The following is a 288,358-nucleotide window of genomic DNA, read 5'->3' as shown; positions in this document are numbered from 1 at the left end:
GACCTGATTCTATGTTGCCAGAAGCACAGGCACACTGTTGTTTTGAAACACCCCTTTTTCAGCAAACCCATTCTTACCTGGCTTATTGAAAACAATATGGTTTATCCCCTAGACGATTTCTGTGAGCTGCCCTGATGGGAATACAATGATTCAAGCCTGTAGCTGGATCCTCTGGTATACAAAATCCTAAAATGACAAACTAAGCTTTCAGAAACAGGCATAATGTAATTCCAGAGCCACTACGGAGCATTTTGTGTACATGCTGTTCCCCTGCCTGATTGCCCATCGTGGGTTATGATGCTTTTTCTTCTCCTCCCCTATTATGTGCAGTGAAAAAATGGATTATTCTGAGTATTTGCAGCCCTCCTAATCCACGGGAAAGAGATGCTGTAATATTTATTAGTCTGTCAATAAAGATGCCTGGAGAGGGGAAAAAAGGAGGTCTGAAATACAAACATGGAAAACAAACAAACAAATTATATATATATGTATGATATATATTCCCCACAAATGAGCAAAGAGGAAGCAAACTAATGCATCCATGGTTTAGAAGGGGGCTCCTACAGCAAAAGCAAGAGCAGCGCTATCACCTAAACCCTTGCAAAAACTGCAAAACATTTTCTGAGCTGAGGCACCTCTGTATTCCATTTCTAAATTCATTCGTATAAAAGCAAAAAACCCCCAACCAACTCCAACCCACACATGCCAAAACCCTGACAAATATCCATCCAGCTCCAGTTCGTGTTGCAGTGGAGATTGTTGCTAATTTTCCTGTAGAATGACTTGGTGCCAGACTGTTATCCTGATGCTTTTTACTTGGGCTAGAAATGTCCTGCAGCTCCTCTCTCACCCTCCCCGGGAGCGAGGAGGAGTGCTTTCCCTGCTTCCCTGATTGATTGTTTCACATCCTGGAAAATGGAAGAGAAGGTGGCAGGTAAGGGGAAAACACTAATTCCTTGTGATGCCATAGACCAGGTCATGGATGATGCATCAGTGGCCAAGCACTTCCTCAGTTTGTTAGCAATGACTCCGAGTTTGTTGGTGGCTGCATGTTGGATTAATGCCGAGCCTTGTGCTGAGTTAGCAGTGTGGATAACATGAGGGGTTTCTGGCGAGGATTTAATGAAATAAATTCTTGTAATAAACTGAATATGAAGAGTATCTGCTCACTGTTTCATGGTGAAACACTGGGAATGAAGGATATATGTACCCCTAACTGAATCACTGTGAATGCCGTTTGATTTTGAGCAAGCACTGGAGGCAGAGCACGTGGTGATGACATGAGTAAAGATGCTGGCTTTGGAGGGGAGAGCTGTGGGTCCGGACAGAGGGACACACCCTGCCCACCTGCACCCATGAGGAACTTGTGGATTTGTCATCGAAGCTCAGGGATCTGCAGTGCTTTGCTCCAGTGACCCGGCCAACAGCTGTCCTCTGCCACCGCGGGCATCTGCTTGCAGTTTCCAAACCTAACCTCACCCAGACAGCTTGTGCCCTCTGGGACTGGTAGGGAAAAAGCTGTGGAGGGAAATGGAGGTGCAGAGTTTGGGGACCAGTCTTGGTGGGGGCGGGCTGATGCTTCTCCCCTGAGAAAAAGAACGGCTTAGTTCAGTGCTGGGGGGCTGCAAATGCCACAGGCTGGACCCACCTGGCTTTGGTGGGAACCAAGGGTAGGGTTCATGGCCAAGGAGAGCGGAGGAAGGAAACAGCAGAAAAAGGCAGAGCAGGAATGAAAGTGATAAAAGGAGAAAAGTCCGAATGGAGAGCAGGGCAGAAGGAAGATTGTCTCTCCTGCCGTCCCTCTGGTGTGGCTCTTCCCCCTGGCTGCATGGCCACACTCTCCAGCTGGGCTCGTGCTGCGGGTGCCAGGGTGGGTGCGGCTGCTGAGCTGCCTTCACTCGGTGGTGACAGCTGAGTGCAGTCAGCCACCTCAGCAAGCACAGCAATTCAGAGTGGTAAAACAGAAAACGGGAACGTCGTATGGGTTTGGGGTTTTCTTTTTTTTTGGAGTCAAGTTGCAGCCCCAACCTGGAGACCTTGGGGCTGGCAGGCGGCCAGCTCCTGGTGGCAGTGTGGTGCTTGAAAGAGCATCTCAGGCCCCGGCAAGCACAGAGCTCTGGGTATAGCTCAGTAAATTGACCTATTACTTGGAATTTGAACATCCAAAGTTGAGATTCCCCTGAGGCAGATAACCCTCCACTGCTATCTGGAACTCTAGCCAGGAGCCAGCAAGCTGGCCAGCAGCATTAGCCTCCGCCCTGCCTGGTCACCCTTTGCAAAGGGAGCCCACAGAGGACTGTACAAAACATCTCCAGCCAAGGGGCTTTCAGCTCTGACTGGAGGTGCAGCCAGATGCATCGGTCACTGTGGCCAACGAGAGTGACTTCGTGACCCGGATTGAGCAGGGCTTGCTTCACCGGGGACAGTGGTGCACAGCGATCCACAGGTCCCGAGCACATCAGGGTTAGCTGGAGGCAGCAAGGTCTCTTGTTACCAGCTCCTGGACAGCTTGGCAGGCTGCGGGTAAGTCTCCTGCCAAACAATGATCTACAGCTTATTGCAATGCATGCCGTACAGAGTGCTGTTGGCTGGATCTGGCCTTCACAGGGAATGCAAAGTGGGTATTTTAAAGGAACTTCTCCCCTTGTTCATCCAGCACATCCTTTGGGTACAGAGAATGAGGGTACCTATTCTACCTATAGAACAGGTAGAGTTTTATAGGTACCTCTACTATAGGTGTACCTACTCTAGTGAAGGAGTGTGAGATGGGATCTCTGGCTTGTTTTATAAGAGCACAGTAAAGACAATTCTGTTCAAATAGCAAGTGCCACGACTACCTCTGCAGTAGGACATCATCAGGTACTCTTTGCTTATTCGTGTTCTCCAAACATTGCCCGCAGTGGAGGAGAATGCAGACAGTAGGCAGGAAAGAAAAATCAGATCCTTATTATCTGTGAGCCTGAAATGCATAATAGGGATACTGGGTTCCAGTCCCCGCCCCCCGTAGCTATACACAATTTTAGTGAAGCCACTGTTTATTTTTGTGCATCTGTAGAGTATCTGTAACTTCTGGAGTGCTCTCTCCCTCTGCATGTGTAACAGAAGTTTTAAGTGATTTTAAGCGAGGCGGCCCGCTAGTGAAATTCTAAAGCAGTGCTCGAGCTGACCACATTTCATTTGGGTGTCTTTCGCTTCTCAGTTCTGGACCACCAGCCAACTGTGACTCGGGTTCCAGATAAGCAGCTAGAGACAACAAGCTATTGCAGGCAGCTTCCCCTGCCCTCGCGCTGCAGCTCTCGGAGCAGATGGTCCCAATAAACGCATTTAATAAGTTTACATGTTAGGGTGCAGTGATCCAAGGCACTCACTCTTCAGGCCGGGCAGGAATCCCCTGTCTGCCGTTACTGTCTGCAACCCTGGAAGTGATTGTGCACATTTTTAACTTGGGTGGCTGTGTCGCTGCGCTGTGTGTGATGCCATATAACTCACAAGTAGGAATCGACCTGAGCAGCCTATTTCATAGGCATGATTAGCTGAGGTCGTTAAAGTTTCCTTGGTTTTGAAGCTACTATGCTGTGAGCTTTTAGAGAGTTCTAATTCTGCTCTACATAACCAGGCAACGCTCAGTTTTATTCATTCTGAGGTCGGGGGATGATTTTGTTTTCTTTCACATAAGCTTTATCTCCTCATTTTTAGTGATAGTAACAGGAAATAAAAACTGGGCATAGCAAAGGGTGGTAGACCTGTTTTCTGCTCAGATGTGGGTAGAGCTGGGAACTGGTGAGGGATGCAGATGCCAAGAAAGGCAAGGGTAGAAGGCTCTTGCAATGGCAGGGGCAAGGTCGAGGAGGCCGCAGGGAGGTGGGACAGAGCTGGGAAGTGGCCTGGGTTAGAGGAGGTGGTAAAGGAGGCCTGTGACGTTTCCTAGGGGTCACTGTCTGATATTTAGAAAGCAAAGGATGTACTGAAGTGGATCCCAGGATGGAAAGGAGGTAGGTAAAGCTGCCTGAGGACAGAAAAACAGCCATCCTACTCCCCTATTTTAGATGAAGGAGAACGATACGTATGCAGAAGCCCTGCAGGCTGGAAGGCGGCATGTTGTGTTTAAGACCAGAGGTAACTTCATTAGAGCTGTTATATTTAGCCTGTCCTATAAAGACTCCTAGTTTTATGGAATATTACATAGAAACTGTTACTATGTACAACACGACAGAAAAATGTGGTTTCTGTCCCACAGAGCTCAAAATCTGCCTCTGCAAATTAACTTTGCTGACAAAGGTTAAATGGCAAAAGGCAGAATATTTGTATTTGTGAATTATCAAATATATGGATGGTGAATTCGGAGGGGGGAGCAGGTCTAGCTGGGAGACCGAGTCTCCTGTGCTAATGTGACCATACCTCTGAGGTGGTGAAGGCTCCCGTGAGCGTCCAGGAGCAGAGCTGGACCGGGGGCCCTGCAGAGGGTACTGCTTTTATACAGAAAAGGAAGAGACCTGGTGTAAGGGTGAAGGTGACCAGCTCTGCCCAAGCTGCGATGACATTTTCAGATGACTGAGACTAAATCCCAGCCTGCCTGGATTTTATCAGTGGTCAAATACAGGAACAGGTCACCCAGAGAGGATATAACGTCTTCACCCATGGAGATACGTAAAGCCTGACTGAGCGACCTGCTCTGGCTGACCCTGCCCTGGGCAAGGGGTGGACACACAGTCTCCAGAGGCCTCTGCCAGCCTCAGTCACTCTGATACCAGGAGTCATCCAGTCCCATTGCTCCTCTTGCTCCCTCCTCCTACTTGGAGACACAACTAGTGCATTGTAGCCCTGCTGTAAAGCTCAAGGAGGATGCCCTGGGCCCCCAAAATGCCAAGGACAGTGGCGACAGGCTGGCCCAGGACATGCTGGGAGGTCAAAGGGTTAATTGCGAGAAGCGTGTGCCTTTGAAACTGGCACTGAAACTCGTCTCTCAGCTCTCTGCTCCCCAGGGAAGGTGTGCAGCTGCCGCTTCCCCTCACACCCTGGGCCCTGCACCCTGGGGATGCCCCAGAGCCCCTTCCCACCTGCCCAGCCTCCACCCAAAACTCAGGTCCTCTCTCTCCGAAGATGGTCTGAAAATGCTGGAGGGGCCCACAGGATGAGCTCTGGGCTCTGGCTGGGCAAGAGCAGGACCACAGTGACCTGCCCCACAGGAGCTGTGTATCCTTGAGAGGGTGGAGGCACTGAAGCATGCATCCATCCATTCACCCACCTAAAAGAGCATGAAACATGTGCTCTGGGGCAAAGGGAAGAGCCTGATAGAGGGAGCTGCTCTCTGGGCTCTTCCCACCCCAGAGAAAGGAGTTTCATGGGAGAAATCACAAGCCATCTGAAGGCCTCCTGCAGGGGTGATGCTCTGGGGAGGATCCACGTCCAGGGCTCAGGTGTCTGCTTTCTGCCCACTGGTGCTTTTGGACCATGAGGTGCCTCCAGGCTTTGTGTAGAAAGCAAGGGCTGATGAGACCACCTTCAGCAGGGGCTCGGCAGACTCTGCCATGCATCACACCTTGCTGGGGAGGGAGCCTTTTTAAAAAGCAAGCAAGCATCGCCTGGAGAAGTGCCAGACAGCTGTGAGCTGAAGCAGTGCCCTGGTCTGCTCCCAGGGTGGGCTGGCACTCTTCACATCTGTCCTGGTTTGGCTGGGACAGAAGCCCAGCTCAGCCATGCTAGGCAGGCCATTAGCAGTTTCAAGCCAGCCAGGGCAGCTGACCTGAGTTAATTACAGGTGTAGCCCATACCATAATGTCATGGTCATTGTAAAGGGGGAAGGTTTACAGAGGAGAGAGAGCTCCTGTCATGTTCCTCCTGAGGTTTATCTGGCTTCTCCTGAGAGCTGATCGGTTGTGATGACTGGATATTCACTTAGTAAAGTACAACTCTGTATATCTTTATTGGTGTTGGTGGTATTTTCATCAAATCTGTTTCAGTTCTACGCACAGGTCTGCTCTCCTTTTTCCTGATTCCCCACTCTGGCTGGTGAGGAGTTGCTGGGTGATAGAGCAACTGTTCTAGTTTAGCTAGGGGTACAGGCTAAATGTAGACAATGCCCTGTGGAAGTCACACTGGTGTCCCACCAGCCTCTGTGCAGAGGGCATGCAGGCTGCCCTGGTGTCTTTGCGGGGGAGCTTTTTTTGGGGACAGGGAGAAAGATGTAGGACTCTGAGACAGATTTCTGAGAACAGTGGGCCATGCTTTAGCTAGGTAAAAGTTGCTCCCGCTTCTCAGCCGAGGTTGAAGCGTGCTGAAGGAAGCATGGCTGCTGCTTTGGCAGCACATTGCTGCTGGGCCCTGGTAGGGGGTGGAGAGGAGCCATTCAAGGTGTCAAATGATAGCAAGGAACTAGGAAAAACTGCAGGGAAATTATTAAACTCTGCTATAAATATTCTTAAATTGCCACAAACTGCATGCAGTGCTCCCATAAGATCCTGCAAACAAATGGCTATTCATTCAACTACTAAGCAGGGCTCCTAAACCACAATTTACATAAAAATGCTCTAACTCAAGAAGCCAGAGTTTTATCCTAGTGTTTTTTGTCTTCAGAGCAATATTACAACACTGGAACGTGCCTCAGCAGCTTTTTAGCCCTTGCCCACAAGAAGAAGAAGGCGTTTTCAGCCTATGATAGAAAGAGTGGCTGCCTGGTTGTGTGTCCCCAGCAGAATCTGAATACTGGGGAGGGAAAGTTCTACTCTAGCAGCACACCTATAAACGAGGTGGTTTCAGATTTTACTTGCTGAAACGAAGAGGTGTGGAGAATTGGTTGCACTTTGTTTTCCATCTGGCCCATGTGGTGGGTTGACCCTGGCTGGATACCAGGTGCCCACCAAAGCTGCTCTATCACTCCCCTCCTCAGCTAGATGGGGGAGAGAAAATATAACAAAAAGCTCATGGGTTGAGATAGGGACAGGGAGATCACTCTGCAGTTACTGTCATGGGCAAAACTGACTCGACTTGGGGAAAACCCCCCTAATTTATTACCAACCAAATCAGAGAAGGTAATGAGAAATAAAGCTAAAGAACACCTTCCCCCCACCCCTCCTTTCTTCTTGGGCTTAACTACACTCCTGATTTCTCTACCTCCTCCCCCTGAACAACGCAGGGGCACATGGAATGGGGGTTTCTGTCAGTTCTATCACATGTTGTTTCTGCTCCTCCCTGCTCCTTAGGAGGATGACTCCTTACACTCTTTGTGCTCCACCGTGGGTTCCCTCCCACAGGACACAGTCCTCCACGATCTTCTCCAACATGAGTCCTTCCCACGGGCTGCAGTTCTTCACAAACCGCTGCAGTGTGAGTCCCTTCTATGGGGGTGCAGTCCTTCAGGAAGAGGCTGCTCCAGCGTGGTGCTGTCTCCCAGTCCCCCACAGGCTCACAAGTCCTGCCAGCAAACCTGCTCCAGCGTGGGCTCCTCTCTCCACAGGTTCTGGCAGGAGCCTGCTCCAGCACGGGCTTCCCACAGGATCACAGGAATGCTCCTTCGGGCATTCTCCTATTCTGGCGTGGGGTCCTCCACAGGGCGCAGGCAGACATCTGCTCCACTGCGGACCTCCACGGGCTGCAGGGGGACAGCCTGCCTCACCATGGTCTTCATGAGGGGCTGCAGGGGAATTGCTGCTCTGGCACCTGGAGCACCTCCTCCCGCCCCTTCTTCACTGACCTTGGTGTGTGAAGAGTTGTTTCTCTCGCATATTCTCACTCCTCTCTCTGGCTGCAATTGCTGCTGCACAATAACTTTTTCCCCTTTCTTAAACACGTTATCACAGAGGCACTACTGCCATCGCTGACTGGCTCGGCCTTGGCCAGCAGTGGGTCCATCTTGGAACTGGCTGGCATTAGCTCCATCGGACATAGGGGAAACTTCTAGCAGCTTCTTACAGAAGCCACCCCTGTAGCACTCCACTACCAAAACCTTGCCATGCGAACTGATTACAGCCATCATGGTACTGCAACCGCTAATGAAAGGTGAGCCAGAGGAGGAAAGCCTGGTTAGGAGAGGCTCAGGGCTTTATTCCTTGTGGAAGTGGACCTGTATGCCAGGCAGCAGAGCAGCAGCACATTAAGCTGTCACTAGTGATATGTGTATCCAGCAGCGAGAGATTCCAGGGATTCCTGAGCTGGTAACCTCGAGCCTGGATGACTGATTTTGTTACCCCTCTCAAAAATCTGTCTTTTTTTCAGGTCTCCTCTAAAATCAATCAGATTTTGGTCATTGGTGCCTGGAACTTGCTACAGACCACTACAATTCTCTGCTTGCTTTAGCTTAACATTTTGAGTTTCCTATTTCCCTACTGTAGGCTGTGGTCACCTACCTTGTAATTAGAAGGTGGATCTTCAAAGCACGGACATTAAACAGAAGACTCCTTAAATTCAGTTTCCTACTGTATATTTATCCAGTCTACAACTAGATTTGCACAGTGAGTGGGACGTGTCCTTGGCATATTTTATACCGAAAAGCAGCTTTTCTGAGAGGAACTTTCTTCAATTGATTTCCAGCAAGTATCTGAATGCACCCAGATTTGAGGAGGTCTTGATTTATGTGTGTCGGCATTTGGTTAGCTGGCAGCTCCAGGCTTCGCGTGGAGAAGCTCCTCATCCTGAAAATGATTGTTTTAATTTCATTCTCACACTAAAGGTAGAGGATATTAGAAACCAAGGTCTTAATGGCTCACGATAAAATATGGAATAGCAACTACCCATTACATTTGTTATTGTCTCTTTCTTCTGTAAATCAATATAATTGAATTTCTCCTAACTTCTCCAGTATTGCATGCAGCCACATGCAATCACAGGGGACATTGCACAAAGATGAATAAGCACAACACCATTTTAAATGAGCAGGGACCCAGTAGCCTGTCTGTGAGATTTGTTTTGCAGCACAGTCCTGCTCTTCTGAGCTGGCCTGGCTCTGTCCTAGGGGGAAGACTCCTTTTCCTGTGGCAGCTGGGACTTTCTGCAGTATTTAGAAGTAGCACATGGACTTCTCACTGCCAGGTTGTCCCAGTCTCAGGAGTGGACAAGACCCTCTGCTGAAGAGGCTTTTCAGTGTCAGTGAATTGATTCCCAGCTGAAGCTTGTCTCTGCCTCAGTTTCCCCAGCTGTGTGACTTCACCAGCTACCTGGCTTCTCACCTGACTTTATTAATGACTTTCCCTTTGCCCAGGATTCCTGTTTTTTAAACCGACAAAAACCAGGGGCTAAGGCCCTTTCCGCTGTTCCTGCTACACGGCTGGCACATCTACCTGCCCCCTTCCCCCTACCCTCTCCCCAGGGCAGTGCCCATGTGATAGCATTCACAGCTCTTCACCACACCTGTCAGAGAGCTTACCAGAAGGGTGGCTGCAAGCCCGTTTTACAGAAAAGGAAACTGAGGCATAGAGCAAGGGATCTTGCACAGGATCGTCGGGAGGTGAAGATGGTGCTGGAAGCAGGGACTGTGTTTCCTGAGCTGTAGGTCTGTGCTCGCACTTCTGCGTCACTTCTTGCTCGGGTGCCTTTTACCCATGTTAGTGCTGGCTGGGGACAGGGGCAGTGCAGAGGCTCATGATAAGCATTGCTCCTTCAGGCTGCTGAAAGGACCAGGCTGCCTTGTTTATCCCAGGGAAAAGGCAGGTTTTGTGCTCTGCCGCATGCATTTGTAATTGCCCAAAAGCTCCCGAGGGACCTCAGGAGAAGGCAAATAAAGTCTTGAATGCTGGGAATTACCCAAACGGGGTCCAAAGCCCTGAGCTAAAATGCTAGTGTTTCCCTTTCCTCTCTGTCTTCACAGCGAGGCTGCCGGTCCTCGCCTCTCCCTGCTGCTCCTGCCCGCGAGGGCTGCTAGCAGCCAGCTCATCTATTACTACTGGGACACCGCACATCTCCCTTAAATAACAGCAGTTAAGAGACTGAACCAGCTTTCAATACTGAGCTAGTCTTTACTGAGGTGCAGGGTACATCTGTTCGGCTTTGGAGCACTAGTCTGCTCTTGAGCACTGTAAACAGTTCAGACCAGCTCTGAGGTGGAGTCTGTAGCTGAGCCTCATCTTTATTCACAGCAGTGACAGAGGTGGGACCTTTGCACCTGGCAAATGCAGCTGGGGCCCACAGGAACCTACCCCTGGCTGCGGGGTCAGCCTTGCGGGGCAGTCAGGGGTGCTGTGCTGCAGGAGAGGCAGCTGTTCCAGAGGGGATGGGGCAGTTAAAGCTCAACTTTGCAGAGCATCAGTGGGGAATCCAGCCCTGCATTTTGCTGGGCTGCAGTCATGCTAGATTTTTGCAGGGTTTAACCACACTCTGGGGTATGTGCCTGAGCAAACCTCCTGCATGAGGGGCTGGTGATGCCATTGCCTCCAGATACTGCTGCATATTGGAACAGGCACATCCTCTGGCTGGAATGGATTACAGCCAGTGCCTGTGGAGAGGGCTTCCTGGGGACCCAATCCCCGCCCAGTGCAAAAGAGCTTTACCCGCTCAGCATGCCTGGGGCGAGGGCACAGGATCTTCTGGCTCATTTCAAAGCAGGCTAGTATGCTTATCAGTCATTAACCTCCTCCCCCACCACCAAGAAACTCCCTAAAAATCCCAAACCACCATAAAAATGTGTTGGCAGAATAGGAGCGAGTCATGCAGTGACATTTGGAAAACACGATCTTGTTTTCAAAATAGATTAATGATGGGTTTGGTGCCGGGGAGTCTGCCCTCCCCAGCCCCCCCTTTAGAAAAGCATTACAGGCAGGTCTGCAGTCCAGCAGTATAACTTCCTAAAAAATAAATAAAAGACTAGCTAATAATAACAGCGCCACTACTATTAGTAGTAATAGCGCGCTTCTGGCTGGCAATGTCTGTGCTTTTATGAGCTGCTCTGAATGAGAGGAGCTGAGGAACGGGGAGGTCACAAGTCCAATTAACTGTGCTCCACCCTGGCAGGGGCAGCGGCGTTGCCTGATGGAAACTTAATGGTGAGGTTAAATGGCTGCCCTGCCGGATCCTAATGCAGTCCACGCTGCTCTGAGCAGGAGCTAATTTGACAAATCTGAGGCTTTTCCCTCGCATCGCAGAAGCCAAGATCTGGTCTCGCCCCGCAGAGCTGCGCTGGCTGGAGGTGCGATGAGATGCAGTATGTGCTTGAGAGAATCATGTCGGAAAAAGCCCTTGGATCTACCCCGAGCAGCTTTTCCCCTACTAGGGTTTGTTTGGGGCAAGGGGAGCAGAGGGGAAGTTGGGTACGTTTATCTGGCAGATGACCAGTGCCTGCACCCAGGCCGCTTTGCCTGGGTGTAGCCTGATCTAGTTATCCTGGTAACCCCCACCGCCAGCGCAGCTCCAGCCCCAACCCACAATGTTCCCGGCTGCCCCAGCAACGTTTTATTCTGTGGCACAATCCGGCCACTCTGAGCACAAGCGCAGCTTGGAGAGGGGGGGATTGATGCCGTGTCTTGCCGTGAAGGATTCCAGCGGCGGTTCCTGGGGACGCAGGGCAGAGCGGGGCTGTGGTGGCAGCCTGGGGCTGGGGCATTGCAGTCACATGCTGCTACTGCAGGGCTGGAGGAGAATTAGTAAAATTTGCTGCAGGATTCCCACACCCTTGCAGCAAAGACTGGCACTGCACCCCGGGAGCCTCTGATTCAGCTCTTTCTCCCCTTGGTCTCGATTGCCAGAACTACATTTTTATCAGATACTATGGACTATAAAGTGATTTACCTAAAAGCCGCTATTCACAGCAATTTCCCCCCACCCATTGCTATTATTTAATGAAATCAATATGCAGTGTTGTTACATGTTTGTAAGCTATAAGCTTTCAAGCTAGGAATTGGATCAACATTATTCAAAGCCTTTTCAGTTTGCCGTGCCTGCCAACTTATATGTTGATTGTGGTATTTTGCCCAAACAGCATCAACTTGCTAAACCACAGGAAGAAATTTAGCTATGTTAACAAGAAGGATTAGAGTCTGTCATCAGGATTACCTGCATGTCAACAGAGATGTGGCTGCATATACTTTGTTTTTCCTATCTGTTGCTCAGTTTGCTTGCATGCATGTGTAGCTACGGCACAGCTTCCTTCCAGGCACTGTCAGACTGCACCATGCGCTGTTTGCTAAAATGAAAGCCAAGGTACGAGCCTGCAGAGGCGCTGGAAGTTGCATCCAGGCTGTGCCAAGTCTCTCTGCGCTCTCTGCTGTGCCGAAACATTGTGATCACACTGTAATGCTGTCAGCTTGTCCTCAACCCAGCAAAACCCACCTGGGTCACTGCAGCAAGGCTGGACTACGGCTGCTGCTAAAAGAGCCCCCCCAGCTTCCCCTTTTGGAGCTCTTTTTTTAAACTAGAATTTTGCAGTCGCGTTAGCGCAGTTCGGTATTGAACTTCTCTCGTTTTTTCACAAGCGGAAGGTGGGAGGACAAATGAGCTTTGCTTAATAATGCTATTGATGAACCGGTCCCAACTCCCCCATGAAGTTCACTGCTAATTAAAGCGAACCGGCTGCAGCTACGCTTTTGGCTGTTTGCTTCTTCCAGCAGTGCCCCACAGACCAAACGGCAGCACTGCAGCTCTCATTGCAAACACGCTATCTTTTTTTTTTGCACAAAGATCATTCAAAGCATTTTCCTTTGAAACAAAAGCTTTGTAGTTAGCGAGGAGATCTGAGGAGAGGCTGTCAGGTTACGGGCTCAATGAGGTGATGAGTGAATGAATTGACTTGCAGCATACGGTCTGCATCTCCCACAGGTCCTTTGGACTTGTTTACATGAGACATTTTGGCTTTATCCACACGAGGAGATAGCAGTACATCCCTTCCTTTCCCAGGCAGACCCAAAACCGTGTGTGTAAGTGGCGGTGGGAGAAAGTGGGGCTAGATAAGGCGGACAGAGGAGACAGATGCTATCAGAGATGCAATGGCCCGTGCTTCTGTTTTGCCAGCTTTGTTATATTGGTTGGAGCAGTGGCTTTTTACCCTTCTTTTGCCAAAAAATAGCTGTGCTGGCAAATGCCCCAGTGCTGATGCAGTCGTATCAGTTGAAAAGGACTTTGCTGGCATTATTTGCTCTCTCTCAAGAGCCAGTCTGAAGTATTCCAGGCAAAGGACGCTGCAATAAGCTGCATTTCCATAAGAGTGTTTGCTGGGAGATGTGACCTGTAGCTGGGAAAGGTGGGGATGCTCAGGAAGGAAAAGATATCCTTTTAAAAACATGAGTCAACCACTTGCAAATTTCTGCTACCAAAAAAAAAGAAGAAACAAACCCCAGGGTTTTGGGGTGATCCTCACCTGCTTTTTGAACCTCTGCAGTTACTGTGAGAGCCAGCCAAGTGTTAGTAGGAGAGAGGGAGTAGTTTTATCTTCATGAGAATGGCTAAGCCACAGAGACCAAGGGCTTTGTCGGAGGAGCTCCAGGATGTCCTGTGGTGGTGATCTGAAGCCTGATTGTCTCTACCTGACCACCCCAGCCTTTGCTGGATGTTACTGCTTGTGTAGCAGTGAATGAGAGTCCCTATCGTGGTTGTGAACAGCCCCCCGGCATTAGTGGGCCAGCAGGAAAAAATAGCAATAGTTACTCACCCACCCAGATGTGTCCCATTTGAAGTGTGTGACACACATATTTTGCTGCGCTGTGCTCTCATTCAGCGTGCAGGGGTTGAGAACTTCCCACAGTAAGGAGGTCTAGGCAGCACATGTCCTGCTGCCCTGCCCTCAGTTCCTGCAGAGGGATGGGGAGCTGCAGGAAAGGGGGCTGTGACTTGGGCTAAATGGTTGCCGTGAAAGTGAGAGTATGTGTTCGTATTATCACTCTGTCCTTCTCTACTTTTGAACTTGTTTGACCAAATTAGATAAAATTTTGGGGACCTCAGAAATATCAATCTCCTTCAGTTCCATGAATATGCAGACCTGTTATCAGTCCTAGGACAGGGAAGGGACAGCAACTCATCTTTCCCTGGGTATCTGGGAAGAATCCAGCCTCACCTTTAAGACGTTGCTTGTAGAAAAAAACCCTTAGTTTATTTTGCTGCTCACAGTATTACTAGTTTCTTCGATTGATTGCACTTGTCTGTTTTACTGTATGAAGATCACAAGTAGGGCTCCATGATGCTGAGACTCAGGGCTTGTTCAAAGCCTGAGGGCAGGACAGCCTCTCCAATGCCTGTGTTGGACCTTGACATGGCATGGCACGTTGCGAGGTGAGGGGTGAACAGTGGAACAGCTGTTTTTCAGATGTCCCCCATGGACAAGTCTTTCAAGAGAGCTCCTGGTTTAGCCTGAAGATGCTGACTGATGCTGATGGCATGCAGCATGAATAATCAAGTGATAAAGACCAAGATGTCCCTGGCACTCATCAGGGTCAGTTTGGCTGCCTATGCCAAAACCCAGTGCAGTGAGTTTCAGAGAACCCCCTGCCTGGACCTGCACCTGCACCTGCCCCTGCCAGTTTGCTTGTGGGTAAGTCTGTTGAGCTGAAAGGTAAGAACCACCTGGATATGCCTGGGGAAGGACTTTAATGAAGTAAAATTGGTAGAGATGGGGTTGATGACAGACTGTGCTTTCCTTCTTGCATCTCAGAAGAAGGATGGGTACAAGAGCCTGAGACAAAAAAGCAAATCCAGACACAAGCACCAAGGTGGGAGTTACGATAGAAACTACTTTCTTTTAGTTGCATTCATGGCAGAATTCACTTTACTGCAGTGCAATGTCACAGTACACAGTACGCTGGCACAAATGACATATTTTAGGCAGAAATACAACTTGTAGTTTGAATGTCTTTTAAAGTCACCCTTTGTTTTTGTGCCAGGGGTTTTCTAATTTTTTATTTAATCTCCTGCTTTCCTTAACAGAAGCAGAAAAAACCCAGCTCGATGGCAGAGGGAGGTGTATGTGCCTTTGTTAAATGAGAAAACCCCATTACACAGAGATAAAGAACGCTCTGACTCCCAGCACAAACTAGCAGCCTTTGCTAACACTGCAAGGATGCTACCAATTTCAGCAGCACACTACTTTTACTCAAAGTAATTAAAAGGTCTCTCTTTTTCTAGTCTGTTCACTGGATAAATTTGAGGATATGCTCTGCATAATTGATTTTGCTGCTACTTTCATGTAAAATCAGCTATTTTGTTTCCCTTGGTGCTCTGGGTGACTCTTTCTAGAGTAAGAACGCACCACAAATGGAAACTGCAATTACATATCCAGAAAAGCATTCAGTGGAGAGAAAAGGGGCAGGTGTACCATGTGAAATTGACTGTATTTTGTAACACTTTCCCAACATCAGACTGAAAATATCCCATAAAATCCACAAGCATCTTAAAATAAAAGGAAAAAACCCCACAACATGAAGATTTTCTTGCCTTTGTTCAGACTCCAGTCAGGTCAGGGACTGCCTATTTGCACTATTCATGGTAATTATTTTCCCTGGAACAAAACCTGCACAAAAAAATGTTGGGAATTTTTTTTTTCCTTTGGGCTGGCTTTTGTGGTGAGCATTGTGTTTGCCTCCACTGCACATTTTTCCATTTGTATTCATGTACTTCCATAACTCTTACAAAATCTAACTTTTGAAGGATAACATAGAGCCCTACTTACTTTGACAATGTTTTTAACAGTACAAGTCACATGCACAGCGCATCCAGTGATGCAGTCCTGTGGCTCTAAAGGTGTTTGTTGCATTATCTCACTTAGATAATTATGTAGGCACTGGTGAACATCGCTTTGAAATAGTCAATAAAGTAAGGTGAAAATCTGAATTATCTTTGTTTTCACACATTTTGGAATGCTGATAGAAAGCTCAAATAGCAATGCCAAAAGAAGTATTGTACATGTGCATTTAGCCCTAAAGAGTCAGCTCAGTTTAGCTCCATGGAGCCCATAGAGGCAGTTACGAGACCAGATGTTTTCCTCGTTCATTAGAAGGCACTGGCTGGCATATATTTCTGTACAGAAACCCGTGGGGATTGATGTAGGTACGAGACCACTTTGTGATGTGAGCTCTGGTCTTCCCCCTGATGTTGCTATGTGTGAGTGCTGCAGGGCTGCAGAGCAGAACCTCGGGGTGTGAGCTGTAAAGAAGCCACAAAGCCAAGAGGCACAACGGCACATCCCCATTAGCCACCAGGAGAAGGGGTGAACTCCTGGTCCCACTGAAGTTGGTAGGAGTTTTCTCATCTACTTCAGTGTGTTTTACTCTGACTGTCTGGTTCTTTGGCCCCAAAACACACATTTTTATCTCTTGAGCAAAAAAAGAATTCCTGCAGCGATCCATAGTAATAAGTCTCTTCAAGTCCGTCGCCGGGAAGCAACTTCACTCGTTTGTACACACAAAGCCAATGTAACGCAGGGATGTCAAAAAGCGACCATGGCCAGCACCTGCAGACAGGCTGAAAAAGTCAATTCTCATTGAGAACTCTGTATTGACTTCCAAAGAGTTTTCCCTGCATGAGAACGGTGGGGTCTAGCCTGGAAAATGCTAGAGCCAGCTAAAGGAAAGTGAAATTATAGCTGCTGATTATAGATGAGGAGTGTCTGTCGGGATCCCCCTTCCTTCCCTCTCCAGCCCAGAGGTGCTGCTTGGACTGGAAAGCAACCAGCATGTGGAGCATGACACAGGTTTAAACTTCAAGAGTCTTCTAAAGGTGGCCAAGTGTAACACTTCACAGAGAGATGCCACAAGATCTGTCCCTTTTATTTTCTTTTTTTTTAAAAAAAACATGAACATTATTTTTCTTGGAACAATTGAGTATGGTGGTTTTTTAAGGAAATTAAGCCCAGATTTTTTTTTCCTGCATTTTTGAATGATAACTAAACTAATGTTGCTGGCAGTGAGAGGGCTGCTACTGAGTCAAAGGACAGCAAAGGTTCCTGTGCTTGCCAGCAAATCTCCCCCTGGGCTCAGTCTGACTTGGCAAAAAGAGTTCCATATGGTCCCATATATCTATATGTCTGTGTGTATATATACATATATATATATATTCTCATGTGTGTGTGTATAACTATATATAGACAGGAGTTTTAAAAAACAAACTCAAGGAAATAAAACACTTATCAGATCCCGAATGGCTCTGCACATTCAAAAATATTTTTATTTTGAAATATTTATGTTATTTAAAAAAATATTTCCCATGAGGGCAAGATTTGGTAGTATCGTCTCAACAGACTGTATTTTTTAGGAGTGTGGAGGGGATACAGGCTGAGGTTAAGTTATCAGAAATATCGACAACAGCCTACATGAACATTGTGGCAAGTATCTGAAGTGTGGATTGAATTTTATGCTGGGTTCATGGTTTGGTGACTGTTTTTTGCTGGTGCTGTGATGAAAACCTGCCCTCTGCCCATATTTTGAATGGGGACAGAAAGAGCTCTATGAGCGTTTCTTATCAATAGGGATGAATTCTGGTCTGAGAACACGGAATTTTTTCTAGCAGTGATGTAAGAGGGAAGGGGAGATTAGTTTACTAGCTTTGTGCACTTTGGCCCTTTTACACGTACTAATTAAAGTGGTTTGATGTAGTTTGAGGATAGTATTAGGATCATCTGTTAGTCAGACTTCAAGTTAATTAACCAGCCAACCCTCTCACACTGGAAGGGGTTCATGTATGATTATGAGTCACCCACTTGGGTAACTGATATTTGTTTATTTTTAGGCAGACTACGAGGCACCCAGACACTACGGCAATGGGTTCCAGATCAGTACTTTAAATATATGAAATATACTGGTGATTTGGACCTTGCACATGAGAGGAGTGTCTGCTTGCTCGCAACCTCTCCCTTTGTAGATGATGAGGTCAGGCTCGTCACATGAAGACAAATTCCTTATCCTAAGTATAGTTAAGGCTCATTCCTGAAATATACAGAAAGCATTATTTTGGGATGGATCTGTATGTGCTCTTGCAGCCCTTGATTGGCCCTATATTCCTCAGCGAAAAAGTTGGTCTTATTGGTGTAAGAGTATACGTATGGTGCTACATTAATTGCTTCCAAATTTGTTTTGCGCCTTTGTCCTTCTTGAAGCATGGTGCTGCTGGGTCTGTGAAAGCACAAGAGGTTGGCAAAAGGGAGGCACAGAAAGCACAGTGGGATTTGGAAACAGAGGTGGGGGTCATTGGGACTGTTGAAACGAGTTGCCTGTCTTCGCAGGTGATCGCACTATATAATCCCTTTAATGAATGCATCAAGCTCCACTTCATACTGAATTAAGCTCCTGCCCTTTGTTGCCCCAGAGCCATGCTTCTCACTGCCACCTTAAACGCATTCATGGCCAGCTCAGACCCATTTGCTCTTGTGCCAATGCTGACTTCTTTGCTTCAGCAGCTTTTGTTATAGGGCACGTCCCAATGTTTTTTGTCAGGAGCAGGAGGAAAATTCTTCTTGTCCACATTTCTGTATGGGAAATTTGGAAACAGGAGGGCTTTGTCTGACGGAACCTTCCAGGGGCCACTGCTTCCTTCTCAAGTGGAATAAGTACTTTTCTTCATTTCCACTTCCTCTCCTCAATTTCTGCCCCCTCCATCCTTTCCTCTATCGCACGTTTCTCCCATTGGCCTCCTCTTTTGTTTCCTGTGGCACCTGGCACGAGCATTCCCTGTCACTTCTGTCCCCATTTTACTCCCTTTCCTCTCCACTATTGCTTTGATGCCCAGGCCTCCTGGAGACTAGCTCCATCGCTCGCAGTGGTTCAGGCTCCTTTTCTGGCTCAGGTTGGGCTCCCTTGCCTCCCAGCCAGGCACTGCTCCATCAAGGGCCAGGCATAGCTCTACAGTGGTGTCTGAGGACTTCTAGTGGTGGTAGCTCAGGCCAGTCCTCAACCCTTAACAGGGGTGAGATGTCACCCATCATGGCTCTTCAATTCCATTTCAGTGACACCATGCTTGGGGTCCTTGGCTTACCCCTTCTTATTGTTTCTCTCTTCAGTGTGTTCCCTGGCGCTGTCATAGTGCATCTCCTACGCATCGCCTCAAGCCTCACAGAGGGACCAGTGTCCACGTGGCTTTGCAGCTCAGCCATGAACTTTTGCTGTGGGTGAGCAATGAAGAGCACCTGGGAGAGGTGGCTGAGAGACGAAACCTGCTGCACCCGAGGGTAAGGCAGCCACCCCTCTTCTCCATGTGGAAGAGCAGCAGCAGAGAGAAAGGTGACAGTTTCCATTGCTTGCTATTTGCTTTTGGTTTTGGGGAAAGCATGGGGTAGGGGGGCATAAATGTCACTGATTCCCCTGGAGAAGCAACTTTGGACTGTGGAGAGTGACGGGAAGAGAGACAGCCGTAGTGAAATGCAGTCCCGGTATCTTGTGCTTGTTTCTGGATGCCTTCAGTCCCACACATTTATCTGTGAATGTGAGATATGGAGCACTATTTAAACTGTGTAAATGACCATTTATTAACTCTTACTCTATGGCCTGGTACACAGAAAAAAATATGCTGGGAATAAGGTAACTTTCTGGAAAAGTGTCATTTGTATAAGAATTGCATTAAGCAAAGAGTTGACTTAATTTAGAATTCCCCTTTCGTGGATTTGTGTCTTAATATTGTAATTTTTACATTGTTTTTGTTTAGTGTATTTTGTGTAAGCAGTCACTTAATTTACAATGACTTTATTCCATTATTACAAAGCTGATTTCCGTATTTTCTGGTATTTGTTTTAGCATTGTAACTACATAAGCACAGTCTTCCTTTCGGTTTCTAGATGGAAACCCCTGCATTTTCGTTTTCCTGAAATGAGATCTTTTAAGATCTTTCCTTGAAATTATTTTGCTGTATACATGTCATACAAAGACATTTAAGAAGCCTTCCTCATAATAGTTTCCAGTGCAATAGTAGTGCAGCATGAGTCCTATGATTTTGGTAAATGCAGCAAGGAGAGAAGATTTTTACATGAACTCTTTCTATATTGTGGTTACAATATGATTTGGAAAACAATTTTTGGCAATTATGGTGAAATTAAAGAGGGATCCTTTGTGCATGAGTTCAGACTCCGAGACAACTTCTCATAGCAGTTTTATCCCAGTTGTTGGTGGTGGGGGAGTGACACTAAGGATGTTTAGTACTTGGTGATTGGAAGGGGATTTTCTGTGAGCCATGGAGGCCTGGCAGCGGCAGCGTGATGGGGGAAGTTTTTCTGTATGCCTTCTGGCTCTTGGCTCAAGCCAATGGCACAGATCTCATGCCTTTACAAACACTCAATTAAATCACCACTGTATTTAATAAACAATTTAAAAATATCAGATGTAGCAAAACAAACATGGAGATGACAGAATCAGTTTTGTTTTTAGAGGTGGTGGAGAACAGCATGTCCTTTTCTTGGAAATGCTACACGTCTGGGGGGAAGCTGCTCCTTTGCAGCATGTGTCTCAGCTTCTCCAGACATTGCAAAGTCTCAGGCAACACTGGCCCCTGGAATCCTGTGTGCCAATGTTTGTAGGAGCATGGGCTTCCCAGCTCTCCCGGGGATGTCACCCAAATAGAAATCACTCTTGGAATTCTTGCATATGAGGGCTAAAAAGATTTGGTAAGAACCTAGGAAATGTACAGAGAAAAAGAAGTGCGTTTACTAACCTAGAAGTAGCTGTCCATTTTTAAAAACGGTGGCAATAATCATGCCTAGGCTTTGTCTTGACATCTGTTATTTTAAGCTGATGACCAAGAATTAGGTAGCTGCCATGCTTTCCACCTAGACAACCACAGCTAAGGGCTGGGTTTGGCTGGCTGACATCTGAGAAAGGAAGACCAGCCTCCCACTTTGGGTCTCAGGTTGTGTTGATGTTGAGTAGTTGGAAAACATACTAATGACCCCTTATTAATAAAGGAACAGACTGAACCTCACTTCAGCATCCCGAACATCCCGAATACAGCACAGTATTAAATCATTTCTCCAATGTGACCTTCGAAAGTTAAGCTGCAGATGAGTCCTCCTTTGTGTTAGGGTCCTGATTATACCTGAAGTTCTCAAAGAGTTGCTTGATTTTTGTTCTCTTTGAGCTGTCAGATGCATTTCTGAGCAGGCTTGGAGGCTTTCATGCAGGTTGGCCTGTGTCCACATTTCATGCTCATCTATTGGGTCTTGAGGAGCCACTGTGCTGCTCTCTGTCCCCATTTGCTGGTGTGCTGGTAGAAATACTGGTGCAAGGTGAGACTCTTACAACTGAGATCCTGAGGATTCATTTAGCATGCAGCATGGATTCAGCAGCTCCGGAAAGCTGTCTTAACTTGAATGGGTGCTGTATCCCCAACGGGTGTTGCAACAGCAGAGACATCACAGGATGCCTCACTGTGTTTGGTTTTGCTCTTTATTCTTTCTATGTCTGGCTCTAGCAGCTCTCTTTGGGGTATAGATTTTCTCTGCTGGAGTCATCCTCCAGGAAAGCTTTACAATCCTCTCACCCTGGCTTAGCAACTAAATGTCTTGCAGTCTGGGAGACTCCTGAGGTTTTTACATAGGTAAGGTAGAGCTGAGCCTCCTGAATGTACTAGATAACCAGATGGATTAGACGACCTCTCAAGGGACCTTCAGTCCCTTTCTTCTGTCATCACAAAGAGATCCTCCATGTGCTGGGAATGGGACTAAGGGCTGCCTGAGGGGTTGGAAGCAAAGACACATAAAAATGGGTATTTCTATGGAAGGGCAGAAATGACCCTGAGGGCTAAAATGGACTGGTGTCCTCCTGCGAGTGTTTGCAGTCAAACTCCCAGTGTCACACCTGTCATCTCTGGGTGCTGGGGGGAGAATCTAGAAACACCAGTACACTTTAGCCTCTAGTTAACACTCATTTCTTGGGTTCTATACCTTAAAAAAATTGCATTTAAAAATCTATTAAGATTAGGTTCTGTTTGAGTAATGATTTATTTTTGTCAAGGACTACTGATTTCATTCTTGGGCTGGTGTTCTTTTTGGCTACTTGTGTTCCTCAGCTTTAACAGTCCTTCAGTTCCTGAGGTTTCTCTTGAAGCAATGCCTGGGGTTATTCAAAAAGATGATGGTCCCAAAGCAAAAGCAAAGACCAAATCGATCCAGCTTATGAAAGTTTACAGGGAGTGGGGGCAAATATCTGTTTAGCTCTATTTCAGTATTGTTGGCATAAAGTTACGATGTATAAAATGTCCTTCAGGTGACTTCACACAGGGGGGTCACTGTGTGATGCAGAAAGCCTGTCCAGCTTTCTTTGCTCCTGTCCCTTCTCCTCTACCAGACCCAGCAGCACCCTCAGTTGTCAGCTCTCTTGCCAGAACCCTGGGCCCAGGTCTGAACAGGACTCTCCTACCAACCTGGGGAGGTGTTTTTATCCTCCTTCCTTCACAGGGAAGTAAAGGGAGCAGTGGCAAGAGAAGAATAAAAATCAAATCTCTTCACTGGGGCCTGGGCAAATAGTTGACTCTCTGGTGTCTCCAAGTTATTTTTGTTTAATAAAATGCAGCAGAGAAGGCTTTCTCATGAGACTCTCTTTACTTCAGTTTGTACTTCAGCGTCAATATTTTAACAACTTATTTTTCCCTGCATTTGTACTTTTACAGTATTTCTGCTGGCATGGCTCAGGTGGGACTGGCTCCATTCAAATTCAGGGAGAGAGGAATTAACAGCTGGGACCCTTAGCCTGTCACATTGTGACAGAATGAACAAAATGCCACAAACATATGCACCAGGCATGGGTGGTGGGAGCTTTCTGGGGTGCTGCTACACTCTGTGCAGAGAGAGCACGTGGGCAGCAAGGGGCAGATCTGTACATGACTAAGTGGAAAACAACGATCTTGAAAATACCTCTGTAGCTAAAACCTAACCCAAAGCAGCACCTCGGCTTTCAAAACCAAAATTCACTGGATACCTGAAGTTTGTGTGTGTGTGTGTGCAGGCACTCCAGCCCTAAAGCCACAAGTGTGATGCTAAGACTTTGCCCATGCATCTCCCCACAGGGACGGCGGGATCCAACCCACCTCCAATGTATCAGTAGATGTGCTCTCTTGCAAATCAAGGTGAGGGGAGCCCCTCACTCTGCAACATCTCTCCCATCCCCCCTTGTGCTGGGCCAAGGCTCTGCTCCGGCACAGCCACAACAGGCCTGTGAGGAGCCCCGTGGGTCAGACCCTCTCAAAGGGCTGGGAGAGATGGGGCTGGTTTCCCTCCTGTGTTAGTGGATTACTGTGCTGCGGGACACAGGGGAGCTGCACTGCAGAGGGGCCACTGCTGCCATGCTGGCAGAGGGAGAGCCTGCCCGCCCGCTTTCTGTCCAGGGCTGGCAGTAGCAGCCTGCTTTTTTCCCTAGAGCCCTGCAATCCCTTCCCTGGTGTTTCAGGGGTAGATGTTTGCTCATGCACCGAGCATGGCGCTCATCCCCTCACTTATGGGGGAGAACAGTGGCTGGGGATGGCCGTTCTGCCAGCCAGAGCAACAACTCTGCAGGGTCCCTGCCCGAGCCCCTATGAAGGTGTGGAAGCAGGATATGTGCGGTGCTTGCTCTGCTCCCAGCACCGGCCATGGGGGCTCTGCCGCAGTCCAGCCTGGCACAAGGAGAGCTTGTCCTACAAGAGGTGACCACTCTCTGGGAGCTTGCATGCTGCAGCGGATTAGAGTGTGACGGCTGAATCAGCTTCCTGGCAGCGCTGTGCCCACCCTCCCCAGCATCTCTACAGCGGGGATGGGAGCTAAGGATGTGCAGGAGCTCCCGAACTGCGGCAGCTGTGACAGTCCACAACATTAAACTAAAGCAGGACTGATTTTGGTTTAATAAAGCACGGTGAAAATGTGGAAATCAACACTTTTAAGGTAGTTGGGGTTACACAGGGTTGAACTCAGTAACTCACACAAGATTTTGTTAAAAATAAAAGTAAGGCAAGTATTAAAAATACACGGAATTGATTGGAGCAAAAGGCCTATTGTCACAGGCTCAGGGTTTTTTTAAATCCACGTGGCAGACTAGAAGGTCATTAATAAAGGATAAAATGATGAGTGAGTGGGGTTTCTGTCCATTTCTACAGTGGGCACTAGGTGAGTAGGACAGATTTTTGGGGAAGATGTTAACCATCAGGGCTGCCCTGCCCAGGCTCTTCTTGAATCCTAGAAACCACTAACTTACTAAGATAGGTGTCTTCTACTTGATCTCAGAAAAATTATGTAGTCAGGGAAATTGAAGGAAAGGATCTGGCTGAAATCTTTGCTTCCACCCAGATGGGCTTTTACTTCATATTTTCTTTCTTCCCTCTCCATTTCCTCTTCTCTCCTCTGTCTGCTTGTGCCCCTATTTCAAACTCTGGATTAGGCAGCCAACATTGCATTTTGTTAGAGTACTGCGAGGGTGCTCAGAAAGGCTGAGCAGTGCCCTGAACAGCCGAATGCTGGTACAAAACATCTCAGAGGAAATGATAAAAGCGTGCGCTGTGCCCTTTCTTTCACAATGAGATGGAGAGGAAGAGTCAGTACCACAACAGCCACTGTGTTTTCTGTCTCCGCAGCTCTTCCCTCTCACTCTCCATTTGTGTGCTCTTGTCTTTTTTTCCTCTGGAGGAACAAAAGAAAACAACATCTGCTCTGGCCCATTTAAAATAACCTTTTCTCTTTTTGCCAAAATGGACAGTTGTTGTCACCTCCAGTACCTTACAAGAGCCAGCCAAAGAGTGGCTTTCCCTGATATTAGGTCATTCTGTAAGCAGGACAAATAATGAAGCCTGTTTCTCTGCAGATCTGTGTTCCTATCATGTAAAGGGCAGTATTGACTTTTAAGTTAATTATACTCAAATCTACTGTTATCTCTGCATAAAGCATAAATGATATTGTGCTCTGCGACTTCCATGTTCTTCAGCCACGCTGCCTCCCTTGCCTCCCCACAGATACTCTGCTGGCTTTTCTTCTCCTTTCCACCTTCCCTGCACTTTACAGCTTCCGTCTTTTTCTGCTGCTCCAGGTTTCTCTTGAGATCATCTTGTAATTTCCTCCTCCTTTTTAACCCATCCCTTCCCCTGATGTGACCTTTTTTCTCTTTGCAGGGCCATGCCAGCTGCCATTGTAATCGTAAATAATGGGCGGGCTCTGGTCAAGCAGTAACAACTGCCAGTATGCGGGGAGCACCAGGGGAAGCAGGGTGATACCTCACCCCACTCCCCCACAACTGGTGATCTCTCAAGGTCTCTCACATCCCCATTAACACTCCCTTCCAGAACTAGCTGTATTCCAGAGATGGGACCCATTAATGGTCCTTCTCCACTGTTGACCACGTATCCACTGGCCATAATCCAGCTAGGGAATCTCTTTTCCCTACTGTCTGCCATTGCACTGTAGGGACTACAGCTCTTTCACGTAGCTCTAGACAGCACGGGGTTCATCCCAGCTCTGGGTATGGGGGTGGGACAGTAGCTGTAATGCCAATACCAGGGCCCATGCAGCACAGCATCTAAAGGTAGAACTGAGCTACAGCTACTCCTCCCTGGTACTCAATCAGCCCTTTGCACTGTGCAGTGCACTTCCTCAGTGGCTGCTATCTCCTATTATACATTTTTAATTGATTAATTTTTCATCATTATCCTAAGGTCGCACGTTCGTGGCAGTCATTGTCAGCACCCCGTGCTCATTTCATGTAAAGCTATATTTAGACCTTTCCCGGATGACATATCCCTAATGTCCAATATCCTTTTAAGGCTTGTGTTAAGTCAGACTTCAGACTTTCAGACTAGGATTGGTTAGTCCTTGTCTGGACCATAAGCCAGGAGAAGCTTGTCGGTCCCGCTGGTGTGACTGCAGTTACACAGCTGCATGAGGTTTCCTGCATTTTTTTCACACTTTTTTTTGGCATTGCATTAGCCCACCCTCTTCCCTTTACTGCCGGCCCTCGGCATGCTATCCTAGTGCAGCCGGGAGGGCTCCTGCGTTTGGCCTTTACCACAATGGCACCACATTGGCTGTTGTGTATCGTGTGAGTTGAGGCACCACATCTACTCACCAAAGCATTACGCTTCCCTTCTTTTCCTCCACCCTGCTCTGAGTATTTTAAAGCCAAGTGATATTCTAGAAATTGGGTAACAGGAGCAAAATCATCTGAGATCAACTTGGGGAGGTCCAAACTATGCTCTCTTCTTCCTGGCCACTGTTTTTTATAAATCCTGTAAGAATTCATAAGCTCTGAAGAACTTTACTTTCTGTATTAAATTCTGTTGAGATTGGCTAATAGGGGAAAAAAGATGGGGGGAGAAAGAGATGTTCATTGCCCAGCTGATCTCATAAGCCTTATTTCTATAGAAAATTTAGATTAGAGCTAATGGGAAATGGAATAAGCAGTGTTAAAAGTAACAGCCTTACTTGATCCTTTGCATATCTAATGCTTTTAATATTTTCTCTCTTTTCCAATACACTGAGGAGGGTACATAGGGCTGAGATGCTCTGTCTGAAGCCTCGGACTTCATTTACCAAGTTGAGGTTGAGTTAGCACCTCCGAGCCTCTGGGGCTGTGTCTTGCATCAGAAACAACACAGCTCATTATCATCCCTGAACTCTGCTCCTATCAGTCGCTGTGCTAGGTGATGCTAGGTGACATGTGGAGGAAAACAGGATCTTTTCCAGAATATGTGAAAAGGTAGGCTTGACGTAAGATTAAATCAATAAGAGGAAGATGGATGAGCATTCATTACCTGTATTTATCAATGAGACTGTTTTAAGAGAAGCACAAGTTTACCTTAGGACACTTGTTCCCCTCTCTTTTGTCGTACAGCTGCTTGTCAGTCAGCTCTTTGGCTGCCACAGTTGGGAGCGTGTGTTTCAAGGTGAACTGTTGCTTATTTCAGTTTGCCTTAAAATGTTGCTTGGCAAACCAAGGCAGTTCAGGAGATGATTGATGAGCAATGAGACAGGCACGCAGCAGGGATAGGCTGGACAGCTGGGATGACTTCAGCCACGGTCCAGAGACGAACCTATCATTTAAAGGGCAGGATGGGGTCGAAAGGGAAAGGGGTGCTAAGGGAAAAAGGATGAATAAGGGGAGGATGAGAGAGAGAGAGAGTTTTAAAGGCTAGGAGATAGGCTGTGATATGGTAGTCACCATAGTGATGACGAGGGAGGGAGGCAGGAGACAGGGCAAAACCAAAGCCAGTCGATAGTAAAAACATCTGAGGATCAAAAGGCAACCAGCTGGCTTTGTGCTTGTCCGGGGACCCTGAAGACTGGGCAGGCACCATAGAATCACAGAATGGTTTGGGTTGGAAGGGACCCTGAAGAACATCTAGTTCCAGCCCCCCACCATGGGCAGGGACACCTCCTACCAGACCACGTTGCTCAAAGCCCCATCCAGCCTGGCCTTGAACACTGCCAGGGAGGGGGCAGCCACAGCTTCTCTGGGCAACCTGTGCCAGTGTCTCACCACCCTCACAGTGAAGAGTTTCTTCCTAAAAGCTAATCTAAATCTCCCCTCTTTCAGTGTGAAACTGTTACCCCTCATCCTATCACTACGCTCCCTGACCAACAGTCCCTCCCCACCTTTCCTGTAGCCCCCTTTAAGCACTGGAAGGTCGCTATAAGATCTCCCCAGAGCCTTCTCTTCTCCAGGCTGAACAACCCCAACTCTCTCAGCCTGTCCTCACAGGGGAGGTGCTCCAGCCCCCTGATCATCTTCATGGCCCTCCTCTGGACCTGCTCAAGCAGGTCCGTGTCTGTCTTGTGCTGGAGGCCCCAGAGCTGAACACAGCACTACAGGTGGGGTCTCACCAGAGCGGAGTAGAGGGGGAGAATCCCCTCCCTCGACCTGCTGGCCACACTGCTTTTGACGCAGCCCAGGATGCAGTTGGCTTTCTGAGCTGCAAGTGCACATTGCTGGCTCATACTCAGTGCGCTGAATATGAGCCAGCTGCCTTCTCCATGCCTTTCTGCTGCTATTGCTTTTATTTTGCTAGAGGTACATTTAAAATTATTATTTGGACCATCACGTAACAGTGACAACAATGTTTTAGCTAAAGGATATTCTCTTTCAATACAAGCGACTCTTGGCTAAGCTTGACTAACTTTGTGGTAAGATTGATATGGGAAAAAATTCCTTGTGGCCTCATTCCTGTGTTTTTTACTGGTGCCTTTGAACTGTCAATGCCTTTTTTTGCTGTGAAGGGAGGATTGCCCTACTGATGGGGTAATCAGAACACAGCTGCACACCAGCCACAGCAGGATCTGCAGATCTCAGGTAGACCCCTTGGTTCCTCAGTGCATGGAGATGGTAAGGTAACATCAGAAGGGGATCCACAAAAGCCACTATGCTGAAATGCCAGTTACGGACAACAATCCAAATGAGGCACTGAAAAGAGGGGACATCCTTTGATATTCACTACCACTTTAGAAGACGCTGCAGCAATCTAAGACATGACCATCCTTTCAGCTGTTTCAGTATGTCACATTTCTGCCCGAGGTTACCGTTGTCACAGCAGAACAGTTCACCTGAGCACTCCTCATCTGCTCCAGTGCAACGTCTGACCGGTTAGTTCTTGCGCTGAAGCGATGAGTTAAGTCGTAAGCAGCTCTGCCAGCCCTGCTAAGGGAAATCAACAGTTTTCAGCCCAGGAGTTGTAGTCAAAGGACAAGGAGCTAATTCCTTATGCTGCCACAGTTACATTTGCAAGAGGCCATCTGACCAAAGCTTTAAATCCATGCCTTCCCACGGCATAGACATCTTACTGCATGCCACCAGGCAGTGCCTTTCTCCTTTCAAAATTCAAACCGGAGCTTGATGCCTGAAACTTTGTGTTATTGTGTTAGTCTGTTTGTTGTTGTTTTTGTTGTTTCTGTGTCAGCTGCTGGAGATGACACAAGAGGCAGGGGTTAGAGCACTTGACAAAGAGATCTATTCACCTCCTGTCTATCAGCAGAGCATCCAGGCATAGCTGGAACTATGCTGGAAGAGAAGACCCTCCAGACCTTTTGAAGCTTTTCTCTGCCGCATAAAATAATTAGAGATTCTTGAGGGAGGAGAAAGGGGGAGAATAACTCTGTTCCAGACATTACAGCACCTACCTCTGACTCTCAGCATCCCAGGCCATTCCTAATAATTTAGCTAGTCATGCCTAGTCTTGTTCTGTCTTTCTCCCCTCAAAACTTTATCCAGACAGCAAGGTCCCTCTGAACTGTGGGAAAAGAGACATATAAGCTTAGAGACAAAAATCAGTCTTATTCCAGTTATTACTGGAATACACCAAGGACATAAAAAATTGACACTGGTATATTAAATGTGTTATTGCTGTCACTTTGAAGGCTTCAGTATACGCTGTATTTACTCTGACCCTTTTACTTGCAAGTCTTGTCTTAATGCTTCATGGTAAAATAATCTGTGGGGTTTTTTTCTTCAGAAATGAGGTGAATTTCAGATGTCCAAACCTGTTTTCCTTGACATTCTTCAATGAGGAAACGCCTTTGACTATGCTGTGAGAAGTTTAGGGATTTTGTAATTTTTTCCTAATTTTTTAAGGGTGTAGGATGGACTGAGTCTCTGGGTTTACTTCACATTCAATAAATACCCTCACCAGACTACCCATTCCATTTGGGTTGTAAGACCAAGTCTAGCCTTGGAGGAAAGAGGGTGTCAAGCCTAATTAACCCCCTTCCTTCGATCTCTTAAGCAGATCAGAGCTCATGTTACAGTTCTTGATTCTTGGACCCTGCAGTTCTAGACAGCTTTCAGGTGTCCTAGGCCCTCCTAAAACTATTTAAAAATGTGCATGTTCTGTGAAGTGTGTTGCGTGATGGACTACTGAAATTGTGAAGCTGAATTACAGACAAACATGCTGACCATTACTTCTGCATGTATTTTTATGGTATTTCAATGCTTTGTGTTATATGGCCCTGGTAGAGAACTCAGATTGCAGCATGGCAATCTTCAATAACCTGCCTTTGGGGTTTTTTTGGGAAAGGTTTCACAATGGTACCCTGGTATGGGGCACAGGCCTAGAGGTGAGAGGGAGAGAAAGAGAAACGGAAATGGAAATTGTATAAGCAATAGGGAGTTGTCCTGGGACAGAATCCCAGCCCAGCCATGCTAGGCAGGCCATTAGCAATTTCAAGCCATCCAGGGCAGCTGACCTGAGTTAGCTACAGATGTAGCCCATACCATAATGTCATGGTCATTACAAAGGGGGAAGGTTTACAGAGGAGAGAGAGCTCCTGTGTGGTTCCTCCTGAGGGTCATCTGGCTTCTCCTGAGGGCTGATCTGGGGTCAGTTGTGATAACTGGATAGTCATTTGGCTAAGTATAACTCTGTTTATCCCTGTTGGTATTGGTGGTGTTTTCATTAAATCTGTTTCAGTTCTATCCATGGTTCTGCTCTCCTTTTTCCTGATTCCCCACCCTGGTTGGTGAGGGGTGATAGAGCAACTGTTAAGAGTTTAGCCCTGGGTACAGGCTAAACATAGACAGGAGGACAAACAGGAATTAATGTGATTAAAAGATGACTGGTTCTTGGTGTGAAGGCACTGACAATGCAGAAAAAGAACAGTACTTGGTTGGAAAATGCAGAGATGGATGTTACAGCGAGGCCATCAGAGAGCCTGGGGAGGATTACATCCTTGAGCAATCAAGAGTGAAGTTAAAACAATGGGAAAAGTGACCAGCATGAGAAGAAGCAGGGATGAGGAAAAGACTGAGATACAGAAAGGCCCATTCTAGGGGAATGCCCATCAGAATGTGTGATACCCTCCATCAGTGCATGGAAAGGCATTCAGGCTGCTGAGCCTCCCTGCTCCGCTGTCAATAAATAGCGGTGAAGCTGTGATGGCAGGAGAGGTGCTTTCCCCGCTGGAATACGTGGCATTGTAGTACTGTGGGCAGACACTCCATTAGGTCAAGCAATAGAAGTCTGTGGAGTGGATTTAGAGAGTCTCCTCTTTCTGAGCAGGAGACTATGAATGATTCCAGATGATACACTAAAAAAGTCTTCATTGTCCTCTCCCTCACACCAAACTAGAAATTTACATGTATAAATAATTTACGTGTACATCAGGCTTGATGGGGTTCTGGACTACATGACCTAGCTAAAGATGTCCCTGCTCACTGCGGGAGGGTTGGACTAGGTGACCTTTGGAGGTCCCTTGCAGCCCAATGCATTCTATGATTCTATGAAGTGACAGTGAGGTTGAAGCTCAGCCGATTCAGAAATTCAGATGACTCAGAAAAATGACACAATAAAGACTGCATCCTTAGTGGGATATTATTCTTTCCAAAGGACTTGAATTTCTTTGGTACATAAGATGGACAGAGGATCCTTTAGTCATTTTTTATCTGCAGTATTTAATGTGTGGTCCCCTAGATATTTTATTGTGTGTTATTCAGGCTTGTTTCAAAACCCATCTGTTTCCTCCTAAGTAAGGGTGCCATGTATTTGTTTTTTCTCTGGTACACCCTTCTTTTCTTCCCTTTGAATCCAATCTGGATGATTCTTTTAGGCAGTAAACAGGCTTTTAAAAGAGAGTTTGAGGGACAGGTGCTCTTGGCTTTGGAGGATTTGAGAGTTACCATGTAAGACCTTTACTCCTCTTATTTTTTGTCAGTGATATGGTAGCTCAAGTCCTAAAATTTTTCTCTGGTGCTCATCACTGCTACTCTTGAGGGCTTCACAACACTCAATTCATCTTCATATCAGCCTGGTGAGGGCTTCATTTTGCTCTGTTATTTTGGGGAAAAGTTAGGTGGGGTTCTAGAAATAAATTTCATTATCTGCCTTTCAACTTTGATTGTAGGGTGCATCTATCCAAGCAAAGACCTTGCCAAGAGCATGCTATTAGCACAATGGATAACACCCTGTGATTATAGATCAGAAGATTGCAAGTATGACTCCTGGATTTTTTTTTTTTTTTTCTTTTTTTTTTTTTAGGCCATATGCTTTTCCCCTTCTCATTCAAGGTGTTTGAAGCACAGCATGGTAAATTCTCTTTGCAGTCTTGGATTCCTTACCAGCTGAGTGCACAAATACCCTATTTTCACCTACTTGGTATAGGACTTGGCTTGTGTAGCTCTAAGTACCTCTTTAAGGTTAAACTGGACTAGAGATCTGGAAGGCAGGAGTCTCTCTTGCTGCACATGTCACATCTAAACCCCAACAGAGTGATCCATTACTTGGAGAGGTAGCAGATCCTGTGGGGAAAAATGGAATCACATCATTAAAGGCTTCAGAATTACTATTCAGAAGCAGGGCAGAAGGGATATCTGTCAAACTGAAGCTGCACACACAGGCTTAATTCTGCAATTCCCCCATCACATTGTTCTACTAGACTTCGATATAAATGCTGGAACTAGAAATGGAATGACAAATACACTTAGCAGAACTGATATCAATTCACTGCAAAATATATTAGTTGTGACCAATAAAGTCAGATTATTTCACTGGATTTACTCTGGGTTTACCCTAGTGTAATCCAGAACAGTCTGTGGTCCAGTGGGTATGGGACAAGTTACATTTTAAAGAAATAAATCTCACCTGTTTCAAGTCTTATTAGCTTCTATTTCTGTTGTGCCTTTCAATTTTTATATTTGTCATATACTGGGGCTTGGCTGGATGAAAGCTTTAGACTTCATTGCGCTATAGAGTTTTTCTAAAGAGTGGATGATGTTTTTAGAAAGCCAAGAATAGACAATACGTGTAATTGTTTATAGTGAAATTACTCTTGACTCAATTTAGCCTTTAGTGTGACAAAGAATTTTATCCAAGAGCACAGTGAATCTATATGGTATTGCCAAATTGAATAATATAAAAATATTGAGTCAGATCTTTAAAAAAATACATTATGACATGGACTTCTAATTATAATGTTTAGAGGCGAATATATGTTCAACTCATCTTGCTCTGCCTTCTGATTCCTGAGCTTTTGCAGTGTGCTCAGGTTATGATTTTAAGCTTTCTATCTACAACCATGGGAGCAAGAAAATTACTGCCTTTTTCTTTAAACGAAAAAAAAAATAGTTTCTCACATAATCACATACTCCAAAAGCTGGTACTTTGAGGAAAAAGCCTCAAATACCATGAAACATGATAAAAATTGTGAGAATTGGCAATTTGTAGCTCCTCAAAGGTGTCAGAGTTTTAGATATGCCCTTCTTACAAATTAAGAACTTCCTGAAGTATATAAAAGATGCAAAGCTGTACTTTAGCGGCAATACCATTAGAAATAACTTTTTCTCCAGGGAAAGATGCAAATTGCCACTTTCTCTCCACAGCCACTGAAATGGGAGGCCCAGCTAAAGGAAAAAAAAGTTCTGATCTCAGCTGAGTCGACAATCTGTTACCACAGTATGGATTGGGAGTAACTCCAGGAAAGTTAGTGCAAATACCACAGCTTTCCACTTGGGATCTAAGATCAGAATGTTTCCTGATACCTCGGGGAAACTGGAGGAGGGAGGGATACTGGTTTTTGGTTTTATGGCTCTATTATCTCAAACAGCCCAGGAGAGGTTTGGGGCCTCCTTCTGCTCTGGATTATGTTGGTTTAATTCTGCAGCGACTGCAGAAAGGCAAATTAGTAAACCTCAGATAAGACTGAGGCCAAGAAGAATCTAGCTTTTTACAATTTTTAGTTCAGGACAAAGATGACATTAGATTTCATGCATTTTAACTCACATCTGTCTGCAACGGGAGCATTTATTTCAGGATGTGGAAGCAGTTTTCTCAATGGCTAGAGCAGATACTGAAGACTGAACTCAGGAAAGTGGTACAGGATCAGATATGAGCTCTTACCTCTCTGGTGTATAACCTAGGAAGAATGAAAAAGCGAAGAACCTGGTAACTGCTGTAGCATGACCTTGCGAATGGTGAAGTCCCTTTGTGCCATCTCCCTAGGAATCCTGAGAATTCACCTATTCCATTTGAGGCTGGACATGGCAGCCCCTTGTCATCAAACCCAATGATGACATTCGTCTGCTATGACTAAACTGAGAGGGTTGCACTCGAATATTCTGGGGCTGCTTTGGCTACATATGCTAAAAATTATGAGAATGCCTGGGCCTGCCTGCAGTTTCACAACAGGTTCTGTTCTATTATTATCTGTTTTTATGAACATGCAAATGTCTCTTTGTTTTGCAAAAAGTCCTTGTTTTCCACACTGGCAGCAGATTACTAGGTGTGTCCTGTAAACTGACCAGATGATCTCCATATATCTTACACTGCTCCAAGGGTTCTTTAGAGTTGCAGCTTAAGCTTCTCTCCTGAGTTTCAAGGGAGCTCTTTTTTGTTACGAGGACAGCTACATCAAAGTGTTACCACCCTTTGTCCATTTTTCTGCAGGGAGATGCCTGTGGTTGATATGCCATCCCATGGATACAGCAGATGACCACTGCTGACAGAAGCAGCTCACTCATTTCTTGTGGAAAATCTTCAAGCCAGTTTTGTCATGCACACTCCTTGACAGTCCTTTGCAGGGTCCGAGCTAATATTTCACCACTTCCACAACAGGTCTTTCAGCATCTGGAAGAGCAGGAGAGGCTTCTCCCGTGGACATGGCTCTTGTGTTGGTTGGTGCCAACAGAACTTGTCTGTTATCCCCCAATATCAAAACAGCAACCTCTACAGGGGAATAGTTGAAGACCCAACGTTCAACAGGTCTGTTTGGCTTCCTCTTGTTGCTCAGGCTTTGGTGTGGGTCTGCACCAGAAGTCTGAATAGTCCCACACAGTTGAAAATCTGAAGGTAGTTACCCTACTGGGTTCCAAACGCCGTACGTGAAAGAATCACAACTCATTACAACTATCCGGCAACTGACTGGCGCTGTCTTTCCTTAGACCGGGAGGCCTCCTCCCTCCTCGTCCCTGCACTAACGGTTCTGCTATCCTACATCTCTCAGGTTCGTTGGAAGCCTTACCCTGGATAGTCAAGTCGTATTTTTCCTTCTCAGCTTTTCTCACCAGTCTATGTGCTCTTGAGTCATTGCTCTTTTATGCTAATCATTGGAGCTGGGTTCTTTCTAGCTCTCTTTAATTACTGTCTAGCTTTATATATAACCCCCTCATACTGTAATCATAGTGATAGTAAAGATTATGCAAATGCTGATTACGGTGTAATGCGGCTTGCAGAGCATTCATCATAACTGGTGAGAGGGGACAAGAAGGGAAGCTGGATTCTTAGAGGCTAGGCTGATATTGTCCCGAGAGCATTCAGATTTTACTTTTTTTTTTTACTTGAAAACTGAACATATTTGATACAGAGAATACTGAAAAAGCAGCAAGGGAAATATTTGAATATAAACATGCTTCCCTGAAGATACATTTAGACTAGATGCCTGCTTTTAGGTATCACCTATGCAATACATAGGGGGGTGCTAAGGCAGTCAGTTGTTTGCATCCTAAGACAGCCACTCATCCCGATACCACTTGGAGCACTCTGTCACTTTCTTCATATGCACAGGGCAGAAACTTCCCCAAACCCTGTGATAAAAAATTACATGCGAAAGTGAAATTATTCTAAATATCAGTCAAGTGAATATGCTGGTCTTTCCTCTCCTAACACTGAAGACTAAGGTGGATAAGTAGAATCCAGCTAAGAGAGATCTTCAGACAAACAGCTAGGTAATTCTTTTTTCTCTAGTTACCACATTTTATGCACACCATCATGAGGCAGAATGAATGGTAACTGGGAAGCTGTAAATCTGAATTATCATTTACTGTACAAGGTGAGAAAATTGTTAAGAATAGTGGAAAAAACCTGTTGAGTATCAAGAGGCAGACCAACAAGGTACTACAAGCTTTATGGTAAAAGCCAGAGAGATGCAAGGACATTACACTGTTATATAGGTGTGCGTGTCTTGGATCCAACACTTGTGGATCCACTAGAGGGCTGGATATACGTTAAGACAAAGGCTGGCAGGGAATTGTTAGTGCTGTGAAGGAAGTCCCCAAACTGTGTCTGTAAGAACTAGATCTGGAATAGAACATCCTTCAGCAGCACAACAGTATCTCTGTCATACATGCAGGGCAAGATCCACACAATTTAACAAAGGGAATCAGGGTTAGCTTTATCAGCTACAGCTCCCAAGGGAACAGCGTTGACAAGAGAGGTGTTGTTTTCCTCTAGGCTTCTACAACAATGATTCTGTACATGATGATTGCTCCTGACTGGATTCTCTCCAGGAATCTGTTGGCATTACTGCATAGCAAACACAGAGGTTCCATCTCACAGTAATCTCTTTGGTACTGAAGCCTGGTAGGTCTGCCTGGGTCAGGCTGTGTGTGAAGTCAGGACAGAATATTTCAGGGTTTGGAAATGCATCTTTTGCAGACAGTTTACTTAAAACAAAAGAGCATCCAGACACTTGAAATTTCCCTTTAGAACTTGCTAGAGCAATGTCTATAAAAGGTGGGGGGAAAAAGCCTCTCAGCTGGCACAACTGGAAAGTAATCTGTTCTGATGCTCTGATGGCACTGGAGGTAAGGCACACAGCTAAGCTGGAAGCCAGGAAAGTGATGAGACTCAGTGACCACCTCCTAGTCACCTCAAATGCTCAAATTGCTCCTAAGCCTGAGTCTCACAGGTTCCCATGACTACATGTAGACAAGGTGAATGTAAAAATAGTTACGTCACCCTGAAGAAACAGCTATTATTGATTACTGCGAAGAGCCAATAACAATTTCTACAATAATGAACAATTCTCAGCCTTGCAAGCATACTCATCTGGTCCTTCTGCCAATGTTAGGTAAGGCTTTTTCCTCTTAGATGATTAGATTCTGAGATTCTTGATGAAGAAAAGATCCTAAGGTTATTTTCAGAAATAGATGTATCATCCAGAAAATGAGGGCATCTGGATAAATCAATACAGCTGTTATATTCATGTCAGCCTTTGACTTTGCCAGGTATTCAACAGAATCCTTGCAGTTGTTAGTTACAAACTAGTATAATAACCGACATTTTATGTCTGGGGAAAACTTTTGGCCCAAATCCCCATTCCCGATAAAGCCGCTTTGTACTGCTCAAAAGGCACAAAGCAGCCTTTAAGATGCTTTTACCGGTTATACTCAGATTCAGCTGTCACAGGGAAATCTCCATATGGTGGAGAGCTGGTCTTGCTGAGTCTGCACTCTTCCCATCACAGCTCTGATTTTGGAGCCATACTGAGAGACAGACGTACAGCTGAAGCATTGCTTGCTTTAGTAATTCCCCACTGTGGAACTGTATCTTGTCTCTTTTTCCAGGTGCAGCTTAGAGTTCACGTGAACCGCTTTACAGGCCTCTTTCGAAATCCACTGACATGCACTCAAAAACTTAATTTGACTCCAAAGTCCATTTGGCATGGGCACAATGGCAGTCTTGATGGTAGGGGAGCCTGGGGACCTCAATGTATTTTTAACAGTCTCAACAAGAGAGTAAGAAGGCCCGAAGATTACTGAAACACAGCTGTGATATGCCATGCTAATATTTCTTGTCAATTGTGTAGCAGATCTATATGCTGACTCGGGAATTACAATTAACTTGAAAGAAAGGAAAAATGTCACATAACATACTCATAAAGGCATATGTAACTAACTTCTGGAAGACTTGGGGAATGTTTCACATCAAATGCTTGTCATTTAGGAAGCCACCACTTTCCACTTGGGTAGGAGAAAACTTTTTTTTTTCCTTAAGCGAGTGGGCTATTGCATTAGACAGTATTGCTTAGCAGCAGTTGAAATAAACCCCAGGGAATCTTTATCTCACGTATAGGATGCAATAAATGAATGCAGGTCCTCTTGGGCTGTGCTTCAGCAATAAAAAGGAATATGAATTTAATTATTTTATTATTCTGTTAATAGGCATCTTCAATCCAAAGCATAGGATGAGGAAGCTGCAAGTCAAGAAGCTGCCTCAGTGCCAGAAATGCAGGAACTGGGTCCTGCGAAGTGTTTGCTCAGATCCACAATAGGTATCGATTAGGAATGAAACATAAGCACCTTCTGCAGGAACTGTGGAGAGGGCATGCACAATGCACATGAATCACAACGCTTAGAGTTAGTGTTTGTACAGAAGCAGTGCCAAACTGCACCTGAAACAGCAGGGCTAATAAGGATGTACTGTATCACTACCAATTACAAATGTTCAGCTGAATGTGAATTGCAATAAGCCAATTCACACAAGAAACAATGGTTTGCTGCCCTCTCTCTCTCTCCAGCTTACTTCCAGCATTAAAAATAAACTGTTGATGCCACTTCTGGGAAGACAGGACTGGAAATGATCCCTCTCTACAACTACACAATGGCCATTTTGTTTAGGTCTCACAATACCTTTCCTGCAGCCCCCACTCATCGAGGGTCACAAATCACTTTTCAGTATCAGGTAATAAACTTAAGAGCTGCAATAAAAGACTAAACCCAAGCACAATATCACAGATGACTATAATCAGTACCCCTGCAACAAGGTATTTACCAAATAAATCTCCCATAAGATTCTGAGAAAGTGGCAGGGGGAAAAAAAGGAAAAACAGTCCTTTGCCAGGTTCACCTGAGAGAAAAGGTTTTGTTGTGACCCAAATCTGGCAATCAATTCAACCGTACGCCTGTGAGCAAGATGCACCACAAACCACCTGATGATTTAATGTCACCAGTGTCCTTTCTACATCCTGTCTCTGACTAATTTCCAGTGCTTCAGAGGCAGTTGAAAAAACCCTCACAAGCCAAATGCAGATGGGGTAGGGGACCAGAAGAAGCCCTGAAGCTTGTGAATGGTCAAAGTACAATGCCAAAGGTCAGCAGCGCACTTCCCTTTAAATCTCTCTTGGACGCACTGAAGTAACAAGAAGCCCTGATTTCAAATACCTTAGGTGTTTGTGCCTAGAGTACTTTGTTTGCTCCTGGAACCGTTAGAAAGCTTTCCAGTCTAAGTGTCCTCATGACCAATTTATAACCATACACTCATGTGCTAGTATAATTCTTTAATTGAAATAGTTCTCTTTCCTTGATATTTACTGTTTAAATGTATTTACATTGAATCATCATGCTGGTTTGGCTTCCTTTGGCTAGCTAAGGAAGTCAAGCTTGCTTGCTTGCAGCTCCTGTTCAACGGGATCTCTGCTCCCCCACCACCCCAGCATTCCTCTTCTGCACCTGTGGCGACCTGAGTCAATCTTTTCTGATTGTAAGTCACCAGAACTGGACGTAATTTTCCAAATAAGGGTCCTTAGTAAAGCCATATTAATACTTCCCTCTCTCTACTAAAAATACCCCACTCGTGCATCATAGACTCACATAAGCCTTTTCCACAGCTATCCCTGCTGGCAGCTCAGCCATTTTCTCACAGAGGCATCACCCACAGTAAGGGCCAGGCCAGCAGGCCTAGGGCTACCAGTATCACCACCTTTCTCCTTTCACTACAGAGGGTTTTGGGCACAGGGTACTACTTCCGACCTTGGACAAATCCTTGCTTTGGCAATTGTAATTTCCTTTGCCAGCTGCTTTCAATATCTCTGGGTAAAAATACTCTTTGGGTTCCTCTGTCCTATCAACCTCACCCATTTCCTCCGTTTCTCTTAATTTTGCTGTTCTGTGATTCCAAGCCTTAGACAAAGATCTGCCTTTGTCCCTCTGGCAGTTTAATGTAAGCTGGATTAGTCCATGATCACTCAGTTGAAGATTAGTTTCAATACTTTGGCCTCCTACAAGGTCCTTGCTGCTTACTAATACTAGACCTAAAATAGCATCCTCTTTCATGGGCTCACTCCCTGTTTGCTTGAGAAATCGAGTTTCTGCGACACTCGAGAACATTTAAGCCCTACCATTCCCCAGTGGTATTTTTCAGTCTGTGTCTGAGAAATCATAGTTTCCCATAAATGCACAATATTCACTCTTCTAGGTCTTATCCATAGTTTTTTGGAGATAACTATCCCTGTCCAAGTTTGTAATGGATTACCACCCTTCTCTTGGTGGATTTTTTTTTAAATTCTTCGCTCTCGTCATTTTCCAATGCAATGCCCTGTTATTTTATTTCTTCAAGCCATTTTACTAAAATATGGAATTACTCCATGGTCTTTACCACTTTTTCTGGTGCAGCTACCCCTCCAACAACAACATTCCCACCATTACCGCTAAGCAGTGCTGCGGAGCACGGTGCAGCAGCATTAAGGCACAGCATTTCAAGCCCCAGTGAAAATGCTGCTTATAACAGGAAATTCCAAACCCACTAAAGCCAAGACATTGGTGACATATCTTGCTGTAGTAACTGTACTAGAAATCTTTTAACATCTTGTAGCTGTGGTATCGAAAAAGAAAAAAACACTAAAGCACTTGGTACATATTGCATTAGATCAACACTTTATCCCTTCAGCTACAGACGTTTTTAAAGGTGGAAAAGCTTCTGACGTCTTTTAGATGGTATAAGAATGTTTTCTCTTTTGGGGGTAGAATACATTAGTGTAGCTGCCAGAGCTCTAGAGCTACAGGCACTGGAACACTATATATTTTTTCCTTTTTCTTTTTTTTTTTAAGGGCAAAACAAGAGGACACATATACAACAGCAAAAAGAGAGGCAAAGAAGGAAATTGCAGGTTTGTCTCTAACAGAAACTTGTTTGCAGCCCCACCGCTGCAGAAATCCAGGCTCGGTGCACAGTCCTAGCAGCCAGTCCAGAGCGAAGCAATCTTGACCAAGTGATGGGTACATTTAAGACCTTGGTCTTAGATTGTCTTTCTGATCGCAGCTTCACGGCAGTTGTCTTGACAGCTAAGCCAGCCTCTTACTGGGGACAGCAGCAAAAGGCGGGAGGGATAGAGGTGGGGGGGAGAGAGAGAAAGCGGAGAAGTGGGATGAGGAAAAAAACAGCGCACAAGGAGGGAATTAGCAGTACGAGCCAAGCTTCGTATTTTAGGGGCTTGTGAGGACACAGCCGGAGCTGGAGATGTTTGGTTTTGCAGGGCAGGTTGGCGTGGGCGTTACAAAGATCCGGGGGATGAAGACCGAAGAGGGTCAGGATGGATTTCGGGACGCGGGGAGATGCTGTAAGCGGCAACTATGACGCAAAACTTGTCCGTTCAGGATCACGCATCCAACTGTTCCTCCCTAGTGATCCCTCGATAAACAACGTCCAAAAAGGATGGTGACCTCATCCCACTGAAATTGGCCAAACACCACACATTTCTCCGTGTTCAGCTCCGCACATTCCTTACAGCTGCGGCTCTCCGGGCTCCCTGACCTACCAGCCCCATCGCTGCACCCGGAGCTCCGAAGGCTCCTTGCAGCAATCCTTCCCACCGACCCCGGCCCACCCTGCCGCCGGCTCCGGCCGAAAGCCCCCCCGCCCCGGGCCGAGCCCCCCGAGCCGCTTCTCCGCCAGAGCCGCCTCTCCCCCTCCCCTCCCAGCAGCCCGGTGGGGCCGCGGGGACAAGACGAGCCACAGAGCACGTAAAAGCGAGGCCGCCGGTACCGGCGGAGCATCTGCCCGGATCAGGACATGCCGCGATCCAAGCGGAGCCCGATACTGGCATTTATTTAACCTGGCCACGACAGGTTCTATCGGGTGTCAGCGTCGCCCCCCTTCCCCCGCTGCCAGGAGAGCTGCCTGAGGAGGGAGGACGCTGCTCTGGCAGCTCCGCGCCTTCCGAACGCCGGGAAGGGAACACACCGCCGCCCCGTGACTCGGGGTTGCCACCTACGGCCGCGGCCACCTCCAGTCGGCTGCTCCTCGCCTGCAGTCGGCCCGTGCCCCTCTAAAGCCGTCGGCCTCTCTGGGGGGTGGGGTGGGGGGTATGTGAACGGCTCCGGCTCGCTGCTCTTTTCTGATCTTTTCCAGACTCTTCTCCCCCTTCCCTCCTCCCCCCCCCCCCCCCCCCCCGCGGTTTTTCTTCCCTCCCCTTTTTCCCAGCGGCATTTTTTTTTTAAAATAAAGGCTATTGTTTTGTGTTCGAGGCGACCCTTGGTGCGGGGTTGCTCGCACCTCCCTCGAGGCGGAGAGGGGAGGCGAGGGGCTCTCCGCCGCGCCGATCCCCCCCTCTCCCTGCGCCCCGCGTCCCGGCGCCATCCCTTCCCCTCCTCAGCGCTCCCACCCTTCCCCCAGTGCTCCAACGTTCGGGCCGGCGCAGCAACGCCCGCCCTCAGGACGAGCCCCCGCCGCGGCGAGGCGAGCCTCGGCACGGCTCCCCCGGCACCACCCCCCCCCGCCCCGAGCGGGTCGCGCCGGCCCCTCACAGCCCACCCCGCGCCCCCCTTCGCCGCTTGCGGAGGGCCGGCAGGCGCCGGGCGGGACGGGCTGCGTTCGCCGGGCGCGGAGCGTGGGGCCCATTCACCCCGGATTGTGCCCGCGGGGGGGAGGGGGTAACGGCGGCATCAGGTGCAGCCAGGGCAGGCGGGCAGGGCAGGCCCGGCCCCCGGCTGCCGCCTGCGCGCTGAGCGGCTCAGCCGGGCCCGCCCCTCGGTGTGTGAGGAGGAGCCGGGAGAGCAGCGGGCTTCGCCGGGGATTTCCAGCCTGAGCGGGCGGGAGAGGAAGTGCGGGGCGGGGGGAGACGGCGCAGAGCGGCAGGGACTTTCCGTCGGGCTGGCGGTCGCCTTCGCCGGGGTCCAGCTGCCGCCCGCCGCCCCGCTCCCCTCACACGCTCGCAGGTAGGGCGTCCGCGGGGCTCGGCGCGTCCCGGGGAGCGGCGCGGTGCGGCGGCGAAGGGGGGGGGGCGGGGAGGCGCGCTTCACCGCCGCCGTGGCGGCGGCTCCCGCTCAGGGCTCCGGCACCGGCGGGGCTCGCCTGCCGGCACTCGGGCTCCCCAGCCAGAGGGATGGGGCTGGGCGGGCGGCGAGAGCCGCGGGGGGCGGGGGCCGGGGGGGGGGGGGCGGCGGTGTGGTCCCGCGGAGCCGGCGGGGGGCAAGACGGCGGCGCGGCGCTGATACGAGGCGTCTGCTATCAGGCAGGGGCCGAGCGCGCTGCACCCGCAGCCTGTTGCCGGGACCTTGGCAGCGGCTGGTGCCCGGGGATAGATCAGCCTCCGGCGTGGACTTTGCCCGGACGCACTCGCACTCCAGGGCTTTGCAGGTGCCCCCTTTTCACTTACTTATTTCTGCCTCCCCTCTTCCCTCCCCCCTCTCCGCTTGCTTTCGCTCCGCTCCGCGGTGTGAGTGTGCGTATCGGGGAGGGAAGGGGAGGGAAGGGGCGGCAGGGCCGGCCGGCGGGCAGGCCGGAGCGGAGCCGTGCGGCAGCGCTTGCGGCGTTTGATGTGTCGTTTGAATGCAGAAGCCTCGCTCCGCTCCTGGCTCCCTCCATATGCAGTGCTGGGGGCGGGCCGACGGCCTTTAAAGGGGCACTGCCGGCAGCCGCCGCGCCTGGGCGCCGAGCGCGGGGCCCCCCGCAACTTCCCACCGCCCGCGGCTGCCCTCTGCGGCGCTGCCCGCACGGCGCCCGCTCGGCTGCTCCCTGCGGCGGGGCTCCGGCGGCCGCCGCCGGGGAAGATCCTGTGCCGCTGGCACCCAGCTGGCCCCGATCGGTGCGGAAGGAGTTATATTATTTGTGTAAAGTCTGTCTGCCTACAGCGGCCCTGCGCTGTGAGCCCGTCTGCCTGGCGTGAGCGGAAAGAAAAGTGTTTTGTTTTCACGCCATTCATTTCAGGCGCTGATTCGCAACAGCGCGTTTTGATACGTTAAATTAGTGACCGTGTTGTAGGTTAGGAAAAATAACGAGTGTTTAAAAGTTTATACTGAGTCATTCCTCTGCAGATGAACCTATGACTGACTCATAATCTGAGAACTGCAGTGGCTTGTAAAATAGGAAGGTAAGGCATTTACATCTTGATTTATTTGTATCTTCAAATGTCTAAGATCTGAATTGTCTGTGGAAGAACAAGAGAAACGGTATTAATGATAAGCGGCATAATCTCATGTTGTGCCGATCTGAGCTTGTGTGTGACGTGAAGGACTGTATGTGCACCTCTGTGGATCTTTACTATGCGTTAGGACATTTTTCATCTTTTTCTATTTCTGTAGGAGTAAAATGCGGGAAGTTCCAATGATACAATTTGAAATTTGCAGTCTCCTTGGGCCAGTGACTCCTCTAGCTTATTGAGATCTACAGAGCCTTGTATATTTTAATTCGTGCAGTTTTTATTTGTTCAATAGAACTGTGTATTTTTTCCTTGCAGGTTTGTCCCGTAGAATGCACGTAGCGTTATTGTGCACTAATCTGAACTTGCATTCATAGACTCAGAAGGAGTTTAGTGTATGATGTGAAGGTGTACTGGTGGTATTTAGCTTCAACAAATGAAATAGTGTAATTTGAAATAGTTAGTGAAAATCCATATTTAAAATAGCTAGTGACTTGCATAGAAGCCTGGATTTAAAGGCTACACTGATGGTTAGAGTTTAGAGCTAAAGAGATCATAGCATGTACTGCATGTTGTCCTTTAAAATGAGCCATTTGACTGAAAGTATCTATAAATGGCAGTCCATACATGTAGATGTAAATGTTATTTATTGTGATTAGGGAGAGGGTTTTTGTTTTAAGACAAGAAATACTCGAACATTTGGACTGAATCAGAGGTTTTTTTAGCTGAACTGGGAAACCCCTTGTCATAAAGCTTGATAACAGAAACATTGATGTATCGTGAGTTTGGACATTGCAAGCAGACGGCACTATGAGGTTATAAAAGTTGCTTTGTTCCTACATGAAAATGGTAGATGTTTTACTGAAATATGACTTGAGAAGCTTCCAACAATAGCTGGACCTAGAATACAGGATGGCAAAGTGCATTCATGCATTCAGTAGCAAAGCAAATTAATTCTAATCAAAAGAGGGTGCTAAAGGACTCGTCTGCAGGCTTTCCTGAAGTCCTTCTGCAATTAAGTTTGGTACCAATGTTGAGAAGCCATTCTTCTATGGATTCAGAGAATTTGATCATCGTGTAAGCATATTTGCTGTTCGTACCTTGGAAAACTGTGTAAGATGGCAGTAGTTAGCATCAGTGACAAAAAATTCTTTATGAAGTCTTACCAGTCCATGCTAATAGTTCATCTTCTAAATGATTGCAAGATCTTGTTGTATTTTGGATCTTTACATTGTTCTTGTTCATAATGAGAAGTTTAAGTGAAAGAGGAGGAACATGTTTTTTCAAGTCCAGCTCTTCTTTTGGTAGATATGGCAATGCTGAAAATATGAAAAGCTAGAAATCTTAATTTTTAACTTTTGTTGTTAAACCACTGGAACATAAATACATTGATAAGTAGATGATCATAGCTCTTCTGCAGATGAAAAGGCAGTTTAAAAATAGAAATGACTTAAATCTACTCCAATATCCTAAACTGGCTTTGTATGAAAAGGTATTGCAGGAATAACACGTTTTGATCTCTGTTATCGTAGATGATGCAATAACTGTATTTCATTAGGTTTTTTTATTATAATAGTGTTTCTTAATTGAAGGTGCAGAATCTTATGATGTCTGGAGACTGCTCATTACACATTGGTTTCAGATGTCTGTGCTCTTGTGCACAGTTCCTTTAAAGAAGTGCCAAGGCTTAATTTTTTTTTTTTTTTTTTTTAATGCCTGTGGGTGGGTACTTTCTGAATATGATGCTTGTGTTTGAAACCTCCTGGCATTTTTGGCATATGGCTCAGGAACGCCAGAAGTGGTGGGAGAGAGTGAAATTGGAGATTTCAAGATGTGGTAAGGGGAAAAGAAGCCAAGGGAGGGTGAGTTGTGTATTTTTGTGCAACAGAATAAAGGTGTGATTGTAGCACAAGAGATAGTGCTGTAGTTGTGCTAGGTTTTATCTTCTACTTTTTAAACCTGTGGTGATGGTGGTGACATAGAAACTACAGCAGTGAAGGGCTGGCAAAGAGAATACGACTGGTCTCCCAGCTCTGCCTGCTGGAAGCCCATACCCTCATAAAAGGGTAGTTTAAAGTCCATATATGTTTGTTCTGACAAATTACAAACACATTTCATTTTTCCTATGGCTTTTTTTTTTTAAAGTAGAAAGAGAAAGGACTAGAGAATTGGGAGGAAAGGGGGGGCAACTTGCAATGAAAGATTGTTAGGTGTCTGCAAAGTAGGAAGAGGTGCTCTCTTCTTCTAATAGGAAAGAAGAGAAAAGGAAATAAAGACCGAAAAGCCACTAGAAAATCAGTAAGGAAAGTATACAGTAGAAAGATCTTAGAACTTAGGGAGAAAATAAGGCAAAAGATTATTTGATACTGGGAATTGTGAGAGAGATATACATGTGTATATTTATATAGTCTTTGAGGGTGTTTTTATTTTCTTCCTGGAGATCTTTTCTACTGAAGCACTGACAGAAAAATATTGTTGCCACTGTGACTTCAATTGCTGCTGCCTGTTGGCTTTGTAACTAGGTTAACAGGGCGAGTGCCTCTAAAATTATATACAACAACTGTAGGTCACTAATCCTCTCCACCCCCCGAAAAATGTTAAGCCTTTGATTTCTGTGCTGTTATTCTTCCCTGCTGCTTTACTCTGCATGTATAAAGTGTGATTTTAGTAGAATTCCAAGTTCTGCAGTTCATCTGGTCAAGGGCAGCATGGGAAGCAAAGTCTCAACATGTGCGTGGATGCAGAAGTTCAGTAATGGACATGTGTGACGGCCTGTGTCCCTGCCGCTCTCCTTGTACTGAGAATTGGGGTGTTGTGTACTTTGACATCAGGATTGAATGTTTGCAAATTGCAGGCATTGGAACGGCAATGGGCATAACAGGAATTCTCTAAGTTGGAATGTTTCTTATTTCCAATATTTTATATAGTGTCATAAAACTATCATTTATGAAATGGATTTCTCTGACATACATAGGAAACATTCTGTAGATTATTTACGATGATAAAAATTGCTAATAATTCTGTAGTATAGTTGAAATGCTTTGAAGTGATTATATCCTTTTATATGCAGTATATGTAGCAAATGCTTTGGTCAGAAACGTTAGTGAAAGAGGTCATGAAACTTCTGTTTTACGTGCTTTAATGATGACTGTATGTAAGCTCATGATTAGAAAAATTCAACATTTGGAGTAATACTGAACTTTTGTCTGACTTCGTGGTTTCTGCAATAATATGAAAAATGTCTTTTTGTAAGTAAAGTGAGATGCCCACTCAAGACAAGCTTAAAATGCCATGAGTCTTTACAGCTTTCTGGAGCATCTAGCAAAAAGAGTTATTTTGATTTGGTCTGTATTGAAAAGCATGTTGCAGATTCTACTGTAGGATAAGTAGTGCCTTCCTGGCTGCCACTTCATTCCTGCCAGCTTTGACATCTATCAAGAAAGAGAAGATGGTCCACTGAAGATACCAGTGTAAAACCTGGGAGACCTGGAGGCTGCTTGTTTTTTCATTCCTGTAGATGTGTGTACTGTCAGTTGTACATTTGGGGCCAAACCAACAAGAGGCTTTGATGTTGCAGTGTGGAGTCATGTGACATCATGCCTGAGTCCCAGGGGTAGAAGGGGGATTCCAATCCAAGTTTCCTACTTCCCTGGGGAGTATTTTCATCATCAAGCCACAGGCCAGTTAAGAGTAGTGTCACTTCCTTCTCTTGAAGCTCTTCTGCTGTGCCAGGAATAATCAAAACTCAGTGTGCCTGAGAAACAGAGCAAGAGGAAGCATGATGTCTCAGTCAAGTGGTTAGGACAATTACCAGGATGAGGAAAGACACAGCGTTTACTGATGCTTCTTCCACTGCTGTTTTGTTTGTTGCTTTCTGGTGCATTTGAACTTGATGTTGAGATGCTTGCTGAGGTGATCAGCCTGGTCAAGACGGATGTTTCCTTAACCATAGAAGACGTGCTGGAGAAGAATCGAGTACTGATATTTTGTGCCATTCAGGTTGGGTGGGAGCTGAGAACTGCGAGTTCCAAGAATAACTTTGATGCACCTTGTGGCTTGTGTGTGTCTGGCTTCTGGCTCCATATACAGACCATTTTCCTGGTCTATAATGAAACGGGAATAGTGGTGCTTTCCTACAATCCGAGGACATAAATGAGGTGCTGAGACCCAGCAGGGCAGTACAAGCGTCACCTGTTGATAAATGAAATGAATTGCATGTGCTGTGTAGAGGCGTCCTGTTCTGTCTCCTCTGCAGAGCTGTAGAATTCTGCACCATCAGCACTGTGGGACAGGAAACAGTATTTGCTTCACACTCTCCCATTGTTGTGTACAGCAAACATGCAGTGCTGTATGGTCAGTGGTAGCTGTTCTGGTGGTTATACTTGTTTCCAACTTTCTGCTTTGGATGTTCTAGAAAAGTAACATTTTTTTCTTATTCTATGGAACCAGTTTACGTGATAAATGTTCCTAAAATAACTTTCTAACAGCAAAGCCCAGCTCGTAAACCAGACTTTGGCAGTGTGAATATATTTCCTTTTGTAAGCTCATACATGTACTTGAGAGAGGGAGATAATTGGAACAATTATTAGAGGTTTTTATAATGGAGTTCTTGTGTACTGTACCAGTTTGACTATGTCCTTTCTTTGTCTTTCTACAGAGAAGAACCTTCTGAGAGTAGGTTGCCTTGAGTGTTGTGGCTTCTAACTTAATGACTTGCAGACTTTGTCTTGATTTTCCAAAGGAAGTATAGCTTTACAATTTTCATTCAACTTGTTCTTGTTTTAATCTTCTTTAAATCATCCCAAGTGACTCCTCTTTCTGCATTTTATATTCTTCAGCTACTAATGGAATGCTCTTGCCCATGCTGTGCTTTTCTTCCATCTTAAGTTGTTTGACCAAACAGTATAAATGCTCTTGGTTTTTCAAGCTGGTTCCTCTGATTCTTAGGAGTGGCTTATTTTGAACTGCTTTCAGTCAGATCTTTTGTAATTTTAGAGTTGTTATGGGATGACTTTTATTCCAAGGTGATTTCATTCTTGCACTTGAGCAAAGTGACTGCATTTTCTCCTCTACTTCCATTTACATCACTTTTCTCTTGAAATATTGTTTCCAGGCTTGTGCTTACTTTCACAGTTCTGGCTAATAATTTCTGTCTGCAAGTCTACTTTTCTTTGACCTCTCTGTAGCTACCTGCTTCTTTGATTCCCTCCCCACCCCACCTCCCACTCCAGGTACATTAACAGGCACTTCTCTTCCAGGTCACTAAAGATGGTCTACAGTATACCCTACTATTGTCTGAAGTACACGTCTTTAAATCTACATTTGCTCTCTCATTCCATCCTTTTCACTGTCCTCTTTTCTGTTCAGCACAACATCCTTGAGAGAGGAGCTTTGTGCTTTTGCCTGGGAATGTTTTTATTGTTATGACCGTTGTGGTTGAACCTGATTAGGATACCAGTTCTGCATTCAATAGGTGCCAAAGGTAAAGTGCTTGTGGTTGTAAAATGGCATGTTCTCAAAATGCTACCATTTGGCTGGCAGTTTGAGTGGAAGGAAGTTGGAGACCTAAATAAATGAAGGCTGCTGACTTGTATATGCACATCTCTAGCAGTTTTGGAGCACTTTGATGCAGTAGTATTTTCATTGCTTTGTAAAACTCATCAGTTTGGGGGAGGGGGAATAAAGGATTGGAGCTAACGTCAAGTGAGGCTAATAATATGTAATATCACTTGAAATCAGCAGTATCAACGCTGTCAGGAGTTGAATCATGTTTCTAGCTACAGAACCTGAGCGTGCTGTATTTCAGATTAGCAGATATGTCTTACTGCTCACCCATGGTGTCAATATGTAATGGAAGTACCAATGGATCTCTATGTTGCAGTAGATACTGCTGTTGTGTTGCTCATACTGTTTGGCAGGGTTTTTTATACCTGTGTTATAGCAAGGTGTTTTGATGGTTTTTTGGAGTGTGTACAGAATAATACTCTTGGCAATCTCTAGGAAGGTACAACAAGTTTATTGTTACTTATGTGTTGTACCTCATCAGCTATTTTTCAATACCTGGGACCATAAATGTACGTTATTCCTCTTTCCTTCTTACAAATTCCTGAGAACTTCACTTTCATTTTAGAAGGGATTACTTAGACATGCAACTTCCAGTATTTTGGCCGGTAAGATTTTGAGGGAGTTTTGGGGGATTTACTCTGTTGGTTGTTTGTGTGTGGGTTTTTTTGTTTGTTTGTTTTCATTGGTTTTGTGTGTGGTTTTTGGTTTGTTGGTTTTTTTTTTTAAGAAAGATTTAGGACAAGCAAATAAGTATCCACCCACTTCATTCTGTATATTTTTGCTGAGGAGATTATCTCAAAAATAAATGAGGAAGAAGCTTGGAGTTGTCCTATTTGTGTAAATAAAGCTGTTCGTAAATATAGCCAAAGTACGATGCTGTATTTTTGCAGAATTATTTACTAAGAGTTTTGGTGTTTTGTTGTTGTTTTAAGTATGAACTCTGAATGTATTAGTTGACTGTTCTGAGATGATAGGGCAGACAGACTTTGAAAGTCCTTTGAGCTCTACATAAAAAGGCAGTTTTTCTAGAACAAGAGTGTCCATATGCAGGGTTAATTGGAGAAATTCAAAGTAGTTGAACCCTTGCTTGCAATGTTGTGATTTATATAAAGAACAAGGAGGACAAAATGCAGTGAGGAAAAAATACTACTGCTTACCCATTTTGAACATGTCATGGCTGTTTGCATGAGAAAAATGTTAATGAGATAGCATGATGCCTATTGTCAACTTCCACTAGTTATGTGCTTTATTGATGTTTGTCATCATTTGCTACCCATCTCCCACAGTATGTTTTGTAGCAGAAGTGCAATCTGAAGTTGTCCTGGAATGCTTAACTTCATTTTAAGCAGGTGTCGCTAGTGACTTCTGTTGCTATGGTAAAGGTCCGGGTTTGTCCACATTCCTTACACTTTACAGGTACTGACATCTCCGTTTTGCCTTCAGAGGGAAAGTTTAAACATGTTTAAGGTAGCTGTATTTTTAAGCTGGCCTTGCTGCTTCACAGTTACCTTTTAAAAAAAAAAAAGGTATTTCTAACTAAAGTCTTAACTCCTACAGGTTAAGTAAATGTCCTGTTGTACTTAGAAAATTTGTGTGCAAATTTAATGTCTGTGAGGAGAAAAGGATTGTCTGATTGTTGTCTGTGGGGAAATGATTTGGCATCTCTTGTAGCTGATCAGTTTTTATAGAGTATTAAATAGGCCATGTGTTAAAGTATCAGTTGTTAACACCTCCAAAATAAAATGTTTGTCATGTTAAAGGGGAAAAATTGGTGAGCTCTCCATTAGATGGTGCTGCTGGGATTGAAATATTTGTATACCTAATGGAAACAGGCTTCTGCCTAGAGCTGTTTTCATGGCTGTATTTTTTTTTAAAGGGACTTTATTAAAATACTTTCCAAAGGCAAAGATACTTGCTAAGATGGGGTGGGTTTGTTTTTTGTTTTTTTGTTTTTTGTTTTTCAGAAATGAGTAGATAAGATACTAAAAAGAGAGGCTGTCTCCATGAGAAGAAGGTATGGAAGAAATAAATCGTATGCTTTTTGCATGGGAGATTTAGATTTTAGCAGCTGCCTCTGTTGTAGCTCTCATCTGTTTAAGTGTTGACTTTGTTACATTCATGCCCTGCTGTCAGGTAGATGGGGATACTGCAGCACTAAAGAAATTCAGTATCAAGAAATACTTGATTTAAAAATTCAGAAATTAATCAGACTGACTATTACAGCAAAAGGTACCAAAACACCCTCATGAATCTAGTATTTGAGTTCCTGTCTTCTTGTTGACCCCTGTACACTAGCATTTCTTTTTAAAGAGCAGTGTTTTAACTTAAACACATAATGATAGTATTCCTTTGCTTGAGCCCTGACTGACTAGTGATTTTAGAAAAACGTAGGGGAACACAGATGGTGCCTACACACAGAGGCACTGAGTACCATCTTAAATGCTGTAGGTGATCGCAGATGGTCTGAAGTTGACGAAAGTGTGCAATCTTCCATATGGCCAAACTCTTACCTGCCAGATCTGCACGTTTCTTGGGTATTTTAGGGCATCTAAAATTGTACCAACGCCCATAATTGAACACCTGACTGACTCTGCAATAGTTTGAGTTGAGGTACATGTTAAATTGGAAAAAAAATAGTGCATTAGCAAGTGTATTTGTTAAATGCCTCTTGCTGTTAAGACTCCTTCAAAGATAGCAAGACAAGGTTGCTGAGGTTTTTGAATTCACAAAGACAAAATGTTTCTTAAGAAACAGAATTTTTTTTTTTTTTTCCCTTTTGAAGAAGTAGCTTAGCAAAAATCTACTTCTTAGTGTTGGAAAGTTTAAATAATTTCAGATCCAGCAGTAGGAAGCCTAGCTTGACAGACTTGGCCTGAGTTTAACAGCTGTTAAAGTGGTGTGCAGCAGCCAGTGGACTTCACGTGCGATTTTCTGCTTTCAAAAAAAGAAGTTGAGACACTTGCAAAAATCTTGGACTTTCTGTCCTTGACCAGGGTTAAAATGTGTGACTGCCAGGTGCTGTTCCCCAAAATCTAGGAAGTTGAAGTAATAGGCGGAGGGATGATTCTCTTTGGTCTTAATCATCCATTTTGGAATAACTCAAATGGAAAAAAATTATCAGTTGTGTGATAACTGTAGAAATGGACAAGCTGTTGTGTGAGAGGACTTGGCCGTTAGTATTTTATCAGTTTGCTAAGAATAACTTCCAGCTTGCTAATAATAACCCTTAAAGAGGCAATTAAAAGATACCTGTTATGATGTCATCCAGCTGTATGACTTCAAATATGAACTTGCTGTTCCTCAGTTATGTAGTTGGCTTGCTAAGTCAGGCCAAAACCAAAGGTAGAAATTAATTGGGCAGAAATGAAGTTGTGCTTTGTCACCTTTCATAGAAAGCCTTGATTCTAACATTGCCATAGGATAGGGTATAGACAGAAGAGTGATAATATTCTGGGTTCTATTATCAGATATTTAAATATCAGCAAAGCATAGCCTTGCTTCTTCTCTCCTGCCTTGACTTTCAGCTGGTTAGGAGACTACCCTTGTGTTTACAGGCTAAGACTTGGCAAGTAACAGGATTTGTCATTCTATTTTGCTGTACTTAGATTTCAGACTGAGGGGTAACTATTGTTTCTATGGCCAAAATGACATCAACAGCATATGCCACAGGAATGTTGATCAGAGAGGGGGACAGTCCGGGAAGAAGTGACAATGTATTGTGTTATGGTAAGGGTGTGTATGTTTATTTTTAGGTGAAGAAGGTAGGGAGGGGAGGTCTAGGGAGTGATAAGAGCAGTATTGTTATAGACCCTCCAAAAATGGGTGGGGTGGTGAAGCGTATTTCTGTTTTAAAAAAAATACTAAATGAACAGAAGAGCAAACATGAGATTTGGTGTAAATGAAGATTTTTTTTTTGCGCAGGTGTCTTTTGAGAAAGGTGCGTGATACATGCACTCCTATGCAAGAATTTATTGATATATGGGAAAGCTCTTGATAAGTAATTCAAGACAAGTGTGCCTATTTATGTTGACCAAGAGAGGAAGGAGCTGGTTAAAAAGATGGAAGGAGGAGGTAGCTTGTGAAATATTAACTCGAACTGATAAAATTCAGTATTTCTAGGAAGTGAAGGAGGAAGAACAGCAAAATAGAGAACAACAGCAAAATAAAGGTAACAACAAGAATTCAGAAAATTTCTAGGTAAGATGCCACAGGAAGCATGTTAAGAGTCTCAGGAGGAATTCAGTAAAGTTATCTTCCTTTTAGGGAACAAGCATGAATTAGTAATATTTGCTTTCTTTTGCACTGACACATAGCAGCAGACTGCTTTGGCTAAGTCAGTACATTGCTGATGATCTGAAATTTGAGAAGATACTGCATGAATTTAGGTGATGGTGTTAAAGATGAATAAGAAAGAATGGCACAAGTGTGTAGGGAAAAGATTGGCTCAATGGACAAATTGAGCCTTAAAACAATATCAAACTAACATGGGAGATAAGATAATGAGAAAATGTTTTTCATATGGTCTTGAGCAGTAAGAGGGTATGGTTTCAGGAGCCAATATGGAGTGAAAAGTGACAAAAAGTTGATACAGAGAGAAATGAAGTAATTAATTCTTCTTTATTCAGTTTTCTTTAGAAGAACCAACTGATCTAATACCCTTAATATTCTGTGATTCTGTGAATGCATAATGCAATTAGCTGTTAACTCTTTCATGTCTGTTTGGGATAACTGATTGAGGTTAAATGCAATTCAAAAGGGTTTTTGTAGTTAATCTTGTTATTTGTTTTCTATGATGAGTGATGTGAAACTGAGTAATGAAACTTATTTTCCAGAAAGATTAGAATAAATACTTTGTTTATAAATATCTGCAAAAGAATAGAATGATGGTAAGGGCCATTAGAAATCTCTCCATAGTATTTTATCACAGTTTTTTCTGTGTCCTGATTAAGGGTCTAGTGGATTGAGGAGAAACAGTCTGGCTTAAAGGCTGCAAGGGTAGCATGCAATGGATTGGAGAAGTGAGCAGGAAGATGCAGGTAACAGTTGTCATTTTGGGTAATACTGCCTGAGCATCTGTTTTGGCTCCTGAAATAGTTAAAATTTTCTAACACTGACTTTAGTGACTGAATAATATAGATCAAATAAGTAAAATAAACAAGAGTGTTTAGAGAGCATTTTAATAATACATGTTTCTATATGGCCTTATTCCCTGTTAGAGCTCTGTGAGACCGTATGATACTCTCTTTAAACTGCTGTTGTCTCTTTGTTCTTCTGGTCTCTACTCATTTTCCTGTAAATGGAAATGTTTTTAAGAAACCTTTAATGTTTGCATACAAATGACTTCTGAGATGCTGTTTCCTTACAGCTTCTGATGAAACCACCCTACATATCCAGATGTTCACTGCGAGAATAAAGAGGCCAGCATATAATGGCTGTAAATTAGTAGAGAGGAGTTCAGCTTCCATTGTTCTAAACTAGTGTAGGATATTAATCTGTTTTTAATAACTAGGATGAGACTAAGTGGTGACTAGGTCGTTCTTTCTGCAGATACTCAAAGTGGTCAGTCCTCTTTGTGACAGTACCGCAGCTTTGCTGTGACTGTGGCAGAACTAGTTAGGCAGTCCAAATTATCTAACTTTGGAAAAGCAGGCAGGGTGAGAATTGACAGCAGGCTGATGACTTTTCAGGATTAACTGATAAAACTGACGTACTACCAATACTGAATGAGGCAGAAATGCATAGGGGAAATAGGTCTTGGAATATTACACATGTTAAATCAGTAACACCATTGCGTGCAATTTGCCCAAATTGTTTCTGGTGGTTTTCTAAACACAGAAGGCTTCAGGGTTGTCTCCAGTCTATACTCCAACTTGTGGATGGTCGGGCTGAAGGTATAAAGTCTGGGAAGTTAATATGTCAGCAGAGAACTCTTTAAGTGTTCTTAAACAGTTGTACAGGGGGCTTTATCTTCTTATGTCCACAAGCAGAGACTGCAGAAGGACAGAATTCTCCATTACAGAAAAAAAAAGAAGTCTTTCAGGTGTGTAGTGTTATTCTGTCTGCTTTCATCCTCTCCCTTTTTTCCATTCGTCAGAGGACTAGATCAGGGGCTGGACTATAGAGTAGAACACAGCTATTTCTTGCTGCAGCAAGGATTTCTTTTTTTTTAATCCATTGTTTACATCTGGTGTAGCTTTTGGTGGTTTTGATTTTTGTCCTTTTTTTTTTATATAATTTGTGTTGTGTTTTGTAATTTGGATTACTGTACTGTGGTCCTTCCCTGAACCGCATGGAGTTATAGTGTTAGACAATAACTGCTGAAGCCTCTATAGGATTATACTCCTATCTGAATTGAGGAAATTATTTTCATGGTGTGACCTTAGCTTATGAGAGTAGCTCCAAGGGTTCTGATCTCTGTAGGGCCATCTTGCAAAATAGCAGATCAAGCTTGCTCCATCCTGATTTCCAGATGTCTAACCTCTAGGAAGAGCTGTGCTTACTCTTGTGATTTGAAGTGTAGCAATTGCCTTAGGTGGAAAACCTAAGGCAGACCGCAAAACCAATGTTGTTCTGGCTGTGGTTTTTTGATAAGGCATACAGGGAGTGCAGCCTGCCAGTTCATGGAGGGTGAGGACTGATATTCAGTATGCGGATAAAGATGATGAAGTCCATGTAAGTACAGCACTGTTAAGACTGACAAGAACAGTCCAGTTGCAGGTGAGGAGAAATGTTTAACTGTCCTGGCGAACTTAAAAAGCTGTGCTACTGTCTGCTTTCTGTGTGAACTGGTGGACACCTTTGGGACCTCAGGATGGCTTCCAGACATTGCTTTGGTCATTACAACAGAGAGATGTTGCTTTTTTACTCAGGTGGTGCAGCTGTATCACTGGTCTTGGTTTGTATGCTCTAGGGGTAGAATTTAAGCCTTCGAATGAATGAGCACATCACTAGGTAACAGAAGGAAACATGCTTTTTGTTTTCTGTTTTGCGTGCTTTTTTTTTTTTCCTCATTCTCCATAATTACAAGTTAGTTCTGTCATGCAGTGGAGAGAGCCCGCTTAGCTAGGTTTCAGTTTTAAAAGGAGCATATAGTTATTGGAGTCAGAAGGCCTTTTTCATTCATTCTTCTTTTACTATCAACTAAGATAAAACTCATCAGAAATGTGGCTTTTGCTGGCAAATACATAAGTAAATTGTCTATGAGAAGAAGAGTAAGATAGGATGTCTTGCTGTGCTGTGGAAAAACGTTTCAGTAGGACAGAAAGCTTTATAAAGGATTTACATCAGCAAAAGTAAAATAAAAAAAATACGGACCACAGAAACAGTTGTTGATATATTGCAGGGGTTGGCGAAAGATGAATTTAAGTCCCTGAATTTGGGCATTAAACTTCCTTCCTTACACTTTGTGGCCTGTTAGGAAAGTTGTCTTACACTGTCATGGTAACAGAGTTGTACTTCTTCAGAGTTGTACTTCTTCAGTATTGAAACAAATGTGGTCTTTCTACTTTTGAGACTTTACATAGTAGGGTTTACTTTATGATCACTTTTGTAATTTGAAGTCTGGTTTAGAGCTTGAATTCTGATACTGGTGCGTTTGTGATCCACAACATTAATTCAAATTATTTATTCAATTTCCAGCTTTCAAAAAGCTGTGTAATTAAAAACAGTAGACTTACTGTTAAGTATCATAAAAAATATTTTAAAAGGAGCAACTAAAATATAATCTGAACAGTCTGTATTTTTAAATTGACCAATTTTATCAGAATAAGGGGAATCATATTTGAGCTGTGAAATGTTTTGAATTTACTTTTTGATTTTAAATATAATCCTTAAGCTGTTGTCAGCCTTCTGAAAAACCGAGGAAAGATTCCTTCATTCAAGCTACTTAACTTTGTTTGAGTTTTGAACTGGATTTTATACTATAGTTGTGTTGCAGCATATTTTCATTGTTAAAAGAAGGAAAGAACAGTTGGTAAGTGACTGTCTGTAGGGATTCTTGGCGCTCTCGTTAGCTTTTTTTCATTTCACAGTAGAGTGAAAATGGCAGAAATAAGATGGTATCGTACTTTCTTGTAAATCCATTCCGACTGTTTCACTAGTATTAATATTCTACAAGAGTAAAACCGGTAGCTTAAACTACTTCAGTTCTCAGTATCACAGTTCAGAAATGGTGACTATGTGCTAGCCAATATGTTTTAATAACATTTGGTTGTAGTATTAAAACTGCCTGTATTTTCAATGTTCGTATTTCCTTCCATATATATCAGAGTGTAAATCTTTCCTGTGCTGAATAGGTTGAAGTACAGTAGCTAGTAAAGTTAGACCTGTGTTGTGAAATGGAGCATGCATCTCGGATAGTTTCTTTTCTTGGTTTTGGTTTAGGTTAGCAGAAGTATCTTTACATCTGCAGTTTCTGGAAATTTAAGAACACGGTGAACCTCTGGCCAATAAAAATTTTCCCATTATGTAAAACATTCTTGCAGATCAGCTTGACTCACTAAGTGGTAGCAGTGGTGACTTCCTCCATGAAGTAAATAGACTTTTGCAATGAATTTTCTAGTGAACTAATAAATCTCAATGCAGCTTTTTGGTTTACTATAGTTTGTTACGGTTTTGTGCAACCTTAACCTACTATTTCTCTTTTCTGCCTTCAGGCTTGTGAGAATTGTTTCTGTGTATTAATAGGAGATGCTCGAAACCGATTTTACTTGTTTGTTTCCCAGCAGGAAAGCCTGAGTGCTTAGGCTTTAACTGAATCAAGACCAGCTCTCAGCAGTGGGAGACAATATATTAATCCATTGGAAGCACAGACTGCAGTCTTGTGTGTCACTGTGGTTTGTGTTGTGAATTTTTTTCATGTAAACAGGTAGGTAGTAACAATTCTCCTGCTGTATGTATTTTTGTGATGTGTACATTTAGAAGCCTCATGACAGTTGTGTGAGTTGGGGTTTTTTGTTGGTTTTTTTTTTTTTTAGAAGTAGTGTTTGTATCATTGCATGAAACTGTAAAGTACCTTGTTCTCCTTCGTGTTTTCACATCTTTAAGTGGATGGTATTAGTTTTACAAATCATCTTCAGTGCCTAGACTTGTGTTATTTATGAATGAGGGTGATACCTCAAAAGTTAAGCAAGTTCCGTTCTTATTTCTGTAAATGAACCCTCTTACAGCCTTGCTCTGTCTTGTTCTGTGTCTTCCACACAATTGGAATGGACTATTTAGCAAGTTCTTCTGTACTCTTTGCCTGATGGAATTAAGTTGCCTGATAGTATATGGAGGCTTGTTTGTGTGTAAATTTTTGGTTCATTTTATCAGTTCTGTTATATTTACAAGGAAGGCAGGCAAATTATTCTCTCCATTTCATTAAACATCTGAGGGAAAGATTTTTGATATTTTTTTTTTTTACTTCAAATAGCTTAAAAATATAATTAGAACTCATAGGTAGTAGCCAGCTTCCTCCGTCAGCCACAGCCTCATTTGGGAAACTATGTTATAGCTTACTTGCAAGAGCAGAAAACATCCTGAATCTTCCAGAACACTACATTAAATGTGTTTGAGGTTGTGCTTTTCTTCCTTGTTCCACTCTGCTTTTCTGGAGTGTGAAAAAACCCCTGATGCTTCTGCAAAAAAGTTAATAGTCCTGTTTGCCTTCTGTCTAAACTGTAAATTAGGAATGGATAAAAAAAGTGAGACATGCTCCTTTCAGCTTCTTGACATGAACATAGGAAATTCCCCAGTCCTTCAGGTGAGTGATAGAGGTTGTGTCTTTGGAGAGCAGCAGCAGGTGATGCTGTGGGACTACTCTGTGGCCTGTTCCTCAGAGCAGGTGCAGCTTTATAAAGCTGGAAGGTTGAGAAGCTCTTTCAAAATGTTATGTGGAAAAGGGATAAAAATGAGCTTTTTGCTACAAAAACGCTAGACAGTATGTTAAACACTACAACTAAGAACTTCTTGTAAGTAATTAATTATGTGGATTAATGATGCTATTTATACACAGAAGTTCATGGTCTTATCACAATAAGTTCTTTCTGTAGGTTAATGTAACAGTATAACAAATCCTTTCTAGGTTATGACCTAGATGTTGCACCTGAAGGGTGCAGGAGGAGGAAATAGTTTGTTGGAATGGTTGGATACTGTCTTGGCCTTTTCTGTTTCTGTCTTATCCTCCCACCAAGAGTACATGGGACCTTGAACAGTTTATAGAGCAGTCTTGCAAGATTTTCTTCCTTGGCCCCATCTTCTAACTTAGTCCTAGGTGTTTGTTGGTTTTTTTCCCTAAGATGCGCTGTGTGCATCCTTGACAGTGTGTGAATCCTAGCCAGAAAGCAACTAGGCTGCATGTAGCTGCTTCAAGTCATTCTCAGTGTCCTAAAGCAAAACAGGTTAAAAAGTATGGTTAAGGTGCTGGTTCTAGACTAACTGCAGAAACTGAAAAATATTTAAAGATCTTATTTTACCATTTATGTTCTGTTTTTAGGGGAAAGGGATGTTTTTGGTCTTCCTTCTCCCCAACTTTACCAAGATATAATTATGTTTTTATGTTCCTTATTTCTAGTTATTTTTTCATTTTTGGCAGTTCCCTTAAGACTGAAGTCCTGTTATACAAGGTAATATGTATACAAGTATGTGAAGAGATGGGAACTTGGTAGGTGTCCAGGTAAGATCAGAGAAAGGAGGCATTATATCTGTTCCTCAACGAAGGGGAACAGAAATGTACAGAAGTGCTCCAAGTCATGCAGAAAGTCTGATAGCGCTTGTGATTTTTTTTTTTTCTGTTTCAAAGTGAACACGCCTTTCCCCTTTTCAAATTCATTATCATATTTTTTAAAATGTGTTACGTGATGTGTGGTCTACAAACAATGGAGGAGATTTGAAACTGAAGGTGACCTTTAGGGTTAAATAAACTATTTTTAGTAAAGACAAGCTTAAAATAAAACGGAAGTTATATAATAAAAGTAAAGCTTTGTTTGGGAACCTAAATTGAGTATATATTGTCCATTACAGAAATTTCAGTTTTAACTAAGCTGTGCTGGGAAAAAAAAAAAAAAAAAAAAAAAGAAAAAAAAATTGTAAAACTGCTGTTTTGGTGCATGGAAACTCAGGAGGCCCTGTGAAGAGTAGGCAAAGGACTTGTGGACAGCTGTGAGAAGTTAATCTTTCTCCTATCTGTGGGTGGGGGAGTGGGTAGTAGGTATGTAGATATGCTCATTTATCTGTGAGTCTGTACCTATGTTGCCCATTACCTTTTCTTCAAAAGGCCAACATAAACAATGTTGAAACATGCCACTAAAAACAACCAACCTTTTCACTGCTGCGAGCCAAAACCCAAAAGGATGCATCCATAGTCTCCCATTTCCTTTCTGCTTATATCTATATAACGTGCTTTGAATGCTGGCTACTGCCCATTCTCCTGGGGGGTTGTAGCAGAAGGTAGGGAGGTGCTGGAAAGCTGCTGGAGGTTTCTGAGCTTTCCGTGGTGTTGTCAGCATGTGTTCAGCCCTGCCTAAGGTTCTAGTGAGGTCAGACCAGAAAAGATGGCAGGATCCTCCCCCAAGGAGGACATGGATCTCGAGGAGCAATAGGCTGCTGATGGTAGGCAGCTGGGCTGCTGTGGGCTAGAAGATCTGGCCTTGAGCCTTGCTCTGCGGGGAAGGCAATGATGAGCCTATTGTTGCAAATGAGCCAGCAATGGGCTGATTGGCACCGAGTGCTCATTGTTGCTCTTAAATGCAGCTGGGGAGAAGGAAGCTGGGGAGGTGGGGGGGCTGGGGAAGCAAACTCAAGTATAAATTAGACTTCTAGTATCCGAAGAGGCAATGGACATAAATTAAAAATAACATAAAATTCCATCTGAACACAAGAAAAACTTTTGACTATGGGGGTGCTCGAGCACTGCAACAGGTCATCCAGAGTGGTAGTAGAGTTGCCCTCTGTGCAGATACTCAAAATCCAGTGGGACACCGTCCTCGGCAGCTGGCTCTAGCTGTCCCTGCTTGAGCAGGAGATTGGACTAGATGATCTCCAGATATCCTTTCCAACCTCAACCCTTCTGTGAAAGCTTCTTTAATATTTGCGTGTATTCTTTAGCTGGTGTTGTGGAACACTAGGGAATTAATTACAAATGCCCCTGCTGGGCATTTGTCTCACAAATGCTGCTGCTGTGTAATCACGGCAGTTTTAATTATATAGGGAAAGCATCCAAGTGTTAAAATAGTTAATTGCCTAAACTCCCTGATTTAAGCAGCAAAAGCAAAAAACCCACTAGCACCACCACAGCTGCCCCCCCCCCCCCAACTCCAGAAAAACACAAACTGCCCCAAGCCTTAAAATTTTTCTTTTTCTTTTGGTTTTTGTTTTTAACCCTTTAAAATAGTGGTTGTGAGAATAAAAGGTAGCTTTCATATACTAAACAATGAAGTCACTAAATATAAGAAACAACTTTAAATTTAATTTTTTTTATTTTTTCCCCAGTTCCCTCTAGTTTTGCCACAAAGTAAATTCCCCAAATTATCCTGTGGAAAATGAAGGAAAAGAAAGGCAGGAACGTGAGAGGAGGAACAATGGAGAGAATCCTAAGAGATTCCACCAAACTGCAGTTTACTCCTTTCAGCCCACAACTAACAAGACTTGAGATGATTTGAATGAACTTTTCCGTAACTGTTTCTTTTCCCGGGCTCTTTCAGTCCTCCCCCGTTTGCATTTTGCATAGCCCTCAGAAAGACTGCAGTGCAGTAATTGGCAAGGAGGGAATTACTAGGAGGGGAAAAATCAAGCTCTTGTGGCTCCTCTCGCAGTGTTGTGTTGCTGAGATCTGCATTTTGGAGCAGGAGGTAATGAACAGCTACCTTCAGGTTTCCAATTCAGAGATCTGACTGCTTGCAAAAAAAAGGATGTGGATAAGTGTTCATTAAGTGTCCCTAGTGTGTGTGTGTGGCATGCCAGACAGCCATTAAGTTTATTGATGCAGTGATTTGGTTTTTTTCTTGATATGAAACACTTGCAGTTTCTGCCTAATACTTTGTTTTTAATCCTCTGTGCTCAGACAGTGGAGAATAAGGTAAGGTACTTTTTGTTGCCTAACATATAAAGGATAATAGAAGTAATTTCTGCACGTTGTAGCATGCAACAATAACTGTTCTGTTGGAAAGTAAAAGTTTTGATTACCTTTTTTATTGCTTGTAACTCATTGAAATTTATTGTAATAAATTCCCTGAATTATCTAGTATATTATATTTATTTCATATTAGTATATTCACTTTGGTTATCAAATATAATAAGGAATTGTTTTCGAGAGCAGCATTCTGGGAATTTTGCTCTTTTTATGTTAATCTTAATAGCCAAAACCCCATTCCTTTCTATGTCTTATCCATTTCTTTGGATTTTTTTTTTTTTTAATACCAGAATTTTAAGGGTGTAGCACTGTCATAATGCTGCTGTTTAGCTGTGGAGCGTACTTGTTTGGTAGGAATGAAACCTCGGAGGCACCTGAATTCTCTGTGAATTGAAGGGGTTGGTTGGTGTCTTAGGAGAGAAAGGAGAGGCTGGAAGTGCAAAACTCCCTGCACTAAATTCAGCTTTATAGCTAACGATATGAATGGACAGTGACCAGGGCAATCATAATTGGTGTCTAAACTCAGGATGGGAGCTTAAAAGAGCTTTAGAACTTAATTTTCTTACTGAGTTACTATATAAATGTTAGTACAGAAATTCGTGCTTCATTCATGATACCTGTAAGAATTATGGGCTGATTTGCAATTTATATACTATTTTGGTGGGGAAAGTGTTTCACGATTGCAGATCTCCTTTTCGTATGAGTACGAGTTTATTCCTGTAGCTTTCTATAAATCTAGTGCTGGACTATTTTTCCAGCTACTGCGTTTCTAGAATGAGCCAGATTGGGCTTTCCTTAGCCAGTGTGTCTCTTTTGCCAGAGTCTGTAACCCCTCATTAGTCTGATCTGGTCCAAAGTAGTATGGCTGCTAGTTTGTTAGTAGGAGTAGCCTTTCCTTTCTACCTCCTGAGGACCAAAGGTGAATTGTAGCACATGACAAAGATTAAAAAAATCAGAAAGCCACAAAAAAATACTCATCTATAGCTGTAGAAGTTTGTGGCATTTCTCCTGACTAGATAAGCGTTATCTTGGTCTCATGTTACAAAGTCACTTACTTTAAACATGATAATAGGAATGAAAGCCCAGCACTTTTGGTGGCAGGTGTACAATTCTGTGACTGTCTGAACTTCCATAACCAGCTCTGTGTAATTGCTGAGGCTGATCCATCTTCGCAGCATTCTGTGCAGGATGACAGCTGGGAACACGCTGCTGAGGTGGGCCCTTGGTGACGGACTGCTTAGTGTCATCTGGGAACATTGCTGCTCTGGCACTACGGAATAGCTGCTCAGATTTGTCAGAGTTCACTGGACTCTGTGGTAGGTGGATGCAAACTTCATTGACAAGAGTTAAGAAGCTAAAATTCTTGCAAAAATGTTGTTTGACTGTGTATGTTGTAAATGGTCAGGTGGGATTACTGTGATGTGGTCACAAAGTGTTGTCCTTGAAGTGTAAATGTGAGACAGACTGTGGGCACTTCGTATTTAAAGTACTGGTGGCCTGGGCATTGTTGTAGTGTTGGTTGCATCTAAACTTTACTATCAATATTTAGGAATGCACGTATATAGAGGTTGAGGAAGACGTGTATTAATTATGTTTTCAGGCTTTTTCTCTGTGTTTATAAAAATTCCAGGATCAAACAAGCTTCCCCAAACCAGGTTGCTTTCTTCTAATGATCTGTTTGAATATTGTCATGGAGTGTTTTTTTTGTTGTCTTGGGGTTTTTTTGTTTGTTTTTAAGAAACACTCAGCAGAACAATTAGTTACTTTCCCAGAATTGGGCTGTTGTTTCCGAATGGGATTTACCAGACTGTTACCAAGAAAATGACACTGCTCTGAAGATTTGTAGAGTCTGTGATGATAACTTAATGTATCTGAGTGGAGAAGTTTGTGTGTGTGTGAAGGCAGGAGAAACTAGCTGTGATTTTTACTTTGTGCGTGTCATCCTATGATGTTGGTTTTTTGAGGGTCCTTTGTGAACAACAGCGGAGGAGAGGAAAACAATGGTTTAAAAGTCGTATGTTGATATGTTACCTGTGATGTCCTTCGTTATATTTAAAATTTATCATTAAAAATTGGTTTGATACTTCCTCAGTTTCATTAGACTAACTTTACAGATGCTGAGAAGCCTGTTACGGGTTTTTGAATGAAGGTAATGTAACTTAAACTTTTCTTTCTTTAGGGTAAAGAAAGAAACCAGGCAGACTATAGAAAGCTCCCCTTGTTGGCAAGAGTAAAGAGAACCCTAACAGAGCATTGAGAAAGCCTATTCTCCTTTCTCCTCAAGCTGCAGATCAAATGAGATTCAAATAAAACAAAGGAAATGTAAGCAAAGAGTCTTCCAAATTTGGGGGAAGGGAGGGGTGTTGCTGTGAAGAAAAGTAGTATACAGATTTGATCAAGAAAACTGTTGTGCAAACTTTGGAAATCAAGAGCGTTTTTTAGACTAACTATTCCCCTTTTAATGTTGTAGTCTATTCAGTTATCTGTCAAGGAGAATTGTCATGTAAGGAGTATATAATTTCCAGACTGATACAGAGTTTGCCTGGTAGCAGCTAGTTAGTGAAGAGGTTAGAAGAGGCAGTAAGTAAGAACAAAAGCTGGGCTGGGAAAAAGACAAGACCTATTGAGGATTTCAACCTTTATGCTGTTCTGACAGCAGCTGTGATACTGATGAGGTATTTAAATGGAAAAAGGTCTTGTAACCTGTTCTTAAGGCAACTCTGTTCTAAAGATTAGATTATAAGAAAATACATATATTCTATGGAATTGTGTTACTGCTAGTTTGGAGACTCACCTTTAACCTTCTAATGCTCGTAGCTTTGCTCGAAACTCTATTCACATCTATGTCAAATTCTTTGGTGTCACTGCCACTGTTTTGTGTGGCTGTGGTGTGGTAAAATTCTCTCTTGATGTTTTTGTTTATTAATAAAACTTTTTTTTTTGGTTTCTGGGAAAAAGCACGCATTTTTCCAGGTTGAAAATTCCCATAGCATTGGATAAACTTTGAAGGGGAAAGATTTATTTGGAATTACAGGTTGATGTACATTCCATCATAGGTTTCTTTTGCCTTCTGTTTGAGTGAATGACTGGACTGGGCTGTGCTCAATCCAAACTTCACGAGCTTGCTAGTTAATGGTTAGGAGACAAATTGCTGCTACATTTATTAAGGAGTTTGTAATTTTTAAATATTTTTTTCTGCTAAAGGGTATTTTTATAGAGGAGAACATTTTCCCTGAGCAGTCTTTTTTACTGTTTACAGTAAGTACTGTTTTACAGTACTTTTTGCTTTTAACTTTTTGTGAGGATGAGCATTTATTTTTATTACTTTGGTCTGAATTTCCATGTGCAGTACTTGGTTTCCATTGCACTGCTGCTATCATGAAAGATAGGTGCCAGGAATATAGCAAAAATCTGTGTTGTTGATTTTGATGATGTGCTTCAAGATGGAACTTGAGTGTGGCAGTAGAGGGCTAGACTACTAGTAGAATAGTCTTGGTCAAAGTGCAGCAGATGAGAGGAAAAAAGGGGGCTATATAGAGGATAGTATAGGAGTACAAAAAGTTTGTATTATGTTAGGCTTAGGCCACTTTTTAAAAAAATGCATCTGGAGATGATTTTTTTAAAAAAATGGTGAGGATATATTAAAGATTTAAAATGTTTATGCAGGAAGGGAGAAAAAATTTGGATTGTCCTCATTTAGCCGAACTTTAGATACTGTGGATTTGCTGTTGAAGCTGCTGTTGGCCCTCCGTCCTCGTAAGTGCACTGATGAAATCTCTTACTTCAGTGAGAGACAGAAGCTGTTCAGATTGATAACAAAATTTATCATTCTTCCAAAGCTGGATAACCTTCACTTATTTGTTGACAGCTATGTTGGTGATAGCTGTAATTAGTAAAACTCTGGTGCAGTCAATACCCAGGAGAATAAATTACTAGAACCATATAAATTAAAAAATACAGTATGAGTTTACGTAGCTTATTAGCTTAAAAATTCTTTTTTTTTTTTTTTTTCCCCCCCTGAATAACTGTCTTGAAAAGTGTAAGATTAAAAAAACAAACCAAGGAACCAGTTTTTGATACTGTATGATTAACCTGCAGAACTTACTGATCTGAGAGAACTCTAGGAATTTTCTGCTCTTGGCCTCAAAATAATTACTTCTAGAGTTAGCAGAGTTATAGCAGAAACAGGGATCATGCTTAACAGATGCTTTGGAACTACCTTTTTTTTTTTTTTTTTTTCCCCTCCAACTGTTGTGTGTTGCCAGAAAACTTTCAACTATCTCTACTGAAAGCAAATACTCCTAGGCTTGAATGAAATTATGACATGATGTCTGTCTGTGCTATAGGCTGAGCCTGTCGCTAGTGTGTTGAGGAAGCTGTTTAATGATGGCAAAGAATCCCAGGAACTGGATTGTCCCTGGCTTCATGGATGTATATTATGGCATTTTTGATGTATTTTGAGACTATATTGTAGGAAATGCATTTATATATGTTCTTAATTGGATTCAATTTGACACTTTTTTGCGATCTTCTAAAGGTAGCATTATAAGAGCTTCCAAAACAACGTGAAGCAGTGAAAAGAAAGGATTCTTCACAGAAGCATTTGTGATGTTAAGATGTTAGTTCTCCTTTATATATAGAGACGAAGGTACCTTGACCTCTGTAGCTGTTTGTCTATAACATTATATATAGTGTTCTCAGATCGTGAAATTGCTTCATATAGATCGTAAAGCATTGGGCTGCAGTTTAGTTGGAAAGTATTATGAAAAAAAAAATTTCTCATGAGACTAAGAAGGGCAGGCAGGTGATTTCTTCTTGTCCAGACTTCTGGGAGGATTTAGACTGGTGACAAATCTCACTAGAAGAAGAGTCTAAAAATAATACTTCCTACTGATGTAGAACATTTCAGGTCAGGGAGGCTATGAAAGATAAGAAATATTGTGCTTATTTTACAGTTCAGGGGGAAACAAAGTGGTAAAGTCTTAAAATCATGTGGCCATTCAGTAGAATTGGTGGGGAAAAAAATTCCACACCAGTGCTGTAGTATTGGAAGCTTCATTGCCTAGATACAAGTTATTTGCAAAAAGTAGCACTCTCTGTCCTCTGAATAGTCATTAGTGGTGCAACATCCTTTAATCTTAAGACTTAAGCCCCTTGCTCTAACAGTGAGTGTCCTCTGCATACCTTTTAAATCATAAAATCACAGAATGGTTTGGGTTGGAAGGGGCTTTAAAGACCATCTAGTTCCAACCCCCCTGCCATGGGCAGGGACACTTCCCACCAGACCAGGTTGCTCAAAGCCCCATCCAGCCTGGCCTTGAACACTGCCAGGGAGGGGGCAGCCACAGTTCTCTTGACAACTGTTCCAGTGTCTCACCGTCCTCACAGTGAAGAGTTTCTTCCTAATATCTAATCTAAATCTCCCCTCTTTCAGTTTGAAACTGTTACCCCTCATCCTATCACCACACTTCCTGACCAACAGTCCCGCCCCACCTTTCCTGTAGCCCCCTTTAAGTACTGGAAGGTCGCTATAAGATCTCCCCAGAGCCTTCTCTTCTCCAGGCTGAACAACCCCAACTCTCTCAGCCTGTCCTCACAGGGGAGGTGCTCCAGCCCCCTGATCATCTTCATGGCCCTCCTCTGGACCCGCTCGAGCAGGTCCATCTCTGTCTGGTGCTGGGGGCCCCAAAGCTGAACACAGTAATCTGGCATTTGCTTCAGTTGGAAGTTACTCTTTGCATTCTGCGTTTCTAGACTGTACTTTCATGGATCTTTATAACGCAAGCAGATAGTCTTTATCAGCATAAATTCTCTAAGGAATCTCTGAGTATTCTTACTTAGTTTTTAGTGCAACACCTGGAGGCTTTCAGGTTTGAATTTTCAAAAATAAAAATGCACGTTTAAATGTTAGATTGCCATTAATACATTAGGCAAAATTGCTCTATTCAGTATTTATTTGATAGAGATGAACACAATTTCGTTAATGTTAACTAGAGGAGCCCTCTGGCTTTAAGCATGCAAAAGAATTTTCAACTGAAACTGCTAACTTCATATTCCAAATCGGAAGACAGAAATCTTTCTAAGGCCTTATGGATGGTGTAGCAGCACTACTGTACAACTCTACCAGAAGTTTATTTGAAAGGTTGCTGTCTCTCATATTAAACTTTTTTGGCTGTGTAACGGTGTAGAAGGATAGCATCCTCATTGATTTTTGTTAATTCTCAAAATCCAGTGCAAGAGAGAAATGTTCAAAGGGACCTGGGTTTTTTGTCCTTAGTAGTATACTGTCTGAACTGGTGCTGTGGAGATGGCTTGTTCTCAAGATGTTAACAATATCTATTGATCTGAAACCTCCAAAGTAACAATTGATAAATAAACCTGCAGGCAGCAAATACAAGACTTAAGGTTGGCAAGGCAAAATAATAAAATCGTTTGATATATGGGAAAGTAATCACAATCTGAAAAGCTAGGAAATTGCATGCAGGTTCCAGGTAAAACAATCTTTTAATGAGACTTCGCAGCTGGAAGAATGAATACTGACAAACACCAGAAGGAATTTGTGCCTTATATAGACTTGACCTTCAATAGCGTATTCCCAAAGCCTCTGTTAACTACAAGAGGAAGCAACAAGTTTCATCCTTTATACATTGCTGGGAAACAATGGGAATCTAAAACTTCACTTAACAAAAAACCCAGCTTCTTCCACGAACACGTTTATGAAGGTAAAAAATGCTTTAGATAGCAGTGAATGTGAAGTTCTGATTGTGAATAGTCTGACAAGTCTGAATTAAGGGTTTATGACTTTTTCCAAACCTTGTTTTTATGTCCTGAAAACTCACTTCAATAATACATTTTTACTAGAAACTGGAATGCACTTTAGTATAACTAGAAAATTAGCACAAGTGTTTTGGTAGGGTTTCTTTAATATTTTTTTTTCCGTGTTGTGTTTTTTTTTTTTTTATTCCGGATTCCATTTACAAATGTGTTTCATTGGGTTTTTTCCTCTAGTAGAAAAATCTTAACACCCTTCCCCCCCTTACTTTTCCCAGACTTCAAGGTGTTGGTCATACAAGGTAAAATACAATGTAAACAGTGAGGTATACAGTATAAACACTGAAATCACTGAAGTTAAACCTGCTACCACTTCATTAAAGAAGTGGACAATGTTTTTGTCTTCCCTCGCATTCTGATAAATAACAAAATACAGGCAAGTGACCAGACAGTTGCCCTCATGCCGTTTTTTGCTTTATTCTTGGATAAGAAGCAATGATTTCAGACAAAGCTGAAGACATCATCTAGAATGGTGGAAAAATGCACTTAAGATTAGTGAGGGGTTGAAACTTGTGCATGAATGAATGTCTTCCAAGCAGTTTAATGTTAAATAAAATGGTCTCCTCATGTCGCTTACTGTTGTTAGTTTCTGGAATTTGATCAGTATTTAGGGAAATGTGAGAAAGTAATTCTGTCTTACCTGTGTTTATAAGTATGCAGTGGTCAATTGGATAAAATGGAAGAGCAGGAAATGTTTTGTATGGGCAAGTTAGTTTCCATAGGAGACAGGATAGATAGGTGTTTTTTTTGCTTTTTTTTTTTTTTTTGCTTTGGATGGAGGCTTAGAAAACTTACTTTCGTTAAAGTGGAAAGAATTTCTTGTGGAAGTGAGATACTGTGATCTCGGTTTTCTGGGATGGCCATTTCTAGTTCCACAGTATTTCATTTCAACATTGAATTCAAAAAGTGCAGAGCTATACTTAAAGTTGCATTCTATTTCATTTACCAGCTTCCTCTATACTCTGCTGCATTCAGAATTTCCTGGTAGGATTATTTTGTTAAAGATGAGCTGCATTTTAAAATGAGATTAACTAATATTTTTGGGATTCTTGAGAAGGCAGTTTTCTTGTAATTTTTCTTGCAATTAATTCTCTTGAAGTACTTTGGGCTGGTTTTATTTGTTGGTCTCTGACACTTTTGCCTTCAGTTCTAATAGTTGTAGAAGATGAGGTAAAGAATTCTTAGATAGGTAGTACATCTGCTTAGGTTTCAAGGCTGGATTTATTAAGAGTCAGCACAGATGCACTCTGCTAGAAATTGGCAATGCAGAAAGTGTTCTTCATGCACTTGCCAGTCAGCAGAGTAGATAGATAGACTGTGATTTGAAGAATATCTGTTGCTATTCTGCTCCACTTTTGAAATTTCATTAGATTTGAAACTGAGGAGCTCTTTGCTTAACAGAGTGGAAAAGGATAGCATCCATGGATAGATCTTGGTTTAAAAGAAAAGAAGAAAAAAGAAAAAAATCTGACAATAACATTAAAAGAGCAAGATTTTTTGATTCCTACTTGGTGATTTCAGAGATGAAGAGACTTTCGTGGTTTAAATTAATATAATTTAAAAGCAAGTTATTTCTCGTAAATCATGCAGCAGATTTTTCTCAAAGACACACCTTGGGAGGAGAAGGGGACTTTGTAGATCACTAGGGGATGAGACATCTTTTTCTAGGACTGTATGCTTTGGCCAAAATGATTTGGACTTACCATCTGCCTTAACCCTTGTTAGGATTTGTCATGGGTGGTTCAAATTTACTGTTTCCCAGTCATAGCAGGCGTATGTGGGAAACATAGTGAACAATTTCTCTTTTAGGTGTATGTGATTTGACATTACCACTTTTAACATGTGAACCAATGACTTCTATGCTGTGCAACAAAAGTAAAGGAAATGTTAAGGTTGCTGTAAAACGAGAAGTGGAGGAAATCTGGACTGATGGAAATAGCTTTCCATGAAAACAGAGTATTCAGAATGCAAATATAAACTGGTTTTGCTAGTTCTGTCTTCAAAACATATATAAATTTTTAAAAGGAAACTACATTTAACTTGAAATACTATGGTTATCATGGCATTTCCCAAAATATTTGATCTGAATATTTTTCTTCTGTGGTAGATAGAACTTATCCTTTGTAAACAGAGCCAAAAGTTACAAAAAAAACCCCAACAAAACCTTCCTCCCCATGGGACTGGCATATTTATCTCAATCATGGACTTCCCCTGAACAGCAGTGGAAGAGATTAAAGTACACTTTGTCTGTCATCATCTGATCATCTTTTGATCTTTCATTTTCTTTAAATGCTTCTACTGAAAACTTAGTATAGAAGTATGGATCCCACCTGGGGGTTAACTTCATACGTGAAATGCGAAAACATTGTATGTTTTCTCTTTTCTCTCCTGCATCCGTAGACAAGAACCCAAATTGGAATTCAAAATGCAGAAGAAAGTACTCAGAGTGAGTCTGGACAGCATGTCTCTTATCTTATGTTGTCTTGTGACCCAGGCTTTCAAAGCTTTAAGAGGTCTTTTGATTTCTAAAAGAGGCTTTTGATTTTTTACACTTCAAATGACTTTATACTGTATTTTGGTAGCCCACTGAGATTATGAAGTAATTATTGAGAGCTGTTGATAGCAAGCGTAAGTTAAAATACAAACACTTTGTTTTTACTACTGCCTCAGGCTGAATCTTAAAGCTGTTTTGCCAGCCCATATGTCATGATTCAAAAGAATGCTGTAACTTTCAAAAAAGTAATAGTTGAACATAGTGTCATGTAAAAACCAGCTTTCCTAAATTGCACTGAATTAGTCTTAAGCTGTCTTTTTTTTTTAATAGTTAAAATTTAATCCCCTTTAAATGTTGTTTCCCATCCCCATGTCCCGCCCCTCCCATGTCCCATCAGTACAGTATGTGTTAGACTTAATGTTAATTCTATTCAGGACGTTATTGAGTGGACACTGAAAGTGTCAGTCCCTGGGCTCTTGGGTACTCCAAACTATATTGATACTACTTTATTTATAAAGATTCCCATTCTCCTCTCTTAATGCTGTTTTAGTTACTTTGCACATCTATCCAATGCTTTCTTTTCTAGTTAGAATCTAGAAATTTGCTACACTGAGCAGGAGAACTGTTTTCATGAAAGTGTAGTCTAGCAGGCTTGCTAGATTGAATTCCCTGTACTGGGATGCTGTTTTGTTTAGTAAGACACTTCACATGTGTAGACTCATTACTGAAAGAAATAGAGCCAAGGAAAATGATAAAAAGTTAAAAGAATAAAACAGTCTAAAACTTAGCTTGCCATTCATTTTCTGTTATTCAGTCATCTTGCAAGCTAAAACATGGGAAATACATGATGTTTGTGATTCTAGTGACATGCGTGGTTGTTCTTCAGCAAGAATATCAAGATACCACTTTTGGTTATACTTCTGATTTTCTAGTTCAGATAGGAAAAGAAGGAATAGCCTGTACCATCCAAGCCAAAAATAGTTTTGCTATTCATTCAATAGTTTCTGCAGAACAGAGCCCTTTAAAGATTATGGTGAAATCTAGTTTAGTTTCTTGAGAACATAGCAGTTTGTGTATCAGAACAGGCCTTTTTTTTCTACATAAGAATATCATGCCGTGATTGCTATAATAAAGACTCCTCACAGAGGAGTGCTAAGCACTGGAACAGATTGCCTGGAGAGGTTGTGGTGTCTTCATCCCTGGAGTTTTTGAAAACTCAGCCTTGGCCAACCTGATCTAACTTTGAAGTTGGTCTTGCTCTGAGCAGGAGGTTGGGCTAGATGACCTCCGGAGGTGCCTTCCAACCTCAGCGTCTCTGGGATACTGCACTAGGGGCCTGTGAAGAGCTTGCAAATGGCAGAAGCTTCTTGTGCAGAGAGTACTCAGTGTCTTCTGTGTGTTCTCAAATGCTTCTATCCTACTTGCTTGTATGCAAGTAGTGATTTTTCCTGTTGGTCTTCATCTGTTCTATTATGTGCGTGATCTCAAGGTCTTCACAGTTGGTTTGCATTAGTTTGTGCAAGGAAGATGGATACTTACAGAAGTGTATAGGGCAAAGATTAAAGTAGTTAAAGTACACGATTTATTTTAACACAAGGAAAAATAAGTTTTAAATATTAATGCTGCTTTTGTTTTCTTACAGGAATGAGACCTAGTATTTTAATGTTTTGATAAAAGAAGATAAGGAATGGCCTTGTCTTTTTTCACTGTGTAAAGTTACATCTAGCGTTGGTGGCCAGCAACCCTTCCCCGTCCTCCCCTGTGCCCCTCAGAATTTTCTCTTAAAGCATGTGCTGGAAATACCTCAGCACTGGTTAGTTGATCCTATATGTGCTGTGTGGAAACAGTGACTAGTGCTTCGAGCATGACAAGTGAGTGGAGTAAAAAAAAAAAAATCAGTAGTGTTTCCCTCTACAAAAAAAAGAGGAGTGAAAGTGCCAAGACTTCTGAGCTCATGCCTCTCCAGTGCTGCCTCAGTCATTTCCCAGGTATTTTTGTGGAGTGATTCAAGCTATTTGCATTTTATTTGTCAGTTGTTCTTCTGTACCCCTGTCCAGACTCACCGGTGGGGCATTTACCAGAATGCCAGGCTGAGGGGTGGGTGGATGTTGTGAGAATGGCCCTCTGCAGTAAGACACTTCATGCTTAGGAGCTCCAGAGTCAAGATTGCCATGGCAGCCTTCCTGCTCAGCTTTAATTTTTTTTTTTTAATGTGTGTGTACAGGGTAAACTGATATGTTGTCACCAATATACTGCTTTCAGCTTTGTTTTAACCAGTCATCAAGGAATGACAGTATATGTTGCATGTTATGATCACACTCAGAAGTAGAAGCAGAACGGAGTCAGAAGACTTGTCTAAAAGATACTGAAAGAAAGATGTACATTCTTTCCAGTAGGTGTGTGCTAGGAATTTATTAGAAGCTATAAAATGCTGAAATATAAGACAAAGTTCAGGTTGTTTTAATAATTTAATTTTAAGATAAAAGATTTCTGTGTGATAACTTGAAGCAATAACTCTTGGTGATAGAAAGCACATGGGCTGGGAAGACAGAAAGCTGGAAATACCACCCCAGTTACCTGACTATCTGGCTCTCTGAGAGTATCCTGTAAAGTACAGAAGAAAATTCTGTGACGAGTGAAATGGATGAAGCCTGGTTTCTACTAATCTGTGCTCTACATCCCTTTTTTTTTTAACCCCTAGTCCCCACTCCCCAGTTTAAATAAATAAATAAAGACCTCTGCCATTATAATATTGGAAGAGACTAAGACCATGAGGTTTCCGTGGTCAAGAGAGAGCGGGTGATCTTGGCTGGTTTGGATGTAAATGTGTTCTGACTGGCCAACTGATAGACCACACAGAGATGGTGATGACTGAGGTTGTACTTCTACAGCCTCTTGCTCACTGGGACACTGCATTAACTTTCTCTTTCTGTTCCCCACACAGCTGCTTATTTTCATGAAATCTATTTGTCCAGTTGGTTCCCAAGTGGTTTTGAGAGGCTGGGAGGAGACACTACAATCACAAGCCCTATATTGTTAAAAGCTAGACTAACAAAACGTACCCCACGCTACCAAAAAAATGACCTAGTTAGGATGAGATGCCGAAGTTTGCGTGATTTTGCACTTTTTAAGATAAGAACACGTAAACTGTTCTTGAGGAGGAAAGGCTGAATCATCTCGTTGGTCACTTTTCTGCTGTGATCTTCAGCTCCCTGTCCAACTTCAGGTTTCTTTTTCAGATCTTAATTTAGATACTGTGCATGCAGTGCTGTTCTGTTTGCGTAACTTCTGTTCTCAGTGCAAATTGTAATTTGAAAAGCTTTTCTCTCCTAAATAATAACCAAGATAGATTGTGTCTTCTGTTACCCTCTTCTCTGGTAGTGTTACAAAAACATTTAGTTCAGATAACTTCTTGACTTTCTGAATTTTAACAGTTTGGTAAAAGCTTAAATGCTTTGTATTGTCAATGTATTGAAACTGTCTTCATGCAGAGCTTGCTAGGTGCCAAATCTTGTGGTCCCCTTTGCAATCAGTGTTTTGGGGGGTGTTTTAGGTTACATAAGAGTTAATTTCCCCCCCCCCCTTTTTTTAGATGCAAATTTATTTTGTATTTTTATAGAAGCTCTATTGTATTTCTGTGTTGCAAGTTGGTTTTATTACCAAAGAGCAAATAAAAAGATACATGTGGCATAATACAGAACACTAATGCAGTTTTCTAGGATGTTTGCCCTGTCTGTGGTGAGAACAGCATCCTTGCTTAAACAAGGAAAGAGCAAAATGTTCTTTGTTTGGGAACTTCTATGCTTTCTAATTCTTGGAACATCTTTGTTGATAAGCTCACTTTTGCTTCCAGTTTCTAACCCTCCGAACTAATGTTAGTATGAGTTAAGTAGCAACAAATCATTGTAACCTTTATTACAGTGTATATAGCCTGAAATAATAACTGAGGGTCTGGCCTTAGATACTTGAGTACCGCTTGTATTGAACAAGAGTAGTGACAAAAAGTGGAGCTCGAGGAGCCCTGATAGACTGGAGCAAGCAATGTCATCCATCTGATGGCCAAAACAATCTCTGTTTCTGTTGCTCTGCAGAAGCGTGAATATGAGCATATGCTGGCTGCAGGAGAGGTGACTGAAAGAATGTAATCAACAGTGGACAGAACCAGCCTTGGTGACTGTGCCTCTTTTTTTGTGTTTATCTGTCCTGAAAGGTGATTGCCCAAGATTTAACAGTTTTAAAAGACATCTAAAAGTCAGTTCTTTTATTGTGATGATTTTTCCCAAGGATAAGAAACTGGAGCTTAAGAAATAACTAGTGCTGAATTAGGAGTTAAGATTTAGCTTGCTGAATACGAACCAGAGCCTTTGACTTGATGGCAGCTTGCCGTGCCTTTAGGAATTGGAGGCCCCCACAAGAACTGGCCTGTCTTGAATGTTCTAGCCAGACTCCTCTCCCCGCTTCCTGGAAGCGTGTAAAGGTTCCTGAAAAGAAAAAGGAGGCATTGCAGGTGACACCCTATAGTGGTATGTAAACCATAATAGAAAGCTGTTTGCAAAAGCGCAGCAGCTGAAATGTTTGTATTACCTGCGCTTACGTTCACCACTGATCCTGTATACAGGTGTAAGAGCATACATATGCATGAGGACGTAGCTCTGTGCATACAGATCTGTGTGTGCAGCTTGATAGACATTGAATCTCCCCACCCCCTCAGTAAATGCAGCTGCAATAAGGAGGGTTTGGTGTTCTTTGAAGCTTAGTTCTCTATTGTATTTTATTGCAATGCTTCATGAATGGTTTCCTAGTTTGCTGCATAAGAATATGCTAGCAGTTCAGAGTATTGTGGAAGAAAATTCCTTACCAAGCTGGCTGCTCTGGTGCTGCGCTTATTTAGCTTTTCTGGTCTGACATACTTCTTCATAAAACAGAAATGTATAAGCAGAGGCGTACAAATCTGACTGTAAGGCATATTGCATAGTAAATTTTATTTATCAGTGTGCTTTCTGGTTGTTTCCTGTGACAAGATAATTCCAAAAGTGGAGTCCTGTGGAGCCCTGTCCAGCTTATTTGGTATAAAATATCTGTTGCCAGATGACAGTCCAGCCCCTGAGCAGTTTTTCCTCTCTACGAAACTCTCAACTGCTGCTTGTTTGGCACTTGGTGCTCTTTCTCGGTTAAATCTTGAATATTTTCCTTCTCACCCCTGCCTGCCTACTTGTGACTAATTATTCCGTTTCCATGAAGAAATCATACTGTTGGAAGACTTCACGTCTAATCATCTTCAGTTTCTTTGGAAGAAACTTTAGAAGAAATGGGGAAACAGACAGTAGCTGTGTTGTATGACTTATAAGTTCAGGAGCTTTGTGCTCTCTTGACTTGCCAATTCTCCTGTCAGCATTTCTTTTAGTGCCTCTTTTTTGAATTTCTTCTGTAGGTCAGAATCAGGCCATGCTTGATTTTATTCTGGCTTTCTAAGGAAAATCACGTTCACTGTGTTGTTCTTAACAGTCAACATGTTTGAAGTTGTCTTTTCAGTTAGTTGACAGAATGGTAGAGGTCTTGAATATGATTTAAAAAAAAAAAAAAAAGCAGTTGCAGAGGGAAAAGAGGCATTAGTATCTGTCTACGCATAATAAATCAGCGAACTGAAAATCTTTACAGATTCCTAAACTGGAAGCTCCAAATGAAGCTTTTCCCACAGTCATGCACAAGAAGCAAATCCATAGATAGCTAAGTTTCACCAGTCTGAATGCTTATGGAATTGCACTTTTTTTTTTCCTCCCTTGCTAATCTCCTTTTCTTTTACAGCTGCCACAAAGTGCCAGGTCCTAAGCTCAGGACTGGGTTCCCCTCTGTCCAGCCACAGATGTTCGGGAATGGCAGTCCTGTCTTGGGCGATCTCTAAAGCTAGACTGCTTTCATTAACTGCTTTCCTTTCTCACTCATGGCACTTCCCTTAACCTCCTCATCTTTCAGATTCTTGTTCTCAGCATCACATCTCATTTCTCGTGTGTCAGTTACAATCTCTTGCGTTGCCTCTTCAGTGTAATGATGATCTGGTTTTTTATTGTGTTTTTTTTGGTGGTGGTTTTTTTTTGTTTTTTTTTTTTTTTAATACTTGCTGCTGAATCTAGTTCAGGCTTTGCTTACTTTCCTGGTCTGAAATAATCTGAATTTCCTCATTAATGAGGACTGCAAGTTACTTTCAGTCCAGCGCTGATTTTACCGTTGGTTGGTTTTTTTTTTCCTCAGATAATTGCTCTGCCAAGGCGTTAGACTCTGCAGTCTTTGAAGAGTAGACAAGGAACAGGCAGACATTAATTCAAATTATGGACCAAAATTTATATCTCCCTTTCAATAACTGTAGAAACTGTTTTATTTGGGGGGGTGTTGTTTTTTTTTTTACTTTTGTGGTTTTGAATAAGACCTATTGATTGGATCTATGTACCGAGTTATGAGGATGGCTTCCTTGGGCACTCTCTGTGTTTGATAGAGAGGCGGAGAGGCTGCCCCCTGGGGCAAGGGGGCAATGAAGTGTGGATTTGTCATTCCATACCTCTGTCCTTGTTCAGCTGATGTTGGTAAAGACATGAAATGGTATCAGCAATGAATTGCAATGATTTTGTCTTTTGTTTCTAGAAGTAACAGTTGGCATCAGAAATGAAAGAAACTTCCTTGTCTGTGTAGTATCCATGGAGAATTCATGTACTGAAACTATAGATGCAGAAATGATCTACAAGAAAATGTATTTAATTATGAGTACACTTGGTTTGGGCTTAGCAAGGGAAGCTAAGAGATCACAAACCCCATGTACAATAAGGTTTGTGTATTTGGGATGTGAGGCATTTGACTCCCTTTGTGGTATTGGTGGACGTACTTTTATAATTGAGAAATGAATCGGGCCTCTTTTCTTCATTCTGCTTCTTAAAGTTGAATTGTGACTGTAGTTGTTGAGGCAACTGTAGAGCAGTGGAATAGGTTTATATTTCAAGGGTCAGGTAACATGGAGAGAGAATTGAAGTATACCTTTCTCTTGTAAATAGCCAGGAATTTCTTGTATGTAAATAGAAGTATCCTCCAACTGTGCTGTCTCTTTCATGTGCTGAGGTTTAAGACCACTTACACTTGTTTGACTACAAGATAAGCAAGGAAATAATTGAAAACAGGTTTCAAAAATTTAACCTGGGGTATTCTTCCTCTGTTGCTCTGCTAATGCTTTTCATGCTGACCTACAAGAATCATAGTCCAAGATAATAGGTACCATAATTCGGTCTTCACCTGCATTATGTATTTTCTCAGCTGCCTGTCAGTTGTGCTTAGTCCTGGTGAATTAATCAAGAGGCCGTGTTACTTAGGCCTTTCTCCTGTGTCAGTTAGACTTGTATCACCTGTTCTCTTCATGTGAGGATGTATGATGAAAAGGTTGGAAAGTGTTTGGTAAGTAAAAACCTGTTGTGATGTTCTAAAGCAGATTTAAAGCAGCACATCTTACACTTTGCTGTTGCATGGGATCGACAGGAAAAGTTGGCAGTGGAGCTGCATAGGCTCCAGATACCTTGTATAGGACACTGGTGGTTGTGCTTTTTACAGTAGTATCTAAGTGGTATCATGCATGGTACTGTACCAGTGCACCTTCTCCACCCCACCCCTTGCTGCTTAAGGACATTTTTCAGAGAGAGAGAGAAAGATATGGAAAAATGCAAGCTCTGTTCTTACTTGTTCCTAGAGCGATATCCGTAATTAACGAACACTTTGCTTTCAGGAATAGGTTTTAATTCTTGACCTTCTAGAGCCTTTGAAAAATGTAGAATGTTTTACAAATTTGCTATGCCTAATATACTTAGGTGGTTATGCATGTATTACATTCACATGATGTGTGGACACGCATCTGTTCTTAGTGCTTTCTGGTTTTTTGTAGTCTCTCAGAGATGCTGTATTTGTTTTATTTAAATAGAAAAAGAGGTCTTCATTTCTCAGAGGTTTTTCTCACTTTTGCCTCACAGAAACTGTCTTAGAGCATGGACACCAGTAAGAAGACAGAACCCCCTTTATCTGTAGAAATGGTACAACAAAGGGCCAATCCTGATCGCAGTCCTTCAGCATCGATTTATGTTCCAGAGCAAGGTGGCTACAAAGAGAAATTTGTAAATGCAGTGGAAGATAAGTATAAATGTGAAAAATGTCACCTCATCTTATGCAATCCTAAACAGACTGAATGTGGACACAGATTCTGTGAGACCTGCATGAATGCCTTGCTAAGGTACGTTTTTTGTTGTGATAGAACATGTTGATACCTTTAAATGTGAACCGCTGCAAAGAGCATGAGCACCACTGTAGTTTTAGGAATACGTTAAGCCTATGTCCTGGCTTGAAGCAGCCTTCCACTCGTTGCTTATTTGATTATTTGTAATCCATATGCTGGTGCAAACATTTGTGTTCTACTCCGGGTCAGGATGAGACAACTAAGCTTTCCATCAATATTGTTGAAACGGTTGTTAAAGTGGTTTAATTCCATGTAGTGATGTGTTAGGTAAGAATTTCGTTGCCCGTGGAGCCTAGACTGAGTAGCTATTTCACGTGACTGCTAATATGGCTAGTTTGGTGTAGAATACAGTTAGTAAATTGTGGCTGTGTGAGGAAGCGAGTTCACAGAGGCTCCTTAGAGTGGTGATACCTAATATAACTGTGGACCCAGCCTTACAGTTGAGTGGTGGGACCCCTGGATAAATTTAGCTGCTTGTGGATCTTCCTTTCCCCATAACCTTTCCAGCTGTGTGTCCTGGGGCTTGTATGTTTTGTGGATACTGGGAGGGTCAGGAAGGCTGGCTTCTCTGTTACTGAGATGTTTGGGCCAGAGTGCAAAGTGAGTGAATGTTACAGACATAAAATGAATGCTGAGATGCAATCTTTCACAGTATAGGTAAGAATAGAAGTACAATCATTCAAGAGGTATCTAGCTTTTAAGAAGTATCTCTGCCTCAGTAGAAGTATATTTCTTTGCTTCTCAGCTTTAATGCATTGCTACTGGTTGTGTTCAGCAGTGTGACTTCAAAACTTGGTCTAATGTTTGGAGACCGTTCTGAAGGGTTTAATCTCCTGGGGTAAATAAGTGCCAGTACTTCCATTTACTACTCGGAAAGCAGAGCTGCAGAAGAGATTGAGCTCGCTGGATGTTGCACACTGGACTCTTTAACAGAGAGGATTTTACTTTGGAAGTTCTTGGTGATCTCCTGTTTACTTTTTGTGACCATCTTGACTCTAGGTATTAGTTTATATTTCACTTGAAAATATTGTAATCTCAGGTGGATATAAATCAAGACTACCTGCAGCACGGCAGAAAAGATTGGAGGGTATTGTATTACTCTGTCTCATAATAAAGAGTAACCTCGGTGCGGAGCAAATACAAGGGTCCATAGCCCACTAACTTACTCCTGTAGGTTTTGTGCTACAGCATGTCAAATTTAAAACAAAAACAAACAAACAAACCCCCACCAACTTTTCAATACACATTTTCAGGTGAGGTGTGGTTTATTTTTAAGAAATGCTGTTATTTCTTTCTGAATATATGTTTCTGGAAGACTCTTACATGGCAAATAACAGTGACTGCAGAAAAGCAAACACCTGCCATGCTTGGATGTGTGCAGATGGACGGAGCAGATCCTTAACAATCTAAGCAGTAACAATTCTGGCATTGCTGGAATCTGGGCAATCTTCCTTCCCTGCTGTGAGACATGCACATGTGCTTATTACAGTGCAGCTAGAATATGTGTAATTTTACCTTCCTGACTTTCCATCCAGTCTGTTATTGAAAAGGACACATGTGTAAGTTCTTCTACTACAGTGCTCTTCACTTACTTCACTATATTTAAGTGCTTGTTGCAAACAAATCCTTTATTAAAATTAAATTTACAGCTCTTTTTTTTTTTTTTTTTTGAGAAATAAGAAGTGTGCCGTAGAACTGGAAGCAAAATAGGTTTACGTTGTTTCTGTATTTGGCACAAAAATTTTTCATTCAGTGTTGATATGCTGCTGCACACACACTGATTATATGCTAGCAGCTTCTGTTCCAGTGTTATTTGAGGACAAAGAATTGGGAGTCAGTGTAGATAATGCAGTAAAGCTGTGTGATCAGTGTGCAGCAGTAGTTTAAAAGAGCAAGTGGGATGCTTGAGTGAATTCAGTAAGAGTGAGGAAAGCATGACATTGTATTAAACACTATACGCCCTCAAGTAGATTAGTTTCTCTTTCTTTTTTCTTTTTTAACTTAAGAAAAATATTACAAATATTGAAGCTGCAAGGTAGTTAAGATGCTCTGAAACATGATGAGACACAGAATGGTCAGTTCAAGGAGAAGCTGCCAATGAGATGACTTGAAATAAGCATACTGATTATATAACATAATCGAATTTAATCAGCCTTTTACATTGATTTGCACTGCTGCTAGCAGCTACAACTTACATAGCCTGTCAATGAGTTGCTTTATGAAAGAATTTACCTAGCTTTTACATAGTGCTTTTCATCCATAGATTTTGGTGCTTTACAAGGGAGATCAGTATGACTATCCCCATTTTACATGAGGAAAAGGAGCTAAAGTGAATGAAGAGGTTTAACTACACCTTGCAGGTCAGAGCCAGAAGCCGCCTTAGGAACCCAGGTTTCCTACACTCCAGTTCAGTTTCTATTCACAGACTGCTCTGCTCCTCAATCTACCTGTTGTCTAAGAGATCACAACTTTGGTAATTAGATTACCAAAACAGCTACAAGGCAATAGTTCGGGTAAAGGAGGGAGTAAGGATCTGTAGCAGTTGCTAAAACCAGAACAGACTTGAAGGAGATGGACATAAATACCTTTTTATCCTAAAAGGATGTATAATTGACTGTCAGAGAAAGTAAAGTTTGATTAGGTGTTGTTTGAAAAAGAACCGGATAATTGAAGAGACAACATTTTGCCTGCGCACAGATAGATTGAGAAGTGATGAAAATTAGGGATCAGGCACAGACTGTAAAATAGGGAATGAATTTCATCACCTTGAAGAAAACCACTGTGCAGCTGGCTGGAGGCATTATGGTGGTCTTATTTCCTTGGGAACGCCAGATACTGTCCACTGAAAAGTCAGTGTTCAAATTTTTTTAATAACATAATGTTATCTCATTATAATGAGCTATATCCACTTTTAATTTTTTAGAATATATTGAATAATTACTGCCTTATAAATGGAAATTTTTTTACTACAAAAATTCAGATGTGTTACAAGTTTTTCTGTTTTCTCCCCAGTTCTTCTAGTCCAAAATGTACAGCGTGTCAAGAAAGCATAGTAAAAGATAAGGTATTGTTAAAATTGTTTCTCATTCAAGAGTATTGAATTGTGTGGCGTACATAAGGTGTGTTACTGCTTTGTGGTAATTATTTCATAAGCCTAATAAGCTACCTGAAGAAGACATTTTTGTTGTAAAACTAAACTATCTGTTTTATATTGGAAGAAAGCTCAGTTTTACTGTTAACCACGTAGTAGAAAACAACAAATCAGCTTCATCCCTAACGATCCAGCCAAGTGTCACATCTTGTTTTCATAGTTAGGAGCTGCAGCAACACATTGCAGTTGTCTCCCTATCAGCTGGGAGGATGACAAAAAGTATTGCATCTCCTGTAGATGCAGAGATGTGGCAGATCTCTAGGCAAACCTTACTCCTAATTTGGCTCCAGACCAGTGTCTACTGTTTCACTAATCTGTTTTTACAGTGTGTTGTTCGGTGAACCACAGTGGAACCAGAACAGTGTGGAGTTAGAGTAACTGTAACAGGATCAGATTCTTTTTGTATGGTTAAGCTATTTTGCTGATACCCTCTTCACTGTTTTTCACAGCAAAACTTTGTGTTGCCTTTGAAAGGTTGAGGGTAGAGAAAATTCTTTTTGACTTCGTACATGTTTTATGGAGTTTTTGCATTAGATTTTTCTAAAGTGTTTAGTAAATGCTTTGTGTTGGTAGTCATTCCTGCCCAAATGAATACTTGTAATAGTAGCCATTTTCAAGAAGACGTTAGTGGGTACATTAATCTCTCCATGTCTTAACTCAAAATAGTTCTCTGAACAGTGCTCCGCATAATTCAGTTTTGATGTGGATGGGTTCTCCAGGAGTTCAGACCAATAGTCATGATGCCTACTTTATTTGTCCTTTTCACTCTGACTTTGTAGCTCCCAGTATACATATGTATGTTCGTTATGCAACTTCAAATATCTCTAAAACAGGAGGCGGACAAGAAGGGCAGTGTATATTAAACACGTTAGATTAACTGTGCATGTCAGTGATTTTCATGAAACTGGAAACCTATCTCTTCCCATAGAATGCTGATGTTCAAAATCACTGAAGAGCTTTTAGACAGTCTTGGAAAAGCTGTTTAAAAATTGTCGTCTTACCTTAACTTCAGTCAGCAAAACTGTGCCTGGTAACCCTGTGAATTACTTTGGGGGAAAAAAACTACAGTACTGGCAACTGATTATTCAAATGAGATATGTTGAGTCATTAAACTTCACATGTGAATCTGAAAAGTAAACAGAAATCGGTGCCCTGTGTCAGAGGAGATTGGATGAGAGTGGTTGCAGTGTTACCATCGTCACTGGTACTGGGGATAGAGTCATAGTCACTGTGGACAGATCTGATCATAATTCTTTGTTGTTGTTAAATGTCAGCATGCAGAACCGTTCTGTAATTACAGTATCCCTGCAGTGTATGCAGTATCACAGAACTGCATTTGTCAGAGAAGTAGTCATGGGTTGGGCTTGGTTCTTCGGTATTTCTTAACGGTCGTGAAAGCAATTGCAAAATAACTAGAAGTTTTTATACCTTTGTTTTGGACTTCAAAACAGTAGTAATGGTCTGCAGTCCTTATCTGCAGTTCCTGCCCATACCAATCGGGCTTCTTAAGAGTGCGGTTGTGTTGTCGCTTTATCGTTTATGGGGTATCACCCATTAAAGGTGAAAAATCCAAACCCTGAGCTCTGTATGTCTAACTTCTTGCAGTTCTGATACAGGAAAAAAATGCTGGAAAGGCTTATAAACATTAAAATGGAGAGATAGTTAAAGCCTGCTTATCTGTGAAATAAAGACATTTTCTAAGGTCTTAGACGGGAGGAGGTTTATTCTGGGTTACCACTGAAGTGCAAGTAGGTGTTCCAACTGACTGGTCTAGTAAATGTGGGACTGCCTTCCATGAAATCTTTCCTATTTGAACCACTTTGCTTTGTCTCTTTTTTGTCTTCTGTCTTTCTAAATGAATTGATTTTTGATTTTTCAGGTATTTAAAGATAATTGTTGCAGGAGAGAACTACTTGCCCTTCAAATATACTGCAGAAACGAAAACAAGGGCTGTAAAGAACAACTGTCTTTGGGTCAGTTACTGGTAAGTAATCTAACAGAGTAGTAAGCTTCCTTTTGAGTTAAAGAATGAGAAGAAATCCTGCAAATTAAAACCCCAGTCCATTTCATGACTTGCTCACAGTAGTGGTTAATCTGATTTATAAGTGTCGGAATAGAGTTTAAACCATTTTGAAATTCAACTTTTCAATAAGCTTTAAGGAATTGTAGTAAAAAATCGTGTGATTGTGTGACACTAAAGCTCGGAAATGTAAATGCGGGAAGCAAATGAGAACTGGATGGAGAAATGGCGAAAAATTTTTATGTGTACTTTTAATTCCTTTTTGGTGTGTTTTTACTTTTATTTACTAGTCTTAACCTTCTCATGTAAGTGGTGGTTTATGTGTGGAGTTAAACCTTTGGCTTCTCCAGACTTGTACAAAGTAACCTGTAGCTTTGTTTTGTGAAGGCGTAACATAGCACCAACCCAGTAATTTAACAGCTGTAAGATGGCTACAAAGCAGTTTGCAGTGTGATGTGTAAGTACTTGCTTTGAATGAGCAAGCTCAGGTACTTAAACAACTTAAAGCAGCATCTATGTTCATGTGGAATAATACACTTTGAAAAAGAATGCTTACCTGTTGTTTAAATAGCCTGTGTGGAATTTTGGACTGTGTTAGAATGCTTTTAATATAAAGTAGCTTGTGTACATCTATAATACAATGAAATCTGCTGTCTAGGCAAAGGGAGTATAAGGTCAGAAATTTATGCCTGAGTAGATTTGTTAGTGTTGGCTCTTACACACTGTAGTGCACAAAATAATTTTGCTGACCTTGGTTCTGAAGTTATTTAGTGTGGGATGTCTTCAAAGGATAGAAGACATGCACAAAACGTGGGTGGCTTGACTATTTTATTTTTTCTTTTTATCTTTCAGATGCATTTGAAAACTGATTGTCAGTTTGAAGAACTCCCGTGTCCTCATGCTGATTGCAAAGAAAAAATACTGAGAAAAGATTTGCCAGACCATGTAGAGAAGACCTGTAAATACCGGGAGACAACCTGTAAATACTGTAAAAGCCAAGTCCCAATGATTATGTTGCAGGTGCAGTATTTTCTTGTGTATATAGAACAAGATTCCATGCATTAATGTGGAATAATAAGTCGTCTTGTGCTTCTGTGTAACTGCCAATAGAGCCTTGCTCTCTCAGCCGGAATTAGTAAGTCACAAAAGAAAACAGGCTGACTTTCAAAACACTTTTTTTTTTTCCTGCAAGAACACCAGTTACTGCATTGACTGGGAAACATTTTCTTTTTTCTGATGTTCAGATACTGCATTTAAAAAAAAAATCAGATCCACTGCATAATATGGATACTAAAGTAACTTATGCTTTTTATTTTGCTTAAATTGATGTCATAAATGCAACTACCATAACAAATGTTGTGCAGGAAAAGCAGAAGCATAGCAATTGACTGGAGAAATAGCATCTTTCTATATAATCCTTGAGTAATGTGTGACTCCAACGAGAGGAAAGGAGGAAACAATGTAAAAACAACTGTCTTGGCATAACCAGCAATGGTACATGACAGGCCTCGGCAGAGTTGCTGCTGTTCTTGGCATATGAGTAGGCTGTCTGATCAGCAGTGTGTTGTGAGTTAGAAGTATAGGGCAGAGGTTGAGAAAGTCATATTTAATTACTCACAGAATTGTAACCTGGCTGTGTTTGTGTTATTTCACATTGAACTATATTATACTGAATCTCTCTTGCTTTAATTTTAATATTTTTTTAAAAAAAATTCTGCTTACATAGTTCTGTTGTCTGACAGTCTCGGATTTTGGGCTTTGTTAGTATAGTAAGAGTGAGTAAGAGTTTCATTTGTGGTCTTGAGTATTGTTTGTTAGGTGAAGTCTCAAAATTATGAGAAGCATTCTTTGCTCAGAAATGTCATTACAAATAGGTAGAATCTTATCAAGTTCTGATTTAGATCTGGCTTTCAATTTTTTGAGTGTGTACTTGTAAGGACTAGTACTTTAATAATTGTGCATTACCTAGCCTAAGGTGGCTGAGATGTGAAAACACACAGAGAAAATTAAGTTTACACTGTGTTTATTCTTGCACGTTCTGATACAGAGGTGAAACTGTATTTATTTAGATTATGGGTGCTGTTCTCCCAGAATTTTCTTTAGGCTGGGAATTGATGTGAGGCAAAGAGCAATAATAAAAAGTGTGTAGTGTCTTAGACAAAATCAGTGAATGTGTCTTGTACAAACTGGATTTCCATACCCAAGCAACATGCTCGCAGGTTCCTTGTAGGCAGTTTTGGTTTATAGTTTCTTTTTATACTTAAATTTTTGAGAGTTTGAAATCATCCTGGGTTGTGAGGAATATAGAACTCTGGTTTAGTTTAAGAGCTTTCTCTTTTATCAGATGTTGATGGATTTAACATTTGTAAAATCTTGGAACTAGTGGTAGCTTTCAAGCTACTTGGAAGCTGAGAGAAGTTTTAGTCTATCAGATTTTTAATTCACAGTGAAACCTATTTTAGACATCCACATTGGAAACAAGAATGGCACGTTACTCAGAAGTATAGAAAAGAATGCTTGTAAATAAAGTAATTGTTCTCCAAAATCTTAAGTGGTGGAATTCTGAGTTGCTTTAAGAGGTTATAGAACTGGCTTACCCAGAGAGCCAAAGAGGTTTGTTAAAATGTAGTTTTATGTTGAATGTCACTATTTTGATTGTATTAAAGTTGGTAGCACTATTCACTTGCCCTTAAAAGTTCTAAACAAATCTACATTTGTAAATTAGAACATCTCTAAGCGTGTTACATGTTGTCACGTTATCATTGGCTTTTATGTTTCAACACATAGAAAAAGGACAGTTTTGCTTCCATGCTGCTTTAAGGGTGCAGAAAGCTCTGCCATTAGAAGATTAGCAATTGGCTGCTACTTTTAATTTTTTTTGCCTAGATTTTTAAAAGTTCAGTGATTATAGAAATGCAGATTGTTTTGTTTGTTGTGGATGATAAAATGTTACCTCATTGTACTTTGCTAATGAGAACCAGAAGCTTAATGAGGCTGTGTGTTTGAATGAAAGGTTCCTTTTGACTTCTCATTTGAGTTTTGTCATTCAGCGCTTGAGTTCACCTCTAGCTTCTGTAGCCTAAAATTTTCTCTAATGTAATAATGACTGAAGCAGGCCTCAGTGACTTGAACTGAAAATGGAGATAGAGGGAGCATACTGAGGAAAAAAAGGTATGCAAATGGAAACAAAAATAATTTTACCGGGGTACATAGGGTTCATGTATTCATAGAATCCCATGACCCGTGGCGTAGGAAATCCCCGTTGTTGGAGGCAGACTCTTTAGTTAACAATGTTAGTACAAGCTTTTTTTAAATTGTATCTGTCTTGCCTGCACTGTCACTAGGTGAATTAACTTCTTAATTTCTTTTCTTTTGTTTAAACCATCTAAAAAGTTGAGACTGTGGTTTTTTGTTTGTTTTGTTGTGTTGGTTTTTTTTTTGGTCACAGAGCTACCTTTTCTATCCTCTAACTTCTGGCAGATAAAGATGATGCCTTGTTAAAACAGAAATCAGTAGCTTGAAATGCTTCCAAATTACTGTATTTTTTTCTGTGGATAATCCACAAAACTACTTGGAAGTGCTTCTTCTATAAAACTGATACTTGGGCGATAGTAGTATGATACACATCTGGAAGGACAGCATTACTGAGTCCTAGGCTCTTTGCTGCCACCATGGCCACGAAAAGGCTATCCCAGCTAGACCTTGCCAAGGCAATCTGGACTCTCCTCAGTAGTCTGAAATACAACTGAGCTGGCTGGGACAGCCACTGGGGAAGGCTGCTCCCTTGTCGCTGCTCTGGAACCAGGCATGTTCCTAGTGTGGCACTGGATTCTCTGGGGAGCCATAGTAATATCCTGCCTACCCCTCACCTGTGCCAGGTGCCCTGCATGTGGTGTCAAGCTGCATTTGGCTTTTGGTTTTGTGTGCTTGACTGTGGAAGAGGATTCTGCCACTGGAATGGAATTACTCTGGTATATCCTGAAGTCCTTGGAAAGGCTCCCCCTGGTTTTGGTGGGTGGGCTCTGGGATGTGGAGTGAGGAGGAGAACTGGAGAGAGAGCTGAGAAGTTGCATGTTGCCTTTTTATCATGAACTGAGAGTCAGTGTCATAGCCTTTGCAAGATAGTTTGGGTAGGTTAGAGAAGAGGGTAAGAGAATTAAAATTAGGGAATGAATATTAGAAGAGAGTCTTATTCCAGAAGGTTCATTTGTCAGAAAACAGGAAGAGCATCTTCCATCATAGGCTTGCCAAGCTGGTGAAGATGGCCCTGGAGGGAAGAGGGGCCCAAGATAGCTCGTTAAATTCAAGGATCACCTCCTCCAAGCTCAGGAGCAACGCATCCCAACAAAGAGGAAGTCAGGCAAAAACATCAGGAGGCCTGCATGGTTGAACAATGAGCCTGATGTTTATGGTATGGGATATACCTGTTGGCAAATTTGGGTCAGCTGCCCTGCTTTTGCTGCTAAGCACCTGGTCAGCTTGAAATTGCTAACAGCAGCTCAGCAAAACCAGGACACTGTGCTAGGGTACATGGAAAATAAGGAGGTGATTGGCGACATCCAGCATGGCTTCACTAAGGGCAAATCGTGCCTAACAAATTTGCTGGCCTTCTATGACAGGGTTACAGTATTGGTGGATAAGGGAAGAGCAACTGATGGTGCTGTTGACATTGTCCTGCATGACATCCTTGCCTCTGAATTGGAGAAACATGGATTTAACGGATGAACCACTTGGTGGATAAGGAAGTGGCTGGATGGTTGCACTCAAAGAGCTGCAGCCAACCACTCAATGTTAGAGTGGACACCAGTGACAGGTGGCATTCCTCAAGGGTTGGTATGGGGACCGATGCTGTTTAACATCTTTGTCAGCGATACGGACAGCGGGATCGAGTGCACCCTCAGCAAGTTTGCTGATGACACCAAGCTGTGTGGTGTGGTCGACACACTGGAGGGATGGGAGACCATCCAGAGGGACCTTGACAGGCTGGAGAGGTGGGCCTGTGCAAACCTCATGAAGTTCAACAAGGCCAAGTGCAAGGTCCTGCACTGGGTCAGGGCAATCCCAAGCACAAATACAGGCTGGGCGATGAGTGGATCGAGAGCAGCCCTGCAGAGAAGGACTTGGGGGTGTTGGTGGATGAAAAACTGAAGACAAGCCATCAATGTGTGCTTGCAGCCCAGAAAGCCAATCGCATCCTGCACTGCGTCAAGAGAAGCGTGGCCAGCAGGTCGAGGGAGGTGGTTCTGTCCCTCTCCTGCGCTCTGGTGAGACCTCACCTGTAGTTCTGCATTCAGCCCTGGGGCCCCCAGCACAAGACAGACATGGACCTGCTCGAGCGGGTCCAGAGGAGGCCACAAAGATGCTCAGGGGGCTGGAGCACCTCCTCTGTGAGGACAGGCTGAGAGAGTTGGGGTTGTTCAGCCTGGAGAAGAGAAGGCTCTGGGGAGACCTTATAGCGGCCTTCCAGTGCTTAAAGGGGGCCTGCAGGAAAGGTGGGGAGGGACTCTATCACGGAGTGTAGTGATAGGACGAGGGGTAATGCTTTCACACTGAAAGAGCGTAGATTTAGATTAGGTATTGGAGGACATTCTTTACTGTGAGGGTGGAACTGGAACAGGTTGCCCAGAGAAGCTGTGGCTGCCCCCTCCCTGGCAGTGTTCAAGACCAGGTTGGATGGGGCTTTGAGCAACCTGGTCTGGTGGGAGGTGTCCCTGCCCATGGCAGGGGGGGGGTTGGAAATAGATGATCTTTAAGGTCCCTTCGAACCCAAACCGTTCTACAATTCTATGATTTTTCTAGTTTTGTAGTTGATGATAAACCATTAAAGAAATTTGTAGGGCAGTATGCTCCTGAAGCTGTGCAGTAGTGTGTGATGTCTCTCTGTAACATGATTACAGATGTGTTCATGAGGGCGGCCCAGGTCCAGTTCTTGAGTCTGAGCAGAAATCGTCCTATGGGCCATTGCTTCTCAGAAGAGTACCGCAGTCACCCTGACAGAGGTTATTCTGAGAAGAGGTGTTGTCAGTCTATTAACATTGTTACTGGTTGGGTATCCATGCGCTGGTAGGGAGGGACCGACACTAGCGCCTCACTCCCACATTTTGGGAGTCTGTCCCAGCTCTCTGGCTAAGGAGCAACTTAGGCTTCCTTGCTTTCTGTTGCTGTGACTGTGTACATGTGGTATACCAAGTGAATTAGTGCGAACAAGAAGGATGGCAGGATAGATTTGCTTCAGAACAGCGTACCGGATGATCTGTTTTTAAAAATGAGGAGGTATAAATTTTCAAATATTTACAGATTTATGACGAGTTCTGAAGGAAGGCCTTTCACATCTCGGAGCTTGGGTCTCCTGTACATCTTGGGTCTGTTTCAAAAACCAGGCAAAAAGTGCATACTATTTGTTCTTCCTTTTCTAACAGGCTTATAAATCTAGATCTTTGTTTCTTTTTCTTTTCTTGAATACCAGAAATGAAACAGTTTGTTTCATGTTGAATAGGACATGTCACTTGACATGAAAGTCAATATTTTTTTACAGATTTTTCATTTTGTGGAAAAAAAGTGTAAATTCAGTTGGCCTGGGCTGATTCTCTTCCCTCGCTATGGTGATATGATTTGACAGCTATACTGAAGTATCTATCATCATCTAGGTTCAGATCAAAATGCCTGCCCAGCATCATGATAAAATTTCAACATCATCTTTGGGTGTATAACAGTGAGACTTAGTGTCAGAAGTTTGGGAATCAAAATTAGAAAAGAATTGAAAGAGGAATATCCATATCCATACATAGGAAAAAGAGATTCTCTGAGAGTGGGCAATGTACGTGTCTGAAGAGCTTTTCCATGCACTGTATACCTTTCTAAAAAAGGACATCTGCAGTGGTTCTGCTCGCTCTTAAAGATGCCCATTTCTGTGAGTAATTCTGGGGGAAGAAAACTTGACTTCTAGTATTGTTTCATTGCTCTAAGTAAAAAGAAATCAAATAGGAAGCAAATAGATTTACTTTTGTTCTTCAGAATGTGAACAATCTATTGAAAGCATAAACTAATGTCTGAGCAATTGCAGTTCTGTAACTGCACAACTGGGATAAACATTGAAAAAATCTTGTGGCGTTTCTTTTTTTTTAATTATTGTAGGATACTTTTCTTTGCAGGTAAGTCCTTTCTTTAATTTCAGAGTAAGAGTTGATTTGTGGTTTGTTTGCTTTTTCCTCTTTAGAAACATGAAGATACAGACTGCCCGTGTGTCATGGTTTCATGTCCTCATAAATGTAGTGTTAAAACACTCATGAGGAGCGAGGTAAGAAGTCATGCCCAGTGTTGTGCTGAAAGATTAAATAATTTTTTAGTAAGATCTCGCAAGAATTTTGCCAGAAGCCATTTCCTTATTAAAATGTGAGATCTAAAGAAAAGCTTTTTCTACCACACAGTTAAGTGTGATAACACTCAAATATTTTTGAATGATTTCTTGAAAAAATATTTTAAAAGAAATAATTTCTTAGTTTTGTGTCATTACTACACTTGGCTTGCCCAAAATTAGCGCATGTCTTTCCTGCTTTCATCTTTACTAGCTCTCCCCCTGCCCTTCTCCCATTTGAAGTATTTGTTGAGCACACTAGAGCTGCATCTTGGGGTAGTTAGCTTATATTAGAATAAAAAGAGAGAATTAAAATTTAGTGCACTTTGACAAGAGTTAGTAAAGGCTAGAAAAGTCATACAAATGTATAGAATCATTCCATGGAAAAAATTAAATTATTATTAAATCTGTTGAGTTTGGAGAAAAAATAACTGACACTTAAAGAATTAGTGTAAGATACAGTGTAATAAGGGTACAACATCCCCATAGCCAGATGCAACAATGCATAAAAATTTCTCTTAACGTATAGAAGCTTACAGTAATAGATACACCAGATTAAAAAAAAAAAAACAAACATGTCATCTTTGAACAGATCCATGTTCTTGTACATTAAAAGATGTAAGTAGCATCTGTCAAAGTTGATGTGCATTATTTTTTCCTAAAAATAGAACTCACCAAGGATGGCGAAGAGCTTATTTAAGTCTTCAGCACTCTGTAAGCCTCACTTAAGGAAAGTTACGTTTCTGATCTGAGGATAAGCTTTTCTCTTTTCTCTGATAATTACTTCCCGAGTTGGATTTGTACTATTTTTCACTTACACTTGTAAATTATTAATCATATCATAGTGCACAAGGCACATAAGACATCAGCCAAACACCAGGGCAGTCTTTTCACCCAGGGTAATGAAATACAAAATATATGATAGATACTGTACCTATTAAGAGAAAATGATCTGCTAAGAAAAGAGGAAAATATGCATACTGAGCCAATTCTATCAGTGCTTACTTTAGATTCTGGTTCTGGAACAATTAGGCATATTCTTAAATCTTGACTTCAGCAGTTTCTTTGAGGTGTATCTGAGTGCTAGTAAGAACTGACCCATTAAAGTCTGGGTTGTTAAACATATAGTCAGAATTGGGTTCTGAAACCATAGGTAGAAACAGACCTATAAACAGTCATCTTGCCCTGCATCATCTGTTGCTGTGTGTTGCTTAATTTTTTTCTGATACTGTGAAAATGTATATATTGCTTAGTTGCATGGTTAGGGACAATGACACTAATGCAGAAAATGGAAAAATGCCTGCCTAACAGTTTGAGAAAATTCTGTAGTGTACAAGTGAATATCTTACTGTAGAATGACAGGGAATTTTTCGTAAGTCTTTGGCAGACTTCTAGTTTTGAGAAGTTGAAAATGTGGCGTTCTTGTAGCCTGTTATACCACATGTGTCTCTCTTATTTGGTCTTATTTTTTTTCTGAACCACATGTCTTTTGAAACTATACTCTGAATTTTTACAGATAGTGTTTAGAACATAATGGGTATATATCAGAGATAAGTGACCGATTGCATCTCAGTATCAGATTTTAAAGCCTGTCCTGTCTGTTCCAGAGTTACACGTTCAAAGCAGCATTGGTTCACCACTTCTTTCCATGGAGGTGGATGAGCTGAGTCATGTGGGGCTTATGGCGTGGGAATTTCAAATGAGATTTTGAAACCCAAAAGAGCGATGCCAGCTGAGGAGCTAGGCTCTAGCTCCTGTCTGCTTTGTGGGAAATACAAACTGCAGATCCTGTTTTGGAAGATAGAGTGTTTGTTGCACTGTCCTTTCTAAAAATGGTTCTTTGCTTCAACTTTTAGGCAGTTTGCATCCAGTTGCTGCCCTCTGCGCTGCAATGGCTGCTCTCTGTGTATATGTATATGCTTCTGTGAATTGGTTTATTTTTAAATGAAAAGTGGTCTGTGCTCATAATAGTCCAAGATACTGGAATAAATCTCAATCTGTGAAAAATGCAGGCATTTTACTAATCAGTTTTAATCCTGTGTACTGCGTTTTTTTTTAAAAAGTTACTTAACTGTACCGATGCTAAAACTCTGTCTGTTTCATGCAGTACTTGTTTAGTCTTTTTTGTGTAATTTAACTGTTAAATTTAGGCACGGAAAATTGCATGTTATGTTTTGAAAAGTTGGTTCCTCATGAAATTAGGATTAGAAAAAATGTACTTTACTACAGTGAAACTGATCTTAAGACTTGCTCAGAACACCAGTAAAAAAATCACTTATTGAGAAAAGCTTAGTCATTCACTAAAGTCAAATGAAATCATATAAATAATTGTAGAGTGTGTTCTTTTTGTTTGCTTTTTTTTAATTGGGTTGCCTATTGAAATAGTCTTTAGTAGAAGTTTCACTGTATATTAAATGTATCACACTGTATACTGTATTGGCATGTGCGTGTGGTTTACGTGTATATATAGTATTTGCACTTTAGATCAGACTGGAGAAAATATACACACGTGTATTGTATGTTCTGCAAACAGCACACAATACAAACCTGATAACCTGTGCCCGTTATGTTTTGAGCATTATCATGCAAACGTCTTTTGCCAAAACTCACATTTTTTTCCTATTGCAGTTGAATGCACATTTGTCAGAATGTATTAATGCCCCAAGTACCTGTAGTTTTAAGCGTTATGGCTGCACTTTTCAGGTCAGTATATAACAATTATACTTCCCAGTTGATGAAAGTCTGCAAATAGAACCTAACTCTTTGATGTGAAAGTTCTGGTTCTTCTCTAGTCTTGGTTAAGAAAAAGTCATCCAGTTGCACCAAGTGATTATGCAGCAGATGTTTAGTTTTACATTTAAAAAATAAATAATATAAAAAGCCCACATATTCCTGCAGTGGTTTGGGAGTTCAATGATTAGGTACATCTTGTTGAAATAGGAAGATGATACATTTGAAGAACTTTTTAGCTTAGAATAGAGGAAAGTCACTTTTGTTCTTCAGAAAATAGACTAGTAACTTCAGTTCTATGAAAGTAATTCTTTTCTTGAGCTAAATATGTTTATATTTTCTCTCATTTGTGTGTCTTAATATTTTTATCAAGGTTAAACATAGGTTAGTGCACTTAAAACATATTTTTATGTGCATTCATATGTCTGTGTGCACATAGGTGTATAATCGAAGCATAGCATGAAATTAATTTTTAAAAAAAGGTTTAGATTTTAATCCTGGCAATCCCTGCAATATTTAAAAAAAAAATTTTTAAGCCGAACCTCAGAGTTGAGTTTCAGTAGTATTATTCCAATGTCTTTCAATATTCTGCTTTGCTTACCGTCTATCTTGGGGAATTTGGATACTTATATAATGAAGAGATTAGTCAGGAAATGTCAGAAACTGCTGACAGGAAAAAATTGAGTTTATCAGATGGTGCGATTCATTTGGTAGCCCTTGATAACTTAGAGACAAGAACTGTAAGCAGCAACACTTCTCAATAAACTACTTCCTGCAGGTATTTCCAGGTTCTTGAATAATGAGCATTCATCATTTTAAGTGTTAACAGTAATGCTCTTAGTGGTAGAACTGATCAATGCTGTAACCCTGCCCACTGTTATGTCGTATGTATTGCCATTCATTTTATGTATGTATATGTGTGCATATATGTACATATATCCACATATATATTTTTAGTATTTTATATAGAGTACATACCTTGAGGATCATTGAAACCCCTTCAGTTGCTTTGCAGCGTATCTACCGTCAAAGCTAATATACTCTGCATTGCAAAACACTTACTGAAGTAGGTGTAATGCAAAACAATACAAATAAAGTAATATGGTCTGCATCTTATGTACTCTGTATATGATCTATGTGTGTTCTGTAAACTTTTTATATAGTGGTTATTTGTAACAGCATTTGTAGGTTGTGCAGAGGCAGCATATCTGAGTATCATAGAGCAATCATGGTAACATCTTAGGATGACAAACTAAGCATTGTAATATTTCTCAAAGTAGTTTATACAAAGCTGGCAGTTTCCAGTGATGATAAATTTATCTTAAATATTTGTCTTTAATACTCAACTGAGGGAAAATTTAGTGCTTACGGAGCTGTTCATGAAATACAACAGAAGTTTTAAATAACAGTTTGGGGAATTGGACATTTTAGGGTTTGTATGACTCAAGAGTTTTATTGTGCTTTATTTAGTGTAAAGCTACACAGAAGACTCTAAAATACAATTCATTTTGTAAATCTTGTTCAGCTTTATTGTCTCTGACATATCGAGCACACTGGATGGAGATAACGTGGCAGTTGTGTAAAACACTTGCTATATTAAATGTATTCCTGACTTCTGTAAATTCCCAAGTAGATTTCCCTTCTCTCTACAGTTCTGCAACATGCATCCGTGAACCAAAATATGTAGTGTTGGTTCGATGTCTTGATATACTCTTTCTTTGTAGGTTTAAAAGAAGTGGAATTGGCTAAAATGTATAAATTCTTTGTTGTCACAGGGAACAAACCAACAAATTAAAGCACATGAAGCCAGCTCAGCAGTGCAGCATGTTAACTTATTGAAAGAGTGGAGCAATGCTCTAGAAAATAAGGTATATCTTCTACTCACTTCTAATTTTCATTGATTTCTTTAAATCATATAAAAGTACTGGAAGAAGCGGGGTTTTTCCTGTTTAACAGCTGTTCAACAGTACAGCTAAAGCACTACTAGTAGGCTCCAAAATCAATCAAGCCATTTAGTGTATCTGGTACCTTTGTTACAATAAAATGCTGTGAGAAACTTGGCTTCGCAACTCCGTACACGATTTTCCTCATTGGTAACTAACTTAAAAAACTTTCTTCACATAGATAAACAGTCCAGTATTAAATTTCCTCTGAGCTGCCTTCTTACAAAAGGGAGGGTTCAGAAAGCTGTGGCAGCGCTATGAGCTGTATTTTTGCTACCTCAGTATTTTTCCAGAGATAACATTAGAAATACCATGTAATAAACCGGTTACTTTATTTATTTTTGTTTTGCTCTCCAGACTTAATCACCTGCAAAGGTTAATTAAGTTAAACATATTGTAATGCATGGGCATGATGATTTCTGGTTTAGTGCTTAGACCAGACTGAAGTTTATGTCGCTGTGCTTCCTTGGGACTCCTGGTTTTAGATTTTGGGATTTGGGAGATGCTGGAAATCATATCAGTACCAGCTACGATCTTGTGAATCATTTGAATGACTTAACCATACTTTCTGCAAGTAAAATTTAAGGCTTTGATTTAAAAATCCAAAACTTCGGAACAAATCACTGTTTTCTTAAATATTTTTTTAAAAGTTTTATATAGCCATTAAAATAACGCTTCTGCTTTTTGGGCGGGAAAAAAATCCCAGAATTGCCAAACTATTTTACAGATGCAGGCAGAAGAGTCAGCAGCCCCTTCAGATTTTTCTAGAATGAGTTAAATAAGAGTAACAGTTTCAGTGTAAGTTCAGTGGCAGTTGAGATGTGTGGCTTGTGACTTCTGTCATCTCAGAGCAGACCGCTAGCTTGAGTTTAGCAGACTGTCTAGAAAGTGTATTCCTTTCTTGGCCTACGGTCATCTCTCATGCATGGGTTTCCAGCAAGGTCCTGCAGCCTCAGGAAGTGTTTTAAAACAGAAGTTAACAGGAACAGCAAAATATGATTTTGTCCCCTGCACATTTGTCCCTGGAGTGCTTGTTTTTGAACTTTGAAGCCCCGTAAGGAAACCATTGAACGTGGGAGAGGTCTAGTGCAGGTTTTTTAGACAGAATTTTCACTACGTGTGTAGGTCTTGGTTTCATGATCAATAACAATACTTAAGTTTGCTTTTGCACTTCAGTCTCTTGTTAATGTAGGAACTGTACATTTTTCGGTTTTAACAGATACAAATTCATATCCTTAGTTCTTTTTTCTTTAGTCTGATTAAAAAGATACAATTTATTTTACATCATAGGAAAAAACACGTTCCCTGTGACTTCCAGAATAGATCATGTTCTGCCTTTTGTCAGTGTCCTCACAGGTGCTTTCTCATTTCAAAAATGCCCAGCAGTTCTGTGTTTGTCTCTTACAGAGCTAAGAGAATATACACTTTACTACTCATTTATGTTCAATTTTTGTTTTAACTTTCATTTAGGACATAACTGCTTATCATTGTTTGTCCATTTTTTTTTTTTTCTTTTCACTTCCTGCTTTGTAGACTTCTTCCTATTCATAATAAAGAGTTGAATCACTGGAAATCCCAAGACCGTGCCAAGTTACCAGAATAGCTAACCACATATCATATGTCAGTGACTTTATTCTAGAGTAGGGTAACAAAATTATTTGTAACTTCATTGCTGTTCTCTTCTTTGAGAAAATATTAATCAATGCACTGAAGAACAACTTGGCTGATGAATATCACAGAAATCTTGGCCCTGCTGAAGTCGATTTAAGTCATGTTGGTTTCTGTAGGGTCAAAATTTCATTTGGGGTACTCGCTGTGATATGTATGGAGAGGAAAGGAGAAGTTGCCTTCTCCCAGTCACCATGTTCTTTAACAGTGCTTGTGGAGTATGCAAACTGAAAGTCTTCAGAGCTGCAAAGCTGGTGCTCAGTTATGAGTTTGGTATTTGAATAATGCTGTTGGCAAAGAGTAGTAAGAGAAGGTCAGATATAAAGTCTTGAATCAAAACTTTGTGGGGCGAATTAAAATTCAGTGTTTTGTTCACTCTGTGATGGGACAGACATACAGACTGAACTCCCACAGGTTTTGTGATGGTGGAAATAATAAGTTGAACATAATTTTCTAGCTTCATCACATTCTTAAAGAAATCTGGTATAAACTGTATTTTATTTTTTAATATGTGACTTAAATGAGACCTGTTTTAATCCAGTTCTTTTTGTGGCATAAGGTTTCTTCCATAATACGCAATAGCTTAATTTGAAAAACTGCTGAATAAGAACATACTTTATGCTAGGAGTATTTCAAATATGACAAGGAGGTAAAGGAAGCTCATTGATGCAGTTTGTAAATAGATGCTGGGTTTCCTTTACCCTGTTTTTTAACTAAAGGTCCAAAGACTTAAGCCAAATGCAATTGGGAAACTGTATTTAGTGTTAAAGATTTCTTACTCACAAACTACCACCAAATTACAATTACTGACTTAGCAATGCCAGTTCTGTATGATTAAGGGCTGCAGGACATAATTCTGGTTTTCTTGTGTTCTGTAAAACTGTGTGGAAAAATCTCAGTACAAGACAGGCCCACGTTTTACAACTTGTACGAAAACGGAAATGTAATGCTAGTGACACAGAGTGTAACTGCTTTGTGATTGGGAGGCCTGGGGAGGAAACAATGAGAAAAGGGAATATGAAGAGCACAATTAACTAAAGAACTCTGATTCATTAAGGAAAAGGAGGGTGCAAAAAATTAAAGTGGCTACCCAGCAGGTCTGAAATACGTGGGAGGCAGGGGTACTAGTTAATTTAAACTTGTTCTTGAAAATTTTCTCCAGTACCTAGGCATGCATTCCTTCAGCCTTGAGATTGTTTCTTTGCACTGGCAAAATTAGCTTTGTCTCATTTCTGTTGGAACGTCTTCTGCCAGTTTTTCCATGTATAAAATACAGAACTAATGTATGTGTGTATATGCACACATCCTATATTGAAAAGTAGATATGCATATATATTGTGGTATCTATATTTTTGGGCCCCTGTCTGATGAACCTGCTGAATACCTGTGGACTTAAGCAGTCCTTTGTCTAGTTTAGGCGAGTATAGAGACTGAAATTATTTACCTTTCAGAACAGGCTAGCTTCTTGAGTCTAGGAATGCAGTGACATGGAAGTGATTTCACAATGTCTGATTAGAGGGCAGTTAAGGTGGTGTAATTCTACAGTGGTACCCACATCAGAGGTAAAAGTGGCTTTACCTCTAACTAATGTCTGTATTGGGGGAGGTGGTATAGATTTTTTTGGGAACATGAGGCATCCAAGTAATTGGTCTTAATGTGGAACATTTATCAAGATTTGCCTGGGTCAAAAATGGTGCTACTTCTTATCAATATCAAGATCTACCTGTGAAACTAGTCCGGGCATGTCCAAATGTCATTTTATGTCAAGTGTTTGTTTTCTACGTTTTTGCTGCTGAATAATCTTGACATTTAAAAAAAAAACCCAACCCACCACCACAAAGCAACCCCCTTCCCAAACCACATTAATGAACAGAGCACAAAATAGTCTGACAGAATGTTTACTGTATTACTTTCATCCCCAAGGAGATACATGATATTCTTCTAACAAGGTTCATGTTTTAAAATCATAATGAGTCACTAATGAATGAATTCATAAAATGTCAATATAGAGAGACAAGATAATCCGCAGCCTGTAGCTCTTCAGTCTTTTCTACTAATAGGCATCGTTGGATTTGCCTTCAAATGCATGGATCCTGTCTGTATTCACTCATTTCAGGAGTTTTCATCACCATCGCATTCTGTGAAGCCAAGCCAATCCTATGCAGTTGATGTTTTTTCCTTAAATTTGGTATAGATCAGGATAGACTGGAATAGGGAAGATTAACATTCCCTTTCCCAAGTAGCTTTTCAGCTGCTCAGCTTCTCTCTGGTATCCCTTCTGTGCAGGGCTTGAGTTAACATTGATCTAGAGCTAAATAGGTTGTTTCTTCCAGACTCCAAGCAACTCCCAAGTCAGTTAGTGGAAACCAGGAAACCAAGCCATTAATTATCAAACTGAATAAAGAAAAGATTATGCTTAGACACAAGTTCTTTTTCTGTTTGTGTATCCTGTCTGCACTTTCATTAGCCCAAGTTTTACCAGTGTTGTGGTGGAAGTGCAAAATTAGCTATCAGAAGGCTGGGGTTTATATATTTATTTATTTGCAAGACATGGAGAGATGTTTTACTAGGATCTCATCCCTTTCGTTTGTGTAAGATAGTTTAAAACTTACAAAGTTATAGGTATTTTGAATAAACTTTGGCAGGAGTAATTGTAGAATTTTTTCCAGGTGGCCTTGCTCCAGAATGAAAGTTTGGAAAAGAACAAGAGTATACAAACTTTACATAATCAGATTTGTAGCTTTGAAATAGAAATTGAAAGACAGAAGGAAATGCTGCGGAATAATGAATCTAAAATACTTCATTTACAGGTAAGAAATTTAGAATCTCCCCATTAAAGCAGAAATGGTAGTAGCTTCTGTGCCTTTACACTTGTGAAGTGAGGTGTCTTATTAAAAAGGGGGGGAGAGAGTTCACCTTATTATAAAGCTATTCTGCCTTTTTTTTTTTTCTTCTCGTCAGTAGCTGGTTTGTTGGAGTAAGATACTTCACTAAAACACTGCAGTTGCCTAGCCTATGTTAAAACAAAAACCCCTGTTTAAAAAGGGAAAAGATCGAAAACAGAATTACAAATCTTATCTGAAGAATAATCATAATTATTTTTTCTTCTCTGCAAAAAATAACTGCTTGAGTAACTGCTGTCAAACTGGAGGACAAGGTTAGCACCGTACAACTGTCATATGTATAATGTATATTTCTTTCCTACTTGCTGGTATTTTAAAAAATATTAATCATGAGTGAGATCAGTCTGGTGTGGAATTAATCCAAATGTAGTACAATGCATTTGAATACACTTTTTAAAATCCATGTATCTGTTGTCTGTCTTCTGAGGAAAATATATCTAATTATTCCTTTGCCAGTAGGTCTGTGGTCTGAATCACCTGGCCACAAGCCAGTGTCAAACTAGAAATCCTCTGGATGCTCTAGCACAATGCTTTTAGCCCAAGCTGAAATTCTTTGGTTTTCATTCAGAGCTGACTTGGAATTTGAACACTGGGAATTTGCGTGAGCTTGCTTGATGCTAACCACAATTAGGGAAACCTCAGGAGATATTTAGCAAGCTATTGTGAAGGTATCTTTTACAGTTATTTTAGTATGTCTGCTGCTAGAATATCAGATACCTGTTTTAGCATCCAGCTTAAAGGAATGCAAATAAAATTATGTTTTTCACTTACTATTCACTTCACGTATTACACTGCAAACATTGACATGCAAGAAAGATACAAGTATCCAAACCAGAGTGTGGCTAAAACTCAAAGGGTAGCACATTCAAGAGCTCAGAGCCTTGAGACCCTCAGTCTTGGTTTGTAAGGAAACCTTTAAGTTCAGTGACAGCAACGTTTGTCCTTACAGCACGTACTTCTTTCTGTGTTCTGCCCACATAGTAACCAGTTTAGCCTGCCTTAGTCATTGTTATTTGGTCTGATGATAGTCTGGGATATGGCTGCATGCTTACAATATTGCATTCTGACACTGGGAAGCTAATCCTTGTATGTATTGATATTGCTGATTGAATCTACCAGGAGGTAAGTTAATTTGTAAGCCTGGGGTTTTTACACATGCTGTTCTCAATAATGAGTGATGAGAGGGGAAATGGAAAAAACATACAGCAGAGTTTTTCATGATTGTCTTTGTGACAGATTGCAATATCTTTGATTTCCTCAAGCTGTAAGTGTTAGGAAAATCAATTTTCAAATGGTTTATGTTGAGGGGGAAAAAAAAAAAACCAACAAAACACAAAACAATATGGTTGGCAGATTCCAACAGGTGGCTTTTTGGTGGTAGTAAGTACTGCAGAGGATGTGTTTTGGGTTTTTTTTTTCTGCTTCCTCCCCCCCCCCCTTCTCTTTTCTTCTTCTTGCCAGCTATTTTAGTTTAGTTACTTTAAGCCAAACTGTGTTTTACAGCTGTTTCAACCTGATTCCTTCCACTTACTGGAACTTCCTGGTTCAGTCAGGTTGTTAAGGGCATTCTGGAAACACACCTCAATCTGGTTTTTCCTAGTCAGTATGCTTAGCCTCCCTGTTGCCTGCTAGGAGTTGAAGGAATTAGTTACCTGTGGTGAGCCATTCTTTTTCTGGGTTATGTTGAGCAGCCATGGCTATTTAAAAGCCACAGATACTTCCACTGTAGAACTAGCCAATTCAGGTATGGACAAGCTTAGTCCCCCAAGTCCTCTGCATGCTAGTAACTTCTAGTACAGTTTCAGTATTAGTTGTCAGGTAACCTTCTTTGGCTTGGTGTCATGGTTTGAGCCTACCCAGCTGGCTCCAAAAGCGCCCCCCCCCCCCCCCCCCCCCGGCAGCTGCTGACTCACCCCTACCCCGTCCCCTGAGGGATGGGGAGGAGAATGCAACCAAAAGGGCTTGAGGGTTGAGAGGAAGGACAGGGAGGGCTCACCTACCAGTTAAGGTTACGGGCAAAAGCCAGCTTCAACTTGGGGATAATAACACACATTTAATACAAAACAACCACCACCATCAAGGACAACGAGAGATACAACCGGGTCTTAAATACAACACGCCTCCCCTACCCCACCCCTTCGGTGTTCCCAGGCTCAGTTCTGCTCCCCCCCCCCCCCCCCCCCCCAGCGCAGGGGCAGGGAATGGGGGTCACAGTCCGTCCGGCACAAGGTGTCCCCGCTGCTCCTTCCCCCTCAGGGAGAGGGGCACTCGCAGCCCTCCCCTGCCCCACCGCGGGGTCCCTCTCCCAGCAGACATTCCTCCTCCCGCTGCCCCAACGCGAGTCCTCCCCCCGGGGCCGCAGCTCCCCAGAACCCCCCAGCGCGGGTCCCTCCCGGGGCTGCCGCCCTCCCACCGACGGGCGGCTCCAGCGCGACCGCAGTCGCGGCTGCTCCGGGCCCGGTCCCTGCCCCTCCGGCCCGGGGCCCTCCGCGGGCTGCAGGGCGACCTCTGGGCCGCCGCTGGGCTCCAGGGGCTGCAGGGGCTCAGCCGCCACCCCACCGCGGGCCGCAGGGGGACCCCTGCTCCGGCACAGCTCCCCCTCTCCTGCCTCACTGACCGGGGTGTCCGCAGGGCTGGCTCTCTCCCATCGCCCTTCGCTCACCAACGCAGACCGGACAAAGAGACCCCATCAACAGTTTCTTTCACTCTTAGTTATTCGCAGAGGCGCCATTGGTCCGGCCTGGCACAGAGGCGTGACCGAAATTGGAGCCGGGGGAGCTTCTCGAAGCCCCTTCAAGGAGCCACCGCCGTAGCACCCCCACTGCCAAAACCACACCAAAACGCCGCCAGACACCAAACCACTACACTTGGAAACAGCTGTTTCACTGAGCCCGACTGGCATCATCTGCACTGCGAGTCATTTAACAGAACCAGTGTAAATGCATCAAAGGTGTCTGGGCACTGGCAGGAACCTCAACCGTGACATGTTTTGATTCAGATTAATTTTCTGTATACTGGTCTTTTGGGAAAGTTTTTACCAAGAGAGTATGTGATACTTTTTTGACTGCTGTCTTGTGGAAGGGAACTTTAACATCCAGTGTCCAGTCTCTTATGAGTATGTGGAAGCATATTAGGAAGCCAAGCCTTAAGCTGAGTGTGGACATGAGATACTTAAAGACAAAAGAAACAATGACCTTGTGAATATGGAATGATTTGATTGGTAATACAGTCCTTCAAGGGAGGAGGATGTGTGATTTGTTTTCCCAGTCAAGTCCCTTTTCTAGTGTGTTCTTCAGCTTTTCAGTTTTGCTCTATCAGTTGCAATAGAAAGGTCCTTTAGGAGCATCTGAAAGAGAACTACAAATAGAACTTTCGTCGGTTCTCATGACATTTTCTAAATTCTTTTAGTAATAATAGTGCTAAAATTCTGGAAATAGTTTATTAGAAATACCAAACAAAACCTAGATGAAAATCAACATCAAAAAGAGCCCTCAATAGCTTGCAGGCATATAACTCTGGATTAATGATCTGGAGAGGTCAGTTGCTGGATTAAAAAGTGCATGCAGAAAATTGATATCTACTTGAAAATTTATGAGTACAGTGTGAGACATCTGTGTGCTTTCTAATGGAATAATTAGAGTGAAATTCTCTACTGCTCCATTAAATTCAGATTTAGTACATCAGTATCTCCCAGCATGAGGGAGGTTGACTCCACGTAGAGTAAAAAGATAGAGGTCCCACTGCTTTTTAAAAACCGAATACAAGTCAGTTTGCGCTTCTGTATCTCTTGAATTCTCCTGAAGAGGTACAGGAGATAAAATGCTACGCATTTGCCAACATGTAGTAGAAGCAGCTAAAAAAATAGAATTGGTTGTGCATATACAAAAGGAGTATGTTGCACACAGGAGAGAAATTGGTCCCTAGTAACAGTTTACTAAACTTTTTTCCCAAAAGAAAAATAGCTTACAGTTCTTCTGCATCTTTACCATTATCCAGATTAATCTAAAAACATATTTGTTTTGTTTGATACTGTGTTAGTGCCAAGAAGTCCCAATTGGAAATCAGAGCATCTCTGTGTGAGGCACTGTATAAACCCACGACCGTGTTACTGTACTTGCCTTGGAGAGTTTGTGTTTTGTGTGAGTAGAGGAAAAAGATGAGACTTGAGCACACCTTGAGTTCACTGTTGTGTGTTAACGGTGAACTAATGGCCAAATCTTGTGGCTCTGCTCTCAGGACATTCGTTCAGGCCATTCCATGGTGTATTTCCTTTTATTTGTATAGCTAACAGCCCTCCCTGTTTTATTTGCTGGTTATCATCAGTCCAAGAGAGAGGGTGACTGGTGGTAGCTGCTGATTAGTACATCAAGGCAAGTTGTGCCATCTATTTAATGGGACCGTACATCTGCAGTTACGATTCGGTACACAGCTTTCCTTCACAAAGTCGTAATTTTGCAAGTGAGATACATGAACTTGTTTTAAAACACCAACAGAGAAATAAATAGTTAATTTTGAAATATGTTAGAATACTCAGTGGTTTTTGAGACACCACAAAATAAAACACTCCTAGAACATGATTTTGCTAGCTGGCTTATCAAATTGACAGCCTTAAATTAATCGTTACAGACTTTCAGTGTAACTGAAACCACATGATTAAAAGCAAATGCCTAAAAGGGGAAATGAAGGCTGCATGAGGCAGAAGGGTTTTCCCCATCAGTGGGGAACATTGAATCCACATGGCTAACCAGAAGGCAAATGCAAAGTAACTTTATTTTCTTGTTTTCTCCTCAACTGCTATTTTTTTTAAGAAGTGAAAAATCATTTTAGACATCTTGGCGCTATATGATGATAAAACTATAAAGTTAGATTTGGAATTTAACTGTAGGTGGTAGCAAAAGTAGTTTCTTGTCTCAAATATTTGTGTTATCATTTGAACTTCACAGTTGATTATGAGGTTCTGGCTAAAATTCCTGCTAGTCCAAATTACCTGTGATAACATGGAGTGCTGTGTGTTTCGTGCATCAGACTTGAGGTAGACTGGGAAATACGTTCTTCTTTATATTTGTAATATACCAAGGTGCTTGCAGTGTTCGTTTTTCAAAGAATACCAGCCTATGTATTTTTTTCTGGAGTATTATATTTCGTGTCTTTCCAAAATCAACTGGGATTTTTGCTTTGTTTTCTTAAAAAGACTCAACCAGCAAGCACCTTCAGGACGATGGCTTACTCTATTTAGGAAGTAAGGGTGGGAATTTAGAAAGTGCTTAAGGGGACAGAAGTGGTAGTAGTTTTGCTTACACTCTTGAGGGCTTCTGCTACGGTTATGGGTATGTAATAACTTAGTAACTGATTTATGTGGGCTTGGACCTTCCTAATGCTGCTATATCTTCAAATATATGTACTCCTGCTCCATGTGTGCAAGAGTACTGATGTTTTTCTGGAGGGGTAAGTTGTTTTGCTGTTACCCAGTGATAAGTGCAGCTACTTGATTCACACCATGGTAAGCTGTTGTGCCCATACTTAATTGCTTAAGTACTCGTGACATGAAACCAAACACCTATCAGCCCATAATATCACTATAGAGACATTGAGAATACTGTTCTTGCATTGAAAGGTTTTTTTAAAAAAAATTCAGTCTTCAGACAAGAGCACACAAACAATTCCTTTTTTTTTTTTTTTTTAAATAATTGTGTTGTTAATTCTGATAGTGCTCTCGTATTAATACCTACGCAGCACTGAAGATTTTTATAAGTGTTTTATAGATACTTGGGCTATTCCTATAAATTTTCAAGGTTTCTGTTACTAAAATATTTTATGTAAATGAAACTTGTTTATATTGGTATGTAATATATCGATACGTAATCCTTGTTTAATTTGTATAAATTAATGTCTTTGTTATTTTAACTCATTACTTATTGTTTTATAAAGCGAGTGATAGACAGTCAAGCAGAGAAACTGAAAGAACTGGACAAAGAAATCCGTCCCTTCCGACAGAACTGGGAGGAGGCTGACAGCATGAAGAGTAGTGTAGAATCCCTCCAGAACAGAGTGACTGAGCTGGAAAGTGTTGATAAAACGGCAGGGCAAGGAGCTCGAAATACAAGTAAGTGTAAGCACAATGGACTGAAGGACTCAGCAGTGCTGTCAAGAGAAAAAGGTGTGCTTTGAATGGCGCTCCCATTGTGATTTTTATATGGAAGCATCAATAATGGTGATTCTTCTGATTTTTGAATAGGAAACTGCGTAATTCCTTTGATGGTGTGACATTGCTTCCATGATGTTTCTTAGGCTTGATTCTTGTCTCTTATTTTATTTTCTTGACCTTTGTCTTGATTACAGTGTTAGTTCATTATAAATAGTTTCTCAATTGATCTTTGACAGCCAACAGCTTTCAGCAGCTTCTTTAAATGCAGTCTTGGTATATTGACAAGTCTTCTTTTATTACTTTTCTCCCCCATGAATGGATCAACAGTATGGTTATCCACCTGAAACCACCTGTCCCGATACCTGTTACAGAAGTATATTTGATCCAGAGAAAACTGAAATGTGCTTGAGAATGAGGTTATTGTTGTGCTTGCTGGATAAAGTGAAAACTGGAGTTTAGCGAGGTAGTGTCTAGATCATATGTAAGTGTTTAAGTGATTAAGACGAAGAACGTGACATTTAAACAGATCTGTGTAAAACAAACCTGCCTTATGAATTCATCTGCTTCTTGGTATTGTATGTTGGCCAATTTTGCCAGTGTGCAGAGTCAAAGTCATTTTCATGTGGGGTAAAGGGGGTGTTAAAACCAGCCCTCCCGCTGAACAGGATAAGTGACCATATAACACAGAGCTAGGCTTGAATTTTCTGTTCTTTTATGATGAATTTTAGACATTCTAACAGCACTATGCTTCTGAGGCAAGTAGTGGCTGACAAGAATATTTTGACTGATCAGCGATGCCTCTGAATTTCAGAGGGATTATGTAGGATGTGTGACCCCTTCCAAGGTTTTCACTGCTAATAGGAATCCACTGATAATGCTACGAGGTCTTCTCTCAAAAAATGGAAGCCTCTATAGTTATATTGCTTAGGCACCAGGCAAACTTTGTGAGATTATCTGAATATTGACTTTACTGCATGTGTGATTAGCACCCATGTTTGTAAAAATCCCAGTTAACCTAGATACTAGCTGACAAACTGCTGTCCTTGGAAATTGCTTCATCAGTGGCTGACTGCACTTTGGTTCTTGAGGAAGAAAGTGTTTTAATATGTAATAGCAGCAGTGGTGGTTGATCTTTACAGTCCTCAGAAAAAAACACTTTTCTCACCCCTGTCCTTTCTGCTTTCTAACAGGCCTGCTAGAGACACAGCTGAGCAGACACGATCAGATGCTGAGTGTTCATGATATTCGGCTGGCTGACATGGATCTCCGATTCCAAGTTTTAGAAACCGCCAGTTACAACGGAGTATTAATTTGGAAAATTCGAGATTATAAACGTCGGAAGCAAGAGGCAGTCATGGGGAAGACTCTGTCCTTGTACAGCCAACCCTTTTATACTGGATACTTTGGCTACAAGATGTGTGCCAGAGTTTACCTTAACGGAGATGGCATGGGAAAGGGGACGCACTTGTCGCTGTTTTTTGTCATAATGCGTGGAGAATACGATGCATTGCTTCCTTGGCCGTTTAAACAGAAAGTGACTCTCATGCTAATGGATCAGGGACCGTCTCGGCGCCACTTAGGAGATGCTTTCAAGCCAGATCCAAACAGCAGCAGTTTCAAGAAGCCAACTGGAGAAATGAACATTGCATCTGGCTGCCCAGTCTTTGTGGCTCAAACTGTCCTAGAGAATGGAACGTATATTAAAGATGATACTATTTTTATTAAAGTCATAGTGGATACATCGGATCTACCAGACCCCTGACATACAAAGGGGGAGGCGGATTAAACAGAAGACAACTCCGTTTGGGGGTTTTGTATCAGTTTGTCTTCAATCAGAGGTCCTAAAGCTCACAGAACCACCTTGTGGAACAGACGGAAGAGTTTGAAGGCATAACTGCATAGGGTCCAATTGCGAAAGTAGCAACACATTAAGAAATCATACCATGGTATATTTTTTAATAGAACTAGCAACACATAAGCTCTGAAGAATCACTTATCCCTCATGAGGATAGTGATTATGGTCAGAGAGGATTTTTTTTTTTCTAACTTATTAATGATCTAGTCAATTGGAGGTGGAAAGACATATACAGTATGTGCTGAATAAATTACTGACTTTTATTTCTTTAAGCTAGAGTACAAAAACAAACAAAAAAACTTCACACGTGGGCTAGCTGGAAATTGTCAGCATGTTAAAAGAAGAAATGATGAAGTAATGTTGCAATTATGATATTATTTGAAAAACTGAGGTGCAATCTTGTCTGAAATATAGTATATTGTCTTTTTAAGGCCTCATCTGGTCTCTGTTTTAATAATTACTTTGTCAGAAGATCTTGGAAAAGTATCCATGTCTTCTCAAAAGTACCTGAATCAAAATCATATTTTTATTTAAAGTTCTATTGTTACAGAAAACATTTTATTTTAAAATTGTTGATAGACTGATATTTCTTGGAAGAAAAATAGAAGATATCAAACACTGGTTATCACTTGTGATAGGAAAAAAAACTATTCAATTCTGTTATTTCTCTTTAGAAATGTAAACCTACAATATATGTCGTAGTTAATGACACTATTTCAAAATTAAGGAAAAATCACTCATGGATGCTGTGCATCATTATCAGATTTATAATTGTTTTCACCCTAAAATAGGGCATTTGTTGAACTTTGGAGTTCTAAACGGAATCCTGTACATTTTTTAAAGTTCTGCCCCATGCTTTTCAATCAAGCTATATATGTTGCACATTATGCTGTCAGCAGTATATAGTATTTTCAGTATTGGGGAGGAGGATTAGTGCTGAAAAAAGCCTATATGTTCGTTCTGTACTAGCAGCCATTGCTTCTTAAGGACAAATCAGCAATGTCTTAATGCAGTGATGGTGGCTTGCATGCATACATGTGCCTTAGATGTGCTGTGCTGCTTATAAACCATAGCTTTTTATTCAGATTAATTCTTATATCTGAAATGGTAGTTTAATTGGACTTCAGGCATAATGTTTAGCCTTGTCTTCAGAGCCCTTAGGTACCTTGTGATGTACAAAATAGAAGCCAAAGCCCATTTCTTTGGCTTCTGGAGCTTCTATGGCATGGCCATGGTGGGATCCATCTTATTCAAGTGCCAAAACGTTATGCTCAGTGCTCCTATGGAGCTTGGACTAGACAGTCTCCATGGCCACTGTGAAGGCAGGCGACATTTCTCCTCTAATGCCTGTGGTTGGAAGGTGGCATCACTTGAAACGGACCCATCTGAGAACTCTGTGGGGCTGTGAATGTATATGGTCATGACGGCTTTTCATAGCAGACAAGCGTCCTGACAGGGAATGCACGGGCGTCTTTCTTGTAACGGCCTGAACTGTAGTGGAAAGCATTTGCTAGCCCTGAAACATGCTGATTGCAACCTGCTGTGTTCATCTGCTTCTGTTTAATAGCCTGTGACAAGCAAGTCTGGAGACATTGCCTGACCGTGGTGCTCTTTAAAACCCGGGAACTGCTTAAGCAGAGCGGACTTGCACCACTGTGGTTTTAGCCTTCATGGGCTTGAAAGAAAACGTTGCATCTCAGACTTTAATGTCAGGTTGTATCAGTTTTCTGCTTTTTGAGGCATAGTCACAGTTTTTGTCTAAGGTGCAGTTGAATTCATGCCTTTGTATTTCAGCTTGTCTTTGCTGTTGTCTTTTTTGGCTGTGCCTTCACACACAGTGCCTGCAAGAAGTATTTATGGATATACAATGCATGCTAAGTGGTCTTCATGGGTTTTCCGGGCACCTGCTAGAATACTGCCTGCTGCTGACCGTCGCAACAGTCAGCAGCAACTTGTCTTCCTTTTCTTGCCTTCCATTGTCCAGGTACTGTACTCCCTTTATGGTACATAGCTGTCAACAGGTGCAAGCTCAAATGTGGAGGCATGTGCTAGCATTTAACTTCTAGCACGGAAGGAGGACGTTCTGCACAAGACATAAATATCTATAGATATACCCGCATCTATATCTCTAGATATGATTATATGGCACTTGCAGTTTTATGCAGGCTGCATAAGCAAACCCATCACTTACGCTTTAGGGCGAAGGTTCGCTCAACTTGTGTCATTTTAATAATTGTGAATGTAGGCAGCTGAGCTTTTGTGTTTGTGCATCACAGAATTTTACTGAAAACAGGATTCCCAAGTGGAAATGTCCAAAGGACTCTCCTCCCATTGCTAATGCATGTCTTGTAAACTTAAATGAAACCGTTTGGCCATCTCAAAACAGTTTATATCCTGTTTCAATCTGGGACTTGGAGGAGATTTCTAGTATAAGCAGGGCCCAGCATATTCTGCAGATTTGTGACTACAGTTTCCAACTCCTGTGACAGAATTGCGCTTCTAAATCCAGGCTCTTTAAAAGAGGAGGAAAAAAGTGTTTCCAGCCTTTGTGATTGAAAGAGGACTTTGAAACACATGAAAAGTGTAAACTAATAGGGAAGTCTTCCTGAGTCTGCACACAGCCTAAACTAGTAGCTTTAAGAGATCTGAATATCTCCTCTTAGTGGGATATTGACTCAGAAACTTCATAGAGAAGTTTAAATATGAACACTGCTAATTATATTAATGCCGATCACTGTAGCAGAAACATCAGTCACTGTTGTATTTCACAGATCTCTATGCTGCTTTCCACATCTCCCAAGTGCCAAAAGCACCAGCTGCCAGAATCTTCAGCTTCACTTGGGCAGCTTTTATAATGCAGTAATGTGCTATCGATATAAAAATATTTTTGCATATATGCTTTTTATCACAGTTAATAAAATGGAGGCCTACTGCACTTATTTTTTAAAACTACATGAAGCTGCCAGAGAATTTCCAGTTTGCCAGCCCTGCGTACTGTGAAATCCAGGATCTTGCTACACAAATGTAGACACCGCCTGCTGTGGAATACCTGAAGCCTTGACTGTAACACCCCTTTCTCCGCAGAACTCGCGGGCCATCTCTGTAGAGTTCTTACTGTGTACATAGAAATCGGTTTCCTCTGCTTTCCAGCAAGGAGTATGTAGCATTTTGTGAAAACAAGGCCACTGTATATTCTCTGAATTGAAAGGAAAAGATACCTGGTGCTTTACTCAACACTTAAATTATTTAACTTTTTCTCTCATCGTTGAAATGCCCTTTATCCTTTTTTCTATGTGTTCCTGACCCAGCTATCCAAAGTTTTCTAGGGACTGCCTGTTTAAAGTGATTCATGGGGCAACAGGCTGCCCCCACATATACTCTTGAATCCCGGCTAACTCCTGTGGTGTGCCGTTATCGCAAGGGGGTCCCAGAGTATTTGCACTGCTTTGAACAGTGTTTCTTCAAAGGAATCTTTTTTTTCCTCTGCTTAGTAATTCTTAGCAGCGCACAACTGAAGTCTCTTGCTGGTATCTTTTCTAAACAATGATGCTCCAAGTTACGTACAAGCCTCTTCCGTTTCCAGCTTTCTCTAGGGAGATTCCAGTGTGTGACAATCTGGATGTTGCCCTTTTTGTACGCTCTTCAGCACAGGGTGAGTGCATCTGTTACCTAGAAAGTCTTGAATTCTAAACAGGATGAAACTATTTGGGGGTTTAAAGACCAACCTGCGATTATGATGCATGACCATGTCTGCATTACTTCTCTTATCTAATTAAAGGGGTCTTGTTTCAGTTACTGTCTACATGGTACACCTTCAACTGCTGACTTACAATATGCAATGTTGGTTTCAGCCTTGTACTGTAAATGTTGTTCTTCACAAAGAGAATGTGCAATAGGAAAAGGGCATGATGGGTAGTATAATTTTGACAGGAAAAAAAATGTTGTGGGTAACATGCTAGCTTTCTTACAAATATGAAATATAGTTTATTTCCTTTTCCTGTGGGTTTCCCTACTTGGAGAAGGAAAGTCGAAGATATGTGCCTGATTCTGTGCCTGGTGAATTTCTCAAATGCAAAGGTAATAGAGATTTGTGTTGGTTGTAATTTAAGTGTTGAACCCATGAATGTTAGGTTGTGATTGTATCGCTCATGTTTCTCGGCTTGCCACAATTATGGCTTGTTGAGATGGAGTTTAAAAGCTGCCACCTATTTGTATCTGTATTCCATCACGTGGGATAGGCATTTCACCAACAATGCAGGGTTTCTGTTGTTGTTTTGTTTCATTTTTAAAACACTGGTGCTGTTCCGTCCAAGACAGAGAAGCATGTAGGGAGTGACAAGAAAAGTTGCCTGCACCACAGAAGAGTGAAAAATGTAACTGCAGTATTGATGCCTTGATATGATTTAACTATGCAAATATACAAATAGGTGAGGGGGAGAAATTCTTGGGTTGCATATCTAATCTCTTAGTTTTTTGCTCTGTGAATTACTCGTACGTGTGTAGGTACGTACATATACACACAGACATGCATGCACATATATATGCAAAGTCTTTTCTTTACGTAGAAGTGATGAAACAAAACCCTTTCCTCCAAGTTATACTTGATCGAGTGGTGCAAATATAACTTGCTGCTGCTAAGGGAGGCTCTTGGCTAAGGGCAAACTTTGGATTCACATCTTCCAGGTTTGAAGATCTGTATATAGCAAACAAGCAGTTTGTTTAGCCTTTCTGAAGACCTTGGAATGTCATCAAGGACACATGTCCTTCCTCATGCTCCGCTAATTTGGAGGTTCCTGTATTTTAAATATACATAGTGATGGGCAACTTGCTAATTGCAAATTCTTTCCTTTAATTTGGGAACAACAGATAATAAAAAGCAGCTGGACCTCTTCCTGGAATTCCTGTCCTGTTCCGTCAATACCTCTATAATCTGATTGACATGGAAATCATAGTTACTGCAATAAAAAACGATCGGTTTGGGAATTCAGTCTGTCTGAGAGTAGTTTTTAGTGCTATGTACAACATAGGAAGCACTTTGCATCTGCAAACAGGTTCTTCTTATAGTAAGTGCTATTTGTCTTTTCTGGAAAATGGAAATCAGGGATGAGATGTGAAGTGACTTGCCCAGAGTCACAAAAGGAATCTCTTGGAGCTGGGACTGAATGAGAGGTTCCAGTTCCCTAGTATTACCTTCAAATCACTAGGTTTTACTCTCTTTTTTAATACATTTGTCCCTTAAAGGAAATGAAAACCAAGTTGGCATACCTTGAAGACCCACATCAGGACAGTAAGGGCTAGAATTAAACATACGAGCTGTCGTGATTTCGGGTTGTACGTGTACGGTAGCCCAGACGTCGCTCACTGTTTGGCGGTGCTGTGGAAGGCCAGCGCGATGTGTCGGTGTGAATAACAGCAGCAAATGTGTGTCCTGCTCTATTTGTTCAGTGTCATCCAACAAAATGAGTCTCATTTGATGCTCCTCTTAACTGAGGAGGGAGAACGCCATTTTAAAGTGAACTGGGTTCATCTTTGTTCTACCAGCCTGTGGCGTGACTGACCATTTCTTTCTTGTGGGGCTTTCTCCCTTTTTCTTTAAACCAGAATATGGAGGGCTTAATTGTTCTTTCCTGCCTCTTAATCCAGGCCTTTGCTGAGAAGCACCAGATAGGAAGGTTGTGGGAAACTTTGGACTGCTGATTCAGGGACATCCTCTTAAGATGTAGAAGAGTAGACATACGCAACACGTAAGGGATCTGACTATTCCTATTTCTCTTCTCATTTATGGTCAAGACTGCAGCTTCTGTCTTCCATTTCATGATCTTAGTGTAGATACTAGGCTGTGTTTGTTTAATTTTTTTCCCTCCAAGTTAGGATTAGTTCCTTAGGGTTCAAATAAGTTCTAAATTTCACAGAGAAGCACCTGAACCAAAATCCTGGATCCAAACATCCCAGACTTGATGTGGAATTCAAATCTGGATCCCAACTCTGTGGCTTACTAACCTACCCATATAGGGGAGGGTTTGTTGTCTCTACGTGGTGTTTGTGTTTTTGGTCCTTTGGAACTAAGCTTTTAATTTGGTTGCCAGTTCTGCAAGGACTTTTTAACTTCTTAGCAATGCCGGTGTTCACACGCTCCATTGCTGGCAGTGCGATGCGTAGTGATAAAATTTGACTCTGTCTAAGGGTTACTGAGATAAACCAGCATTATCATTCGTAAAGGTCATTTTCTTGCATAGCGTTGTGAGCTTTGGATTTGAATAGCTCACGTCTGAAAGGACACATCTTCCAACTATGACCTGCGTCACTGGCAGAGAGTTGTATAATCTGTACTTGTGGAATGGGAAGGTACAAGCTTCCATTGTTGCTGATGCATCATGTGATCCACCTGTTTTGTTCTTCTTAGAGCTGTTGTTTGGGTTATATATTTTTTTCAGTTTTATATAAAAAAAAAAAAAGGGGGAAGTTCAGGATTTTTTCTACAAGGTATAAAACTCCAATGATTTAGTGGTGACTAAGAGAGCTGTGAAAAATACCCCATTAGGAGATGATGGGCTAAATGTAGGTCCATTTCTCTTAGACAAGTAGGATAACCTTTAAGACACATGGAACAGCATAATAATCGGGAAAACTAAAGCTGACATTTGTTTCCAAGAAATTCTGTAAGAAATATCTATGGAAAAAGACATCCAGTGATTGAGAATAATGTACAAATTAATGTGTTTGAAACTTGTGTATCCATTTCTTTAATCTCATACACTTCAGTGAACGGTACACTTGTGTTCAGTTTTATGATCAAAAACAAAGACCAAAGAAGGCCAACCTCATTTGATTGTGTATATTCTGCCTGTCTTAATTATCAATAGCTGTAAGGATACAGTGCAAGTGATCTGGTAACCAGTGGTTCTCGTCCTTTTCTTTTAGGGGGAAAAACAACTTTAAAATGTATAATTTATTGCTCAGCAATAACCATGTTGTTAAAATAATAATAATAAAAAAAAGGAATTAGCAACATGTCTTAATTTCCCAATAGCATTATTATATGTTGTATTTCAGTTTATTGTATATTGTGTTTTTGTATTTATTTGTGTTTGGAGGTCTTGCTATGTCTTTTTGTGTTTAAATGCTAATAAACAAGGACAGTGTGTAAGAGTGTAGAATGCCAAACTCTGAAATGCTAAACTGTGTTATTAAAGGAGAAATAAATCTAAGTAGGAAATCATATTTTTTAAAAAAACCTTGTGTGTTGAATTTGAATGACTGCTGTGGACTTGCCGATGGCCAAGGTGCATCTTTCTCCTCTCTGAACCCACTGTACGTTGGCTGTTCAGTGCTTTGTGCTTACATACCTGATAAACCTTTGTTGTGGCATTTCGCTTCCTCTTCACAGGAAGCTTGCTGTAAGTTTTATCAGAGTCCTATTTTTCGTGTGATAACTGTGCTAGAGTAAACTAGGTGATGGTGTTCATCCTAACATCCATGTCAAGAGTCCTCATGCAAATAGAGTAGAAATAATTGAAATGGCTTTTTGTGCATTTGTGGTACACTGCTTTCCCAAAGAGGTGCGGGAAAGGAGAGACAGAGTGTGACTGGAATGTCTGAAAATGTATTTTTTTTTTTTTCTTTTCCAGTGTCATTAGTGACCCTTCTTTTCTCAACTCAGAAATGCATTTCAGGTGTGTGTTTGAAATCATGGAGCACTGTGCAGTCTGTAAAAGCAGCACGCTGTTTTGAAATGAGTGAAGCAATATTTCCACCACATTTCAGATCCAGCCTAGTGATGAAAACCCTGATCCCCAGGGGTGGTGGATGAAGCACGTCGCTTCTACCGCGCACTACGCTCATCTGTCTGTCCTTCCCTTTCTTCTTCCTTCCCACCCCTTTCTTACTGAAATTCCCATTTCCCCTCTTTCACGTCACCGCAGGGGTAATACTGGGTTTAGCAATGCGGCAATGTCCTGCCTGTGCTCAGAGGCAAGACCGCAATGTCTCAGCAAAAGCCGCTTCTGTGCTGCTGGCACCTGAACGTGAGGGTGACCTGGCCAGCTCATGCTGGAGCTTGCAGCAGGTGGTCTACAAGTCTACCAGAAAAGGCAAATGCAGGAAGGTGGGCACGGTGAGAGGGAAGGGTGGCTGAGAAATGCTGTCCTTGCTGTATGGAGGATGTGCTGAGGTGGATGTTCCTCTTCCGCTGCCAGAAGCGGTCACTGGTGAGCAATTCTGCATGCTCTGGCATCCCCTGACCTGCTCATCACACTTTCCACTCATACTCCCACAGCCAGCACTCAAGGATATGCCACCTAAAGCTCTTCACACCTTCTCACTGTGGAATATGAAAAGATGGTGAACTTCTTTGTCTACTTAAGTGGGTTACCTTCAAGCAGAACCTGCTTAAGGAAGAGCAGCCTTCGCTGTCCCTGGCGCTCCTCCTCCTTCCAAATTTTGTTACTTGGTGCTGCTCAGATGCAACACTTGTGTCATTACAGCTCAGCAGGATAGGTGGAGAGGAAACAAATTGCTTTAAGTGTGAAGGCAAACACTGATTCTCTCCTCACCTCCCTGCTCCTCCTCCCCCAGCAATGAGTCGTAATTGAAATGATACATGATGCGGTTCCTGGAAAGAAGGAGTCTTTACAGGTGTCTTCTTCGTGACAGGTCACAGAAGGCAGCTGGCAGCTTTGTAGCGTGCTTTTCCCTGGCGGGCGATGCGTTATTTAGGGTGATGGGAGCAGAGTGCTGGTTCTGGGAGGGTGGAGCAGCTGGGGAGAGTGGAGCAAGAAGCTCTCCTGGTCTACAGAAGGTGCTGTGCAGACTTGTATGTTGCCTGAGCCTGGACCTGTTGCTGAGGCCATCTCTTGCAAGAATTGCAGGGGGATTTTTTTGAAATTTTTGGAAGTTTTCTAGTGTTTCAAGCGTTGGCTTTTCTTGCTGTCTGGTAAGGAGAAGCATTTTCAAAACTTCTGTCTTCTTGGTCCTGGAGATGGACCTAGCTCCTGCTCTCTGGGATAGCCTGCTTCAATATGACGAAGTCCTGGAATTTTTTGAGGAAGGTGGAAATAGCTGATGGTCAAAACAAGTGGCCAAAGAGGTGATTTACGCCGTCCTTCCCCAAAGCCAGTTTTCCGTGAGTCAGTTGTGTGGTTCCTTCTTACACGCCTGGGTTGAGCCCTGAAGGCTGTCACTGTCGAGTGATGCATCTGGCTTGTCCTTGTTGTTTAGCCAAAAGAGGTGATAACCCAAGTGTCTTCCCCTGTCCCCTTTGGTAAATGTGGCATCTGGGGAGGGTGAGCCTACCTAGCTCTTTGGTCCTTTTGGGTCACCTCTGGCAGTGGTGCACGTTGGACCCAGTACATGCTCTTGTGTGTTCCATAGGCTCCCAAGAATGGGGAACGTCCCAAGCTGGGAGCTGAATTCGCACCAGATGGGCTGGCAAAGGCAGAAGAGAACCAGGGGACTGACTTCCACCCCACGGGCTGCAAATTGGGTTAAGCGGTATTTGGCCATAGCTCATGGTACTGGTTGCAGCTGGTGGAAATGTGTGATTTGACAGCATTGCTGTGCTGATTAGAGGCAGGAGTTTGCAGACATCGCTATGGACACTTGGTAGCGGCTTTCTGCCAACACACAAGCTGCCGCAGAAGAGATTATTTGGATCAGCCCTGGCTGGTAGAAATGGCGTCTGTCTCAGCATACCCTGCGTTACCAGCCAGCGGGAATGCAGGCCAGGCATGAGACTGTCCCCAGCCTTGAGACTGTCCCCAGCCATTGCCCCCTTAGTAGATGTCCTGGGGGTCGATAGTGGTGGCTGGTAGGTGGCACTCAGTCCTCTGAGGATAACAAGAAACCCTAACCAAGCGCAGGGGCTGGATGGGGTGGGCTTGTTGAAGTGTCCGGCAGGGTGTGGGCTCAGGACTTGGGAAGCAGGCCTGGCTGCTCCGATCTCCACATCCACACAGATGTAGCTCTGTAGCTGCTTCTTGCAGCCATCCTCAGCAGGAAGCCCATGTTCTCCTGCTTCAGATCACCAGATAAGAAGCAAGTTGGAGTGAGGCTTCCAGATGGCTCTGAGATCAAATGTGATCTCCTCCGGTGACTTCTCCTGCCTTGCTGCTCCTAGGGGAAAGTGGCTGCCAGAGACCTGTAAGTGCCAGGCAAGTTCTTATCGCTGAGTCAGTGCGGAGTCCCAGAGAGGGTTTAGCTCCATGGGTTGACTGAATACTCAGCTTTAGCTCCCAGCTAGCCCTGACATGGGGCTGTGCCTTTCCTGGCAGCACGCTCAGCTTCTCTGCCACCAGGCATCAATCGTGGCAGTATGGCTTGTGCTGTTGCACCCAAGACTTTAACATTTTCTTAAATAAAAGGAAATCCTATGTGGGCACTTACTCTGATTATTGCTAGGCGTTGCCTGCTTTGAGGGCAGCTGAAAGATGCAACAGCTGGAGGGGCTGTTCACCTGACAGGGCACTTCTCCCCAGTTATTTAGGATTAGCTTCATGTCCAAACCTTAAGCAACAATGCACTGTGCCAAGGACACTGGCAAACACCATGTGCCTGGGTACAGCCCGGCCTGTCAACATGCCCTGGGAGCAGCCTCATGCCCCCACAGGGCCATCTTCAGCACCAGGGGGGGTTGGAGCTAGCTGGTTTCGGCATGCCTCTGCCCTCTCTGTTGGAGGCCACAGGGCCTAATAAGATTGTCACAGAATAATTCTTCCATGTGCTTAATGATTTTCTGCAGACAGTGCTATTGTGGCATGGCTGTTCGGAGGGCTGCAGGGGCTGTGTGCGAGTTGGGGGTGATCACCCACCTCAGGGACTGGTTCTCACACCTTCAGCACTTCATGCCCATGGGCTTAGCGCGGGGCTCCCATTCCAGCCGCAAAGTGCCAGGACTGAGGGCTCTCCTGGGAGGAGACGTCCCTTGTGTTGCTGGCTGCAACTGTTTTAGGTGGTGAGAAGAGATGCAGTTGTGGGACATGGAAATTCAGAGAGGTGCTGGATGCCCCTGAAGGTCTTTAGGAGGTGGCTTTGCTGACTGGCTAATGAAAATTGTGTTTCTGGCTTTGATAAGTTTATAACTCAATGCTGGGAAGGTCGAGCATCCGCTGCGTGCTGTTTTGCCCCTCTGCGGTGGCGATGTGCTCGCCCTCCCCAAAGTAGCAGACTGGGGAGCAGAAGGGTGGGCTGGCAGCAAGGAGTTAAATGAGCTGATCTCCGTGTTAGGGCGGCCACTTTTATTTCTGGGGGCTGATTTCTGCTTCCTTTCATCTTTGTTTCTCTCTCCCTGTAACCACCTGGTCGACATCTCGTTCTGTGCAGCCTTCCATTGTGCCTGGAAGGTCCTGGGGCACAGCAGCATCTTGGGGTGGTAGCAGTGACAAAAGCTGGGTTGGAGAGGAGTGTGCTCTGGCCCCAGAGAGGGACCTGCAGCAAGGGCCGGGTTATTCTGTCCCCTCACTCCCAACAGTAATGCTGCAGCGAGCAGCTCTCCCCAGTAACGCAGTTTTTGCTGGGATTTCTGTGATTGCCCTGCCTTGTCCTACTCTAATACTACAGCAAGAGGAGCAGGGATTCTCCACCCCTGGGCAGGATTTCATAGGCCCTTTGATGAATGCAGGGCAGATTAGGTATTTTAGACCTCTGTCTGCTTGTCAGGTGAATCCCGGCTCACTTAAAATCAAGCAAGTATCAGCTTTGGTAGGAGTGGAGCTGCTGAGCAGCTGAAATGAGCAGCAACCAAAAGCAGCAGCTACAGAGTACAAAAAGTAAAAATAAGGGTGTGGAGCACCCCCCAAACCACTGGTTTCAGGGGCCGTGGCATCACTTTCTGCACATGGTCCCGTGAGTGGTTTCTCACCTCCTGCTCATCCTGGCCTTGCTGTGAGATGCTGAGGCTGCAGAGAAGCATGCACCCTGCCCTCTGCACACTGCAGTCCTTTCTCCAAGCTGTTAGTGCTGAGTATTCATGATTCGTATTTTTTTCCCCCTCTGCTAAAATACAGGACATTTCACTGCAGCCAGCATTCACCCTGAGAGTCCCCTGGGAGAGATTTGTGAGTGGTAATGAGAACACGGGAGCCTTTCACCTCAAGGACATCTCTCGGCATCCAGCTGCCTGCGCAGAAAGTGCTGACTGCGTTTTGGCTGATGCCCAGGTTGAGAGCTGCTGCTCAGGAGCTTTTTCTCTTGGCGATTTGTGGGCCATGCTTGTGACACCGGTGGGGACAGAGCTCCAGACAGGGCCACCTCCATGACCCTTTGCAGAGCACAGTGCATCACCTGGGCCTGTGCTAGGGCATCCTCAGGGCAGGAGTCCTGCTGCTCTTCTCACTCTTGCACTTGTAGCAAAGGTGGGAAATGTCACCAAGTGGGTTAAGGTTTTGGGAGACAAAAGCTTACCCAGGACTGTTGAGATCCTGGTCCCTATTTTCCTGTAGTCTGATCAGTTGGAAGCTGGGAAGTAGTGGCAGCATGAAGGGTGGGATGGGGATGGCCTGTTCCCGCTCCTGCACTCCTAAAGCCTTGCTTCTTGTCAGAATTTCTTGTGGTTTGTGACCCCTCCACTGATGTCCCTTCTAAGCACTTCTCCAGTCTTCTCCTAGGCTTTTAGAAACACCTGCATTCACAAATCTTCTGCCCTCACCCTGCTTGTACCACTGTCTGCCAAAGGGGCTCTGCCAGCAGCTGTCCCCATGGCGTGGGCCTCTGTCACCGGCCCTTTCCCAGGATGCTGTTGCTTTCCTCCCATCCTTTTCTGCTCCTAACACACCCTTGTAAAGACATGGGCCTGGACCTGCATGCAGCATCGCTCCACACTGGGGCAGAGGACAGGGATGGTGGAGTCCTTCCTGCTCCTCCTGCAGCCACGTGCGCTGGTGCCCCTGCCAGCTGCCCCCTTCGACCCCCGGCAGCCTCCACAGAAGCAGCGTGGGGCTGTGCCGGCGCTGCCACGGCGTGCGCCGGGTAATGAGCACATCAGCTGGTGGCCAAAGTACAATTACAAGTTGTGGCTGGGAGCTGCTTTCTTCCAAGCGAGCTAATTGAAAATACATTGAGACCGTTATTAGTAATTACAAGGTAGCCGGTGTTCTGCAGGGGAGAGCGGTGTGGGACGTGCGTGCGCTGCGTTCGTGCTCACTACCCTGTGGCAGGACCTGGATGGGTGGGGAGGGTGCGGATGGCGAGGTCTGATGAGCCGAGCTGGGAGGGGGACCACTGCTCTCCCTCCCCACCTCCTTCCCCAGCAGCTCTCCCAGGCTCCCCGCAGGTGCCGAGGAAGTGGGGAGCTTGGGAGAGGACCTGAGAGCCAACGGGCTTCTGGGATGGAGCAAAGCTCTGGTTCGTGCTGGGGGAAACCTGCCTCCGATGCTGGTTTACTTCCACCTCCCTACAGCCTCCTCCGGGCTGAGCCCGTCACGTGTGCCTGGGTCCAAGGTCCCGCTGGGCAGGGGCTGTAGAGGCGAGGGCTGGCAGCCGGCTGCAAAATGAAGCGCTTGTTCTTCCTCCTCGGTGTCCTGCAGCTCCTTGGTGAGTATGCCCAGGCCCGACCGCCATGGCGAGCGGGGGTACCGCTGGACGGCTTCCCCATTCCGGGTGTGCTTTCGGCAATCCTTTTCTGGAGCAGAGCTGCCAGCTCTGTCGCTCCAGGCGTACCTGTAACACAAATGGGAAGAGGCATTTCTGGCCGGACAGAGAGAAGGCAGGCGAATGAGGCTGGGATTACCATATTGTGCCTGCTGCACCTCCGCAGCTTATGTTTTCCTGCTTTTATTTGAAGCCAGCAGCTCTGCACTGCAGGCCACACTCTTTGTTGAATATGCATGTCGCTTTGATGTTCAAGGACTGCGCTTCCCTGGAGACAAGGCTGATTAAATAGCAAGCTGATATTTCCAGGGCTGTGGAGGGTGCAGGAACGCATCAGCACAGCTGCATGGGGGTAAAGGCTTTGCAACAGGAGACAACCTCTGTGGCCGAAGAGCCCCCAGCCGAAGGAGATGCCACTGCCGATGCAGCCAGGTCGGCACACAGAGCTGTCTCTGTGGTGTGGCACGAGCTCTCTTGACACAACACCTGGCAGCTGCAGAAACGTGAGGCGTGTGTGCAATGGGGCTGGCTGAGCCTTTCTGCTGGAGCTTTAACCTCTCTGTTCCCCGGCTTCCCAGGATGGGAGGGACACAAGGCAACCACAACAGGGACAGAACAACTTGCAATTACTATCTGGGGGGTTTTTCCTTTCTTAAGCTCTTTTCGACACTAAGCCAGGCACATGTTTGTGCCCACAACACTGCAAGCAGCTGCCTGGGTCCTGTTCTTACCACTGTTACAGTCTTTTTCCCTCTTGGTGGGTTTTAAAGTGGCTGTGAGGCAGGGGGCTGTTAGCTCTGCCCGAGGGCTCCTTCAGGCAGCTGAAAGCGGTGGCTGCAGCCTGGCGCGAGGCTGGGGCAGCCCCTCCACAACTTGCACCCAGGCTCCAGCCCCTGTTCCTTCATTAGGACTTTCATTCTGGTTAAAAATACATCGCTTTCTCTTCGCCTGGACATGGCTCCATACAGCAAATGGTCTCGACAGAGCCCCTGGCAGAGTCAGACAGTGCAAATTACACTCCGAGGCGATCGTTGTGTGCTGATAAAGCCTCTGCAGAGCCTACTTAGCACAACCGGCCACATCCCTCCCCATCATTTGGACTAGCAGGACCCAGGCTTTTTGCAGTGCACCTCCCTCCATCAGCTGGAGTCATTCAGACCATCTCCCTCCCTAGGCTGGGCTGGGGGGTCCCCGCACCCCCTCTTGCCTCTCTCTCCACCTGACTCCAGTGCCCAAGTCCCGCTCCACTACCCAGTCCCCTCCACCACTGGCTTTCTACGTATTTTGTAGTTTTGTGGGTTCTTCCCCTAAAGAAAAGATGGTCCATGTTAAGAGCAAAGGTTCTTTTTTTTTTTCTTTTCTTTTTTCTTTCTCTTACCTCACTTGCCTGAAGCCATGTAATTCATCTTCAGCTGAATGTGGATCTCCCAGCCAAGCCTGGGCAATGTGAGGCTGGGAGGTGTGTGGCTCCCCCACGCTCGTTCAAACAGAGCGGGTCAGAGTGGAAGCCCACCTCTGCCATGGCCCGGCCCCAGCCAGTGGGTGCATTCCGGTGGGGACCCATGGGCAGGACCGCTGCTGTCCCAGCAAGCCCTGTGGGGAAGACCTCTATCTCCTAACCTGCTCATGCCACCATTGAATCCTCCCCCTCCAGCCACAAATGCATGAAACCAGGCCATATTTTGCGCTACGCATGCCATAGCAAATGCCCTTTGCTCTCTCACCCTGTCCTGGTCCTGCCAGCTCTGTGTGCCTGCCTTCTGGTTTCCTACCTACAGGAAACACCAAGGTCGAGGGGTCTCTGCACATTTGATTAGTCCGAGTGGCCACAAAACGCAGTGCAATGAATGCTTAAGTACCGGGTGCATGTCATTCTTGCCCATGGCTTGCAGGACTTTCCTGCGTCCTCTCTGCCTGCCAAGTGTTTGTCCCTTACTCCTCTTCTTACCTGGGTGGGTAAAAGCCATCACCGGCCAAAAAAATTCCCTGTGCAGAGGAGGGCTGTGACTGCTCAACTGGGAACGTGGGGTGGAAAATCCTCAAATCTGGCCTGAAAAGGCCAACCCATCCTTTAGGACATCCCAGAGGAGGCTCCCAGTGCCTCCTACAGACTGGGTTACACTGGTTTCCCTGCTCCTCCCAGCTGCTGCCACCGCCGTGTACAAGCAGTGGATCTCCAACACTAATTTTGAAACTGCCTCCAACTGGGATAAAGGCAGAGTCCCCTGTTCCAGCGATGTGGTTCATTTTGAGAAGAACAAGGTATTGGACATTTTTATTTTATTTTTATTTTCTTTTTTGCAAAACACCACCAAGCATTGAAGAAGGCCTTTACCTGCTGAGGGAAAGCCTGCTTTTGTTTTTCCTTTTGTTACAGGTTGTCTCAGTCTTCGTCAGGACTCCCCACGTGCTGACAGACATGGTAAGGCAGCATGCGGCCGTGCCAGGAGGGTGGGTGAGGGCAGGGCTGGCGCTGGAGTGCTGCCAGCCAGGTGCACATCCCCCTGTCCCTTTCTCCAGGGACTTTGAGGTTTTGCTCCAGCCAGACTTGCCCAGGATGCCTCAGGTGGGGCAGGGAATGAGAGTCACAGCAGCTCAGGGGACTCTGCACTGTGCAGCCAAAAAGCCCGTTCCTGGATTATTATTTTTTTTCATTGGGGGATATGGGGGGAGCAGCCCAAAAATCACTTTCATTTGAAAGAAACTAATTTTTGCTCCCCAAAGGAAAGAAAAAGGTCCCTCCATGGGAGTGAGACCTTGGCAGTAGTTTCCTGAGGAGCACCAACCCGTGGCATTGCCAATGCAGAGCAGGTTCTAGCCCCGGGCAGGGGCTAACTAAAGCTGACATCAAAAGAGCTTGAAATGAAAACAAACCGATCTGGGAAATCCCAGAATGTTGCTCGAGATATTTCCTTTCAAGTGCCATTGGGTTTTATAGTTTTCTGTGGTGCTATTAGCCTGGCCATGGCAGGGCGGGCACAACACCCTACTGAGATCAGGTTGAGCCTCTCCTTGGAGGGGTTTCTGAGCAACCTGGTGTGCCCCAAAAAGAGGAGCTCTGCCCAGAGCAGGCTGACAGGCAGCCATGAAAGCATGGGGTCTCAATCTCCACAGTTTGGAGTATCAAATTTTAACACGGAGGAAGGAATTAAAGGGAAACGCAAACATTTGCTGCCCCCACATTAGTGTGGGCTGGGTCACTGTCAAGCCCCCTCCCAGTGCTGAGATGGCATGAAATGGGCTGGATCCTGCCTACAAAACCTCCTCCCCTGGATGGGGCAAGCTTGTGGCCGAGTTTTCTCTCTTGGTTTTAGGGCAGCTTTGCTCTTTTATCGGCCATTAAATCCGAACAAGCCCTTGAAATTTATGTGGTGTAATTTGTTCAGGCTGTCTACACCGTTAATAGTTTTGATGCTTTAATAATGCCATGCGCCACATTTAATCCCTCTACAAATATTTGGAGGAGTTACTTTATTTATATGGCATTTTAAATATGAATTTTTGAAGGAAAGAATGTACTAGGGAAATACGTACAAATATAATGTAATAAATGATGTGGAATTTACCCAGAGAAGAAAAGAGCAAAAATATCACTCCAGTAGATTTTATTTTACTTACAGATGAATGTGTAATATTTCTAAAGGACTTTCATCAGAGGCCTGCAAAGTGCATAATTGCAAAGCAGCGTTATTCATTACAGCAGGAGCCTTCCACAACCAAGCTAAGGAGCCGAGCTGAGCAGCCCTGCGGCTGGCTGAAGGAGAGGGAGGTGCAGCACAACCTTTGCACAACTAATGACATCCGTGGCCGTGCCAACCATCCGCTGGCTGCTCGGCTGGGTGCTTCCCATTGTGACTGAGTGATGGGGTCAGGGTGCCAGAGTGGCCCCCAGCTCATCCGGATCAAAGGATGTAGCAGTCCTTGTGGGAGCCCCTAGGGACCCTCTGCTGCCCCGGGGTTTCTCTGCGACCCCGCTGCTGGCAAGCAGCTGCATGAGCTCCAGGGTTACAGTGAACATTATAGTCACACCAGTGTGCAGGAGGAGAGGAGGGCTGGGGGGCCCATGAGGCAATAAATCACAGCGGCAACAGCACCGGCCGTGGGGGCACGGCACCATTCCCCTCCAGCCAGGGGCTCACCCCGCTGCTGTACTGAATTGCACTGCCTGTGAGCAATCAAGCTCATCCCAGCCTATAGCCCGTACTGCAGCTCATGCCTTCCTTCTGAGCGTCACTGCCCCGACGATTCATCATGAACTATCCCAGCAAGCTTCCTACCCTGGTGGTTAATATTTCTTTTTGATTTCAGCTCAGCCACTTCCCTCCTGTGTGCTGCTGTGCTCTGTTGTCACCAGGTGATACGAGGACTGTCAAGATTAGGGGTGAAAAAGGAATGAAACCCAGCACCTGAGCCAGTCTGCCACTTGCAGGGATGGCGTGAAATTTGGCAACTGGGTGGTTAGAAATGAATTGGTCATGAGGCTTTTTGCAGCAAGGCTGGGCTGCACCTGTGTGCTGCGCTGGAGCATTAATCACTTAAATCAGCAGGAATATATTAAGCTTGAGAGTCGCCATGGAGATGCTATACAGCCTTTGGCAAAAAAAAAAAATAAATAGAGGAGAGTGTTGCTTGCTATAGTAGCACAGGAGGAAATTCGTGGCCGGGGAAGGGGCTGGGCTCTCATTGACTTTCATGAGGTCGGTGCCTGCCACGGTGGGTGCAGGGGGGAGCAATGCTCAGTGCTGTTGCTCAGCTGGTGGAGGGGTAGCATGAGACGTCCCATCCTAACTGCCCAGCTGAGTGGAGTGAGACCTGGGGTGCCAGAGGCTCCTCATATACCACTGTCAGCCAGCCCTAGACATTTAAAGGAGACGCTGCTGTACGGTCAGCCCTCCGGCTCCCCTCTGAATCCATCCCGTGTGGGCACCAGCCAAATGCCAGGAGCTACTTTCTCAGGAGGAGACCAGGGCTGTTGGGGCACACAGCTCACACACACACACACACAGACCCCCACCCCGTGTGGAGGAAACCCATTTATCGCCCAGCTGGGTAGGTCCCTAATTCAGCCACACACTAAATACAAATCCAGTTTAAGCATAAGTGACTTTGAAGCACAACCACTGTGATTAGGCTGGATTTTCTATGATATTTAGCTGCCTAAAGATGCAGATCAGTATTTAGCCGGCTTTCAGATGTGCCTGGGGGTAAATCTGCAAAAAAGATGGAGGTGCTCAGGGTGGCAGTGCCTGACGTAGGTGCTCCAGGGCAAGGCAGGCTTTGACTTTGCTGGTCTCTCTGCTGGGGAAGAGGGGCTCCTCCGAGGGGTTTGGCCCCCCTGGCTATGGCTACACTTTCAGAGGGAGCCAGGCCAGGGCATGGCTGTGGCTGCGAGCCCAGCGTTTGCTCCAGTAACACCAGCCCTGGTGCAGTTTGTGCCCTAGCCGTCCAGCACCGCAGCGCGGGCCAGGGATGGATGATGGCACTTGCTATTTTTGGGACAGCAGGAGTCGGGTCTAGCCACGTGGGCAGAGTGGCCTCGCTCAAACCCCGTGGTGCCAGGATCAAGGCACTGGCCAGGGTTATTCAGCAGCGCCAGTGTCAGCTTTCCAGCTCTGCCCCATCATCGAGAACTACCACGGAGGTGGCGGCTGCATTGGGGGGCATTGGGGTCTAACCAGGCGTGTCTTGCCCAGCCTTATATTTTTAGCTGCCTAATTGCGAGACCAGAATGTACTCGGCTTTGCTGCAGGATGCTCCCGCTCGGTTCCTGGCAGAGATTGATCTCGAAATGCCAATTGCTCTTCAGGGGCGCCGGCTCTAATGAATTGCCACAGTTTGTGCTCGTCCCAGGCACCGGTGCTCCCTCCCCGCTCCTTCCCGAACAGCAGGGTAATGAGACACCCAGAAAAGGGATGATTTTTCCTTCTCCTGAGATGAAGGTAAAAGATTTCACAGGAGTGCGTTTGTGCATGCATGTGTGCCAGCACACAATTACAAGCCTGAATCCTGCAGGCTTTTCTCCAGCAGTGTTCCCACGGAAGGTTTGCCCTAGGAAAGGAGGGTGGTAAACCAGCCTTTTACAGTCGCCTCCCCGAGTTTATTTGCTCCTTGCAGGCTAGTTTCCAGCAGCAGGAATTATTAAAGCCTGTGATGAGCAGAACAGCTTGCCGGCATCCCCGGCTGGAGCGGATGCTGGGGCAGGTCTGGCTGGGCGGCTGCTCCATGGACCGGCTGCTGTCCCTCACCACCAGGGACGGCACCCCTGCAGCTTTCCAGCTCTCTGACCTTGTCTGTGGAGGGACAGAGGAAATGAGCTGAACTAACCTGAAGTAAATTTGGCAAATGGCTTTAAGCCTCTGTGTGCCTTCTGCATCTGTAACTGAAGTGTTTTGGGCTGGTTTACCTTAATGTGATTCCCAAGGGGCTCCCAATGTCACCGTGTCCCCCTGTGACACCCAGTTTCTGCACCCAGCTAAGACCTGTTTGGCTCTGCGTCTGGAGCTGTGTGCTGGGGGGCTGCAGTAAAATTAATGGCCTTTTTGGGCCTTTCGCTTTTTTTATCCCCCCATGGCTTTTATTGGGGTCTGCGGGGTGGTTTGACAGGGAGTGTGCTGGCCAGCACCTGTGTGGAACGGCCAGGAGCTGCAGCTCCTTTGTGGGGAGGGGCAGGAACGTGATGTTTCAGGGACCTGGTGTTCCAGGCCACCCCTATGCCAGGGGATGCAGTGGCAAGGCCAGCTTGGGCAGGCAATGCGGGGAGCCCCGTGCCCTGAGATGTGATGTAAACCGTGATGAGCAGAGATGGCAGGGGAACTGACACCTGTATTAATGAGAGCGTGGCCGCACTGCTGGAGCCGGTGTGGGACCGGTTCCATGGCAGGGGCAGGCCAGATCTGGCAGTGGGCTGGGGACATGGGGTGGTATATACGGCTGGGGGAAGGATGCCGGTCTAAGGATGCAAGTGGGGGCTTCACCCAGGCTTCGCCCCTGCTGACAAACCCAAGAAGCCCTGTGGCCAGCGAGCCCCTGGCAATGTCCCAGAGCTGTCAAAGGGATTCACCTGCAGATGAATCTGGCCCTGTGCCTTTCTGGGGCCTTCAGCCAGCAGCTGGCTCCCACCCAAAAAGCAGCATGCCCAGCTGCACTCAAACCCCCCGGCCCCAGTGGGCGTTGGGAGAACACCCGCTATTCCCACCTGCAGGCAGCAACAGGCAAGGGCTGCCTGCCTGCCGCCCTGGCTGCCTGCTGCCATCAGCAGACTGCCGCTGCCCCAGCAAAGCAGGACTGGGAGAGATGATACAGAAATCCTTTTCCTTGTGCCTTAACGCCTGTGGTGGGTTACAGCACTCCGTGTTGGAGATACACCCCCCTTGCATCCTACCCCAACAATGTTTTTTGATGGGATGCCATCAGCACCAACCCAAATAGCCCCCTCTGGACTGGGTGCTGGGTGAGGGGATGTACCCAGGAGCCATGCACAGCCCCCATGGCTACTGACCTGCTCACTGGTACACCCATGGGTGCAGCGCTATGGAGCCCAGTGTGCCCAGGCGGTCTCGGTGTTGTGTGAAGAGGATGGTGGCACTGTCTCACCTGAGCAAGGCATTCAAATGCGTTGATGCTGCGAATTAAAGCAAGGCTGGGGGAAGAGCCAGCTGCAAGCATGGGCATCGCTCACCCAGGTTCAAAGCAGAAGTGCTCCATTTTTTCCTGCACTGATGATGGTGACATGCCGGTCACACTGCTGCTGTCAGTCATCTCAGCCCAATGCTTATGAATCAAGTGGAGCTGGGATGTGCCGGAGGCCGATTCAAAGCCACCCACTTCAAAAGCTGTCTCTCAGGCCTTTCCTATTTGCTTTTTGCATTTCAGAGGTTACTTTCATTTTAACTTACGCATTGGGGCAGTGGGATTTCTTCTCAGTGGTGCAACGCTGCGGTTGCAAAGGTGGTGTCTCTGGGCTGAGAGCCACATGGGGTCTTTCCTCTTTTTTTTTTTTTGCTGACTTCGATGAGAAAAATGATGACTGTGTTTCAGTTGTCATTACTCTTGATAACGATGACCGAGGAGGTAAGCCATTTACCAGTAGCAGGGATGGGAAATGACTAATGGGACTCTAAGCTCGCTATATTAATGGCCCTAGAGTACAGGTTGGCAGGAGCAAGGGAAAGCAGATGAAACTGCCAGCTTTTTGGCTGCGGCCCTTTGGTACATGTCATTGCTCAGTTCAAAATGTACTTGGAAAGTGGCCCAGCCTATATGCAATTTCTATACTAAAGTCCCAAATGGAGAAAGCTGCTTCCCAACCGAAGTCTCCATTTGTCCTCTGCAGCGAGCTGAGATGCTTAACTTCTGTTAGGAAAAAAAGAAAGGGCAAATTATTCGCTGGTCGATGGAACCGCTTCTGAAATGCTGCCTAGTGGTGTGCATCTGAGGGACGGCTGGTGGTGGATGGGCAACACGTCCGCCTTGGTGAGCAAGGAGTCGTAGCTGTGGGGACCAGCCTCAGAAATTCCTGCTGTGAAACAGAAGTACAGGGCTCTTCTTGCACTTCGTGCTTGTGGAGATGAGGTGACTCCATCCCTTTGGCTTGCATTGCATTGTGTTGTGTTTTAATTCCAGGGCCGGTGCTAACAGTGTCTGGGCAGTCCCAGAGTATGAAGGGGTCAGCAGCTGGGACACAGTTGTGCTGTGGGACTCTCATTTCCCTGCCACACTCACACTCACGTGGACAGCTTCCTCTGCGCTTGGGAAGTCCAGCCAGCCTAGGGTTTTGGCCTCAGTGGTGGAGGGGGATCTCCAGTGGTAACTGGAGAAGCTGCATCCAGACAGCCCAGAGGCCAGTGTCTCCAGAGCCCTGCACAGGCACTGCAGGCATGCGGCAGGTTTAGCACGAGGCTTTCCCTCCCACCGCTCCCCGTGAGCAGGACTGGTGCTGTGCACTGCTGACCCTGCATCTGCTCTGTACCCCATCCAGACCCTGCTCACCTGCCCCCCTAGGCACGGGAGGACACAATGTCGGTTGGTCATCGGACCAGGATTTGTGCATCTGTGTGTAGATGTCCGTGTGAATCTTAACCAAGCAAGCCCATCTCATCCCTGCTCTTGCCACACGAAGCTCAGCCACGCCATGTGAATCCTTACTGGGCTTTCCTTGCTTTGCTTTGTGCATAATTAGCGTGCACACAATGCTCTTGCATTGCTCCCTGGAGCAGTGTGAGTGATGCAGCTTACAAATGTAGGCACATGTTTGTCTAAGCGTTGTCTCTGTGGCTTTTTTCTACCCCACTAGTTAATTTGTGAAGATCCAAACAAACAACCCCACGGACAGGAAAGCTCATTGTGTTCTTCATGGCTGTTGCAGGGCATTTGGGAAGCTCTGACCCATAGCCATAGTCAAAGTGTTTCGTAACTACAAGGGAAAAGGCTATCAGGCAGGCAGGGATGAGAACAGGGCTTTCCCAACAAAGTGATCTTGATGCGGCTGCAACACTCACAAACACCAACTTCTGCAGCCTGGGAAAGCAAGCAAAGGGGAAGCAAGCAAAGGCCAGCCAGTCATGGCCCTGCCGTGTCACCCATCCCCATCACTGGCAGCTGCTGACTGACTTTTTTCTTCCTCCACCCACAGATCCCTGCAGCTATGGGCCTGAGTGCCCACAGGTGACTGTTGTGAAGAGCTGGTACCCTGTGTTGGCAAAACAGCGCACTGCATCCCATCCAAAACCCCTCCCTGCACAGCTCAGCTGGACCCCAGCAGCCAGCTGGGCACCCTCCCTGCTCAGCCCTGTCAGGCAGTGTGGGCTGCAGGGTGGCAGTCTGCAAACTGGGCAAGAGGCAGCAGTGAGGGGCTGCAGCCTGAAATGGCCCAGTGGGTTTGGGAGGAGAGACTTGTCCAGCAGTGCTGCTTATACCTGCCCTGGGTATAGGCGTTAGCTGGTTACTCCAAAGTGTCCCACCAACCCGTTCCTATGTGGACTCACAGGAAAGCAAGCCAGGGCACTTCTGAAGTGAAGCACTTTGTGAAAGAAGCTGGTAGCACAGACCTTGCCCAGCTCAAAGCAGGCCAAGTCCTGAGCCTCAAAATGTCACTAGACACGGCTTTTGTATCTGCAGCTAAAGGGCATGTTGCCATTCGTATCCTGGCAGACCTTTCAGCCGCTTTCAGTGCTTCAATATTGGAAAAATTGTCTTTGCCTAAGAGTTATAGAAATTCAGAGAACACGATGGTGTGGTTTCCAGTTAGGTGTGACACATGCTATGATCTCGTGGAGCAGTGTCTATAGGCAAAGGCTTCTTCCTGGCCAGTGGGGAGACTCCATACCCTTGGGGGAGACGTTGCCCAGACCTCAGCTATTCACCTTGTCCATTGTACGACATTGCTGGGTCTGAAGCAGACGGTGCACAGGAGCACTTCAGGGCTCTTCTCGGTGGCAGCTACCCTCTGCTTTCCATCCTGGCTTCTCACAGTTCCTGAACCAAGAGGGGGACCTGGGCTATGGCCTTCAAAGCACTGCACCACCAAGGCACTAACATTTTTAAACAGCTGCCTACAGCTTGGGGGGTGAGGAGATTTCTTCCATTTCCACCCCCTTCAAGGCAGTCCCTGTGTGGGACAGAGCATCCTCAGGCAAGAGTGCCCCAAAGATAGAGAGCTGTCGCAGCCACCAGAAGCAGTCATTCTTAAGTCTTGCTTTCTCTAACCTACATGCATATTTAAAGACCAATTAAGTAGATGAAACCTTAAAATCCCATCTAACATGCTTCTGCCTGCGCACAGGACCCAATGCATCGACATAACGCAGTCCTGGAGGGCTTCCAGCTGCTGTCTGGGGAATGATGCTAAAACCCTGGCTAGAACTGAGTTAGAGGAGAAAGGAGCCTTGAACGTCACTCAGTCCTTAACATACGAAAATATTGGGGGGAAAACCTGACTTTCTCTCTGTCAATATCTAAACATAAAATAAGATAAGATGGGCTGGGCCGAATAATCTGTGTGCTGTGAACAAGTCGCCTGGCTCAGTCATTTGCCATGGCCTGTCCTGGGGTCGGCAGTGCCGGCTGGTGACCCCGGTGGCCACAGCTCCTTGCCGAAAGAGCTCCCATGGGAGAGCTGCGCCTGTTGAGGTTTGTCCTAGTGCCTCAGAGCAGAAACCTGGCCGGGCTGAAGCCAGACAAGTGTGGTGACCCTGGCTACCTGCTGGTGATGTCCTACCCAACAAGAAGAGAGACTATCTGTGGCAAGCTCTGCCAAATGCTGCTGCGTGCTTTCCTTAGCTCGCACCAAGTGTGAACCCACTAGCTGACACCCCACCAAACATTGCTTGTGCCTCTGAGTTATTTTTTGTGGGGCAAGTGCAGCCCTCGGTGGTGGGAACCCATCAAGCAGGGGGACCTCTGGACACTTGCAGAGTAAGGTTGGGTTTTTCATGGCATACCAATGTATAAAGCCATTCCTGAACTGCTGGGAGCATGTGCAAGAGGAAGGAGCTGTCAAAAGGGCTTATTTTGTTTTTGCCTTGTTCTTGCTTCCCTGAATGCTTTGTGCTTTTCTGTGTCACCAGAAGATAATGTCGAACTGCCTCTCCCCATTGCAGCGTCCCCATCTGTAAAAACGGGAGCTGATACTTTCCCATTAACATGGGGCATGGCGAGGGTAACTCCTAATGACTGTAAAGTGCCTTGGAGACAGCAAGTGTAATAGGCAGCCTAATAATTAGCACTGTTATTTGATTACAAGCCTGGGTGGCTGGCAGTGGGACCACACAGTAATACTCTGAATCTCTTTCTCTAGTACCTGCCCCTGAATGGAGAATTCATCCTTGCATCTGGTGCAGGATTCACAGCTTTCGATGGCAGCTGGGATCCAGGCTGCGACTCAGGTATTTTATGCCCAGACCAGTCACCCCATCAGTTCGTGGTTAATCATGCAAATTCAGCCCAACTGCTTCTACAAAGATCTTTGCTGTCCCACCTCAGAGCAAAGTGAATCACTCCTCTTTTAATACTTACCTTTTCTTTGATGACCTCCCTCACATCAGATCTTTTTTTCCTGCTGGATCACCTGTCTTCTAAAAAAGTAATTATAGTAGGGAAGCCTTTGAAGTTGTAGCAGAGAGGCAAATATTGTTTGTATTCTACCCTGCCTATTAAGCATGTAGCCACATCAAAGCCCTCATTTTCTTTGCCATGGTATTTCTAAAGAAAACTGAGTAGGAATTACACACCGGTGAGCTGAACCGCAGCCATTGCAGCAAGCTGGCCTTTGGCCGAATGCGCATGGGCATTTCGGCGCGAGTGCATCCTTCCCTTCCCTCTTAGCCTCCAGCCCAGGTTTGCCGTGACTGAGACAGCAGGTTTATTTCATCGGTGCCTGTTATTAATTTGAAAGCTGTTTGCTAGGAAGATGTCTTTTGGCTATTTAAGAGCTATCTAATGCTCTTAAAGTGGCAAGTAACTTTTTGTTTGGCTGCAGGAAAGGAAGAGTCCAAGCGGAGTGCCTGTGCCTGTGCTCTGACTGGCAAAAAAAAAAAAAAAAAAAGGAGAAAAAAGAGAGAAAGCCCAAATGGGTCTGCCCAGAGGAAGGATTGTAGCATCCGGCTGTCTGGAGCCACTCTGAAATCCTTCATTCCTATCAGTTTTCCACTTTGGAGCTGTTTGTCCCCCATCAGGGATGCTCTGGCAGCTGTGCTTTGCACCAGGCTTTTCCTAATGACCATGTGCTGCTCCCCTGAAATCAACAGGCATTTCTGAGGCAACTTCCACAGATGGAATTTTAAAGCATGGTTTTAAAATGAATGCAAATAATTCAGTCAATAAACACCCACCTACTAGCTGAATCAGTAAAGGTTCAGCTGTTGGGTAAGGGTGAGAAGGAAGCAGGGCACTGCATGGTGGCACTGTGACCAGAAGGGAAATGGATAAATGGTTAAATGGGGCACTAGTTTTGGGGTTACCCACTGTGGGGAACAGGGCTGGTCATGTTTTTGTAGGCATGCCAGGCTGCTTAGAAACAGGGACATGAATTATCATACCCATTTTTATCCAGTTTAGCTGTTATTCAGCATTTGGGCAGCTGTTTTCCTCCCTAACCATAAGGGTGAGATTTAACAAGGGAGGGAATAATGTCCTGTGGGATCTGGGGCCGGAGGCCTGCAGGCAGAAGTGGGGTCCAGGCTGAGCTGCTGAGACCCCAGCCCCAAGTGCCGGGAAGCTTTGCTGAGCTCCAGGAGGTGCCTGTAGTTTCATCTGCAACCCAGATGCATCGCTTGGGGCTGCGGATTTGGGTCTGGGTCACGCTCAACCTTTCCTGTTGCTTTTCCAGGTGCAACAGTGAGGTTTGCCGATGCTGAGCACCACGCGTGGTTCGACCCCACGCTGTGGCAGGCCGTGTCCCCCAACGGGGAGGTCGAGCCAAGTGGGCGCATCTTTTCTGTGGATGAGGAACGTGTCCCGTGCCGCTACGACGATGTCATCTTCCAGCCCGAAACCTCCTTCCGGGTGAACATCGACTCATCGCAGGGAGCGATTCATCTCCGCAGCATCTCTCTTATGGGCCAGGTAACGTGGGGATGATGAGAAACCGGCTCAATGCCTCCTTGCCACGGCCCCAAAGTAGGTCAGGAGAGGAAGGACTAGCCGAGGATGGAGGAGCAGTGCTGCATGGGGAGACGGGGTGCTCCCACAGCGCTGCAGCTTCACGGGCTGCTGCTGCTGTGGATGGTCTTGTTTTTTTTCCTTTACCGGTTTGTTATCGCCTCCCTCCCTGCGGTGTGGGAGCACAGGCCGTCTCACTAGTCACATTAAAAAAAAAAAGGCCAATATGCATGGGTCAAACCACCAGCAAATGGCATCTTCTCTGGCACCCAGGAGCTGCCCCCTTCCCAGGCACGTGTCTGCAACTGCTCTGCTCAGGGACCCTCTGGGGACAGCTTCCTCCTGCCCCCCGACCTTAATGTGGCCCGTGGCCCAGCAGTCGTCTCCCAGCTTTGCTTCGGTACTGCTCTTTAATTGATTGGAGGGATAATTATAGAAACGCTGGCAGCCTGCTGTGCTTCAGCCTGGGAATCAGGCGCACGACGAGCCCCGTCCCTCGCCGGTCGGAGGAATGAAAGATCACAGGCTCTGCAGCAGTAAACACTGCTTCCAGGAGTGGGAGATGCGGCAGACATTTCATAAGTTATTTATTATTTCTACCACTGCACTGCCTGGGATCTGCCATTTCAGGGCCAGGCATTAGGTAACTGCTTTTTTGAGTAATAAACTCAGTCAGTGTCCAGGCAGGTGCAGGCAAGTCTGGACAAGGCAGCACCCCAACAGAGCTCACCTCAGGCACACGAAGCCCCAGGGATGTAGAGGTGGATGCTCTTGGGTGCTCAGAGTGATGCTAGTCCTGCTGATGCCTGAGAACTACCCCACGGCACATCATTCCCCCCCTCACCGTATCCACCCCCCAAAGGACTGCAGCCGGCTGTGCCCTGGGGCAGAGACTGCTGCTGAGTGATAAGATGGAAGGAGAAGGTGCTTTTTGGTTTTGTGATTATAACCTATTTCCTAAAACCAGACCTTATAAGCTACTTCGTCCCTTAGTAGCCAGCCCACTACTTGCTCTGTGTGGTGTATTTTCACCCCCGGGCCTGAGGAATCCTCCTGTTGTGCCAGGGCATGGAGAAGCCTCCTGTGGAAGACAGTGGGTGAGGGAATTACCAGCAGCTTGGCAGGACGAGGCTGGTCAGTCCAGCTCAGACTTTGCTAATACTGAGCTCACTGAAACACTTCCCAGGTTGAAGGAAAACACCTCTAGCTCCAGCCCCTTCCTCCCAGCAATTAAAAGCTGATAACTTAAATTCTCTGGGTGAGCAAAAAGAGGGAAAGCAAGAAGAAAAAAAAAAAAAAGCCCAGCCATCTCATGATTTATTTGTGGTCCATTTTTTTTGGTTTTAAATAAGAAAGAGTTTTTCTCTTGGCCTGGTGGAAAAGCCCGCATGGGTGTATTAGCAGGATTGTCCTGCTGCACGCACTGCCTGCGATGGGGCTGCCCCAAGCTGTCCATCAGATGTGGCACCAGGCGTCCAGGAGGCACAGCTGGGTGCCGGGGGACAGCACTGGGACCTGGCTGGGGATACTGACCCGCTTTGCTGCTCTTCCTCACACAGGAGCTCAGCAGCCCCGAGGCCTGGGCTGGGTACCTGCGGGGCCCCTCCGCCCCGCTGCAGTTTCATGGCAATGGCACTCTCCAGGTGACGGGCACCGGCTGTCCCGACACGTCCGGCTGCGCCTGCGGGAACACCCCGGTGAGCCCTCCCATTGCAATTTAGGGGGGGTGCCACTGAGATTTGCGGGGCGAGGGACTGACGTTGCCCTGCTCTCCTTTAGGATGGCCACCGCATCTGCGCTGCCCTGCTCAGGGCATCGGGGAGGCAGTGCCCAGCGCCAGCGTGCCGGAGCCCTTTGCAGCCCCTTGGCCACTGCTGTGGGGTCTGCGGTGAGTTGGGGGTATGGCCCTGTTCCTCCTCCCCCTGCACCAGCTGCCCCAGCCCCCTTCCCCTGGCTCCATGGGGGAAAGCTGGGTGTGGGGGCTGCTGCTGGTGATGGGCTGAAGTTTTGCTGTATCACTGCTCCCACGGGTCTGCAGGTCCCATCCTCATCCCACGTGCCACCCTCCCAGGGCATGTCTCTGAAGCATCAGCCTGGCCTTTGGGAGCCTGTTCTGAGTTTCAGCCCTTTGTCCCTGCCTCTGGTTTATCCTGTCAGGATGTCATGGCTCGTCAAGCTAATAGGGCTCTGCTGAGTTTATGCAGCAGAAAACACTCAGAGGAAATACACCTTTTTCACCGTAATGTCAGCTTTCCAAGAGCAAGTTTGTTTCATTTCATTTAAAATAAAAACATGCAGATTGACAGCGTTCCCTCTGCAATGGGCACTTCTCCATTAATCTACCTGGAGGGTTGCTAAGGGGAATTTTTCACGCACAATTGTACCTAGATATTTAGTGTATCGTATTTGGTATATCATACCCAATTCATTAAAATGGCACCATATGTTTCTCTGACATGTTCCTAAAGGCAGAGCCCCTTAAAGCCTTTAGAAGAATCTTGTATTTCAACAAAAGGTTATTTTCATTTTTTTCCAGGGGAAATATTTGACTCAATGACTGCAGTGCAGTGGTAGAAGGAGTGCAGGTGTCCCCTTCTCTCCACCTTCCCTCCAAAGCCAGGCTAGTGTTGCTGAATTGCAACCCCAAATCCAGTTACAGGCAGAGCTTCCTTGAGGGATATGTGCGAGAAAACTTTCCAGGGAAAGCTGCTGTCTAGAATATGGTGGAAACCAAAAGCCTTTAATCAAACCCAGCTGCTAAAAAGACCAGCAAAGGAGGCAGAGGTTTCTTGGGGCAGCACTGCTCAGGCAGGGCTGTGCAGCCACTTCTCTGAGCCCAGCCAGACTGGTTGCACAGAGGTACTGCGGGGTCCCCGGTGCCTTTCGTGGCAGTCGGAGCTGCGCTGCCGTGGCAGCTCTCTGCCTGGGCTTGGTGGCAATGTCATGTCTGTCTGTTTTTGGGCTGCAGGAGCCACCATTAACCTGGATTTCACTCCTGATTTTGACCTGCAGAAGTACCAGGACAGACTGGTCCAAACTTTGCTGAGCCAGGTACATCAGCCTGCCGGATCGGGAGGGGCTAACAAAACCACCTCAGCCGGTGGCTCGATGCTGGTGGGGCTGTCTGGGGGGGTGCATGCAGTCCTAGCAATGCAGGGTGTTCAGCCTCACTCCCCACCACCCCACAGGGCTCACCCCTCACATTTGGCCTCTTGGAGGTGCCAAATTGCTGTGGGGGCTGGCACAGCCTCTCTTGCTCCCCACCACAGCCATGCTGCCCCTCTCGGTGTGGGGCAGGAAGAGCTGCCAGCATGCAGATGGGGAAGGATGCAGCGGGGCTTGCTGGAAACCCTGTTCTAGAAAGCATGGGAGGTCAGCCAGGAGGTTGGGTCTCGATAACATGGGAGGTCAGCCCATGCGGCTGGGATCACACAAACCTGCAGCAGGGGATCCCGTGGCCGCTGGGAGATGGCTCCCAACGCTGGGCTGTTTTTTCATCTCCAGTAGGCAAGCACTGGGTGGGTAACTGGCACCAGTCAGCAGTCAGATGCATGCTCTACAGGGCATCACTCCATGCTGGTGCTTGTCAGACACAGCACGACATCCCTCCTCCTGGCTGGGAGCTGCCGGCGGGGGGAGGTGTGCTCTGAGTTACACTGGGAGGATCGATACCAGAGTATTGCTCGTTTGATCCCGAGCTGAAAGCCTGCTGCCTGCCCTCCTTACATGTCTTAATGTCTTAATACAGCATTTAATGGGTGTGCTACATGAAATTGCTTTCTTGGCACACTCATCTCAGCAGGGGGATGCTGCATGCCAGGTGCTGGTCACAGCTTGGAAGAGAGGGGAGATAGGAACCTCTCATTTGGGAAATGCAACAGCACTGCGGTAACAGGGATGGCAGCTCACATGAAGATTTATAGGTGGGCCTTGCTGGTGCATCCATCGTGGCTGTCTGTAGAGGTGACTAGTTTCTGCCTACCACTCTCATGGGCTTTATATGTCTCCTTGTATTTTGAAAAGCCCAAGTACGCTGGCGTGAGGATGGCCATATCCAAGGTGAACAAAGCGCAGACCTTCCTGGGTGTCATACCTCGCAGCTCCACCCCTCTCATCCAAATTGTGCTGATTGATGACGGATCAGGGGCTCAGGCAGGCACCACTGCAGAGCAGCTGGCAGCAGACATCATGGAGGACGTAGCACAGCATGGTAACACTGCTGTCCTGCTCGGCGAGTCCCCGGTGGGTACACCTAAACCCACTGCTGTCTGGAGCTCCTTGTCCCCCACCAGCAGCCCACGTGTCCAGTAGGGGTTTGAAGGTCTCTAAGGATGGGGACTCCACAATATCTCCAGGCAACCTGTCCTCAGGATTGACCACCTTTGCAATTAAACAGTTTTTTCTTATGTTTTTTTACCGTATTTCAATTTGTGCTTATTGGCTCTTGCCCTGTCACTGGGCACCGCTGAGAAAAACCTGGCTGAGCACTCCAGCTGTGTCTTGCCAGGGCAGAGCAGAAGGGAATGGACACCTCCCTTGACCTGCTGTCAACCCTCCTTCTCATGCAGCCCAGGATACCGGTGTCCTTCCATGCTATGTCTGGCCATGGTCAGCTTGGTGCCCACCAGGACCCCCAGGTCCCTTCTGAAGAGCTGCTTTTCAGCCAGAACGCTGCATGTGGAGGCAGCCACGTAAGCTGGCAGATGCTGATGAGCCCATAGGTCACAGCCTGGAGGCCTGGTGGTTGTTGTGGGGGTAGCAGACCCACATGGACTTGTCCCAGTTGAGTCCACCCAGCTGTGAATCCCACCCCCCATCTCTAGGGAAAGGCAAGCAGTGCCAGACCCAGCTGCAGGCTCCCTCTGCCCTGTGTGTGAGTTGGTATGGGGATGTGTTGCCTTGTCCAGTCCTCACCCCTATTTCTTCCTGCCCTTTCCTAGGTGAAGCACTTGGCATTTCAAGTGGCAAAATGGAGGCAGCCACTGGCAGCACGTTCAGTGGGCAAGTGGGGAGCCATTCATTGAGCAGGATCACAGCGGGGACCATCTCGGGGCTACTTTTCGGTCTCCTGTTCCTTGGAGGGATCTTCTTCCTCTACAGAAGGGGCAAGCTAAGGTATGAATGGGGCTTCTGCTGGCAGCATGTTGCCAGACTTCTCCTGCTGGGGGGAAGCTGTCACCCCAGGCTGTCCTTCCAGCTAGCATGGTGGCACAGGGGCATGCAGTGCTGCCCAGGGGTCCCACAGTGGTGGGCATGGCCAGGCAGTCTCCTATACCCAACATTACTGGTTCATAGAATCAGAATGGGTAGGGTTGGAAGGGACCTTTGAAGATCCTCTAGCCCACCGCTCCCCCTGCAATGGGCAGGGACATTTTCCACCAGACCAGGTTGCTCAAAGCCCCATCCAACCTGGCCTTGAACACTTTCAATGATGAGGCGGCCACAGTTTGGGCAACCTGTTACAGTCTCTCACCACCCTCATACTAAAGAATTTCTTCCTTATATCTAATCACAATCTACCCTTTTTTAGTTTAAAAACCATTGCCTTCATTCTTCCTCATGGTTTATTGGAGGTGAGGTGGCTGAAAGTTGCTTCTGTACTCTTGGACTGGTACTTGGCTGGGAGGACTTGCTTCTTGGTGCCATGTGGCACTGTGTGCTCTGATGGGGGTGGGGCTGCTGTAGCTCAGTTAGAGCTCTGCACAGCCTGGCCGTGCTGCCTGGGGACATCTCTGGTTCCTTGAAACTGTTAGTTTGTGGTCCTACTGGGGGATGGAGGGCTGAAACTACCAGCTGCTAAACAGAAATGCATCAAAATAGCTCAAAGCACTCATCCTGCAGCTTTGTAGCCATGAAAGAGAATGACAGCATCTAGAAGCAGATGCAGCTTCTGGTGCATTAGTTGCTCATGCTGCATGGAGAGTGCTGTGCGGGTCCCAGGGGAGGGGTGGTGGGGTGCACAGCACCTGACCCTACACTGCAGATGGGAGCTGGTCAGAAATATCCTTCTCCATCACCTTTTCCCCTCACACCTTGGAGACAGGCTCCAGCAGTGAACAGGGCATCCCGGCAGTGCCCACAGCAGGTGCTTGTGGCACCCACCTCTGCTCCTTACTCATGCACCCACCTTCATGCAGGGCCCTGCCTCTCCCAAGGAAGGTTTTGCAGGGTTTATTGGCAGATGTCTTTGTGTGGGGGGCTGTCCTCTGAGCTGCTATAGCTCATCTCACCTAATCAACTACAGGCAAACAGGACAGACCCTATGCTTTTTATAACCAGGGGGTGGGAATTGCTTTAATTTGTGTGTGCAAGGTGCGTTGGTGTCTGCCAGGGCACGCTGGCTGTGCTGCAGGCTCACAAGTCATGTTACTTCTTTGCTCCTGATTCCTTCACTGGGGTTTTCTCTCCGTGCAGCAGTGACTATGGCCAGGGACGCTTGCCCTGCCTCTCGGCACGTGCTGACATGACATTTCCTAGCAATAAACCCACGCCTTCGTTTGATTTCTAAATAAAACTCAGCCCCATAATTGCTACTTGATGATTTATCTTCCACTGACACTTCTCTGGATGTCGGACAGGCCTTTGAAACTGGCTCCATCAGCAGTGGGAGGGAAGTTCATGTAGCTACAGGAGACAGAGCTGAACTCGAGCCCAGGCCACGTCCCCAGATGACCTGCTGCTGCTGTATGTCCCCAGGTGGCTCCAGGCAGGGCCCTTTCGGGCAGTGCTGCCGAGCACCGTGGAGGCATCCAACACCAGGAGGGATGCTGTAAATTAGGCAGGAGGCCCTTCGAGCCTGCAAACAGAGTCTGCCTCCGTGCAGCGAAGCCACCCTGACCACCAGCAAATGAGTGAATTTAGCTTGTTTCCACCAAAAAGGGCCTAGCACAGCCTCCCTGGGGATAGCACGGCTCCTCCGATTGCATATATAGAGCCTGTGGTGACAGCGGCGCTTCAGGACCTGCGGTGATGTGTGCGGAGCCACTGCTGAGCCTGCCCACACCAGGTGCCTGGTGCAGAGGATGATGCTCAGTGACTGGGACCCTTAGGATAAGAGTAATGAAGAAAATAATAAAAGTGGTGATGGTGATTAAGATGATAAAATGATAATATGGTAAAAGTAATGATAAAAGTAATTAGTGCTTGTTGAGAGTGCAATGGGAATAGGTGTAGTGGGAATTGCTCTCTGGCAATTCCTTTTAGGCCGTGGGAGGGCAGGGAGACTGATGGCTCCAAAGCGAAGCCTGTGAGGGGGTTGTCTGCCCCTGACAAACTCTTCCTTTCAGGATGCAGGTCCCAGCCCTCCAGGCTTAATGGTCTCTGCTGGATAGGGCAGCTTTTCCCTGGGAAAGGGTACAAACACCTTGTTTCAAAGACAGCCTGAAATTTCTGCCGCCCCCCGTATTTTCTCATCAGCCTCTTGAAGACCCAGGATTTTGGCTGCAGGAGCTGCTGGGACAGGAGGGATGTGGGTGGGTAATGCTCAGGTCTCTCCCCAGGTTGCCCGCCCTGCGCCCCTCCTGGCCCTGGGACAGAGCGGAGGAGCCAGCGTCCCCTGCGCCAGCCTGTGACAAAGGCTTCGACAACCTCATGTTCAACGTGGTGAGTTGCCACCCTCCGGGGACACGGAGATGCTCAGGGCTGCGGGCGGGAGGTGGTGGGCCCCCAGCCAGGACCCTCTCCAGTGCCAATGGAGGTGCAACATGAGGTGCAATGCCCCTGGCAGGGCTCTTCCTTTCCCCAGGCCAGGAGGAGTTTGTGGGACGATCCCGTCCTCCCGTGGGTCACCAGTTCCTTGGCTGCTGCAAGGACTCAGCGCTGGGTGGGTTTTGCCAAGGGTTTTGCTTCCCTTTCCCATCGGTTGCTTTTCCCTCCTTCACTGCTGCAGAAGCCACCAAGCACTGACCCTGGAGAGGAGAGGCCGCAGGACGTGGCTCCCAAAGACCACCAGGTCTTCTACCTCAACCCTCTGTATGATGCAAGCGAGATGGAGCCCTGACGGCATGGCCTCATGCTGGGGGCAGCCACCACCTCCCTGGGAGCACTGCCGCCTCTCCAGCCTCTCACATCACTCCTGGTGGAATCTAAACCACAAGCAGGTCCCACCTGAATAAAAGTGTCTGCACGGTGAAGGAAACCACAGCAAACCTCCACTGTTAGGGCTCAACCACACAGGCATGGCCTCCCCGGTGTTGTTTCTTGGTTTTAAACTGTATTTTGTAGGTATCAGTCCTTTTTTAGACAGTTCAACATCGAGATTTGGGTCTCAGGCGGTATCTGGGGAATTTGGGGCCTAACTCAGCACCGTGTGCTTTAGCCAGCACCATGACGGATTTGCCCAGAGTATGCAGCAGGTTGAAGGATGCATGATGGAAATTCAGTGCTCAAACACATGTCAAAATGTGGCCTGGAACCTCAGGGCTTGGACCCATTAGTTAGGTTGAAAGGGAGATTATTTTTCTTTCCAGCAGTGTTCTTGGTGCCGGGAAATCTCTGCTCAGGGTCTCCCGTTCCTCCTCTCAGGGACCTCACGCCCATCCCCTGGGCACTGGCACCAGGCGCAGTCCTGAGCAAATGTTTCCCTCCCCATCCCCTCCACTGAGCCTCTTGAGCTTGCTCCTGCCCTCTGCGCCTGGGCTGACAGTTGTAAGACTCTCTTGGACCTACCTGGGGATTTATCACATTATTCCCCACAGCGAGAGAGTGCATTTGCTCATGGAACAAGGGGAAAGAGGTTTGGTGCCGGTGCTGGGATCCCCACAGAGGGATGCAGGCAGGAACCTGATGGCTGGGGACAGTTGTTCTGGCCCCTCTCTAACAAGAGGAGATTCAGCAACAGCACCAAGGGGCCTCGTTAGCGGTGGCGTTTGTGGCCTGGCATGTGTCAAATACCCTCAGCTGCCCGCAATGTCAGGCAGTGATTCATTATGGGAGCAGGTCTGATGGGTGAGGCTGAAATTATGGAGATGTATTCAAATTTATGCAAATTCACACTCTACTGGGTTTTCAGTAGGGCTTGTTGGCATCTTCCATAAGGAAGCAGCTATTTTAAGTTTATTATATTTTGTTCTTGTCTCTGGAAGACATAATCCCTTCTCAAAGGCTTGGGAATTCATCATTAAGCGCATCAGAGCCCTGATGAAGAGTGAGTGGCATCACACGGTGGTGAGACCAGCCCTGCCACTCCCCCTGCCCGCAGAGAGAGACCTCTGGTAATGGTCAGCTCAAGCAGGCAGGACACAAAACACGAACCGGGCAGGGAACAAGACCATCTCCATGTTCCTTGTTGGTGCCATCGCTCTGCAAGTGGAGCAGAGCTGAGGCTGGGAGGAGGTCTGTGCTGGGCGGCACAGCGTTGGGATTTCACCGTGCACGTCTCTCTGGAGGGTACCCCTCCAGCAGTACTGGGATGAAAAGAAACTTGCCCGGGCAGGAGCTTCTGCTAAGGCTGTCAGGCACTTGGTGCTCAATGAAATGATCACCAGCCAGGTTAAAAAGCAGAGGAAGCCATCGATCAGCTGCTGCAGGCGGTGGCTGGCACCGGCAGGTTGGGAATACTCAAGTCTCACCACCCCTTGGTCCTGCAACAAGTGCATCTCTGCAGAAAGCGATGACCCCGGGCCAGGTCTCCAAAACTGACACACAGTCACCCCCATGACACGAACCCAAGGGAGACCCTCACCCCCCAGCCCCCCAACCCCAAGCCCTTCTCTGGACCTCACGAGGCCGGCCAACCCGCCGTGGCTGGGGGGGCCCGGTGCAGACACCGCGCAGCACAGCCAGCCCGTGTGTTGCTTGCTGGCGAGGCGCTGGTGCCGCGATGTTACCATGGTGCCTGCAAGAGCAACCGCAGCAGCCACCGGCCCCGCACCACGGCTGGGTCTCGCTGCGGAGGGGGAGGCATTTGTATCTGTACGGGTGTTTTACTTGCTGCCTGTGAGAGCCTTTTTGTGCTCTTTTTTCCCTTCAAATCAGTTCATTGCAAGTGACCTGGAGCTCCTCTAGCTTACAAGCCTTTAAATACACATATACACATGATTTATTTCCCACGGCCAAGGCCAACGCAGTGCTGCATGCTGGAGGCTGTTGCACCAGGCAGCCCACCACCCTGCACAAGGAGAGGTCTCAGGGCCGTCGCCCAAGGAGACCCATGCTGCTGGGCCTGGAGCGAATTCCTTCCCTCCCTGTGCTATATTTGGGTCCCTCACTCCAGGATCCCGAGGGGTCTCGGGGCTGCATCCTCCCCCCTGACATGTGCTGAAGGCGAGAGGCTGGAGCATCCCATGGCCACACGCTGGGGGAGGCAAAACCAACCCATTGGCAATGGGGACCATTGCACAAGATGGTGTCAGGATGGTGTCTTTCCCCTGTGAGCAGCTGAGGACGTCAGCTCTGCATCCCACCTGGGCATGCAGAGGTTTCAGCATGAGCCATGGGCAGGCGTGTGCCCATGTGGTGGGACAGTCTCTAGGGACCTGCAGAACGGCTCACCGCCCGGTCACCCCTCCATATTGGGGTGTACGGAGTTGCTGCTGGTGAGGCTTCTTTTTTAAAATGCATTAGCAGCTCGAGGTCACTTACAATAGAGGCTTTAATTAAAGTAGAGATCAATTTTTGTCAGAGCGCTAGCAGAGCACATTCTGTACTTTTCCTTCAGGAGCCACATTCGCTCACTCGTACAGAATGCGTCGGAGGGAGGGGAGAGCTCTGCAGAAAAAACTGAAGCACCAGAGTCAATTCGCGATACGGGGGGCCAACAGCTGCTGGAAAGCCAGCTGTCTCCACGATCACTGCCCTGCACACCGGCGCACGCAGACAGCCTGTGGTGCAGGCAGGGTAACGCAAAGGGTTTTGGTACGTAAGAGTCCCTCCTGGGATCCTGTCTAAACAAGGAATTTAATTCGCAGACATCTTTGGTAAGCAGTGCATTAGGTGGGTGTTTTGTGCCGCCAAAGCTGTGCGCAGCACGGCTGGGCACCTGATGGCTTTGTTTTGCTCTTGGTCCTGAGAGTCAAGGGTCCCCCGCTGTGATAGACTAATGCAAAATGCATTAGTGTTAATGGCAAGATCTCAGGAGTCATTGCTTCCCGGGGTCTTAAAAGAAAAAGCAACCTGCACACCATTAATGGACACCAACACGTATCATTGTGCCTTCCCTCCATGCGTTACAGCCGCTCACAGAAGTTGTGCAAATCTGGATTCAGACAGTGCAGCAGACAGCGGTGCTCAAACAACCACCGAGCCTACAAACAGACTTGGCCCAATGCATTTTTTTTTTTTTAGTTTCTTTTTATTAGCAGGAGGTAGCAGCAGTGGAAGGGAGGGGATTCGGCAGGGGCTGGCACCACTGGAGTGCAGGAATTGGCCAAGGCGCTGCGGGGTGGCAGCAGAGCTGTGGGCATCTCCTCCACCAGCACGCAGGGCTCCACGCTGCTCTTCCTCACTGAACAGCAGAGCAGGGAGTGTGTAAGAAACTGGAAAGCAGGCGATGCTGCAAAAAAATCTGAGGGTTTTATCTAGCAGAAAACAACCAATAAAGCTGCATAGACCTGCGTAGTCAGGTGACAAAAAAGTGCTGCAGCTTATTGGGGAGCATGGAAAATATTTGCTGCAAGGATGGCGAACCGGCTGATTCCTGGGTTCATGTTCCTCCTCTGGCTGGAGCACAGCATTGCAGCTCTCACTTGCTGAGCACGTCCTGCTGTCTTCTGCTCCTGTCCTCAGCTAACCCTGCCAGCAATGCTGGTCCGAGCATCATTCGCAACTGGGACATGCTCTGCCAACGTTTGGCTTTCCCTGGCATCCCACAACAGGCATGCATCTGATGTCCAGTCTCGTCACCACCCACTGTCCCCAGAAACACGTTTAGGAGGGCTTTGCAAGGGAGCACCGAGCTTGTGCTGTCTGTTTCCAAGCACTGTGCCTTTCCTCCCGCCTCCCTGATGTGGCACCCATGACCATGGTACCCCTCCCCACGAACGAGAGCCGTCCGACCCCACACTGCCCTGCAGTGAGCCCAGGCCATGGGGCAGCAGCTCTCAACTCACAGGAAAGGGGCTGCTCTGTGCTGGGTGAGGGTGGCTTTCGCCCTATGAGCTGCGAGGAGTCCAAGGCTGCTGAGGAGGGATGTGAGGGCAGACCAAGAGCCGCATTTCCAGGGGTGCAAGCAGACAGCAGAAGGCGGCTCAGACCTGCTCCCACCGCAATGGAAGTCGAGGGCTGGGGAGATGAACACTACTTTTTGGTATGCCCTCCACACTTCTGCCTGCTGGAGCTGCTTCACACAGAGCAGGCAGAGTGCAAAGTGGAACATGAGATGCTCCAGTAACCCCGTATGCAAGAACAGCATCTCTCTTGTTCATTTTCCTTTTAAAATAGGCTAAACTCAGCGGCATGACTAGGTTTCTGGTCATGGTATGACACCTGCCTTTGGTACTTTGCTTAATTGCACCTAAAGGTGCAGTTCAGTTCCCACAGTCATCTCTTCCCTCAAATGCTCCCCTGCCTCTCAGTGCTTTGGTCTACCAGTGGCAGCTCTTAATATTCCTATGCATCTGCTTTCTCCCAGGGATGCCTCGTCTGGCGTTGTGCAGAACAACGAGGGTGCCTGGACCTTCAGCATTTCCATGCTGCAGTCCCTTCCCCGTGAATTACTTGTGTTAAGCACTTACCCGCAAACATGAGGTGAGCGTTCACACATTACACACAGCAGATCGCACCCATTTAGGAAGCTGTTTGTTCCGGGCACCTCTGTGCTGTAGACAGAAGTGTTGGCAGATGAGTTTAATTCTTGGGTAGCAAGTGACACCAGGATGTATCCCAAAATACACAGCCTTCTGCGGGGAAGAACTGTTCTAGAAGTGACCATGTGATGGTGAGTGGTACACCCCAGCTTCGGGACCTAACGGAATGCCTCTGTGAAAATGGAATGGGCAGAGACCAAATTATCCTTGTTCCTCACATAAATCTCTTCCTCACCTGTGCTACTAGACTGGCAGCCTCCAGGGAGAAGAAAGCGGACTGCTAGCAGAACATTTCACATCAAGTCTTGAATTTCTGCATTTCTGAAAGTTCTCGCAGGCTTAGGAGGACTCTTTAGGTAACCAGAATCTGAAGCCTTAAGGGAACAGAAGATTTGCAAAGGGCTGTGGTGGAGGACATGGGGAGGAATTCTACTTGGCCAGACTTGAGTGGAGGGAAGGAAAAAAAAAAAAAAAAGGAAAAGAATAATGTATTCATACTGAGCAATTAATTTATTTTTCTAGAAACGTTCTCCTGCTTAAATTATAACCAAGCCCTGGCACTGCTGAGTGCTATGATTTAATACCCCCATAATTAAAGACTTTGTTGTCATCCGAAGTCCTCACTGTGCAGAGAAAAATCAGCTCAAGAGCAGTAGAAATGTTTTTTAAAAGTCAAAGGCTGATTAGCATGAAATACTTGAGAAGGCTTCCGGCACACAGCCCTCAAACCTCCCATCAGCTATCACCCCCATCCCCAGGGCGGAGCGCGGGGGCACTTTCCCCAGCCAACCCGCCCCAGCCTGCTGGCCTGGCCCAGGCAGGTTTGGCCAAGCAAGGAACAGGAGAAAGTTAGAAAACCATCCACCTAGGCCTTGCCCATTACGATAACCTGGAGAAAGGTGGGCAAGACAAAGTGAGAAGTAATCCAGGAGCACTTGGGCACCCCACAAGGAATAAGGGATGCTCACCCAGGACACGCTAGAGAAGATGTTGGCTCTGTTCTAGCTTCAGCGAGCTCTGAGGTACTCAAACACTGCAGCATGAGGGGAGCTTTAGGAAAAGAACAACCTATATTAGGAGCTGCACCATTCACACAATCCTTGAACTGTTCCTAAGTGCTTTTTGGGACTACTACTTTGACAAGTTGACAAAAGCCTTTATTGCTTTATCAGATATAAGATGCCTGCACAGATCCTGCAGCCTCCTTACGATGCTTCGGCCACAAGGACAGAGTCATATAAATAATTTACAAATTAATTAATAGGGCCAATGACTCCGTGAAACGACAACTCTTAACACAAACTGAGGGCACAAAATTTCAACACTGTATTCCACCAAAAGGACTTCCATTGCTCCTGAACATGCATTTACGTGCAGAAACACACACCTTTCTTGTGGCATTCCGATACGGAGCTTCAAAGCATCTTTCACTTTATGTAAAATGTCCATGTGAACAAAGTGAATTTACCATGAAACTAAAGCAAGTGTCAGCAGTAGACTGTTTTCACATGTCAAGACAGACGACTATGAACTTTAAAACCTCCCTCTTCTGCTTTATTGACAGGTAAATTGTTCAAAAATGTTCTCACAATTCAATAATTACAAAGACTTAGACTTACATTTAAAAAAGTAAAAACCAGAAAACCCCCAAAGCAGTAGTGTCCAGCTCTAACTGAGCCCCTTTATCAAGGATCTGAGAAAAATAGCAAGTACTGTCGAACACTTAACGTAACAGGATTAAATGTTGACTAGAACACTCAGTTTAAACTAAAGATAAGTGCACGTCCTATACAGTGTTTCAGAAAAGAACATTAGCCATTGGTATATCATTAGCCCATTTAAACCAAGTTTTAAATAAGTGACATCCAACTGTCATAAAATTGGCACAGAAGGCACACTAGTGTGACAATGACAAACTGGATATGCCAGCCACTGAATTAATTACAAGCTTTTAATGAAACATGGTCACAAATCTTTGATTACTAAATGTATAATACATGGAAGCATGAGATTAAATATACACGCAGAACACCACCACTGCACGTGGGCCATAGCAAAATATACAGGAGTGTGTTGTGCATTTTTCTACATGATCAATACTTGATTAATAATCATGGGGTCTTCATGCAGGTGAGGATACAATTAATGAGAAAAGCAGCACCCCCAGTTACACATCCTTCACGTTCCACTTTGGTAACCAATATAAAACAGACTGATGGTTTAGTGCGATATAGTCCCTTAGATCAAGCAGACTTCGAGGGCAATGTGTCCATGAGAAGGCTTGCTAGCTAAACAATGTAGTGTGTCCTTACACCAAAAAATCCAGGAGAAACAACTTCTCAGAAGGAGATAGACAGGAACTAGGAGTAAAATTTTTTTCACAGCAGTAATTACCAGTATTTTAAAAGCCCTGACTAATGACTGATTGATGAGGACTAAAAAAGCAGGGTATGGGTAAGAGATAACTGGCAGTAGTCCTATGTACAAGACTAAAAAGTTGGTAGAAAGATAGAAAGACAGTTATGCAACTGTGTTTGTAATGGCTAAATGAATTAAAAGGCCACAAAACTATAACCAACTTTTACTTGACTTCCTGGTGATTCTATTGATGTTGGAAAACAACCTACATCTTCCTAGCATTCTCCTTAAGATTTAGGAAACAAACAGTTATGGGAAAAAGGGAAAAGTGTATTCATCTGAGGATGTAACTAGACTTGCTCACATTTCCTATTTAGAGGTCCAAATTGTGTCTAAAAGGATTTCCTGCTAATGAGACATTACATCATTCTATAGAAAAATAATATTCCTGATATTGTAGCAACATTATCAGTATCTCTCTCTATTTCTTTTTCAGCATAAGAATAAGACTATTTACTGGTGGCCTTAAATGCTCCTATGCAATAAAACTGTGTCACAGCTGTGCAGAAAGGAATCAACCGTAACTGAGCAGTGAACAATTCTGCATAAAAAGCTCAATCGCTATTTAGTAAAGAATTTTCTTCATTTCAATAGCTTGTATCTACAATCTGGATATATAATTATTCTTGTACAACACTAGAGATTCAGTGTCAGTCTTGGCACTAGCATCTGAGACAGCTTTGCCCTGCTCTTGAATACTCCACAGAGTCACGGAAGATCGAAGCCAGAACGGTGAGAGCGGTAGTGTTATGCGTCACAGGTTGACTGGTCCAGTCCATCTAGTGTAAGCTGATTCCTATGCGGAGAGTTGGGACTTGGGGGACCACTTGGGTTTGAGCTGTTGGATGGAGTAGAGTGTTTGGTGGAGTCTGAATCAGGCTGTTAACGAGAAACGTAAAAAAAAAAAAAATATGCTGACTTAAAATCAACTCTTTACACTCAAAAGCTTTCAAAGGCACTCTAAAATTAGGGTAAGCAACACCTACGAAGCAGTGTGTTAGACTCATTTCCCAGCTAAATATTTATGCAAATACTTCCATTATTGTCAATAGGCCAGTCCTGAAGGTGACCTCCTGATGTAACAGGAATTATGGCAAATACATGGAAATTGCCACCTCTCAGGCTCCTCTCCTTTAGCCATTGCAAGGCTTTCCCGATGGAACGCCTCTACCTGCCCACTGTTGTTCTGGATCTACCAGCCCACGTTTTTTATGCCATTTTTATAGCCCAGGAGTAGCTTTATCTGCCCATATAAACATGTAAACAATTATGATCAAATCATCTCCAGTTTGGTGAGAAGGAAGGAAACAGGCGTATGAACTGTTTACAGAACAGCAACAAGCACGTGAAGCGCCTGACAAGACTGCCAAGTATCAGGGTAGAGATCTGTAAAGAGAATATACTTAACTAGGGGACGCCCTACGTCAATATCTAATAAAGACAGTCTATCCACAGTTACTTCCCCAGTGTTAGACTGGTTGTTGGACATTTGCTTTCACAGACTGGTCTCATTGCAACAGGATGGCTGGCATGTTTCCCACTATTTTGCTGAGTTATAACTCTGAGCACTGCACCCATTCACAGCTAATGAAATACTGCACAGGAAAAACTGGTGCCATCGCAGCAAGTTATTTTCAAGGAAGGGAATGCATATTTGGCAAACAGATTGAAAGGTAACAGCCTTCAAGAAGGCTCTTCACAAGGTTTTGCATGGCTCAAACAATCAGATGATCATCTGTAACAGGATTATCCTAACGTGATCCAGTTCATGCCACGACAAAGCCAAAAGCCACGGGAAATACACTATAAAGCCAAAAGGTGTTATTAGAGCCTCCTTTTTCAAGTTTAAAACTACTATTTTTAAAAAAATTTACAAAGTCATAAGAAATTGTAAGATCTACTGAAAATGTTGTAAAAACCTTAGAATCCACCACTACTTGTGGCTACAAATGGCAACTATCATTACAGCATGGAACGTGATGGAATTTGGGAGGGATGCTGCAGAATAACAAAGTCAACCAACACAGTCCATCATCAGCACCTGTGAAAATCGAGACAGTTTCAAAAATACCTGTGTTTACAGATCCCTGTTTTCACATGCTTTTAATGCCTTACTCAAGGTACAAAGGAAGGCAGAGCATGGCTGTGTTCAGCACTCTGGATAAACATTTTGACTTGGGGGGTACTAAGGCATCCTGCAAAGGTTTGGCTTCAGGAAAACACCCTTCAAAATTCAGAACATTACACGGGTCTGTAGTTGGGTACCAAAAAGCGCTAAAAGGATGCAAAGATCTTGATCTAGGAGTTTGCCTCCTGGAATAATTCCTAACACCCTCCTTGCACAGGCAGTGCTTGAGCAAACCTTGGAAGAAGCTACACGCACGATAAATCAAGGAAACAAAAATCACACATCTTCTCTCCTTCGACTCAGGGACACCAGTTTTGGACAGCCAGGACATTTTCAGTTTGGTGACTACTGGTACTGTTTTACTCTTGCTAAAAGCAGTTTTACATATTTTAAAACACGACTCCTTCTGAAGTTACATGACAAAAAAACCCTTTCCTAAAGACAGCACACAAAATTACTTAACTAGTCATATTACTTTCCTGTTCTATGCTAATAACCCAGAGAACATTTTTAGGAGCTTTGAGGACATTTCATCAATTAGTCAAATTTCGCTTGTCTACAAAGCTTAATCCAAGACATAATATACTTCTTGAAATATCACCATAAGATCTTTTCACAGCTTTGCTTTTGTGCAATCATGTATTACAGACTGGAGAAAAGCTTTGTGGAAGGAAAACATCTCCATAAAGAACATGGTCTTTATGAAGTATTTCCTCAGAAATTTGATTTATTGGAAAAAGAAAACAGTCTACGGCAACAGGATATCGTCAGTCTCCATTTAATAAAAGCTACTTTACCTCTTTGTCAAACTCCTGGTCAGGGTCAGACATACTTCGGGAAGGCATGGCTCCTCCCACGTCACTGCCACCTGTAGAGAAAGGAGGAAAAAAGGCACGTTTACGGCTTCTCTTGTTGAAGCCACAAATTACAGCTCAGAACTGACAAGCTTGCTTCCAGCCTTACTTGACGAGGGCCATGAAATATAGGTTTTGTTTCTCTGCTGCTGCTGCTGCCGTGAGAGGTTAGCTGTAGACGGACATGGTTTCTCATCCTGTGCAGCAGGCAGGACACTCTACAGTTGAAATGAAACACCTTGTTAGTCAGCAACAAAAGCTATCCAACTAGCAGTTGTTACTCATGAAAACTTTACTGTGCTTTTGAAGCTATTTACAACCCAGTGTTGGTAGAAAAACTCTGAACTTACTTGACCACATCCACATATTTTCAGTAACAGACACAAACCCTGAGAAAGACAGAGAAAGAACTAAGCCCCACAGCAGCCACTGGAACCTGTCAGCCAGCAAACCCTCTATGAAGGGGCAGGGACTGTACCAACAGCTCTGCTTTCCTTCCTCCTCCTGCTGAAAGGACAAAGGCATTACCCTTATCCGGGCTAGCCAAGAAGGACAAGAGAAAGTCTGACTAATAGCTATAGAATGGAGGGTACGGACACAAAACCGTACCTTCGCGCCTTCCTCTCGTGGATTTAACGCTAAAGTAGCTCACACAATGCCGTATTTGTTAAATGCAAAATAAAAATAATGCTACAAAGCACAGCAACTTGCATGCATTTTAGTTGCCTCCACAGCACTCAGTTTTTTTCCCTCCCTTGTTTTTGCTCTAGAATTGGCAAAGTGCCACAAGCACACCATTCCCGTTCCTAACCGTTTGCAGCTACTCCTACCCTTGCTAGGGAAGCAGAGGAGGGACAGGAAGAGGAAGAAAGCAGAGGGGAGCCTTGCAGTGACGAATGGTCACTCTGGAGAAAGATTTCAGCAGAGACAGGGCTCATGCTAGACGCGCTCAGAGCCTGTTGGAGGTGATATCAGAGCAGAATGCCGAGAGGATGAGGGGGAAGGAAATTCATTCTGTTATTTTAAGAAGACAAACAAGAAAAAGGAAGGAGGAGAGACTGATTATTAACAAAACTACTAACAAGCTCCTGGCAGTGATATCTATTTCTTTCAGTGTCTCATTCACAAAGCAGCTAACAGTATTTCCTTGCACAGGATTTAGAAGCATTGCACATCAGGAAGGTTCACCTTTCTCAAAATGATTAAAAGAAGAATTTGGTACAGAGATAATACTTGAACACATATGGTTCATCTTCACAGTTTTTCTGAGGAAGAACAAACACACATATATCTCCCTCCCTTTTAAATGTGTTTTACCAGTGGGAGGTCCATGAGAACCTGCATTCCATCTCCTGGTCCCATATGAGCCACGTGGTTGAAATTCGTTGGGTTAGAAATCATCTTTGACCTTAGCTCAGGGTCTCTAAGCATTTCCCTGGAAGAACAGAGTGATTTTTTTCTATTAGCATCCCCAGTCTCTGCATGTCATCATGTACATGAAGTTACACACCACAATTCAATTCTTACCGCCTTTGTTGTATTCGCTCTTCCTCAGGAACCTTAAATACAAATCTTCTTTTGCTCCTAGTTCGAAGCATTTGCTTCTTGCTATTGTCAGATGTTTCTGGTACACTGAGGGCAGCTCCTGCTGTAATATCACAATGCAATTTCACATACATAGGTACATGTTGACCCAGAAGCATCCAATACAAGTGCCATCTCATGCAAGTTTCATCTCATTGCTTAAAATTACCCAGTTGGCTTTGTATCATTTTTCCCGTTTCTCCCCCCTATTCAATACTCACCTGCAAACCTGTTCTTGAAATATATTAGTCTTGGTGGCTCGCAGTTAAGGAGATTCAGTGTGCCATCCATGTTTAACGGTCTGATCTGTTTTGAGGAGGAGGCAAAGAATTAACACAAGCTAGCATACACTGTGAAGAAACATCTCATTTGGAATTAACCCCATTAAGTTCTATATTGCAAGAAAATTACTTACCCTTCGCAGGCCAATAGTCTGGACCCATTCCATAGTGTTAACATCAAATACATCAACACCATACTCGCTATACACAGTTACGTACGAAGAATTGCAGCCTGCATACAATAAAACAAACAGAAGACCCTAATGTTGTTTCAGCAGTCCAGAACTGACTCATATTTGAGCAAATTTCAAGAGCTACAAACTTTCCACTACGTGCAAGATATGTTTTAAACCACTTTTTCCCAGCCCCACTTTCAAATAGGTATTTTTGTGATGACAGATCTGGTAAATGACAACTGCCAGCATCACGGAAAGATTTCAATTTTCCCCTTTCAGTATTTTTAAACTTGGAATTATGATTTCATGAAATTGCAAAATGGCATCTGAAGTTTTCAGATGCATACAAATTTGCTGCTTGGTAGGAACTGAGCAGCTAGCTCTTCTACAGATGCAGATTACTTCATTTCGGAAGCAGCAAAATAACTATACATCTGCTGTGTGCAGGGGAAAAGAGAGGGCCACCATCTGTGAGGTGGGTCATGAAGTCATGATGCAGATCTGTTCTCAATTTCCTTCCTCTTTTACTAACAATTATCTAGCTTTAGATATTCATGTATGGGTTGCTCTCATCAGGTTAATAGAAAAATGTCACAATGCTTAAAGCCCACAACCTATTTTCTCTTTTCAACTCTTTTTTTTCTTTTTTTTTTTTAAAAAGCATAAAAGGCATCAGCAAACAAGTTTATCTTAGGTCAAACGAAAAGCAGAGATCCCTAGAGCTTCATATCAACACGCTTCTGCTCACATAAAGACCGTGCCCTGATGTAAAGAGCAGTTACCAGAAATTTAAGGGATTTAATAGAGAAAAGTGCTGCTTCGATAAACAAAAGGAAAATAACCCAGTAGGACACTAAACACATCACAGAATCTTCTTAGAAGAACTGAAGGCAGGTTGTGGTGCTATTTTTTAAATTCATTCACAGAAAGCCTTGGACAGCTATCATAAATATGTATCCCAGATGTGACTAATGTTCAAGTATTTATTATATGGGGTCACGGTTGGCTTGGATGTCCAAATCAAGGAGACCACTGAGCACCAGACAGAAACAGCTTGTAGCCGAGGCCAGCACTAACCAGTCAGAGCTGATGAGCTTGATCAGATCTCAACTGGCTCCCAGAGGGACAAGTCAGCGTCCGCACTGGGCTTGCCCACGCTACAGCTTCGAGACCTGCAGGCTCCAGGTCTCTGCACTGCCCCACTCTCAAGCTAAGCAGGCCCACGACGCCTGCACTGCCTCCGCACAGAACCAGCGCATTAAGCTGGTTTAACTGCAGCCTAGACAGGCCACCCGCGACGGGAGAGCTGGCTGCGTTAGCGCAGACCTCAGCCTCTCCTGGCATGAGGGGACTGAATGCCCTAAAGACAAGTTCTCCGTCATATCCTGAAACCTCTCTACAACATGGTCCTTTACCACAGCAGCAACTGCAACAGGGGGAGAACCATTTCCACTTTGATGATCTCCTGATGGGAGAGTTGAAAAATGCCACCGTCACTAGTGACAGACATCAGAACTGAGGAGGGAGGACAAGGCTAATGAAAACGGAAGTAATCCAGTTTCCTCTGGCAGTGGGAAGAGTTGCTCTTTCTACAAAAGAAGCCCTAGGCCAACACCACTCAGGACTGCACATACAAGAATGCTATAAAACAGTTTACAGCAAGAACAGCTTCTTATAATAACAGACAAAACCATTAACTAGCAAGTCTAGTTTGCTGAAATGCAAAAAACTGTAAAGCTGATAAAGGAAAAGGAAACATTAGCTTTGGCTAATGGCATTTTAAAGTAAATTTGCAACTACATTGTTTCCTGGGCCTTTGCTTCAGACTTCTGTACAGAACTAGGTCAGAGTAAAGCAAGCAAACAATTTCAGCTGAAGACAATTAAGATTAAACAAACTGCTATTAGGGCCTGATCAAACCAACATGCACCTAACTGCTCGCTGTACTATTTAAACAAAAAGCTATTTCTTGCCTTCAATCATTCAAAACATTTCAATTGCTATTTGAGCTCCACATAGAAATCCCAGTTTTATCATGAACTGCCTTTGACTACCGAATACTGAAAAATGCTGTGTATGTGCTTCTAGCCTAACTAGCTGATAAACCAGTGCTCCTGAAATGAGCTGAGTAGTTGAAAAATTACCCTCCACCTGCCTATGTTATTTTTGGAACTTTCCCCCCTAAAAATAAAGCCAAAAGGAGAAAAATTGTTACCAGTTCTGCCAAAAGCAATGTTTTTACCTCTTGGTTTGTTATCTTTATGAACCTTTAGAGTCACAGTTACATTTCTTCTTCAACTTTCTATTGTACTTTGAGTACAGGACACAGAAGACATCCTACAGACAACTAGACATTTACACTTTCTAGGGGAGCAAAAATCTTTACAGAATTTCACAGACCGGTAGTCTTGCACTGTCCTGTGTCCAGGACTACTCTCTGCAAAAGTTATTTTCCAATCCCTAACATTTTGTGATTCTGCGATTCCATTGTTTGTTCTTCTGTGTTCTGTAACAAGACAGAGCTTCTTTACTTGCAGCATCCAGGATCTCAGCCCACGGGATCGCAAAGTCCAAAACTACCATCAGGAAGAACTATGAATCCTGTTAACTCATCAAAACTTAAACTGTAGATATTGAAAGACAAACTGAAGCAAAATAGAATACAATGCTGATTATTTTTAGACAAGTAAAGCAGCAACAGGGATATGGCAACATAAAAACATATACATACTACAGGCAACAGGAGTTGCAGGCCACATTAGTTCCTGCATGCGTGACCTTCGACCTTGCGAATCGACGTACACTCCCATATGGCTGAAGCAAAGCAGGTATTCCTCATTACTGAGCTCCACAGCACAAAGGGCATCAAAAGACTGCTGTGAGAGGAAGATAAGCGAGGGGTCATTAGGATTTACCAGGTTTATAGATTGTCCATCTCCCTGGATGGTCAACAGAGAGAACCCAGACTGGTAGCCAACACAGAGCTTGTCCTTGAACACTGTCATCCACTGTACAGTTCCTGGAGCCTGAATTTCATTGAATTTTTTGTGGAAAGGTTTAGTTCTGTGAATTTCATAGCAAAAAACCTGTCGTTTGACAGCCACAAACAAGTAAGTTGAAGAACTCTTCTTTAGTGTTCCAGTTGTAATCAATTGGCAGCCTTTAGTTTCCGCAAGCTTAATGTCAAAGTTTCCTTCCGTCCCGTCCAGAGAGGCCCAAGTGTAAAGGTGAACGTGATGGTTCCGACCACAGATGAGGATGATAATTTTCTCTTTGGGAGCAAGCTCTATCTGGTACACCTTCTTGCAGTCAGCAGCTCGGACTATCACTGCAAAGGGAAGAGCAGCTGCTGTAAGTTAAACAAGAAAACCACCAGGCCTGGAAACATTGCAGCGTTACATACTGATGTCTGACAGCGAATCTAAACACAGACACATACCAGATAAGAAAAAGCACTTATTACACCTTTGACACTCCATTACTAATTCTCAGAACAAACAATGAAACAAAGCATTCCTGTAACCCTCTTTATTGATACAAACTCTCAGCAACACTTTGCAGGAAAAAGCTGCTTAAGTCTGGGATAAATGGAGAATTTTTTTTATAGAATAACGTCTGTACTATCTACACACTGCAAGATGCTGTATCTCCTGAAATGGGTCTCACCTTCAGGAAAATATCAGCATCTTCAGCAACTTATGGAGGAAGACCAAATTAGCAGAACACAAAGAAATATAAAGTATTTAATGCTGGTAACTGAGGATACAAAATGCTGTACTGTTGGCAAATGTCTCTGCCAAATACCAAAGCAGTACAGTAAGCGCGTGTTAAACACCTGCATGGAAAGGCAAAAAATGCTGTGTGTGATGGGGAAAGGGTGAGAAGGAATGGGCTTAAGCTGTAGGAAGGGAGGTATAGGACAGACACCAGGAAAAGCCTTCTCACAGTAAGGACTAGTTAGGCTGCCCATGGAAGCTGGGGATTTTCACTGCTTGTAAGGTTTTTTAAAACTGGGTTAGAGGCAGCTAAGGTATGATGTGCTCTGCTTTTGGGATCATGGGTATACAGGCTCTTTCAAGAAAGTAGTGAGTATTTCATGGGGTACAAGCAGAAGATACTACGCAATTGCAAACTAGGAAACATAATACACATAAGCCAATTATATTAAACTATCACTTCCATTTTTCTGTTAGTTGAATGCATTGAAAATATTTGTGAATGATAAATTAAAAAAAAATCCTGGAAATTATATGTATTTTTTCAGTAATAGTTGAGTAACCTAGACAAGTTATCAAATCCTGTAAACTTTGTAACAAGACTTTAGCTGTTTAGATCACAAAGCCAAGTGCTTTTGTGGTGTCCCCCGACTTGCACAAAAAGATGATCTGTCTGAAGAAATGTTCTGTGAAATAACCAGCTGTTGGAACTTTGCCACAGAGAAAAGATTTTCTTTCCCTAGCTCCACCTCCAGCTTACAGTTTAGTTTAAGAACTAAGTGATATTCTGACCAAAGACCTTTCATATAAGCAGCTGGCAGTTAATTAATACTGAAAACTATAATTGCCATGAAATGAAACAGTTATTACAATTTATAAAAATGCTATTAACACACAGGAACTGGCCACATAAAACTCCTGCAAAATACGTTTTAACTTAAAACCAAAACTGGTAATTCATTTTCACATTTACATATGACATGATGATGCAGATAATCATTCCTTTATGAAATGACCTTTCAAATTAAAGGTACAATTCTCTTTGATGCAAGAAGCTGTGCTGGAATCTCTGGAATTATTTGCATCTAATGTTAGTTTATATCTGAGTACTCACAGAATGGGGACCACTGGAAGTTTACTCAAAGGAATGGCATTTATTACTGGTCAAAAGAATTTCAAATATCTGATGTCTTCATGTATAAAGCAGTTTCTCCTGGAACTGGGCAATGGCTTGTTCTAAGCAAGAGGAAGCAATAACATTTTGCTTTTTGCCCCAAAACCACATCCCTAGCTTCGTTTGATTTTGAAGTCAAGTAAGTCTTTAAAAACCTGTATTCACTGCTTTATTTTACATTGAAATGCAAGTTTTAGCATGACTGCAATCCAACTTTCAAATAGCTACAAGCTAAATTGCACTGAAAAAGGAAATTTAAATTCCTCCATCAAACCAAATTTAAAGAAATATCTTTTTTGAAATTTGGAAAACAGTCAAAGAGGTTATTTCAGGAGTGTCTCAGCGACTTTTCCGAAGTTGTAAAAGGCACCTTTTAATTTTACAAATCTGCATCACTGACCTCAACATCCTCAACTCCCAGATAGTTAAAGACACCAGAAGGACCTAAGCTCAATATACATGAAGAAAGAATTAGGTGTTTTGTTAGAAACAATCCTATCAGAAAACCAAGGCTGCTAGCTCTTGTACCACAAGTAGTATAAATTTAGACAACACTCTAAACCCAGAGTGCCTCAGGAGTTATAAGACAGCATGGGTTTCATAAGGTATGTTTGGTGCTTTTGAAGTCAGAGAGAAAGAAATAATTAATATTTCCTATAGTAACTTGGAAAAGTCTAAATAGTAGTAGACTATTGCATTTAAAAATCATCAAATATTTCAAGTTGGAAAGGAGCCATAAGGATCATCAAAACATATGACTTAATTTCTATAAATTCAGTTTAACTCAACTAGTTTTTTTTTGTCCATTTATTTGTTCAAAATAAGAATATCTTATTCTGGAAGCAGATTGCAAAATTAACGAAAATTGCTCTTTGCTTTTCCATGTTTAAAATTGCATTTTGTATGGATCAACCCCAAACAATTCCCATGCTCATGTGCTAGTAATCCTTTTGGGCTCTGTGCTGTCCCCAGCATACCAAGGCACTGTTATCTGTATTTGTGCTCAGTATATCAGATTAAAGGGAAAAATGCTTCCTTGACTCCCTAGCTGTGATGCCTAATAATTCAACGATAGAGGGATATGCCCGTGCTGCCCAGTGACTACGCAGCATACATTTTGCTGTGGTACCTGGAGCACGCTCTGTATGAATTTCTGGAATGGACATGGTAAGTCTTCAGAAAGAACAGGCTAAACTGATCACACTTTTTCCCAAAGCAGAGGGTGGACTGCATTAAAAACAGGAAGGAAAAAGCAGGTTCAGAAGGAAGCATGGGGTCAGGGAAATAAAGAGATAATGGAAAGGGGCAAGCAAGGTATTTGCTTTGGCCATCATCAGCCTAAAACAGGATGTAAGTGGTTCTCAGATTTCTGGAAGAAACAGACAATGACACATGATGGCTTTAATAGAAAGTCTACAAACTCTTGTGTTGCGTGCACTGGCCATCTAACTTCTACTCCACGGCAGTTTAAGTCCTCTGATGGTGCACGTTGGGACAAGTCTGTTTCCACGTCAAGTTTTTCTCACTCAATTCAATTTCTATTTAGTAAGTGCCTGATAATTCACCGTGCATCAACTGCTGCTGTGCGTGCTCTGTGTGCTGAAATATTTTGCTACCTGCTGTGGGAACAGAGTTAAGTGTGTCAGAATATGCCCAGTACCTCATCCCTTTAACTTCAGTCAGTCAACTGAATGTAATGATAATGACCAAATTAGTGCTTACATCTTGCATTCACTTTTCCTTCTCATCAATTAACTGAGTGCTAGTGCTTAATACTCACTATACATGGAGGGCTGTTGTGTAACCTACATTATAACAGCACTAAAAGTTATGGAGCTCATTATTCTGTATGTAATTACTGCATGCATTATGGCCTAACTTACCGTCACGGGTCACCTCTATCACATACAGTCCTTCTTCTGAACCAATTGCTATTCTATCTCGATCTAAACCAGGAAGGAAAAAAAAAAGGCTATTAATTCAGCTACACTTAATCTTATCTTTAAAACAGACTGTTTGCTTTGAACACCTGGAAAATTTCTGGACAAACAGATTTTCAACAGTAAATCAATTTTGCTTAAGTTCACGCAGTCTGTCAAAACCCTGCTATATACCCTATTGCTAAAACTACTAAACAGTATTATTTACTCTGACTGGATGAAGAAATTTGAATATCAATGCAAGATTAGCATTTCCCCCCCGCTTATTAAATTCCTATGAAGGAATTCAGCTGAGGAATTTATTTAAAGGTGTCAGTGCCCTCATTACAGAAGCCCATCTAAAAGCTGCAACGACCCTTATAAAAGTTAAAACAAACTTACCTACAATAGCAGCAGCTAAACTTGCTTTAATAAGAGGCAGTGTACTGTCATAGGCTTCTTGTGGAATATGCACAACCTGGTTTTTCAGTCTGTTTTTGTGCAGGATAGACTGCAGCCCTTCTAGGATTCCAACCCACTTTCTCTTCTCATTCTCATTTTCCGTCAGGATCAGTAGAGAACAAGACTTTGAAGGCAAACCTAAGAGTGAAGCTGTCACCTTTTAACAGACAGAGAAAGTGAAATTAATAAGAATAATAAAAGCCCTTTCATGTCAGTATTACATACTTCACAGAACGGTGAAAGTAAAATACACTTTTTCATAACAACGCGATGATGTACCCAAGGGGAATGCAACGCAGTATGCAGCTGACATGGCCATGGTCTACAAAAAAAAACCCAGAAAACAAACCACTGCACAAGGTGCTGTGATTTTGTTTAAAAATATTCAGTCTTGTTTGATCATTCTGAATCCTAAAATATGGGTAAGGAATGCAACATTCCTTTCCTATAATAATAAATACATGGCAGTAAAAGGCTCCCTCCTGCTCCAAACTGGAATTTCAGTAGCATGTCATAATTTGTCCTGATCCCTCCCCCCACCATTTGAGACTGAAGTACTGCATTCTCCTGCTTCCCCTTAAAAGAAAATCACTATAGCTTCACTTAATTTTCAGGTAAATTGTCCTATAGATCTCAGAACAGAATGTATTCTGAACAGAAAAAACTATCTAGGAACTTTCTCTTGCCCAAAGTATGCACTTACTAATTCTTTTTAGTTTTGTGTCCTGTATGAAGAGATGGAGAGGTTTGTGAGATCAGGGAACTATCTTTTCAGTCACAAACAGGTCATCAACCAGTATCAGCCCTCACAACATACTTTCAGAATAACAACAGTTAAACAGAAAAATAAAAAGCAGCAAAAGGCGCAAAAGTGGAAAACTGAAAGCTGTAACTATTCACATGTGGAATAACACACCTTCAGTCTATATGCCTTGGTAAGAAAAACACCATAAAGATGGATGATGTGATTATGCAACACACGCTTCGTGAAGGAGTGAATTAAGCAATAATATTAATCTTAAAGATAAAATAGATCTGAAAGTAAACTTTCAGGATGTCAAAGACTGAACTCCAGAAGTAAGATGAAAGTGAAGAGCAGTAAGAAAAGAACTGAGTAGTTTGCAATTGCTCATAGCTCTTATTACTCTGCATCAAGCTTTGTTCATGTCTAAACTGTAACTAAGCATTAATATTTTAAAGATGGACGGAGGCATAATGGATAACATTTCTAAATTTGAAAACAAAACCAAACCAAACCAGACTTCAGCTACAGTTTTCCCTTTGAAGTACCACCATGTATTACTCCTCATTCTTTGAGGTGGCATCTTGCATGTAGTCAAATGCGGAAAAAAATTGGGAGAAGTTGGTCATAATATAGCTAGCATTATTTATCATACAAAAATCCAGTATTTGCTATGAAACTCAAGGCTTCTTAACTCAAACTGCTAAGCTGTGGAAGGACTCCACTACAGACACTCTTATACTATTATAAAAATGTATTGATGGCAGCACTTTGAGTGCAGAGTCTGGATGCCAGGACAGCCTAACATCCAGCTTTAAAAACTGGTTACCAAGGAGAGATGTTGGAGTCTGAGAAAGTTCTTCCTCTTCTCGATTTCATGGCGGGTCAGAAGTTGCAATATTTTAGTATTTGGCAGCATTCTGGTATTGCTTTCTGCTGGTGGAAGATCCAAAAGAAATGAAAACCTGTCTTTGGCGGGCCACCAATATCATCACGTGTTACGTGAAAGAACACATATGAAAGAAGGACCACATTTTTAGGCAGATGATGTAAAGTAACAGTTTTAACTGTTGTGTAGAAGCCCCTTTATGTCATTACATAAACAAGATGCAAATCTAGAATTAAAGGAAACCGAGAAAGCAGATTCTCTTGCATCAGATGTTACTTGTCTCCAGTTTTAGAAATTCCTTCTTTTGAAGGAGGACATAAAACTGAGAGAAGAGGTGGACTTTGGCAGCATCTTCTCTGGTCCCTGTCCGCAAGGTATCTAAATGAACATACTCACACACCAGGCTTCCCGTTAATTCATCAGATCTCTTTAGCAGATGATAATCTGATCAAACCACAGAAACCTTTTGTCACGTCTAGCCATACAAGTACTCTCACATGCGGATATTTGACAAAAGTTTTTTTTTTTTCTTAGATACCCCTTCAGTTGAAAACTGCAAGCAGAAATTAGAGCACCAAGTCAGACAGGCTGAACTGTATGGATGGCTTGTTCGTAAACGAATCAACCACCATTCTGCATGGCTCATTTTCTCTCCTCAGAACTCCTTTCCCATAATATTCTACATTCGCTAATTTGAGAAGAGAGCAGGCAGATAGGAATAAAAAAAAAATTACATTTAGAAACAAGTAAGAGGAAAACTAAGGTAAACGTAGCAGCAAACTAAAGGATGAAAATCCACTGCAGAAAATATTTCTACAAAAAAAAAGCAGAAAAGAAAAGTCATAAAAGCATTCAAGTAGCCAAGACCTTTCCCAAGTAAAACCCTAAAAGACAAAATGATTGGGACTGCATGTGACTGTCAGCTCTTTGACTGTTCTACTGACTTGATTCTAAATGACTGAGCATCAGAGATGCTGAAAACCGTGAGTTTCTGTATTCAAATGCAAGGGATTATAGATATTGGCTACTAATGTACCCTCCTCTACATTTTGAAATTCCAGATTAAATATAATTCACATAAAACCTAGGAAAGATGTTCCTGCTGTTAAAAACTAAATACAGCATTCACACAGAACATACATTAAAGAGGATACTATACTTAAGCTAATTATTTTCTCCTATTTTAATTTTTAAGATAAACCCAAAATCTCAAATGTATTTTTCATACAAGACAATATATGGCAACCTAGAATCAGTAAGCACAACCCAGCTTCAGCCTACTCTGTTACAGCATCAGTTCCTAAAGGAAGGGTTCTCCAAAGCTAAGAAAAAAAACCCCAGGAGACAAAAATATACTAAATTATAATCAAGAAAATAAGCCAAACTTATATACAAGGAAGCAGCAACTGAAGAACTTTGTTCTTTACAATTCAGTTATAAGAGGAGTAAGATATTACTCTTTTACACATTTCAGCACCCCTTGTAAACTATTACACTTCTGCACAACTTTACATTAAATATAGATAACGTACTTCACAACCAAAACAAAACACTGGTATTTAACTTGTATTTTCTTTAAGCGTAAATTGGAAGCCATACCCTGAATATACAAGGGATATCTTTACGAGTTGCATGTATTACATCCGATGCCAGGACAGAGCTCACACAAAAATCTTCATCTCTAGTAAGAAAGAGAGCAAGAGAATCACATACAGGCACACACTAACATTATCCAGCAAAATCTAATTGATATCACAACTGTTTCAATAGGCTGCAATCTCCTAACACCGCACAGAGGTCACAACTGCCATCACTGCTTTGTTATGCTCTAACTATCCTTGACCCAAACAACTCACAAGCTTTAGTTATGTTTCTACAGCATTCAGTACTGAGCGTAACTCAGTCCACCTGAAGTTAAGTGGGGTGGCTTTGTGTAGTTTTGGTTTACCAGCCACACCTATTCTACAATTAGCAACAAGAATATTGCTCTTCCAGCCCAGCAGACACATTAGAAATGAATAATTCATACCTCAATGTGTAGCAAGAGAGGGGCCTTTGGAAAAAAAGAAAAATCACATAAAAAGCTCTTGGCAACATAATTATAGTTTGTGGGATTCAAATATGGATTTTCAAAACAGCGAGATTTTGTTCTCTATTACAGTAAAATAAACAGACATCAGAACAACTTTTGATTTCAGAGTGCTCCACCCCAGAGGGCTTGTCTACACAAGCCTTTTTAAACTGAATTTGACCAAGTTGATCACCATAATTGCCAATTTTAGTGTAAAGATGACACTAATGCCTGACACTTGCCCATACTAGAATTCATAGCTGTGGTGGTTAACATCTATTAAAACATCTAAGAATCCTCAGAAGACAGACTCAAAGAGGCAGCTACAATAAGCAGATAAAACATGGGACAGTTGGTACAATATCTGGCTGAGTTGCTTCAAGCAAGGTACTGATATGAATGGTGTTATTTGCAATACTTCCACACTTCTGCTCCTGCTGCCAGCATGTCAGAGAGAGCTGACACTGACAGTTTCTCAGAGAATAAATCTGAGAACAGAACAGCAGTACTGGTGCAACCCTACGGTACTACTGTCTGGAAAAAATATAAATCAAGGTGCTTGTGAATGCAAAAATTTATATTCAGAGATAGAAGGTGCTGTGACATTAAAAGGTACTACACTTTCTTGATATTTCTGTAAATTGAAACAAAAAAACTTCTTGGTTACTTTGATCAATGTAAGTCTCTGATCTTTTGTAGACAGTGTTCAGTGGTTCAAATGGTTCCCCATGAAAAAGTAGCTCCTCTGAGAAGGCAGGGTCAGAGCCACTTGCATTGTAAATTAATTGGTGCTTTTTGAAAGACTACTTCAGTTTTTCCTAATGTTCCTGGAATTACTGGCTATGGGTTGACCTATGACTCAATGTTGACGTCAGAGTGCAGGGGAAAAAACAATCTACCAAAATCTATTTGTTTTCCACGTGTACACATGGAATTCTAGGAAGAAGCATGCTAATCCTGTAAATATTGGTGACTGTAGTAGAAGTAATTATAAAGTCACCTAAGTGACTTGTTAAGCCAAGTCGTTCAGCCTAAACTTAGCTGCAGTCTATATGCAGAACACACAGGTCTTCTCAGACCACGGCTCTCACTATCTTTAAGCTTCTTGTGTCCCACAAATAAATATTACTGTTAGGAAAAAAATACAGAGGATTTCTATTCTGTCATAATAATACAAACCTGAGATCCAAGACTTGACTTGCAACAACTCCAGGCTGGGTGGATTTTCCTTCAGGCACATCATATAAGAACAGTTTACAGTCGCAGACAACTGCATAAGCCCTCTGCCACCCTTTCTTAACTCCTGTAGGCTTTGGGACCTGCGTATAAATAACTGATTGCTTATTAAATGTAAGCACATGTAGTAGACACAGAAAGCAGGGACATTTAGAAAAGCTTATACTTAGATCAAGGGAATTAGAACACGTTCTGTTTGCCCTTCAAAACACAGTGAAAAATGTCAAGTAATCAAGCAATCATTTTTCTTCCCTTAAGTTCAACCATTCCCTGTTACTGTTTAATAAATACATTAGGTAGCATTAGGACAAACGATGGGGCTTGTATATTCCACAAATGCCAAAATGGTAGGACATTTCACCTTTTATCTTATGCTTACATCAACAATGATAGAAATTCTTCCTTAAAGCATGCTTTTTTTCCCCCACTGCTGCTTATGAACATTGTAGCTACTAATCTACTAACTTTTAGCTCTTGTAGTAAAACCGACTGTTTCTCCCACATCTAAAGCAACGAAGGTTAAATAAGTTACATAGATGGCATACAAAGCCTTAAGGCTTTAGTACAATTTAGGAGATCTGGTTAAACATACTTAGAGGTTCCAAGCTGCACAGCTGTAAGTGAAGTTTAACATTCTTCTCTTGTCCAAGAACAAAAGGCTATTACCTTGACATAACCTTTATAGGCGGTTCCTATTCCTCTTTGCACATCTACTCCAAGAGGCCTTTTGGCTTGCTCAGGGGGTATAGGGCAGACCTGAGGAGCGCTATCCTTGCAGGAAACATGGCATGCAAATGAACACACTAAGTACAAAAGAGAAAATTCACAGTGAAATATGCGTATGAGTCAATCATAACAGGAGATTAACATAGTCTACCCTTACATTCAGCAAATTAATTAATCACACAGAAACTGGCAGTCAACAATTGCAACTCTCCAAAGTGCCTTTATTTTCTCTTTTAAGCCTATTAAGTCCATAAAAGGCAGGAACCAAGTCCACATTTCAAGGCAACTCATGAAAGCATTTTCCAGAAGGAAAAGGAGTTGGTCAGCCTCGCTGGCGTTAAGCGGCAACTAATGCAGTCACAGAACAGAAAAAGTATTAATAAAGGTAGAATAAAAATTACAGGGCAGCGACAGGACAAGATAAATACAGCAGGTGTTCAATTTGATCCAAGTATGCAAGAATACTGCAAAGAAAGTAAAACTAAACTGACCGATAAATTAGAAATGGTTAAACTATTAAACACTGGCAACAGACTTGAAAGCACAATGAAGCAGAAACTGGGAGACAAGGACTGAAATGCTGTGTGGTGATGGGGGGAGGGGGGGAGACGGGGGGGGGGGGGGCGGGGAGAGGGAGCAAAGGAGTGAAAGAGAGTGTTCAAATAAGGAGCAAATGTCCATCCTAATCATTGCATCCTTTCTTATAATTTATACCACTCTGTACCACTTTGTGCTGCACCAGCAAGGGACAGAGGTCTCTAGGTCTCTCATCTATAGAGCATTCACACAGAAAAAACTCAGAATATATGCCACTTCACATGAGACAGACTACAAGAACTTTGGAATGAATCAACACATTACATTGAGGCATCCAACCCACAGTTTACAGGCTAGATCTTTCCACAGAGATTTTGCCTGGTTTGTCCCAGCTGCCCTGTTTCTACAGTAGGCTTGCTAAGGCAGTGGGAGAGTGGCATGGTACTGTGATCTATCCTGTGCTTCCTCCTAACCATATTCTCACTGGTAAGCATCTGGCAGATATCCTACGTGCATCTAGTCCCATAATTATGAAGGGTCAAAGGATTCCAGAAAACCTGGAAAAAGCCTGCTTCTGCTAGAGCCACAGATTGGGCTACAAACCTCCTCCTCACAATGCCTGAGGGAACAGCCAGGAAACAGGGCAGCCCAAAGCAAGCTGCCTGGCTTGTTCTTTGAGCTGCAGTCTGCTCCCAGGAAGACAGGGGTTACCAAAAAGTTATGCATGCAAAGTACTGTAGGTGCTTCCCAAGACCAGATAAATTCAGCTCTTTCAGGAGGCATAATTATTTGGGACTGTGCATATCAAGGCGTATCAGTTGCAGAATAGGGAAAATCCACAGGATACAGCCAGTTCCACAGGCCTCTGGAATTTCAGCTGTATTTTACCATAGTCTCCAGCATTAAAAAGAGGAGGAACTAGGAAAAGTGATTGGGAATGGAACACAGCAGTTTTGTTCTACTAGAGTCATCCCGTTATCTCTATTCTTATGTCAATGTGATTCTAGTTTTTTTCTGCAGCTATCAAGATCTGGAGTAGAAGAGGCAAACTGGAAAACTAATGATGCAGAGTTTAATCAAAGTACATGAGGAAAAAAAAAAAGAGCAAAGTTGACAGCTACACTAAGGGAAAAAGACCATTTGAAACTTGCAGGAAGAGATGCAGAACAAGAGTTCAGAACTGTCAGCAATAGGAGAAAAAAAGGCAGCCCCAGGGCAAGTGCTGGCAGAGTGATAGGTGCTCCTGGGGAAGAATAGCCACCAGAAGATCTGCCAGGAAAAAAGCCCTGAAGGGCAGACGAGGCAATCTGAATATGATACAGAAGGTGTCACTGCAGAGGGTGTCACTAGCAAGAACTAAGCTGGGAACAGAAATACAATAAGGTTATTTATACTGTAGTGTCCTCAACAGATTTGTGGACTACTTACTGAGTTCATGTGTCTAATCAAGATACAGGTAAGTATTTTCACATTAAAATACCTCCATATACTGAAACATGGAATTCAAGAGTGACACATGCATCAGAGAAAGCATTTTCAATAAAACTGATGGACAGCAAGACAGGCTACCAGTCAAACAACCTATCAAATGGTCCACCCAATATGGGGTTTATGATCAGGACAGCACAATGTAGACAGACCCAGATTCCTGTTACCAGAGCATTCCCATAGTTTTAAACACTGCAGAAACAGAAAACAGTCCTGCCTTCCCCACCTCCCCCTCCCAACTCACACTGTACAGCACTAATAGTAACAGAATTAATTACGGAAAGGGAACCATGAGGGCTTATATTAATTCTTTGACTTTAGAAGGTCTGACAATGACACAAAATAAAGGAGAACCATTCAGCGGCAGCCACCCCCCTCTTTCGTTTCCTCCCCAAGGAAATGGTTGCCCTAAAACACATCAGTGTTTTGGGATGTTTTTTTCAGGGACTTGCTGAAAATATAAAAAGTTTAACTGACTCACCGTCACAGGCATAACCTTGTCGAACTAATCCCACCATAAGAGAGGTGCAATGACTACACTGAGTAGGGCTTGTAAACGACTTGATATTGAGCTGGTGAGCTTTAGGCTGAAAGACACATTCACGATAAAAAAAAACAAACAACTTTTCACTTTCTGTACTCATGTAATGCAAGCATCTCCCTTCACCACCCTCCAGTGTATCAGAGCATATATTACGAAATGTGGGCTTCTTTTATGCAAGTGCAGCTTGTACAAGGTGCTGCAAGACAATTGTAACAGTTTTATTTCCAACTGCATAAGACTCTCAAACCCAAACCTACAACCAACTATTTTTTGTAATCCCTTCTGACAAATCAAAATCCATCATCTTGCATTTGGAAACATTTGATTAAAAACACAAACCTAACAAACACACACATGACAAACCCGAAAAGGACAAGAACAAACATGGAGGGCTAATTTATAAATGATATTTTTTTCTTTGTTCTTTAGAATAAGGTTAGCACAGTCCCCCTACCTTTGGTACAGCTAGAGAAATGGATTGAATGGTGGGGGAAGGAGCAGCAGGCATCCTCTGAAGCCGAATTGGTTCCTGAATCACAAAAAACTGTAATTGAGCAAAATGAGGCTTCAAGAATTTGTTTCAAGATTGGGATGGCAAAGCTTATTGTTTTCTGATTATTTTTTTCCTTTTTGAAAGTTATCAAAAATTTAATCATCATAAACATCGCCATTCTGATTTCATAGAAACAGATTGTGTTTTAAAGCACTCACAGGAAGGCCTGCACACTAACAAACAAGCAGCAATACAGAAAACATATGAAAATGAGGTACATCAACATCCACAGAGCCAGCAAAAGGTTTTATTTGCAACTGTCCTCAAAGCAGGTGCAATTAACACTGACACATTGCAAATAAGCAACATTCAATCCTGCTTCTTCATAGTGAATGCTGCAATATATATTTATCACAAACAAGACAGAGACTTTCTAGTGAATTCTTCTTCAGAGTAAAATAATGGCGCTCTTACTTCTTGCTGTTGCTCTGCAGTTACAACTGAAGTAGACGGTGAAACTTCTGACTTGGGACCCTGCGTTTCCTGCTCACTAATAGAACTGGTCTGCAAAAGTGACAGCAAACATGTTAGATAAGATAGCACAGATCTGATGAAGTGTTCTCACATCAACAAATGGAAACAAAAAACAATGCTGAATTCTATATGCAGTACACATACATCTAACAACTTTCCATGCTGAAAAAACCTTTCCTTGAAACAAACCCTGACATCTGATGGAAAAGGTATAAAGCTGGAAGTCCTGAAATGCAAAACTGCGTAGTAGGCAGCATAACTGCTGTAACAGCCGCCTTCACCCAGCGAGGCTGTGTCTAATCTCTTGCATGCAGGTATGGAATGATGTTTGAGAAGCCTGGCAATCATCCCTAAAATAGCTTATTTCTCGTGGTAGATTACTACACTAGGATTTTTCTAGCACACAGCAGCCAGCAATTCTACCACAAGAAATATTCTTAAAGTAGTACTACTTAAAAAGTTGTTTAAAAATGGTTGGCCTCTGTCATTAAAAAAATGATGACTACTTAATCACTTTGTCTTATATTTCACTAAAATTTAAGACTAGCATCTATTAAAAGCCTTCTATTAATTTCACACAAATTAGCAACTACTAATTGTCAGCACAAGGGGGAAGTATGGTACAATTCCAGAGCTAAAGAAGCTGGGTGTGGAAGTAGAATACTATATTACTGTTCTCTGAGGACATCATGAAAATCATGATTAACAAACACCAGATTAGACTTCACATCAATGATGTAATTAGCACTAAAGGAAACAAGTAACGAATCACTCACTTCCCAGCCAGTTTAGACAGGAAGATGGCTCAAGTTCAGTTAGCTCACTAAATATGTTCAGATATTTGTTATTCTTTTTGTTATGAATTGATTGGTAGGGCTGGGCCATTTAAGATCAAATTGTACCATTATGTAATATGAACTCTTTAAAATGCTAAGCGTGATTCAGCTTTAGCCATATAGCTAGTCAAAATATAAAATAGTAAGCCTGTAAAGAGGTATTAAAAGAAAACTAAACTAGCTCTATTTAGTGGAGTAAGTTATAGAGAAGTTAAGGAAGCAAAGTATCTAATTTTAGAAGGCCATTTTTACTATGACAGGTCACAACAAAATAAGGAGATAAAACTACTAGCAAAAACTTACTTCTTCCCAAAAGGCTAGCAGAGAAGATGTAGACGAAGAAGAAACAGAATCCTTTGTTGTAACAGATATGAGGGATAAAAACGATCACTTATCACCCACACGAAAACTTCAGATAGAGTATCAGTAGGCTAGCTAAATAAAATGTTTTATGTGGCCAAATGATATTTACTCAAACTAAGTTAACCCAGAGCAGATAACACGGACTATCTTTATATGTACATATGAAAAAAATTGTTAATGGAAGTCATTAAGTATCAGCAATTCTAATGTAAATAATCAGAAAATGCCACCTACATTTCCATAGCGACTATGTATTTATTGCAGGATCTGTAGAATGGAATCTTGATTAGTTATGGGCTTGATATTCTACATGTTTTAAGTATCTCTGGTACCTTTTAAAGCAATGTTTTAAAATACCATGGGCAGTAGACAGAAATTATTATTCAGATAGTAGCGTACATCATGTGTGTCTCTTGCCTCCACCTTGTCCATATAGTACACCTTGCTGCTTCAGCAGGAAAGCCAGTGTGGACATTTTGTGACTGGGAACAGCACGTACACAGAGTGTATTCAAATATCACAGTATGCCCACAGGCCACCTTTTTAACAACAGTGACAATTTGGAAAAAAAAAAAGAGAGAGAGTACACATTTCGGACATAAAAATCTAACCAGACTGATGAGGTTTTAACCTGAGGCCCTTTAACTCAGCTCCATAAATGTAACAGATTATTGTTTCCAGTTCAAGCTCTTGGTTTTATCCTAAACTGTCTAAATGTTTTGCAAAAAAACACCCCAGAAAATCTCCAGGGATCAAGAGTTCATGAAGTAAGGAAATGTGATTCAATGTTGCATTTAACAGCTGCTTCCTCTGGGAATGCACAAACCTTTTAAAGCGAAACACCCACTTGGAGCTGTGATTTGTATGATCCGTTTTCTAAGGATCAGAGGGTGTGTCACAATAAACTTATTATACCACCATCTGTGTGGGTCCTCTGATTCTCTTCCCAGTTCCTTCTACTGTAACCACTCCATTAAGATCTGGAGCCAACAATTTTACATATCTGTTTAAACACTCCTTGAACTGTGTGAACGCTTTTCCTTGTATTAACCAGCATCTTCCAACTGCACAGCATTTAATCCCTTATTTGTAACAGGGTGTGCCAGTCTTTCCAAAAAAACCTGAATATATATTTTTTAGCCAAATGTTTGAGATTAACCTAAACAAAGAAGCTAGAATGGGAAATAATTCACACGAAGTTCTGGGAATATCTCCCAAAGGTGCCAGCTTCTCTACAAAATGCCAAGCAATCTGACATCTACTGGGCATCCAATTCTGCGTCAACACTAATTTGGCTAATAGGCCAGATCCAAACATGCCATATAGTGCCCTAGTGTTACTTTTACACAATAAAACTATAATTCAGTTATCACATTTTTATAGTTATTTTATGTAATAACTCACTCTGAAAGTCAGATCACGTGCAAGAGGAGATGTGTTGAAATATTCAAAAATGGAATCTTGGAAGTCTGGAAGTTTGAGACCTAAAACCCAAAGCAGAACAGTCTTAGCTAAAAGGGAACATCACAGATGGTGTTAGAACTCTGTTAAAACACAGTGACACTAATTACCTGAATCTGTTCTATATTTTTCTTCCAGTTTTTTCTTCAAACCTTCCATCTCTTCCAACAGCTCCCTATTTTTTGCTTCCGATTCCTTTAATTTACTAAAGGAAAACAATATGATCAAAATGCAATACGAAATATCTCAAAGGCAGGAATGCCAGTGCACAGGATTGTTCATTTCTGGCCCTATATCTCAGAGTTTTGGAAAATTTTTTTTTTTTTTTTGAGGAGTGGTGGCGGTGATGGTTTTTTAGGATTTTTTTTTTTTTTTTAAGGCTGATTAATTTCATTTTTCCCCTAAATAGGCACCTCATTACTTGACTAGATAGTCAAAACTGTACTGGAGACTCCTGCTATCCTTGCAGATACCTGCCAAACAAAACTGCTCTAATAGTGGTTTGGCTTTTAACTCCCAACAATATGTCTACTCTCCAGTTAGTCTAAGAAAAGGCATTGAATTTGCTCTTATGGTTTTTTTATCCCCAGGTGCCTGAGATCTGTATCTTATTACCAAGCTATTCACAGCAGTGAAATGTTCACTTGAAGAAATTTTTACAGTTCTCGTTTGACTATGTAAGAAACGTGCAGTCTGTGGAATGGGATCCTACTGGCAAAGTCCAACACCCCAGGCATAAGGGGCCATTTTAAGAAAATTACTATTGTAATCAGCAGTTTAGAGCAGCACGTTAAAACCCAAATAGAACCAAAGCCCTTATTACCTTTCAAAAGATATGTTTGCATCTTTAACTTTTCGCAGCTCTTCTTGAACTAGTTGTTTGGCACGAATTTCTGCATCGAGGGCAGACTGTAATTCCAGCCTAGCTGACATATCCAACTTCTGACTGCGTCGCACTTTCCAAAGGGGATCCTGTTGCAGTAAGTTACTGAATATTAATATCAACTGTCTAAAGATATTTCTGTTCTTGTTCCAAGACATAAATTAGCTTTCACACTGGTTCAGAGAATGCTCTTTCAATTAGCTACAGACAGTATACCTGCTGCATGGAAATCAGTTGATTGTCGCACAAAAATGAAGTAAGGAGCAATTTTTATATTGGTTAAACTGCTAACACAATATACTTGGAACCAAAATGTTGCATGTCTGAGCATGGAAGTCAAACCGAGAGAACTCATTGAAAATGGCTAATTTTCATTGTCCAATCTAGAAAAGAGTATAAGACTTACACAGTGACATACTGGACTTTCAAGCATGAGATAAACGTCAATATTTAATGTAAAACACACTCATCTAAAACATACCAGGAGTGGCAAAACCATGAAAACAATGAAATAATCTGAGTCTTGAGATACCCAAGATATCTAGAACTTTCGCCTAAAAAATCACTTGCTAAGTAGCATATGCTAAACTTCTGCATGCACCATGCAATTCCACCCTACTAGCCCCAAAAGCTAACACTCTGAGCTTTTCCAGGTCTTTTTCACTGTTGACTACATTTTTGATATTCCCTAAGGGATACCTCTCCAGTCACCTGTGAACACGCAAGTAACAGCCGTGAAAATGAGAGGCACTTTTTATATTGAGAAATAATTGCCTTAGATCAGATTCTGCAGAAGCTACAAAAGCAGCTGTAATACAAAGAACAGACGGTGTTCTTTATTCTGACAGTAGCTAAGAAGAAAATGCCAACTGCCTTTGATCTGATCTTTCTTCCTATTAAACCTCTCAATATTAGAATTGTCTGTTGATGATGTAGGCGAATGTTAGCTCAAAGAAGTCATAACTTTCTCTTATTCTCTCCTATTCATAGGTTTAGAAGGGGTGAGTATCTTCTTATTTGTATAAACCAGCAGCAGATGGACTCTGCATGGCAGACTGTGCTGACTGGCATTGCTAGGGATGTGGGCTTCCATGCCTAGATGCAAATGGCTCCCCCTTTCCTTATGCAGGTATTTAGTACCTGCCAAGGCAAAACAGTGTTCTCATTTTTGAAACTGTACTCCTTTGTGAGAACTCTTCTATTTTGCAGATTTTTTTGGGAATTCACGTTACTACTGTATGGGAAAACTATGGTATAAGGTCTCACTGTTCTGTATGTAAATAAAGCTACATGCTCTCAGTGTGTCACTAGTTTGTAACAGTATCAACCAGCTAATACTTGTTCACAAAAGAAAACTTCGTTATCTCACTGTAACAGCAATTAGAATTATTCACTTGCATCTAACGTGGTGAGGCACATTTCTGTACTCCCCTTTAACAGTTTAAGTTATTGTTTCTTCTCTCTTCTGTACTGTTCAAAGCCGTTTGTGATGGCAGATATTAGTACGAAACAACTGTGCCCTGTAATTACCAAATTCTGATCAGATTACCCAGATAGCGTTCATAAACAATAGATAAAAACTAGAAAGCAGAGCAGAGGATTTATTAGAAGAGAATTCTGATTACGAACAGATAGCTTAAACTAAAAGTGTAGCTTCTTAGACATCCCCAGGACAGTCTGAACGTCTGCTATTTTCTTACCAGTGTTCGCGACCCCAGACTGGAACTTCTCAATGATTCTAGCTCTTCTGTCATCTTGGAAGCTAATGCTTGAAGATAGCCACGAGCATCCTTCTCATCACTTACCCTGTTGTGCAATTACCAAAAAATGTTACTTAACAGTTTCACGGCTCATAGCACCAAATACTGTACCACCAAATAATCACAGTGGATTTATCATAAACCACTGGATTTAGGGACATAACAGAAATGGACAGAGCAGGAAAAACTCTCCCAGCAACAGAAAATTGAATACATCTTAGATTGTCTGCTTCAGATTTTTCTTTTATCCGATCTTCTTGATTGTGGCAGTTGCTAAGGAAACTGAAGTTTCCCTTCTGTCATCAGCAACAGTTCTGCAGAAATTCACTGTTACTGTTTGGAATATGATCTGCACAGTGCTTGCTCACTTTTTATAAGGGCTACCTTCAAGTCCTCCTCGTCTTGATACTTGCACACAGCTTGCTAAAACAGCAAATGACAGAGGGAAGAACTGACTTGTGAATTAAGTGCAAGTGCTTATCTAGTACAGCTAGTGAGGTTCTGTATGTTAACATGGACCTTTTAAGTCACGACTATCTTCCTGAATGAATTTATCAAAATATTCCAAGTGGTGTGATTTAATGATCACTTTAGAGACTGAAGCAATTTGACACCAAACCCTTCTCCTTCCTACTTAATAGCACCTGACAATTTCACTTGTCATTACCACTCAGCAATACTAGAAAGCAGAAGAAAAACAGTTAATCAACACTCAAAAGTACCATGCTTTTGTTGATCCCAGACACAGAGGAATGGCCTAGCTATACATTAAAAACAAAGGCAATCAATATTTCAGAAGCTGAAAGTGGCCATCTGGATCTCTAAATAGCACATACCACTGAATAATTTCTGCAATCTGAGCTTCCCAGTGAGCAACAGACTCCTTCTTTGCTGCTAGGTCTTGGAGCTCATCTTCTAGCTGTCTGTTCTGAGCTGTTAATTTGTCCACAAAGGAGCAGAGCTGAAACAACAGATTAATTTACCTCTGAGTTATGCCAGTTTCAGACTTCAGAATCTGGACAAACAAGACCACTCTAGGCTATCTGAAGTTCTAACACAGATCAAAGAACTGGAAGATGTTCTTCTCTTGTGGAACTGGAGACTAGCTCCTGAGCATAGAAGAACACATCGCCAGTTAATGCAAAACTATCCAAAACAAAGAAAAAGAAAAAAATCAAGAGCAGAGGTCACCAAGGGGAATGAGGTTTAACTGTGAGCTATCAGGAAGGCAGGCAGTCTTTGTAAATACTTCCCTCTCTTTGCAGTCAGAATAAGTCAGAAGGTGGTGCCCTCTCCAAGTTGTGGTAATCAACCCCACAAAGAGAAGTACTGAGATGTTAAAGTTACTATTTAGGCAAATCTCTGACATTTATATGGCAAAAAAGACATTGGTTTTATTGAGATACTGCCTGAACCTTCAAAGATCCTGTTCTGATCAATGACTGGACTGCTTCAACATCAGAAAGTAACAAAGTAAGAATTCTATTTGCTTAAAAATGTTTCCTAAAATAATTACCCTCTCATTTTCTGTTGTCAGCTTTTTGTTGTCTTCCAAGAGCATAGATCTTTCACGCTCATATTTCTCTTTCATTGTTCCTACTGCTTCCTCCATTTCACTGTGCCTAAGGACAAGAAATAGAAACACTTTTAATGTAACATTGCTGAACCTGTAGACTGGGATTTTCAAAAAGGAATAAACAGACTTAAGGTGAAATACCAACCTGCACAGGCACCTATGCAATGCAATACGCAAAAAAAGAAATCCATAGTTAATGAATCATGCACTAAAACTTACCTCTCTCGCTTTGTTTTCTCTAATTTATCTTTTAATATCATGATCTCTTTCTGCAGTGCAAGCTGATGGCTCTCTGAATCATGTACTTCCTTTTTCACATTTTTTACTTCCAGAACATGCGATGCTTCTCGTCGGACCAACTCCTCTTCATAAAATAATATTTTCTTTTCCAGTTCAGACTTTATTTTGGAAAGCTCCTGCTGATGTTCTAGCGTGGCACCTGCTGCCCGGCCCCCCTGCTTCAGCTGCAGAAGAAGATTAAATCATCAGGAAGAGACTATGATCTTTATATTTTGGGAATATTATTTAAGATTAGAACTGTCCAATTGGTGGCACTTGGGAAAAATTCTTATTTGGGCACTGAGTGATTTAAAAGGTGCCTGTCTGCACACATTAAGACCCCTAAGTGACCGGTCTGCTTACACAACCCTAATAAGGGTTCAAATGGTTTGCAGGGATAACAGATTTGGACTACACTGATTTAGTACCTGCTTAGAATTTATATAAGCTGTATGTTTTCAAGACAGTAGTGTGCAGTGAGATACTGAAGCGTTTCAAGCAAAAAAGCAAATAAATCTGAACAGGTTAGGTCAGGTTTCTAGTAATGCTGGAGTTTTTAGCCTCCCGCAGGTATCAACAGTTGAGTATGCAAAACTATTGCAGCTCCTGTGCCATGAATAAACATTTGTCAAAAAAAACACACAACCTTTAGAGCTTCCAGTTCATTTTCCAGTTGTTTGGAGAAGACCTCACTGTGCTCACGAAGCTTGCGTTCTTTTGACGCTTCTGCTACAACTTCTTCAAGTTGGGCTTCAAGCTGTCACAAGAGTAATTTTAAGTAATTTCAACACAGGATAGTGGTATCTGTATCATTCCTTTCCTTTCCTCCATACGGATGAACAGCAAGTTTTCCTTATTTCTATTTTACATTACACCACTGTAACAAACATCTCAATGTCGTTAATTGTTTTGCCTTCAGTTATCCCGGCATCCATCTATCTCACGCAGCAGAACTATTACTATATGACTTTTTGTACCGATATGAACTACACCAAGTATGTACAGGGATAATTGCACAGCTTCTATTAATGCTAAGAGGAGAAAGTGGCACTAAGAAGTCATTGCAGTTGTGAAAGAAGAAAGTCTCTCACTTTTATAGGTCAGCTCCATGCCTCAGTATCTACTGAGGCAGCTTAAAAACCCCAACCTTTGAGCCAAATTATTGCAAAATACTTCAGATACAAACAGTGAACACTTTTACTTTGCAACTATGGAACAAAATAAACTTGACCATCCATTTACTGACTTCCGAAAGCTTATCAGAAAAAACAATTTAGTTTTAGTGGTAACTAAGGCAACTGTTGCAATTCAAACATAGTGACACAGTTTTGAAACCTAATAGAATGAGTAAGATTTGTTTTTCTGCATTCAAATTCAACCAGCAAATTTGGTTTTAAAAGGGCTGTATTTAGAATTGTGGGCCAAGATAACGAACTTAACTATGTTCTGAATAGAAGATTGATCCAGCTGTTAGGAAAGGGGGAACAAAGGAATTTGTAAGAACAAAGACAGGAGATTATAAAGCCCTGCATGGAAATATTTAACTGAATAAGCAACAACACTTTGAATGCCTGCTGCACTCTGCTCTAGAGACAAAGTGCCACAGCCCTACACATCAAACATGGTGCCACAGCCCTTTGCCTTTCCCACTTAACTACCACTTCTTATTCACAGATGAAAATCTGAGAAACTTCATCTCTTACTACATTTTCACAGACTGCCCTTCAATTTGCTAAAAATTTTCTAGCAATGTTTATAAAGCTCTTCAATTTATCCTCTACACTTCACCCAGAGTATACATAAAATTTGATGACATTTTCAGTGATTAAAACACTCTGGGTTAACCATAACAGCATAATTTCTTATGCCCTCTTCTGGTTGTCCATTTCTTCTTATGTAAAACTATAAAGTGCCCAGAGTACTAATTGGAAATTAACTTGCTTAGATATTACTGGCATTCTCTACAATGACTAACTACAGAGGAAGAAAAACCACATATTTAGTCTGTATCACTATTCCTCCATCCAGCTGAAGAGAAAAACTCAGCTAAAAAAAAAAAGTCAGACTACTCCAACCTTAAAGCACATGGAGACACGAAGCTTTCTAGCTTTCAAGCTGACTATGAGTCAGAGTCTACAAGAACCAAAACACAAGAACTAAGAAGCTGGGCATACAGCAATAATGGTTTCCTCCAGATTAAAATCAGCCTGAGTATAAACAAAAAAAGAAAACTTGGTTAGCTTCCTGATATATCAGTAAACCATTTAGAAACAAATTCAAGATCTATTTTGTGAACTGTAGCAAAGTTATATGGAAGAGTTTCTGGGGCAATTTCTTACAGATGGACAAAGCAAATTATCATTAACAGTCCCAATTTTTCAATACAATCACACACAAGATACTGGATAAGCAGCAGCTGAAACATGTTATTGTTAGCTATCTTATCAAGCTACCTCTTTTCTGATCTTCTCCGATTTACGGATGTCCTGTCGCATAGCATCAATTTTCTGCATGCTCACTTCCACCTCTTCTTCTTTATCACGAAGTTGCCGGGACAGCTTCTGCTTTTGAGACCGCAAGTCTCCCATCCTCTCACTGAGCTCGGAGAACTCCTGCACAGCTAGCTTTCTTTGTTGGTGGGCATCCCTCAATTCTTTGGATTGCATCTTTAACCTCTCTGAGGCTTCTACAAGTTGCTGGTTTAAATAAAAAATATAATAAAGAGAGTCATTTGAACTCCATATATTCTTTCCAAGAAAAGAACTGAACCTACATAAGCATGACTTGAAAGCTCAACCACCTCGCAACTTCTAAATATTATTTCTAATTCTTAATCTACGCATTTTTTTTTCTATGACTAAGCAGCTGCAGTAACATATCAAGACAGCAGTTATTCTGCTGCTAGTGGGGCAGCTCCAAGAGTACCTTTGGTGTTCCAGAAGCCTTTCTTATAAATCTGACTACACAAGGCAACCTCGCTTCTAAATAACTTAATTTTAGATTACCACCATTTACCCACACAACAGTAACCTCTTTAAAAGGAATGTTTTAGCAGACAGCACATTCAGGGGAGCCATCAAATACACTGTACCAGCACTGAGACACTGCAGCAAATCTTGTGATATTCTTCAGAAAACTGAGGAAGACTCCTTAGAACAAACTGTGAAGCCCTAATACTGTTTCCTTTACAGCAAGTAGTTAACAAAAATTGACAAGATTAAAACACAAATTGAATGTTCTACATAAAATCACTTGAGACTGCGAGAAAAGAAATAAGAAAAAGAGCAGAACTAGACAACAGAATAAATGTATACTGGGCAATGGATTTCTAAAAAATTCTGCTGTTAGTAGGAGTATCGCAGGAGCATTAACTTCCCAAAAGGCATGTGTTCAAATCAGGAAGAACAGATTTGCCTTCTCTGCTACTCCTTCACTCGGGTAAATAACTCTTAGCAGTGGCTAAGAGACAGAAGAGAGATGGTTAAATTCTAGTGAACAAAAACCCCAGAGATTTTGGCCCATGGATTACTTTCGAGTCCATCTAAATGCCATGTGAAGAATACAGCTGCTAGACTTTTCCAAAACTAGCTATTTGAATACAGGTAGCTTTTTTTTTTGTTATTATTGAAAGCGCTATGTAGTATATGCAAACCACTATTTACTTTCCTGCAAAACTTTTTGCTGACTTAAAAGATACTGTTACATTTTAGGAAGCAAAGGTGTAATTTACACAACAGTAAATAAACTCAGCAATTACATAAAAGTAATCCTCAGCCTTAAGCAATAAACAACCTTTTGGTATAACAAAAAGTAAGTGGGCTCAAGCTGGAGCACTGACCTAGCTCTATTAACTCTCTCATGTATAGATATGCTTTTTGGTATCTAAAGGACTGACGACTAGTCATAGACCAGAGTTTAACTCCTGTGTATATTACCATAGAATCATTATGTTGGCAAGGACCTTTAAGATCATTGAGTCCAACCGTTAATCCAGCACTGCCAAATCCACCACTAAACCATGTCCCCAGGCACCACATCTACACATCTTTTTAATACCTCCAGGAACAGTGACTCCACCACTTGCCTGGGCAGCCTGTTCCAATGCTTGACAACCCTTTCACTGAAGAAATTTTTCCTAATGCCCAATCTAAACCTCCCCTGGCACAACTTGAGGCCATTTCCTCTGGTCAAATAGCTTGTTACTAGGGAGAAGTCAGGAGACTGACCCCCACCTCGCTACAACCTCCTTTCAGGTACCTGTAGAGAGTGATAAGGTCTCCCCTCAGCCTCCTTTTCTCCAGGCTAAACCACCCCAGTTCCCTCAGCCGCTCCTCATCAGACCTGTTCTCCAGACCCTTCACCAGCTTCGTTGCCCTTCTTTGGATACGCTCCAGGACCTCAATGTCCTTCTTGCAGTGAGGGGCCCAAAACTGCACACAGCATTCGAGGTGCGGCCTCACCAGTGCCGAGTACAGGGGCACGATCACCTCCCTGCTCCTGCTGGCCACACTATTGCTGATACAGGCCAGGATGCTGTTGGCCTTCTTGGCCACCTGGGCACACTGCTGGCTCATGTTCAGCCGGCTGTCGACCAGCACCCCCAGGTCCTTTTCTGCCGGGCAGCTTTCAAGCCACTCATCCCCCAGCCTGCAGCACTGCAGGGGGTTGTTGTGATCCAAGTGCAGGACCTGGCACTTGGCCTTGTTGAATCTCATACAACTGGCCCCAGCCCATTGATCGAGCCTGTCCAGATCCCTCCGCAGAGCCTTCCTACCCTTGAGCAGACCAACACTCCTGCCCAACTTGTTGTCGTTGGCAAACTTATTGAGGGTGCACTCAACCCCCTCGCCCAGATCACTGATAAAGATATTAAACAGAACTGGCCCCAATACTGAGCCCTGGGGAACACCACTTGTGACCGGCCACCAACAGCATTGAATTCCATTCACCAGAACTGTTTGGGCCCAGCCATCCAGCCAGGTTTTTACCCAGCGAAGAGTACACCTGTCCTAGCCATGAGCAGACAGTTTCTCCAGGAGAATGCTGTGGGAAACGGTGTTAAAGGCTTTACTGAAGTCCAGGTATACAACAACCACAGCCTTCCCCTCATCCAGTAAGCGGGTCACTTTGTCACAGGAGATCAGAGAGTCAAGCAGGACCTGCCTTTCATAAACCCATGTGACTGGGCCTGATCACCTGGTTGTTCCGTACATGCCGTGTGATGGCACTCAAGATGATCTGCTCCATAACCTTTCCCTGACACTGAGGTCAGCCTGACAGACCTGTAGTTCCCCAGACCCTCCTTCCAGCCTTCCTTGTAGATGCTAACCCCAAGTCAACTTTGAACTCTCTGGTTAGCCAAAATTGATGATAAATGATGGAAAGTGGCTTGGTGACCACTTCTGCCAGCTCCTTCAGCACCCTTGGGTGGATCCCATCCAGACCCATAGACTTGTGTGTGTCTAAGTGGTGTAGCAGGTCGCTAACCATTTCTGCTTGGATTATGGGGGCTTCATTCTGTTCCCCTTCCCTGTCTGCCAGCTCAGGGGGCTGGGTACCCTGAGAACAACTGGTTTTACTATTAAAGACTGAAGCAAAGAAGGCATTAAGTACCTCAGCCTTTTCCTCATTCTTTGTCACTATGTTTCCCCCCACATCCAATAAAGTATGGAGATTCTCCTTAGCCCTCCTTTTCCTGCTAATGTATTTATAAAAACTTTCTTTACTGTCTTTCATGGCAGTAGGCAGATTAAGCTCTACTTTGGGCTGGGCCCTTCTAATTTTCTCTCTGCATAACCTCATGACATCTTTGTAGTCCTCTGGAGTTGCCTGCCTGTTCTTGCAAAGGTGATAAACTCCCTTTTTTTCCCCCCCGAGTTCCAGCCAGAGCTCTCTGTTCAGCCAGGCCAGTCGTCTTTGCCACCAGCTCCTCTTTCAGCACATGGGGACAGCCTGCTCCTACACCTTTAAGATTTCCTTCTTGAAGAATGTCAGGCCTTCTTGGACTCTTTGCCCTTCACGATTGCCTCCCAAGGGACTCTGTCAACCAGTCTCCTAAACAGTCTGCCCTCTGGAAGTCCAAGGTAGCAGTTTTGCTGACCCCCCTCTCCTTACTCCTCCAAGAATTAAAAACTCTTACCATTTCATGATCACTATGCCCAAGATGGCCTCCAACCACTACAGCAGCCACAAGTCCTTCTCTGTTCACAAACAACAGGTTCAGCAAGGCACCTTCCCTAGTTGGCTCGCTCACCAGCTGTATCAGGAAGTTATCTTCCACATTTTCCAGGAACCTTGTGGACTGTTTCCGCTGTACTGTATCTCCAGCGGACATCTCGTAACTTTAAGTCACCCCCAAGAACAAGGGCTAGCAATTGTGAGACTTCTCCCAGCTGCTTATAGAATATTTTGTCTGCCTCATTGATCATCATCCTTGGGTAGTCTATATCATGGTGGGAGTCTGTTATCTGCCTTGTTGGCCTTCCCCCAATTCTTACCCACAAACACTCAACCCTATCGTCACCATTGTCAAGTTCAAAACACTCCCTAACACACAGGGCTACCCCACTGCCTCTCCTTCCTTGCCTATCCCTTCTAAAGAGTTTTAGCTATCCACTGCAGCACTCCAGTTGTGTTTTCGTGCTGCACAATGCCTTCCAGCTCCTCCTGTCAGTTGCCCATGCTGCATGCCTTGGTGTAGATGCACTTCAGCTGAGCTACTGACCCCCACACTTTTCTGTCAGGGGAGAAGCTCTAAGTCCTATGTGACCATTCTCAGGTGCTTCTGTGTTTTTAATGCATCAATAACCCTTGCGTCTTTGCTGCCACACGGATTTCCATCCCCTGCCTCCACTGAGATGGTAGACCAAAGCATACCATCCCTCAAACATTGGCGTGCTGCCTCCAATGCTTATCTCTAGTGAGCCTGGTTTTATCCCTCTCTACCTTCAAATCTAGTTTAAAGCTGTTTCAATGAGCCCTGCTAACTCCTGTACAAAGATCCTTTTCCCCCTTTGAGACAGGTGTACCCCGTCTGTTGCCAGCAGGCTTGGTGTCATGTAGATCCATCCATGATCAAAAAAACCGAAAATTTTGCTGGTAACACCAGGCTATTGATCTGCTGGCTCTTCCTGTTTCTTCCCTCATTGTTCCCTGCACCTAGAAGGACAGAGGACAACACTACCTGTTGTCCTGATCCCTTAACCAGTCACCCAAGGCCCTGAAGTTTCTCAATTGCCCTCAGACTTCTACTGAAACAGTTAAGAATAATTAAAGAGTGAAAATAAAACCATTCTTCAGGTGTTTGTTCCACCTAGCAGAACACATATGAAATAAATAAGATGCCTATCAACTTCCAAAAAAGAAAGTACGGTACTTTGGAAAGATACTGTATTGCTAATGAAATTAACAGGTTCACTAACATCTCAGTATAGTTTTAAAAAGCAGCATTTAAAACACTAGAAGTGCAATCACAACAGAAATGTTCTATAACTACTTTACATAACCATTTTTAAACATATCTAACTTTAGATCAATACCTTATGAAGGTCCTCCTTCTCTTGCCGCAGTACTCTGCACTGTTTTTCTAGTCCTTTCAACTTGTGTATAGAGTCTTCATGTTCTTGTCGAAAAGCCACTGCATCTGCAAGCTGTCCTTCCAGTTTACTTATATCTGTAGATTAATATGAATTAAAGGTAACTGGTCCCAAATTTATACCAACAAAGCAAGCAACATTACTCAAGTAAACTGGCATCACTTGTTTGGAAAATCAACTTCTTTCCCATTTCCACCATTTTAGGCTGTTTAAGGTAATTTTGGGGCATTGACACTTCCAAATAATTTTAATTTTCTCAGCATATTAAAGAAATCCTCCCAAAGACTGTGATCTCTAAATGAAAAAGCCTTAGCACAGGGCTTTTGTTTTGGTTTTGTGGAATGCAGCTTCTAGCTCTTGAAAACATTGAAATAAACTTGAGTTGTTCTAATTCCAGTTCTAGTAGTTTGTCTCCTAAATAGTTTTGATTATATGACAAGCAAGGCTGTGGACAGTCGGTGCGTCCAGCAAGACAGGAAAGGACTATTTATTTCCTAGAGTTGATAAGAACCAACAATCCGGGAAGGAAATACCATCCTGCACAAGGCAGGCTGGAGACCTGAATGCCTGTATTGCTGGCAGTATGTTCTGGTAGTTTCCTCTTTACTCTGAAAGAAAACTGAACAAATTCGGTTTGAAATTATCACCTTTAAGCGCAACAAACCAACCACCTTTATATATTTCTGCTTAGTCTTACAGTTGGTAAGAAAACGAACTGCCGTTCTCCATTTGTTTTTAATTACTACTTCTTTTAAACAAATAAATATGAAATTGCACAGGGAATAACTGCCTCACTCAAGTTCCACTGATGTCTGTGGCAGAACAGGAAACTGAAGCTATGTATTCAGGGATCCCAAGCACTGCTGTAACGATTAAAGTATTATTCCTTTTCTCACTTCAGCACAAACCTCCTCCCACCCTACGTGAACCAATACTATTTCTTTTTAAACCAAATCATACTGCTAGTTTTTATATTTAACGGGACACCATTGGCTGAAGAGTCAGTTAAGCCTCAATCATTTGCACAAGTAGCACCTTAATCTAACTATTTTGACTCAAGCCTAATTCCAGAATAGCTTTTTTGCAAGGATAAGCTACGTAGGAGAGCTGACCTGATTTTCACAACGCATGCACCTACAAAGGGGGTATATTGCCAAACTGCAGGTAAAAAAAAAAAAAAAGTCAGCAGCAGCAACTCAGCATCTGAACTCATGCTATATACAGGCCCCTATAAACCTCTCTGCCAAGACATTAAGACTCCAAGCTTTTGTTTATCACTGATTCCCACTTAAAAATTAGATGCGGACAGGAGGTTCATATGGATAAACTAATAGCATCATCAAGCAACAGATTTTCAGTGATATGGATGAGTCAAGTCTTCTCTCAGGACAGATGCCAGTATTTGTTTTTCTGCCATGCTCAATGCTTCTTAATTAATGCATCACCAGACAGAAACACAAAGGAAGCAGAGGCTCAGAAATATTTAAATGTGAACTATTATTATACATGCCCCCCACCTATCCCCTTATGCTACTAAAAAGCAACCAGGCTTCTCTCCACACTGTCTCTTACACCAGCCTCCAAGTAAAACCCCTCCAAAGCAACACTCCCTCAAAAAAAGAGTAAGAGGAGGATCTCCTGAGATTTTTAGGAAAACAAACATCACAAAATATTTAAATGAATCCATCCACACAATTCATTGTACTCTAGACTCCCCATGCTAGTATATGTCATCAGGCCAAGCAAGTGGAAGAAAAAGTTAAGAGCTCATCTGGAAAAACTGAAATGTCTCTTAATACTGAACGAGACTTTAAAAACCCCTTTTGTTTTTTTAGCATCTCAAGAACATTAATTCTACTTATTACAACACCACAGTACATAATGTTACTAGAAGTAGCAAAATAAATTGCATTACTGTAATTACCATGCTACAGGCTTACCTGTTAATTTGTTCTTCAACCGTTCAATTTCTTCATTTAATTTTTTAATCTCCTTATCACGGCTTGTATTTACTGTAACACACACTGGACCTTGGAGGTTCTGCATTGTTTGTGTAGATTCTTAAAACCAGAAAAGGAAGGAAAAGGTTTTCAATAAAATACATTACAATTCCTCCTAATAAGCAGAACTAAGAATCTAAACAAATATAAACCACTAACCTTGCAGTTTTCTGTTCAAATCCTGCTTTTCTTGCTCTAATTTCCGTATTTTCTTTTCATAGCCTTCTATTTGTGAAGTGTTCTTTAAGTCACGCTGTACATCCATGTCTTTGGTTACAGTGTCAGACTGCACTGCACTCTTTAAAGTGCCTCTATCAGATAAAGAGCTGAAAACAAATACATAAGAACATTTTAATAAATACTCCCAGCACTCTATAGCAGTGACATACTGGGATTCCACCCAATACGCACCTTAAATTTACAAGAACAATTAGTGCAGTAATTGTTACTGTTGAGACAACTGTCAGGGTAGATAAAGTTAGTATCCCCTAGGTACGGTGTATGCTGCTGTAGAATTAAGATGCCTGCATTCAGGACTTTAACGATGTGGATGGTTATCCACTTTACAAACTGCCTAAATGACTGAAAAAAAGTTAACTCTCCTGTGCCAAAGGTTACTACTACCTGACAGTGAAGTAAGCAGGTAAACCTGCACTGAGAGAGCTGAGAAACAAACCCAAAAGTCTAGTTTAAAGTGTGACAAAGATGGATTTAAGTTAAGCCACATGATCTCACTCTGAAAAGGATGAGATGTGTGTTACTGGGTTCTTTCTGAAATAGTATTGCATGGGGTAGCAAATCCCAGCTAAGGAAAATAAAGGAATAACAAACAGGGCAGAATAACCTTAAGATCAGAGATAGGTATGTGTTTGAGGGATCTCTGAAGTCAGATGGAGGCCATTTCATAGATGTGCAAAGTGAGCCACTTTGTCCATGCTCAGAACCATCTATTTTAACTTAGCCTATCAGCAGGACTTTGGAGCCACGAGCTAAACCCGAACTGTTCCTGGCAAACGTACAACATGGACAAGACTTTCTCTCAGCCTCTCAATGCAGCAACAGCAAGTTTATACCCAAAGTGACACATCTAGTCCCTTAACCTTCATTCATTTCACATAGATAAAACGTTAAATACAAAAGCATCTAATCTTGGCAAGCATGATCAAAACATGTTCAGGAACTTGGAAAAAAGTGATAAAGGTTAATCCACAGGTACACCTATGGACATCAACCTTTCTATGTGTTTTTAAAGAGGCAAAATTCCTAGAACTAGCTGCATTTGGGAAATAAGTTTAATGGAAGACATATCCTTTGCTTACCTATCAGTTGTGTATGTAAACCCAACAAATGGTAAATGCAGTCCAGTAAAGCCTGTATGAGAACTTGGTGGCACCACTTCCTGCATGAAAACAACATGCATGAAAACCCAAAAGAGAACCCATACAGAGCTAAAGGCATTTGATTGAGCCTCAACAGTAAAAGACAGACAGCCAATGCAAAGACTTTCCTTAGCACATACCAATTGACAATTGGCAGCTATGCTTCATTGTATAGCCTTCCGTCGTCCCTGGACCCACTTTATTTCAGATTAGGTCACTTAATATGACGACCAGAATGTAGGAGCCTCTTGAACTGGCACTTGAAAGGGCAGCATTTCAACAAGTTCAAAGCACAATGCAACCAGTAAAAGAAAACCCGAAATTTCAAATTCCTAATTAAAAGCAACCTGGCACCAAAATGCATGCTGTTAGTTTTAGTATGCTAGTTACTGTTAGATACGTAATCAAAAAACATGCCAAAAAATCTTTCTTTCTTGGAATACAAGCTGATGAACAAACTGCCATAAAAGTCCTCTGCTTCCCCTGACCAGAGTTTGTAAACTACTACACAAGAGAAACAGAGGAGGTGAACACCAATGTCCCCATTCCAAAACCAACCTCCTGGTTCTTAAGTGACTGGAGAAGTAGCTGTGTGAGTGCTCTCACCTCAACAGCTGTGATTGCAAGCTGCATGGAGAATATATGTGTATTTCTGAAGATAGATTTTTTTTTTTTCACCTTTGAAAAGGAATAAATCCAAATACTAGCTCCTTGTAAAAGTAAACTACAGGGCAACTAAGAGCTGGGTTTTTTTTCCCCCGCCTAAATATGTTTTAACTTTGACTGACTATGTAACAGTAGTCCATTTCAGCAATCAGCTCACATTTTCTTATAACCCAAAGTGCCAAAGCACGGAAAAACTTGAGTTTCTCACTTTTGAAATGGCTTACTTTTCATCTCTCATTACTTTTTTTGAAATAAGTTCTCACTACTACCTTAGAGCGCAGCAAGGTTGCATACTTGCATTAGTAGTATTTAAAAAGAAAGACTCACTGGATTTCTTAATACATCATCATCCACATCAAAGTTGGAGGTGTCAGAAGGACTGCTAACATCTGGAATGTAAGGTGCTTCGAGATTTCGGATGTTATCCCAATTAAGTCCTTCAAAAAATGCATGAGACTTGAAATCCTCTATTCCATTCTGTCCCAGTCTACGCTCCCTACTGCAGATAAGTCGCTGAATAAGATCTTTTGCTTCTTCAGATACATCTGTAACATGGGATGGAAACTGAAATCGTTCCTAGAAAACAAAACAAAGAAATTTTTAGAGAAGGAACCCACTCTATAACTTTCAAGAGTAGTTTCAAAAAAAACATGCTAAACTACACCAATAAAACTCAAAACATTGTTCTAGTTCCAGTAAGCAGTAGCAAAGCACAACGCAACACATTCAGTGATAGACTCTTTGTCTTAAAATGGATTTAGAGGACAATAATTTCTGAATTTCTTTAATACAGATCTGTTTGAAACTAACTACAATTACAGTAACTGTATTAGGAAAAGAAAATTATTTTTTTTTAAGAAATACAGAAATTTTGACATAAAGGCAGACCCTCACTGGTATTCTTAGTCACAGATCTATTGATCTCCTGAAGATGTACTCCTCGAGACGTTACTAATTTCAACTCTTAGAAACCCATGGTGGCAGTCAATTCTTTACAAAACACCTTTAAAGATGTGCTTTTCTAATTTATAGGTTAAATATCTGTTTTTCGTGCCAAAATACAATCTACATTTAGCAAAGATTTGTATTACCATAAACAAACAGAAGATCTAGAAATTGCACTCACATGCAACACCTGAAATTACTCTAGATAAAAACCAGGATAACTTTTTCTTTATTTTAGCTTGCTAATACCACCACCGAATAGCCAAGAAGGGCTTTTGTTGTTTGTTTGTTTTTTTTAATCAATGAAGGACAATAGCATATATATATATACACGCTATATATCTTTATTTTTCAAGTTTAAAATGAGATCATTAGGGATCAAACCAGCATAACTGAAATTATACTTTAAAACTTCCATTAAAAAACATACACTTCTATTGACTGTGTCAAAATGAGATTAAATACCGGTTACATTTGCAAACAGTTATTTCACTGAAGAAATTAAAGCAATAGAGATATTAACATTCGTCACAGCAAGGGTGGCAGCTCTGGAAAGGATTTCATGTCTCATCCATCACTGCTTCACTGTGAGAGCACGGTATTGTAAACACCTGTAAACTACACTCATCCTGGGGAGAAGAAAATGCAACAACACACCCTATGCAACAGCTTATGGCCAGCTAAGATGAGTATGCACATGCACACATCCTCCTAATAACAGTTCTTGAGAGGACACCATGAACTGGTTTATTCTTATATTCAAAATGCATCCGAAAATTCCAACACTTCTCTACCACTTTGACCCTGGACAAACCCCCTGACTTCATGTAGCTCAAGTTCATGTTTTTCTACTGCTTCCACTCCAGGCAACTCACCTGACCTCATGTTCTTCATGCAGTTCATGTCTACACTGGTTGACTTGCCTGCTCCCGTTTTTATACTGCTGTCAATGTGACAGAAAATGTGCACAGCTGTGTAAATAACACATTACTTAATTTCTCCTGCACAGTCCAGAGGACACTTTCAATGGGCCTAATGCGAGAGTCATTTTAATTTCAATTTTGTGATGAATGCTTAGATTTTCCAACAAGAACATTAGCATTTAGAGAAAAATTTCAATTTGACAAATGATTTTGTGCCGTTCAGAGAAGTAACATTCCTAAAACCTGAACCAACAAACCTAACAATATGGTTCTAAAATATGAAAAAGCAAAGAACTATCACTACTCCTATATCTTCAAGTGATAACAGTTTCTCTGTAAACATTATAGACTCAGTTAATACACAGAAATGTAACATAGCTCTTACTTCATGGTTCATAATCTTCCCATAGGTTTCCACTAATGATTCTGCATAAAAGGGTGTTTCACCATACAGCATTTCATACATGCAGACACCCAATGACCACCAGTCACATTCAGGCCCATATTTTCCCATTCCATCTTCCATTGCTTGCAGTATCTCAGGGGAGATGTAGTCAGGCGTACCCACAGCTACTGATGACTGTACCTTAAAAATAAGGCAAACATAATTCTCGTAAATGTTCAGCAACTTTCTCACTCACACACTAGTAGTATTTCTTTTCCAAAAATCTGGTGTCTTTGTCAGAAAGATTTATAAAATCACAGCAACAAAATAAAGAAAATATTTAAGGAAGTAACAATGACCGCAAAGATTAAGTTCCAGCCTACTTCTACATAAAATCAGTTGATATGTTTTATTCTGAACACACTAGAAACCCAAAATAATCACAGCTATTGTGAAAGCATAAAGACAAGAGGAGAATATGTTTTGCCTTTATATCTGTTTATACATTAAAATTGCAATTAGCTGCCAGAAGTTGAAATGAAAAATGAGCAAGTAGGAAGTTCGAGTCCTATACCCAAACTTTACAGCTTCATTTGAAGATCACAAAACAAGGTCCTTGGACAAGTAGTCCCCTATTTTTATTATGTCAGAAACTGGTTTAACGACCATTGCATAATGTGCAACTGGATGCAAGATAGGGGGGTAAGGTAGGGAGTTGCCCTGTGCCCAAGTAGCAGGGAAGCCCTGACCATCAGGGCAGTGGCACAGCAGCTCTAATCTCTAGGAATACGTTCTCAGGTTTCACAGAGTTATAATGGCTTCTTCCAATTCATTTTGCATTTTAATATGGTAAATCCTTGGCAGGCATTTTAACTACAGAACACCACCAAGACCTGAGTTTGTGCTAAAATCAGTGAACAACACTGCATGCCATACTTTAGGTGGACTGGTACCCCTGGAAGCACCCTAAATTAGGCAAAACAAACAAAAACGTCACAAGCGATTTAGCTTTAAGTAGTGTATCCAATCTGGTGTACACGACTGCCAATTACCATAATGTTGCTGTACCATTGGTAAAGGGCATATAAAACAAACTGCTTATTAATTATAGAATCATAGACTCATTTAGGTTGGAAAGGACATTCAAGATAGAGTCCAACTGTTAACCTAGCACTGCTGAGTCCACCACTAAACCATGTCCCTAAGCACCACATCTAAATGTCTTTTCAATATATGCACTATGTTTTTATGTCTTTCTACTATGTTTCCCCTTGCATCCAATAAAGGATGGAGATTCTCCTTAGCCCTCCTTTTGTTACTAAAGTGTTTATAGATAGTTTTTTTTATTGTCTCTTATGGCAGTAGCCAGATTAAGTTCTAGTTGGGCTTAGTTATGTCCTCGTTTTGGATGACTTGTACTTTAAGTCTGTCATGGCTTCTAGGTTCCTGGTCACCTGTGACTCCAACACATACATAATATCAAATTTCTATCTTTTTTTAACAAAGGGTCTTTGGACAGTTGATAAAAATCACATGAGAACCCAAATGGCCAGTAGGAAAAAAGGCAAAAGACAGAAAAACATAGCAAAGGATAATTTTAAAAGGTAGCAGCCTGTAAAACAAGGAGATGAAGATGTCAAAAATGTTTTTGTAAGTATGCAGAGTTATACTCTTCCCTCAATTTTTAGCATGTCAATAAGCTTACAATCCATCACTTCCCTGATGCACACTGACAGTGTCTAATAGCTTTAAGACCAGCACCTCACTTAAGAGGTCCCACTACCAGTGCCCAACTAAATTTTGCTTCATACATACTGTGCCATCTTCACTCATTTTCAGACAGGACCCAAAGTCTGCCAGTCGTATGTGACCATTCATGTCCAAAAGAACATTATCAGGCTTTATGTCCCTGTTACAACAGAAAGAAGTGAGAAGATTTAAATATATAGTATTAGCTCTGCTTGTAAAGGTTAATCTTTTATCAGAATAACAAAAAAATTTTATGTTGGATACCCACTGATGCAAACTTTTTATTGCACTACTTATGACCCTCTCCTCCTGCCCAACTTAATACTTTGCCTGCAATACTGAAGCCTTAGATTACATCAGATTTTCAAACTCATCAAAGTTGAGCCCTGAATGGTCAAATAACCAAGCAGAACAATTAGTTAGTCATACCAACTCTAAGAGATAGGCAGTGTACTTCATCAACATAATTTCAAGATTACATGCATCTCAATACATAGTTTAGAGGCAAGAAAGATAAAAGAGAAAAGGCAATCTTTCAATCTCATGCTTTTTGCCAAGACTTATAACTAACTTCTAACTTCTTATCTAGGAAGATTTTTTTACTGCTTCTCTAAATTTTGTCCAGCAGTTCTGTTGGCCAGTATTTTTCATTTGCTATTCAAGACTTTCTATATACTATCGCAGAGCACATTTGCTTCTACGGATACCTAAAGACATCCTGTGTACATGCAGCAGTTACTCTACAAGCCACTGAATTCCCCCAGCTCTGGGATCAGGGCAATACCATTTCAACAGGATACAGTAACATTAGAAAGTCTCCAATATCAAATCCTATCTTTCCTACTCTTACATATATATATAGCAGGGTATAAAATTATATACAGCATGCTAAGGCTACTAAATGACATGGAACTAAGACTCACGTTTCATTCTAGCTCACCACTTGGTATTCTTTTTGGTATCAGGACAGTAGCCAAAAAGGATTTACTAAAGAGCATGTTAATTGAATTTAGTCAACCAATTAACCACACGTTATTTCACCATTTTGTACTCAAATTCACACAAAATATCAGTAAAAGCTCAATCATCCAGATGACTTAAGACAGTCCTGATACAGACTATGTTGGGGTGGTGGTTTTGTTTTGTTTTAATTTAATAGCCTCAAAATACCCCAAATGACTTTAAGAGCACCTAGCCAATATGTTGGGAAGGTGGTGAGAAAGGAAGAGAAGAGCAAGTGCAGAAAGCAAACCCAACTCAGTTATGTACCAATTAAGCAGGCTAAAAAGGAGAACATTAATGTCTCCCAAGGTAACATACACCAGTCTCCTTCCCTTTCTTTAGACAACATTATCCAGGACCAGCTCCCAACATGCTAGCACATCATCACACCATTTTGAAATATTATTATTTATCCAAACTAGCCAAAAATATAACCAAACCTATAAATGTGTTGGTTTGTTGTTGTTGTTGGTTTTTTTTTTTTTTTTTTTAAGATATCATATTTATTCGAGTACTACTATCTATTAGTAATAAATAAAACCACATGTGCTTTAGCTTAAACCCACCAGTCTCGTTGGACCATAAAATCCTGTGGCAAGTTCCAAATGCCACTATAGGTGCTCAAAAACTTAAAAAATGTGCAATAGCTTCACAGAATCATAGAACGGTAGGGGTTAGAAGGTGCTCTGGAGACCATCTAGTCCAACTCCCCTGCTAAAACAGGTTCACCTAGAGCAGGCTGCACAAGATCAAATCCAGGTGGGTTTTGAGTATCTCCAGAGTAGGAGACTCTACAACCTCTCTGGGCAGCCTGTTGCAGTGCTTTGCCACTCTCACAAGTAAAGAAGTTTTTCTTCAGCTTAATTTTTGAGAAAAAGACCAGAATTACTAGGAAGAAGGGAAAAATATGAGCTATAATACACCTTGCTACACAGATGTGGAAGTTGTTAATGTCTGATTTTTAAGGTGCTGAATTCCACAGTTTCACACTTGAGGAGACTTACAAGAAAAACCATGATAGGTTTAACAAAGGGTCCTCATGTGTGTAAAAATCCTGCCAGTCTGATAAATTCTTCCAACACAAACTTGATTTAACACTTTTTAACCAAGGGCTAATGCTTTGAAATTAATTACTGAAACTTCACGAATACTGGTGTATTAGCAGTATTAAGAGAAAATAGTAAATGCTAATTTACGCCTGTCAACATAAATTAAATGCATACTTACTTGATATAATAATGAAAAACATGTGCTACCCCAAAAAATTAGACCATCTCAATACGCTTTCCCAATAAATGCATTAGTAATTTTCTGTTGTTAAACTTACTCCATACACTTTGGTTCCAGATATTGTCAACATTCCCTTACAGTCCCACAACCACAAGTCAAGCTCAGTAGGTACAGAGGACTATTGAAGCTTATAAACAACTATACACCAATTTTTTTTGTTTGTTTGTTTTTTAAAGAACACTGCTTACAGTACCATTTGAAGCACGAGCCAATCTCATCCAACACATTTCTGCTTTGCATGCAGATCTCACTTGCCTAAGGGAACACTGTTTCTGTTCAGAAAAGCTTAATGCCTCATCTCTGAGCGCCACTGTTTCCTATCTACAGCTAACAGGTCATATAAGCCTTTAGTGGGTCCTTGAAATCCTCTCCAGAGCAATCATGCTTCCTCCTAATCCACTGCACTTGCCAAACAGTAATTTCTTGGGTATTCACACATCTATTCCAAGTGTCCGTTTTGGCCTCAGAGCCACGAATTCCTATTGCTACAACAGACATTCATACAGCCCCATGCAAAGACGTAGCTGGTCAGTTAGTCAGGCCACCTTCCTTGGAAATGAGTGTGTCTGGTGAACTTCTCTGAGTCCATAACATTTTTAAACCCCTACAAATAGTGCCCACATTCACTTGCAGCAGTATTACAGAGCTTACGTACCCCTTCTCTTTTTAAGCTTTGAAACAGTGATCAAAGACCAAAAAGAAAATTTCAAAGCATTATAGTTTGATAATTCCCTGTTTATTTACAATTAATGTTTAGAAGACAAATCACCTCAATTACCTAATGGTTTTGACCCACAAATTTCATAGTCAGTAAATCTGTCCTTATTTCACAGACTAAGAAATAAAGGCATAAAGAGATAAAGGGACCTGGCCAAGATGTACCTGGCAAGTCAGATACAATGCTAGTACGCAGTCCACTTCTGAGCCGGGACTTTCAGCGACCTACCATGAGCCACTCACACAGCCACAAGCAGTTGTTTTCAATTAACAGAAAAACTTCGCTACTCTCACACTTACTATTTTTTAATTTGTCTGTTTACTTAAATCAAGCCGTAAAGTCAGCATATAAAGAGGTAACTGCAAAGGTTTCCAGAATTAGTATACTTTTGCTTTCTAATTGACATATCATACATAGTTGTTAAATCTGAAAAGCAAAGAAAGGATAGAAATTCTCAGTTGATCAAGACTCTTGCAATAATGAAAGAAAATATTTATCAAGTGCCTCCTTGCACTACTCACAGCTCTTCCAAAACAGTTGCCCCAAGAGGAAGCCAAAAGAGAAGCACACAAAGTGTACTGTACCTTCCTGACCCATTTCTTCTGCCAGAGAACAAGGAATATTATATATTTTTAACTACTACAGAACACAAGTTAACATGATGATAGGCACTGATCTGGAATATACATGCTGGGTGAAGAAACATTAGACCAGCACATGCCCACTCATTGCAAAAACCATTTCAGGATGACCTCAGGTAAATAGATGCACTAATGTTATCATGGGCTTACTGTGCATAAGTTTTGCAGAATGTCTAAACATTTGCAGAGAATTCAAACTGCTTCAAACTTCTAGGTTGGCTTGGACAAAGGCAGGTGAATATTCATGAAGTGAATTGAGAATAAGTCAAGAAGCCTGATTAAAAAGAAAAGCTTTAGTAAAAGGCTAGTTGATAAATGTCACTGCTTCTCATATCAATCCATCAAAACTTGATATTTAAAATGTAATAGCTTATACAGCTATTATACAGTATATAGTAAGCAAGTACCCACAGCAGTTTGCCTGTGCCTACTGTGCCCACTTGTATACGCAGCAATATCCTTAGGATTAACTTCGTGTAACTGTACATGTACTTTTTGCCAAACGAGACAGTATTTTACCTGTGCACATAATGCAGCTCGTGTATGGAATGTATAGCAAGCACCATTTCACCAATGTAGAACCTAGCCATATCTTCAGGAAGCTTGTCTTCAAATTTACTGAGAAGTGTCAGTAAGTCACCGCCAACATAGTAGTCCATCACTAGATACTGAAAAGGGAGAAATAAAGCAGTCAAGCACAGAGATAGCTGGTAAGCAAAAAACTGAAGTTCGTTAACCCCTGAAAAAAAACCCTCTTTCACTACTTTTTTTCTGTGCCTGGGGAAAGCAGTCAAAATTGGTAATATTCTGCATTACTTTTATCTGCTTATTTAATGTAAAAAGATACCATATTCCTTTAATATTCACAGTAAGGATGACACATGAACAACCAAGATACGGCAGCAATAAATAAATAAATCAGGGTGAGTTTATTTCTGTCTTAACTACAGTGTCACACAAAGAAAATTATCTGATATCACCAAAACTAATGTAGGTTATCAGCTCTTAAATTGAGTGTTTCCAGAACACTGGAAGCATGAAGAAAAAAACCTGTAGTTAAAAACAATACTTGATGCAGCTTAGTCTGAAATACACATTTCATTATCACTTTTAGTTTTGTCACCATTTCAATACCACTAGTGGTTCCAAAAGTGGGACTTATCACTTCAACATCTTCAAATACTCTTGGCACATGCCACATCATGGATGCATAACATAGCTGTCAGGAGCTTGATGACACTATACATTAGTGATGCCCATGACAAGCCAGAAGCACTGTTAAGCCAGAGGCATTACAGTGGGAAATAAAAAAAATTTAAAAAATAATTTAAAAAAAAAAAAATCAAACATTAATGGTCTTTTGAATATTTTTAATTGAAAAAGTAAACAGCCTCTAGGCCAATCAGCCATTATCCTGTCCATGGAAAGGATCAACACAGATAGGGTAACATGAAAGAAAAGGACTCGGACTTGCTTTTTGTTTCTCATGCCACAAAACAAGGATTACATTTTAGTTATTTCCTAGGTGGATATTATTCCACCGAAATCCAGACCATTACTTCAAGTATGATGACTTTATATAGTACCACCAGTCTTGAGCCATTTTGTTCCATGCTTCTTCAGACGATTTGATAGATGGTTTCAGGAATAACTTCGCTTATTCTGGAATTAACTTTCCAAAGCAGTAATCTTATTTTTCTCCTTAAGGTAAAGCAACCTATAATCCACAGTCCCTGCCACAGATTCATCTTCCACAAGGGAAGCAAATTAAAGAAGATAGGAACCCAAAGGTACATGAAGTGCAATACTAACAATTTCCTCACTATCTTTTGGCTTAAAAGAGTGACTCCGAAGGGCATCGGTTTTGATATTTTTCTCCATCTTATTGAAACTGTAGCTTAATCTGATAGGCAAATCTAATCACTTATGTTGAAATCAATCAGTCTGTATTGCACAACCCATCAAGGAATTTTAAACACGCATTGGAACACTGTACACATGCAACAATTAAGTTTAAAAACAAAAGGCTACAGACAGGAACCAGCAATCTTTTAAAAGGGATATTGTATTAAAGCACTTTCTGAAATTCAAGCTAAGAGACCATATACAGCCTTCTGCTGGAGCTGAAATACCCTGCCTGTCAAAGACAAGGTAATGCACTTCCCTCAGCTCCCACAGCGTTCATAACTCAGCAAGAATTCAGCTGACCCATGAAATGAGGCACTTGGATCAGAGAAAAACGGTGAGACCTCTTCTATAAGAAAGTCAAATTTTATTCATCTTCCAATTCGCAACGATCTTCTTGCCAGGAGGCACTTCTACCTTCACACGGGGTTAAAATAAAGGCTATTCTGATGCTGAAATCTAGAGGTATCGCATTTCTTCCAGGGAAGGGACTACATCAGAAAGGGGGAGAGCAGCTGGAAATCAAAGGAAAAGACGACATCAAAACACTCATGAATACTCAGAAGCCTTTAAGAGACTGACAGCAGACAAACACACATAAGACCTTCTTCATGCATGAGACTGGGGAAGAAAATTTTTCTGTTAAGTCACAAGAAAGCTTAACAGATTTGAATCTGGAGGAGATTAGGAACTTCAGGTCCCATAAATGTTTCTAATATTCATGGACTATGTTTCACTTACACCATATCTGCTTCAGCAAAATCACCAAAGGCTTACTTAAACCACCTCATCTCAAACTGTCTCTACAAAAGCTCTCTAAGAACCAGAAAAGCGCCATGCTAGCTTTTCCATGTAATGTCATTTAAGAGTTGGCTCTTTAGAAAACATTACCACATGGTGTACTTGCCTCTAAAACATTTTAAATCTACAGGAGCAGAAACAGAAAATGAACTCCAGAACATACACATTTCGTAGAGTTTTGGGTTTCTTGCTCATATTTAAGCTCTGCGTCATCATATGCTCTACTAATAGTGAGGGAATAAAACCCCAATTACTTCTAGACTCTCCAAGGGCAGCTACTACTTTTCTACTGTAACATCTTACCTCCTCTTTGTCTTGTTCCGAATCCTTTATCATGCAGTCAGAGGAGGATGGCAAAGACATAGGTGTGGGAAGACACCAAGGTTTTCTCTCTGCTTCAGGGTTAGCTTATGTGATTTTGCATTTAAGAATCACTAGCTATAATGCACAAACATCACTGGGAGCAGATACCAGAACCTAGACCGTTTTCTTTCAGAGGACCAATGCCCACTCCGGGTTGGAGAACCAAGCTCTACTGTCTGTTCTTGTTCTGTTCTCAGCTTTGCATTCCATTCTACAAGGATCAACAATGAAGAGCACTGCTAAAAACTAAACCAAACCTGCCCAGGTTCTGTAACATGGCAGCACTCCCTGGAGATGTGGGAAAATGCAGCTATAAACTTCAAGCTGAACAGAGAACTGGACAGAGATCTTTCAGCCTCTGGACAAGAGAGCCACTAAGATGGTATGGAAGAGAACCTTCTGTTCAGCTTTTTGGATGAAAGTCACTTCCTGATGTGTTTCACCTTTTCTTCATGCATCATTTACAACAGAGTGACTGAGATGCAGATTACAATCCATCTGTGAGCCCCAGACATTTACAAGAGATAGATGCTGAGTAACAGACCAAATTGGAAGGCAGCATCTCACCACACGCAGAACCAGACCTCAGGCAAGCTGGGAATCGGCTGACTTTGGCTGCCAGGCAGAGCTGTTGCTTTCTTAGATATTGGATCTTAAATTAGATGCTAGATGTCTAAATTCTGCTGTTAAGTGAAACTTCAACATCTAAGTGTCTCTGGGAATTTGGGGAAAAAGAAATGTATTATGCTGCTATAGCTTGCTTGGAACAGATTTGTATAAAATAGTATTAGCAACACTAGATCACTCCCTGTACTGTCATTATTACTGCTTGCTATCTTGCACAGCTAACACTTTTTTCTTATGCAGCTTCATTCTTACAAGCTACTTGAAAATATGTTATCGTATGTCTTAGGTTATTTTTATGCAAGTCTGAAGGCTGTTTGGTTCTGAGGAAATTTTAAATCATAAGCTATCTTCATGAGGCAGTGCCAGAGAGAACTAAAATTTCAGAGCTTGAAAATCTGGACATATCACAAAGCATTCAAAGGAAATAGCCTGTAAATGAGGGTCTAAGACCCAACTACTAATTTGCTTATGATGTGCTTGTTATTCCAAATATATTTTTAACGTAAAAGTGAAAATAATTTGTTTTGTTTCAGGACCTGTGAAAATGCTTTTCTAACTCATTTCATACGCTTAAGTTCCTGAACTCACTGGCAGCCTTTTAGCAATACATTTTTTCTTATTTATAACCATGACTTGCTACTGTGGTACTATCTAAAAAGTGCTAAGAAAGCAAAAACTTTCACATTACAACTATGCCAGTTGTTACACAAATAGTAGGTTTGCAAAGCCAGCCTCAAGTAGCTACACAGAAGCTGTATGGTTGAGTATACTGCAGTATGTTGGGGCTTTACAGACTTTGCTCCTGACCAGTACTCTCCTGACTTCTGTGACCAAGGTAAACATAGCTTATATATCACAGTTCTAGTAACTCATCATTAAAAAATTTCATAGGAGTAATGACTTCCTTTATAAATGTTTGCTAAAGTCTCTCAAAGTACCAAGATGCCCAATCTCCTGATTTAAAAACATATTTTATTTAAATACTTTTAAGAAATAGGCTATTTTTTCCCTGAATCTTTTAAAATACCAGTTTAATCAGGTTTTTTAAATAAAATTTTAAATTACTTTTGCCATTTAAAAACAAAATCTAGCTTCAAGAGACATTCTGAAAGTTTAAAATAAAATAAAAATATTTCTTTCACAGAGGTAATGCCTCTCAAATTATTTAACTGCAATGTCATCCAAAACATTAAACTTAAGTATGATGTATTTTATGTAAGGCTAGACTAGTTAATTTAAGGCGCTTAACTAAACCTCTATAGACTATAGTACTACACGACTTTCTTATTCTCCTGGAGTTACAGTCAGTTCCTTTGAAGTTTTTCTTCAAGCAGAAAACGAGAATGCTGAAACCCTGCTGCAAGGCATGAGGCAGACTGATTTATTGCACTAATATCCTTAAATGTACTAAAAATAAAGTTCTTTCATAATGTAAAGCTTTTATTTGCTGGTGAATCAAACATACCAAATAGTTCTCGTCTTGAAAGGCATAGTGCAACGTAGTAATCCACTGACAATCTCCATTCACCAAGACATTTCTCTCCTCTCGGAAGCAAGCTGTCTAAAGGAAAAGAGAGGAAAGAGCCTTTGTCAACATCAACAAGTAGTTTTCACAGGATGAATATATATGGATGTTTTATGGGATTATTTAAAATTACTGAACAGAGGTCTCTATTCATTGGAATTCAGTCTGCACAAGTGACAAGCCAGGGAATCTCTGCAGGCTTGTAGTCAGGCATTCAGTCATCCTAATCCTGACTGAAACCTTAAAAAAACCCCAACAAACCACCCCAACAAAAACACCACCCAAAAAACCCCAACCAACACACATCCCCCAAAACATGAAAAAGCCCACCAACCAGTTGGCGTCAATACTGAATCTTTGTTCCACAATGTATTTTTAAAAGCCAGGAAAAAGATAACTTATGGCTGCAATCTGTAGTGGAAAGATCTAGGAAAGTAAGTCTGGTGGTTCTGAAAAAGACCTTCATGAAAATAGAGTTTCACGTACACTTTTCTTGCATTGCAGTTCCAGACACTGCCAAGATACTATAGGAAATAAGAAGATTTTACTATTGCTGTCTTAACTTTGTCCAGTATAACACATTTCCATTTTCAATAAGCTTTCATAAACTTCAAAATATATTATCGGATCAGAACCACCAAGATGCAGACCTTGAGCCTCTTCCACTACTCTCAATTCAGACAGCCATTATTAGGATATTCAGTAGCTGCAGATTCAAGTGTTTGGGTTCTAAATAATAATGGATTAACTTTTTTTTTTTTTGTCACTGCTACTTGTGCAGACATCTCAGAAAATGTACTATGGAAGGAACATGCTTGGGAAGCCCAAACTTTACCATATACTGAAAGGCACCTCAACCATTTTTCCCCCTAAGGAAGCAAAAGTCAATTTACATTTCTACTGAAGATGACCATACTGTGGCCACGTTGTAAAGTTAGTAATTATTGGTGCAAATAGATGTAAATTGTAATTAAATGCTAACTGAGAGTGGTTTAACGGTTTATAAATGCAAGGCCAAAGTATCACTCTACAAAAAGTTTGGCAGCAACAGCAGCTCCAAGTAATCCTATCCCCTGCCCGCAGCACCAGAGCACAGCACTTCTCAGTTCTTCTGGCACCACGATGTGAGGAGGCTGCCAACACAGAAAACTAGTTTGTTTATTTTTGAAGACATCAGTTCCTTGATCCAGTTCACTGTGCAACCTCAAATAGTAAGGGAATGTGAGGAACACTTCAAAACCAGTAATGCTGTTGAACACTACATCATAAATTCAAAGTACAAAACTCTCCTCCTCTGCCTGAGAGAGCTTAAAAGGCCTTGAGACATGCCTTGAAAAAGCATGACAGGCTACCTAATCAGCCAGTCAGGACTTATTTGGAACTGTCAACAGTAATACACTAATGACTATGTATTTTGCTGTCAGAACAACGAATACAAATGGTCCACCTTATCAACATAAATGGCATGCCTATTTTTGCTTGCAACCCATTTACAGATGTCAGTTGATATTTACTAATCTTTCCTGTATTTTAGTGGCTTCCAACCATATGGTTTTTTTCTTGCAGCTAGTACACAAATAAGCAGTATTTACATAATTTTTTGCTATGTTTAATAAGTCATACAAAACAAACATAAACCAGTATAACAACGCACTACTTAGTCCACTCATACAGTGGATAATAAAACACCTGAAGTCTGTTTTTCAGTGGAACTGCCCACTTAAGAGGCTACTGTATTCTTGCAGGCTTCATTTTGAAAACTAACAAGTTTTACCACATTTGGGAAATTTTAACACCTAGATGTTTTATGAACTTGACATGCAGGTTATAAAGTCTTGCTTATCCAGAAAAGCCAAATCCAAGTGAGCAAACCAAACAGGAAAAGACAAAGGGGCACAGCAGAGAAGACAGTTTCTTTATTGTCCTTTGCAGATAGGGAAAAATCAGCGGAAAGAGAACGTAGCTGGACTGTTACTTGTTTTAAATGTGAGCTGGGAAAACTATTGCTCATTATGCGTCTTTCTTGACGGATAACATTTTTCCTACCTCTTGCCTGCCCGAGAGGGTAAGAGAAGTTAGTCGTATAATTTGAAGACAATTTGTAAACAGGTGTCTTCTCAGGACATCTCTACATGTAAAAGTTTCAGCTATTTATGTAGGCCATTTAATTAAGTCACTTCAAAAACTACTGAAGCAAGCCAGCATAGCTGTACTTCCATTAGATTTTGGGAGCCCCCTACAAGAATTTGGGTTTAAAAGGACTCTATACTGACCAACGAATTAACCTAACTGAAACCTGTGCAGAAAGGAAACAAAATTTCCCCCATACAGGGGAAGGTTTAATGCAGAACTGCTGATGCAGCACAGTCAAGACTGTGAACTCTCCTGACAGCTCCAAGAAGAGCCAAGAGGCAGTGAGTGGCTGCTGACACTTGTAAAGAACAGCATGGACCGATGGATGGAGTGTGACTAAATCAGGCAAAAGTGGTGAAGAGGAGATTTATTCACAGGAAAAGAGCTAGCACTGACTCACTGAAAGGAAGCAAGGGACTAGGAAGGGTAGGCTGGGGGGGAGGAGGTGTCAGGAAGGGGACAGAAGAATGGGACAGGGAAAGGTCAGCAGGCTCCATCCTCAGCAAGCAGCTAGACTTCACCCCGTAACAGAACTGCTGCGAGTATTGATGCACTACACATATTTTCCCCTCAAATCTGTAGCTCATTTACCTGCTGACTTATGTAATATTACATTTGCCACAAGGTTTTCCTCTACTGTGCAAGAGAGGGTATCCTAGCAATATGCCACTTCCCCTGGCATGTTCTTAGTAGGTCCATTCCTAATCTGTGAAGTACCCATTCACAGAATCACAGAATGGTAGGGGTTGGAAGGGACCTCAAAAGATCACCTAGTCCAACCCCTCTGTCCGAGCAGGACCACCTAGAGTAGGTCACACAGGAAAGCATCCAGGTGGGTTTTGAATGTCTCCAGAGAAGGAGACTCCACAGCCTATCTGGGCAGCCTGTTCCAGCGCTCTGTCACCCTCACAGTGAAAAAGTGTTTTCTTATGTTAATGTGGAACCTCCTGTGCTCCAGCTTGCACCCGTTGCCCCTTGTCCTGTCATTGGACATTCACATTTACGTAATTTGTTGCGACAACGTACATCTCTTCACAAAAAATACCCTTCTTAAACAGATTTACCTTCTTAATATATTTTGTTTTACAATCTGAATCTGTGATTCAAAAATATTGTTAAGGTTTCACCAGTTATATAAATCCTGTTACAAATTATAGGATGCAAAGCTCCTTAATATATGCTTTCTGAATGCAAGAGAAAAAAGACCTTTTCATAATGTTTTTGTATACAGCTGTGAATGTCATAGTAGTACCAATCTCAGCTTTCATGTAGTCTTTAACTTGCCTTTATTGTAAACAAAAATCTGGCCAATAAATTCAGGGTAAGAAGTAGGGCAGACTGTCTGGTAAATGAATACACAGTAATGCTAAGAACAACAGATGCCTGGAAGGGACTGTCAGACTTGATTGCATTAAAACAGCTTAAAAAAAAAGAAAAAAGAATGAAGCTCCTATGCTCATGAAATAATTCTTCCTAATCTGGAAGAGCTTCAATGTAATTTTCCTAATGCCATTTAAAAATTCTCTGCGTTAAAGAACCGTATTACTTACCTCTGCCCTTTTAAGCATTTCCCATTTATTTAGAATTTTCATCGCATAAATGCGCTCTGTACACTTCATTTTAACAACTGCAACCTGAAATAATAAGATATCTTAATTTAACAAAAGTGTGGTCAGAGAAATACAATATTTAAACAGCTTAATATTCACACAAAAGCACAGTCAGAGAAATACGATTTTCAAACAGCTTAATGTTCACAAATTGATAAAATTAATTAGTAAGGAGTCACACATCGGGAAATTTTAAACAATTGAGTCTTTGCTCCTTCTATATTCCTCCCACATTACTACTATGTGCTTGATGTACAGCACACCATGTGTGGCCAAGCGCTCATGATCAAGTACACAGGGATGATACAGGAGGAGCATGAAGCTTTTCATATGAAGATGCGTAGTAAAGCTGTATTGTTTGCCATGAACAAGCGATGCTTGTACACCATGCCCTTGGCCAATGAGGTAACATTTAAAAGGGCAGGCTGAGAAAACAAGAAAGGCTGCTGTCAATAGAAACACACTACATTTGACTAATTTGTTTTCACATTTCAGGTTTCAGAAACTTGAAAGACGTTTGCAAATTAACATGCTTTTGAGTACTGTATGCAGATATTTAAAAAGAAGCAAAAACAGTATTCATTTACTTATTCATCGTTTTGCTTGCAGCATTTCACCATGCATCCTGTGTATTAGACTTGCTTAGACTGGTCTATTATGAACAGTAGCTGTGCACATAGCTGTACAGTGGAAGAAAAAACAGCATACAAAAACTTCAAGGCTTAGGAATGCAAAGACTTTATTTTGACCAAGACTTGTATTCTCCAAGACCAAAACTAATTCTTCTTGTAGTAAAGCCATCATTTCCATAAAATTCTTCCAGCTGGCAAAAGCAGGCATCAGGACTAAGACAGCAACATTTTCACAGGACTATACATGGACTGCCTGAATATTTCTGCTGCTTCTCAGCTTGTCTCTATTTCAGAAGTAGAAAACCAATCAGCTTTCATTGCTTCCAACAGAGCTCTGAATAGCGGTGGGAAAAGTAACAGGTATCATAGCTTGCCTCTTCTCTTGCTTAAAAACTCTTATCTGTAAGGCAATCAAGAGCTACAGAAGCTCTAAGAAGATGCTAACTATAAAAGAAGGTTGGAATAGTGCACCAAGCAGAGCAAAGTCAGAAGTCCTGAGAAGGAAAGAGGGAAATATAATACCTCCCCACACTTTACCAGTAAAAAAGCTCCAGATGAGGGGCAGAGGAATGACTGCTTCTCCAGTAACACAAGAATGGGATATTCACATTTAGACAGACACTTCACTCAGCAGATGCATGCCTAAGCCTTCCATCCCTCAGTATGTGAAGCTCCACTCACCAGGTCCCTTAACAGGTAAGCAACACCTAGTGCACACCTGCACACAGGGTCATGTAACAGAAACTTATCTTAAGAAAATGACTAGCAGTTACCCATCACAGGAAAGACATGGCCCTGAACACAGCTGGGAAAGACACAGCACTAAGAAGCAGCTCCTGTAAGCCATGTAGAATATCCACAGCTACTTATGCCCCAGTGTCTCCTGGCCTACAAACACCTCCCACAGACACTGCTCATGCTGTGGGGGAAGGATAGGTAAGACGAGAAAGTCCCAAACACACACATGAGGTTCCTTGGCACATATGAAACTGTTCAACACTGACCTTCAGTAATGGCCTAAAGCGTTTAGCCTTGCTCCTAGCCTCATCACGGCCTTGCTATTAAAAACCATTGTAACAACCTTTCTCCATACACTTAATTGAATCATTACCCTGATACAGCTGAAAGCACGCTGTAAGTCAAACTGCACATTAAAAGCTTCGGGAAACTGCAAGATGCTGACATTACCCGCTATACATTTTAAACTCTACTCCATACTGAACATGATGACTCAGGAAATATCCCCATCTCCACCAAAGGGACAGACCAGAACTGAGCGCAATTACCTGCTCCAGATGAACAAAAGCTCTGCAGCAGAAGCAATTTGCAAGTGTAGCTCCGCGAGCCCTGAAGTAGCAACATTCAAGTTTCATTACGCCACAACACTAGCTCAGCCATTTAAGAACAAATATAGTGCACAAATCAGAATCCAGCTATGCATTTACTGCACTTCATCTAAGGTCACCACTATGCAAAAGCACTACAGGATGGATGAAGTTTGAAGCATGCTCAGCTGCTGAAGAATGATGCATCATGGAGGACATGTGCAGCTGAGGAGCTGTGCAAACGTTAGAACAAAGTAGTAAATGAGAATAGGCCTGACAAAAAAGGAGAGAGAACAGGAGAAAGAAAAAGATAAAAAGGAAGCCAATTCTGTAAGACCTATTTAGCAATTCCCTAGTTGCTATCCATATTAGTGTTATTTATTTTGAACTGAAAGGACTGCTTAAAAAAAGCCCAATTTAAACTTTCTGGAGGAAGGTAATTGTCTTCTGTAGAAGAAAAAGTAGAATTAATAAAAGGAAAGTTGACTCATTTTCACATTAAGTGGTTATCAAGTTATGGCACCAGTAAACACACTGCCGCTTTAGTTTTAAGGGTGACAGTGGGACAGCTGCTTGTGCCGGCAGAAAAATTCATGCAATCATACAGCAAATTAGGTAATTCCTCAAGAATTTTATCTCTGGAAAAAACAAACCAACCTACCTGAGAGGTGCAGAAGATGCCTCACAGAAGTAACAGAGTTTTGGCCTGACTAGACCTGACTCCTCAACCTATTCTAATCATTACGGGTTTTTGGGCGTGTGGTTTTTTTTTGGTTTGTGCCTTTGAGTACCATGATCAGCATTGGTAAGCAGCATCAAGGTACGAATTTTTTTATGTAAATAAGTATGGCGTAAGAAAGTGCAGAAATCATTTAAATGCAAGACTGGATTTCCAGAAAACAAGTAAGATGATTAACAAAAAGACTTCTTGGAAACCACGCTGGCATTAATTTAAAAGGAAAGATAAAAAGCTAACTAGTACACTATTCATGCTTATGGCATGTTAAACTTTCAGGTAAAACTTATCCTCAAGGACTGGATTTTCAGGAATAAGGTGAAACTCAAATGCAAAAAGTACGCAGCTGAAAAGAAGAGGAACACAGACATGTAGGTGATAATCCTCACGCAATCAGCTCATAACAGCAGGTAGTTAAATAAAAGACAAACACAACTCTCTAATTCATAGGCAGATAGGCACCACTGGGATGGGTAAACATTACTGCCTTGTAGAAATACAAACTCACTGGAAAATCCACACACAACCACACCTCAGAAATAAAGTTTATCTGGAGCAGGTGTGAAAGAGGACTATTGAGATGATCAAGGAACTAAAGAACCCCTCTCTCATACTACCCTGGGAAAACAAAAAGCTGCACTTGTTAAAAAAAAAAAAAGTCAAAAAGTGGATATGATTGCTACCTACAAATACAATTGGAAGGAAGAACACCAGTAATAAGGATGCTGAAAGACAAAAGATCTGCCTAGGCTAATGGACAATAAAATTACATGGATAAAATAGTATAAAATTACCATGAATTAACCTTTGCAGGACCTTGGAATGGCTTTAGACATTTGAGCAGAGATTTTAGACAAGCCTTTCAAGAGGGAGAAGAGACAAAATGTCATTTCAGATGTAAACAATTTATCCATAATGTCTTATTACCAGATTCATAATTGAATTACAGTCATTTCCCCCAGTCAAATCTTGTATATGCCACTTTACTATTTCTGCCTATGCTTTTGATACCTAGCTTTCTATCTTGCTATTGATACCTTGACACCAGCTACTGAAAAAACACTGCAGGAACTGCTTTATCCTCCTGATACTCTTGGATATGAGTTGGTTTTGATATATATAGCTCATTAGTTAACAATTTTAATACTGCATATTTGAGGAAAACCTGGTCTGGACTGCTCTATCAGTTTTTTTTATGTCTATTTTACATTTAAAGTGAGCAACCAGAGTACCTTTTGGTAGGGTACATACACCACAGTCCACACTTTCAAAGCAAAGGCGCTTTTTTTTTTTTAAACACACAGTTTTTTAAACACATGGATCTTCATGTTGTGCAAATAAGAAATCACAAGCGTTAGCCAGAAAGGTTCTACAAAAGAAGAATAAAGGCCCCAAATAACACCTAAGCTCTTCCTCAGCAACTGGGGGGATTGCAGAGACAAATGGCTGGTCTAGCAGCAGCACTACAATGAACTGTGTCTCTCCAGCTCCTCGCAACCTGCCTGTCACCATAGTAACTTGGTGCTGCCATACAAACAGACTAAGATAGCAACCAGCTCTTTTTAAGCATTTTCAAAACAAAGCAGCTTCTTTCTTCATCCATTTCCACGGCAGAAAACAGCTTGCTTTGATCTTTTTTGTTGTTGCTGTGAAGAGCATACTGTAGAAAAGGAAAGCTAATTAAATATTTCTTGTGCATCATATTCTGAACATTTGGACTTCTTGAATAGCTGGATGAAAAGTGTCATACATTGTGTGCAATACTTACGAATTCTGTTAATCTACAATGTAGGAAGGTACAGTCCCTGCTGGGTACCTAATACCAATCACCAAAGCTTTGAATAGGTGAGACAGTCTTAATTGCAGTCTGTAGGCTCACTGTGCCCCAGGTTAATTTCTAGAAGTACATAAAAACATTAAACTCAGTACCCTACAGCTGCGATTACAAAGTGGAAAAGGCACAAACAGCTCTGTGTCTCACTGCCAAGCACGACTGTCCACAGGAAGCTTAGGTTTTGCATATTCACTTTTGAGTTTCACTGCACCCTTAGCCAGTGTATCTCTCATTAGGAACCACATAATTTATCAGAATCCTGTGGTACACTGGGGATCAGTCTTGTTCTCTCAACCATTATTTATTTCCTTCTGGAAACACATTTTTGTATCTGTTGACTCCAGCTAAGACTCTGACTAAGCATCCTGAGTCGAGGTGACATGTACTATTACTAAACGCTACACAGATCAAGTCTGTACACAACAGCATTTATATGAAAAGGTATTTCTAATCCATCCAGAGCCGTAATACTTAGGTGGGGCACATTAAGAGTTTTAGTTATTTTTGTGCTAAGCAAGACCAAGCAGTTCCACCCTTCCGCTGGAACCACAGTAAGCGTTGCTTATTCCAGAAACCCTTGCTAACAAACAAGGGAAGGAAAACAATTGTTTCAGTCTCATGCTGCCAAATTTCCAGGAGGTGTCAGCCACGTTATACAATCCAAATTCTCAAACAAGGTTCATCTTGACACGGTTCTTCCTTCAACAACTGCTCTTCATTGAAATGTGTTAATCTACAGCAGTGTGCCTAAATGGTCCTTTGCATAAAACGAGGAAAAGTGATCTTAAAGACTTACAAGTACATTACTAAGAAGTCAGATGAAGCTTGCAAAGGAGCAAGTGCAAGTATTAGAGCCAGACAGTCCCCATACACAGGATCCTCCTCCTATCCCTCTCACCATATTGTAGCACTAGAACTCCCAGTTCCCTTGGCATGCAGAGGCAAACACCAAGCACACAGAAGTCACTTCCTACGCTGGCATTAAGTTTCTCAGGTAAACACAATCCCACCAAGCACAGGTTCTCAGGACGTTATTTTGTTTCAAATAATGTCCACAGTGTTTCTAGACAGAAGGAGTAGTCAGGCACACGCAAACTTCAAGCCGCAGGTGCATTTGGGCTTTTTCTTTTGGTGTGGTTTTTTAAAGGTCTTAATGCTGGAAGAGTTTTCCATTCTGTGCTCATATTCTTTCAATCTTCTCCTAAAGAATGTGTATTTTCACTAGTGAACAAAAAACCCTCACCATATACAACATACTCATTCTTGTCTACAAAGAAAGACTTCTACATTAATTAATTTTATTAATGGAAACCAGAATTAAGATTACAGAAAACCATTTTTGTGCTGATTTTATTGCAGGGGGCTTTTTATTATCAGTTTTATTCCTCATGGAGGTTGCCCCTCTGCACATGAGCTATCTGCCTATATGACTCGCAAAAAAGGAAGACTGAAAGTTTACATTGGGGCACTCAGAAAAACGTTCCACCCAACTGGGTCTACGCCCAAGCAAACACACCCTAGGAGATGGGAGAGCACCATGATTACATACTATTCTAACTGTCACGCAGTCAAAGAACATTTCAAACTTTTCTTCGTAACTATGAAACTTCTGAAAAAATTAAATTATGTTCTCCAGCCAGCGACTCCACGAGTCAGAGCCTTCAATGTTGCTGTAAAGGATATTCAGACATTCAGTTTACCCTGCATGCAAAGTGGCTGGCTTAGTTCATGAGAAAAGGAGAACTGCGTGTTTTGGCAGGTGGTAGAGAAGAAATCTCTACGTTCTGAGCTAGGCTATGTCTATTCTAGCATAATAATGAGAACTTTAAGAAACATTTTTTCTCTTGCTTTCTCAGATCTCCCGTGCTGTAACAACTTTCACTCAGATGGTTTTACATTACCAGTTGGGTTTTGTTCTCGTATTGCTGGAAAAAGTGTAAAGTGTCAGGTTGAGTACTGTTGGTTGGAAAAGGAGAAAGCAAGAATAAGGCACTGACATGTTAATGCAGGTAAGTTCTGCTGATTATATAGATCTGCCTTAAATTAGATACTGATTTTGCAGCGACAAGCTCACATGTGGTCTCAATCCTCTCTCTGGTCAAAGACCATGTTTTCTTGGTTTACATTGGCCACTGATCCTGACTAACAACTAATATTAGGCTTTATTTTGTTTAAGCTATCTTTCTTCAAAGCCGATTTATGCAAGAGTTCTTTGGTAAGACTAAAGCCCCTGGCATTCTCCAAAAAGTCCAAAGTAGCTAAACTGAGAAGAATGGAATGTAGTTTTCATCCTTTTTGAAGTCTGGATTGTTTAGCTGTTCAGCATTTCATTTAAACTCCTTAATTCTAATGGGAATATGTTTAATTTAATTCTGATAAATTTTAAAAATACCTATAAAATATTTGTTAGAATGCATGAAGAAATTAATTTCTAGCAGATAGTTGTGTTTGGGTTTGGTTTTTTTTTTTTTTAAATAAGAACTAATAAATAACCTTATAACCACTAGAATACCATCAACTAATTTCTAACATAGTTCCTATGTTATGTTTGAACATACTATGGAAAAATTAAAGCTTGTCCATTCAGTTTTCTCAAGTGTTGCTTTATACAAGTCAGATGCCACAAGTCCCTCTCAAGAAACTAGATTTTATTTTCTTATTATGGAATGCCAACCTTTATACAATTACTATTTTATAATGCTTATAATATTTGGCAGTTATAGCAGTGTAGCATACACAAGGGTCAAAGGATTCATTCATAAGCAAAAAGCACAAAATATTCTCTGGCAAGCAGGGTTGAAGTATAATGAACGTAAAAATCAATGATTCCTGCATAATTTAAACTGATCAAAAAGTTTCAAGCTGCTACAACTACGAACTAAAACTTTTATAATTAAAAGATGAACAAGACAATGTGATATTGACAGAAAACTAACACCATTGACTTTGTGAGCACTCACAGCTCTAACAGAAGGATGAAATTAAGATACTTTCTTATTTCACTTCTGTGTATTTCACAGGTGGGGGGGCAGGATGTACAAATTGCTTTAGTTAAGTGCCATGCTTTTCCAAATGAAAGGATATGAAAGACACTGTTGATTCAGGCACTTCAAACACTATTAATACAAGTTTCCACCTAGAATTTGTATCTTTTATACACCTTAAGCCTCTTGATCCAAAGCTAAGAAAGGTCATCCTAAACCCTTTAGCAAGTATAAACTGAAGTCTCTTGAAGTTCATATAAATACTTCATCTGCTGTTGTACTGAGATTTCTAGCTGGTCAATTCCTTAAGTGGAGAAAAGCATCTTTTTGAAAAAGAACAGGACAAGTACTACGGAAAACAGGCCTTCCTTAAAGTCATACTGTGTGAAGGCATTCCCAACACTGACTCCATCTGCAAGTCACTACAAAGGGTTCCCTTGACCTGAACCCACTTTTGATAGCTATAGCATTCAGAAGTCTAGTTCTGAAAAGATCCAGAAACCACTTCTAATCCCACCAAAAGACAAACTGCCAAAACACTAATCTAAAATTCTTTAGATACCAGTGGTCACAGCTCCTATAGCAAGTAATTTGGCACAGCAAGACCAGAACAACAGACAAAAAGTAGCCTGTGCTGAACCTTCCCATCTACACTGTATGCAGTTCAGGAATTTTGCTTCGGACTGTATCTAGCCTGGTCTCCTGGTCCAAACATGCTTTGAAGCTGTCAGGAGAGTCAAACCCAGTGACTGACTCTTATGCACTCCATGGGGCCAGAAGCACATTTGGTGCACACCTAGAATAGAGGTTCTGGTGTAGTTTCCTCCAAAAGAAATCCATCTCATGCATAGCAAAACAATTCTGCAGTAAATAGGGGTACTCTCTTCAAAACTGTGCTACTGCTTTGAATCAAAACACTAACGGAAAGGTGGACAGTTACCTACTACTGTCTTGACTCTCCAGGCCTTTTATCGACTCATAAACCTCTCTGCTCAGACCTCTTTTCTGGACTTAACTTGTAGCTGCTAGCCCCTCCTTAGACTTAGCAAATTTTTTCCCATTTCTGCTTTTTCCTGCCAAACTCTTTGCAGTAACTTTTCTCTCTAAAAGCATGCTCAAATAATACACACCAGCCAAAAACAACCACTCAAGAGAAACAAACAACAGGTTTTCCTGCAGTATTTCCTCTGCCCTAAGATAATATTTCCTTTTTTGAAACAAATGTTGCAACTCATCAAGTTCAATATCCACTAGAACTTTTCTCTTACAGGTCAAAATGTTACTATTTATCTAGACATTTTATTTAATACGCTCAAGCTCCTTCAGCAGCTATGCTCATGATGATTACATGCGAACTACATGTTACCTCATCACATCATTAGATGATGGTCCAGATGAAGAGACGTTCTTAACCAATTTCTGTCTTAGGTGTCCACTTTCCTCAAAAGCAGTCTCTGAAGTAGCTTAAAATTATGTGGATATGAAGCTACTACTTCACCCACTACCAGGCGCGTATGCACGGAGAAACGACACTGCTTTCCGAACCTAGGTCAAGTAGAGTCCTGGCATTTTTCTGGTCTGCCTGTGATACCTCGTCTCACAATCAAACCCTATATGAAAGAGTTTGATGTGACCAGGGCACACCACGCTTGGAAGAAAAGCCCTGCACAGCACACAGTCCTGCTCTTTGTGGAGACAACAAAGGATGAAGATAAGGAAGCCTAGCCTTAGCCAGCAGCAGAAGTTCTAACCAAGTGCTAACGGACTGAAGTGAGCTGCTAATGGCTGTCACTACATTTGACTTCAGTATGGAACTATTTAAAAGAAGCTTCCTGAAAGAAATCTAAGGGTTTTTTTACTTCTAGAAATTCTCTACTTAATAACCTCTTTTGCCAACACCTATGGCTTTAGTTACATGTACTTAAATCCTGAAAGGGTTGTCTTTGAGGTTCTCCAGAAGTCTCAGGTACCCTATGCCTACTGGAGGGGACATGTTCATGAATGCTTTTGGCAGTGGCAAGCCCTATCAGACTTCTGTGACTGATGAGAGTTTCATCAAGCATATTAAGAAGTAAAGCTTCAGTCCAGGGTCCTGGGATTGGCGAGCCCTCAAAACACAAGGCGTTCCTATCATCTCAGCATGATTCAACTTGCTGTCCAAAAAACCAGATCCAGCAGCCTTTGATCTTCAAAGATGACAGGGAACAGCCTTTGAGGCAGCCAAATGCGTCTTTCTGCATTACCAGATTGCTACAGACAGGCAGATGGGTGGAGCAGTCTCCATGTTCCTACCATAGAAGCATCGCAATACTGTGTTAAATTATAGCAGCATAGAAGAGTACACATGGCACGTGGGAGAAGAGATCCCAAATTCAGCTGTGCAGCTGCTAGGTGGGACCACCCTGTTCATACACACATCGAAGAGACACTTGTTTTGCTACATTCAAGTCAGAATGAGCCGGTCACAGAAATGGCAGAACTGGACACTAAATACCTTGCTTCAAAGGGACCTTTCACTAGCTACATCCCACATTTGGAAGTATTTTAACACATCTCTCTGAATCTTTTGTCTTTAGGACAAGTACAGGTCAACTGTAGAAAGAAATTAGACGCTCAGATGATGAAAGTTACATTACTACAACTGAGAGTAAAAACCTCTTACCTCACCAAATGCACCTCTTCCAATCACTTTTATAATTTCAAAGTCATCTCGGTGGAGTTGCATTTCCTTTACCAATTTTGTAAATGGTCTCGCTGTTTAAGAAAAAAAAAAAAGAAAATTATGACGAGAAATATTATAAACCAAAATAATCCACAAGCCAAAAGTCAAAAGAACTCGTTGCATACCCAGTGCAATAGTAGTTTTTCAACTACTGTTAGAACTATAGAAGAAAAAAATATTAATTACACTATTTAATTAACACTTAGAATTTTTTTTAAAGTTCAATCCTACAAATGGTTCTGCCTTACTGCCAGTGAGTGAAGAGCAGAACAGTCTTTCAGAATGATTATTCCCGCCTTTCTTTAGGGTTTTGTGAATTGGTGAAACACCACGTGAAAGGGAGAGGGCTGATTCATTATTTGTAAACCCTAGAGGAAAACCTGTCCTATCCTTCAGCCACTAGAATAATTCTCTTCATAAGCAGAGTTCAGCTTTGCTCCTTATAATTTCAGCTAGTACCAGCTAAAGCTTTAACAACCCGCTCTCAAGAGATAGCTGTCTCTACTCAATAGCAATGAAACCATTTTCTATAAGATCTGTGGCCAATTTAAGATATTTACTCTGAACTATCTTCTCTGTTAAGCAACAAACACCAGATCCCCATTAGTCCAGCAATTAACTAACCTACACTTACTTTGTTCTGGTGGTCCCACTGGATTCAAGACATTTCTCAAAATATCTGGTTGATAAAATTCCACTGTACCTGCAGATTCCATCAATTTTCTCTTCTCCAGCTTCCACTCAGAATATTTATTTCTAGCGTATCATAGGATGAGGATTACTGTTTAGATACGTTTGTTACAATTCACTACTCTGATTATGAAGATCAAATCAACAAGGAAAAGCAGTGGTGCAAGCTAAACTGCACAAGGGCAAGTATGGCATCTATAAAAACAGCAGCTTACACTTCTAACCACAAAAAAAAGACTGCTCTTTTTCACCTCATCACAAACACTATTAGACTAAAAAGACTGACGTTTTTAAACACACATGTATTTTTCCCATTTGCAACTGAATAAAACATCACAAAACTACTACTTGTAATTCAGCCCAGACTCCCGTTTTACTTCACCTTACATTATGATTAAGCTAATGAGTTACAAGCCAAACAGAATTCCTACAAGAGGGGTCACTGCCTTGACAGTGTATTTCAGATGCTAACACAAACAAACCAAACCTTACAAACACACAGAAAATACAGAAATCTGAACTGGATATTATAGACTTCAGTGCAGAAAGCCTGAATCACCAAAAATTCTTATATGCTAATAAAATGAAGAAACAGTCATACTGAAGAATAGCCCTGCTACTTCTTTGTACTTAGGAGAGGTGCTGTTGAAAAGGTTTGCTCCAAAAGTAATACCCCTTTCACTCAATGTTTCTTGTCTATCCCAAAGTATGAAATTTAAGAATGAGACTAATAGATTTCCTGCTAGATTCCCCATTTCAGCTGGGCAAATGCCTACCGTGGTCTCCCCCACCACAAGGCCATTGAGACTACAATCCCAAAACCCCGAATTGTTTCTAACAAACTTACCCAGCAACACCAACTCAAACCAGTTAGAGACCTATACCAGTCCAGTCAGACATCTATACAAGTAAATACCACTGCCAATGGCTGTGCTATATATCAATTACTTTGCAAGGTTCTCTCGCCTCCTTCCCATCAGATGAGGACAGATTTAGGAAACGCAACTACAGGTAAGAAATAAATGTGAAAGTTCCATTATTGAGTTATGTATCACTATTCCAGAATGCAAACGATTGGACTAATTTTCCAGAACACCAGCTTCTGTTACTAAGATTCAAAGGGAGGGGAAATGAAATCCAGTAATTTTACTTCTGGGGGATACTAAACCAATAATAGTTTGGTTTTTTTTTTTTTTTTAAGAAATAACCAATGTTAGCAATAATTCTAGTCAGTAAACAGAATACCAAAGTAACAGGTTTAAGTATTTATAAAAAACTCTGCTGCTGTAAATTGATCACAAGCAACTTTCCAAGCAGGAAGACACAAACCTACACAAGTTTAAGCTGTCTTGTACACTTAACAAAAAATAATCCTCATTTCCTACATTTTTCTTTTGTCAACTGGTGACAAAATACTTTATTATTTTGTCTACAGTTTTCCTTGCTTTAAAATGCATCAAACTTCACCTCGCTGAAATCTGTATTCAGTTTAGAAATGCAGTAAGTTGTTTTAGAGCAAGTGAATTCAATGAGTTTTATATTTTAAAAGATAATAAATATTATGTATCAACCAGAGCACGTACTTAAATTTGAGTAAACAGAAGAAATAGTGTCTGCATAGAAGGGCGTTAATGCTGTCTTTCTATGAATCTGACTCAAGAAGGAAGAATTAGCAGACCTCATTCTCTTTACCACCATTTCAATTGGAAGACTGCAAGAGTCCTAGATTGGTTCTGCTTTTTCCATCTCAGTTGGTCAACTGAAGTACTACACACTAAAATGAATTAGTTTAATACATGTAAATGAAAAAAAAAGTATTCCCTCCTAAAAGAAAGTTACTATTTTTACAAGCTATTTGGGCACTTAACTAACATTAGCTTTCAGTATTTAGCAGGTGTCGGGTTCAGAAACACTACAACTGAAGTGGTCTCTCTCTTGGAAAGATAAGCACCAACATGGCTATTTGAACGTACAGAGAAATTTTAAATTGGATAAGACTTCCCCTGAAATGGAAAAATTCAAGTCTGTGTCAAGGCATCTAAGTAAATAAAATTTGAAAGTAAAACCTAATATCCACAGAATCTCATCATCAGAGATCACACCAGAGATTACACAGCAGATCAGAGCTCAGGGGAGGCAACACACCAGTAATTCATTCAAACTGATACTTGCTTTATTGGCATTTTAGAGCAGAACCCTGCTCACGTCAGGATGTGACCTGCTGCTTTTGAGTACTGGATTGCACAATTTTAACCTCTTTAGTAAGTTAAATAAATAATTTTCAATTTGCTTTCGTGCTCTCACCCAGGAGGTTGCTGCTTCCTCAACCTCTAATATCCAGATCAGTAACATTCACAGAACTGGCAAAATTGAGTGAGCAGAAATTTGCACCAAAAGTATCAGAGCTGTGTTCACTGTGCTTGCTAGAATGATGCCAAGTGATATTACCCACCATCATATAACTGGTAAAAAGCCCCAGCTTCTCCTTATCGCTATTTTATAAATAGAGACCTCAAAGCAAACGTCTGTCCATATACTGGAATGAAAAACTACACTTTACTGATTTTAATCCTAATATTAAAAGCAGGACTTACAGAGTTGAATTAATACTTAATGGAAGTATTTCATCTTGGCAAACAGAAGCATTAGCTGTACTAGGGGTTTTGTTGGCAGTGATTACTGAATTTTGTAATATATACTGTTGTCAGGGTAACATTAGCCGAGAGTAATTGCAGTAGTTTGTTTATTCATGACTGTGAGGCTGTAATCAGAATTTGGGATAGGCGTTCTACGTGCCATGTATTTGTATGCATCACTGCCTTTCCTCTCAAGCTGATTTTTGCATTATTGTAGCACACTTGTTTGGAAGAAGGGTGTTCTCCATAAGGCCACAGAAGAAAAAAAGAACAACTAATTTTAAGGAGCCAAGAAATATATGCTCTCAAGAATATAACACAAAACAGTAACAGTCAATGTTTTGATCAATATTCCTAACAGGAAGTGAAATGCCAGCATTTATTTCTTCATTGAAAACTTGGGTGTGTATGAAAGACATAACTCTCCACCCACAAACAAATTCTATTCCGATCATATTCTCCTCTTCCCTGATAGATGGGACCAGGATATTTTGTTTGCACAAAAAGAAAACACCAATTTGAATAATTTGAAAACATAATTTGAAGCGCAGTCATAGGTAAATATGTTTGTGATTTAGGTTTGTGAGCTGGTGCATCCATACTGCAGTCAATTTGTATTATGCCACCCAAAAAGAGATATTTGAAGACTGTTTCAGAACAACTAAAAGCTGCAGGAAATGCCAGTGGAGACAATCTGACACAGCAGACCGGGCACTCTGCACTGCTACCCCAGGAATGGGTGTGCACCAGCCTCTGTCAAGGTCAGATGTATATGTCAAATTTCCTCTCATTTCTGAAAGGAGGTCAGGGAAGGATGGTACTACTGTCAACATCGCCCTCAGAAAATAACAGGACCACTTTTCCAAGCTAGAATAATAATAATGAGAAGTATTGAGGTATGTTTTCAATTTTTACTTTTGGTTCAGATTCTGATCAATTCAATTTATTCAATAATTTACTACCTGGAACCATAAAAGCTAGCACCTTTGCATTACAGTGGATAAAAGACTACTCACTGGCTCTAATTTGAGGACTCCTGCATATTTTGTTAGGCAGTCCAAGTTTCCAGAAATTCAGTGACAAAAATCACCGAGTCAAAGCTGCCAAATGTTCAAGAACATCTGATGTTTTGTATCATTGGCAGCTTCAAATTTTAAATAAATGTGACAACTGCAAGAAAATAATACACAGACTTGGAGATATCAACAATTCAGGTTGAAAGGGATGTCAGGAGGTCTTTAGTCCAACCTCCTGTTCAAATTGCAGTCAATATTGATTTCAGACCAGGTTATTCAGGGTTTTGCCTGGTCAGGTCTCAAAAATTTCCATGGATGGAGACTCCATGGCCTCTAGGACAACCTATTCATATACTGGACTGCCCTGCACCAGGTAGTTTCACAGTTCAGAACTGAACTTGTAAGTGATTTGGGGTTTAAGTCATTATATAACATGATGGTAACATTCAGGTAGATCTACCCAGAAGGTACATCCAAACTGTCTGATCATCCAGAAATTCATCTGCCACCATGCTCCCTTTATCTACTCATCCCCTTTACAAAACACTGTGGTAGGAAACTATGTGAATTGCAAAATATTAATGTCAGGGAAACAACAAAATGACGCAGATGATTGTCTGTGGAGCCATACTCCCTACCAGGCAGATCCAATATTTTATTTAAGATGTTTTCTTTGGAGGAAGAACATGAAAGAGCAGCAAGTTTTACAATTTCCCTCAACCATCCCTCTTAACTTACATTCTAGAAATCAAGTAACTTGTTTGCCCTTTGCGCACCCTTTTCAAAGAAATAGCATTCCTGTGATATTGCTACTAAAACAGTAGGCTGACAGGTTTAACAAGTTAGTGCTTGTACACATGTCTTGGGAGATACCCACACCCAGGTAGCCCCGACCTGCTTACTAGGGTGATAAATACCTGTTACAACCCACACTTGAGTTTTAAAGAAGTACAACCCTCTTGCTACCTGATTGTGAAGTTTTCTCTGTATCTTAGAAATGTAAATTTTTGTTAATTCTTTCATCCCTTGACTCCAGTCTTATTTTTTCCAATTATAGATCCTTGCCTCCCTTTTCCTGTGTTGGCCTGTTTCCTCTTACTGTCCACTACTGTGAATGCTTTTTTCCAGTCTGGTTTCCTAAGGAAACAAGGTATGTACGATCACACCGTCTACCTGGTACCTTTCAATCCTAGTGAAGGCCCTCAATATCCCTTGTACCAAATTTCACTGAAGTTGTCCAAAGATACCAAGTTGCTGCAAGTTTTATAAAAAAAATGGCAGTCAACAGGAAAGACACCACAGTATCATCTCTGCTAAGGGAAAGACTGCAGCAGGAATATAGCCACCACCTGCCTAGCTGGGCAAGCACCACATACGAAGGTGCAAAGCAGACCTACCTTGCTGTCCCTAGTCACAAGGGACAGTAGAGCAATACTGACATAGAAGAGGGAAGAAAGCAAGCATACAACAGAAAGGGGAAGGCAGCACAGGGGGAAGGGCAGGGGATTACTCCACTGAGCCTAGTGAAGGAGGTACCAAAAGTCAAACTTCACCAAAGTTGTGCTCTTTACAAGCAAAAGGTAACACACACTGTGTTCTCTGACACATTTTCTGCAGGGCCTTTCATTTCTGTCATGCCCTCCCTCCTGTTTTTCTAACATACATACACACACTTCACTTAACTCTGTCTGCCTCTTGCTCAATGATCCGATTCTTCATCATTCATCAACATCCATTAGATAAATAAATTCAGTGGTGCAAGACTTCAGTTATCATTACAAGTACAAGCTCTGCTGGGTTAAAAACCTGAGCAGCACAACCTAGCACCTCTTGCAAAATGCTTACAGCTCTTGCAGAACAGCCTCTTCATACAGGACACAGCTTCACATGCTGTCAGAGTCCCCTTTATCCCCTGAGCAAGACCATCCAGTTCTACAATGCCTGGCTAGTAAGCACTTCCTAATTTTAAGATGTTGTCTTCTAACAGTATTTATCTGAACTGAAATGCCAGTAGAAACAGACATATACACTAATACAGCACCATGAAAGTCTGAATCTTCTTGAGGCTGATTACAAGCATTTTTCAAGACAGTAAGTGGTAACTCTTATTAAATTAAGTATTGTACTGTGATACTTAACCTAGTATACAAATGTTTTTTAAAAACCTCACACTTTTCTGAAGTAGCAGCACACCAAGGTATCCATTCGAAGCCATGATTATGGCTTTTGCTTCATTTTATGAAAGCCTTCTGACATACATAAAATAGAGTGCCTGACCACTTTCAATCAGATACTTTGCTGGCACTTAAAGGAACTATGAGTTTGGACAAGATTTGGATTAGATAATTACATGCAATATCCTCAAAGGTTTAAAAGGATAAAACCGACATTACTTTTAGGCTCAAACCAAGACTGAGTGCTTACAGTTTCTGCATTTTGCTCCATGAGCAGCTTTATCAGTTACAGAAGAACTGATCCTGGCATTTAGAATTTGTACACTAGTTTGAGATAACTGCATGAAAAAGTTTTCACTATGCTAAAGGGTAATGGCACCGGGAAACGTTTTGAAGAAAAATATTAACTAGCAGTTCTGGTGCTGATCCTATTAGCATCACTGAACTCGACAGCGGAAGAGCACTGCATTTACCTTGAACCTTCATCCCTGTTCACTGTTAGTCTTCTTGTGTGGCAAGCCCCAAAAGCAAGTATCACATAAAAGGACTCAATCCGCAGCAATATGCTACCATTTGCCAGCTCGTTGATGAATGTTACCACAAACACTTAATAGTTGGCTATCTGCCTGAGTAGCCCATTCACTGCTTTTCATGCTTACAATGAAAGGACAGCAAAGATAATACTCAAGTTTTGCACAGACAAGTACTGAGGAACTGGCAGATGGTACTGAGTAGCCCAAGCAACAAAATGTGTTGCCAATTTCACTCCTGTCAAAGCCACTGTGCTTCCCCCTTTGAGAACTCGACAGCAACAGAGTTCTAGCAGGTGAGAAGTAGTAAGTGTTAGCTTACATATCCAAGAACCAACACCAAATGACTATTTGCTGAACTGATATATGTAAAAGACAGTAGCTTACTTATGGAAAAATAATGGTCGGATAAAATAAAAACCACACACCAATCAGACCTAAAGATAATGGCATATGCTAATGCTGCAACGGATGCAAGTACAAGGGAGAGGAAGTTTATATCTGAGATCTAATAGAGGAGGAAGCTCACTGCCCAATGTCTCATCTTCACGTTGTGTTACTGTCATGCAATTATCCATAATTTAGGAAAGTACAACTTGGTCTCTAGAACCAATTCAGGCAGGGTTTGTCTGTGGGGTTTTTTTTTGTTTGTTTGTTTGGTTTTTTTAATACTGAAGTTGACCTTGGAAGATGAAACTGTTACTATTAAGACTGAAGAAAAATGTGACTGTGAATAGCATTTAGTTTGGGAAACCCAGAAGTAACTTACCATCCACACAAGCTTGGTGCAGCTTCACAATATGTAATATATTAGCATACAGCTATTGGGACAATTCTGAACAAGAAAGCCTGCACCTTTATGAGTATTAACCAGGGCATTCCAAAAAACATCCAGCAATTTGAGATCAAGTTCTAGCCCAACTCTCACAGGAGAATTAAGAAAGCTCCTAGAGAAACTGTGTTCCTGACTGCAGTCTGTAGTCTAGTTTTTCATCTCTCTTTCCAACCTGTCACACTTGTTTGAGAGGGAAAGCTGCCATGCCTCTCTAACCTTTCCTTAAGGTTCCCAGCTCTTTCAACAGACTAGCACCAACCATGGATACCCTGGTAGCCTATCAGCCTCTTCAGCCTTAGAGACTTCACTGACCATCTGTTGTGCAGAAGTCAAATAATATCTGCAAGTCGACACTTCCTGAAGAGACTGAATTACGAGATCTTGCTTCTACTTGAATTTCATAAGGTTTTCAAAGGTGGTATTTTCCTTCTTCTTAAGCCTTCCTAAAAAATGCAAAGAAAAGATTACTAATCCACAATAAAGGATCTTTTCTGCTCTTGAATAAGTGTTGATATCCAATGCCTTCTTAAGCTTCATCTTCAGTCCCTTTATTTTCCTCAAGACGATCACACCCAACCCAGAAGACACATGTACATCAAGTCATATACAGGCTCTCTAAATCACAGATTTTCCCTGCGACCGTCTGACATCCCAGACACTTGAGACAACTTAATGGGGAGCTACACGACCACTTTAATCCAGGAAATCCATTCTGCTGCCAAAGAGGTCTTCCTTGTTCCTCCCCACCACGCTTCACCACTTTATTGTCTGGATTATCATTAGTGTTCACATGGTATGTCAAACCAGGAAACATTTCCAGGCGAAAGCTCACTTGTCTATCCCATCCCCTCCCATCAAACTAATCACAGAATATGACTCACATACAGCTGTGACCTTGGAGCCCCAGCCCATGGCTGGCATCAGGACAAGGCTGGAGAAGGGCAAAATGGCCTTTTTTGGAACTGATGTGGATCTGCCTCGGGCTGCAGTGATTATGGAAGTGCTATGCAAGAGTCTGTTTCTAGCCAACCTACAGCACATTAGGACAGGATCTTCCAAGACATGTGTCAAAACACTGTAAGAAACAGATGGCAACAATCACCACACAATCACCAACACAATCTCTGTTTAATATAGCTTTATTTGTACCTGAATTTTTCTATACTCCTAGTCCAGAGTCAGATTTTACAGGTGTTGGAGAGGCTAAGCCACAGCAAACAGCAATCACAGATTGAAACACATCAGTAATGGAAAAACTGTTTCAGGCTTCTACATGAATCACTAGTTCCAAACAGTAAAACATCAATGATTTAATTTCTTTCATTCCATAACAGTTGTAAATATTGCTAAAATCCACTTATTTTACTGCATGATGAATAATCTAAAAAGCAGAGTTAATTTTTTTGTAGAATAGTTTGAGAAATACGACTGCTCAGAAAAACCATTTGATATTTTCACTTATTTTTCAGTTTCAAACTAGAGATTAAATCTTGAATGTGAGCTCACTCAAATTTCAATAACATGAATGAATCTAAATTTCATCACTCTGCACCTCTTGCACACCCTGCTAAGAAATAAAACAATTCCAATCTGATGACCACACTGTGTCGATATAAGCTTACATACACTTGCATCAATTAAGAAGCCACCACTTACATCATCAACACATAAGCAAAGTTCTAGTTTTCTGACTGCATGCTTTATTTAATCTTAAAAGTAAAATTCAGCAAGACAAGCAGCCTATCTGTTCTATCGATTATTTACAGCAAACACACATCTTTTGCTTTCTCCAGATACATGTACGATGTTCTCTCAAGTTACTAAAAACTTAACACATGCATTATATAACAGAACAATTCATACTTTACACTGGTGCTATATTTACCACATGCCACCTCCTTTACTTTAAACGTTAGAGGTTTCTATTAATAAGCTCTTCTTGACAAAGCACCCTACACAAATGCACTTACAGTGACAGGAGAGAAATCCACCTCATGAGGTACCCCTTTTCTCTACCTAGAAATTTAGAGTGAAATAAAGACTTAGTTCAATAACACAACTGAAGCGGATTGCTGTGACCAGAGGGGCAGTTTCACAGATCTGCTCTGTTCCTTGCACAGCTGTAACAAATTCAGCTGGTCTCACCTCACCGACCCAATTCTGCTCACTAAACCAGCAGAAACCCGACCTACCAAGGCACATAATGCAACTATCATCTTGTAGTTTAACAAATTGAATCATCATCACTGCAGGGTTGGGAGAGGCTGCTACACCAGCGCAAGCAAGTGTAAAGGAGCACAGCTCTTTTTCGGAAGCTGTCATCTTAAGTAGCACAGACCAAGGTAAGATGAACTGCCCATGCAAGGGCCTGCAGAGCAGTCTAGCTGATTCAGAGGCGGCCTGCCTTGGTGCAGCTGCACAGAAAGCTGTGCAAGGGAGCAGAGTCAAATGACAATTACCTTTTTCCTGATACTTCAGTTCTCAGCCAGATCAACACCACAAACTAGTAAATATAAGACTAAGGGGATGTGGCATTAGATCAGCTTACAATGCTACAGAACTGCACCTGACTTTACTTTTTTTTTTTGATGGCTCAAGGCTGCAACACTATACATATAAATACCTTGAGATGTCTTTCAGAGTTCAGACAGCAGCAGCTACTTTAAGCACAGGTGTGGCACATCTTTCTCTTCACTCCACTTCCTTTTAAACGGTAGCGGGCAGGAGGACATTTTCCCCGGCATTACTCACCCTGTTTCAGAACTTCCCTGGAGCTCCAGGTCTAATTAAAGGTCAACAAAAGTCAGATTTTTGCCGTAGGAAAAGGCCATGAAGACACGCGACAAGCAATTACTGTAACCAGTCACTAGAACATCTGGAGTAGCTCAGAAGTTACTCAGAAGCAGAGAAGAGGAGGATTGCCTTTAAATCTGCAGAGAATACTAACAAGTCCCGAGCTAAGATTTCCTACACTTTATAGTGGAAGGCTCAGAGTTGCTCTTTTTATTATTATAAATATTTTCACTTTTTCAGCTCCCTCTTTAGACCAGGCACTTCACAGCCAAAGCCATTCTGCCTTGCTCTGCTCCTTCCAATGCCTCTGGCTGGGAGCAATAAAAAGGAAGACCATTTACAGCAGCATTATTTTCACTGACTCAAAGTTCTAAAAGTCACTACCAACGTTAACACAGGGCAAGCAGGGCATTAGGAGCATGGTCAGCCATCTGTAAAAGAAAAATCCCTGGGGTTTGGGGTATTCAGAAGGCAAGTGCATCTCCAGAGGGCAGGGTGCTTCTGACACTTTAGAACGGATGTAAAGAGAGTAGAAAGGGAAGAGAAACAAATCTCTCAGCCTTCTCAGGTGTGATGAAAACACTATCCAGATGAAGCAACATGCTTCTAATCTCACTATGCAACTTTTCTTTAATGTCTGACACTGACTCAACACATTTCAAAACTTGTCTCTATCTATCCCCAGGCTTTCCATACACTATAGTTAAAATTTAAATTGATAAAGGGAAGTCTAGATTTTTCAAGGGAGAAACCAAAAAACTACTGGAAATTTATGAGAAGATCCTAAACGTGGCCTTAGATGCAGATTTCTGGAAACGGAGTCAGACTGTGTGCTACATTGATCACTAGCAGTATCGATTGTTAAACCCCAACAAAAACTGTCATTATTAAGAAATAAAACGAGATGCCTGTAGAATTCTGTTTTAGAACATTGCCCAATTAACAGCATCAACTAGTTACCAAGATCATAACACCTGCTATTAAATAAGAACAAAAACACATCTAAAGCTTGCTTGGAAGCAAGGGGTTTTTTTAATACACATTGAATAGCCCTCAAAGAAAACATTTTGGATAGAGGATAATTTGGAATATTAGACACATGACCGTTTAGATATGTTCAAATTTTTAAACTTTTAAATCAAATAGTCATTCTTATGGAAGTCAAATCCTGGAACAGTTAAGAGTGAATTTTTAAAACCCAGCTGACTTAGAGCACGACTAAAGAGCTTTAACACTGCATGTATATGCAAAGCATACAGAACAAGAATCTAAAAACAGAATGCCATGTCTTTTCCTAGAGACATTTCCAAGTCTCCAAGCATTATAAATTCAGCTTTCTCTAGCACAGTCAGGATGGAGTTCTTCCTTCTTTTCCCCCTCATTCTGCATTTTTGTCACTCTTTCTTATTTAACTTTTTGCTAATTTATGTACAGTACACTGAATAAGCTCCTTCCCCTTATCTCAATATTTTGTGTATCAAAGAACATACTTCTGCTTTTGGTTTTGTTTACTATTTTTAGCCCATCTTTTCCTAACATCTTTGCTGTAATGACTTTCAGAAACTCTTAAATCCAGTTTCTGGATCATGATTTTAGCCAACAAGCTCTCAACAGACTGCCAGCCCACATGACACATTAATGGACATATTTCTAGGCATTCCCAAACCTCTTGTAGGCCCTGGAAGCTTATATCCTCCACACTACTATTCCAAACCAGAACATACCTCCCGTTACTGCACGCACCAGTGTGATCAGCACCGGACCAAGCTCCCTGGGTTCTAGCTTCTCCCTCTTTCTTGCATATGCTTAAAGCCAATAGGAAACAAAAATCTGTTCACTGTCCTTAGCTGTTATCAAAATTACTGCCATTAAAATATGAAAAGTATTTCAACCATTACACTCACAACTGTAAATAGCATGTCTCACCTTTGTCTCAGCTCCTCAGCTTTTTCAAGCTAGGCATATCAAGTGAGGATCATCCCAAAAAGTTTTTATATCAGATGCAGTATCTGACACAACATTCTGCTTTTAAGCTTATTGTTTTAAACAGAACTTTTCAGTTTTGTACACTCCTCTACTTGAATTTAAGAGTAAGATTATCTACACGCCATCTTTGTTTAATAAGCACTACATCCATAATCCTTTTGCCCTAAGATTTATGTCCACACATTTAAGTAGAGAATTCCTTTTTGTTCCTCATTTACAGCCATCTAGCCAGGTGTGTTGATCTCAAATCAGAAAATTAAGTACCAGGACATTCAGAACAACCTTGTAGTAGGCTGACAATCTCAAATCTTCATCTATACCTCAGGCTCCATTCTGCTGGCTTCCAACCTTTTCCTTTACTCACACTCCAAATAACAACCAAACGTTTGGATGCATTCAGAGTGAGCACCTGCATGCAAGTGCAGATGCAGCTGGAAAATCCTACCAGTGTAGATGTGCTTTACAACTTTCCATTTCCAGAGTAGGAATCAGTGAAGATGCATTAGCTTCCTTCCAGAAATCTTCTGACATAGTACATGGCCTCTAAGGAGACCACAAGCAGAGGAACAAGGAATTTCTGCCAATCTTCAAAATACTTTAAGCTGTTGCAACATAACTGCAAACTAGTATAGATGTTGAGTCAACTATTTACACAGAGAAAAGACAAATGGTTGCCCTTCTACTTACACATCATTTTAGTTATACCCCATTCCCTTCTCTCTTTCCACACAAAATTTAATATTTTCCTTTACTAATTTATCTCCAGTGTCATCTAAGTAAACCTTCTCTACTTTGCCCATTCAGTGATTGTTTCAGCTCTTAAGTAATATTTTCCACTTGCATTGACTCGCTTTAAAAAAAACATTCAGTCCCAAACCACAGTCTTTTAAAGACTTTTCAACAAAGACTGTCAAACTTTTCTTTCTTGATACTGTAGTTCAGACATGCTAGTTTCATTTTTGATGCTAGTATTGTGGAGCCGAGACTATGTAATCCTTTTGTTCCATCAACTTTTTTGGAATTTTCTAACAGAAAAGTCTGGAAGAGATGTAATCTTTAATTTTTTCTTTTACATCTCTTAAGATTCTCAGTATTTATGCCATTTACGTCTTGGTTTTTCTAACCAAGGAAAAAGGTGTTCAGGACTGCTTGATTAGTAATGCATCATTCCATCTTTAGGTTGCCACTGTGAATTCAGCAAGGACATGAATGTTATCAAAAAGGTTTTTAATTTCTTTGTAGTTTCATGGCCTTTAAAGTAACATGAAAGCTTTGACCCAATTCTTATGGGCAGGTACATGCACAACACAAGTCCATGACAACAGCCTCCAAGACAGAGGCACCATGCAGCATTGGGGGGAAAGAAGGCCGCACTTATAAAGCTTGCATTTTTGTTGTTCAAAACTTCAGTAAAGGAGTTCAAATCTTGAAGACTATTCTTCTGGCGACCATCCTAATGTTTATACCCTAACAGCTACGCGATTTCACTTTTATCGTAATTTCTTGAAACTTAACTCTTGTTTCCTACATAATTTGAATTTTAAAACCAAGTCCATAGCAGCACCATTTAAATAAAAATCTAAATCCACAAAATCTTTAAAAAGAAGTATCAGGAACAGCTATGTGTTGAACTATTCCACTGTATTATTTGCATGAGCAGCAAGTATCACTTTGTCACAATTTCTATTATGGTGCTCAGACTGCACCAGTAGTTACTCCTACACAGGAACAAAAATGTTCTAATTACTTCAAGAAATTTTACAATAGCCGAGTAGTTTCTGCAGTTCCTGGCAAAAGTTCAGATCTGACTGACTGTTCAGCTGTATTTTCAAGAAAGGAAAGAAGTCAGGAGTGTTTACAACTGTATTATACGAAATAAAAATTAAAGTCAACCTTTTCTGAAGAACCACTCTAAGAAACACATTTTTAAAGAACCAAGAAGTCAATTTGGAGTCTCATCTTTCTTATGTGAACATATTTTAACACATCTTTCAGTTATCACATATGAAAAAATTGTCTCTGAGTATCATCAGTTCCATCACTCTCCTTCAAAATCTTATTTAACTGACATTTCAGCACATAAGCTCAACTTAAACATTTTCTTACAGTGCAGGCTATCACTTTTGGAAGTAGCGGCCAGCAGGTCGAGGGAGGTGAGTCTCCCCCTTACTCCACTCTTGTGAGAACCCACCTGTAGTGCTGTGTCCAGCTTTGGGAGCCCCAGCACAAGAGAGACATGGACCTGCTTGAGTGGGTCCAGAGGAGGGCCATGAAGATGATCAGGGGGCTGGAGCACCTCCCCTGTGAGGACAGGCTGAGAGAGTTGGGATTGTTCAGCCTGGAGAAGAGAAGGCTCTGGGGAGACCTTATAGCGACCTTCCAGTACTTAAAGGGGGCCTGCAGGAAAGGTGGGGAGGGACTCTCTTGTCAGGGAGTGTAGTGGTAGGATGAGGGGTGATGGTTTCACACTGAAAAGAGAGTAGATTTAGATTACATATTAGGAAGAAATTCTTTACTGTGAGAGTGGCGAGACGCTGGCACAGGTTGCCCAGAGAAGCTGTGGCTGCCCCCTCCCTGGTAGTGTTCAAGGCCAGGTTGGATGGGGCTTTGAGCAACCTGGTCTAGTGGGAGGTGTCCCTGCCCATGGCAGGGGGGTTGGAGCTAGATAGTCTTTAAGGCCCCTTCCAACCAAACCATTCTGTGATTCTACTAGGTAAAGACGTCTGGCTTGACCACTGTTTGTAGCATATTGATCAATATTTAGAACTTTAAGTGATGCTTTTCCCAGTCATTTCTAATTCATGTATCTGCTTATTTTTTATTCCAATACTGCAAATTTTAATTCAGATACTATGACTTCTCAACAATCTATTTCTGGACAAGTGTTAAAAGATTACAAGTAGACAGTGTTGATTTCCTCTTCCACAAATTGTTATGCACAGCTAAATTTATTTCCTTGCCAAATATTTTTTTTAATATTTTTTTAAACACCAATGTGATAACTAAGAGTCTCCACCTAAGTCCCTCAGAGAATGGAGAGGACAGGTTCTTAAGTGTTATATGGGACGTGAGGGGGGAGGGAGAGATGAGGGCAAGGAGATTGAAGTAAGAAGTAGGTCTTGCCAATGCTTCTTGCAGAAAGATAATCCATTATCTTTCACCAGCTGTCACCCATTTCCAAGCTCCCCACTGAGCTCTGAAGGTAAATTACTGGAGCCCATTTTCCAGCAAAGTCTCTGTATTATTTATTCTGTAGCTATGAAGCATATATTTGAAGTAAGAGCTATTATTACCAATGTGCACAATGACATATTACAGCCACTGACGCAAAAGATCATTGCAGCAATGAGAGCAGAAGCGTGTATTGCCGTTTTAAAGACATTACTGCAAAGTGCCTTCTCTAAATACAAATAGGAAATAAGAAGTAAAAACTTTGAACAATGAAACAAGAGAGGAAACTAAGGACGTGAGAGAAGGGGGGTGATATTTCCCTGAAGTTTTAGGCAGCAAGACTCAGTCCAAAAAAGAAGTCATTGCCATTACTTCACTATCTGCTTTTCCCCCTGAGGTATCTGCAGTGTGTGGGTACCTCCTGAGAAGGAAGCAATACACCGCAGCTAGACCACAGTGTGAACAACTTCCATACATCAATCACAAAACAGCTAAGGGCTCACAGCCACAACGTCCGAAACAACTGTACAAGACTGAACAAAGTTTCTTCCAAAAAATTAACACACATCATAAGTTGCTCATGTACACAGTGCTTGCCCCAGAAGGGTAATGGACCGTTACGTTATATAGTACTGTCAATGAATGCCTTCATGACATAGCTGACAGTATGTTCTCTGACAAGGATGCCTACCAGACTTCCAGGCATTTAGGAATCATGAGAATTTTGAAAAATCTTATTTTCTCAGGAGTTTGCTGCAAGCAACACACTCAAAAACACAGAGTCAAACAAATTCAGTGTATGGAAAGTCAACTGTCACTTCGGACACTCTATTAATAATCACAACATACCACTAATACAGTATTCAGTTCTTGGGTTTTGTCCCATTTGTACATGGTTATCCTCATCACTGACAGCACATCTCATATCAATATGATTTTGAAACACTGAATTTGCTCTGCATTTTGGTTTGCTAAGTGCACTACCATCAAGAAAGAATATCAGCGTTAAAACCATGTTGCAAGTCCAACCCCATGTAATTCATACAAGCTCTTCTTTTACAGAGGAAACTAAAAAACAGCGAATATTTCCCATTAGATCTTTACAACTATGAGGAAGATTTGTTTCACTCTGTTGTTAGCAACTTCTTAGTCAGACTCCTACAATGTCAGATACAAGGATATTAGGAACCCCACTAGATAGAGATCCCTTTGTGATATGAGAACATATCTAGCAGAATAGCTAAACCTGTATTTTTCGTAAAGCATGATTCAGGCTCGCAGCCATGCAGGGATTGCAGGCTCTTCTGACAGCTCCATGGAACAAAGCTTTAAAACACTTCACCTGTTATCAAGGCTAACAACCAGACATAAGGAAACCACACTTGGGAAAAAGCACTAGACATACAACATCGGTTCAAAGTTCTTGAAACCCGAGACAGTTGGTTTATATTCAAGGACCACTTTTTCCAAGCTCAAGATTGGAGCATCCCAGTGGGTAGGAAATCAAGAACGGGAGCCAGGAGACCTGCACGGTTGAACAGGGAACTGATGGGCTAACTCAAGTGGAAGAGAGTCTATAGATCTTGGAAGGAGGGGATGGCCACTTGGGAGGAATATAAGACTGTTGTCAGAGGATGTAGGAAAGCTAAGGCCTCCTTGGAGTTGAGCCTTCCAAGGGAGGTGAAGAACAACAGAAAGGGCTTCTTCAAATACACTGCAGACAAAACTAACACTAGAGGCCATGTAGGCCCACTGTTGAATGAGGCAGGTGCCCTGGTGACAGAGGAAACAAAGAAGGCAGAGTTATTGAATGCCTTTTTTGCCTCTGTCTATACTGCTGGAGACTGTCCTCAGGAGTCCCAGACCCCTGAGGTCCCAGAGGAAGTCAGGATAAAGGAGGAGTTTGCCTTGGTTGATGAAGATTGGGTTAGGGATCAATTAAGCAATCTGGCCACACATAAATCCATGGGCCCTGATGGGATACACCTGCGCGTGCTGAGGGAGCTGGTGGAAGTCATTGCTAGACCACTCTCCATCATCTTTGGTAAGTTGTGGGGAACAGGTGAGGTGCCTGAGGACTGGAGGAAAGCAAATGTCACTCCAGCCTTCAAAAAGGGCAAGAAGGAGGACCGGGGTAACTACAGACCAGTCAGCCTCACCTCCATCCCTGGGAAAATGATGGAACAACTTATCCTCGGTGCTGTCTCTAGGCATATCAAGGATAAGAGGGTCATTAGGAGCAGTCAACATGGCTTCACCAAGGGGTAATCATGTTTGACCAACCTGATAGCCTTTTATGAAGACATAACCAGGTGGATAGATGATGGCAGTACAGTGGATGTGGTTTATCTTGATTTCAGTGAAGTATTTGACACTGTCTCCCACAGCACCCTCACAGCTAAACTGTGGTCTGGATGATTGGGTAGTGAGGTGGACTGTGAATTGGTTGAATGAAAGAAATCAGAGAGTTTTTGTCAATGGGACAGAATCTAGTTGGAGGCCTGTAACTAGTGGAGTCCTTCCGGTGTCGGTACTGGGACCAGTACTCTTCAATATATTCATCAGTGACCTGGACAAGGGAACAGAGTGCGCCGTCAGCAGGTTTGCTGATGACACAAAACTGGGAGGAGCGGCTGACACACCAGAAGGCTGTGCTGCCATTCAGAGAGCAGGACAGGCTGGAGAGCTGGGCAGGGAGAAATTTAATGAAATACAAGGGCAAGTGTAGAGTCTTGCATCTGGGAAAGAACCACCCCATGCACCAGTCTAGGTTGGGGACTGAGCTGTTGGAGAGTAGCGTAGGAGAAAGGGACCTGGGGGTCCTGGTGGACAGCAGGATGGCCATGAGCCAGCAATGTGCCCTCATGGCCAAGAAGGCCAATGGCATCCTGGGGTGTATTAGAAGGGATGTGGTCAGTAGGTTGAGAGAGGTTCTCCTCCCCCTCTACTCTGCCCTGGTGAGACACCATCTGGAATAGTGTGTCCAGTTCTGGGCCCCTCAGTTCAAGAAGCACAGGGAACTGCTTGAAAGAGTCCAGCACAGAGCCACAAAGGTGATTAAGGGGGTGGAACATCTTCCTTATAATAAAAGGCTGAGGGAGCTGGGTCTCTTTAGCTTGGAGAAGAGGAGACTGAGGGGTGATCTCATTAATGCTTACAAATACATAAAGGGCCAGTGTCAGGAGGATGGAGCACATTGGTGATGTCCAATGACAGGACAAGGGGCAACGGGTGCAAGCTGGGGCATAGGAGGTTCCACATTAACATAAGGAAAAACTTTTTCACTGTGAGGGTGACAGAGCACTGGAACAGGCTGCCCAGAGAGGTTGTGGAGTCTCCTTCTCTGGAGACATTCAAAACCCGCCTGGATGCATTCTTGTGTGATCTACTCTAGGTGGTCCTGCTCTGGCAGAGGGGTTGGACTAGATCATCTTTCAAGGTCCCTTCCAACGCCTAACATTCTGTGATTCCGTAAATATCAACTGTCCAGGAAACCAAAAGGTGAACTGACTGATAATGGAAATTTCCAGTTACATAACAGAGTAAGTTAACACAGTCAAACTTAACTCCTCTGTGCAGTGATACCATGCCACATGACCATGCTACAACTAATTAAAGCTGGTCTGGAAGGAAAATGTTTGTTTCTTCTCTGTGACACAACAGGCTAACTCATCTGCAACTTCTCAGAAAGTCTGTTCTGAAAGACAAAGGGTTGTGAGTTTAGGAAAAACACCATATTACGCATAAAAGGCAGAAAGATTAAATGCCACAGACTTCATCATTCACTGCATTTATAACCCAGCATCTAGTAGTTATTAGCTACCAGTTATTCCATTAGGACCTTTACATCACTTTCAGCCATTTGTACATGTAAAAATTCTCTTCTCCCAGACCCCCTGTAATAAGTCATATAGGGTGAGGTTCTGAATCACAAAAATGTAGTTTCCTTTTTTTTAGGTAACTTGAGAAGGTTGCAGGGCAACAAAGCCATCGTAAAAGCAACCACTGACAGTGAGTGTGCACTGAGATCCCCTCCTTGCCTTAAAGAATATACAAACTAAAAAGAAACAACATCTGGATCGATATCACATTCCCCTTTTACACAATCACAGCGCAAACAATCACAGACTAGATAAGGGAAACCCAGTTCCTTAATTTAAAATTTTCAATACCAACTTCTTACTCGAGTAGCCATGGAAAAAATGTATTTGCTACCGTTCTTTGGATCCACAGTCCAAGAATAGTCAGAAGCCTGCAGTACATGCACGCTAGGTGTCCATCTCTCAGTGCTAACAAGAGACAAGGAGGCCATAGCCACACAGCCATCATACATAGAAATGGGGGTGGAGGGAATGATGACATATGATGACCTAACTAACCCTATCAGAAAAAAATGCTAAATTTGAAGACTAAACATGCCTCTTAAAAAGCAAACCTTTGGGAACATATTTCAAAATGATAATAGGATCTTCATGCCTAAAGTCACCCTCCTGCTGTTTCTACTCTGCCTTAATTACAGTAAAATAAAAGACACTCAGAACACTCCAGAATTCAGTACTGATAATCCCAAGTCACACAGGCAGCAATAAAGCCAGTAACACACAAAAAGCTCCATGAATAAGCCAACTTTTGAGGAAGTATGTGCAAAACGACGATCAGAGAAGTCATGCTATAACAACACCAGAAATCCAAAGGATCCACCCTCAAGGTACACATGGATCTCTGGAAGAGGCAGGGGAACCAGGTACAAAGGAACTCCTCAAGAGTGGGAAAAACATTTCAGATGCCCCAGAAGTATTACCATGCAATTACTGGAAACCTTGTCCTTCCTCAGATGAGAACAGAGATTTCCCACACCCCACTTGGCACAACTCTAAAAGGGATTCAAGTTTTTAATGCCTTCAATCAAAAAAAAAAAAGGGTTCTTTGCTGGGAGAGGGTATTTGTTGTCTTTTTTCCTGTACTACAGGGTTAAATCAATTTAGGGCATGAACTATTTTTATGTACCTTTGGAGAATTTCTAGTGACCCAAAGCTTTTCCTTAAGTCTCATCTATCCAGGGAAGGCATACAGTTTAGTTCTTAGGCTATGGGACCATTACTATCAGGGAAATCACAATATACTGAAAAACCCTGTACTTCTATAGTGGTGGTTATATTCTGGGTAAAGTCACACCATCTATAAAAAGAGTGAATCCACACCCCACAAACTACACAGTCCCAAATAAAAGTACAATATTGCCAGAATAGCTGCAATACAAGATTGACTTCCAGATAGCTACTTAAGTGAGTTTAAAACTGGTTTCATCTTATTATTTCAGCTTTCACTGAAGCTTTTGATTAAAATTAGAACAATATAACCCAGGTTTAAGTTGAATTAAAAGTCCAGACAGAATTTTGTACAGACTTTCGTAAAACCCTGAATATGCATGTCTTGCTAAACTGGCATAAACACGTTTCAAGTAGGACTTCACAAAGCAATTATCCATGCTTATTTTTATGTTGGAGAACAATTATAAATGGTGAAAAGAATTTGGGATATATCTGGAATTGATGCTGCTTCTGATCTTCTCTTCTTTTTGGGAAAGGCAGCTATTCATATTCAGCCCTAAATGGCACTGCACTTAAATAAAGAATTATACCTCAGCCTTCATTTAATGCCCATCTTATTAATAAACTCCACACATTTTCAATGATTCAATACTTGGTGAAGTCATCCCCACCATCTTCCAAAGCTCAGACTGCTTTATAGATGTCTTAGGTTGGGCATCCAGAGGTACTAGTCACATTTGAAGCTTCAGGCCATGGTTATGCAATAACAGGTTTCAGTGTTAAGACCCTGATGACATGAACGACAAAAATTAAGATCTCAGGCACTTCAGAATGCCTGAGGCCTCAGCTGGCAATGATGGATGCACACACTTAATCTGAATGCACTCTAAGTATATCTACAGACATGATTACTGAGGTCTATGCAAAATCAAGGCTTAAGAAAACAGTGTGTAGTTTCCTATTGAAGAAAGCTACATTCATTATAGTGAACAAAGATCTTTATAAATGAAAGCTTGCATTCTGGCAATCTGCATATGCTGATGAGAAAAATAGAGTGGAGTATTTCAGTATTAGGAGACAGCTAAAATGAACAGATCACATTGAACCACAGACCAAATGTACTTAAAAATTCTTAGACCTGGAAAAGCTTTTAAAATTAAATCCCTTTTCGTAAAATAAAAAAATACTAGAGCTTCAGTGGGATATATTAGTGAGCATGATAAGCTCTTTGGTAACTACATCAAGAATATATAGGAATTCTCAAGTGTACCTTATGAAAGACTTAGAAAATGAATCTCAACTTTAAAGCATTATCAAAGGCAAAAATACACTAAAAAGCTTTAACACATTCCTTTTATTTTTCTAAGCAGATGTGCTTGTGGTCCATCAACCTATTCATCTTTTCAGACATGGGTAATGAAAAAGATAAACCCATAAAATTTTTCCAAATCCTAGGCACTATATTCTGTTAATGGCTCAGATAAACTTGCGATTGTTTAGTTAAGCATTGTAATTCTTCCTTGAATTAATCTTGCATGAATAACCTGAAATTACAAGCAAGGGATAAAAATGTAAGTTTTATAAATTTGAAGAATCTGTAGCAGTTTAACATTCCCAACTGATCTCAGCTACAGATCAACATCTCTAAAACCCAAAATGTTAATACATAACAATAAAGCAACTTGCTAAAAAAAAAGCTAATGAAACAAGTCTCTTCAGTTCCAACTCACATAGCTAAAATTTGTTTCTAGTAAGTGTAGAAGAAACTAACTCACTCCAACATGTGAATTATTTGCAAAAAAAGGTTAGTTCAATTTCATTTGATAAAAAAGTTCATTGCACTGAACCTGCTGACTAAACCAACATCCAAGCCATTTCCACTGATAATACATAACTGTGCCAACCATGGAAGTTTTAAGGACGCTTTTTTTTTTTTTTTTTGCAAAATAATCCATCTTGGTATTACCTATGAAGATGAAAATAATTTAGATTTTTAAGTGAAACAGTCAGAAAAAATGTTAGATTTCTGGATGCTTATGAAACCTTACTCCTGCATTCTACACTTTATCACGTACCATGAGTGCAAAGCAACTAGCTGCATACACTTTTTCTATACAAAGACAAATTTATCAATGACTTATTTACCCCTTTCTGAGTTTTCACATATAAACAAAATACAAAACATAGGTCACAGCCTTTAACATACCACAACTCCTCAAGCCCTCGCTAAAGACAGTTGCTATTTATTAGCAACTTTATCCACAGGAGAAAAGCAATACCCACTTCCTTCTGTGGGGCAAAAGATGAGCTTCACCCAGGGCGTCTGTCATTTTAACAGACACACATGCCAATGTATGTCTCATCCTCCAGACCACATTACTTTCCCACTGTCAAAACATGACTACGGCATTCAGTGACAATGTTTCACAGCATAAAGTTTTACAGAAAAAGTCATTAAAAGATATTGCCTCAATCTAGAACTAACAGATTAGAACAGATGTACTGTAAATGGTCCATCACACATATAGCAGCAGGCTTTGAACCTCATGCCTTCAGATCACTAGGCCTGGCTACAATGCTATCAAAGCTAACATAGCAATTTGGGCTACTTCAACAGGAATTAATCCTAACATATACTTTTCAAAAAAACCAGTTCACTCCAAGCAGAGAATGTAAGAAACTGGGATTCGGCGACCATGCTTGCACTGTTCTGCCAGATGACCAGCAAAGACTTCATTAGCAAAGGCGGTGCCCCATCTCCCACCACAGGAAAGCCTTCAGGGAGCAGGAAAGGGTTCCAGCTGCATCCATGCTGCACCACACACAAAGAAACCATGGCCACCACCACTGACCTATCCATAACCTCTGCAAGGCACCTGTGGCTTTACCCTGCCCCAGTGGGCCCTCATCCACACTGTCCTGCACTACTTCAAGGATAAGGGATTGTAAAAGGCATTGGTCAATAGAGGATGAAAGTAGAGAAACTTAGGCTAGAATCTGAAATTCAGTTTTCCTGTTCATCAGCTGTCTTCATCATCCAACCACACTCACTTCGCACGTGTGCCCAACAGGCTTATCTCTCACTGCACAGCTTTTGCCTGCACAGGAAAGGACACTATACAAGCTAGCAGAGCCTGAGGTCCCTTCCTGGCTTTCTATGTGTATTTCTGCAAGGGAAGGGGGAGGAGTGCTAAAGGGAAAGAAGAGAAGAATTTAAGCCCTCAAGTCAACACATACGACACGTTATCAAGTGACAGTTTTTCCTGGCATAACCCAGAAAGGCCAAAGCAAAGATCCCTCATAAGCAACCCTCAAAGTCTGACAACCCTAAGGTCATCTCAAAAATACTTAAGGATAGTTTCTGCCTCCTATACTAGCAGTACACTCAGCCACACATCATGCCCCCATCCTTACCTAACACTTTTTCTAGTACATCAGTGCCTGTGGCAGTCAGAGGACCAGGCCTGCCCTGCAGCTAGTTTTGAAGATGCTGTAACGCAGGCTGAGAAGACCTTTTCTCAGGTCTGCATCTACACTTCTGAATACAACTGCTTTGAGGCTGAGAACAGGCTCTACACTCTTCTGACAGAATGGCCATCCTGCAAGTTTCTCCCTTTCCTCATTAGATACTTTTTTTATTTGAAAGAAAAACACACTTCTTTAAGCAGAACTAGAAGGAGGAGAAAATAGTTCTGGGAGTGGACTTGCAAAGTTCACAGAGCCCCCTCCAACATCCAAACTTGAAGCACCAGCCCTGACAGTGCCCCAAAGTTGTGAATCACTGCACCACCAGCAGCACAACAGCAACCCTTTCTGGTGAACTTTCTGTGCATGATTTTTCCATCTACAGTCCAGCCTCAAGCGTAACAGATACATACCCAGAAGTGGCAGCTCGAGGCTAGGCTGGAGGTTGCTTTGATTGCTCTGCATGTATATTTTTCCCTCCTCTGGCCCAGGCTGGGAAAATATTGCTGTTACTACGCCAGCATCCACTGCCTATTATGTCAGACTGCCTTCAAGGGCTCAGCAGCAGGTGCCCAGCTGGCCTACTTGTGCTAATCATCTGCAATCTTCTTTCTTTTCCCACAGCTTCAGCCCCCTTAAAGTAAGTTCCTCTCAGGAAAAATAAAAACAAACACCCAAACAAAAAAACCCACCACCACCATCCAAAAGCAGAACACCAGTCCAGCTGGGCAGCAGACCTCGCACAAGCTGAGAACACAGAAGACAAGCCAGCATTCAAACAGACAGCTTGTAACACATCAGGAGAAATAGTGCACAAAAGTATTCTATGCACCTGCTTCAAGGAAGAAAACCCCACATTTCAGATCAGTCTAAACTACTCTGACATTGGTTTCAAGGTGTTCTCACAGAGAAGACTAGCCAGTACATAGTCCAGGAGTGAGACAACACCGAATGAACTATGTGGGGACATGTGTCATCTTGCCCTCTGTAGCATGCCAGCAGTACAAAACAGGGTCAGAGGAAACAAAGGCTGGAGCAAGAGAGTCTATGCAGCACCAAGAGCATTTTGAATACAAATAAGGCCCATTCCTGTTAGACTCTTCTCCGAACATGCTTGCCTACTGGCTGCAAACAGTGCCAAGTAGCTGTTCAAAAACGGAGCAGCCGGTTGCGCCAGTCCCTGCTGACTGGAAGTAAGGGGCACTAAGCATCAGCCAGAGCCAACTAAAGATAACTCCTGAAAAACAAGGTGATGTCAGATGAGCACGAACGTGATGCCAGCCAGCAAGGTGCCCCGTGAGCAGCCATTCAGCACAGGATTATGAAAGATTCCGATCTTTCAGTATGACAGAACGAGGAGCTCCATAGGGAGGAACACGCTGTACCTGAAAGCCAAAGGACAGGTGACGCAGATACCTCAGCTGCAGCCATGCTGCTCCAGCACTCCTGTACTTCTCTCCCTGTCACGTGAAACAAGGGACAGCGTACCTTTTTTCGCAGGAAAAGTCTCTTAGGAGGTTTCTCTGCAGTGCATGGATGATACCACCTCACAGCACCCAAGCACTGCTGTGTACTATAAGCCATCAGATAAGTCCAAAGGCCATGCAGCCTCCTCTGTGCTCGCTGACAGCTTTAGGTCGTCTGCACTAGTGGCCTACATCAGCTTTGCCACGGGAGATACCTCCACAGACTTCCAGGGCCATGCAGACTGTTTTATGGGCTTTCTAGGACACGGGACTGTCCAGTTCCAGCATCTCCCCAGATGCCAGCTAGGCTGCTCTCCTAACAAATGGAAGGACAAGCAGAGATGGTTAGGCAATCTGGCCTCAGATGCAGGAGGGTTGTAGCAGTCCGGTTTCACTGATGAAATTTCAGAGAGGAATAAGTATAACTAGAATAAACAGGACTCCTCACTGTTAGGATTCCTCACTATTTCTCACTGTAGGAGCAGCAGATGTAGGAACAGTTTAAAAGACACTAAGCACAGATTTGGGAAATTCTTTCTGATCATATAGACATTGGTCTGCTATCTAACAGACTTGGATTCAACTCCCACTAAGAATACTAAGCATTAGTTCAGTATCTATTATACAAACAATACAATGACAATCAATTGGGAGAGACCTTATTCAACAGGAGTTGTAAATAAAAATAACTAGAAGAAAAGGACTTTTAAATTCCTCCCTTGCAGCTCAGCTAGCTCTTCTCCAAAGATACTTGGCATAAAGATATGCCTATTATACTTCCAGTATAGGGAAAAAATACAGTCCATTTGAAAGCTCCATTCACCATGGGAAAGCTACAATTGCCAAGGTTAAAATGGCAGATTCTTACAACATTTCTAAAGCAATGGAAGCCGCAAGCCACCTCAAGGCGAACAGCCACACCCTATGCTCTTCCATGGTTAGCAAATAGGAAGAAGATTTTGAAGAAATAAGCCTGTGGCAGGACCGCCAGGAAGCAGCAGTGGGATTTATAGGACAGAAGCAATGAGATCCACCATTTGGGGCTCACCAGCCTCTGCAGGTGAGGTGTGAGGCTTCTATAGATGTTGAATAGGGAGAAGGTGGCATAAGTCTCACAGGGTAAACGTGGGACTTAATTTTCTGGACTCCCCACTTCCCTTCTCCCACAGTGACCAGCCCCAGAATACAAGCAGCACCGTGCTGCTGTCAGAGAGCAGAGATAACCCCATCCAGCAGCTACACCACACAACTCAGCATCTCCTCCACCAGAGCAGCCAGGAAAAAACTCTGCCTCAGCTACCATGCCTGAACTCCATTGTCTCTTGGCAATGAAGAACACAAGCAAGTCCATGAGCCATGCTGAATCATTTTAAGGGAATTTTATGTGTGACACCTTGCACCCAGTTTTAAATCCAAAATAGTGAAGAAATGCTTGTTATATAGCTCAGCTTAATTTAACCTTAATACCTATGCAGCTTATTTCCATTGTCAGTGATAAGTCTCCATTTCATCAAAAGGAAATTCCTTCTGTCTCCAGTTGATAAAGAAACACTGATCTTCAAAGTATATCCCAAATATTTAACTACACTCTCATGCTTCTACAGACACATAACAGCACACAAAACTTGTGCGCATCAATCCAGAATATCTTCTAACAGAGAATCAGGCTGTAATTAAGACTGCACATCATGACATGAGGAAGATTAACGTGTTTGGCATGATATTTCCCTTATTAGCTGGAGGCAGAAAAAAGTTCCTTGTCAGTGGAAACATACTGTGAGGGCATTAGGACACAGATAAAAGGTGTCTGGTTGCTGGCATTTATTTCTTTTTAACAGCTTGAAGGAAAGGGAGGAACACACAGTATCAACTCTAATTGGTTTTAAGAGTATTCCTTGTTGATGTAGCACAAATATACAGCAGTCCAGATTTAGGCCCATCCCCTTACCATCAAGGGCCTGGATTATAAACTTTTATCCCTACTTTGCAGCACCAGATGGTAGCTCACATACATTTCAATTATTTATTGAATAGGCACTTTGTTATACTAGGGTAATCCCACACTGCAGTAAGAACTACACACTGCTTTTATTGCAAGCTATACTTTTCATCAAGTCAGTAACATTTTCACATTCAGTGAACACAATAAATAGAATTAAAAGAAACGATTTTATAAACAATTGGATAATCAGCCTCTCCATCACACAGAAAATGACAACACGGGGATCAATCAGTAAGACACAACCACCAGCAGTGCTACAGAAAAAGCATATCATTCTTTGGCCTGCCCCAAATCCTTTCCTCAACTTCAGTGCTCAAAGTACCATAGTCTGATATCACATTTAACAGTTTGTAGGTGCTCACTTGCTCAAGCCATCAGCATGAAAACAAGCATACAAACCCAGACTGCACTTTGCAGACGACGTACAAAGCTCCCACCACAAAACAAATAATCAATGTTTCCCAGGCTGCAGCCTTGCAGGGCAGATGTGATAAAGTGGTTAATTATTCAGTTGGCAATCGCATTACTGACGTCAATAGAAGAGTCCAGGAAGTGAATCCTCTTAGTTTGTTAGTGTATGACAAAGAGTGGTGGTCCCCACAGAAATTAAGGAGAACCAGCTGTCCCTACATGTTAGTGCTCTGGTCTGTAGTGCTAAAGACACACATTTGCATTTACTGAAGTAAATCGGCTCCTCCCTCTCCCTGAGGAAATCCTTTGTTTTGGGTGGGTTTGGTTTTGTTTTTTTTTTTAGGAGGGCTCTTTAAAGCCTAATTAACTGTACATGCATGGAACAGCTGATAAACGGGACAATGTACTCATGAGCAATGCTCTCTCCTCCCTCCCCTCCAATTTCTACTCCACAGAGAAGTTAAGTCACCTTTGTCATACATTATTATTCATAACTTACTCAGCTGAATAAACCAGTCAGCCACCATGGCCATTTTAACATAAATTCATTTAGACATGCAGCAGGGAAGGATCTCTACTATTCACACACCTGTAGTCACAGTTTTAACTAAACAACACTGGATAGAAAACTTTTATCCTAAACCTTATCACAAGTACCCACGTTTTCTTTTGTCAGCACGCTCGGGACCATTGCAGGTTTCTCATTATCAGGCTGCTTAGCAGTAGGAAACCATTAAATAAAGCTGTTATAAAGGCTGCCTAGAAGTGCACTGTCCTTCGGGGGCATGCCCAAATTAGAAAGGCTGCATGATGAACCGTAACTGTTATTCCTTCAAGACACGCACACACGCCCCCTCCAACAGCGACGAACCCGGCACAAGAGCAGCATTTCAAAGCCTGAGCCTGCTGCTCTCCCCCCTCCTCCCCTCCCCCAGGTAGGAAACCCTCCGAGGAGGGCTGGATTAGCCTGACATTTCGGGTTAAGCCGAGCAGGGTTTCAGGCCAAGGACACTCCGGTGCTGCTCCTGCTGCCGGCTGCCAAGCGGTTCGCTTGGGACCGAGCGGAGCTGGGAGGAGACCCGCAGGGGTCAAGGCCTGGCTGGCGGCGGGGGTGTTCCCCAGGGAGGCTCCGCATCCAGGGGCGGCGTCTCCCCACCCCGCCCGGCTGCAGACGGGAGCGGCGGCGAGGAGCGTACTCCCGGGGCCGGGCCCGGCCGCCCTCCCGGGCCAGCTCGCTGCCCCTCGTTCGGGGATCAGGGCAGAGGGGACGCCACACAACGCCTCCGCTACCCGGACCCCGTCCCTCTGGACCCCATCCCTCTGGTCCCGTCTTCCCCCCCCCCCCCCGCCCCATCCTCGCGGCCCGCCCCCGTCCTCCCACCCGGGCTCACCCCACTCGAGGAAGTCGGAGACGTATCGGTCGCGGCGGAGCGGCGAGTCGCGGCTGCACTCGGCGTAAACGCCGACCAGGAGGTCGAGCAGGGTCTCCACGCTCAGCACGCTGTCGTGCCGCTGCGGCCCGTCCAGCACCAGCTGCTCCAGCCGCTTCAGCCGCACCTTGGCCGACATGGTGCCGCCGCCGCAGCGGGCGCAGGGCAGGGCAGGGCAGGACCGGGCCCGCTCGGGCGGCGGCGAAGCCGGCGGGCGGCGGCGCGCAAAGGCCCGGGGCGCCGCGCTCAGCCCCGCCGCACCACCCGCGCCCCGCGCCGCCTCCCGCCCCTCACGGTCGCGCCGGGGCTGAGCGGCTCCTTCCAGGGGCTCCGCCTCAGACCCGGACGGTCCATGGGCCGGACCCGGCCACCCCCCGCCCCGCTCTCCGGCCTCTCCCCGGCGGCGGGGAAGGGCTTCTCCCGCTCCTGCGGCCCCGGAGAGCGCGGCCCGGCGCGTCCCACGGAGCAGCCCCGGCGGCGCCCGGCCACGCCCACCACGCAGCGTCCGCGCGCTCCGACGTGGGCAGGGCTGCGCGAAGCCGCCCAGGAAGTTTGGGGCGAGCGCCGCGCCGTAGCGGGCCGGGGGGGCGGGGTCCGCCGGCCGGCTCCGTGCGCCGCCGCGGCAGATTCGCCGCGGGGAGTGGCGGCGGCGGCCGCCGTTGCGTGTGTCCGTCCGCACTTTCGCCTCCCGGCGCAGCTTCTCTGTGTGTGTGTGTGTGTGTGTGTGTGCGCGCGTGTGCGCGCGCCCCAGCCTGTGCCACCCCAGAGGGGTTTCGGGGTCGAAGTCTCCCCCCACACCCCGGGCAGGCCCGCACCAGGCTGTGGCAGGCCGTGGCTTCCCTCGAAGGACGGGGGTGGCCCCGGAGGTCGCCATCCCCGCAGGCCTGCGCTGGGCGCTGCCTGCGCGGGGCCGACGGCGGTCTCGGGAGGCTGGAGCGGGGCCTTCCCTTTCCCCGCCTTGGCCGCGGTGCCCGGGTCTGCGGCCGGACTCGCCTCGGCGGAGCCCCCGGCAGCAGGCGGAGAGCCGGCAGGGTAGGCAAGGCCCCGCAGCGGGACGTGGCGTCTGGAAGCTGTGGGTGTCTGCGCCTTTCAAGACCTGCCTGGTGTTAGGGCTTTATTGCAAGGGCAGACAGAGCCGCGCGTGCTAACAGCTGCTGTCCACGCTCCCTTGGAGGAGATGGGAGCTGGGCGAAAGGCACTCAAACTCTCTGCAGTGTTGGTTTGGGTTTTTTTGCATTACAACTCGTTCCGAGCTCTCTGGAGGCTGCAGCACCTTAAGGCAAGATGCTGAGTAGCTTGAGATGGGAGTTTACGTCTCTAGGAATGCAGCCAGTCAGGTCCTGATGCAAAGCTGAACTGGGAAGGATGCCTTTTCCTTGCTTGTCTCCCCTGGCGAGTAGACGGAGCGCTGTGTGCTGAAAATCATCGCGCCAGAAAGAGAGGCAGCTGAGTGCTGTTGTCAGGGCTGGGAAACTCCCTGCCTCCAGGAGCTGGAGCTAGACCGGGGTTTGCACCATGGTAGCTGCTGTTGCCAAGGGTCCTCCACGGTCAGATGTGACATGTTGGTCATCATTAAAAGACTTGAATGTGCTCAGCCATCAACTTCAGGGCCAATGGCTAGGCCAAACCCAAGCAATGCTGCATACAGGGAACTGGCCTTTTCAAAGGGTCAGGAGCATAACCAGACAGAGCTGGATGGAGTGTTGTGTAGCAGAAAGTGTTGCTCCCAACGTGACAGAGAGGTCCAGCAGATGACTACAGAACTGCTTGTTTCTAGGAGCCCTTGCCCCTCAGGCACGTCTGATAGATACCTCTTTGACAGCAAATACCTGTTACATCTGAGAGCTATTCAGGTTGGAATAATCTGTGCTATGCATTTGGACCTGCTACCTGGATCAAGAAGGTACAGGCGTGTTGGGACCTGTTAGTTCTAAAAAATGCAGTTCAATAGAACATCCCATGAATCATACTTTTATACCAAGAACCTATAATTTTAAAACAAAGAAAAATCACAGTGGACTCAAATAGTTTTGTTTTGTTTTTCCTAAATTACTTCTATCTCTTTGTACTTCCTTCTGCAAACATCCACTTGAAAAAATATTTCACAGCATATCTTGAAAGTTGTCATTGTTCTCTCTCTGTGTTCCACCCTGGTTATAGTTATTTCTCCTGACCTCAAACTTTTCGATATCACAGATAGATGCATTCATTTGCAGGAACCTTAGCGTTTTAACAATCCCAATTGTTTTTTTCTTTTATTTAAAAGGAGGGTAACATTTTCCACTTATTACCACTTTGGAGACTCATTTTTGGGCGGTTGATCAGAGTAATGGCTAGGGAGAACAGAGTTTTAAAGATCCTGTTACAATATCTGTCTTTCCCCTTCTTATCTGTTCCTGCAGATGGTGACTATCACCACCTCCTTCAGCAAGGAAGAGATTGTAAAGGAAATTGCAGCTGGACGAAGAAATAGCCATTTTCTGCCTATCAATTGCTCTAATGTTTCCAGTCTCCTCAGTCTATTTTACATTAGTAGAATTCAGGGATTTTGAGAGCTATTCCAGACTTACACCAGTCAGAGGGAAGAAACAGGTCCTGTGCTGGGGAAACGACAGATGGGTGACAGATGATATTGAAGCCTGCTTTAACAACTATGGAAGGTTTAGTGTATCAGACCGGCATGTGCAGGATAATTTATGAGCGATACTGTAGGTATTCCAGAATTAGTTGAAAGATTTCAAAAACTCTTGCAAAGTTAAAAGCCTTGTGTATTGTAAATAGTGCTGGGTTTTAACAGCAAGGTTTTCAGTTACAAAAGCTACCTAGCTGGAAAGTGACATTTCGTATACACCCTAAAAATGTATGTAAGCTTGAAAATGTAGCTGAAGGTATTCTGCTTGTTACTCATCTGTGCCAATTCCGTATACTAAAAATAAATGTGATCTGGCTAAAATGAATTAAATGATCCAGCTTACCAGTTCCTTTTTCCTGTGGCATATTTCAGTGGAAAAATACAGCCCCTTTTTCTGGGACTGATCTGATTTTTTGTGAGAAAAAATGTAGGTGAATGGGTTCTCACTCATATATTTTCTGGAATCATTGTAGACCCGCAGAACTGAAGGCACAAAGTCCATATGGCTACTGAAAAGTTTTTTCAGATGCAATCAACTTAGGTCTCCTTTTTTTCTTTTCTTTTCTTTTTTTTTTTTTTTTTTTTTTTTTGTTTTTGTTTTTGGCAGTACTCCAAGTAACTTAGTAACTAGTGCAGGGAGAAATTCTGTAACAGAATTTTGATGGCAACAGGAAGTAGCTGTGTCACCACTTTATGACTTCAGGAAAATCCACCCACAGATCATTTTGGAATTGAGAAGAATAAAGAAATATAGAGAGTATGGACAGAAATTGCAAACATAGCACATTAACAGTGAAGTCCCCCCTGCTAAAAAAACAAAGAAAAAATATGAAGATGTTGCAAATACCTACTTTGTCACATTCAGACAGATAATTCTAGAAAAAGAGAAAAAAGCATCAAGTTGTAATCTTTTATTTGCTTTTTGTTTTAATTGTTTTGACATTAATAAGCAAAGGGGAAACTCTGAACAGCTAGCAAACCTAGCTAGAAGACCTAAATATATTCTACACATTAAGGAAGTTAGATTACATTTCTAACTGAGAGAGAAGTTGGCTAATGTGCAGTAAGGGAGGAATTTTCTAAGGATTCAGAATGCAAAACATAGTTAAACTGAAATCAGAGAAAGCTCATAGTAATGAGTACCAAAGGCAGAATATAACAAAGGGTTAAACATGCCTAAGAGCAACAGGACTGGTTTATATCTTCTTGTTATCGTAGACTTTCCTTCCTGGAATTATTTTTTTAGGAAACTGTCACCTTTCCAGCTCTGTTTGTATTTGGCAATATTCTAAAAAATTCCTTCTTGCCAAAAGCAGTGTAAATCTACAGCTGTCGTCCGTACTGGGAGACAAAAATAGTCTGTCAGTGGGGGCTGTCTTTGATGACATTGCATCATGGAAGCCTACTGAGCACTGAGCTAATGTACTCAATATTAAAAACAACAACAGCTAAGTCACCATTGGTGTGATGGTAGCCACAGTGGGAAGTACATAGAAAATTTCTCGAAGAAGACAGTCTCTGCTCTTTTGGTAAAATGCTTCAGCTTCCAGGGAGCTCTGTCTGCTTCAGCTCACTGGAAATGCACTAGCTGAGCAAGGGAGTTTCGCAAATGCTCTTGTCTTTGCATGTGATGATGAGTGAAGTGGGAGGAAAGAAAGGGCAGTTGCTTATGGAGAAGTGCGGGGAAGTCTGGTCTTTTCCAATTTTCACTAAAATGCTTTCTCATAAGAACAATAATAATTAAAAAAAGAGCAGCAAAGCTGTTTGGCAGGCTACCTTCTGTTAAGTGCATTCTGCCATTAAGTGCATTCGTTGGCAGTGCTTCTGTTTTGCTCTTGTAAGTATCTAGATTTTAATGATGGTATAACCCAGCATTTTGAACTGAAGGTGAGACAAACTGGGATATGAAAAGGTTTTCTGCTTGGTGCATGCTTTCTTAAAGAGAAAAAAACCTGAAAAAAAGCAAAAATCATTAGGTGTAGAGACTTTTAGGGATACTATCACTTCTGACTCATTTGCTTTGCAGGATTTAGGGAGTTGAGTGTAATCATAGGCAAAGAAATCATGCTAATCCCTCACTTCTTCCAGTCTAGGTGCAGCAGGTTCCCAAACACATTGTTTTTTTTTCTCGGTATTTTTTCTTACCATATAGTTTTCTTACTCAATAATTTATGCCTATTTAAAGTTCACCTGAAAGAAAGGAACTTGCCTCCCTGCTGTTGTTTCAGGAAACCACCAGTCTTATCGATCAGTATGTTTCCTGATTACAGGCAGTTTAATACAAGGAGCCTGAAATGGATCACATCAAATTAACAGGCTTCCCATTCCATTCACGCTTTGAGAGCAGCATTAACTGAAGTGGGCAGCTGCTTCCATCAAAATCATTATGAGGCCACTTGTTTGGTTGGGTTTGTTTTGTTTTGTTTTCAGAATTTGTCTGAAAATGACTGAAGTGCAGGGAACTAGGGGTTTAGCTGAGGTCATTGTTGTGGACATCTGGAACAGAATGTCATCACCACGTTTAGGCAACACAACAGCTCATTTTTATTTCAGTTCTGATTTCAAGTCCACAGTATCCTAAGGAAAGCATTGGCTCAATGATCCAGTCTGTTTAGGCACATGGCAGTGTTGAAAGAGTGACAAAATAAAACATAAACCCCCCCTTGGTCTCATGCTGTTTCAGGGACCTTCAAAGGAGGTGGAAGCAGTGGTACAGAGATGATATTAAAAAAGGCAAATGCTCGTCAACAATTATGACATCTTGCCAGTAGCAGTACCATGTCTTGCTCTCTGTACAGCTGCCATTTTGTCGTTTAATAGTGTTATGTTAGTGCAACTTCGCATCTGCCAGACTCGGTCAGATCAATCTTTGTGCAAAGTGTGAAAAGCATCGTGTTGCTGGAGGCAATTTTTTGCGCCTGAGTTGATACTAGATTAAGATTATCTGATTTTGTTTTGTGGGCTTTTTTATTTTTTGCTAGATACTCTGACACTCTTGTTCAGCCAAGCTGACAGCAGTACTGTTCATTGCAGAGAATAAGATGAGTTTTAGGTGATATGCGCAAAAAGTAGAAAGAAAACATGTTCCTTTTTCTTAGCTAAACTGTAGGATTAGTTCTCTTGGGTTGCTGAGAGTAACAGTGTTATTCATACTGCATTTTAAATTAATACTGCATTTTATTAATTTTTTTATGTCTTGAGAGGAATGACTGGAGATGAAAAATAAAACTTCTTCAGTCTTCTCTCTTGAACCTTTAAAAATCTGTCACTGACTTTAATAGGAGTGTTCCCATGGAGATAAGCACAACTAAGTCTACCTACAAGGAAAAGAGCTAATCTGCTTTGAATGAAATATTTTTGCATTTTAAGTAACGTTACTTTAATACACACCTCATTCTTCTATGACAAAGTGCTCTTTGATTTTCAGAAACTGTATAATCAAAATAAAAAGCAAGTTCTATTGTATTCTCTTCCCTGGTTCCCACTCCACAATGGACAATCCATAGATAATCATTTTGTGAGAAGTTGAAATCAGAAAATATTCCAATCTATTTCTAAGATACAGGCAGAGCATAAATAGCATTCAGGAAAAATACAGTCATACACTGCCCTAAAAGCAGCAGGAGATACTGTGCAGAAAACACTTTATCCTCTTCAGTAATGATGACCTGGCAAACCGTTCTCAGCTGATGGTTCATTATTATAAATTTCCAAGCAGTGTTCAGAAGGGCAGAGGTGGGACCAAAATGGCTTCAATTTATTGACAGTATCCTGGGACAGTGGAAGAATAGCTGTACCAGCTTCAGTATCAAATATCCTGAAAGGCTGCGCCTTATAATTCTCACTTTTCTTTTTGATAAAACCTATTCCAAAAACAAACTGATTTTTCTGACAATGTGCAAAAAAGACATTTTGCTCCTATTCATTTGCTCTGAACAAAGATTTCACCCAAGCTTCAGGCTGATCTTGGCCACACCATTACACATCCAGAGTCACTCAGTCTGGATTTACACAAATGCTACTATCTTTGGCTTCAGCCTTACCCCATCTCAGCACAGAGCTGTGTGGAAGCCCTCCGTCTCACACATTATGCCAGCAATTACCAAGATTTGTAACAACATTGACAGCAATTTGGAAGAGACCTGAACTTCACAGCACTGCAGGCAAGTGTGAATGCTACCCCTGCCTGATTCCCCTTCTCCCAGCCACCTCCAGCCCCCCATCCCACAGGAAATATTTGATCCCCACTTCCCAGCTCCCTGCCGAGGGCTGGCTCCCTGTCATCACCCATGTCGACCCCCTTCTCTTTGGGACTAGCAGAGAGCTACTCATCTTCCAGTAGCAAATGCTGCAGGAGTGGGTGGCGACACACAACTGGACTTTTCAGAGGTCTGTGGACATCATGCTGTCTGCAGGAATCAAGGGGAAGGGCAGACAAAAAACCAGGGAGGACCCCGAAGAGCTGGACATGCACCTGCTAATTTTGGGTTGGGGGCTGAACAGTGGCTGGCAATGCTCCTGGGAGGACATCCACCCCCTCTCGAAAAGAGTAACAGCGAGCCTCACTCTCCCACTTCATGTGTGTCTTATCAAAGCCCCATTTTCAGTGTCAAAAGATCAGCAGTGATTACCACATGGTGCCAAGAGCTTGTAATCCAGCAAGCACCACGGGAGGAGCAGCAAGGAGAGATTCCCCAGGTAGCCTTGGCTCCAGAGAGCTGCTTCCCTGCTGTGGGATGTAAGGGCAGATGTATAGTGTAAGAGGAGGTAGCTGCTGTAATTATCACTTGTTGTTCCGAGTCTGTTAGCTCTCATGGGGAAACGGGGACTTTTGTGAGTGCAGAAATGAAGACTCTGCAGTGGCTGGACAACTCAGAAGAGCATGAAGTTGTTGTGATTGCTTTTTCTGAGAGGATCACCTCAAATACTGTGTGCAGTTCTGAGCCCCACAATTTAAGAAGGGAGTGAAGGTGCTTGAAAGCATCCAGAGGGCAACAAAGCTGGTGAAAGGGCTTGAAGGAATTTCCTGTGTGGAGCAGCTTTGGGCTTTGGGCTTGTCTAGTTTGGAGAAAAGGAGGCTGAGGGGTGACCTCACTGATCTTTACAGCTTCCTGAGGAGGGGAAGTGGAGAGGGAGGTGCTGAACTCTTCTCCCTCATATCCAGTGATAGGATGCGTGGGAATGGTTCAAAGCTGTGCTGGGGGAGGTTTAGACTGGACAGTAGGGAATATTTCTTTACTGAGAGGGTGGTTAAACACTGGAACGGGCTTCCTGGAGAGGTGGTCGATGCCTCAAGCCTGCCAGTGTTTAAGGACAATGCCCTTAGTAACATGCTTTAACTTTCGGTCAGCCCTGCAGTGGTCAGGCAGTTGGACAAGATGATCACTGTAGGTCCCTTCCAACTGAAAAACTGTCTAGTCTAGTCTCGTCTATTCTGTTCTATTCTATTCTATTCTGTTCTATTCTATTCTATTCTATTCTATTCTATTCTATTCTATTCTATTCTATTCTAAATGGATACTACTTCTGTTCCTGATGTTAAGCAGGATGGGGGTAGATCCTCAGCTACAGTAAATTGACATGACTTCATTGGAGTCAATAGCAAATTGCAGAGACTCACTATGTCAATAACTAACCTCCCCAGGGCTGATCTTCAGCTGGTAGAAATGGTCATAACTTCATTGAAATCCACTGATGTCCAGCTGACCCTGAGGTTTTGCTATTGATTATGCTGGCAGTAGGACAAGACCTAAATTTAATTTTGTAATGGTCCAGGAACAGGATACATTATTTCAAAGCATCCATCATTACTGAAATTAATTGGTGCCTGTCCTGGGCAAGGCTGTCTCTCTCAATCATTAAAATGCTGCCTGCCAATCTACGATTTGCCCTGCAGATGTGAAAATCTGCACTGACGTAATATATGTAAAGCAGAAGGGGTTTGACTATTTCAGGTTTCATTTAGGTGTGTAGCCTATGGTTGCCTCAGGTAACACCAGGGTACTACTTAATCATGATAACATGATTAAGATGCAAATCCACATGCCTAATTTAAATACATTTGTTCTCTGAACCATCCAGCTGGGTGTAGTTTCTAAGAGTAAATGCAAAGTACCGCAGCAGGCTTGAGCTCAAGCAGAATCTCAGGAACAACTTCCGAACGTAATCACTCATTGTCATAGTAGAAAGTTGAGGTCACCTTTTTAAAAGTGCTGGGAGTCCAGGTGTTACACCTGATCCTCACTGCTTGTCTTACAGAATTACAGATCACAGAATGGTTGAGGTTGGAAGGGACCTCTGGAGGTCATCTGCTCCAACCCGCCTGCTCAAGCAGGACCACCTAGCACCGGTTGCCCAGGGCCATGGGCAATATCTCCAGGGATGAGAGAATATTACCAGGGATGGAGACTCCACAACCTCCCTGGGCAACTTGTGCCAGTGCTCAGTCATCCTCACAGAGAAAAAGTGTTACTTGATGTTCAGATGGATACTCCTAGGTTTCAGTTTGTGCCCATTGCCTCTTGTCCTGTCACTGGGCACCACTGAAAAGAGCCTGGCTCTGTCCTCTTTGCACTGTCCCTTCAAGTATTTATATACATTGATAAGATCCCCCCCGAGCCGTCTCTTCTTTAGGCTGAACAGTCCCAGCTCTCTCATCTTTTCCTCATTAGAGAGATGTTCTAGTCCCTTAATCATCTTAGTGGCCCCTCACTGGCCTCTCTCCACTACGTCCGTGTCTGCCTTGTACTGGGGAGCCCAGAACTGAACACAGTGCTCCAGGTATCGCCTCAGCAGTCCTGAGTAGAGGGGAAGGATCACATCTCTCGACCTGCTGGCAGCATTCCTGCTAACGCAGCCCAGGATACCTTTGGCCTTCTTTGTCACAAGGACACATTGCTGGTTCATGTAACTGCCATCTTTTCTGGTGGAAACAGGCTTTGTGGAGTAGCAGAGAGGATGTCACCCCTGGAGCCCAGCCTCCAGTTACAGAACCTGCTGAAACACCGCTCAGCAGCACTGATATGGTCTGTCCTCTGAACGTAACGAAGAGTGCACTAAGCTAACCAATGGATCTCCCTTGTCATGTCCTCAATAGTCATGTCCACCCATCTATCTTGCTCCAAAACTATCTGGTGTATTACTACTGAGAAAGCCTCCTTGAGGAGCAGCCACCACTGAGCAAGGTGATGTGCAGCTCCCATTGTGGGATCCTGCTGGACCCCTAGCAAAGCACAAGGATGGCGTTGGCTGGTGGCACACACAGGAACGTGGGGCAGCAACCCAAGATCTGAGCCACGCTGAGCCCTGGGTGGACACCTGTCCCAGGATTTCGACCCTGACATTGTGTAGGCAGACTCATGGATCTAAGGTGCCTTGCAGCAGCCCCTGACTTGCTAAGGTGCAGCCTGGTCAGACTGGCCATCTCCTCTCTAGCTTTATTGGTGTTGCTGTGAGTAGCTGTGGGACAGGCTGTGACATTGGCAGTGGACTTGGCAGTGTTAGGTTTACAGTTGGACTCGATGATCTTAAAGGCCTTTTCCAACATAAATCATTCTGTGATTCTGTGATTTTATGCAGTTGGCATAGAGTCTCTGGTCTGCAGCTCGAGTTAAACCCAAATGTCTTGCAAGTTAACAGCTTGTCCTGTTCTGCCTGCACCTCCTCCTGCCTACTACATTTCCCCTTGAGAATAACTCCTGAGGCTCCAGTGAAGGTTTGCATCATTTTCACTACCTTGAGGCAAGGCTGTGGGCCTCATTCATCACAAAATATGAGCTCTAATGGTGTTTTAATGGCCCTTTCTAGTTAGTGTATGACCATGCAGAAGGGTGTTTGTATTCCCATGGACACACAGCTAAACCTCCAGTAGTTTCACCTGCAAACTGCTTCCCCCATCATACTGAAGGAGAGTGGCCAGGTTAAGAAGCCTGGTCCTTTAGACTGCAGGCTGGGCATATGCTTAACATCTCTCTTATAAAAGTCGTGATTTGTAAGAAACTCAAATATGTATTGGGGAAACACCAACTACAGTATGTGCAAATGACTTAAGATGGAAAAGGACTAGAAGCTTGGAACGTGGAATGTTTTGATCTTATGTAGTTCAGGCCACCTCCAAAGTACAGCATTGCAACCAAAGAGATATCACAGCCATGCAAAAGTTGAGAGAGCTGAAGACTGTCTTTTAAAAATGAGCAAACCCACTGTTTGTAGCAGAAGCAAGCCAGCTAGATATGCAGTGTGAGCATCTATTATGATGAGCCTCGGTTATTAGCAGTCACTGGTTTGGAAGCCCTCAGTGAATAAATTTGCTGTTTCAGGATAAAAAAGAAAGCATGGTATCTGCTTCGTCAGTAGTCACTGCAGAAGTGAATGATGAAATAACAGGAACAATCCATGAAGAACTGTACTGACTCATGCCAGTTTTCTCAAGTTTGTCTTAAGAAATGGGCAAGAGAACTATGGTGCTAAAATAGAGGAAGAAACCAATCACATGGTAAAAGAGTCCTTGGGCTATGAATAATTACAAGGGAATGAGATCAGCTAACTGTGCCACAATAAAAGATACGTCTGTGGAGAACTCCGGAGATCAGGAGTCAGTATTGATCCAGGATAGAGAGGGTTCATGAGCAGCAGAACTAAGGAACCTTTTTCCTTAGTGGATCTGTGCCCTAATGCTTATTCTTCCACTTGTTCTCTGTATCATTTCCACAGCAGCATCCTCAGATCTGCTCCGCCTCCAGCACTCAAGTCCCGTACCCACCTTTCCCAACCATGCTTCCCATGCCCCTGTCCTCCAGCCCTGCAGTATGCCAAAGCGCTTACCACTTCCTTCTGGCTAATCACAGTATTTCCAGTTCCCCTCTTGTTTCCCACCTACCTCCTGTGGGCTCTCAACTGACCACCGTGAGCATCCTGGCTGTGTTTGTTGCCAGACCCAGTAGATGAGGGCTAGAGGCAGTCTTGCCTTTCTCTCTGCGAGGCTACAAATGCAGGATTTCTCTCCTTTATTAAATCACCCATTTCCACAGAGCTTGCAGGAAGACAGCGTCTTTGCTATTTCTGTGCTATTGCCAAATTTGGTAGAAATCGGGTTCAGTAGCTACTGGTGCAGGGGAAACACCAGACACATAACCAGAAGACAGGTTGCTAAGGAAATCAGAATCAAGCAGAACACCAGGCGCCTGAGGAACTCTGACTGTGACTTGTAAGTATGCAAATAGCAGAAATACCTGCATGATGAAGAAGCAGATGAAGAACAGTAGAAATATCCCGGAGGCTTTGAGAAACCCAAATCCAGATAAGGATGTCACAGAAATGCTAAGAAGAGTTTGAGGTTTTGACTGAGTGTTTTATGAGAGTTATGAAAGATGTTGATATCTACAAGATACGCATGACATGGGGAAGATGACACAAAAGCAGCTGAGGATTAACATTCAGCGTGATGGACGGTTTGCACTCAAAATCCAACTCTGTCTCTTGTAGAGGGATATAATATTGCTGAAAGTGGGTACAAAAAGCTGACAGAATGAAGCAATAGATATTTCTTTTGTGGCTCACCGGACACGATGGGGCAGAGTAGAAGTCCTAACAGCGTGTGAGCATTTTACAAAAGTGGCAGTGAAGGGAAGATAGCAAGCGGGAGTGAGTCTGATAAAGAACAAAAATGGGAGCATTTAGTTCTAAAGAATTCAATTGCAGAAAGGCAGAGGAACACTTTAATGAGCTTCTTAACAGAGAGGTGGGCAAAGGTGAAGAGTAAGTGGCTGTTTTCCAGACAGCTGAGCTGTTTGCAGCAGAAATTTTGAAAAAAACATGCAAAAGATGCTTGGGAAACTTAGGACCAACAAGGCAGCAGGGCACAGAGTATTCCTGCTGAATTACTAAAAAAAATGGGTGGTTGAGATAAGATGAAAGCCTTTACAAGCTATTTTTATTGGCTTGGAGGATTGAAACAATAATGGAAGGGTTGATCATGACCTACATTGTATGCCCAGTTTGGAGAAAGGAGGAAAATGAGAGTGTGAGAATGTCAGAAACTGCTCTTCAAGGCCTGTGAAATCTGACTGTGACACCCAGGAGAGGCAGACCCCTTGTGCCAGGGAACTAGTCAGGCTTTCCCAAACACAGGCCTGAAGACAGATTTTGTTGGTGAGCACCCTGAAGGCCTTTCAGGCAGTGCCCTGATCCGAATGCGCAGCTCTCTGGGCTCAGGCTGGGCAGATGCAGGGACACACAAGCTCCCACTCTCCCCTCTGACTGTTGAGGCTGTGCTCTTAATATGCCTTCTTGTGTCTGTTTCTGGATGGCCTGTGAGTTTCTTCTCTGTCTCTCAACCCTTGTCAGTCAGCCTCAAACACTGCCCAGACAAAACCAAGCTATCAAGAACAGGCAAATTCCTGAGCAGCCTCCCCTATATGAAACATATGTTTACTGCTTCTTAAAGATTCCTTAAATGGAAGAGCAGCATAGAAATCTACCATAGCGCATGAGATTTAACCCAGTCCTAAACCAGCATTTATGTTACTACTGGCTTTGTTTTGTGCTGTAACCTCAGCAGAATGCACCTACCGCAGGCCATATGGTGCAGATTCTCCATTCAATACTACCAGCGACGGCGTTATTTCTCCCAGTTTTATTGCAGCCACATAAAATGCTGATGAGCTCAAAACTTTTCTGAATAGGACTCCCGAATACTTGGCAGTGTATTGCATGACAGTGCTATTTGCAGCTTGGCACTTCTCCCTGATTTATTGTTTCACATTAGTCGTCAACATTAAAGCCCATCTCTCCTTTATTTGCTTCGGGTCAGAGACTGATGCCCTGATTCACTTTGAGAAGCACCTGACTCTACAAATATTCCCACTGACGTTCAAGGATCTCCGGTTCAGTTTGCAGAGCAGGTGTTTATGAAACTGTCATTTGCTTGTATGTGAAATATAACTGTGTAAAAAAAATTCCAGTATATAATTTTCATAGTCATCTTTCAGAGCAGAGCTGTATTGCACACAGACCAGCTCTCTTCCTGCTTGTTAAATCTGACTGTTGTCTTAACCTGCAAATTTTGGTAACTAGTATTTCATATCCCAACCTAGTCATTTAAAAATACAAGACATTACAGATAATTAAAGTCTTAAAATCAAATGCTTGCTGGTTTGCTCATGTCCTAGCCTCCCCTCATAAGCTGTTTTTAAGCCAGTTGTCTATCTAACTAGATGCTTTACTGCATTATCATACCACAGCCAATAGTTAATTAATCTTTAACTTTTCTCTTTATGAAGTGCTTTTTAAAAATCTTGGCACAAAATACCCTCTCTATTTTCTCTTACTATCATCCCACTAACAGCTTTGAAACATTGCAGTGAATTAGTTATGCAAGACTTCTCATCATTTCACATCGTCTGTCTCATCCTTGTAAATAAGGCACCGAAGCTCTGATTTACCAAGACCTGTCTCAGGTAGATTACTGCATCCTTCAGAAATAACCGTATTTTCTTCCTAATACATGTTTATGTTGGGTTCCCCCCCCACTATATTTGACTGCATTTTTCTTTTGGGAATATTTTCTTACTCTGACAGGGTCTGTTCAAGTATTTTTGAACTCTGCAAATTCTACACTGACTCGCCCTTAATTGCTTCTCATGTCTTTCACCTATTTGCTGGGCTGGCTGGCAAGTTCAACCAGCTCTGCATTCCCAAGGTGGACGAAAACCCAACAAATCTCTGCAGCTTCTGTAGTCCTTCCCTCAGTGGAGCTGCTGAAAGGCTGAGGAACACCAACCTTCGTCCTGGCAGCATATCATTGCTTAAGCACGCTTTATAGGTACTTCAACTGCTGGGACATATGGTGCAAAATATGTGCCGGCAGATCATTTCCAACTGTCACGGTCTTTAAGGCCCCGAGATACCTCTTTCGGCGGCCTAGGCTGTGACAAACACATTGCTATTTCCTGTGGCATCCTCCTTTTCCCTGACTTATATCCACTTGAGCAGAAGGTTTAAAACAGTAGCAGCAGATTTATTGCAATATAGTTATCACTTTTCAACACAGAAGGTTTTATTTTAAAATTACATTTGCCCTTTATCTTGTATCTTGCTTGTACCTGTCATGTCAATAGTTACTAGGTAGGGAAAGGAAAGAAATGCAACCCCAGGTAACCCTGGGGGTTACATGTTGATGGGATAATTTTTACTGAAGAAGTTTTTCCACTTTGCAACAATTCAGCAGCAGCAGCTGCCATAAACTCTTTGAATATTTTAATTATTTTTTTGTGTGTGACAGTGGAATAAATAAGGAGTTATTAATGTTCAGGAAAAAAAAACCCACCGAACACCCAGAGATTTTCTTCAGCTTGCGAATAAACCTGGCAGTTTACTGTTCCAACAAAAGCAATTTATCTAGGAAAGCAGCAAGTACAATTAATTCACACTTGACCTGACGCAAGTATCCAAGGACACAGCGTGATCTGAGCTGCAAGGCAAAAGCAACTTAATTCTTGCTTTTAGGACACTACAAAGAGAATGAAGTGCCCGCCCTGAAATGGCTTTTTCACGTCGGACACAGCCAGGCCTGCCCAGCAGCCGCCCGTGGCACTTGGCAGGCGTGCAGCACACACAGGCTCATCCTTTGCTTCGGTACGAGCGCTCCTGCTCAGTCCACTCCAAGCTGGCTGGACTCCCTTGTAGCCGGTAAACTGGCAATTCCCTTCTCTCCAGGACACTGGCACAGCGTGCCACACGGCGCAGTGCCAAGAGCTAGCACTTTTGGTGTGCGTGGCTGGCACACCATGCCAGCACGCAGAGGTGGGCTGCAGCCTACTGCCCACTCAGCTGAGCCCGGACTAGCCCAGCTGCTGGAGCCTCTCCTGCCTCCCGGTGGGCTGCGGTGGCTGAAGGAGCCTTCTGGTCCTGCTTCGGAGAAGCCTCTCAGAGCATGAGCAGGAGATGCCAGCCCAGCCGCTGCTCCTCATCGCTGGCTGTCGCTCGCCGCGTTGCAACAGCAGGTTTGGTGCTGCAGGGAACAACCTGAGCCCTGGAGAGCTGGGGTCCATGTCCCCACTGGTGCAGACTAGTGCATCCTCTTTCCCCACCCCGTGCTCTCTACACAGACGTCTTTTATGTCAGCTTGAGGAGAGCAGTGAAGGAAAACAAAGGTAATACAAGCCCCTGGAAGGGAAAGAGGGTGGGCTGAGGTGCCTGTAATACAGTGACTGCTGCAGCCAGCAAGGGCAATGCTCACAGCTCTGCCCCTTCCTAGGGGAGGTGCTACGGCTACGGAGAGCTGGCATGGCCGAGTGAGCTCAAGACTCCACACCAGTGGAGATCCTTTAAAGCCAGCATGTAACTCAGCAGGCAGTAGATAATTTTTTCCAGTCTGAGGTAAGATGGGCATCCGTGGAGAAGGGAGATGGGATGTCACCCCATGGCCAAGTCACCCCATGAAGACTCATGCCTGTGCATGGGAAGGGACAATGGCTGGTGGCTGTAGAAATGGAGGAGTGCAGGGCAGCAGCACCTGGTGGAGCCTGGGCTTAAGCCTAAGCTGCAGCCTTAGTCTCCTGAGACTCCTTCTGCTTGCTGGAGAGAGACGTGCTCCTCTGGGGCTCAGTCAGAGCAGAAATCCAATTTGCATGGCCAGATGTGCCCTCTGTTTCTCCTCTGCTGTGGGCACAGAGGAATCCTCCTTCCTCCGAGTGCACACCCTTACATGTATGTGACATGGGCAAGCCAGTCTCAATAGATGCTTAGCAACATTTGAAACATTAATATGAATGGTCAAAATCTGGAAGTAGACACAGAAATACATGGAAAAAAATACAGAGATATGCAGAAAATAGCTAGTCGAGAAAGCTACAGGTGGGAGCAGTTTTGAATTAAATACCACTTAAAAGTGTGATGATTACTTCAGCCACAAAAGGGCCAGCAGTTGGGTCTTACACTGCCACAGTCACAGTGTCAGAGCACATGAGAAATTCTGAGAGTGAGCACATACAATGTAGCTGAGTTGTGGTGGGGAGAAAAAGAGAAAGACAGATTTAACCCTGTGGTTGAATAGTGCTAGATCTCCAGCAGCAAGACCTCCTCCTGCTGCTCGCTCCTGTGTGGGGGTGGGTGCATGGTGCTCTCTCCCTGCACTCATGCTAGCATGGTTATTTGTAGCTCCTCCATCCATTTTGTGGTGAGAGCAGGCACGGACAGGAGCAGAGGGGGTAGAAACCGCTGTCGTCTCTCAGGGCCAGGAGGGAAGCAAGCAGGGGCAAGGAGATACCTGCAGAAGCACTGCTGCCAAACGCAACGTGTCCTGCATCCCCGGGCTTGGCGGGATAGTTTCGTAGAAAGGTGAGGCACAAGGCATGGGAAAATATCTGGGTTTTCTCCCTCTGGGTGGCAGAGAACATTTTGTGATTAAACTGTAAGAATTCTTTCATAGCAATTGGAGTGACAATTAGTGACAATGGCAGGCAGCTGTTCTACTGTGACCACGGCTTATTAAGCTAATCATAATTGTCTCCCTGTTACCTTGTGCTCCTCCCTGTCTGTATGGGGCATCCATCTGTTGTCGCTTGTTCTGTAATTAAACCGGAAGCTCTTTGGGGCAGGGACTATCTTTTCATTATGTCTTGCACAAGGGGGTCCCAATCAGAGCCTCTAGCTGCTACTCCAGTGCAAATAAAGTGGCAATAAATAAGGGAAAATACTCTACTTCTCTTCGATTTGAATACCAGTTACAGCTTAGAAAGCATTACTGCTAATGAGACGTGGTTTGTGAGAGGGAAATGTGCTTCGTCAGAGGAGAGAGACACGCACTTTGCTGCTGGCGAAGGCTCGAGGGTCGTGGTGAGACCGACAGAAGTGACAGCAGCGTGTACACTGTGACTGCAGCGTGCCAGTTCCAGCATCCCATGGGAGGGCAAAGGCTTTATCCCAAGCCGTTGGTGGAGGAGGCATCAGGGTTGCTTACTCACTGGGCCAGAGCTGGTCCCAGTCAGCTGGGGGAACCCAGGAGCTGTAACCCTAAGTGCTCCTCACAGCCTTGCTCCCTGGAGTGTACCCCATGCCAGCTGCTGGCTGCTCCTGGGGCGTGAGCCAATGGTGCCCTGCGTGCTGATGTGTGTGTGTGTGTGTGTGTGCGCGCACACGCGTGTGGGCAGGACACGGGGGGAGGACCTGGTGTGGGGCATCCTGCAGCTGGGGAAGTGCAGAGCATGGCGCTGAGCCAGGGAGACTGGCCCACAGTGCCTGCACCAAGGGCAGCAGTGCTGCTCCAGCTCAGGATGGCGTGCAGGCAGCAGATGGACCCTCTGTTCTGGTGGGGACAACAGAGCTGGGACAGGACACCAGGAGCCTTAATATCAGGTCAAAATGGGAAAAAAAACCTCCAAATGAGGCCTGCAGTGCAACCCCTCAATCCAGACAGTTCATCTCTCAGATCTCTTTCTAAAGGATCTTTTCCAGGTCCCTATAGAAGTATATTACTTCACTACTGTGTTAGTAATCTGCTTCAGAGGCAGTAAACAAAAGCCTGCACTGCTAGTTCATACTTCACCAGGCATCAAGCTTCAGATGTGTCAGGACTCTTATTTTATTTGAAGCTCCAGGAGGCTGGGAGTTTGCTGCAATTAGCACTTCATTGAAAGCTCTGCTGGGCCAGGACTCACCTCTTTCTCTTGCACCGCTTTGAGTCACAGCAAGAAGGGGTCCCACACCATGCACACGCCATTTGTGGCACTGCCGTCAGCCCCTGCGGCATGCCCTCCGAAAACAGGCGCTGCCTTTGCGATTGCTCCTGCTCACTGCAAACCAGCTGAAAAAAAATTCTCCACTCCCGCAAGAGAATATTGCCAACCCGCCCCAAGAGTGCGGCGCATGTTATGAATATTAATACTGAAGGCTTGGTGGAAAAAATAACCTGAGTGCCCTCTAGTGATACAGGCTTTGAGCCATGCTGGGGTTCCAGGGGGGATTGGTGAATTTGGGGTGCAGGGGTCTGGCTGAAGGGTGGTGGTGGGAGCCCAGGGAGGGGGGTAAGACCTTTGCAAGGGTGAGGATTTATAAAAATAACACGTGGACCTGCCACTGTAGCCTGCTGGAAACCTTGGCTGTTCACGGCAGCTGTGAAGCCTGAACATACAAGCTGACCACTGAGAAAGGCCATTGGTAAAATACCAGCGCTGTGTCTGAGCTGCCTTTTCCCAGCTGCCCTGGCTCAGCAGCAGCAGCCCTGTCACCCAGCTTCTCTGATTCTTCAGCTTTTTCCTGTCTTGAATTCATACTCCCCTGTGACACAATATTTTCCATGGAAACCAGCGATAAAGTCATAGACAAATGTTCCTCACAGTTCTGTCATCAGCTGCCCTTTCAAATAAATGAGGCAAGAGAGGCAACTGGCAGCACCTTACCTCAGCCCGCTCCCCTTGCCTCTGCAGCAGCAGGGCTCCAAGCCAAACACCACTGCCCTGAGCAGGGGCATCTCTCCCCTCCCTCCGTGCAGCCCTGCATACAGCCAGGGCAAAGAAATCTCTGTTCTTCCAGCCGTACCCTGCATGGGGGCCATATCTGTCCCAGGCAACTCCCTAGCTTTTATCAGGATTTTTGTGTGTCTCTCCATTCGCATTATTGCAACTGCAGCAGGCTGGGGTGGGAGCCTATCTGTTCCTTGGCTTCTCAGTGGAAATCCATTTACTAGAATAAGTCAAGTGAGGAGATGAACAGATGAGCAAATTGCCGGTGTCCTCAGCTGGCAGGACTTTGCTCTGCATGCAGGCTGGACCGGCACTGCCATTGCTAAGATGAGGGAGTTGATTAAAATGGGCAGCTTGACTGCCAATATATCTTCCTGATCTGATGTGGTTGCTTGGAATAGAAAGAGGCTCTCATGCGATAATGCAATTTATCATCGTAAGTCAAATAACAATAATAAATAGTTAAGGTGGTAATGCTGATTGTAATTATTGTGTTTATTATGGCAAAGCAAGACAAGAATGAAACGCCACTGAGCTGATCTTGTAAACTGTTCTTGGCCTAAGTAGGCTGCAGTCCCAACACACAGCCCTGCGTGGTGGCAGAAGTATGGGGGAATTCAAATTAGCCACACACGGTTCCTCAGAGAAGTTTGCAGGTTGTGACCTGTTCAGTCAGAGATACTGGGCTGTCTAAAGCACTCAAAGTATTATGATGGTTTTCCACATTTTGTTTTAAAAACAAGCTTAAAATAAGCAAGAGCTGAGCGTATTATTACTTGGCTTTAGTTCGCTGAAGGATGAGGCTTTTAATATGCATGGCCAGTTTGCAGAGCTTTTTCTTTTCCATTGCTCTTTTGCAAAGCATTTAAACATATTGACTTGGAACCATAAAGCAAACCCCCAAACATGAATTCCAGACAAAAAGCCTTTTCTTCCCCGGGAGCGCTGATTGAGAAGATGTAGGCAGTAGATGCACTTGATTTATAAAAGAGCATCCTTGCAGCTCTGACCCTTTGAATATTGTAGCTGCCTTGTGAATACGATTTTTCAAGCCCTGACTGTCTGTGAGAGGCCAAGGTGTGACTGCTGTGACCACTGGGCCGGGTGTTATCCTGGAGGAGGACCCCAGGGTGGGTCTCTCCAGGGTCAGGAGTGGCAGACCTGTCTCTTCCCAGCTGTGGGGACTGCACAGCAGTGCTTTCCACCCTTCAGCTACTGTCAGCTGCAGCCTGTGTTGCAGTGCAGAGAGGAACAGGCAATCACTACTGCATGTCTGTGTCCATAAGCCGGCTCATAAATCACCCCAGCAGCAGCCCAGGGAGGAGATAGGAGCTTGTAATAGTATTTATCCATCATTCCCAGCCAGAACCCTCTTTCCAAAGGGCCATTTCCCCCATTCTTAAATCCAATTCAAGTGGCCTTTACAGTGTCTTGCTCAGCACAAGCCAAGGTGGCACAGGATTCCCCTTGTCTGCTGCAAACCCTGCTCGCTGCAGCAGGAAACCATTACCGTGCCCTCTAACCACGATGGGTATCGTAACTGTAGCCATGCATTGCAGCTGCAGCAGGATCAGGAACCATGTTGGCAAGGCTTCTGGCTGCCTTCCCCCTGTCAGATGTTATGACTTTCCAGGATGTTTCTCCCTCTTAACGATTATCAAATAAGATGAATGAATTGAGCAATAAGATGCCACATTGCTACCTGTGACTGGACTTCTCCAGCCTAACTGCAAATGCTCTCCTAAGTCAGCAGCCCGTGAGTCCCTGGAGAATTAGTCAGAGTTTCCAGCACTCAGGATTGCTGCAGATGTGCCATGGTGCCACTCCTGGTTTCATGCAAGCTGACGTGTGAGCACAAGCCTGGGTGTGGGGATGAGCAGGGCACCCAGCTTGCAGCCACCAGATCTTCCAAGGAGCCCTGAACTTATAGATTAAACAATCCGGCTTTGCAGCTTGCCACTGAAGATGTAGGCTGAAATAGTTTACTTTCCCCACCTCCCTCTTGCAAATTATTAATAAAAAGTAAGCATAAAAAGGAAGGAAAAGTAACTTTTGTGCTGCATCATAAGATCACCATAACACCAAGGCCATGCCATTTTGCCTCTTGGCTCAGAAGCCTTCCTCCAGCCAGACTCCAAGCTCTGTCTTGAAATCAGGCACCAAATATTGTGTTCCCCCTCGATCTCTTTGCTGCCCTGGTGTAGGCAATATTGATGTTTGATTTGTGGTCTTCTGCTGTTTGTGGTTATTCTTCTGCCCCCCATCCTCAGCCGCTGCCAGAAAGCCCTCCCCAAATCCGCCTGCCAACTCCAGCAGTCTCTCTTAAGTCACCTCCAAAATTTTCTAATGGAGGTTTTGTGGTGAACTAGGACAAGTGGAGAGGAGTTTAACCACAGGTAGCAAAGGGGCTGGTTTTGCTGCTGCCCTCTGCTTTGGGGACATATTGAAGTCCCCTGTCCCATCCTTCGGCATGAAGACCCTGGGGGAGAAGAGGACCAACCCTGGGGGTGTTTTAGCACAGCACCTCACCCCACATGACCCATCAAGGAGCCCATCAAGGCGCAGCAAGTGTGGGTGGCATACACACCCGTCAGGTTCAGAGGGGCCAGCAAGGGAGGCCCAGCACAGAGGTCTGGACACAACCATTGACAAAGTCCCACAGCTGCTGGGTAAGGAAAACATGTGTTTGTGTCTCCCCTAAGTACCTGCTGGTTGCCTCTCCTGGGCACAGGCTAGAGAGGACTTTGTTTGGCCATTTTGTGTAATATTAAGTTGAAAAATAAATAGAAAAATAAAAACCAAACCTTGCCTTTTAAAAAGGATCAGTGTTATAGTGGTGAATAAAAGTAAGCAATCGTCCCTGCTTGAGGCTCTAGGCACCTGGTGAGGAATGAGCAAACTCTTATCACCCAAATGGGAAGTGAATAAAGTCCATTTACTTGCCTTTACTTTTGCCTGTGATGTGCAGAATCAAGATCTCCAGACTTCCTGCACTGATGGAAACAGCATAAAGATATCTTATGGTCCTGTGATCTCCCCTCCTTCCCCTGCTCTCTGCCCCTTTATCCACTGATCAAACATTCAAAGAGGCTGATCCTGGGGTAAGCATTGTGTCTTTGCTAATTTTTGTTATACATCAAGAGAGTATCTCGTCCTCTGAAATAAAAATGTATCCAACAGCAAAGGAATCAAAAGGCAGAGCCCATCTCCGGCTGCGGCTTTTCTCCAACCAGGAGACCAACACCCAGCCCCTCACTGCTACTCCTGGGCAATAAATAATTCCTGCTGAAGACAAAAGAGGTGGGGAGAGGCAGACGGAGAGCACATGCTGCTTCTTTTAGCAGCACATTCCCAACTTGAAATGCACCAACTGGCCAAGCTGCTGGCCAGCGCTTATCCCTCCGATAAGACTCTGTTGGGAAGTGGATTGCAGGCTGCCAGGATGGAGAGGGCAGCAATGTGAGTGGCTACTGTCTCTGGCAAACAAACGTCACACGCCTTCCCCTGTCCCCAAACAGCACGGGGCTCTGCACTAAGGGTTGGTCAGCAGGTCAGGAGTGAGGACAAGGAAAGGGGTTTGCTGGCTCCTGGCCTTGCAAGGGGCTGTGCCTCAGTGCCTTCGCTCTGGCAAGGGTCAAACCCGGTATCTGCAGACTGCAGTGGGAATCTGGCGGCTGGACTCAGTGGGAGCCAAGCTGATGCTTTCAGCTAGTAGCCTGGATTCCCCCAACGTGGCCAGCTCTGAGCTGGAGCCCATGCCACCAGCACTGAAAACAAGCCCCACACTCACGGCAGTGACAGCAGGAGCAAGCTCCTCTTTCCCATCGCATGATGGCCTCTCATGAGAGATGAGAGGCATCCCATCTCTGCTGAAAGAGGAAAGAGTTTGCACTCTCACGGCAGTGCTGATCAGTGGGCAGTGGCTGGTGCTGTGCTGCATGAAGTCAGCTCCCTACTGGTGGTGGCTTTGGAAGTATCTGTTGGAGAAAAGGGCTAGCATCAAGTGAGGAAAAAAAAAGGCTGAGTCCTTCTGTTCACCTCTCATCTCCTGCACTTCTTCAGGCTTTGATTGCTCATTCATGGTTGGAAAGGCATAGGTACCTTGCCTTCAGCCCAGCACCTTGCATCTTGTCTCCTTTCAGCTGGGCAGAGCAGGAGGCCAAGGCTGGGTGTGAGGTGTCTTGGTAAAAGATGTCAGCTTTCTGTCAAGAGGAAGCATGGGGGTCAAGAGGAAAGGAAGGCAGAAGAGAGTCTAAGAACAAGAAGACAGAAACTCAGAAACTGGAAAGAGAGAGGACTGCCAGAAGAAAGAGAAGAAGGAAGAGGAAAATGTGGAGTTGTAGGAACAGACAAAACAAAGAAAGGCTGAAGGAAGAGACCTGCAGCAGATATTTATATTGGTTTGACTTCCGAAGATTTCAAGACATCTTCCTACTGACTCACAGTGCTGGACATGCTTTGAATAACTGCCTGACCTTCCTCTTTTGCCTTCTGACTTGTCTTCTGCCACAGCTGGCTGCTCTTTTTGCCCTTGATGTGTAGAGCCCTCGGTGGCTCTTGCCAGTGAGGTTGGCCTTGCAGGGCAGTGGAGTGCCTGGGGGCTGCAGAAACGAAACATGTCATCCTCATCACAGTGATGGCAAGCCAGGGAGAGGCTTCTTGCCTGTGTTCTGCTCTGTGCGGGCCCTGCTTGCTCAGGCCCAGCAAGCTTATCCGCCACTTGCTCCGGGCATGTGGCTCAGCTCACTCCTGTTGCCCTGTCCTCTTTCTCCTCTCCACAAGGCTACCGGGTCTCCTGCCCCCTTTGCTTTTGCTCTTTTTCAGGCAAGTCTTAAGGCAATTAGATAGCTGCTTCTTTCACAGCCCAGCTCAGCTCTTCTGTCTTGCTCTCCGTTTTGTTGCAGGCTACTTCTTTCAGATCCTGGCAATGCCACTTCACTAAATAATGTATATGGTGGAAATAGCCACATTGGCTTTCTGGTCCTCGTGCATATGTACCTTTGGATGCAAGTACTGGCTTGTGCTGTGGGAGGGCATCGCAGGGTCCATTGGATGGGCATCCCATAAGCTGCCCGGCACTCTATTCTGTATATTAATAAAGTTTTGTCTTAGCTTTCAGCTTGTCCCACAGGGTGCACAAGACTGTAAAGGCACATAAAGCCTTTGACATCTATTACATGGGCTTAGAAATTTGGGGTGGGGCTAGGCATTCCTGCACCACCTTGTACAGGGTTAGTCCATGGCCTCTAGCACAGCTGGGCCTGAAAGTGCAAAGCTGAAATCACATGGACTTGGAGTGGACAAGGTATCTCCAGGCATGCTGAGCTGGGTGGGGCCAGCGACTTTGCAAGCTGTCCTGCTGAGCCACCGATGTTTGTCTGCTGACATTTTCTGCAGGAGGACCTTGTTTCCACCTGCGAGCTCTCCCCAGAGGAAATCCTGCCTGTCACTGAATGCCTGGCGTGCTGGAGCAGAACCAGGCTGGGGCTGCCTCCGGCATGTTTTCAATGGTTAATGAGTACGGTCAACACAAAGGCATTTCTAGCCCCATGACAGCTTGATGTCGCTGAGGCCTGGATGACCAGGCTGACCAAAGCAAAACCAATTTCCTCTGCCAGCTGTGAACTATCTTGCTATCTAATAGCCAAGTTCCACTTTGATGGGGAAACTCACCAGTCTGAACGATACTACTCGGAAATAGTCTTGCTTTGTTTTCTAAAGACTTCAGACATTTCTAATGCGCATGATCCTTGCTAAATTTTCTGAGCAAGTGACACGTAAATAGTGATTCTTGCAGGGAAAGAACGTGCATTTTCCGCTTCACTTACACCCTTTGTACCATGAGGCAAAGGAGCTCTTGGATGAATCTGGGGCATGGAAGACCCAACTGTGGCTGGGCATGCTCCTTCTTGCTAAATGCATCAGGGAGCCCCAAGAAACCTAACCAGTGAGAAGGGCTAGGCTGAAGCATCACCAAATGGTATTGTTCTCCATAAATTTTCAGTACTCAGTGATTTACATTTTTGAATAAAGCACATCAAGCATATTGGATGGCTCAGTGGCTGTTCCACACCAAAACGCTTTCTAGCTCCTGTTTCACATACTGTCTCTAAGTCTTATGGAGTATCTCAAAAGTGGAAGATTAGATGGAATTGAAATAAATTGTCCTGGAGGCAGCTGCAGGCTCATGGGTGTTTAATGTGTAAAAGTCTAGCAAGCATCACTTCTCTTACAAGATACATATTTGCCAAAGGTTTGTTTTACAAGCTCTACACACTGCTGTTATTATTTGTGTTGTTATCAGGCCTTAGATTTGCACAGAAAAGAGGACCTCTTTGAATCTGACACCTTACCACGAGAGAATAAGAAATTGTCCTGCACTTGACAGCTTCAGTTTGGAATAGAGAGGACAGATGAAGGAGGAAAAGAAAGGCACGGGCAGGTTCAGTTACCTACCTGACTTCATGCAGCAAAGCAGCAGACTCTAATTCACAGCCCCGAAGCTGCAGGCACATCCTGAGCCTCACACCAGCTTCGTGTCCCCAGTGCAGCTTTCAGTGGCATGGCTTGTCACTCTTTGTTTGCATCTCAGAATGAGTTACAGCTGGAATAAGGGTTACAGCTGGAACCGAAACATGAAAACACAAGAGAGGAAAGAAAGAATAAAAGGAAGGAGTGAAGGAGGATAAGCACATTTTCAGATGATTTGGGGTCACAGGGATGAAAGGAAGGGGTCAGGTGACAGAGGCAGACAGCAGTGCTGACAGTGCCCTGGCAGACAACGGCATAGAAGGTGCCGAGGGAGAAGGAAGAGAGGGGTGAAAGGGCTCCCAAGCAGGCGCAGGGCCACAGCTAGTGAAAAAGGAGATGAGAGCTGGGGTGAAGCGGTTGGAGAAGAGGCAGCGGAGCTGGCAGAGGGGCTGGGAATGAGGAGGAAGGCAGCAGCTCTCTGAAAGCACTGCAAAGTGAAGACTTAGATGAAGATTTACGCCAGGTGGTGGGGTAGATGGAGGACGGTACAGAAACAGGCAGGCCCAGCCTCATGAGACAGAGGGAAGCAGCAGGGGAAGGAAATGCAGTGACACTGCCAGGGACACAGCTACTGCAGACTTTATCTTGAGGGAGTGCAGGAAAGGGCAGAGGAGCGAGAACTACGGATGCTCTTTTTGCTCAGGAGAAAGCACATCTGACCCTAAAACTGGTGGTAAGGCACGAAAGCAAGAGCGTTAAATGAGCAGCCCCCCATAGCTGGGGGAATGAGCACAGCTGTGAGGCCGAACACAGCCTGGAAAACCCAAATTATTGTCGCACCCGGCCCGAACTGCCGTTCCGTTCCCTCCCCACCCCCGGCGCCCCTGGGCTCAATGACGGCCGGGGGGCGCGGCGGGCTGCGGGGCTGCCGGGGACCCTCCGGCGGCCGCGGGGCAGGGGCGGCGGTGCCGCCGGAGTTGTGCTTTTTGGGGAGGCCCACGAGAGGGAGCCAGGAGTAAAGGAAAGGCGGCTGCTGCCTCCGCCGCGGAGCCCCCGGACCCCCCGGCCGGCGGCGGCTCCGCGGGACGGACCCGGGGCGCCGGGCAACCCCACCGGCCGTGGGCGACCTGCGCGGCTGGAAGGGGTTAATAACATGTTTGCACGTCGTGTGCTGCTTTAAGCACGAAATAAAAGCCGCAGGCGGGCCGCCAGCACCTCTGTGAATACCCGCGGAATAAATTTAGCACGTAACGTTTGCTGTCAAAGGCTAAACCTGGTGCAAGGGGCAAAGGCGGACTCCTCTCGGGCTCGCCCTTCTTCCTCCTGCTGCGCTACTTCAGGTCCTGAGAGAAATGGGGCTTTGCCATCGCAAAGGGGTGCAGTCTCAGCCCCTCTGCCATGGCCTTGCTCTCAGCGCAGGGGCCCACGGGGTGGGGATGGTCCCATCAGCAGCCCTTAAGCCAGTGTCTTCCCCCTGCCTGGCGTGATGGAGGGGGGCTAAGGAGGTGAGCATCAGGAAACTCAGCATTGCTGGTGTGGATGAAAGCTGCTTTCTCAGCATCCACTGAAGTCTTCACCTGTTCACTTCGCTGGGAACTAAATGGGGTTTGGACTTGCCCAGCAATGACCTTTGTGCTCTAAGCTCGTGAGGAAGGTGAGCGCATGCTTGTGTTAAGCTTCTGTTTAAGCGCTTTTCTGAATCTGGGCTACAGAGCTCAGCGTCTTGCAGGGGGAGATCTGGACCCAGGGGAGCTACTTATTTGGGGATCAGTCCTTGCATTGCTGAAGTCTGTGGGAGACGTGGTGCCAGCCTAGAGACTGGGGAGGTCGTCAGTACCTCTGCACTTCTCTCTGAGAGGGCTACAAAACGCTGCCTGTGCCACGGCAGGGAGGGAGCAGCTCAGCTGACTGAAGTGAAGGAAACTCTTGAGGCTGCATTGGTAACCTGGCACATAGAAATTGCTGTTTTAAAAAGTGGCTACAAAGGAAAAATACAGCCCTTATTGAAAGGCAAATTAGTAGCAGGCTCTCTCCAGCAAGTGTTCAGGGAAAGCATACAGGGCCCATGTTGTTATTACTCTCCTGAAGCTTCCTACCACGCTGGGAGAGGCACAGCCAGGGCTGGATAAATAATACATCATAATTTTCAAGTCCCAGAGAGGTGACTTGGATGTAGTTCAAAAGTTCAATGAATTATCAGTTCCCCTCGGGTTCTTTATTTCTCTTGCAAAGGATGCTATCAATCTCGATAACTCACTAGCTACGAAAAATAATAATAAGTAAAAGATCATTATGTTGAAATATGTGTTGTAAAGCAGCATAGCAATTTGGAAGATTAATTCAGTCCAGAAGGGGCAATAGCTGCTGGCTAGAGATGGGCTGGACACCAATTACTGCTCTCACTCATTACTTCCATGGACAGGGATTGGGAAAACACCTGCAGTGCATGAATAATTCTTCTTGAGTTAATATGCTTTCATTCAGTGCTGATTAACTCTATTTATACCTCATCTACAGTGATGCGAGCAATGTGATTCATCCCTTTATTTCCATAACTCTCTGATAAACTGCATTTATTTGTCACCTCTGACCTCCTCAAGTGCACACTGCCTATTAATCCTTCTCAGCTCGGGCTGCTGCTGCCATCCCAGGCCCTTCAGTAGCCATCAAACAGCTGCTTCTCATTTTCTTTCCTTCGTTTAAAAGCACCTGCTACAGAAACGTGGGTCAAAGGAGAAAATAAACTGAAAATTTCACTGTGATGATGGAGGAGAGGGGGTATATTTTGTGCGCATAGTATCTGGCTTTGTAGGGTCCTTGTGCTACAGTGAAACCTCAAGGCACTACTAAAGAAATAATGATAGAATGTGATCTGTTTGGGGTATTCAGTCCTGAGTGACTGACAGCTGCAAGGTAAGGCATCCTGGCCATGCCTCAATACACAAGGCGTGACCAGCTTGAAAACAAATGTTGCCGTTGGTGTCACTAAGGACTAGCCTGTGTCAAGGGATATTTTTTTTCCACTTTAATTTTTCAGGTTTATTTTAATTTTTATTTCTCTAGCTCCTGCTCTGAGTCAGGGCTACAGGTTTCATGACCTGGGGCTTACTCTTCCAGCAGGTTGAAACACGTTATGGCCAAACACTGACTCCTGAAGCTGGCAGGATGAAGTCTGCAGAGACCTTGAGTGTACGAAATGTTCCTGCTTCTCCCCCATCAGCACAGCACTACCCAAACCCAGCACTAAAACTTCTTTTAAGATGGGATGTACAGCAAAAATGTCTGACTGCTTGCAAGAAGTAGAGATGCTCTTTTGCTTATTTGCAAGTGGAGATGCATTGCCCAGAGGAAGTGCTGGCTAGTAAAATCCCTCACATTCACAATGGGAGCACAGACATGTAATTAGCCCAGTCTGCAAGCAAATTGGGGAAGCTTGACTTTGGTTGTCAGAGTCATTCTAGGAATGGCTTAGGTTTTGCTGAGCTGGCGAATGCCCTGCATTTTCTTGCAAGCTCCCTTCCAGCTCTCTAAGTCCAAGTATTGCAGTGCAGTACAGCAGGCAAACATCTTAAAAAATTTAAAATAGTACCCTGAGATTGTTTCAGACCATAGAGTTACAGAATCATGGAGCAATGTAGGTTAGAAGGAACTGCCAGAGATCATTTGCTCCAACCCCCCATTCAAAGCAAGACTAACTTCAAAATTAAACCAGGTTACCCAGGGCCTTTCCCAGTTAAGCTCTGAAAATATCTAAGGATGGAGATTGCACAACCTCTGTAGGTGACCTGTTCCAGCATTTGAGCATCCTTGCTCTGAAAATTTTTCCCTTTACTTACCTTATTTTTCACACATCCTTCCATGCCATCGCAGATCCAACACTTAGGACCTGCAGCATTTCCCATAACCTAGGCAGGAGGAAATTTGGCCTTTCTGCTCAGCCTTGCCCATGCTCTCCCTGCAGCATGAGCATGTGCTTTCCTGATGTGGGGCAGCCTGGATTCCCTGGAGGAGGTAAGATACCTTCTCTAATACCTAATTCCCACTGCTGAGCTATGAATCTTTTTCCTCTGACTTTCTGAGGGCATGTTCCTCTTTTGCGTTTTCCTTTGATCATTGTTTCAAAATCTTGAGGGGATTCAGCTGCCTGCTCTGTTTATCTTGCTACCCTTTCTTCTCATTCACACTCTCCAAACACCTTCACTAGGAATGAGATAAAAGCTTGCACTGAGACCGTGGTCCTTTTGTCTAATTCCCTGGTTCTCCTGGATCTCCTCACTGACCTTGTCAGGCTTAAATGTCATCATACGGTTCTTGTAGATGCTTCAAGATAGCTCACTGTCCTCCCTTTCCCTGCATTTCAAACCCCGCTTTTATTTCCAGCATGGACAAGGTCTTTCCTTTTCTTGGTAGAGACCTGTGCTCAGCAGCCCACTCTGCTCTGGTGACACTTCAGAGCCAGGTCACTCTGGCCAAGGCTTAGGTGAAGAATTTGTTGTAAATGGCTTCCTGCCACTGGTGGCTGTGGTTCAGGCAGTGTCTCTGCCAGTGCTTTTTGTCATCATCTGGTACCCACTGAGTTATAACCAGAGGGTGGTGAAAGTTTGTTGCACCTGGCACATGGGGGAGTTCGGGGACAAAAGGGTCCACTGCGGCAGTGATGGGTGTTGAGCTGTAGGGCTTGCTGGCTCCAGAGTTGGCAGCTTTGCTCCCTCCTTGTAGGCTAGATGGGAAGATCTTCCCTTACCATTGCCCCCCTAAATCTGAAAGGACCCCTGAAATGCCAGCTGGCCATTTGGGGAGAATGGGTTCAGGCTTCAGTCCCACAGATCACGATTGTTTTGCCACAATACTGCCTTTACCTGCTTTGGAGGCTGAACTTCAGAGTCAGTCTCCCTTTGTCTTCTCTTGGCTTATTTCAGTGTGACTTCTTCAATTTCCTCTCTCTTTCCTGAGACTTTTCTTACTTGAAAGCCATCTCAAGGCTCCCCAGAACCAGCCCTCCCATGACAATGGGGAGGATTAACTCTGACAGCAACACTTCTTCCTCCCCACCATGGGCTCCCAGCGCTTCTCTCCCCACAGGCTCCCAGCACTTGCCCAGGCTGCCTGCTATTGATGTGGTCCAGGTGAGGTTGGCTGTGGGTGTAGATCAAACACCGTTTGATTACACCAGTTTGCGGTGACCAAGACTGGGACATGCTGTTTACTTCTGCTCCAAGCAGTTCAGTGCCTCCTGCTAGTGTGAAACAGCCCCAAGTGAACCAAGGGCATATGGCATCAGAGATGTTTTCTGCCTCCAGAAGATCAGCAGGATGTGAAAGGCTTAAATAAGAAAGAGGCAGGCCCTTAAAATGACCTTTTATAGCCCTGCTGTTGTGCTTTGGCATGGCAGAGTGATGTTTCAGGTGTAGGTGAGGCAGGATAACCGCTGGCAGCACACTGGGTGGCCGAGGGAACACCAACAGGCTGGCCAGGAAAGGCTTCATCAAATGACACTGAGATTTACACTTGGGAAAAATATCATGATTTGGAAAAATTCACATAATTCACTTTTCCAGGCATGCTGTTGAAGGAAAGTCATGAGTACTGAGAGAAGGTTAGATCTGAGAGGTGGTACAACTGTCCGCAGACGGGCTGACATTAGAGTCAGGCCGTATGGGGATTAATTGCTGCGAGCACAGAAAATAACCGTAAAGGGATAACACAGCTGCTGCCGTAAAAAGCCAACCTCTCGGCTTCTTGCACCTCCCTGCACGCGGTGTCCCCCTCCCCTCCATCCCTCCTCGCTCCCCGTGTGCGCTGCCATAAGGCACATCCCGGAGCCGCGGTTAATGGAGAAGTGATTTGTCTCATAACTGCAGCTTTACACAGTGTGCTACTGTGGGCGTTACAAATTGCTAAGCAGATTTAAAGTGTTCTTTGAGTTGCAAACTGCAGTATTTCTCCACATAGTGATTATTATTCATCTTTTCCAAGACACAGTGGGCCTGATCCTGCAATCTGCACTCCTATTAAAGTCAGTGCTGTGGGAGTACTGCCGGTGTACAGACGGCAGGAGTAAGACCCAATTAATTTAGCTGTGGGGAAGAGCAGGGCAGCAAATAAGATTTTTCTTTCTTTTTTTTTTTTCCCTTTTTTATTCCTTATTTTTATTTTTTTTCCTATGCATGTATGTGAGTATTCTTGTTCCATGGGCACTTTCAGAGATGTGTGTCTGGGTGCGGGCTGCTGTCTGGTGCAGTGTGCTTGCAGGCTTCTAGGCTTTCTAGGGATGTGTCCTCCCTTACTCTGTGTCTTTCTGTCTTTCTTTCTGTCAGATGACCAGTAAGTCTTTCTTAATGGAAATGTCATCAAAACTGTCTCACAGCCATTGAAAATTTTGCTTTAGTCCAGCTGATGTTGTCCAGCACCACCATGTTTGGTTTAAAACAGACGCACCTGTTGTGCTGTAGAGTTGGTCATTCTGGTTCTTCCTCCTGAGCCATGAGCGTGGTGGGAAGGGGCACAGGCACAGACTTAAAATGCTATGTTTGGAAAAGCAGGAGGTCTAAAAATGTGATGTGAGTGTATGCCTTGAGCTCTGACCCACACCAGCAGCCCTGCAGGGGCTGGTCCTCACTGAAAGCATCCCTCGTGGGATGCTGTAGAGAGCATTTATCGGTCTGTTCCCCACCTAGCACCAGGGTCTGTCTGTGGGTAATCTGGAAAAAGCCTCTGAACCTCATTCACCTTCTTCTGAGGAAGACAGCTCAGACCTCTTCTGAAGGAGAAGGCAACTGTCCTTCAGCAACCTGTCCCCCGTGCTCTTCCTGACTGGAGGTTATGGCACCAAGGTGGTGAGCTACTGCTGCACTTCGAGGAGCATAAACCCCAGGATGGCTGCCATGGTGGCCCAGCCCCTGGGCTGTCCCACTGGTTCTTGTGTCACAGAAAGGTGGCTGCTGCTGTAGGACACGGCAGCAGGGGGAGGAGGGAAGCTGTGCCATCCATTACCTCCATCCAAGGCTGGAGACTTTGCATCAGGCTCAGTTGATGAGCGATGAGGCAACAGAGAGCCTCATGGCGTGAGGTGTTCATGGAAACACGTGTTGCTAAGCAAAGAGGATATTGTGCTTTGTACCAAGTAGAGCATTTTTGGCTTGTGAGATTGCATATCTCAAGGAGAGCTGTAACAGCTGAGTAGGAGTCGTGAATACGTGGTCTTGAGGCCGAGGGTGAGCTGGAGTCGTCCCACCAGGAGAAGGGTGTTTGTGTGTCTGTGACATTGGGACACTCAATGTCCTTAGCAAGGGCTCCTCAAGTCTTGTTGGGCTTTGGATGAGAACTTCCACCATGCTGGGAAACCTCTGCCTCCTTTCCACAGATCCCAGCAGCACAGGGTGATGCCTGGGCAAAAGCCAATATCTCCCCCTCACTTGCTTCTGAAACCTCTCTGGGATTTTTCCTGGCCTCACAGAAAGCTGTGACAAATCTTCTGTCCCCTCCCAGGGATGCAGTGCCAGCCAGGAACATCTTAGGGAGTGAAAAACGCTCTGTCAAAACCATAAGGAAAAGCAAGTCGAAAAAGGTCATGATCAGTTACTTTTCTGCCATGTGCATGTATAATAATCAACCTTGGGAGTGAGACCATGTTAGTCCTAATTACAGCTCTTTCAATATTTATATAGCTTAATCTGTTCACCTTGCTCTTTGGCATGGTCCAACATATCTGTACAGCTGACCTTTCCAGCTCAGCCCCATTTGTATACTTTACAGGCCTCTGGGTAGCTATCACTTTGCTCTACCTGAGACGGGGAAAATGCATCACACCAGAAGAGTAAACCCCAGGTAACAAGAGTACAATGTTAAATAAAACAAAGAGGATATAAACACAATCTCCTCTCTCCAAGTCACTCATGCAGATTCTTAACTAATGCAAGACCAGGAGATTTCAGGAAAATTAGCTACCAGATATGGCCTGAAGAATCAGCTGAGATGACCACACTTATTTTCCTGTGTGACCTCCATCAAATTGGAAATTATATTTCCAGCAGTAACAGACTAGTACATTAACCCCCTCTTTCACCTCTCAATGCTTCATTACAACAGGTCTATTTAAATGTAATGGGAATGGCTGGGAGATAGATGAGATGCTCATGGCTACAGTGTGGAATTAGCTGTGCAGCCAATCCCTTCTTTAGCCCTCTTCTTCAAGTCCTTCTTCAAATACCTTTTTTTTCAACAGACCTAGGAATCCCAGGCTGATTTCCAGAGAACTACTTGTAAACTAGAAGAGTGAAAATCTGAAATAATGTTAGTTAATATCCTCCAACCTTGGATCATCCCCATTCTATATACTGATGGCAAATTATGGGCAGTCTATAATGCCACCACTGAAATTACAATCGATATGTACAGAAGAGCTGGGCAGCTCTGAGGATTTTGGTCACCTTGGCAATTTGAAGAACCTCTAGTGTAGCATACTTCATCCTGAGCACCCTTGTGAACCTATTATGCAGGCAAAACAACACGTCTGTACCTCCAGGTGCTTCCACAAAACCTTCATTAAGGAAATTTTACACAAGAGGAACTAAATCAGTTTGCATAAAAAGTTCCTGATGTCCTCATGCTGCTCACTTCCATACCAAATTTGCTGGCTAGTCTAGGTCTGAAATAATAAATAAAATCAGGTCAGGAACCATTCTGTGGCCCTGAAGCCAACTGGCACAGATTAGCCACTTCCAGTCCATAACACATCTGATCCTGGGTTTCATCTGGTCCCCATGTGCTGCCCCTGTGGCCCTAATATGATATTACTAATATTATCTCTTTTTTTTTTTTTTTTTTTTTTCCAGTTCAACGCATCTGAAACAGTGTTGCAGTTGAGCAGGGTGATATTTTATTACTGTGAAAATGGGGGTATGGAGAAAGTGTGGCACTGATGTAGGACTGTGCGGGGAGGACAGTGCTGAAGCTGGTGCAGCCTGGCCCCCATTGCTCATTTGGGAACGGTCCTCTGTGCGTGCTGCCCTCCATGCCATGCCAGGGCACCAACTGGCAGAGCACTGTCTGGCATCAGCCAGTGCCAGGCCAGGGAGCAAGACAAAGATTAAACAGTGTGGATGATGGCCCGCACCTGGGGCCTTCCATCTTCTCATGCCTATGGACCCATGAGAAACGTCCATGAACAGGTGCTGGTTGACTTCCCAGTGGTCTCTAGGGTGCATGAAGGCTCATTTCAAACTATGGCTGGCTGGAAACTTTCCAGCAAAGTTTCAGGCCAACAGCTGCTTTCTTCAGGTCTTGAATGCCTCACATAGAATGCATTAGGTTCATCTGACCAAATCTGAGGCCAGGCTTTGGGGTGCCTTCCTCTGGATCCCTAAAATCTCCAAGCTAGGGGTATTGAAAACTGCAGGGTCAGAAAGTCTTTTCCTGGGCTAAGAAGCCTTGAGGTTATGGGTCTTTGGCCCCAATTTTCTGAAACTTGGGGGGGGGGGCGGGGCAGGGGAAGGCAAGAAAAATATTATTTTTAGTGAGCCAGAACTCCTGATCTTCAGCCAGCTTGGTACCAACATTGCCACTTCTAGTAGGTTTCCAAACATTAAAAGTGATACTTCTCCTTACTGGGACTGATGTCCTTGGTACCCCTGTGTGCCCACAGCTCCAGCAACATCTTGACTAGATGCCAGCTCTCCAGTGCTATCATTTCCCAGTGCTTGAGAGCAGTGTGTTCATTTAGCAGCACTGCACAGCTCCTCTATGGACCCCACAGGGGCCTGACAAGGCTGCCTCTCCAGAGCTGCATGTTCAGTCTCTGTCTGGAGAAGAACTGCCAGGATGAGGATAGCCATGGCAAAGGGGTGGCCCTCCTGGAGCCAGTCTGGTGCTGCAGGAAGGCAAGATTGCTCTGGCAGAAGTGTTTGCAGGCAGACAGTAATCCCACTCTTTGATCAACTTAGAAGAAACTGGACTATATTTCTGCAGATAATATCCCTGATATTACAGGTGTGCTGTACAGATTACACTGCCAGATAAGACAGTGGTGGGATAGACCGTTTTCCCAGAACCACCCTGCTGCCAGTGAGGAACAAGACGAAAGTAACCCCCAGCATCATTTTTTTTACATCAGAAGTGCCCCAGGGTCTGCTAAGGTGGACATCAGCAAAGGCATCCATTGATGGGCAAAGACGGAGCAGATTTGAGCAATGCACTCAAATGCCTTGAGAAGAGCTTCGCTGAACGTGGTGCAGAGACAGCCTCCAGTAGTAGATATGTATAAATACATGCAGATTATATAATATATATTTAAGTTTTAAGACAATACATAAAGCCGCTGTTCTCTAGGTATGGGCTCTATTTCCTTAGCATTCAACACTCTTTCCCTCTGTATATGCATCACACAACTCAAAGGCATCCAAGACTTACAGGTTTGCTGCCTAGCATGTCCACCCAGCAGCCATTAGCCAGACTCGCTGCCTTGGCATCCCATTCCTGTGTTACTGGCAGTTTGCTCAGCCCCATACACTCGCAGCAGCTCACACAATGCAGGGTTCAGCGCATCAGACACATGTTGGTTAAATAATTAAGCACACTGTGAACCCAACATGTGTGTAATAGTAATACAGCTCAGGCAGAAAAACTCTCTAGAAAAGATTCTCAAGCTCATTATTTCACTCAACTGATTGAGAAGATGAGCTTTCAGTGGTGAGTTCCTGCAGCTGAGCTACCAAGGCTGACCAAGGTGCATGCAGATTTTAGGATGCTGTGAAGTGTTTAGGAAGATTGCTGGGGAGCTCAGTTAATTGGCAGCATACTTGTGCTGATCTGTAGGTCCTATGTAAGGGAAATCAAAGCCCATATGGCACAGCGCACACCTGCAAGGCAAAGATGCTCTCCTGGGAGAGAGCTGGCTCTCCCCTCCCACTCCTGCAGGAATGAGGAGAGCCAGCCTGGCAGACACTGGCTCCCAGCGTGGTCCTGGTGTGAACATTGCCTCTTCAGACAAGACCTGTTTGAAGTCTGGGGCTTTTGTACCAAGGTGATGTCCTCCAGCTACCCAGCGCTGCCCCGTTCGCTCTAACATCTGCCCTCGGGGCACGGGCAGCACTGAGCCTTTGCTCTGGGGTCTGTCCCTGGGGAAGCAGCCGGGTAAGCATCGCTTCCTCCTGAAGGGAACTGAAGAGTTGGAAGAAAGGAGGTGAATGGCATTCCTGAATTGTGAGAAAAGAAACATTTTATCATGGTTGTCATGGAAACAGGGAATGGACAATAAGCACTTAGAGGTTTTATCATTTTCCTTAGCACTTGTAGCACACAACCTGTGTGAAAAGGAGCATTATCACACACAGGGAGGCTGACAGATACCTGAATGGCAAAAAATGTGTGAGAGAATCTGTGCCAGGGCCAACTGAACACATCCCAGCAGAGGGGCTGCAGAGACAGCAGGGAGATGGCACTTCCTGAGGTGCTCCCAAAGAATGGGAGCGGGGCATCCTGGAAGGAGGGATTGTATGGGCAGCACAGAGGCAAACATCTGGGGAGACTGGATTTGGTACAGAGAACCCCATGCAACCCAAGGCACATACCATCCTGCGGCTCTTGTTACTGCCAGCCCCGCCTTGTCACCTTTCTGTGGTCCTATACATCCTTAGTCCAACCAGGCATCTCTTTCACAGCTGTTATGTTTGTGTGTTTCCTCTTTGGGTTTTTATTCAACACATCATGTATTACTTTCCTCACTCAAATTAATTTTGGTGCATTTGGCTGGAAAAGGTCATGTACATCCAGCTCAACCCCTAAATGACAGATCATGCCCACACACCATCGATACATCAAACAGGAAGACATTTCCTTGGTTACAATGCATTCATAGGCCAAAAACCACTCTGTCCTCAGCACACCAAACATCCACCATGTTGTGGTCATGACTATTTTGGTCATTTTGCAGAGATGCTTTCCCCATCTGCTTAAAGTATTAAATTTCTGCCTCCTGCTCCCACTCACATTTCTGCTCCAGCATTTCCTTCAGGATGTCTCTCTTCTTACGGATGTGCAAAAAAACCTGCAGTCACTTATCACATGAGGCACATCATGATGAGAAACACCCACCCTCCTCATGAAGTACCACCTCCCTCCTATCCATCTTCCTGAAGTACATGCCAGCGATCATCTGCAACTACTCCGCTCAAAGCTGAATAATTCTTCCTTCATGCCGAAATCGTCAACAAAGAGCTTTCTTGGCCAGGGAAACAGAGCATACACTGAATCCAGATGCCCAGAACAAGAAGAGGAACCATAATCTTCACATCCTTTCTAGAAGCAAACAGTCCCTCTCCATTCCAGCACCCAGACACGATTTTTGCAATAACATAGCATCACAGACCTTTCCACTTCACGTTACTGTCAGAGAATAATTTATAGTGATCAGTCAGCCTCTGCAAAACCATGGAAAATACCTTTTCTGTCTGGCAAAGACTAGGCTTGTGTGTCTATCATTTACAACCCTTTAAAGCCAGCACCAACTCTTAAACATTTCCAGGCTTACAACATGATGGAGCAGAAACCTCCGCATTTCAAATCCCTGTGACAACATTTGCTGATCTCCCAAGCCCAGCTGGTGAGCTCCTGATCAGCAGTAAGATGCCAGAGGCAATGGTGGCATAGTTGCCCACTTGGATGGGCACATTCATGGCTATGCTCTTCTCTTGTAGCTCTGGGCTCTGCTCACATCTCTAATTGCTCTTTGTCATCCAAAAGCTTTGCTACTGGCAGCAGCCACCCAGTTCTGCTCCACTACCTGCATCCCACCAGTCGTTGCTGCCTATGTGAGCCCTGAAACAAAAATTTCATCAAGTAAAACTGTTTTACGTAAGCGCTCCACAAAATTTGATCTCACCATTTCCTACAGCTGTATCACCTCAGTATCTAATGTCTCACCTCAGTGTCTAATGTCTTAGGAAACCCCAGATGCAAATTCTTCTGCTTGCCCAACTAGAAATACATGTGCATAATCCCATCCATATTAATGAATCTCGTAATCATAGCACTTAGCAGCATGTCCTCCATCTGCTGCCCAACAGTAATTTGAAAATGGTTCCAGGAACACTAATGGATGGCAGAGAAGGATGTGAATCATGGGAGTTTGGCAGTTTAATATGCTTACCCCTCCAGACCAGTACTCCTGTAGTTTTGGAAAGGCATCCCACAATGTACTGCCAGTAAATTTGTACAACACAGAATACAGCAAGGGACCACTGGACCTCAGGACATCTCCCAAGTACTGAGCAAACAGTGTACGCACAAGGATTGTCAAGAGAAGCACCTTAGACTATCATAACAAGGAAGGCTGCCCAGGGGTTTGATCTAGTGTGTGCAATATACATATATATACACAGAAAAACACTGTCCCAGTGTAGACATTGCCAAAGCTCTGAAAAAGTCAATGTCTTTTCTAGTTGGCCCAAAGATATCCTTTGAAATTTAGAGAAAGATGTGAGTACTAGAGAGAGAGAAAATTGCAACCTGTCTTCCCAATTGATAGCTGAGATTAAATCTGGAATAGTTGTTTTCCCCCATTGGGCTATATTGTGACAGGTATACCATTTGAATCCACTCACAGTGGGGAGAAACATAGTTCAATTGACCTTCTCTCTGGCTATATTAATATACAAACCAGCATATAGCAAACATGATTTGTAGCAAATGTCTGCAGAGAATTAGTGTTCCAGATAAAGACTTGTTTTTTGCCTGACATGGCACCAGGATGAATGGGCTGTTGTTATGCCAGATTCTTTTCTTGTTGCCAAACAGGTCTCCCAGAAGCACTTGCAAAGATAAGAGGATCAGATCTCCAAATTCAGGGTGAAAGCTGATCATTAGATCATGATGGAAATTATTCTCTTGCTTTCAAGGTATCAGGTAGTGG

At 43.3% G+C, this 288,358-nt stretch overlaps 3 protein-coding genes across 14 annotated transcripts; 2 read left to right on the top strand and 1 right to left on the bottom strand.

Moving 5' to 3' along the window:
• Positions 1-79,679: 79,679 nt before the first annotated feature.
• TRAF3 (TNF receptor associated factor 3) lies at positions 79,680-109,640 on the top strand. Of its 7 annotated transcripts, XM_086462192.1 has the most exons (10): positions 79,680-79,921; positions 82,937-82,988; positions 84,955-85,059; positions 85,948-86,115; positions 92,312-92,392; positions 95,078-95,152; positions 96,955-97,047; positions 101,460-101,600; positions 107,622-107,796; positions 109,029-109,640. In XM_086462192.1, the coding sequence occupies exons 1-10, from the start codon at positions 79,680-79,682 to the stop codon at positions 109,598-109,600; spliced, it is 1,704 nt and encodes a 567-aa protein (XP_086318318.1). In that variant the 3' UTR covers positions 109,601-109,640. The 7 variants fall into 7 exon arrangements, with proteins under 7 accessions (XP_086318318.1, XP_086318320.1, XP_086318319.1 ...); XM_086462194.1 differs by lacking the exon at positions 92,312-92,392; XM_086462193.1 differs by lacking the exon at positions 95,078-95,152.
• A 13,522-nt stretch (positions 109,641-123,162) lies between these two features.
• On the top strand, positions 123,163-144,869 carry AMN (amnion associated transmembrane protein). The gene is made up of 13 exons (XM_086462970.1): positions 123,163-123,217; positions 125,418-125,536; positions 125,652-125,725; positions 127,583-127,628; positions 135,069-135,156; positions 136,599-136,834; positions 138,430-138,567; positions 138,650-138,758; positions 139,839-139,921; positions 140,894-141,080; positions 141,811-141,985; positions 144,370-144,472; positions 144,759-144,869. The coding sequence occupies exons 1-13, from the start codon at positions 123,175-123,177 to the stop codon at positions 144,867-144,869; spliced, it is 1,512 nt and encodes a 503-aa protein (XP_086319096.1). The 5' UTR covers positions 123,163-123,174.
• A 6,273-nt stretch (positions 144,870-151,142) lies between these two features.
• Positions 151,143-249,028, bottom strand: CDC42BPB (CDC42 binding protein kinase beta). 6 transcript variants are annotated; one of them, XM_086462652.1, is made up of 39 exons: positions 248,851-249,028; positions 219,174-219,265; positions 208,941-209,024; positions 205,198-205,293; positions 200,556-200,704; positions 196,452-196,545; positions 194,637-194,837; positions 192,711-192,959; positions 191,658-191,737; positions 190,498-190,664; positions 190,279-190,398; positions 188,282-188,415; positions 183,197-183,439; positions 181,390-181,500; positions 180,684-180,928; positions 180,405-180,510; positions 179,725-179,849; positions 178,829-178,934; positions 177,069-177,217; positions 176,356-176,450; positions 176,189-176,268; positions 174,725-174,775; positions 173,526-173,615; positions 173,013-173,102; positions 172,496-172,601; positions 169,930-170,066; positions 169,207-169,346; positions 167,556-167,637; positions 164,266-164,482; positions 163,828-163,890; positions 159,786-160,382; positions 157,013-157,110; positions 156,819-156,903; positions 156,541-156,661; positions 156,331-156,448; positions 155,364-155,402; positions 155,123-155,231; positions 154,957-155,027; positions 151,143-152,910 (listed from the first exon to the last, which is right to left on the bottom strand). In XM_086462652.1, exons 1-39 carry the CDS (start codon positions 249,026-249,028, stop codon positions 152,779-152,781), a joined length of 5,250 nt encoding a protein of 1,749 aa, XP_086318778.1. In that variant the 3' UTR covers positions 151,143-152,778. The 6 variants fall into 6 exon arrangements, with proteins under 6 accessions (XP_086318778.1, XP_086318777.1, XP_086318781.1 ...); XM_086462651.1 differs by having other exon boundaries at positions 173,013-173,087; XM_086462655.1 differs by lacking the exon at positions 174,725-174,775 and adding an exon at positions 169,729-169,767.
• Between the last annotated feature and the right edge of the window lie 39,330 nt (positions 249,029-288,358).

Source organism: Leptosomus discolor, chromosome 3, assembly GCF_034619465.1.
Source record: "Leptosomus discolor isolate bLepDis1 chromosome 3, bLepDis1.hap2, whole genome shotgun sequence".
Taxonomy (NCBI): Eukaryota; Metazoa; Chordata; class Aves; order Leptosomiformes; family Leptosomidae; genus Leptosomus; species Leptosomus discolor.
This window is presented reverse-complemented; position numbering and strand designations above follow the sequence as displayed.

Excerpts from the sequence above, each read along its gene's own strand:
- TRAF3 (XM_086462192.1), top strand. The coding sequence starts at position 79,680 with ATGGACACCAGTAAGAAGACAGAACCCCCTTTATCTGTAGAAATGGTA. Across the intron at positions 97,048-101,459 it reads GCAATGCTCTAGAAAATAAG|GTGGCCTTGCTCCAGAATGA; the intron begins GTATATCTTCTA and ends AATTTTTTCCAG. Across the intron at positions 101,601-107,621 it reads CTAAAATACTTCATTTACAG|CGAGTGATAGACAGTCAAGC; the intron begins GTAAGAAATTTA and ends TGTTTTATAAAG.
- AMN (XM_086462970.1), top strand. The coding sequence starts at position 123,175 with ATGAAGCGCTTGTTCTTCCTCCTCGGTGTCCTGCAGCTCCTTG. Across the intron at positions 125,726-127,582 it reads CATGCGGCCGTGCCAGGAGG|CTCAGCCACTTCCCTCCTGT; the intron begins GTGGGTGAGGGC and ends TTTTGATTTCAG. Across the intron at positions 144,473-144,758 it reads ACAACCTCATGTTCAACGTG|AAGCCACCAAGCACTGACCC; the intron begins GTGAGTTGCCAC and ends TCACTGCTGCAG.
- CDC42BPB (XM_086462652.1), bottom strand. The coding sequence starts at position 249,028 with ATGTCGGCCAAGGTGCGGCTGAAGCGGCTGGAGCAGCTGGTGCTGGAC. Across the intron at positions 205,294-208,940 it reads AAATGCTTAAAAGGGCAGAG|ACAGCTTGCTTCCGAGAGGA; the intron begins GTAAGTAATACG and ends CTTTTCCTTTAG. Across the intron at positions 194,838-196,451 it reads AAATGAGTGAAGATGGCACA|GTACAGTCATCAGTAGCTGT; the intron begins GTATGTATGAAG and ends CTTATTTTTAAG.